This window comes from Muntiacus reevesi, chromosome 20, assembly GCF_963930625.1.
Source record: "Muntiacus reevesi chromosome 20, mMunRee1.1, whole genome shotgun sequence".
In the NCBI taxonomy this organism is placed as follows: Eukaryota; Metazoa; Chordata; class Mammalia; order Artiodactyla; family Cervidae; genus Muntiacus; species Muntiacus reevesi.
The window spans coordinates 9,383,659-9,658,505 of record NC_089268.1 but is presented as its reverse complement, the minus strand read 5'-3'; the positions used below and the strand labels follow the sequence as shown (position 1 = coordinate 9,658,505).

Below are 274,847 nucleotides of genomic sequence, written 5' to 3'. Positions count from 1 at the left end.
GGCTGGGTCTGATCTCACTCGTACTCCCTGGCTATTGCAACCTCCCTGTGGCTCTGGAGAGCCCAGTGGACTCCCTGAATATCTACTATATCCCCCACCTAGTCCCCGACCCAAGCTGTCTGAACCTTACACCTCTGTCGCCCATTCACCATCTTGCTTGCACACCACGCCCATGGCAGGCCCATGGCTCTCAACTCAATACCCATCTAGGAAAGAACTAAAAGTGCAAACTACTCTCTGTCTCCCTACCGGTTCACCTTGATTTGTCCATGTGTCTACACTGGACACCAGTTTGTACCAACTTCAATGATTTCTTCTATTTTCTGGCTGTTTTGAAGCCATTTCCCCGCTCCCAAGGTAAGCCTCTTTGATGTCTATTTCACTGTCACCTCCCGGCTTTCTTCTTCAATCCCCAAGACTAGAAGGGGTGGCTTCTCTTGCGTTCCTTTCATATCATACCCTTGATTTTCTAGCTCTAGTTGCCACTTCAGAAGAAAGGAGCTCCTTTTGGAAGCCATCCTTTGAGGTGGGTGTTACAATTGTCATCGTGAACAGGTGAGGAAGTCAGAAACGAGAGATTAAATTATCTCTCCCTTTGGTAGAAACTTGGATCTAGATCTCGATCTTGATTATGTTAAACAGGAGCTAAATGCATACAGAAAATGATTTCTCTGTGAGTGCAATTTCAAGTCTATTGTCTTGCTGAAAAACCCTATTTTGAATTTCAACACATTAACTCTTTTCTCCTCTTTCTGTTCCTTCTGAAACAGTCTTAATCTTCTCACAAGCAGGATAATTCCACAATCAATGAAGGAGGAGGTCACTTAGTTGCTGAGGGCAAATAGAAAAGCACATGAATAGTTTCTTCATACAGTCCGCATTCCAGCTCCCCATTTCTGTCTGACTTCCCATCTCCAGAGTCTATAAAATAGTGAATTTTTATATAGTCCTTTGATTTTTTGCCTGCACACATGTGTCAATATGTGCGTATGTATGTGAGTACATATCGTATGTGGGACAGCACTGAGAAAAATGAACTCTCTAATTATTCTTCTAAAGCTTTTTTTTTTGTTGAGACTTTGGCTTTTAAATCCCAAAGTCAAAAACTGAATAAATGATAATCTGCATTCTACTCTATTTCCTTTCCTGAGATACTAAAGCCAGGACCTTTGTGATGGGAGTAGAGACACACATTACAGAAAATATGACAATAGGTTCATATACTTAAAATCTTCTGTCTCCGGGATCCAAGTCAATGGCCAGAGGGTTGGAAGACAGAACAGTGTTGGTGACCTAACCCAACTCCCACTGAGCTGTCCAGCCTGTTTTCTCCTTCAGCTTCTTTGAATCATCACCTGAGCTTCAAGGACCTCTGAATGCAGAAAAATGCAGCCAAGGTATTTTTGAGTCTCAGCCATATGCCTGGCAATGTTTTCTGTACTTTCATATACAGTACTTCATTATTTCCTCTTATCAATCCTTCAAGGTACAGTTACCATACCAAACTTAGGTCCATTTGCCCAAAGCACAGCAAAGCCAATCTACTGACGCTGGGTTGTGATGAAGGAAAGGACAGCACTTGTTGCAAGACTTCAAGTGAATTTGAGCTCATGCTCAAAAAACCAGCCTCCCCCATGCCTTTCAGGGAAGGGTTTTTAAAGGCCAGGGGAGGAAGAGGGTTGTGGGGTGCATGATCAGCTTGTGTACATTCCACTGATTGGTCAGTGGTGAGGTAACAGGGTGAACTTTCAAGAATCTCAAACACCAACTTTCTGGTTCCAACTGTTTTGGGATCTATGCGCTGGTGGTCAGAGAACAGTTAACTTCTTCTGCCTGGTGGGGCTTTAGTATCTGCAAAATAACCCATGGGTATGGCTCAGGATAGGATTTATAGCCCCTGAAGAGGAACTAAATGTCCTTGCTTTTGTATTATGGATAAAGTTCTGGTTACCTTGTCTTGCTCAACTGCTTTCCTTTGTTTCTGCTTTTTTAAAAATTTCTCTGATGAAATTTGCTGTTTGAGATTTGGGGAAAGTCTAGGAGATTAAGGCTTTTTTTTTTTTTTTAAACAAACAAGAGGCAGGGGACGCAGCAAGAGGCAGGGGGTGGTCTATCCCCAGGAAGGCCCTCCAGGGTCCTGCTTGGTTTCAGTAGATATTTCTAGTCTTACTTTTTAATGATGAGGGAGCCTCTGCTCAGCCTGAAAGATGTCGAATAACTTCTTCAAAGCTTCACAGCTTTGAGGTGGGGAAGGAGGTGGGATTCAAACCCCATCCTCTGTGACAACAGACCTCAACCATTCTTTCCCTACATCAAGGTGTCTCTTCAGAGAATGGGCTGACAACACGTGCGGAGAACTCCATCAAGATGAGTGTTTTCTTCCTTGTAGAACTTATTTTAAATTTTACCTTTATTTATTTGTTTATGGCTGTGCTGGGTCCTTGTTGCTGCGTGCGAGCTACTCTCTTGTTGTGGGGCTCGGACTTGTTGAAGAGTATGAGCTCCAGGGTGCATGGGCTTCAGCAGTTGAGACACGTGGGTTCTAGAGCTCAGGCTCGGTAGTTCTGACCCAGAGGCTTTGTTGCCTTGTGGCATGTGGAATCCTCCCAGACCAGGGATGGAACCTATGTCCCCTGAATTGGCAGGCACATTCTCAACCACTGGACCGCCAGAGAAGTCCAAAACTTTATTTTTAAAACAAGCATGAAAGTGAGTTTATTTAATCTGGTTGTAAACTAACGGGATCAGATTTCAGCCACTGGGGGAAAAAAAAAAATGAGGCCCCAGCTCCCTTGCCGTTTGTTAGAAGGAGCTCATACTAGGATGGATCCAAATGTCACCCAGCCTGGAGGTACTTTGGGGAGCATTTCCTATTCTTCTCTTCAAACTTAGGTTTTCAAAGCATATGAGTAAAGAAAACAATCCTTATTACATATTTTTTTAAATTCTAATATGTATGTTTTCTTCCAGACCAGCATATGGTTTTAACTGCCTTGTAGGTTTAGCTCTTTTCAAGTGCAGTCTAAATGTTGTCAGACCTTGTTGGTCTGTAGAGGCAGTCTCTCAAACATCGAGAACTCAAAGTTCCTCTTTTGGTTCAGTCTTGGTTTTCTGTTGATATATAACAACCTGTCCCAAAGCACAATGTCTTCAAACAGTGACCATTTGATTGCTGCTCACAATCAAGTGGGTCAGGAATTCTGGCAGGCCACAGATCCCCGGCCATCCCCCTGGTGCCCACGGGGCTGGAAGGTCCATGGGGCACCTTCGTCCTGAGCTCAGAGTCTCCGCTCGAGGGCATCAGGGCCCCGGGATGACCGGAACCGCCCGCCTGTGGTCACACCCCTGCAGCCTCAGTTCTCGGGGCTTTGTGGTGACCTTTTTATGCGGTCACTCCAACAGGGTAGACAGGCTTTTCACCTGGAGACCCCAAGTTCCCAGAACAAGGACTTCTCCTCATGGTTCAGTGGCTAAGACTCCACGCACCCAGTGCAGGGGGCCCAGGTTTGAACCCTGCTCAGGAAACTAGATCCCACGTGCTGCAACTGACACCGACACAGCCAAATAAATAAATACCCGTGTTCCCAGGAGAGGAAAAATAGAAACTGCTGGGTTTCTTAAGGCTTAGGCTCAGAGCTGGCACACAATCAAGTCCACTGCGCTCTATTAAATCAGGTGACAGGGCCAGCACAGGCCAGCACTGTGCTCTATGAAATCAAGCAGAGGGGCCTACGTGAGGTCGTGAATACTGGGAGGCATCCACTGGGGGTCACTGAGGTCACAGGCCTCCACCTGCATCAGCCAGCCCTGCAGGCCAGCCTTCCCCTGATATCTCTGGATGAGCCACAAGAGGCCTCATACGTGTCCATAAACATCAGCTATGGCCACCATGAAGAACCTACTGAGTTCTTCTTCCATTTTGCTTCTCTGCCTACAGTCCTCAAAGCCACTCAAGGAAGTTTTGCTTTCTGATCCTCATATCATTCTAACATCCATTCCCACTGGAAGTAAACTCTCTACTTAATTGATTTATGCAATGCATTCTTTAGAATTCTGGTTGATGAACTAACCAATGCCTTTCTGCATTCACTTGGGAAGAAAAATAATTCACTTGAACAGTAGTGCCTCGGGGTTTTACTGAGAGTCCTTCTATTTATCATAATTTTTGAAGGCCAATCTGGGTAATATAAAGTTCCCTAAAGGTTCTACTTTGTTGCATACATGGATGATTTGTTTCTTTGCACTGGTTCTCAAGGGTCCTCACAGGAAGACAGCATCCAGTTTGCTAAAGCACTCAGCCCTAAAAGAACATAAAGTTACCAAAGAAAATTTTTTTTGAATTATTTAATTTTCGCTGTGCCACCCAGCATGTGGGATTCTGGTTCCCTGACCAGGGATCAAACCTGCACCTTTTGCAGTGGAGGCATGGAGTCTTAACCACTGAACCGCCAGGCAAGTCCCTGAAATTTGTTATTGAAGTATAACATGCCTACCCAAAGTGTAAAAGTCACACATATAAAACTTGAATTTTATTTTTAACCTATTTTTATATTGGTCTATTGTTGTCAAGATGTATTGTGAATATTTTCTGTTACTTTCTGAGTTACTTAATTTACTTTTAACTATGTTACACAAATAAAAGCAAGACCGAAATTATATATTTGTACAAGAAACACATCAAATACAAAGCTATATTTAGGTTAAGGATGCAAAAAGATATACTATGAAACTCTAATCAAAAGAAAGCAGAGGGGCTATATTAATATGTGACAAATAGACTTCACAGTAAGGAATGCTACCTGGGATAAAGAGGAATCAACTCATGAAGAGCATAACAGTCCTAAATATTCATGCATTGAACACAGCTCCAAAATATGAATAGGAAAACTTACAGAACTAAAAATCAGAATAGACAAACCCACAATTATAGCTGGAGCTTTCAATACTCCTGTCTCAGTAATCAATAAAACAAGTAGACCGAAAATCAGCAAGGATAAAAAGACCTGAACACGATCAACAAATGTGACCTAATTGACATTTATAGAACATTCCACCAAACAACAGAAAAACAACATTCTTTCCAAGCGCACATGAAGGGTTCAGCAATATCAATCATAGTCTGGGCCATAAAATAGCCTCAACAAATTTAAAATAACTGAAATCATAAAAAGTATGTTCTCTGACCACAACTGAATTAAATTAGAACAATATCTGGAAAATCTTTCAAATATTTGCAAGTTAACACACTTCTAAATATTAACCCATGTGTCAAAGAGGAAGTCACAAGGGAAACTAGAAAATATTTTGAATTGAATAAAAATAGAAACACAATATATCAAAATTTGTGGGGTATAGCCAAAGCGGTGCCTAAATGGAAATTTAAATATTAAACTAGAAAATAAGAAAAGTTTCAAATTGTTAATCTATGTCCCTTCTTAAGACACCAAAAAAAAAAAAAAAAAAAGAGCAAATTAAATTCAAAGTGAACTGAACAAGTAGGAAATAAGGCAGATTAGAGAGGAAATCAATGAAATTGAGAACAGAAACACAAATGAGAAAAATCAGTGATACCAAAAGCAATTTACTTGAAAAGATCATTAAAATCATATAAACCTATAAACAGACACATCAAGAAAAACTATTTTTAAAAATCGGTAGGAGCAGAAATCAAATCAGTGCTGGCTGCTGGCTTCATGCTAGGGGAGGGGACTGACTACAAAGGACCAGGAGGAAATTTTGAGGAGTCTGGAAATGTTCTCTATGTTGATTGTGGTAGTGTCTGCGATTGTACACATTTATCAAAATACATGGAACTGTGCACATAACCAGGGTGATTTTACTGTGTGTAAATTATATCTCAATGAACCTGAAGTAAAAGAAAATACAAGAGTGCATTTTAGTATTTTATGTAGAAGGAGAATTACATGAAATTTTTGTTTTGGATGCGTGTGTGTTCTGGATTGCAGTAAGAAAATGCTTTTTATCCTATAAATTGGAGTTAAAAAAGAAAAAGCAAGTCATTGTCTGAGAACATGCCAAAGGTCCTCCCGGGACTTAACACGAGTCGGTTCCTCTGCCTGAAACACTGAGATAGTTTGTTCTCCAGCTTGAAGTCCCCTCAGGGAGCCTTTTCCAGGCCACGCCATCACAAAACCCAGTGCCTCCCACTCTGAAGCATAATTCTCTCATGCTGCTTATTTCCTTTATATCATTTACTACAATCTGTACTTATTATTTCTACAGCAGTACACTGGGTCTGCGGGCTCAGAGCTTGTAATCAGATAACAGCTTTATCCGTTGCCACCACTGTTCCTGAGAGCCTGCCCTGTGCAGAGACTTCTTTCTGTGCCTCCGAACAACTCAGGAAGGCCACAGAACATATCTACTCACTATCTCTATAAAAAGCCCTCCATACTTCATTTTAAATTACATTTCATCTCTAGGCCAGCTATCTCTGGCTTTGAGATAGGCGATACGTGGACAGCTGGTGTTTGTCAAGTGGAGTAAAATTCAAGCTTTGATCTCAACCAGGCACTCCGAGGACAAAGCTAGTGGCAGGAGCTGAGATCTGCTGAAGTAACAAGATTAGGTGTCCACCCCTAAGGTCGAAGAAAAACTTCCCTGTCTGCACACACGAGCAGGAAGGCTTCTTTTGAGTCAAAAAGTGGGGGTCCCACTCCATAATAGGTGTGGACATGCACCCACATGTCTCTGTGGTAGAATCCATCTTAGCAGAAAGTTGCACGCCCGTCTTGCGGAAGGTCCAAGGACCAGTCAGTTGTGAAAAAAGAAGCAAGATAATTGGCCACATGTAAACAAAGACCAGGGCTTCCCAGGTGGCTCAGTGGTAAAGAATTTGCCTGCTAATGCAACAGAGGAAGGAGATGGGAGTTCGATCCCTGGGTGGGGAAGATCCCCTGGAGGAGGGCATGGCAACCCTCTCCAGTACTCTTGCCTGGAAAATGCCATGGACAGAGGAGCCTGGTGGGCTACAGTCTACAGGGTGGCCAAGAGTCAGACGTGACTGAGCAGCCGTGCAACGCATGCTCGCAGAGACCTAGAGGGACTGCCCTACATAAGAGATTCAAGTTACCTCTTTGCTGCGCTCCTCATTCAGGACACCTCCACTCCGCTCCTCATTCAGGACACCTCCACTCTGCTCCGGGTGTGCATTTCTGCCCCAGGTGTGCATTTCTGCCTTGCTTCTGCCTTAAGTAAACAAACTGTTCCTCTGTTTGCTCTCCCACATGTTATTATGCTGTCTCTCTAATAATAAACTTAGCCTCTAATAATAAACTTTGTACCTGTTTTCACAGTTTTTGCCGCCTTGAAACATTCTTACTTTCAAAAGGAGGTGGGGTGGGTGGGGGAGTCTAAGGAGGAAGCCAGGATGATTTTGCTCCTATCCTCGAGCCCCTGGTGGTCCAGTGGCTAGGATTCCTGGTTTTCATCCAGGCTACCCAGGTTTAAGGGGCTTCCCAGTGGGCTCAGAGGTAAAGAATTCACCTGCCAATGCAGGAGACACAAGAGACACCAGTTTGATCCCTGGGTCAGGAAGATCCTCTGGAGGAGGAAATGGCAACCCACTGAAGAATTGGTGCTTTTGAACTATGGTGTTGGAGAAGATTCTTGAGAGTCCCTTGGACTGTAAGGAGATCCAACCAGTCAATCCTAAAGGAAATCAACACTGAATAATCATTGGAAGGACTGATGTTGAAGCTGAAGCTCTAGTACTTCGGCCACGTGATGTGAAGTGCTGTCTCATTGACCTTGATGCTGGGAAAGACTGAAGGCAAAAGCAGAAGGGGGCGGCAGGGGATGAGATGGTTGGATGGCATCATCAACTCAATGGACATGAGTTTGAACAAACTCCAAGAGATAATGGAGGAAGGAGGAGCCTAGTGTCCGTGAGGTTGCAAAGAGTCAGACATGACTTAGCAACTGAACAACAGCAAGAACCACCCAATTCCTGGGCAGGGAACTGAGATCTCTCTTCAGAACTGCTCACTGCTCTCTCTCCCAGATAAGTTTGACTTGAAAAATTGTGCTGAGGAACAAAGACGGTGCAGCTGGCTTCTTTGTGTATTTCTTTCCAGCCTCACTCAGCATCCCACCGTACCCATCAAAGCCAGAAGCAGGGAGGCAAGGGGAGGAAATGCTTTACTTAATAACCAGCACAGACCAGCAGTGGTTTTGGTTTCCTCTGGCTGTGGCAGATGTTCAGATTGACTTTTGCTCTGTGGGATGTTTGTGGGTTTGAATAGCCCCGTGATTGCTAGCTACCTCTTACCTACAGTCTGTATCCCAAGCTTTGAATTTACATAGATGTTGAATTGGTTGCAATTCTCCTCACTTCCTATTTTTGGGCCCTTTGCAATGTGCTCTTGGCAGCTACTCCATCAAAAGGTGGAGCTTTTTTGCCACACTCCTGGAATCTGGATTGGCCTTACAACTGGCTTTGGTCAATAAAACAAGGTAGAAGCAATCTTGTGCCAGCTCTGAGCTGAGGCCTCAGAAAACTGTACATTTCTGCTCTCAATCCCAAAACACACTCAGGCTAGTCTTCTGGATCACTTGCCCTGTGGCCCAGGCACCTCTTATCGCTGCAGTCACACCCAGGCAACCTTCAGAAGCGGAGCTGTCCAGCTGCTGATCACAAACATAGGAGTGAGCTTTGCAGAAATTATAAGAATTTCATACAGGAGCCCAGCTCATACTGCTGACTCACAGAAGGGCGACTTAACTATATGGTTGTTTCAAGACACTAACTTTAGGGGTAGTTAGATACACAGTGTTAAATAAAACAAAGTGGACTGAGAAAATCTGAAGATCTAATTGGCATCATTCAATGATTCATGAAATGGATAGCACCCTATCTAACAAAGAGGAGTGTGCTCAGGGAATGCCCTGGTGGTCCAGGGATTAAGGGGCTTCCCTGGTGGTGCTAGTGCTAAAGAATCTGCCTGCCAGAGAAATGCAGGAAACACAAGAGACACGAGTTCGATCCCTGGGTCAGGAAGATTCCCTGGAGTAAGACCCTGCACCTTCACTGCCATGGGCCCTGGTTTGACCAAGGGTCTGGAAATTAAGATCCCACAAGTCCCACAGCATGCCCACCCCCAAAAAACAAACAAAACAAAGAGAAGTGTGCTCTGAGGAGATGTACAAGATGGAAAGATTTTACAGGCAGAAGGAGGGTGAGACAAGGAAGTTAAAAGTGAATTTTCCAGGAAAGATCCCCTTGCCTTATGGGAAGGCAGGGGGTCTTATCAAGTTGATTGCTTCACAAGGGTTGCCCAGGTAATTTCAGAGTAATTGGTTTAAAATTCCACTCCTGAGAGAAGCTGAAACTGCTATTAAGTTCTGTAACATCTCACGGAAAAACCTGAATGAAGTTTTTGGCCATCCCAGTGCTAAGTCTTGGTGGGACTTGGCATGCGCTGTGCTGTTCTTATTCACTCAGTCGTGTCCGACTCTCTGTGACCCCATGGACTGTAGCCCACCAGGCTCCTCTGTCCATGGGGATTCTCCAAGCAAGAATATTGGAGTGGGTAGCCTATCCCTTCTCCAGGGGATCTTCCCGACCCAGGAATCGAACCAGGGTCTCCTGCATTGCAGGCAGATTCTTTACCAGCTGAGCTACCAGGGAAGTTCAGGACTTAGCATAAGTGACTCCACTTGGGGCCTGGGGTTTCTTTTTAAAAACAGCAATTAGCTAACTGATACAGCCTGTTAAGAAGTTATCTGTGCCAGGTGGATTCTGGTTAAAAATTTGCATGGCATACTCTTATCCCTTTGCTTTAATTTTTTGTGTGTGTCTTTATGAGTCTTTCTCTTTAAATTTTATTTGTTTATGGCTGTGCTGAGTGAGTCTGTCGCTGCACTTGGGCTCTCTCTAATTGTGGCAAGTGGGGGCTGCTCCTTAGTTGCAGTGCATGGGCAATGCATGCAGTGCAATGCACTGCAATGGCCTCTCTTGTTGGGGAGCACGGGCTTCATTAGTTGTGACACGTGGACTCAGCAGTTACAGCATGCAGGCTCCAGAGGATGGGCTCAGTACTTGTGGCACATGGGCTCAGTTCCTCCACGGCAAGTGGAATCTTCCAGGACCAGGGATCAAAGCAGTGTCCCTTGCTTTGGCAGAAAAATCCCCTTGCAAGGTGGATTCTTAACCACCGGACCACTAGGAAAGCTCCTTATGATTCTTTTCTTTAAAAAATCCAAATAACAGGACGAGAATGATTGTTTGTTTTTATTTTCCAAGCCAACTTTTCTTGGCATAGGCTCTTTGATTTCAACCTTGTGGAGATTATTATCTACTTTATGAATAGTTAATTGAGTCCATGAAACTTAAAAAATGTGTCCAAAGTTACTTAGCAAGACATAGAGCTAGAATATGAATGTAGGCAGTCTGGCTCCAGAGCTGATGCTATTAAACATCATCTACTCTGTTCCCTGTCACACTGAGAAGTATTTCCCGGTATGTGTGTAAACCAGTTTGAGAAGCATGGGCTTAAAATAATGTTTATCTGTACACTGTTACCTCTAGCCTTTACTTCCCAAAGTTATTTCTAAATAACAGGCAGCACTCCCCAAAACATAAACATCACTTTCAAATCAATAAGAAAAATATTGACAACCAATAGAAAAATGGGCAAAGGATATAGATTATTTATGGGAAAGGAAATTCAAATGGTTTTTCAACCATTTGATGGAAATTTAAAGAGTTCATTTCACTTCTAACAAGAAAAAATCATTTATCTATTTAATTTATTTTGGCTGCACTAGGTCTTTGTCGCTACACCCAGGCTTCCTCTGGTTGCAGCGCGCAGGGGCTACTCGTTGTTGTGGTACGCAGGCTTCCCACCGCAGTGGCTTCTCTTGTTGCAGACTGTGGGTTCTAGGTGTGCACAAGCTTTAGCAGTTGTGGCACACGGTCTTAGTTGCCCCAAGGCACACGGGATCTTCCCAGACTAGCGATAGAAGCCACATCCATCCCCCTGCACTGGCAGGTGGATTCTTAACCACCCTTGTAGGAACCTCAAGGGAAGTCTCTACTCCTGACTTTTAAAATGTAAATTAACATAACAATGACACACTTTTTTGCCCATCAGATAGACACAGATGAAGAAGCTTGACAACAAGCTCAGTTGGTGGGAGCCAGAGAAGGAAAGTAGTACTGTTCACACTGTCCACACACTGCTGGTTTTATTCTCTTGTCCACTCCAACCGGCAATGAAAGCAAAGAGTCTTAACGACTGGATCACCAGGGAATTTCCTGTCCACACATTATTGATGGAAGGGTATAATGGTGCAACCTCTACAAATGGCAATTTAAAAATATCTACTGAAATTAGGCTTTCTGACCCTGCACCACTGCGTTGGTTGCGGCAGTGAGCCCTGACTCAAGTCAGCAATAAACTTCCCTTTTTTTCGAGTTGCATTATCTTGGAAGCCTTCTCTCTTCCCGCTCGGGGATTCAGACATTGGGCATAACAGAAACATATTCCCACCTCAATTTGGGTTTTTCCTTTAGAGGACAAGCCAGTTTGGGTGGGGTACCCTATTGGGGAGGGGAATTGTTGTTGGACTGTACCTTAGCTGGAACTGGTTCACTGGGGAACTAGTTCTTGTGGGGGTAAGCCTATCCTAGTTGGAATTAGTTCATTTCTTTTGTAGGATAAGTTTATTTACCTGAGTTGGGAACCTGCTCAGTTGGAATCAGTTTATTGGGGAACTAGTTTTTGTGGGATAAGTCTACCCTAGTTGAAATTCTTTGATTTGTAGGGTAAGTTTGGGGGTTGGGGGCCAATTTGTTGGTGTTATCAATGCTGCAATTTTTTTGTGGAATTTTTTATATTGGAATTGCTATTCATCTTTTGTGTTTTGGTGTGGTCATACTTTTTAAAATGGGAAGTATTCCATTTATAAATGGGAATTACTCCATCTATCTTGAAGGAGAGCCCTTTTGGACATACATTGGATAAACGGGCAAAATAAAATTGTAAGCCAAAAAACAAACAAACAAACAAAAAAAAAAAATGGTAAGCCTATGACTATGCTACTATAATGGGGTATGGACCCAATATATGTTAGGATCAGAAGAGCAATGGACCCTGAATGGCTCACTCAACTATTAGGTAATCTCATAGTTGTAAAAAAAAAAAATCTACTGAAATTAAATATCTATATATTCTTTGACCAAGCAATTCTACTTCAAAGAACACACATCTACACTGGACTTTTTGAGACACAAAGGGAGCACTATTAAAAGCAAGAACTACCCCAGGTATCTGCAGGTACAGTCACCCTGACCATGAATTACACACAAACATCTTCATTGCAGCACTGGGTGTGTTAGTAAAATACTACAAATAACTCAATTATGTCTCAATAGATGAATTGTTAAATAAAAGGGCCATTATCCCGACAGTAGGATGTAACACAATGGTTAAAAATGAGACAACTCTGTAAATATTGATTTCAAGATATGAAGTGTAAAAAACGAAGGCAAAGAACGCTGAGCATGATATACTAGTATTTATGTATTTATATAGAAAATATGTAAATCCACACTTGTATAAGAAGGCACTGTCTCTGGAAGCTAACAGACACAGGTCTAGGTGCTCTGAAACTGTACAATTCTGGTGGCCCTTTCTAAGAAAAAGAATGCCAAAAGTACAAATGCAAAATCAGGTACAATGGCTGCGAAGGGCCCAAGCAAGCAAGAGACCCTGATGTGTTAGTCGCCCAGCTGTGCGCAACTCTCTGCAGCCCCATGGACTGAAGCCCACCAGGCTCCTCTGTCCTTGGAATTCTCCAGGCAAGAATACTGGAGTGGGTTGCCATTCCCTTCTCCAGAAGATCTTACCAACCCAGGTATCGAACCCGGGTCTCCTGCATTGCAGGTGGATTCTTTACCACTGAACCACCAGGGAAGCCCAGGAATGGACTCCGATGAAGAAGCGCAATTAGCTTCACAGTCAGTTCAGTTCAGTTCAGTTGTGTCCGACTCTTTGCGACCCCATGGCCTGCAGCACGCCAGGCCTCCCTGTCCATCACCAACTCCCGGAGCTTACTCAAACTCATGTCCATTGAGTCGGTGATGCCATCCAACCATCTCATCCTCTGTCATCCCCTTCTCCTCCTGCCTGCAATCTTTCCCAGCATCAGGGTCTTTTCCAACGAATCAGCTCTTCGTATCTGGTTGCCAAAGTATTGGAGCTTGAGCTTCAGTATCAGTCCTTCCAATGAACATCCAGGACTGATTTCCTTTAGGATTGACTGGCTTGATCTTCTTACAGTCCAAGGAACTCTCCAGAGTCTTCTCCAACACCACAGTTCAAAAGCATCAATTCTTTGGCACTTGGCTTTCTTTATAGTTCAACTCTCACATCCATACATGACTACTGGAAAAACCATAGCTTTGACTAGACGGACCTTTGTCGGCAAAGTAATGTCTCTGCTTTTTAATATGCTGTCTAGGTTTGTCATAGCTTTTCTTCCAAGGAACAAGTGTCTTTTAATTTCATGGCTGCAATCACCATCTCCAATAATTTTGGAGCCCAAGAAAATAAAGTCTGTCACTGTTTCCAATAAATTGCCTCTGTTTGGAAAGAGGGCTTCCCTGACAGCTCAGTTGGTAAAGAATCCACCTGCAATGGAGGAGACCCCAGTTCGATTCCTGGGTCAGGAAGATCCCCTGAAGAAGGGAAAGGCTACGCACTTTAGTATTTTGGCCTGGAGAATTCCATGGGGTCGCAAAGAGTCAGACAGGACTGAGCGACTTTCACTTTTATCTGGGAAGATGCAGGAGAAACCAGTAAAAGAGTTTTGCTCCTGAGAGGTGAACTGGGACAGAACAGAAAAAATAACAGGGGACATTCCTTTCTCCCTTTGGAATTTTGCACATATGCTCTCTATTCAATAGGAAGAATTCCTTTGTAAGTTAATTTGCAGTGTCAATACAATTCCTAAATAATCAAAACAGATAACAATTTCTCAGTGTAGTTACTCAGTCGTGTCCAACTCTTTGCTATATTCCTTGGACTGTAGCCCATCAGGCCCCTCTGTCCATGGGCTTCTCCAGGCAAGAATACTGGAGTGGGTTGCCATTCCCTTCTCCAGGGGATCTCCCCAACCCAGGGATTTAATCCAGGTCTCCTGTATTGCAGGCAGATTCTTTACCATCTGAGCCACCAAGGAAACCCTGGTGTTTTATAGGTACCAACAAAACATTTGTTTACAATGAGAGTGCCCTATATTTAACAATTCATTAGTTTCTCTAATTTTAAAAGAATCCATCGTTTTGCCACCGAGTAAGAAGAGGAAAAGATCTCTTATAGGCCTAATATAAACAAACAAACACACAATAGAGCAAGCTAGTAAGATCATATAGGACATTTACATCTCAGAGACACAGAGAAATCAGCTTCCCCCTAGAAGGCCATGCTTAAGGTTTAACCAAGCCAGCTTTTAATTTTTAACTGTATACACATTAAAGAGCCTCCTCAATATTTAGGGTGAGATTTAATTTCTCCAGTTAACTAGGTACTCGCAAGAATTTCTCAGAGAAAGAATTTCTCAGAGAAAGATACATTTCTTTCTTTAGAGATTCCAGTCATTTTCAAGACAAAAAAGAAGGTACATACCTTTGTTGGTTGGTTGAGCTGACGATAATGACAATTGTTTTTTAAAATGCCAGTAGCTTCTTTCCATCATGAGAAGTAATAAACTCTACATCTTAAAATTGGCCTTAAGGTTTTATTTCTCATATACTATTGATCACCTTACTGCACCTTCTTGTTAATTTTTTTTTACAGCATCCTGTTTTTCTTTCACAGATACTCTCCCTCATCTATGAGGAAGTTTATTATAATTTATGAGACATTTCCCTCTCCTCTCTATCCTCTGTGGTGTGTTTTTTCCAGCCACAGACGGATCCTGGGCATTCATAGATCTCTGCCTGTCTCGTGTGTCCATCCACATATGTATCTGTATATCTCTGGTGGCTCAGACGGTAAAGAATCTGCCCACAAGGCTGGAGGACCAGGTTTGATCCCTGGATTGGGAAGATCCCCTGGAGAAGGAAATGGCAACCCACCCCAGTATTGTTGCCTGGGAAATCCCATGAACAGAGGAGCCTGGTGGGCCACAGTCCATGGGGTCACAAAGCGTTGGACATGACCGAGTAAGGAGAACAACATCTCAACGGGAGGAGAAAGGCAAAAGGTGTGTGTGGGGGGGGTGTCTTTCATGCAAAAAGTCCAAAATACAATCCTACCTGTATTGGTCAGTCCGAGTGTGGCTTTGAAGTGCCAAGCCAGTGATGGCACACAGGGGTGGCCCTTGGTGCTGACTGGGGGCCATGCCCCACCTTGGCAGACCAGTTATCAGGCTCCTGAGACCAGCCCTGCATCGGGAGGGGAGGGGAAGGGCTCAGGCCGGCCCTCCTCCCTGTCAGCAGGGAGATGGTGGGGACCCGCTAGGGTGGTCTTCTGAAGTAGGAGCCCTCCTTTATTTCGAAGTGCACCGAAAGGTTGCTGGCCACCACAGAGCCTGGGGCCTGCAGGAGCTGCTTCCCGGAGTCAGGGCTACTGTTCTCTGCCTCCAGAGGCCCAGGGGGGTTGCACGCCAGGCTGCTGCCCGGGTCAGGCAGGCTCCTGTCGGGCATGTCACCGAGGGGCCAAACAGATCCAGCAGGGCGCTGGTGCCCACGTGGAAGCTGTGGCTAGTCTGCCTGGTCTGCAGGTCATCCAGGTTGGAGTCTGTGGCATCCAAGTGGTCCTTGAGCTCGGTCCCTGACGACTTGGTAACACAGACAGCAGGAGGGGCTGGGGAAAGAGACAGGTGACCCCAGGCCTCTGCGGGGTGTGAGCCAAATTGTACAGGTGGGTTAGGCTGAGGCACCTGATGGGGAGGCGGGGGTGGGGCCGGGAGGGGCAGGGACTGTGGGGAGGGTACTCCATCCAACCCCCCATCTGCAAAGGGTGTGGTCGATGTGGCCTGGGTAGCAGGCTCAGGTTCTTCCGCAGGATAGAGTCAATGAGGGTGGCTGGGCTCCAAAATCACTGCAGTTGGTGACTCAGCCATGAAATTAAAAGACACTTGTTCCTTGGAAGAAAAGCTATGACCAACCTAGACAGCATATTAAAAAGCAGAGACATTACTTTAAAGGTTCGTCTAGTCAAAGCTATGGCTTTTCCAGTAGTCATGTATGGATGTGAGAGTTGGACTATAAAGAAAGCAGAGCGCCAAAGAGTTGATGGTTTTGAACTGTGATGTTGGAGAAAACTCTTAAGAGTCTCTTGGACTGCAAGAAGATCCAACCAGTCCATCATAAAGGAAATCAATCCTGAGTAGTCATTGGAAGACCTGGTGCTGAAGCTGAAACTCCAATACTTTGGCCACCTGATGTGAAGAATCGACTCATTGGAAAAGACCCTGATGCTAGGAATGATTGAAGCGGGGAGGAGAAGGGGACGACAGAGGATGAGATGGTTGGATGGCATCACCGACTCAATGAACTTTCCTCAGTCTTCTCCCAGTGATGCTCTGGCCTGGGGATTGCCTGGTTACCCTCTGTGGGGAATCAACTGCAGGTAATTCAACTTCTTCAAAAACTTTTAATCCATCATCTCCTTGTACCTCTGCTTTCACAAGAAACTAGAGCTGTGAAATTCCTCCATTTTCCTGAAGTTCTGCTTCAGGAATCAGCTTGCTTCTTGTTGCCCACAGCTCCCACTTTCACCCTTAGGTTTTGCTTTCTCAGATTGATGAAGTCAGTAATTACTCTTCTTTCAGTTCCATCAGCTTTCCACTCACTAAGATGTCGGCTTCTACTGTCTGTCATTATCTCTTCCCCTGTTCTCTCTGTCGACTACAAATTGGTATTTGTCACCTACCTCTACAAGGGTTAAATCATGAGCTGCTGCAGCTGCTGACCTAAAACACTCCCTGAAGGGAGTTCAGGGTGGAAATCAGGAATGAGGCACTCCATGTTCTGGAAAAATTAGCAGAACAGGTCTTCAGATAGTTAGATGTTTTCAGGAACTGATTATATGAACCCAATTCTTGTATCTTCTCTTATCTAGAAAAGCACCAAAATCCTTCATGGTGATGTCTGCTCCTTGTGACTAGGAGAAACCTTCTGCCAGGAAACATGTGCTTGATTGTGTGTACTCCCTCTTCATCAAAAGGGAAATCAAAATCACAGATATACTGACCTCACCCTGCCTCTTTGGAGCAGTTTCTCAGGCTATCTGAAATGCTGTCTCCCTGGCTATAGTCTTCATTTTTCTCCAAATAAAACTCAATCCAACACTCTTACTTTGTGCACTTTTTTAAAGTCAGCATCTTTGTCCTGTAGTCCTGTGCCTTTCTTATTCCATTTCAGGGAGGTTTGCGGCATGAGATGAGATCAACTTGAATGTCCACTTCTTAAGATTTAACCAAAAGAGCTTAAAATTACTTATAAGTTCAAGGAAATGAAGCATAAATTTGTCTTTGGATCAAGATATACCTTTATTTGGAGATAAACTACTTTTGTAAGCCTTTGTTTAGCACGGTTTATTCATTAATTGATTCACAAATATTTCCAAGTGTTGAATATACTGTACAAGCTGGAAAGACAGTGTTGGTTGCCAGCTTCATAGAGCTTTGATTCCATTTTTGAGAAAGGAGAGGCACAGATAAAGAAAACAAGGCAAAAAAATATATATTTTGAGCTGCAGTAAATATTATACTGAAAAAAATGAAAGAGATAAAGAATAACACTATTGTCCTCCTTCTTTCAACATCCAAATAAGAATTGTTAGTATGGCTGTTCACATCACCAACCTCCCATTCATTTTCCACATCCTATTCCAGTTGGGCTTCTGCCTCCTACTCTCCTAAATTCCCCCAATGACTTGGATGTAACTAAATACAGTGGACTTTCCAGACATCCTGTTACTAATTTCCCCAGCAGTAGGTGACAGGTACACTTCCACTTTCTTGGGACACTTTCCCTGGCCTCCAAGACCCAACACTTGATATCCACCTCTGTAATCACTCAATCTCCACTGCCTTTCTCATCCTGACATTAAATGTTGGAGCTGTCCAAAGCTTGGTTTTGAGCACTCTTCTCTTCTCACTTTGCTACCTTGGGAGAGCTCCTCCTTAAGAACTGGAAATTTTAGCACTTGCTTTCCTGTCTGGACTGCACCAATAACCCTTAAGTTATTTTTGCATACAACCTTGACTCCTTTATCCCTTCATCCTTTCTCGGCACTCCTGGCAAAAAGTCCTAACTCTCTGCCACTCTGCCATTGCTTTCACATGGCTGAGCATATCTCAAGGGAAAGAAAACTATACAACCATGCTGGCTTTGAATTTCTCACTTTGAATTTATGTTAAGTCTCATGTAGACTTTATACTGGCTGACAACCGTGCTACACATCCCTAATCCAGTGATCTTCACCTTGAAGTGTGCAGACTCCAAGGAATACCCAAAGTCCTCACAAGGGACGTGAGGACACGGCCAGTTATGAACGTTTTCATGTTCACGTTCTCTATTTCTGTATATCTTTCTCCTAAAACTAATTTACCTGAGAACTTTTGCGCATATTTTCTCTCCTCCTCTTCTACCATTGCCCATTTGCCATTCTCCTGAGGTGGGGAAATGTAAAAACATCTGGGTTACTAAACAAAAGTACAATTTGAAGTATTGTTTTTTTAAAGTAAAGGACTCTAATGATTGAGTAATGAATCCTTTAGCAAGTGAGGTTGTTTTCAACAAAATTAAAAGAGAATCTAATTGAGTTTTTAGCTTGATACATTAAATTTTAATGTATTTTTTTTTCATTTATTTTTATTAGTTGGAGGCTAATTACTTTACAATATTGTAGTGGTTTTTGCCATACATTGACATGAATCAGCCATGGATTTACATGTGTTCCCCATCCCGATCCCCCCTCCCGCCTCCCTCCCCATAAATTTTAATGCATTTTGAAATACATTTATGATGGCTCATTATGTGATTTTTGATATACAGTTCAGAGGGAGTTCAAAGAAGTGAGTGTTGGTTCTTCCCTGGTGGTCCAGTGGCTAAGACTCCAAGTTCTCAATGCAGAGTGCCCAAGTACAATCCCTGGTCAGGAAACTAGATCCCACATGCCACAAATAAAAGTTCGAATGCCCAAGATGCAACTAAAGATTCTGCATGTCGCAGCAGTGATTGAAGATCCCATATACTGCAAATAAGAGCTGGCACAGCCAAATAAATAAACTAGAAGTAAGTGTCATTGCTATGATAAATTTACATTGCCATTCCCATTTTCTTATTTATGTGAACAAGAACTCTCAGCTTTTATTTTTATGGAAAAAAAATAGAAAAAGAATGTTACTGAAAGCTGATTCATTCCAGTAGTGTGATTTATGATTCAGGGATACATGAACTGTTACCTAAAGCAACTCTGTGTGCCTGAGGCACAGTGAGGTCAAACAATACTGAAAAGTTGTTGGAGTTTGGAGCGGAGAAAAGTTTACTGTCTGCATGTGCGTGCTCAGTAGTGTCCCGTCTCTTTGAAACCTCATGGACTGTAGCCAGGTGGGCTCCTCTGTCCATGGAATTTTCCAGGCAAGAATACTGGAGTGCGTTGCCATTTCCTCCTTCAAGGGATCTTCCCAACCCAAGGATCAAATCTGGGTCTCCTATGTTTCCTGCAGTAGCAGGCAGATTCTTTACCACCGTACCATCTGGGAAGCCCTAAGGTTTATTGCAGGGCCTGGCAAACCAGAACTCCCCAGGCTTTCAAGCAGAGCTTTTTTTCCCTTTTTTTTTGGCTTCGCCTCTTGGCATGTAGGATCTTAGTTCACCAGCTGGAGATCCAATCCATGCCCCATGCATTGGGGAATTTCAATCACTGGACTGCCAGGGAAGGCCCAGCAAAGCCCTTTGAAAGGGAAGATGAGGAAAGGGTATGGTTAGTTTTTGCAAACTTCTGGGTGTGGAATGCCTTGTTCTTACAGCTGTCCATGTAGATCAGGTCACAGTCAGGTCATGATGTTCCTTCAAACCTCAAACAAAACTGATACTATTCTCTGGTCAGGTCAAGGTCCAGAGACCTTGTATATTGGAAGCTATAGGCAACATTCTTTTACAAAAGGTGCAGAGCCAGCGTGACTGAGCCTAGGCAACAGAGCACTAAAGTTAAAGTAACAGATCTAGTATGGAGTCAGATCTGTTCTTCCCTATTACAGAACTAGCTAAAAACTCTTTAAGAAATGCGCTGTGAATAACATTCTATATTTATGTTTAATAAATCTATCAAGCTGTATGATACATCTATGTGATTTTGATCAATTTGCTCTGTTGCTAATAGTTCAATCCAAAAGTTTAAACATTTAGAGTATTATGATTAAAATAAATTAAAAAGCTAATTTTTTGAAAATATATTTTGTTACAGAGAAACACAGAAAGATCAATACAAGGCTTTCAGATACAACATACATTAAGATAAAATTATGTAGTAGAAATGAATGAAATATGAATTCAAGGAAGAAGTAAATAATGTACAATGTCCAATTGTTGAAAAAGAGTCTATTTGTGATTTTTAAAAGGATGATGTTGAATATCAAAAAGCTATGACATTGGGACGCCCTTGGCAGGCCAGTGGTTAAGACTCAGAGCTTCCCCTGCAGGGCACACAGGTTTGGTTCCTGTCCGAAAAACAAAGATCCAGCATGGAGCACTGCACAGCCAAAAAAAAAAAAAGTTATGGCATTTAGGTTAATTGGTCACATTTAAAAGAGTATTATAAAGTTTTATTTTTAAATGTCAATATTTCTGATATTAAAATTTTTGCATTGTTAGTCGTTGTTTAAATTTACAAGGAAAGAAATTAGATATGAAGTAAAAAGTGTGCAACAAGTCACATAGTTTTCCAAAAGGCTTTTAGGGAACATGCAAGCAAAAAAATTGAAGACTGAGCCCTATATTTAAGAGGACACTACATGTCAACCCACAAAATTTTGAAGGGACATAAGGTATCTGTGTTACTAAGGACTGACACAGTTCTGGCATAATGTATTAGCTATATAAAAAATTACCCCCAAACTAGTGGCTCAAAACAGCATACATTATTTCATGATTTCTGTGGGTCAGAAACCTTGGAGAAGCTTAGCTGGACCCTCTGCTTCAGGGTCTTTCACAAAGTTGCAATCAAAGTGTTGCCAGTGGTCTCCTCTGAAGGCTCAGTTGGGGAAAGGCCTGCTTCTAAGCCTTTTCCCCAAGTTGTTGGCAGGATTCAGTTCCTTAAAGGTTGCTGGACTGAAGTTGTCAGTTTCTTGTTGACTACTGCCCAGAGGCCACCCTCAGCATCTTACCATGTGTGCCTCTCCAAAATAACAACTTACTTCATCAAAACCAGCTGTGGAAAAAGTGCCTACAAGACAAAAACCTTGACTTTTAATCTCAGAATTGAAACCTCATCACTCTGCCATATTCTATTCATTACAAGCAAGTCACTAGATTCAGCCCACACTCAAGGGAAAGGGGTTACATATGGCCACGGCTGTCAGAAGGTAGAGGCCACGGGGGGCCATTTAAGAAGGTTGCCTACTACACACAGCATGACCATAAGCCTAAACATCTGCTGTTATAATTAATGCTATTCAAGTCGCAAGGAAATGTGTTTCCAGACCTCTTGTCCTCTGTCTTTGAAGCAAAAGGTGATAGTGACCAATGCTGTGAAGAGTCACGGATTGTGACCCTACAGATGGATACCTGTTTGGGAAGCAAGGAGAATTTAGCAATGAGAGTGATTAAGTAAGGGAAAAGGCAAATTAATTAACCTGTCAAACCTTCTCTCTCAGTAGGAATGCAACCCTTTCTTACATAATGATGTATCCTTTCTCAGTAGGGCCACAGTTGTACGTGGTGGCTGAGGAATATTTTCCTTGTACCAAACAATTAATATTACTCTTCAATTTGTGTATATATATATATATGCATATATATACACAGAACAAACATAGCACATGAAGCTACACTGGCAACTAAACAGACATCTAACACTTGAATTGCATATAGTTTTAATTTGATAAAAAATATTTCATAAGATTTAATTAAAATTTCAAAAAGTTAAATTTTCGTGTCAGTTTTCTATAAACAATTTTTGTTTATTCAGTATAATTTGCAATTAACACTTTAATTTTTTAAATTAATCATCACAGATGTCTTATTTATTTATTTGTTTGTTTTAGGCGGTGCTGGGTAGTAGGTGAGTAGGCTTTCTCTAGTTGTGGCGAACAAGGGCTACTCTTCATTGCAGAGCTCAGGCTTCTCATTACAGTGGCTTCTCTTGTTGCAGAGCTCAGGCTGTAGGCATGTGAGCTTCCGTAGTTGTGGTGTGAGGGCTCAGTAGTTGCACCGGATTAGTTTCTGCACAGCATGTGGGATCTTCCCAGATCATGGATCAAACCCGTGTCCCCGGCACTGGCCGGTGGATTCTTAGTCACAGGACTACCAGGGAAGTCCCTACACTTTAATTTTATTAGACAATTCAAGTATTAGAAAAATAACATTTGAAAACATGAAAGTAATTTAAATTTTACATTAACTTCATTTTATGTGTTTATGAAGAGATATTCAAATTTCATAAAGTTTGAAATCAGTTGCATTTAACTTTAAAATTCTTTAGCCCATTACCATTACTAGAACATAGGTTATGTGAAAATCTCAACTAACAATATAAATAGTGACTTTGCAAAACTGAAGAAAATATAAACAGTTTGAAATATGTATCTATTAATTTGTAAATAATACGTCTTTTTAAAAATGAAGTACTACTGGTTAAGTTTCACACATACAACATTACATTCCCACTTCTGTATACGCTATGTGCTCCTCACCAAAAATTTTGTTTCCATCTATCACCTTGGAGTTGCTACCCTTTCCCCACTTCACCTTCCTCCCATTCATTCCTCTCTGCCACTGCTTTGTTCTCTGTATTTATGTGTTTCTTTTTATTTGGTCTGGCTTGTTCATTTATTTTGGTTTTTTGTTTGTTCTATATATTCCCCATATGAGCAAAAATCATACAGTATTTGTCCTTCTCCATCTGACTTATTTCACTTAGTGTAATATCCTTAAGATCCATGTTGTCTCAAATTGCAAGATTTCATCTTTTTATGGCTGACAGTATTCCATTTAATATACATATGCCACATCTTCATTATCCTTTCATCCACCAGTGGGCACTTAGGCTATTTCCATAGTTTGGCTATTGTAAATGATACTGTGATAGACATGTGAGATGCACATATCTTTTAAGTTGGTGTTTCATATTTGGGGGATAAATACGCAAAAGTGGAACAGCTGGATTATATGGTAATTCTAGTCTTAATTTTTTGAGGAATTTCCCTACTGTTCTCAATAACGGCTGTACCAATTTACATTCCCCCAAAATTATGCACAGATTCCCTTTTCTCCACATCTTCATCAACATTTGTTATTTCTTACCTTTCTGATAATAGCCATTCTGACAGGCATGAGGTGATATCTCGTGATTCTGATTTGTATTTTCCTAATAATTAGTTGAACATCTTTTTCATGTACCTGTTGGCCATCTGAGTGTCTTCTTCAGAAAAATGTCTGTTCAGCACCTCTACCCATTAAAAAAAAAATTGAGTTGTGTTTTTTCACTGTTGAGTTGAATGTGTTCTTTATATACTTTGAATATCAAGCCCTTATCAGATATACAGTCTGTAAATATCTTCTCCCATTTGGTAGGTTGTCTTTCATTTCTGTTGATGGTTTCCTTTGCTATGGAAAAGCTTTTTAGTTTGATTCAGTTTCATTTATTTTTGCTTTTGTTTCCCTTGTCTGCAGTGACATATCCAGAAAGATAATGCTCCAATCAACGTGAAAAAGAATACCGTATAGTTTTTGCCTAAGAGTTTTATGATGTCAGGTCTTACATTCACGTCTTTAATCCATTTTGACATTTTGAGTTGATTCTTTGTGAATGGTGTGAGGTAGTAGTCTAGTCTCTCTCTCTCTCTTTTTTTTGGCATGTGGTTGTCCAGTTTTCCCAACACCATTTATTGATGAGACTATCCTTTCTCTAATAATGCACATCTTTATTTGGTTACTTGTCCAACCTTATCTGGTCCACCAAAAGAATACCTAGATACATGTGATAATAATTAAATGAGGTCATTTTGATATTGTCTCAGTTGTGTTGTCTTATTTTGTTGTCATGAAGGTAGACTTATCAAAGGTAAGAGTAAAGAACATACCTAACAGCTTATTAGCTTGATGATTAACTTTAAAAATTTAGACCTGTTATATGTGAGCCTCCATTTTCACTCTAGCTCTGGGGCACCTTCTTTTCTCTCCTCACATCAACTCACCTGTGCCCAACTGATGACATTATTTCCTAGTTCGTGGGAAAAAGGGCAACAGAAAAGAACTTCTTTCTCCACTTCCCACCTTCTCCTGCATTTCTGGGCTTAGACTCTGTTTCCTTCCAGGCACCACAAGTCTGTCTACCCAAGGCCACTCTCTCCACTTGTGCGCTGAACCTCAGTTCTTCTCAGCCAAGGCCATCACTCCTACAATTGCACGCTCTGGTCCCTGTCCCTCTGTGCTTGGTCATTCCTGTCAGTATGTGAAAATACCAAGACATTCTTATTTTAAAAATCCTTCCCCTTGAGCCTGCATCTCTTTCTACACTAAGCAACATTTCTCTCCTTCCCTTTATGGTAAAATTCTTTGAAAGGATTGGTTGTACTCTTGTTCTCTTCCTCATCTACTATTTTGTCTTTAATTCTCTCCATTTCTTTCACTAAGAGATCACTTTATAGACTCACAGACAAACAGAACAGACTTGTGGTTGCTAAGGATTGGGGGAGGGAAGAATGGGAGTTTGGAATTATCACATGCAAACTATTCTATATAAGATGGATAAACAACATGGTCTTACTGGATAGCACTGGGAGCTATATTCAATATTCTGTGACAAACTATAATGGAAAACAATATGAAAGAGAATATATGTATGTTTAACTGAATCACTCTGCTCTATAGCAGAAATTAACACAATGTGGGAAATCAGATATACTTCAATAAATTTTTTTAAAAAGAGGTGGATTGGGAATTCCCTTGGAGGTCCAGTGGCTAACTTCACAGTCCTAACATAGGGGGTCTGGGTTGTATCCCTGGTCAGGGCACTAGATCCTACATGCCTTGACTAATGATCCTGCATGCTGCAAGTAAGATCCTGCAGCCTAATTAATTGATTAAAAAAGAGGTGAGTTTGTGAGGTCCATACCTCCCCTCCATGAATCTAAATGGGTTTGTAAGTGTCTTGAAACCAATAGAATGAAACAGAAGTCATGCTGCATGATTTCCGAGGCTAGCTCATGAAAGATGATATAACTTCTGCCTTATTCACTGCAACATACCTTTGGAGCCATGAATGCCATGTAAGAATTTTATTTCAAGGTTCCCATGCCATGAAGAAACACAGGCTGCTTGGAGAGGACACGTGTAAGTGTTCTAGCCAACAGCCGTAGCAAAGAACCAGCTGACAGAAAGCATCAACTGTCAGATGTGTAAAAGAAAGTGATTCCAGATGATCCCAGCTCTTATCAGTTAAGTCACCCTCAGCCTTTAAGTGTCCTCAGATAAGGACCAAGGCATCACTGAGCAAAGACAAGCCAGCCTCACCATGTCCTTTCTAATGCAGTATTCTATATCAGTTTTGGTGGTGGTATGTTAGGTGGCAAAAGTGACTGGAGTAGTGTGTGTGTGTGTGTGTACATACACAGTAAATTCACTTATTTCTTAGTTTTGTCTGCTGAGAAGGCCTAGAGACAATGGCATCATAGTAGCAATGAGAACATCTGGCACTGGTTTCCAAATACTGCTCTGTGCTGTGCTTCATCACTCAGTCGTGTCCGACTCTTTGTGACCTCATCAACTGTAGTTCACCAGGCTCCTCTGTCCATGGGAATTCTCCAGGCAAGAATACTGGGGTGGGTCGCCATGCCCTCCTCCAGGGGAATCTTTCCAATCCAGGAATCAAACTGGGGTCTCCTGCATTGCAGATGGATTCTTTACCAGCTGAGCTACCTGGGAAGCCCCTTTCAAATACTATCTTTTGTTAAAAGAAGTCAGAGCCCCTTGAAGAAATGGTTGTTTCTTGGGCTAAGTCAGGAAAAGAACAAATTGAGCCTAGATTGCCTTTTGTACCAGAAAGTAAGGAAAGAGACTGGTCCAGGATGACAGAGTAGAAGGATGTGCACTCGTCTTTTTCTTCCAGAGCACCAAAATCACAACTAGCTTTTGAACAACCATCAACAGGAAGACACTGGAACCTACCAAAAAAAAGATACCCTGCATCCAAGGACAAAGAAGAAGCCACAACGAAATGGTAGGAGTGACACAATCACAATAATAAAATTCTATACCCACTGAGTGGGTGACCCACAAACTGGAGAACAATAATACCAAAGAAACTCTCACACTGTTGTGAAGGTTCTAGATCCCACATCAGGCTCCCTAGACGGGGGGATCCAACCAAGGTATTGCGAATCCCAAGGGAATCTGACTTTGAAGGCCAGTGGGACTTGATTACAGGAGCTCCACGGGACTAGGAGGAACAGACTCCACTCTTGGAGGGCACAAACAAAACCTTGTGTGCACCAGGACCAAGGGGAAAGGAAGAGTGACCCCCACAGGAGACTGAGCCAGACTTACCTGTGAGTGTTTGAGGCTCTCCTGCAGAGGCGTGGGTCTGCAGTGGCCCGCCCTAGGGACAGGGGCACTGGCAGCAGCAGTCTTGGTGTTGCCAAAATCTTGGTCCTTTATGGACCAAGGCCAAACAAATGCAGACAGAGTTATGGAGGAGAAAGAAAGAGCAGCTCTCATTACTTTCCCAGGCAAAGGGTGAACACAGTAGGCTCGTGTCTCAAGAGCTGTGTTCCCCTTCCCTGGCGAGTAGGGAAAGGTTATATAGTCAGGCAGGAGTATGTGATAAGGATCAAGGCAGTAACAGTCTTGTATTCTTTCTTCTGCAGTTTCCAAAGGTGGGGTTGCTGACAAGATAAGGGTGTATGCAGGGTCCTGGGTGGTTCATCTCTTAATCCTGATGAACCTCTGCCTCAGGTGGTTTTGTTGCTTCTTCTCCTTTGATTAGCAACTGTTCCGCCCTTTGGATCTCAGAGGTCATGAGTTCCAAGCCAGAGTTCTGGTCAGAGTTCCAGTTCACACAGGCCAGAGTCCCAGTTCACACAGGCCAGAGTCCTGCCTACAAGGAATGGGGAACAAAAAGGCCCCTGTGCCCTGGAGTCCCACAGGGCTCTGCTTGGCATCACTGGGAGATGCATCTCAGTGTAAGGCCCCTTGGAAGTCTTTTCCAAGAGCCCTAGCATAGAGCCTGTAGACTCCAGGATGGGGCCACCTCAGGCCAAACAACCAACAGGGAGGGTGTGCAGCCCCAGCCATCAGCAGACAATTGGATTAAAGTTTTACTGAGCAAAGGCCTGTCCACCAGAGCAAGATCCACTTTTCCCCACAACCAGTCCTTCACATCAAGAAGCTTGATGCAAGTCCCTTATCCTTATCCACCAGAGGGAAAACAGAAAAAATAAGAACTACAATCCCAGCAGCCTCCAGAACTAAGACCACAGAAAACTAACCAAAATGAAAAGAAATAGGAATATGTTCCAGATGAAAGAACAAGATAAATCCTCAGAAAAACAACTAAATGTAGTGGAGACAGGCAACCTCCTAGAAAAGAATTCAGAAGAATGATAGTGAAGATAACCCAGATCTTGGGAAAAGAATGGAGAAGATGCAAGAAATGTTTACCAAAGACCCAGAAGAACTAAAGAACAAACAAAAAGAGATGAACAATACACTAGAAGGAATCAATAGCAGAACAACAGAGGCAGAAGAACTGATTAGTGACCTGGAAGACAGAATGATGGAAATCATTGCTGCAAAACAGAATATAGAAAAAAGAATGAAAAGAAATGAAGACAGCCTAAGAGACCTCTAGGACAATATTAAATGCACTAATATTCACATTATAAGAGTCCCAGAAGGAGAAGAGAGAAAGGACCTGAGAAAATATTTGAAGAGATAATTAGCTGAAAATGTCCCCAACATGGGAAAGAAAATAGTCAACGAAGTCCAGGAAGCACAGTGAGTCCCAGGCAGGATAAACACAAGGAGGAACATACCGAGACACACAATAATCAAACTGGCAAAAATTAAAGACAAAGATAAAGTATTAAAAACAACAAGGGAAAAAAGACAACACACAAGAGAAATCCTATAAGGTTATCAGCCAATTTCTCAACAGAAACTCTACAAGCCAGAAGAGAATGGCACGATATATTCCAAATGATGAAAGGGAAGAACCTACAACCAAGAATACCCAGCAAGGCTCTCATTCAAATTTGATGGCGAAATCAAAAGCTTTCCTCAAAAAGTTAAGAGAATTCAGCACCACTAAACCAGTTTTACAATAAATTCTAAAGAAATTCTCTAGGCAGGAAACACAAGAGAAGGAAAAGATCTACAAAAATAAACCCAAAACAATGAACAAAATGGTAATAGGATCATACATATTGATAATTAAGTATAAATGGATTAAATGCACCAACCAAAAGACATAGATTGGCTGGGTGGATACAAAAACAAGTCCCATATGTATGTTGTCTACAAGAGACCCACCTCAGACACTTACAGACTGAAAGTAAGGGGATGGGAGATGGTATTTCATGCAAATGGAAATCATAAGAAAGTTGGAGTAGCAATACTCATATTAGAAAAATAGACTTTAAAACAAAGACTGCTATAAGAGACAAATAAATAGACTATATAATGATCAAGTGTTCAATCCAAGAAGTTATAGCATTTATAACATATATGCATCCAACATAGGAGCACCTCAATACATAAGGCAAATATTAACAAACATAAAGGGGAAAATTGACAGTAACACAAGAATAGTGAGAGACTTTAATACCCCACATTCATCAATGGAGAGATCATCCAGACAGAAAGTCAATAAGAAAACACAGGCCTTAAATGACACTTTGGACGAGTTGGACTTAATTGATATTTACAGAGCATTCCATCCAAGAGCAGCAGAGTACATCTGTTTCTCAAGTGCACACAGAACATTCTCCAGGATTGACCACATACTTGGCCACAAGGTGAGCCTTGATAAATTTAAGAAAACTGAAATCATACCAAGCATCTTTTCTGATCACAACACTGTGAGATTAGAAATAAACTACAAGAAAAAACTCTAAGAAACACAAACACGTGATGGCTAAACAATATGCTACTGAACAACCACTGGATCACTGAAGAAATCAAAGTAGAAATTAAAAAAATACCTAGAGACACATGAAAATGAAAGCATAATGGTCCAAAACTTAGGCAAGCAGTAGAAACTGTTCTAAGAGGGAAGTTTATTGCAGTATAATCTTACCTCAAGAAACTAGAAAATTTTCAAATAAACAACCTAACCTTATACCTAAAACAACTAGAAAAAGAAGAACAAGTCCAACCTAAAGTTACTATGAGGAAGAAAATCATAAAGATCAGAGCATAAATAAATGAAATAGAGACAAAGAAAACAATCACAAAGATCGATGAAACTAAAAGCTGGTTCTTTGAGATGATTAGCAAAATTGATAAACCTTTAGTCAGACTCATCAAGAAAAAAAGAGAGAGAACTCAAATCAGTAAAATTAGAAATGAAAAAGGAGAAGCTACAACTGACTCCAAAGAAATACCAAGGATCATAAGAGACTACTGTAAACAGCCATATGCCAATAAAATGGACAACCTAGAAGAAATGGACAAATTCTTACAAAGGTACAGCCTCCCTAGACTGAACCAAGAAGAAATGGCAAATATGAACAGACCAATCACAAGCACTGAAATTGAAACAGTGATTAAAAACCTCCCAACAAACAAAAGTCCAGGACCCGACGGCTTCTCAGGTGAATTTTGTCAAATATTTAGAAAAGAGTTAACACCTATCCTTCTGAAACTATTCCAAAAAGTCACAGAGGAAGGAAAACTTCCCAACTCATTTCACAAGGCTACCATTACCCTGATACTAAAACCAGACAAAGATACCACAAAAAAAGAAACTTACAGGCCAATATCACTGGTGAACATAGATACAAAAATTCTCAACGAAATACTAGCAATCCATATCCAGCAATACATTAAAAAGACCATACACCATGATCAAGTGGGATTCATCCCAGGAATGCAAGGATTTTTTTAAGATCTGCAAGTCAATGAATGTGATACACCATGTCAACAAATTGAAGAACAAAAACCATATGATCATCTCAACAGATGCAGAAAATCTTTTGACAAAATTCAGCACCCATTTATGATAAAAACACTCCAGAAAGTGAGCATAGAGCCTACATACCTCAACATAATAAAGGCCATATAACATATGACAGACCTACAGCTAGCATCATACTCAATGGTGAAAAGCTGAAAGCATTCCAGGAACCCTAACATCAGGAACAAGACAAGGATGTCCACTCTCACCACTTTTAGTCAACATAGTTTTGGAAGTCCTAGCTGCAGCAATTAGAGAAGAAAAAGAAGTAAAAGGAGTCCAAATTGGAAAAGAAGTTAAACTGTCACTGTTTGCAGATGACATGATACTGTACATAAAAGATCCTAAAGATGCTACCAGAAAACTACTAGAACTCATCAATGAATTTGGTAAGGTCGCAGGTTATAAAATTAATACACAGAAGTCTGTTGCATTTCTATACACTAACAATGAAAGATCATAAAAGAGAAATTCAAGAAGCAATTCTATTTACTACTGCATCTAAAGAATAAAATACCTAGGTATAAACCTACCTAAGGAGACAAAAGACCTGTACTACAAAAACCATAAGGTGCTGGTGAAAGAAATCCAAGAAGACATAAACAGATGGAAAAATATACCATGTTCATGGAGTAGAAGAATCAATTTTGTCAAAATTACTATACTACCCAAGGCAACCTACAGATTCAGTAAAATCCCTATCAAATTACCAATGGCATTTTTCACAGAACTAGAACAAAAAAATCTCAAAAATTTTATAGAGACACAAGACCCTGAATAGCAAAGCAATCTTGAAAAAGAAAAATGGAGCTGGAGCAATCAGGCACCCTGATTTCAGACTATACTACAAAGCTAAAGTCATCAAAACAGTATGGTATTGGCACAAAAATAGAAATATAGACCAATGGAATAGGATAGAAAACCCAGAAATAAGCCCATGTTCTTACAGTCAATTAAAATATGACAAAGGAGGCAAAACAACACAATGTTGGAAAGACAGTCTCTTCAACAAATGGTGCTGTGAAAACTGGACAACCACGTGTGAAAAAATGAAATTACGGACTTCCTGGTGGTTCAGTGACTAAGACTCCTCACTCCCAATGCAGGGGGCCTGGGTTCGATCCCTGGTCAGGGAACTAGGTCCAACATGCCCCAACTAAGAATTTGTATGCTGCTACTAAAATCTGGTGAATCCAAATAAATAAATAAATAAATTTTTAAAAATGAAATTAGATCATCCCTTAACTCTATATGCAAAAGTAAGCTCAAGATGGATTAAAGGCCTAAACGTGAGACCGTAAAACTCCTAGAAGAAAACATAGGCAGAACACTCTCTGATATAAATCACAGCAACATCTTTTTTGATCCATCTCTCAGATAATGGAAATAAAAACAAAACTAAATAAATGGGACCTACTTAAACTCAAAAGTTTTTGTAGAGCAAAGGGAACAATAAACAAAATAAAAAGACAATCCACAGATTGGGAGAAAATATTTGTAAATGTGATCAATAAGGAATTGGTCTCCAAAATTTACAAACAACCTATAACACTTAAGAGCATCAAAACAAACAACCGACTAAAAATATGGGCAGAAGGCCTGAATAGACATTTCTCCAAAGAGGACACACAGATGGTAATTAGGTACATGGAGAGATGTTCAACATCACTAATTATTAGAAAAATGCAAGTCAAAACTACAGTGAGGTATCACCACACACTGGTCAGAATGGCTATCATTAAAAAAATCCAAAAACAACAAATGCTAGAGAGGGTATGGAGAGAAGGGAACCCTCCTGCACTGTTGATGGGAATGTAAATTGGTATAACCAGTATGGAGAACAGTATGGAGTTTCCTTAAGAAACTAAAAATAGAGCTACCTACAACCTCACTCCTGGGCATATATCCAGAGAAAAACATGGCCCCCAAAGATGCAGGTCCCCCAGTGTTCATTGCAGCACTGTTTACGATAGCCAAGACAGGGAAGCAACCTTAACGTCCATTGATAGAGGAATGGACAAAGAAAATGTGGTACACATATACAATGGAATATTACTCTGCCATTAAAAAGAATGAGATAAGGCCATTTACAGCAACATGGACGGACCTAGAGAGTGTCATACTGAGTGAAGTATATCAGATAGAGAAGGAGACATATATGACATCCCTCATATGTGGAATCTAAAAGGAAATAACACAAAAGAACTTCTTTACAAAGCAGAAAGAAAATCACAGACTTAGAAAACAAACTTATGGTTGCCACGGGTAAAGGGATAGCTGGGGCTTTGGGAGAGTCAGGTACACACTGCTACATTTAAAATGGATAACCAACAAAGACCTATTGTATAGCACATGGAACTCTGCTCAATGTTATGTGCCAGTCTGGATGGGAGAGGGGTTTGGGGGAGAATGGATACATGTATGTGTATGGCTGAGTCCCTTTGCTCTTCACCTGAAACTATCACAACATTGTTAATTGGCTATATCTCAATACAAAATGTTTTTGGTGTTAAAAAAATAATAAAATTTAAGAAAAAAGAAAGTAAGGAAATGATCAAATAATGTTGAGGATATTGCAGAAGGACACAGGAGCTAGCTTGAAGGACTTTCCCATTTGCCAAACTGGGATGATTTTTTTAACCTTACTTTCTGTTTAATTCATTTTGCCAAAAACACACAGTGAGAACTTTAATCTGACTAATTGTACAAAAAATAGAATCTGTAGCAAACATAACAGGATATACCGAAGTCCCTGGCAAACTGGACCCTCATCAACAAGTCACCAAGATTTCCCTATATGGCCTTCTGAGAGGAGGTCCTAGGAGGAAGAAGCAGAGATCTGCCAGTTCCCCCAAGAAACTGCTTTGGGATGGGGGCGGGGTGGGGGGGAGGCACAGAAAGTAGGAGAACTTATGTTACTTGGATCTCTTATCACTACACACAGAAGAGTTGTCTCTGATTGCTGGCCAAACTCAAAGTGTTGTCTTCCCAAATCGCTAGTCATGAGCATTCTGTCTGCATCCGTAGGGGATGAGTTTCAAGTTAAGTAGTTCTGAAGGTTCTGCTTTTCCAGAACATGCAATATAAACTTGGGGGGTGGGGTGGGGGTGAAGGTGGGGAAAGGTAGATAAAGTCATAATTGCTGGTGTCACCAGTGCAGAGTCTGAGGTCCCAGACTTCAGGACCTTGCTTCAGGAGGCAACAAGAGAGGGTGCCAAGTCACCAGCAAGAGTCCAACTACCCTAAGCCTCAGCACTGTCAAACAGTGCTCAACAGCAGGGGCCTGAGGTCTAAACCAGCAGGGGTCTTGGAGTCCCAAAGGCCAAAAGGGAACTTGTTCACATTCTGTCACTTTTTGTAAATGATAGCCATGGGCAGAAAGACTTCTACGATGGCTCAGTGGTAAAGAATCCACCTGCAATGCAAGGGACACAGGAGACGTGGGTTCAATCCCTGGGTTGGGAGGATCCCCTGGAGTAGGAAAAGGCAACCTGCTTCAATATTCTTGCCTGAGAAATCCCATAGACAGAGGAGCCTGGCGGGTTACAGTCCAAAGGGTCACAAAGAGTCGGACATGACTGAGCACACACACACAGCTAATGGCCAGCAGGTGATTCTTCTCGCCGAGCTCTTGAGACACAGGTGAGGATGCTGCTCTTCACATTCTTCATCTTCACCCCCATCAGCACCAGGATGTCTCACTGCTTCCCCAGCTTGCACAGGACCTCCTCAGTGGTGCCTGATGACAAGTAGAGGGGTCCAAACCACTATCAGGGAAATGCTTCCCACTCCTCTCTCCCTGCACCAGCTAGGAACCCATGGGGCACTGCTGCTGGAGCAGCTCAGATGCTCCTGCCTGTGGACTTCACTTGCACCAGCAGGCCCATGGGCTTCCCGTCCCCTCCTGTGGGAGTGGTAGGGGCTGGTGGGCATAAAGCTTGGAACCTGGAGATGCCCAAATTTGGAATAACTTGTGCATAAAATTGAAGATGATAATAGTAACTGATTACAATTAATGAAACAAAATAGAAATGCATGGGCCCAGACAATATAAATACTTATGGTAATAATGGATTACAATTCATTGAATAAAATAGGAATCAATGAGTTCATATGACATAAATAAAGAAAGGAGAAAGAAATTTCTCTTTATAGCAGACTGTTTACTGAAAACTGAAAAAAAAAATGATGATAAAAAAAATCACCATTTAATAAGCATCTTCATGCTTATTCTGATGAGAGTCATCAGTGAATGATGATAAAGCAAAAAGGTGGAGATTTGATGATGTCCCAGATACTTGGGAACTACAAAGGGATAGTTACGGCTTTACGGTGGAGAAACCTGCCAGACTGGTCTGGCAGCATCAACAGTGAGATGGTTTCATCTCCTGTAACTTCTAATGTGATACAAGCAGAAGGGCACATTATTTCTCTCTTCCCCTTACATGCACTGAGGTTTGTCTCTATAAGAGACATCTTACAGAAATGAAAAGCTTATACTCTTTAAAAGTGATTCATGGAAGACGGAGAAATACAGAAGTGCTGCTCACATTGAAGGAGACTGCAGGTAGGTGACAACCAAATGCTATGTGTGATCCTAGACCAGAAAAAACAAGAGCCATTAATGGGAGAGTGGATAAAATGTGAATGGTACCTATGAACTGGACACTCGTGTTGGTTTCCTGAATAGGATGGTGTATTACTTTCCTAGGACTTTGCCACAACAAAGTCCCACAAACAGGGTGGCTTAAACCACAGAAATTGATTGTCTTACAATTCCGTAGGCTAGAAGTCAGGAAACTAAGTGTCGGGGGAAAAAAAAAAGAAAAATAAGTGTCGGCAGGGTTGGTTCTCTCCGAGGGCTATGACAGAAAAGTCTATACCATGCCTCTCCCGTAACTTTTCATGGTCTGTTGGCAATCTTTGGCGTTCCTTGGCTTGTAGAAACAGAAACCCTATCTCTGCCTTCATGTTCACATGATATTCTCATGATATGCAGGTCTGTGTCCAAATTTCCCTTTATAAGAACATCAGTCATATTGAATTAAGGGTCCACTTACTGTAGTATGATTTCAATTTAATTTAACCAATTACATCTGCAACAACCCTATTTCCAAATAAGATCATATCTGGAGGTACTGGGAGTTAAGGTTTCAATATTTGAATTTTGGAGACACAATTCAGCTCATAACAGATGGTTATGTTGGGGTTGAGAGAAGTAAGCAAACAGAGCCAAATGTTGACAAATGGGGAACTGGGGGGAAAGGACACCAGATGCCGGGGTCCAGCCCCAGCAGGATCCAGGGGAGCCCTCAGGATGAACGGCGTCGGCAAGAGAGAGACACGTGGGACCGGCCTTGATAGGGCCAAGTCTGCTAGGGAGAGAGAGAGAAAGAAAGAAAGAGACCAGACCAGGAATGTGCAGCAGAGTCTGGCAGTTGCTTTATTTTTCACCGTAGCCTTTATACCCTAAGTGGGTACATTTCTAAGGGGCAGATAAGCACACAGACTTAGTTTAACATTACATCAGCTTGTCCTTCACGAAACCAGGTGTGCTCTGTATATTTTTGTTTATGAGAGTCTTTTTCCATAGATTTTTTTGTACATTATCTTCTGGCCTTGAGGTTAGCAGAAAACAGAAAATTGGCAGTCTCATGATACAGCAGGTTGCAACATAATAAAAATACAATCTTGTTAACATAAAAGTCAGTCTTTTTGCAGAAGTTCTCAGCTAAATTTATCTAAAAAGTTTTAACACACAAAGACTCTGTGACTCTGGTGAGGCAGCCCCTGTTTAGCACTCACTCCTGGTTAAAATTAACAATTATCTTATTGTTTTTACACTAGGGCTAAACACTTATTTTTCTAGATCTCCAACTATATTAACAATAGTTTCCACTGCACAACCTCAGCACATTAACATCAATCAAACGTTAATCTAATAATCACTTTTAAAACAATATTTTTTTTGTATTCTCTAATAGGGCTTTCTCACCCCCCAAAGGGCTCTGTGCCTATTAGGGCCTTTTTTAAGGTTAATCTCTATGTATAATATCTTTTGGCTATCAGGCCTGTTGACAATTTATGGCTTGCACCTGGTGCAACTTTAAGCAACTTCAGTAGCCGACCCTGTCTTTTTTGTGCTTGATCTATTTTCTTTCTGTTAGGTGTCATCTCCAAGGGAACTAGATAGGATTACATTTTTTACAGAACAGAAATGCAAAGGATTGCAAAAACAGCAGATATGGCACAAAACAGGCTCTTAGTCCAAAAGTTAATTACCTGCAAAAAGTCATCAGCTAATCTCTATCTAACCTATTTTCTATTAGGCACATATGTGGCTATAATATTTGTGGGGCTTTTCTCACCCTGCGGAGGGACCTAAGCTTAATAGTTTCTTTTGTTAGTGTACTGTGTTTAGGATGTTTAGAACAATCATGAGCATTTTGTGCAATGAGAGCACACATTTATCAAACAAGCCAGAATGCCAGCAAAAGGGTTTGAATTGAAGCATTTCCTTGATCCCTGGCCTCTTCATAGGGTACCAGCGTCCAGGAGGTTTATTAATTAGGGTTTTAAGTTGGTCCTCATTCAGTGAAAGAGGAGCAGGAGAGCTCTTGGCAGGCAACACAAAAATCTGCAATAGGGCAAACAAGAACAACAGCAGAAATAGCGGGGAGGATACAGGGTGGGGTAGAGGTCGAGGCCAACCTGGAGGGTCCCTTATCCTAGATGGCCTTGCCTGTCAGGTTCTTTCCTCGTGACCTCGTCATGGATGGGGTCCCGGACGGCCTTGCCTGCCCAGTATTTTCTTCATGACCTCGTCACGGGCGGGACCCCCCATAACGGCTCCCGGCAACCAGAGTCCCTGGTATTGTTCTTAAATGTTTTCTGTAAGTTTTAAATTGCTTCAAAAATTTTTAAATTCAATAAAGTGCTGAGTTTATGTATTACACAAGATCCTAGTTTTGAACCTACCATGGGGAAGGAACTATAAGGAGATGATGAATGTGTTTGGGTGGCATTATTGCAAACTTATCTGAGACATAGTGAAGGTATCAGAAATTGATACATTATATTTACACACCGTTTCATAATTTACCCAAAAGAAAATCTTATTTCATTTGTCCTTCATGACATCAGGTGACTCGTCCAAGGTCCTGCTCACACAACTGTTAATGTTAAAATGAAGCATGTTAAAATTTTTAAGTTTACTTGAGCAAAAATGCATAGAATGGTATAGTGTCAAACCAGAAGTGGTAACGAACACTCCTCAAACCGGTTGCTGTTGTTGTTCAGTCACTCAGTTGTGTCCAACTCTTTTCGACCTCATGGACTGCAGCACACCAGACTTCCTCTGTCCTTCACTATCTCCCAGAGTTTGCTCAAACTCATGTCCATTGAGTCGGTGATGCCATCCAACCATTTTATCTTCTGTTGCCCCCTTCTCCTCCTGCCCTCAGTCTTTCCCAGCATCAGGGTCTTTCCCAATGAGTTGGCTCTTTGTATCAGGAGGCCAAAATGTTGGAGCTTCAGCTTCAGCATCAGTTCTTCCAATGAATATTCAGAGACTGGTTAGATATCCTTGCTGTGCAAGGGACTCTCAAAAGTCTTCTCCAGCACTACAGTTCGAAAGCACCAATTCTTCAGCACTCAGCTTTCTTTATGGTCCAACTCTCACATCTATACATGACTATTGAAAAAACCATGGCTTTGACTAGATAAACCTTTTTAAGCAAAGTGTTGTCTCTGCTTTTTAATATGCTGTCTAGGTTTGTCATAGCTTTTTTCCCAAGGAGCAAACGTCTTTTAATTTCATGACTGCCGTCATTGTCTGCAGTGATTTTGGAGTCCAAGAAAATAAAATCTGCCACTGTTTCCATTTCCCCCCCATCTATTTGCCATCAAGTGATGGGACCAGATGCCATGATCTTAGTTTTTTTCATGTTGAGTTTTAAACTAGTTTTTTCACTCTCCTCTTTCACCTTGATCAAGAGGCTCTTCAGTTCCTCTTAGCTTTCTGCCATCAGGGTGGTATCATCTGCATATTTGAGTTTGTTGATATTTCTCTCGGCAATCTTGATTCTAGCTTGTGATTCAGCCCAGCATTACACATGATGTACTCTGCACAGAAGTTAAATAAGCAGAATGACAATATACAACCTTGTCTTACTGCTTTCCCAATTTTGAATCAGCCCATGAACACTATGAAAAGGCAAAAAGATATGACACTGAAATACGAACTACCCAGGTCGGTAGGTGCCCAATATGCTACTGGAGAAGAGTGGAGAAATAACTCCAGAAAGAATGAAGAGACAGAGCCAAAGTGAAAGCAACACCCAGTTGTGGATGTGACTGGTATGGAAGCGAAGTCCGATGCTGTAAAGAACAACCTGGAGTGTTAGGTCCATGAAGCAAGGTAAATTGGAAGTGGTCAAACAGGAGATGGCAAGAGTGAACATCGACATTTTAGGAATCAGTGAACTAAAATGGACTGGAATGGATGAATTTAATTCAGATGACCATTATATCTACTACTGTGGGCAAGAATCCCTTAGAAGATATGGAGTAGCAATAGTCAACAGAAGAGTCCGAAATGCAGTACTTGGGTGCAATCTCAAAAATGACAGAATGATCTCTGTTCATTACCAAGGCATATCATTCAATATCACAGTAATCCAAATCTATTCCCTGACCAGTAATGCTGAAGAAGCTGAAGTTGAACGGTTCTATGATGACCTACCAGACCTTCTAGAACTAACACCCAAAAGAGATGTCCTTTTCATCATAGGGGACTGGAATGCAAAAGTAGGAAGTCAAGACATACCTGGAATAACAGGAAAGTTTGGCCTTGGAGTACAAAATGAAGCAGGGCAAAGGATAACAGAGTTGTGCCAAGAGAACACACTGGTCATAGCAACACCCTCTTCCAACAACACAAGAGAAGACTCTACACATGGACATCACCAGACCGTCAATACCAAAATCAGATTGATTATATTCTTTGCAGCCGAAGATGGAGAAGTTCTATGCAGTCAGCAAAAACAAGACAGGAAGCTGACTGTGGCTCAGATCACGAACTCCTGATTGCAAAATTCAGACTTAAATTGAAGAAAGTAGGGAAAACCACTAGACCATTTATGACCTAAATCAAATCCCTTATGATTATACAGTGGAAGTGACAAATAGATTCAAGGGATTAGATCTGATAAAGTGCCTGAAAAACTATGGATGGAGGTTTGTAACACTGTACAGAAGGCAGTGACCAAGACCATCCCCAAGAAAAAGAAATGTAAAAAAGCAAAATGCAAAAAGTCCAAAAAAGTCTTACAAATAGCTGAAAAGAGAAGAGAAGTAAAAGGCAAAGGAGAAAAGGAAAGATATATCCATCTGAATGCAGAGTTCCAAAGAATAGCAAGGAGAGATAAGAAAGCCTTCCTAAGTGATCAGTGCAAAGAAATAGAGGAAAACAATAGAATGGGAATGATTAGAGATCTCTTCAAGAAAATCAGAGATACCCAGGGAACATTTCATGCAAAGATGAGCTCAATAAAGGACAGAAATGGTAGGGAACTAACAGAAGCAGAAGATATTAAGAAAAGGTGACAAGAATACACAGAAGAACTATACAAAAAAGGTCTTAATGACCCAGATAACCAAGATAGAGTGATCACTCACCTAGAGCCAGACATCCTGGAATGCAAAGTCAAGTGGGGCTTAGGAAGCATCACTACTAACAAAGCTAGTGGAGATGACGGAATTCCAGTTGAGCTATTTCAAATCCTAAAAGATGATGCTGTGAAAGTGCTGCACTCAATATGCCCATAAATTTGGAAAACTCAGCAGTGGCCTCTGGACTGGAAAAGATAAGCTTTCATCCCAATCCCAAAGAAAGGTAATGCCAAGGAATGCTCCAACTACCACACAATGCACTCATCTCACATCCTAGCAAAGCAATGCTCAAAATTCTCCACGTGAGGCTTCAACAGTATGTGAACCAAGAAATTCCAGATGTTCAAGCTGGATTTAGAAAAGACGGAGGAACCAGAGATCAAATTGCCAACATTCATTGGATCATAGGAAAAGCAAGAGGATTCCAGAAAAACATCTACTTCTGCTTCACTGAATATACTAAAGCTTTTGACTGTGTGGCTGACAACAAACTGTGGAAAGCTCTTTAAGAGATGGGAATACCAGACCACCTTACCTGCCTCCTGAGAAATCTGTATGCAGGTCAGGAAGCAACAGTTAGAACTGAACATGGAACAACAGACTGGTTCCAAATTGGGAAAGGAGTAAGACAAAGCTGTACACTGTCACCCCGCTCGTTTAACTTTTATGCAGAGTACATCACACCACATGCCGAGCTGGATGGAGCACAAGCAGGAATCAAGATTGCCAGGAGAAATATCAATAACCTCAGATATGCAGATGACACCACCCTTAGGGCAGAAATCGAAGAAGAATTAAAGAGCCAGCCTCTTGATGAAAGTGAAAGAGGAGAGTGAAAAAGCTGGCTTAAAACTCAACATTCAGAAAGCAAAGATCATGGCATTCAGTTCCATCACTTCATGGCAAATAGATGGGGAAACAATGGAAACAGTGAGAGACTTTATTTGGGGGGGTTCCAAAATCACTGCAGATGGTGACTGCGGCCATGAAAGTAAAAGATGCTTGTTTGCTCCTTGGAAGAAAAGCTATGACAAACCTAGTGAAATGAAGTGAAAATCGCTCAGTTGTGTCCAACTCTTTGCGACCCCATGGACTATACAGTCCATGGAATTCTCCAGGCCAGAGTACTGGAGTGGGTAGCCTTTCCCTTCTCCAGGGAATCTTCCCAACCCAGGGATAGAACCCAGGTCTCCCACATTGGAAGATGGATTCTTTACCAGCTAAGCCACAAGAGAAACCCAAGAATACTTGAGTGCGTAGCCTATCCCTTCTCCAGCAGATCTTCCTGACCCAGGAATCGGACCCAGGTCTCCTGCATTGCAGGCAGATTCTTTACCAACTAAGCTATCAGGGAAGCCCATGACAAACCTAGGCAGCTTATTAAAAAGAGAGACATTACTTTGCCAACAAAGGTTTGTCTAGTCAAAGCTATGGTTCTTCCAGTAGTCATGTATGTATGGATGTGAGAGTTGGACCATATAGAAAGCTGAGCGCTGAAGAACTGATGCTTTCAAACTGTGGTGCTGGAGAAGACTCTTGAGAGTCCTTTGGACTCCAATGAGATCCAACCAGTAATTCCTAAAGGAAATCAGTCTTGAATATTCATTGGAAGGACTGATGCTGAAGTTGAAGCTCCAATACTCTGGCCACGTGATTCGAAGAACTGACTTATTGGAAAAGACCCTGATGCTGAGAAAGACTGAAGGCAGGAGGAGAAAGGGACGACAGAGGATGAGAATGCTAGATGGCATCACTGACTCCAACTCTGATGGCTGGATGGACATGAATTTGAGCAAGCTCCAGGAGTTGGTGATGGACAGGGAAGCCTGGCATGCTGCAGTCCATGGGGTCGCAAAGAGTCAGACACGACTGAGCAACTGAACTGAACTGTTTTTCCATGTCTGGTTCTATCTGTTGCTTCTTGACCTGCATACAGGTTTTTCAGGAAGCAGGTAAGGTTGTCTGATATTCCCATCTCTTTAAGAATTTTCCAGTTTGTTGTGAGCCACAGCCAAAAGCTTTAATGTAATCAATCAATGAAGCAGATGTTTTTCTGGAATCCTCTTGCTTTTTCTATGATCCAACGGATGTTGGCAATTTGATGTCTGGTTCCTCCGCCTTTTCTAGATCCAGCGTGTATATCTGAAAGTACATGGTTCACGTACTGGCTTGGAAGTAGGTTCAGCCTAGCTTAAAGGATTTGAGCATTACCTTGCTAACCTGTGAAAGGAGCACAACTGCACGGGTAGTTTGAACATCCTCAGACCTGACCCAGAGGAAAGACTTAAATGGAGAAAATGTGGACACAGAGAAAGGAAATTATTTGGTTGGCTATAGGTTAGCCCAGTTGGCTGTGTGTGACTGTCTTCCAGCGTTTCTTTTTTTTTGGCGGGTGGGGGGAGCGGGTTTGGGCCTGCCCATGCAGCATTTGGGACCTTAGTTTACCCAACTCGGTGGGACCTGTAGTGCACAGTGCAGATTTTTAACCACTCCTGGCAAGTCCCTCCTCTAGCTTCTTGATTACCTGATCTTGAGGCATTCATAGGTTTAGAGTTTGGCTTCAGTAGACTGCCAGGCATCAGAGCCACCTCAGTCTAATGTTCTCCTTGTTTAATTAACACAACTCATAAATGATTAGTATGGAGTTTCCCTGGTGGTTCAGTGGTAAAGAATCTCTCTGCCAATGCAGGGGACACGTTCTGGGTTCAATCCCTAATCGGGAAAACATCCCATATGTTGGGGAGCAATTAAGCCCACGTGCCACAACTACTGAGCCTGTGCTCTAGAGCTGACGAAGCCGCAACTACTGAGCTCAAGAAGCCCACGCGCACATACAGGCCTTGCTCGGCAAGAAGAGAAGCCACTGCAATGAGAAGTCCGTGCATAGGCGACTAGGGAGTCTCCCCCCCTTGCCCCAACTAGGAAAAAATGCCCACACAGCCACAAAGAGCCAGAACAGCCATAAATAAAATTATTTTAAAAACAAAGCTGTGAGTGATTTAAAAATATAAATAATTAGTTCGGACTCCGATCTAGTGATCTAGTTTCTTTCTTTTTCTTGACTGGTAATGTGGTTTCCTGTGGCGGCAGCAAACGATAATATGAGTTGATTCTAAGCAAAACTGTGACATCCGTTGGTTTTACCATTTTGGGGTAAACAAGGTCTTCCCAAGAAAATTTGTTTTCTTATCACGGTCAACGTGGAGTTTAGCTAAGAGACCCTAGTGACTCCAGATATGAGGTCTATTACCTCTTGATCTGCTCCCTCCCTCCGCACTCCACCTACCAACCACCATTTTTGGGGGGGCGGGGTTGGGCAGGTCTCCATATGGACTTTGATTTCCCTCACGAAGCTTCAGGCCAGTGCCTGGGGAACAGAGTCAAGAAAAAGCCTTCAATCCTTGTCCCAATGTCCTCGTTGACATTTCCCACCAGCAATTCTCAGACCAGGCCCCCTCAAGCACAGCTCACCCTTCCTTATTATTGCCTCAATAGTTAAGTCCTTATCGTTAACCGTCGCTCCGCTGGCCAACCACTGTTTTTCTCTTTTTATAAACCTCCGCTTGGGCACCCGCAGTCCAGTTATAACCGTACTGGAAGTCACAAAGACAGCGTGCCCGGTGTGGGCGCAGCAAGCTCAGCGGCCCCGGACCTGGAGAAAAACTACGCCTGCGCAGACTGGAGCCGCCTCAGCTTCTGCGGCCCCCCTGTCCCGCCCCCGCCGCCCGCACACACGCACCCCCGCGTCCCGCCCAGCTGCCCAAACGTGCCTAGGTTAATCGTTCCTCCCCTCCCCCCAGCCCCACCTAGTGTTGAGGTTGTTGAGTGACCCCGGCTCACAGTAGGTACTAGGTCCTGGGCTGTAGGAGCCTAATGCCTTGAACCTTAATCTTACAGACTTAGAATGACTTGGGCAGCTGTAACTGGCATGTCTCTGTTGGGCCTTCAGTTCCCGAAACACAAGTTAAAAAGCTGGACGTGGGTGTGTGCGTCCTCAGTGGCTCAGTGGTGTCTGACTCTTTGCAACTCTATGGATTATAGGCAGCCTCCTCTGTTCCGGGTCCAGGCAAGAATACTGGAGTGGGTTGCCATTTCCTCTTCCAGGGGATCGTCCGGACCCAGGGATCCAACGGTGTCTCCTGCATTGGCAGGCGGATTCTTTTATCACTGAACCATCTGGGAAGCCCAAAAGCTGGACAGAGTTTAGGAATTATTTATTCCAGATCATTCACATTGCATTCAAAGACTCAGAGGCCTTCCTCTCCTTTTTTCCTCTTGGTTGGGGGAATTAGGGTCAAGCTGGGCAGGTGCAGGACTTGCCGGCATCACTCTCCTTAATCCTGGCAAGGCTGACTAAGGACTTCCATCTCAGCCACCTCGCTCAAGCCAGCGGTCAGACTGTGGGTTAGAATGGCCGAGGAGGAGGGCGATGTGGATGAGGAGGATGTATTCCTGGCATTTGCCCGACATCCCACTCCTCCCAGGGGTCCCCTGCGGCGGGCCATGGACAAAGCCTTCTTTATCTTCCTGGTCCTCATCGTGACACTACTGATGCTGGAGGCTGTTTGTAAGCTGCTATGGCTGCTACCTTGGGCAAAGTTTGAGGACTGGCTCCTGAGAACACCTGAGAAGGAGGAGGAGCTGGAATTGTGACCACCTTTCCTATAAACGTACTCTTGCCCTGCCACAGAGGTGAGAGGGGATACAGGGTGGAGGGAAATGGCACTGTTGGGGGCTTTGGAAGGGCACTTGGATAGCTGAGAGCAACTGTCTTAAAATTTCAAAAAAGTTTGTACTTCTCAAGCACTTCTAAGTAAGCATTTAAACTTTATCATCATAAATTAACATTGTTCCAACAATGTAATTCCTGGGATATGCAAAATATTCACTTTTTAAAATAAATCAATCTTTTGTGTGTCCAGGGGAATTGAAATATCAGAGTGATGATATCCACTAGCCCTCATTAAAAAATATAATTGGGAATCTTTGCTTTTCTTAATCCATCATTCTCTATTCTCCTAGAACTCCTATTACCATTCGACTTCCCCACAATTTTATGCTTTTATACTTGAAAGTTTTTTATTGACCAGTTTATCAGACTTAAAAAATTTTTTTTCTTTGGTTGCACCCACGGGGGAATCTTAGTTCCTCTACCAGGGATCTAAGGCAGGCCTCCTGCAATGGAAGCACAGAGTCTTAACCACCGGATAACCAGGGAAGTCCCCTATCACACTTTCTTACATATATATATTATAATTGAGATGAAAAATATTTTTCTTTCTTGTGACCATAAAACTCTAGGTTTTTAGAAATATTTCTTCTGGGTTATCATTACAATTATTATGAGAGCAGAAGTGATTAAATAACAAAGATTGTACACATTTTCATAACTGTTAATATTAAAAAAAGTGAAGTAGCTGTCAGGTCAAACTCTTTGCGACCTCATGGACTGTAGCCTACCAGGCTCATTCATCCATGGGATTTTCCAGGCAAGAATATTAATATTCTTTTAATAATAATAATTAATATTAAAAGTATATTTAAAATGAGATAGATGAGATGGTGTTTATGGTACCTTAAAAGAAATAGGCTACATGTCTTCTTTTTTTAATTAGAGGATAATTACATTACAATACTGTTACATGTCTCTTTATTTAAGAAAAGGTAAGGGAGATCCCTGGTGGCTCAGAGGTTAAAGTGTCTGCCTCCAATGAGGGAGATCCGGGTTCGACCCCTGGGTTTGATCCCTGGGTCCGGAAGATTCCCTGGAGAAGGAAATGGCAACCCACTCCAATATTCTTGCGTGGAGAATCCCATAGTCGCTAAGAGTTGGACACGACTGAGCGACTTCACTTTCTAAGGGGAAATCTCTGATGGTCCATCAGTTAGGACTTGGTGCTTTCATTGCTGGCGCTGGGAGCCAGTTCCATCCCTGGTTGGGGAACTAAGATCCCTGCAAGAGTCAGGGCGTGGCCCAAAACAAACAAAAAACAACCAAGGTAAAACAAGATAAAGTTATCCCTAGGAGATTTCATGGCTAAGAACTATCTTTTCTTTTCTTTTTAAATAGAGAGGGAGAGAGTCTATTGTAAAAGAGTAGAGGAAGAAGCTCTAGTGCAGGCATTTATTCAGAAAAACAAATTTTGGGAAAACTGAGAATCTGGAAATTAATCTTTTACATGTCCCGAATCCGAGTACCCTTAGGCGAGTCTTCATGTCCCCCAATTTGAAGACTACAGGCTTAGACGACTGGAGAGAAGTGGTGTGGGATTCTTTAATGGGAGTGAGGGTTTGAGGTTCTGGAACTCTGAGGGCTTGGAGATGTAAGAGACTGTGGTCCTAGAAAGTGGCAAGATGCTCACCATCTCTGGAATTCTCAAGGATGCGGGAAACTCAGCGACTGGAACCATGCTAACCTTTCCGGTTTCCTCAGAAGCTCACCTTTGGGCCTAGGTTTGCCTCTTCGAGCCCCTCCAGTGTCCCTAAAATTGGTTTAGGGTGAAGATGTGGGCGAGGCGGGCGCCAATGTTGGTTTCTTCTCTCTTTCTTCAACAGCTCTCCCAGAGGAAGAGGAGGAGACGAGACTCAAGGTATTTTACGAGCCTCGTTTCTTCTCACAGCTCTTACAGATTCTGCTTAGAGCCCCCTCCCCACATCGCCTGTCCTCAGGCCCTAGAGCTCCTGGACAAAGCACAGCCTCCTTGTCATCAGCGCCTGCGCCTCGGGAACCCCCTCCAGAAAACGACGGAGAACCAACTAGATCCCACCTATTTGGTTGGTCGGTCATTAGTTCTGTGGTGGAGTTTGAAAAGCACACCAACAATCGCAATAATAATAACACATTTGTATAGCGTGTTGTGCTCGTTTGTATGCATGTGTTATGACTTCATGATTGGGAGATGTAGAAGTAGCTTCTGGGCAGCTGCAAGGGAGCGCGCAGACCAGAAGGGAATGACAGGTACAGTCGATTGAGCCCCGGAAACTGGGACCTTGCAGGTAGGAAAGTAGCGCCACAAGGCTCGTCAAAAGCCCAGCGGATAGAAAAGGTTTTATTTCCCTTTTAAGAGACTCTTGCCTTTCCTAGCATCCCTGTTCAGCCTTGGAGGGCCCAATTCCTCACCCCCAGCTGTTCCGTTACTCCCCCCACCCCACCTCCCCAACGTAGAAAGGTGGATCAGTCCTCCCCGCACGCGACTAGCCCGTGGTTGGGCCGGGATGCGGGAAGTTTCTGATTGGCGGAGTCGCGGAAGCACCGGGTGAAAAGAGCTCCACAGACGGCGCTCCCCAGTCCCGGCGTAGCCAGAGTCGTACGGCAAAATGGCGGCCCCCAGTTATTTAGGACGCCCAGAGGCAACAAATCCGCCCCCTACAGGTCAGGGTGAAAGGAGCCGCAGACTATGTGGGCGGCACTGGAGGCTCTAGGTGGGGCGGTCCTACTTTCCTTCCTGCCTCACGGGGACACTGGATTCCGTGCGACAACATGGCCGCGCCCAGGGCGTGTGGGCGGAAACTCCGCGGCTTCCGGTACGGAGTAGGACCCGCGGTGGGAGGGGGAAGGAAGACGGAGGGCACCATGTGAGGTTCTGAGAGCTGCGGAGAGGGTCGCCTCGAGAGACCGTTTCTGAGGTGGGGGCCGGACGGTGTGGGGAGCGAAGGCGGGGGCAGGAATGTCGAGGGAGAGGTACTGGGGAGTCCCGGGCGCTGGGTCTGAGGGGCAAGCTGTGGGATCTTCCTTCCTATCCCTGAAAGGGGAGTGGGGCGGCCAGGGGCTGAACTGGGGGAGGGGGACTTGGCGGGAAGCTCATTTAGGGGAAGGACTGGACTCAGGGCTGGAATCTGAGAGGAATCGGGAGAGCCCAGCGTGGAGCTCACGATCGGTTACAGGTCACTGAGAGAGAATGGGGAAAATTAGGGTGGGGTGAGAAGGAGGGGACTTGAGGTGAAATATCTTCAACCTAACGCTTCGGTTTGCGGAGACCCATCAGAGGGTGGAATATAGAGATAATTTAAGTAGGAGAAAAGGGAATGGGTTGTTGGGAGGGAACCTCCTTCTCAGAGGGTCTCCGAGTTGGGGTTATCTTTCGGAATGGGGTGAGGGTATAGATTTGATATGTGTGAGAGAGCGAACAGGGAGAACGGTGGTGCCACGGGGCTGTGGTATCTGTTCGGAGGGGATGTCAAGGAAATCTGGAGTGCAGCGTGAGAGGTCGTCCAGGGGTTGAGAGGAAGAATCAACTTGCCAACTCTGAGAAATAGTGGGAAAACGATACTGAAAAAGACCGGATATAGGTGGGGGGGTGGAGCTGGGGGTGGGAATTAAGGTTTTCAGAAGGTTTGGAACTCCCACAGTAAAGGGCCAGAAAAACATACAGTACTAATGCCTGCTGAAGCTAGGCAATGAGGGCACTGTTGGGCATGGCTGGGGGCTTTTGAAACCCAAGAAAACTGGAAAACGTGTGAGGTGAAGGGATGGGGCGATGCTGGAGGGGCTCTTGTCTGAGGCCCCATCCCCTTCCAGCAGGAATTACGAAATCCCCAACACTTCCTCCCTCCGGGGGATTTGATTCCCTATGGCCACCGCTAACAGCATCATCGTGCTGGATGATGATGATGAAGATGAAGCAGCTGCTCAGCCAGGGCCCTCCCACCCACCCCCTAATCCGGCCTCACCCAGGGCAGAAGCCCCTGGCTCCTCTCAGCCCCATGGGGCTGGAGGAAGCAGTAGTTCGGGCGGCAAGAAATGCTACAAGTTGGAGAATGAGAAGCTGTTTGAAGAGGTGAGCTTTAGGGGAGAAGACTGTCGTGCCCCAGGGAGGGGGATGGCTGATTGGCTCTCCTGTTCTTTCTACCCCACTAACCCCACCTCACCTTTCTCTCAACCCTATCCTTTATCTTTTTCCCCTCCCTTTTCCCCCGTGAACCTTCCAGTTCCTTGAACTGTGTAAGACGCAGACGGCGGACCACCCTGAGGTGGTCCCGTTCCTCTATAACCGGCAGCAGCGGGCCCACCCTCTGTTTTTGGCCTCGGCGGAGTTCTGCAACATCCTCTCTCGGGTCCTCTCGCGGGCACAGAACCGGCCAGCTAAGCTCTATGTCTACATTAATGAGCTCTGCACGGTTCTCAAGGCCCACTCAGCCAAGAAGAAGCTGAACCTGGCCCCTGCTGCCACCACCTCTAGTGAACCCTCTGGGAATAACCCTCCCACAGACCCCTCCTCAGACCCAAATGCTGAGACCACTGCCTCTGAGGCCCCAAGGACCCGTGGTTCACGGCGGCAGATCCAGCGCTTGGAGCAGCTGCTGGCACTGTATGTGGCAGAGATCCGGCGACTGCAAGAAAAGGAGTTGGATCTCTCAGAATTGGATGACCCAGACTCCACTTACCTGCAGGAAGCAAGGTTGAAGCGTAAGCTGATCCGTCTCTTTGGGCGGCTGTGTGAGCTGAAAGACTGCTCTTCACTGACAGGCCGAGTCATAGAGCAGCGCATCCCCTACCGTGGTACCCGCTACCCAGAGGTCAACAGGTGCATTGAGCGGCTAATCAACAAGCCAGGGCCTGATACCTTCCCTGACTATGGCGATGTACTGCGGGCCGTAGAGAAGGCAGCTGCTCGGCACAGCCTTGGCCTCCCCCGACAGCAGCTCCAGCTCATGGCTCAGGATGCCTTCCGAGATGTGGGCATCAGGTTACAGGAGCGTCGCCACCTGGATCTCATCTACAACTTTGGCTGTCACCTCACAGATGACTATAGGCCAGGTAGGCATTAGTGAGATGCTCCTTGGTAACCTTCGTTTGTCAGGTGTGTGTGGTGAGCGGGCTTCTCTTTAGTTCCTTCTTCTAGAGTTCTGGGTGACTACACTGAGTTTATATATTCCCACACAGGCATTGATCCCGCACTGTCAGATCCTGTCCTGGCCCGGCGCCTGCGGGAGAACCGGAGCTTGGCTATGAGCCGGCTGGATGAGGTCATCTCCAAGTACGCAATGATGCAAGACAAGAGTGAGGAGAACGAGAGACAGAAGAGAAGAGCCCGGCTCCCCCAGGCCACCTCTTCCCATTCTGAAGATACCCCCAAATCCTCGTTGGATTCTGGTGAGGTATGAAAGGAGAGACCTTGTCCTTCCCCTGCACTGGCCAGGAGGGAGTCTGGGGTGACTGATAGTGGCGTGTGCAGCAGGAATGCAAGAAGCATTCCTTTGAGAATGGGGCAACAGATTCCTTCAGGAAACTCCTTTGTCCTCTGCAGGGCCCTAGTGGGATGGCATCCCAGGAGTGTCCTACCACTTCCAAGGCTGAGATCGATGATGAAGAAGATGAGGAAAGTGAAGAGGAGGAGGAAGAAGAGGAAGAGGAGGAAGATGAGGAGGAAGAAGATGAGGCCACAGATTCCGAAGAAGAGGAGGATCTGGAACAGATGAAGGAAGGTCAGGGGGACGATGAAGAGGAGGAGGAGGAGGAAGCAGGTATGTCAAGGAAACAGTCTTCTCATGTGTCAGCTCTCTGCTCTGTTGGGCACGAGCCCCCTCTTTGAGATCCTTTCCTTCTTCCTCTTACTCTCAGTGTCTTCTCAGCAGTTTTCTTTCCCGCAGTTCTTTTGCTGCCAGTCTGCTCTTTTCCTTTTTTCCAGGGAAGGATGGAGATAAGAGCCCCATGTCCCCACTAGCGATCTCCACTGAAAAGAACCTGGAACCTCATAAAGGGAACAGTGGGTCCTCAGAGGAGCAGCAAAACAAAAGACTCACAGAGTCACCATCTTTACTGGCAGAAGAGCCCCCGGCCCCCTCTAATGTAGTTGCTGAAAGCAGGGAAGAGCACCTCGAGGAGTTGCCCCTGGAGGAAGAGAGCCCTATGTCTCAGCTCTTCGAGCTAGAGATTGAAGCCTTGCCCCTGGATACAACCCCTTCCCCTGAGGAGAGGGACATTTCCTCTTCCAAGAAATCAGAGGACCTCCTCACCACTGTGTTGGAGAATGGGGCCGCTGTGGTCACCTCCACTTCCTTCAACGGAGGCATCTCTCCTCACACCTGGGGGGATTCCAGTCCCCCCCGCAAGAAATCTCGGAAGGAGAAGCAAACAGAAGCTGGGCCATTAGGAAAGAGGTAACAGCAACAGGAGAAAGAGGGAAGCCATGGAGGGACTGAAGGGGCTTTCTGAGAGAAATATTGTAGAAAGGAGTCTGGGGAGAAACTGCACACTCCCCCTCCAGCCTCAGGCTCCACACACCCCTCCTCCCATGTGTGTTTCTGTCTTTAGCCATGTGGAAATGCAAAAGGCAGTGCAGAAGAAGAACGAGCAGAAGACACATACCTTGCCCAGCCCGCCTTCCCCCTTGGCGTCTATGGCTCCAGTTGCTGATTCCTCCACAAGGGTGGACTCTCCTAGCCATGGCTTGGTGACCAGCTCCCTCTGTAGCCCATTTCCAACCCGGGTGTCCCACACTCCCCAGGCACAACCCTCCAGGCCTGGTACTTATAAGGTAAGAGGGGGTGGCTGTGTTTCCTAACTTCATTGTCATTCATTATTCATTTGGGGTTCTCTGTCTGAATGTTGCACCCGTTACCTCCTCCCTCTTTTTTCCCCACCCTAAGTTTTGCTCTCTGATAAAGTCCTTCCCTTGGCTTCTCCTCCACTATGTTCCAGACCTTTCTGACTCTTTGTCTCTCACTCCCCTGCAGATGAGTGTGGCCACACAGTGTGATCCCGAGGAGATCATCGTGCTCTCAGACTCTGATTAACCACCTCCCCCTCCCCCTGTCCCCAAAATGTTTGGGATGGTATTTGGAGGATGGTAGGAAGCACATGACTTGAGGAAGGGATGGACTGAGCTAATCGCCTTTTGGTGGTTTCTTTTTAAAAACAACAACAACAACAACAACAACAAAGCTTAAGTTTTACACAGAAACATTAATAAACAATAAAGTTCTTTTCTTATTGTATCCCTGTCTTTTCCTTGTCCCGCCTTCACCAGCTGGTGATTGGCACCAGCTGTTCTCTGGCTCAGGGTTAGCCGTTCCCCCGGGACAGCCCTGGATCTGCCCTGTCCAGCTGCCTTCACGCCTCTGTTGGAGTTTTTCTCATCCTCAGGCCTCCTTGCACTCTGCAAGGCACTAAAATGTGCTTCTGCCTCCTGAATGTGCTTTTCTTTCCCACTCGAGCGGCAGCAATAAAAAAGCCAATCAGGGGCCGACTCAAGGTTATCTAGCCAATCCAGGACCAGAGGTGGGGGGCGGGGCTTCAGGAGGACTGTCAGAAGCTGGGCGACCAGGGCGGTTAGACATCGTAAACGCGCTAATGGCCACAGTTCAGGGGCGGAGCCCAAGCAGCGAAGGCCTAGACCATCTCCAATAGGAAGAGGCAGGCTTACCAAATTAAAGGGGAATGAGAGCTTCGGCAGACCCGAGTCCTGAGTCTTTAGCGGCGTACGAGACGTGGAACCTTTAAGGTGGAATGAAGCAGCCGTTCTTTAAAGGAGAAGTGGCCGAGTCGGCCGAGTATTGCCCAGCGGATTGGGCGGGGTGCCCGTCTGTGCCTTTAAAGCCTGAGGGGCGGGAGGCGGAGCGGAGGCGGAGGGCGGAGGGAGTCGGCGCAAGATGGCGGCGGGAGGGGCCCAGGCTGCGGCTCTGGCCGCCGAGTGAGGGGCGGGGGGGGCCCGGGGGCGCGCGGCCCGGTAAGCGGGGACGCGCGGGGTTGGGGGGCGCCTTCCGGGTGGGAGAGGAGGTCGAAGTACCGCTTGGGGCGGAGCAGAGGGGGGCGGGGTCCTATGTAGGCGGGGGTACTCAGGGGCGGAGCCAAAAGGCCACGGGGCGGGTCTTGAGATGGGCGGTTAGGGATAACTGGGGGCAAGGGGCGTGGCCAGCCAGGGGCATGGCCTAAAGGGAAACGGTTTTCGATGCCAGAACCGACCTGCCCCCCCCACCCAAGAAAAGTGTACAAAACCCCAATAAGGTAAATTTTATTAAGTCGGGCTCTCAGGCAAATGGGAATTTCTGAGGGGAGTCACCCCAGTCCCCAGGAGTCCCTTATTTCTCTAACCTCCAAAGAAAGAGCACTGGATTTGGAGTTGGGACTCCTGCATTTGTGGGTGCTGCCACTTAATGGTGTGACCTTGAATAACCTCTTAATCTTTCTGAGCCTCCGTTTTCTCATCTGTCAAATGGGGTTGAGAGGAGTTCCTACCTTATAGTATCCTTGTAGGGGGTTACCCAGATAATAAATGTGAATGTGTTTTTAAACTGTAAAGGGCTGTGCCATTATGAGATGTTATCATTCGTCTCTCTTTTTCTTTCCAGAGACCCCCCCGGCCGCCCTCCTCCTTCCCTTGTTCCTGTGGCTGGGGGGGTACCCCTTCCCTCCACACCATGGAGCCATCTCCTCTGTCTCCCAGCGGGGCAGCACTCCCCCTGCCTCTGTCACTGGCCCCGCCACCTCTGCCCCTGCCTGCAGCGGCGGTGGTGCATGTGTCCTTCCCAGAGGTGACCAGTGCCCTCCTGGAGTCTCTCAATCAGCAGCGGCTGCAGGGCCAGCTCTGTGATGTGTCCATCCGGGTGCAGGGACGGGAGTTCCGGGCTCATCGTGCTGTCCTGGCTGCCTCTTCCCCTTACTTCCACGACCAGGTCCTACTCAAGGGCATGACCTCCATCTCGCTGCCCAGCGTCATGGATCCAGGAGCCTTTGAGACTGTTTTGGCTTCAGCTTACACTGGCCGCCTCAGCATGGCCGCTGCTGACATTGTTAACTTCCTCACGGTGGGGTCCGTACTCCAAATGTGGCACATCGTGGATAAGTGCACTGAACTCCTCCGTGAAGGCCGGGCCTCAGCCGCGACCACCACCGTCACCACTGCTGCAGCCACGTCCGTCACTGTCCCTGGTGCTGGGGTCCCCTCAGGGAGTGGGGGCGCGGTGGCCCCTGCCACTGTGAGCTCTGTGCGCTCCCATCTCTCCAGCCGGGCCAGTGAGAATCAATCCCCCAGCAGCAGCAACTACTTCAGCCCCCGGGAGCCCACTGATTTCTCATCTTCCTCCCAGGATGCCTTTGCAGCTTCTGCAGTGGGCAGTGGGGAGCGCCGTGCGGGCGGCCCTGTATTCCCCTCCCCTGTGGTTGGCAGTGGGGGTGCTTCCTCTGGCAAACTGCTGCTGGAGGCAGATGAGCTGTGTGATGACGGTGGGGATGGGAGGGGTGCAGTGGTCCCTGGGGCTGGGCTCCGCCGGCCCACCTATGCACCCCCCAGCATTGTGCCACAGAAACACTGGGTATATGTGAAGCGGGGTGGAAACTGCCCGGCATCGGCACCCCTGGCTCCTCAAGACCCAGACCTGGAAGAGGATGAGGAGGAGGAAGACTTGGTGTTGACCTGTGAGGATGATGAAGATGAAGAGCTGGGGGGTGGCTCCGGGGTTCCAGCAGGGGGAGGACCTGAGGCTACCCTTAGCATAAGTGATGTCCGGACCCTGTCTGAGCCTCCCGACAAGGGAGAGGAGCAGGTCAATTTCTGTGAGTCCTCCAATGACTTTAGTCCCTATGAAGGTGGGGGTCCTGGGGCAGGGCTTGATGATTCAGGGGGACCAACCCCTTCATCCTACGCTCCTGCCCACCCTCCAAGGCCCCTGCTCCCACTGGACATGCAGGGCAACCAGATCCTAGTCTTTCCATCCTCTTCATCCTCCTCCTCCTCCTCACAGCCACCAGGGAACCAAGCTGAACACGGGGCGGTGACCCTGGGGGGCACATCGGCAGGGGCCCTGGGAGGGCCAGGTGGTACCGGCGGGACCCCTGGAGGGACAGGCAGTGGGGATGGAAATAAGATCTTTCTGTGCCACTGCGGGAAAGCCTTCTCCCACAAGAGCATGCGAGATCGTCATGTGAACATGCACCTCAACCTGCGGCCCTTTGACTGCCCCGTGTGCAACAAAAAGTTCAAGATGAAGCATCACCTGACGGAGCACATGAAGACGCACACGGGTCTCAAGCCCTACGAGTGCAGTGTCTGTGCTAAGAAGTTCATGTGGCGAGACAGCTTCATGCGCCACCGGGGACACTGTGAGCGACGGCACCACTTAGGCGGAGGGGGCGGGGCTGGGCCGGGCCCCGGGGGCGGGCCCAGCGGACCGGCCTTGCAGCCCAAGAAAGAGTCCCCCGGAGGCGGCGGGGGCAGCGGAGACGAGGCGAGTGGGGCCACGCCCCCGTCCAACCGATGCGTCTGGTCCCCGCTAAGTGTCCACAAGGTGGAAATGGGCTTCAGTGGGGGCGGCGGAGCAAACTGAAGGGGCGGCCCACTGGGGTAGCTTTCCGGGAAGAGAGATTAGGGATCACGACTCTGGGGCGCTGTGGACCCTAGGTGGTATCCCAACACACTGTCTTCCTGTCTCTATGGACTTGTATATATATCCTGGAGGGGGAACTGCGTCGCACCATGGGCTACCCCATTCCACTCCTCAGCTCCTCCTCCCCAGATTATCCCTGTAACTCAGCCCTTCCTTCCCTGCAGATGGGTGCACAGAAGCCCCAGCTCCCGAGTAGGGCGCATGTGGGGTGGGGGTGGGGGTGGGGGTGAAGGGGCTTGTTGAGCATCCCGGAGTCACTGGGTCAAGGGTCAGGTGGTTGTAGTCTGTACCTGAAGTCTGTGTTTGTGTAGTTGTGGGGACCAGGCCTTAGAGCCCCACCCTTGTCCTAGAATATAGCCTGCCCCCCAAAAGGATGTGCCCTTTATTTCTACCCTAATCTCTCCTCCCCCACTTTGGAGGTCCCCCAACTCAGTTCTCACTGGGGAGAGGGGGGAATGGAGACAAGGAGGGACTAAGTCGTAGGAGTACAGGTTTTTATTTTAAATCTTATTTTTTCTAAACAGTGATTAAAATATTTATTGGTCATTTCATTTGGCTTCCCGACAACCCCGATGTGTCTGCTTGGGACCTGGCACAGGTGGGGGAAGGTGGAGTAATGGTTCTCAGGGAAGTGGATTCGGGGTTTGGGGGACAGGTGGGGGCGCCTCGGGTGTGGGAAGGCTCCTGGACTCTGCGGCGTTGGGTGGTCCAGGAGGGCTGGGCGGGGCTGAGGTCCCCAGACTGGAACTCCCCAACTGGAAAGGATGTTCCGGGATCCCCGCCCGGCGCAGGGGAGGGGGGAAGGCGGGGAGAGAACCTGCCTCCCACGAGCTTTCGCGTAACCTGAGAGGGGATTTCCTCCGCCCCACCTGCTGGCCTTTGGAGGAAAGTGAAAGTGAAAGGAGGAAGAGGCGGCTTCGGAGCTGAGAAATCCGAGCGCCATGAAGCGCCTGTCCCTGCTCCTCGCTGTGGCTTTGGGTGAGCGACCCCCGTGACTCTTTGCACAGGGAACGGTGGGAGGTGAGCCCCGCCACGTCCGGGGATGGGGCAGGTCGTCACCTGAGGTTGGGGCCGTGCCCTCACTCGCGCCCCTCTCCCCAGGCTTGGCGACCGCTGTCTCGGCTAGACCCGCGGTGATTGAGTGCTGGTTCGTGGAGGATGCGGGCGGGGGCAAGTTGGCCAAGAAACCCGCTGCCCTGCTGCTGCGCCAGGGCACGGAGAGCCCACCTCCCCGACCGGACCTCGCCCCAGAGCGCTACCTCAAAGTTCACGGTGAGTCATCCCGGACTCGCTCCCAACTGTTGCCTCCCCCGAACCCCCCAGCCCTTTGGGTCTCAGTGACCTCGGGCCTCAGGTTCCCCCAGCTGTAAAGTGAAACGATCCTCCCTCTCAGCCTCTCACGACCGGCTAGTTTGCACTTTTGAAAGTCTACGCCTGCAGCTCCTCTCTCTGCGTTCACAGACCCCGCGGGCGCCCTTCAGGCCGCCTTCAGGCGGTATCCCCGGGACGCCCCCGCGCCACACTGCGAGATGAGCTTCTACGTCCCGCTCCCAGCCTCGGCCAAATGGCTCAGCGGCTTGACCCCGGAGCAGAGCTGCCCGCGGGCCCTGGACGGGTCTTGGCTCATGGTCAGCATGTCTAGCCCGTTCCTCAGCCTCTCCAGCCTCCTTCGACCACAGTCGGAGCCTCAGCCGGAGCCTGCTGTCATCACCATGGCAACAGGTAGCTACAGAGGGGAATGGGAGATTACTGGGTAGATTGTAAGGGTCCAGATCAGCCGTTAACTCGCTCTGCGGACTTCAGCGAGTCACTTCCCCAGTCGGGTCTCCGTTTCTTTATTTGTAAGTCAAAGCAGTTCAGTTCCAGTTAAAATGTCTTTACCACTTCATCTAGTCCCAACCTAATCTAAAATAAAATGCATTTGGGGGCGGGGTTTTGGAGAGACGCGGAGGTTCTGGACACCTGACCTTAAGAATGGAGAAGGAAATGGCAACCCACTCCAGTATTCTTGCTTAGAGAATCCCGTGGGCAGAGGAGCCTGGTAGGCTGCCGTCTGTGGGGTCGCACAGAGTCGGATATGACTGAAGCGACTTAGCAGCAGCAGCAGACCTTAAGCAACTCGCTAGGCGAGGGGCTTGGGAGGGTCTCAGAAGCAGGAACTTTGCTCCTTTCCTCCGAGATCTTGCTAGGCACCACCTTTGCTGTTCACCCTGTTTAAAAAAAAACCAACCAACTGCCTTCACGCCCCACCCGCGCCCACATCCGGCGCTGCAGCAATCAGCAAAGGACAGGCTCTTGCCCTCAAGCGCGTTATCCTTCCCTGACAGCCTTCTCTTATGGCTCCTGATGATGCGTTGACTCTGTGATCATTGAATGGTGGGCTTGAGTTCATGGAAGGGAAGCGGCGGGGGACCTGGTTGTTCCGCCTGCAAGGAGCACTTGCCGCATTGTGTAACCCAGTTCGAGGCCCAGGGGTTGGGCATTTTTCGGGTCTTGGGCGCAGGGAGTGGGCGGATAAAGCAAAAGTGGGGAAGATGCGACCTGGATTTGGGTTTCTTGGAGCTCTTCTCTGGAGGGTGATGGGAACAGAGTCCTTGGCAATTCTTAAACATTGTGTGATTTTATGGAAATGATACAGCCTGACCTGCTGGTCAACCACTACTGAGCACTATACCCTGCCTTCCCCAATACCTTCTCCCTGACATTCTCCTCACTGAGAGAATCACCCATGGGACTCAGCACCCACTACACAATCCTCACATCTGCTTCCACCTCCATTCTTTGTCCCTAGACCTTGCCCAGGGCAGGGACAGAGGCTCCTTGTGGGGACGGTAGTTGTCTCCACTGGGGAGGGATATTTCTAGGGCTGTTGGTTTCATGAGGTAGGGTAAGAATGTCCCTTTTTCTCTGAATCTGCTTTTCCAACTGTAAAATGTGGATGGCATTTCCCATCTGCATTCCCGTTGTTGTGACAATCAAGGGAGACACTTTGTTAATTTATTCACTGATTTAATAAATGTTTCTTATCACCAAGAATAAATTAGGGCCCTGTAGTTCTCAGTTCGGTCTGCAAATAAGAATCCTTAAAAATTTTACTCCAGGTGAATTAAATCAGAATCTCTGGGGTGGCCTTGAACACAATTAAGGGTCACAGAGGTGATCAGATGTAGAGTCTACTTTCAGAAACATTCTTATCAGATTTGTCATGGGTTAATTGTAGAGTAGATATAATGGTCATCCGAGTTAAATTCACCCATTCCAGTCCATTTTAGTTTGCTGATTCTTAGAATGTCGACATTCACTCTTGCTATCTCCTGTTTTACCACTTCCAATTTGCCTTGATTCATGAACCTAACATTCCAGGTTCCTATGCAATATTGCTCTTTACAACATCGGACCTTGCTTCTGTCACCAGTCCCATCCACAGCTGGGTATTGTTTTTGCTTTGGCTCCATCCCTTCATACTTTCTGGAGTTATTTCTCCACTGATCTCCAGTAGCATATTGGGCACCTACCGACCTGGGGAGTTCCTCTTTCAGTATCCTATCATTTTGCCTTCTCATACTGTTCATGGGGTTCACAAAGCAAGAATACTGAAGTGGTTTGCCATTCCCTTCTCCAGTGGACCACATTCTGTCTGTCAGAACTCTCCACCATCACCCGACAATCTTGGGTGGCCCCACATGGCATGGCTTAGTTTCATTGAATTAGACAAGAATGTGGTCCTGTAATCAGATTGTCTAGTTTTCTGTGATTATGGTTTTAGTGTGTCTACCCTCTGATGCCCTCTTGCGACACCTACCATCTTACTTGGGTTTCTCTTACCTTGGACGTGGGGTATCTCTTCACGACTGCTCCAGCAAAGCGGAGCCGCTGCTCCTTACCTTGGATGAGGGGTATCTTCTCACAGCCGCCCCACCTGACCTTGAACGTGGAATAGCTCCTCTTGGCCCTCCTGCACCCATGCAGCAGCTGTGAAGTCAAGTGGGCCTTAGAAGGCATCACCACGAACAAAGCTAATGGATGTGATGGAATTCCAGTTGAGCTATTTCAAATCCTGAAAGATGCTGCTGTGAAAGTGCTGCACGCAATATGCCAGCAAATTTGGAAAACTCAGCAGTGGCCACAGGACTGGAAAAGGTCAGTTTTCATTCCAATGCCTAAGAAAGGCAATCCCAAAGAATGCTCAAACTACCGCAGAATTGCACTCATCTCACACGCTAGTAAAGTAATGCTCAAAATTCTCCAAGCCAGTCTTCAGCAATATGTGAACCGAGAACTTCCAGATGTTCAAGCTGGTTTTAGAAAAGGCAGAGGAACCAGAGATCAAATTGCCAATATCCACTGGATCATCGAAAAAGCAAGAGAGTTCCAGAAAAACATCTATTTCTGCTTTATTGACTACGCCAAAGCCTTCGACTGTGTGGATCACAATAAACTGTGGAAAATTCTGAAAGAGATGGGAATACCAGACCACCTGACCTGCCTCTTGAGAAACCTGTATGCAGGTCAGGAGGCAACAGTTAGAACTGGACATGGAACAACAGACTGGTTCCAAATAGGAAAAGGAGTACGTCAAGGCTGTATATTGTCACCCTGCTTATTTAACTTATATGCAGAGTACATCATGAGAAACGCTGGGCTGGAAGAAGCACAAGCTGGAATCAAGATTGCCGGGAGAAATATCAATAACCTCAGATATGCAGATGACACCACCCTTATGGCAGAGAGTGAAGAGAAACTAAAAAGCCTCTTGATGAAAGTGAAAGAGGAGAGTGAAAAAGTTGGCTTAAAGCTTAACATTCAGAAAACTAAGATCATGGCATCTGGTCCCATCACCTCATGGGAAATAGATGGGGAGACAGTGGAAACAGTGTCAGACTTTATTTTTTGGGGCTTCACAATCACTGCGGATGGTGACTGCAGCCATGAAATTAAAAGACGCTTACTCCTTGGAAGGAAAGTTATGACCAACCTAGATAGCATATTAAAAAGCAGAGACGTTACTTTGCCAACAGAGGTCCGTCTGGTCAAGGCTATGGTTTTTCCAGTGGTCATGTATGGATGTGAGAGTTGGACTGTGAAGAAAGCTGAGCGCCGAAAAATTGATACTTTTGAACTATGGTGTTGGAGAAGGCTCTTGAGAGTCCCTTGGACTGCAAGGAGATCCAACCAGTCCATCCTGAAGGAGATCAGTCCTGGGTGTTCATTGGAAGGACTGATGTTGAAGCTGAAACTCCAATACTTTGGCCACTTCATGCGAAGAGTTGACATGTTGGAAAAGACCCTGATGCTGGGAGGGATTGGGGGCGGGAGGAGAAGGGGACGACAGAGGATGAGATGGCTGGATGGCATCACCGACTCGATGGGCATGAGTTTGAGTCAACTCCAGGAGTTGGTGATGGACAGGGAGGCCTGGTGTGCTGCGATTCATGGGGTCGCAAAGAGTCAGACATGACTGAGGGACTGAACTGAACTGAACTGCATTATGGAGCAGAAAGTGACTTGAGCCCTGAAAGCAGTGCAGATAGGGAGTCAAGGATGTGACCAGGTGAGGACGTTACTGCAGTTCATCCGCCACCAGGGTGAGAACCAGTTGCTGTGCTCAGGCTTCCTTTTCAAACATTCTTGCCTGATTAGGGATTTAAGAAAATGAAGTTTTTTTTTTTTTTTTTTAATGTAAAATTAAAAATAGACTCTTTCCAGGGTCACAGATCAATAATTTTGCTAGTATGGATTTATTTATACTTTATTTCTTACCAAATAAGTTATTGAGTACTCTAAAATGTTTGTTGACAAATACACTTTCTTAATATACTTTGTGTGTGTAGTGTTTCTCATCATTCTTTTACAATTATTACAGAAAGTTTCAATGATACACTGAAGTAGAAGAGGAAAATGAACCCACCATACACGATATACCTACTTATATAGTTGTTACATTTACCACATTTGTTAATGGGAGTAACATTTCTTATTTCTTTTATTTTTGGTTGTGCTGGGTCTTCGCTGCTGGGCGTGGGCTTGCTTCAGCGGCAGTGTGAGGGCTTCTCACTGCGGCCGGTTCTCTGGTTGCAGAGCGCAGGCTCCACAGTGCAGACTCAGTAGTAGTTACGGCACATGGGTTTAGTTACTCCAAGGCATGTGGGGTCTTTCTGGACCAGGGATTGAACCTGTGCTCCCTGCATTGTAAAGGAGATTCTTAACCACTGGATCACTGGGGAAGCCCTATCAAATTGTTATACCTGTCCTCCTCCAATCTTCTGTTCTTTTTTGGAAGTGTTTTTAAGTGTATCCCATCATATTATTTTACTCATAACTACTTCAGTAAACATCTCTATTACATCAGGACTTTAACATCCCCTCTACACACAACAGCATTATCACACCTAACAAAACAAATAATAATTCCTTAATATGGTTTAATTTCTGGCCCATACTAAATTTTTCCCAATTGTCTCAGGGATGCTATTTTACAACTGATTTGTTTGAATCAAGATCAAAAAGATGTCTGTATTTTCTCTTTGGTTGTTGAATCTGCTTGGGCTGCCATCACAAAATATCGTAGACTGGGAGGCTTAAACAACAGGAATTTATTTTCTCACAGCTCTGGAGGCTAGAAGTCCAAGATCAGTGTGCTAACATGGCTGATGTCCGGTGAGAACTCTCCCCTTGTGGTTACAGATGGCTGCCTTCTGGCTGTGTCCTCACAGGGAGGGAAGAGAGAGAGAGCTTTGCTATTTCTTCCTCTTTTTACAAGGGCACCAGCTCTGTCAGATTAGGGCTTACCTAAGACCTCATTAACTTGTATCACCTCCTTCAACTTCCTGTCTCCAAATACAGTCACATTGCAGGTTAGGGCTTCAACATATGAATTGGGGGTTGGGGAAGGCAGAGCCACAAACATCCCGTCCATAGCAGTTTTATCTCAAGTCTCTTTTATTGTAATTGCCCCATCCCTTTAAATGCTAGTGATTTGTCATTTGTTCTGTAGATGTTCCCATATTCTATATTTGAACAGTTGTTTCCTCATCCTGTCATTTCCTGTGTTTCTTCTCCCTCCATGTTTTCTATACATTGATAGTTAGAGCTAGAAGCTTGATTAGATTTGGATTTAAATTTTTTCATTAATACCCTAAAATAGTTGTTGTCATTCACTTTTAACAGAAAAGCATAGACCTATATAATACAAACTGTGAAACAGTAGAAATTTCTTTACCAACAGGTTCTGGCCTTGTTGTGTTTAAAATGTTGTGTTTACATTTATATTTTTACAGAGTCCAGGTTGTGGAATCCTGGTCTAAAATTGCTTCAATAACCCATATTAAACAGCACTGTTAGCTTAAGATTTATTAATTCTACAGATTGATTCATACAATTCAAAAGTGTGTCTCTGGATTTAAATAAGCTAAACTAAATAAACAAATTGCTTACTTTTTTTACTCTCTTGAACAAAAACAATCCTATGAGGTTCAGAGAAGTTTAACTTTGTAGGCCTTAGAAGCTAGGATTAAAAGTTACATAAAAGTAGGGAATTCCCTGGTGGTCTAGTGGTGAGGACTCTCCTAAGCTTTCACTGCCAAGGGCTCTGGTTCAATCTCTGGTTATGGAACTAAGATTCTGCAAGCCAAGTGGCACAGCCAAAAACCAAGAATAATCACAAGAGGGGAAAAAAAGTTACTTCCACTTGGAAGACCCAGACATTTCTGGCAGTCGAACAAAGCGAAGAAAAGTCCAGTGACAACAGATTTTCTACTGGTCATAGAGAGGGCTTCTCCGTGGCAGGTTCTTAGGGTGCAAGAAAAGTCTGGAAAGGGAGGTTGGGGGCTAGATTAACAAGTTCTTGAAAGCTGGGGTTTATAAGAGATAGGGAATCATCAGAAGTTTCATGTGTATGTGTATGTATGTGTGTGCCATTTTTCCAAAAGCCTGTTAATTTTACTTGATTCCTACAAAAGGTAGGCAAGGATCAGTCATTGGACTAATGGGAAAAACAGAGATTAAGTCATTTTTCCAAAATACCCTGCAAATCCTTCACCATGATGATAACAGTAATGAAAATAGTAACAGCTAAACATTTTCTATACACCAACTCCTGTTCTAAGCACTTTATAGGCATAATCTTATTTATTCCTCTGAACAACCATAAGAACTAGGTACTGATGTTATACCCATGTCACAGATGAAGAAATATGGGACAGAGCAGTTAGGTAACTTGTCCAGGGACACACAACTTATAAGAAGCAAGGCTAGGGAGTGAACCTGGGCCATCTAGCTCCAGCCTCTGCTTTTAGTTGCTAGCTTCTTAGGTAACTGGGATTTTTAAACAGGCAAGTGCCTAGGTCAGACTTGTATCCACGTTATTTGGTTATAGTGTGGGATGAAATGAAGGAGAGCGAGATCTGAGAGGAGGCTGCTGTAACTGTCCGAATGTATATCGATGAGCACTTGAGTCGGAAACAAATGTAACATCTATCTGGGAGACAGAATTAGGGCCTGGTGGGGATGGCACATAGCATGTTATATTTGGCAGTCTGTCTTTCTTATTAGACTGCACAGTTTGAGGGCAGGGGCTGCCTCTCTTGTTCACCACTCTCATCAACTTTGAACATCCTAGATCCTCAATCAATATTAGTAGAATGAATGAATTAGAAGGAATCTTAGGGGTTGCAAATGCTTGCCTTTAGTGCCTGGGGGCTGGTGGTGATCATTTAAGGCAGGGAAGCTCAGCACTGGAGCTGGGCCAGGGGATGTTCTAGAGATGCTGTTGAGTTGGGACATGTTATGTTTGTCTGGCAAATGACTGGCTGTAATCACAGCAAACACTTCTGTAGACGTACTGTGTTCCAGGCACTATTCTAAGCAGCTTTTATATATAGGTGTCTTTGTTACCCAGATCAGTAGCAGATATTAAATGACTTAACCTTCACTACTACAACTCCTTGGGGGTGGTGCTAGCAGCAGCATCATTATCCCTATTTAGGAGAATAGGAAACTGAAGAGTAAACTACCTGGCCCAAGGCCATATAACAGCTGCTGAATTGGGATTGATCAGGGCAGTCATGCCCCAGGCACTTAACCAGCCTATACTTGCCTTAGCAGAGCCCAGAGGTCTGTTCAGGTTTAGTCTAGAGCCGGAACCTTCCAAAGTTAGTAAATGCTCTGTATAGCACCACAGGATTGACAGTCATGAGTCATCACTGTCTTCACCAGCAAACTAAGAAAGGCCTGGTTCTTCAAGGGTGGATGTGGAGACTGGTGGGCTGGTTCAGGTAGTGTCACAAGTTCCCTCAGATCCCTCCGTCCCCAGGGCTGGTGCAGTACGGGCTGTGTGTTCCGAGCAGCCTTTAAAGGCTGCGCTCATTCTGAGCCACAGTGGATCCCACACAGTCCCAGGGCAAAGGGGATTTGCAGGGAGGGCTGGGAGGTGGTGAGTGTCCAAGGAAGTGCCCTTGGAGGGATGGGTAAATTAAGAGTTAAGTCCTCCCCATAACCCAATTTCTCTATTTTTTCCTCTTTCTTTCTCTTCCCCTCACTACCCTTCTCTCTGCACCAACCCCAGCTGTCCTAACTGTCTTCACTCACACCCCTACCCCTCGCATCCAAATGGGACAAGATGCCTTGCTGGACTTGAGCTTTGCCTACGTGCCCCTCACCTCCAAGGCTGCTACTTCTCTAGCCCCAGGTCCGCCTCCCTTTGGGCTGGAGTGGCGACGCCAGCATCTGGGTAAGGGGCACCTGCTGCTAGCTGTGACTCCTGGACTGAATGGGCAGGTGCCAGCTGCCCGAGAGGGGTCAGTGGCATTTGCTGCTTGGGATGATGATGAGCCCTGGGGACCATGGACTGGAAATGGGACCTTCTGGCTGCCTGCAGTTCAGCCCTCCCAGGAGGGCACCTATCTGGCTACTGTTCACCTACCATACCTACAAGGGCAGATCACCCTGGAGCTTGCTGTACAGAGTGAGTGTGGGGATGGGGGTTCTCATGGGTAGACGATGGTCACTAGGATTGTGGGCACTCCAGGATGGGAGGATAGTGGAGGAAAGGGTACTGGGTGAATACGGGGAGATAGACTGGGGTCCCTGGAAGTCAGAGGGGCAATGGGTAAAGGGTTCCTAGGGATCTAAGGGGCTTTGGATGGAGATTCCCAAATCTGAAGGAGAAGGGGTCCCTAGGCTGGGGACATGGCATGGAGATTCCTGTGAAACACCAATGGGGAGATGGTGGGTTCCCCACCCTGGGAGGAAAACCCTAAACTCCTCTCAGTACTGGGGAAGGCAGAGAGCACACAGGGACTCCAGGGAGGACTGTGTAGGTCAATTCCCCATGCTCCTTTCTTCCTCTCTCCCCAGAAACCCCCACGGTGACCCTGACACCAGCGGCTCTTGTATGGGCTGCTCCTGGGGAGGCGCCCCCAGAGCTGCTCTGCCTTGTGTCCCACTTCTACCCCTCCCAGGGCCTGGAGGTGGAGTGGGAGCTTCGGGGTGGCCCAGAGGGTCGCTTTCAGAAGGCTGAGGGCCACAGGTGGCTCTCGGCCTTGAGACATCACTCAGATGGTTCTGTGAGCCTCTACGCACATCTGCAGCCGCCCCCGGTCACCAGTGAGCAGCATGGGGCCCGCTATGCCTGCCGGGTCCACCACCCCAGCCTGCCTGCCCTGGGGCGCAGCGCTGAGGTCACCCTCCAGGTGGCTGGTAAGAGCCTAGAGGATGGAGAAATGGGGTGGGGGTGGGGAATGTGCCTGGAAATTTCAGACTCACTCTCTTGCCCCTTCTGCCTGCCAGGTTTCTCTGGCCCCTCTCTCGAGGATGGCATCGGCCTCTTCCTGTCTGCCTTTCTCCTCCTTGGGCTCCTGAAGGCACTGAGCTGGGCTGGTGAGTGAGCCCCACCCAGACTGGGACCCTTGAGAGGCAAGGCATTATCTGCCTCCTCCCAGAAGTCTGACACTCATCCCTCTGCCCTACTGCTCCCCCATCCCATCTCTTTTCAATCTCTCTCCACAGTTGCCTACCTGACCACGCAGAATTCAATGGAAAAGGTAATAACACTCCACTTTCCTTTATTTTTCCCTTCTCATTTTATCCCCTTTCCCCAACTCCTCACCCAAGAGGGAGGCTGCTGGCCTGGTGGGCAGAATCCAGCCTTGGAATTCACACAGACCTGCATTAAATCCTGCCACTTCAAACAGGCTACACCTGTTTCCTTGGGTGTTTACCCCCTTTTCTAAGGGGGGGAAAATGACTTAGGCAGTGATGTCCTATAGAAATATAACACAAGGCACATATGTAAAGTTAAATACATAATCTAGGGACTGCATTAAAAAGGTAAAAGATATCTAATATATCCAAAATGTTGGCATGGCAACATGTCATCAGTATAAGAAATTATAATGTTTTCTCCATCCCAAGTCTTCAAAAGCAGTGGTTTATTTTAAACCTCAGTTTGGACTAGCCACATTTCAGATGCTCAACAGTGAGCATTTGTGGTGAGTGGTGGCTACCGTACTGGTCAGCAGAGCCTCAGAGGGCTGTTGGAAGGATTTAACGAGATAAGGCATCTCCTTTGAAGGATGCAGGAGCAAAAGCACTTGGTGCAGCATCTGCCAGGCTTAAAATACACAGAAAATGTTAGCCTCTTTCTGCTGCCACCTCTGTGCCCATGACATTCACTTGTCTCTGGATTGACCATGAGCACTTCACTGTGCTTCCTAAAACCCTGAATTCCTCACCTCCTTTTTATTTCTCTTCCAGAAAACAGAGTGAGGCCAGCTCACCACCATCCTGGGGAAGCCACCATCCTCTCTGGTCTAAGCTACTGAAATAACTCCCCCAAATTGTATGCCCTCTGTCCCTGCTCCCTCCAGTCTCTCTCCACTGAGCCGCCAGAAAACTTTCTGAAAAGACACAAGGCATTCACCTCCTTAGGACTCTAGAGCAGCGGTTCTCAAAATTTTTGGTCTCAGGATCTCTTAAAAATTATTAAGGACTCTATAAAGCTTTCCCTTATGTAGGTTATAAGCCACAGATATTTACTGTACTAGAACTCAAAACTGAGAACAATTTAATACACAGGAAGACACAAGAACACGTTCCATTAGCTGTGGGGACGATGTCAGTGCACGTCATGCAGCTTCAGGAAAACGCCAGTGTACATTTTTTTAGTGAACGAGAGTGAAAAGGTAAGTAACAGTTTAGGATTGTTATGAAAATAGGCTAAACCTCACGTAGCCCTTGAAATAGTCTCAGGGACCTCTGGGACAGGAACCGGTGCTCTAGAGGCCAAATCCATTCTTTCCTGCCTTGACTCTGCATCCCTGCGCTCCAGCCACTGCTTACCTTTTCAAGCCCGCTTAGTGCTCTCCCGCCCTCCTCCCGATGCTCATCACACCTAAAACTGATCGTTTTCTCCAATGGCCTCCCACTCCCGCTGGGTCCCAGAGCGTTGTTCCCTCTACCTGGACTACAGACCAGGTCAGCCTCGCCCCCTCAGACCGCCGCGTGTCCCTCTGGTGCGTTTCACCACGGTTGTATTTAAGTGATTGTGCGAATCGTCGTTAAAAGCCTGCCTCCCTGCCCAGACTGTTGGCTCCTGGAAGGCTGGGACGGCCCTGTCCTTCCCTGCTGTGTCTCCCGCGCTGCACAGGGCCCGCTGGAGGGTGCTCAATTTAAGAAGTTAGCCTTTTTTCGTCCGAAAGATTCAAAAACGTGTTGGATCAAATAAACTACTGGAAGAAGGATGCAGCGGCTCGGCTGAGGGGGACCTTCGAGGGCCAGGACGGTCGGCCCGACGGACGCAGGGTGCCGGTCTAATCGTGTGGGAATAAACTCGTTACAGTGTTTTTAAAGGGACGTCTCAGTTCTACCTCAGGGATCCTCTTTCCAGGCGCTGTGACACTTCCACTCATGCGTGGTTCCTTCCCACGGCCCTGCCTCTAACCCCTTGGCGGCACCCGATGCTCCTTTGGAAGGGACTGAAGCGGGGCGCCACCCACAGTCGACAGCGTGCCCTCAGGCCGCGGGCACTCGCGGGTTACCAAGGCAGCGGAGAGGCCGGCCTCGGCGCCGGAAACAACCCCCGGCGCCCGCTCTGGGACCGGAAGTGGCGGCTTCCTGCCCCGCCCCCTCCCGAGCGGGCGGGAGCCCCGGGCTCCCCGGAAAACCCGGAACGGATTTTGGCCCGCTACACGCGTGGGTGGGGGCGGAGTGGAGCCTTGGCGTCCCGGAGAAATTGGGTCCGTCCCCCCCGACACGCTCCCTACGGGAGTTTTAGCCTCGCGGTGTGCGAGGAGGGCAATGTCAGATTCGGCTCTCGCCCTTCCCCGGTGGCTGGAAACGGGAATCCCTGTCCCCACTCAGCGCAGGGCAACGTGGGCTCGCGCCATGCTCCCCGAGGACAGTCGGGCTGGAGACCCGGGCTCCTGGGTCCCGGCCCCCGAGCGTCCAGCGCTCCTCTTAAGTCCGCGGCCCTGGCTCCTGTCCTCACTTCCTTCCCTTTTTGGCTCCTGCTCTCGGGGCGGGCGGACGTCGGGGGGGAGCGGAAAGGGCGGGAGGGCCCGGGAGTCTGGCGGGGCGGGGGGGGGGGCGTACAAGGGGGTGCGGAAAAGCCAGGGACGGGCTCGGTCCGGGGACGTGATCCGGGGCCGGAGACCGACGGGAACGGCGACTCGGGAGCCGCGCTGCCCCCACCCGTCCTGAGCAGGTCAGAGCCAGAGCCCCCCGTAACCCCGCCCGAGCCCGTGCTCTTCACCTCCCGTCCACACAACGCCAGGCCCCGTGTGCCCCTGCAGCGTTGCTCCCCGCGGGGCTCCCCGGCGGCGACCTGGAGCCCACCTTCTGGGGCCCCGCGCCCCCTGACTCCCCTCCCCGCTCCTGTCTCTCCTCAGGCGCCCCCATGGCCCGACCTCGCTGACTCCTTCAGCCGGCCATGCTCCCGCGGCCCCTGCGGCTGCTGTGGGACACGAGCCCCCCCGGGGGAGTCGTGCTGAGCAGCTTCCGGAGTCGAGACCCCGAAGAGGGTGGGGGCCCCGGTGGCCGGGGCGGGGGCGGGGGGCAGGAGGAGGAGGAGGACGACGACGACGACGAGGTGAGGCGCGGGCGGCGTGTGTCTTGGAGACTCTTCCCCCCTGCGTGTCTGTGTCCCTGCGTCTCTTCCTGCCTCAGCCCCTGCCGCGCCTCTCGCCGGAGTCGGCCCGTGTCCCCCCGCGGGGAGCCCTGGCGTTTCCGAGGTTCTGTGCGGCACAGGGACTCAGGAGCCTGCGCCGTTCCCGCCCGGCGCGTGTGGCTGGCTGCCCTGCGGGTCCCTGGCCCTCTCCGCCCGAGCCGAGTGGCCCGTCCCTCCGGGCGTGGAGTCTAGGTCCCTGTCTCCCTCCGGGTGTCTGTTTGGCGGGGAGGGGTTTGTTTCCACAGTAACCCGCTCCTCCGACTCCGGGACTGGGGAGGGAGCCCTTCGATTTCGTGACCCCTCCCCCCTCCGCCTTCGGGGACTGGGCGGAGGCGGGAGCCGAGGCGCTCGGACCGTCGAGGGCCGCCCCTGGCCGAGTGGTTAGTGGTCACCTGCTTCTCTCCGGGGCTAATGGCGGTGGCAGGAGTAGGATTCGGGCCTCAGGAGGGGCCGAAAGTTGGATTTGGGGCCCCGAGGCTTTGGACGCTCCTGTCCAGAGTCTGGGTGAGGACTGACTGGGTGACTAGCAGGGCTGGTTTTTCGGGATCGGTTGGGGGAGCGGCCGGGGTCACATGACTGTGAGTCTAAACCACCCCCCCTCCAACACACACACACACTCCCCACTTCCCCTTCTCCTTCCTGTATTGGGATCGGTGCCGCCGCCCTGAGGGGGGTCTCCAGAGCTGAGGAGGGACCCGGGGAAAGGGGGCTAAGGGGACTTACTCTTTGGGCTTGTCTAGTTCCTGCGGGGGAGGGCGGAGCATGCGGTTGTGCCCGTGACTGAGGTTTCAGCTTCTCAAGGGCTCTGCCTCAGGCTTTCTGCCTCTCTTGCTTCCCCCTCCTCCTACCTTTGCACCTTGATTCTTGGCTGTTCAGGGGTTCAGCTCTGGGGGGAAGGGGCTGCAGCGGTCACCAGGCTCAGGGTTCCTGCATTCCCTCCAACTCCCAACTGCAATCCCTTAGACTCCACCGGGCCCTGAGGCGGCTTGGGGGGGGCTGTCTTGGCCCCAGTGGGGAAGACCTGGGGTCACCAGCCCCCCCCACCCCTCGTACTCGCTGGTACTGTCCCCCTCCGCAACAGGTGAGGGGTACAGAGGGAGGAGCAGGGCCTGGGGGTGAGGGTTGGGCAGTGGGGCATGGTGTGGAACCATCTGACCTCCCCTTCCTTGCTCCTCCAGGCCCCTGTGTCTGTCTGGGAGGAGGAGGAGGATGGTGCTACCTTTACAGTCACAAGTCGCCAGTATCAGCCTCTTGATCCCTTGGTGAGATTATAACTTTGACGTCTCACCTCTGACCTACCACCTTCCAGTTCCCCTGCCTCCTGCTGACTTTCTGGCCAGAATACTAAGTTGGAGGTTTGGAGACTGGACTCAGCTGTGTGACTTAGTTCGAGTTGTTTACCCTCTCTGAATCCTAATACAATGAGGCTGAATCATCTCCTAGGTCTGGGATTTCTCCCAGAGATCTATAGGGGGAGAGTTGAAAAAAGGGTCAGTAGCTGGCGCTCTGTCTCCCCCAGGCCCCAAGGCCTCCTCCGCGTTCCTCCCGGAAACTCCGAGCTGGCACCCTGGAGGCCCTGGTCAGACACCTGCTGGACGCCTGTACCTCAGGGGCTGACATGACCTTCACAGCAGCCTTCCTGGCCACTCACCGGGCCTTCACCTCCACGCCTGCCCTGCTAGGGCTTATGGCTGACAGGTCAGGCTAATAAGGGACCAAGGGTCATTGACATGTCTTGACTTTGTAAAGCCAGACCATCCCACCCAAATTGTCAAAACCGCTAGGGTTTTGGAAAACATGGACACATAGAATCTCTCCCCTTCCCCAGGCTGGAAGCTCTTGAATCTCATCCCGCTGATGAGCTAGAGAGGACAAAAGGGTAAGTGACCCCTGATTCTTGACCTTACAGTTTTCTCCGGCCAAGCAGCAGCCTGACATCTAATTCCCGGTGAATTCCCCTTCTCCCAGGGTAGCTATCTCTGTACTGTCAACCTGGTTGGCCTCTCACCCTGAGGATTTTGGCTCTGAGGTCAAGGGTCAGCTTGACCGGCTTGAGAGCTTCTTTCTTCGGACAGGGTATGCAGCAAGGGAGGGTATTGGGGGGGGCAGCGCTGACCTCATCCGCAACCTCCGGTCCCGGGTGGACCCCCAGACCCCCGAACTTCCTAAGCCCCTGGCCCTCCCCGGCGATCCCCCTGCTGACCCCACGGATGTCCTGGTGTACCTCGCTGACCACTTGGCCGAACAGCTGACCCTGCTAGATGCGGTGAGACCCTGACCTCTGACCCCATGACCCCTGCTCCCCTACTAACCTGTCCCTAACTCCACATCCTTACCTGGCTTCCAGTCCTTCCTTGTCCAGCTCCTAGCCTCCGCTGTCCACCCAGTTTTGACCTTCCCCTGTGTCCCCTTGATTGTTGCCCTTCAAACCCCATGCCCCTCTGGTTCCTTGGCCACCTGAGATCCTCATACCCCTGACATTGAAAGGCTGACCTCACTTGACTATGACCTTTAACCTCTTACCTCTGCCCTGCAGGAGCTGTTTCTCAATCTGGTCCCCTCTCAGTGCCTGGGGGGCCTGTGGGGTCACAGAGACCGGCCAGGACATTCTCACCTCTGCCCATCTGTCCGGGCGACTGTCACACAGTTCAACAAGGTGGCAGGGGCAGTGGTCAGCTCTGTCCTGGGGGCTACCTCAACCGGAGAAGGGCTTGGAGAGGTGACTGTACGGCCACTTCGTCCTCCCCAGAGGGCCCGGCTCTTGGAGAAGTGGATCCGCGTGGCAGAGGTAAGAGAGAGGCTTGACCCTGTTAGGGATCAAGGTGTGGAAAGAGGTCCCATAGCTGTGATCTCTGTCTGTGACCCCACAGGAGTGCCGTCTGCTCCGAAATTTTTCTTCAATGTATGCTGTGGTATCAGCCCTGCAATCCAGCCCCATCCACAGGCTTCGGGCAGCCTGGGGGGAAGCAACCAGGTGGGGAGGATGGGGCCCTGGAGGGGAGTCAGGGCTGGGAGGGGGCAGCTGAGCTAGGCCCCTCCTCAAGGCCACTGCCCCCCACCCCCCAGGGACAGCCTCAGAGTCTTCTCCAGCCTTTGCCAGATTTTCTCTGAGGAGGATAACTATTCCCAGAGCCGGGAGCTCCTGCTGCAGGTGAGGCCCCATTCCCTGGCATTCCTGCCATCTCCGCCCCTCCAACCCCCCATGTCACCTTGTTCTGTCACCATCAGGAGGTGAAGCTGCAGCCCTCTCTGGAGCCAAATTCCAAGAAGTCCCCGAGGTCTGCCTCCCGGGGTGGGGTGAGTGACCAGTGGGGGTGGAAGTGCTAGGGTTGGGACGGGGGGCACAGCAGTGGGAGGAGAGTTAAACTTGTTCTGGGGCAGTGGGGTAGGAAAGTGCAAGAGGGAGGGGGAGCCCTGGGATTAGTGGCAGGGGTAACTGACTCTCTGATCTCTGATTTCAGGGTGTGGTCCCATACCTTGGCACCTTCTTAAAAGACCTCGTAATGCTGGACGCGGCCTCTAAGGATGAGCTGGAGGTCAGTAGTGTGTGTGTGTGTGTGTGTGCATTATGGTGATGGAATGAAGAGAACTCAGGGTCAGACAGGCCACTGTCCAGAGGGGGCTGCAAGGCAGAAGCAGTGAGGGCCAGGACTCTGTTATTTTGGCAAATCTGCTTAACCTTCTTGTGCCTCAGTGATCTGTAAGTGGGAAACTAGTGACAATATCTACATCAACCCTTTATTATGAGGGTTAAATGAATTTGTGTTTGGCGAGTGCTCAGAGGATGCCTGAGGTGTAAGCATATGTACACAGAGTTTGATAAATAAACCAAAGCTGGGATCTCGGGCACGTTCCTTTTCTGATCGCTAATTTTCTTCTCTGTAAATTGGCCGCAATTTCTACTTGTGATGTTCAATGTAAAGGGTAAGGTAGCGGGCTGAAGGTGTGATGGATGAGAGGGGGAGGAACAGGGGGCCAGAGGAGTCACAGAGGCCAGTGACCTGTGTGTGTGGGGAGAGGGGATATGCTCTCTGTGGCAGGATCTGGACCTTCACCCCACCCCCTTTCCCTTGCAGAACGGATACATCAATTTTGACAAGCGGAGGAAGGTGAGGAGAGTGCTTGGCCAGATGCCAGCCCCCTGTAGCCCGTCCCAGGAAGGGGAGAGGAGGGCAGTCAGGGCTCCCTGGATCGGACCTCCTGCAGTCTGTGGGCTTCTTCCTAGGAGTTTGCTGTCCTGTCTGAGCTGCAGCGGCTCCAGAACGAATGTCGTGGCTATGACCTCCGACCTGACCCCGATATCCAGCGGTGGCTACAGGGGCTCCGGCCACTGACAGAGGCACAGAGGTGACTGGCTGGGTGCGGCTGGGACTCCAGGGCACAGGCTGAATGTGGGGGTCGGTGTGTCCCGCCCTGACTTCTGCTCATTGCCCCCTCCCCAGCCATCGTGTGTCCTGTGAGGTGGAGACGCCTGGTAGTGGTGACCCGCCTGCCCCGCGGGTGCTTCGGCCGACACTGGTCATCTCGCAGTGGACAGAGTGAGGGAGTCAGTGGTTGGAGGGCAGTCTCTTGGGGACTTGTCCTTCTTCCTCTGACCCTCCCAATCTCCTGCCACTCCAGGGTGCTGGGTTCTGTTGGGGGTCCCACCCCACTTGTCTCTTGGGACCGGCCCAGTGTGGGGGCAGAGGAGGTGCCTGGAACCCCCGCCCCACTGCTGACGCGGCTGGCCCAGGTGAGCTCCACTCCTGACCTCTGATCTCTACACAGACCCTGACTTTGTGACTCTTTCTCCCTTGGCTTTCCTGCCTTCATGCCAGTTCCGTGTTGTTGGTCCCCAGCACATGAAGTGGCCGTCTGTCTCATCTCTGGACTCCGCCCTGGAAAGCACCCCAGCCCTGCAGAGTCCAGCTGACCCCAGCCACCTCTCTCCCCCAACTTCCTCCCCGAGGCCTTCTCGAGGTCACCGCCGCTCAGCCTCCTGTGGTTCCCCGCTCAGTGGGGGTGCAGAAGGGGCCTCCAGGGGACCTGGCTGTGGGGGAGGGGCGCCTGGGCCAGGGGCCTCTGATTGCCGAATCATCCGAGTCCAGATGGAGCTGGGGGAAGACGGCAGTGTCTATAAGAGCATCTTGGTGAGGGAGCTGTGGGTCGGGTGGTGGGAGTGGAGATGATGTCTTAGGTGTCAACAGCCAAATGGGAGGATGATTTTAGTTTTAATTGACCTTTGGTTTTAGCAGCTGTGTTTTGTTTTGAAGGTTATTTTGTATTAGCTGCTGCACTTTGAACTTTGGCTGTCCTCTTGAGATTTTCAGAACCAACAGTGGTTTCCCCAGAGGGAACAGCTTGGCAACCATGTGGGCTGGCCCATGGGGTCCAGGCAGCCACCATGTTGGGTTTCCCTGATAACTCAAAAGTTTGGACAAGGGCAGCCTTCTCTATGGAGAAGGACATGGCAACCCACTTCAGTATTGTTGCCTGGAGAATCCTATTGACAGAGGAGCCTGGCGGGCCACAATCCACGGGGTCGCAAAGAGTCGGACACGACTTGGCGACTAGCAGCAGCAGCAGCCTTCTCTGGTGGGATCACTGGCTGGGGCTGGAAGGATGCAAGGCCAAGGTCATCATTGCAAGTAATTGCTCTTTTGGTCTGCTGTCCTGCCAGGTGACAAGTCAGGACAAGGCTCCAAGTGTCATCAGTCGTGTCCTTAAGAAAAACAATCGTGATTCTGCGGTGGCTTCGGAGTATGAGCTAGTGCAGCTGCTCCCAGGGGAGCGAGGTCAGGGGCTGGGAGGGAAAACACTCGGGAGGAGAGGGGTGCCCACCAGTGGCAGTGCTGCCACACCCAGGGGGTCATGCGGGAATGACTGCACTTGACACCTCTCTCTGAACCTTCAGAGCTGGCCATCCCTGCCTCGGCCAATGTCTTCTACGCCATGGACGGAGCCTCACATGATTTCCTCCTGCGGCGGCGGCGGCCCTCCAGTGCTCCAGTGGGCCTTGCCAGTGGCCCTTCTGCCTCGGGAACTCCCCCGAGCGAGGGAGGAGGGGGTTCCTTTCCCAGGATCAAGGCCACAGGGAGGAAGATTGCCCGGGCACTGTTCTGAGGAGGAAGCCTTGGTGGTTCATAGAATTCATGGTGACCATTCCAAATGTGGGGAGCCACCTGAATGGTGGCAGTTGCCACATAGGGAAAATATCCAGAAGGGTGGCCAGCCATCCTGGGGCAGTGAAGCACCACTGGTTCAGCAGACAGCCGACTCAGCCTGTGAAACTGGTGATCTTGGTGCCTGAGCAGGATACCTGTGAATAGCTTCTCACCTGCCGTGAATGCAGCACACAGCTAGTACTGGGGAAAAGGTCTGGTTTTGATTCCTGGCCACATCCTAGCATGCCAAGGGCCAAGGAAAGGCCTGGAAGGAGGAGGAGAGGAAAAGCCTAGAGGCTCTGAGTCCCAGGGGAAGGGAATGGCAAGAAAAAGTTTCTTGAAGGAGCCTCCTCTTCCTTCTCTGGAGGTTCCTGTCACTGTGACAACACTAATAAACCAAAACACTACCTGAACTCTACTCCTGTCCTCACAGTCTGTACAAACTAGCTGCTGGGAGTGGGGGTGGGGAGCTGGCTGAAGGTGGACCCCATGGAAAAAGAGGGGCCCAACCTTATCTGTCTGTGAAAAGCTGGATGCAAGGGCTTGGTGGGAACGGTTTCCTCAGAATAGTTTATTCCTCGCCAGCAACTTCACCCCTGGTCCGTTTACTGGCTCTTACATTGTTCTCAGTTGTTAAACGCCCGAGTCAAGTACCCAATTAAAGCGATCAGTATGAAAAACACCCTTGACTCTGAATTCGTAAGACAATTTTAGGACAAAGAAATGGAAGAACCACTCCGTGGACAATGTACAAACTTGGAGGTATTAGAATATCACAGTGTATTATATGCTGGGATCTGAAATCAATTTAAGCTACATTTAAACAAAGTCTAGGAAGAAAGAGCCTAAAGAGAACTAAGATGCAGGGCTATTTTTGATGACAAGAAATGATAGCAAAAGAGGATTACCATGTTCCATTCAGGGGTTGCAGGTTAGAGAATTGTGAGTTTTTCAGTTAAACTTAATTTTCCCCCAAACTGTTTCGCTGTCAATGCCCTTTTCTTGGTTGTTTCCAATCAAGAGACAGTTAAGCCTTGCATTTACAGGCAAGAATTAGGTTTGAGACATTTAGGATTTTAGTCTCAAAGAAGGGTTACTCTGCTACGCAGAAATCCCAGTGCATGTATTTGGATCTGAGAGAGTAATGCAGGCAATATACGAGGAAGGGGGAAGGGACCAGAGGAAAGGATGGAGACAATTACAACAGAAGTGGCTGGTCAGAACACGCCAGATATTTTCACATTTTATTAACTACAGTATAGACCCTAGAGCTGCCTCATTCCTTCCCCTCCCCCACCCCCCAGGACAGGGTCAGGCCTTCCCAGGAGCCCCTGCCTTTGCCGCCTGCGCCCGCTGAAACTCCTGCTGCAGCTGAGCAAGGGTCTCCCTCTGTTGTTCTGACTGCCGCTCTAGGTCCCGGAGCTGGGATTCATATCGCTTACTGAGGAAAGGCAAGAAAGCAAATAAGGAAAAATTAGTGAGACTTACTCTTGAGGGTGCTGAAGACAAGGACTGGTGAGAAACTTGAGCTCTAAGGGGAGTATGAAGAAAAGGGGATACACAGGAAGGAGTTGAAGGACCTGCTCAAATGGGGGCTACTCTGGAGAATGACTCTAGAAAGGTTTCTCAACACCTTTATCCCAACGGATCAGGTACATCACAGTGGGGTGGAAGGAAGACTCACATCTCAGCTGTGATGTAGTCCAGCCTTTTCCCCACTGTGGCCCGAGCTTCCCCCAGCTCCTGTTTGACCAGCACCGGCCCCAGAAGTTTAAACACCACGTTGGACCCATCCAGCAGGGCCAGTTCCTGATGGAGGAGTGGGAAAAACATCAGAATCACTACCAGGACAGGTCCCTCCTCGCCCCACAAACCTCAAGTCTCTCACCTCCTTCACGATATTATTCTCTGTTAGTTGTGCCTCTAGTTTCTGCCTCCCTGACATGGATTTACTCAAGTCTGGCGGATGGAAAGGTTTGTTTAGAGACATCTCATGTGCCACCCGACCACCACAGTCCTGGTGAGAAGGTGGAGCTGAGGAAGCAGGCAAGGGTGGGCAGGCGGGACAGGGAATGGGAAGAATACAGGCAAGGGGAAGCAGCCGCAGGCTGGGGGCAGGGGTGGGACAGAATACATTATTTGGGTATAGACTTGGGTTCTGAGGGAACTGCCGCGAGGTCACCCCTACCCCGCTCCCTTACCCTTCTGCAGCTGTTGATATTTCTCCACTTCTCCCTGCAGCTTCTTCTGGATTAGCTCAGCCATGGCGGGGACGAAAGCCTGCGGGCAGCGGGAGAGGGGCGCTGGGTCTCACGCTCTGGAAGGTACCCGGGCTCAGAAAGGTACCCTTTCTGGCCTGCGGAGGTGACAGCCCTCTTGAGGCAGCCCCTCGGGGCACCCACTGCAGTCTCTCCTGGTCCGGGATATCGACTCACCGCCGGCCTCAGGGAGTGGCAGGCGAGACGGAACCCCGAACCCCTCAGCCAAACCGCTCCCCGACTCACGCTCTCTCTTCAGTATTGGTGAACCCGGAAGTAAATAGAGAATGCTGGGGAAAGACGGCGCCGGAACCTGTCAGCCGGCGCACGCCGGAAAATATAGTTCTAACACGGTTAATGAGTGGCGTTCTGCTAAAAAAGACCAGACTCGGAACGATTTAAGGCAAGATGGAGAAACCGAGATTGGAAAAGAATCTGCACGGTTGCTTGAGTCTTGACCTCGGACTGCCCGTCTTTCATCACTTGGGCATAAGTTGCCGCTCTGGGGGACCTTGGCCCCGCCCCTCAGTGGAGAGCGCGCCCTTATTAAAGATGGCGCCTAGGAGGATTCAGACCTGGAACGGCGCTGATTGGATGAGGCCCGGAAGACTTCCGGGAGTTTTCCATCCGACTGTGGGACTGTGGAGAGGAGATTGCACGTGGATCGTGGTTCGAGTGGGCTAGATGGAGACAGTCCCCAAGCCGGGCAGTAATGTCCCACCCAAGAAGGAGAGACTGCAGGCCAAGAAGAAGGTAGGGACCTCCTTGGGGTGGAAGGGAAGTTTTTAGTTGCGGGGCTGGAGGGGCGGGGCGAAGGGCAGCGGAATACGAGGGATCCTGCTCTGCTGGTAGAAACCGCGGCGATACTGGGAGCAAGAGACCACTGGGACAGCTGCCGGAGCTTCTCCAGGTCCCCCTCGTAAACGGAAGAGGAATCGGGAGCTCCGCCCCCAGAAGCCAAGGAAAAATGACACCTCAAAGAAGTTTCGGATCTCCAAGAAGCCCCGAGAACTGAAGAGTCCGGGGCCTCAGCGGAGCTTATCTGGGGTGAGCCTGGGACCTCCCGGGGGGCCGAGGCAAGTCACCTTGTGCTTTGAGGGTCGGGGGGTTGGGGTCAGCTCGAGCCTGTTTCTTAATTGCCTCCTCCCTGCCACAGGCCCAGGACCCATTTGCAGGCCCCGCCCCGGTCAGTGTGGAGGTGGTTGAGAAGTACTGTCGCATTGACAAATCCAAGGAGGTGAGGACTAGTCGGAGAGTGGGGAGCGGTTGCAGGAGGGAGTGTGTGGGTGAGCTGAATGGAGGCGGGGCTCTCCTGTGACCCCCACATCCCTTGGTCATCTCCCACTCCATCCGCACCACCAATGTTGTAGGTACCACATCCGAAGACCAAGACCCGAAGCCGACTTGCGGCGGCTGAAGCACAAGAAGAGGAAACAAGTGTCAGAGCTGCTCGATCTGAGCTTCTGCTTGCTGAAGAACCTGGGTGAGTGGACCCTAATGTGGGCCTCCGCAACCCATGCTTTATGGGGCTCTCGTTTCTGATTGTGATGCCGGGACACCCACTTCTTATTAGGAAGCTTTAACGCAACTATCACCCTCACTTGCAGGTTTCTGGAAGGAGAGGATGGGGAAGACACAGCAAAGATTCGCCAGGCTGATATAGTGGAGGCTGTGGACATTGCAAGTGCAGCCAAAGTGAGCCTGAGAATGGAAAAGGAGCCAATGGGTTGACTGATGGTGCAGAGTAAGACTGGAGTGGGGACTAGAAGAGAAAATTCCTGAAAGAAACCAACTCTTTTTTCTTTTCTTTTTTTCACTATTCCCTTTTCCAGCATTTTGACTTGAACTTGAGGCAGTTTGGACCCTACAGGCTAAATTACTCTAGCACTGGGAGGTAAGGTTGAATTCCAATGACTTTAGCCTAACTCATCTCAGCCATAGCAGTGTATATCTGGGTTGTTGATGTGGGGAGGGTCTTGTTATTTGCTTGCATGTGTGATCAGTGTGTATGGAAACATCTCTCCTCTCACCTGGAGAAGAGGAGCTGGTGTGGGACAGACCCTTGAGTCTGGGTGCCCGCCCTACACACACGCCTTGTACTGATACCCTGCCTGTCCTCCACCTTCAACAGACACCTGGCTTTTGGAGGACGCCGGGGTCATGTGGCTGCCCTCGACTGGGTAACAAAGAAGCTCATGTGTGAGATCAACGTCATGGAGGCAGTGCGGGACGTCCGGTCAGTGGCCTTGGCCAGCGGCTGGTGGGGATGAGAGAGCCCATCACTGATGGAACGACAGCCGGTGACTCCCTTTCACACTGCACCGCCCCTCCGCCCCGCTCAGGTTTCTGCATTCTGAGACACTGATCGCCGTCGCCCAGAACCGCTGGCTTCACATTTACGACAACCAGGGCATCGAGCTCCATTGCGTCCGCCGCTGTGACCGAGCCACCCGACTTGAGTTCCTGCCTTTCCACTTCCTCCTGGCCACAGCTGTGAGTGACTGCAGAGTACAGACAGGGTGGCAGCCCTGAGAAGACCCTGGGGTCCCCGTAGAGGGCATTCCGGCCTCCTTCCCTCTCTCTCTCATACAGTCAGAGAGAGGCTTTCTGACCTACCTGGATGTGTCCGTGGGAAAGATCGTGGCAGCTCTGAATGCTCGGGCTGGACGGCTCAGCGTCATGACTCAGAACCCTTACAACGCCGTCATCCATCTCGGACACAGTAACGGTTGGTCCCTGGCAGAACTTTAACCCTCACCATCCTGTCTTGCTTTTTTTTGGCCATGCCACGTGGATTGTATGATCTTGGTTCCCTGACCGGGGATTGAACCTTGGCCCATAGCGGTGAAAGCTCTGAGTCCTACCCTCTGGACCACCAGGGAATGCCCCAGCTTTTCGTCTATATTTGTACTCAACGAGTCCCTTTGGGTTGCCCCTCTGCTCCCCTCTTGTGTGACCTCTTGGCCCTGAATCCCCCTCTTTTGCAGGTTTAGTTGCCTCAGCGCCCTATTAGTAACTTCTGCTCTTCTCCTCTGATGTGCAGGGACTGTGTCTTTATGGAGCCCAGCCATGAAGGAGCCACTGGCAAAGATTCTCTGTCACCGAGGTGGGGTCCGGGCTGTGGCAGTAGATCCTACAGGCACGTAAGTCAATTGTTTGGGCCGGAGGTGCTAGGGGTGGGGGGTGTCTCAGCTGGAGAGAAAGTCCTTGAAGCCAGTGTGCCTTTGGGAGCACAGACTCTGCACCCAAGCTGCTTGGGTTTAAATCCTCGTTTTCCCCCTGACCAACCATGTTGGCAGGCACGTTACATGACCTCGGGGTACATGGCCTTCACCCTGAGACTGGGGATATGAGTATCTTGCTCAAGGGCCAGAAGACTTTTTCTGTAAGGAGCCTGATAGTAAGTATTTTAGGCTTTGTTGGTAATGGAGCACAATTGAGTGTTTTATGTAGGTTCTTAAATAACAAGAAACAATGGATGGCAAATTATTGACGAAATGAGAAAAACAATTGAATGCAATACTTGTGTAATATAGGTCTATTCTTGGAAAGAATTGGATTCCTGTTTTTGTTTGTTTCTCTGCCATGCCATGTGGCATGCCGGATCTTCAGTTTTCCAACCAGGGATGGAACCCCCGCCCCTTGCATTGGAATTGTAGAGTCCTCACCACTGGACTACCAGGGAAATCCCTGAATTCCTATTTTTGAGCATAGCACTTAGTTTAGTTGAGGTTCAAAGCTAGTGTTCCAGATCATCAAACTCAACTGCAGATGTTTATCTACAGCTGCCGATTTGTGAAGAGGTTTTGGGTATTTTGGGCTTCCCTGGTGGCTCTGATGGTAAAGAATATGCCTGCAATGCAGGAGACCCGGGTTTGAGCCCTTGGTCAGGAAGATTGCTTGGAGAACACTATGGGTACCCACTCTAGTATTCTCGCCTGGTGAATTCCATGGACAGAGGAGCCCAATGGGCTGCAGTCCATGGGGTCACAAAGAGTCAGACACGACTGAGTGACTAATACTTTCACTTTTGAGTATTTTATCTTTACAAACATCTTTTCACACAGATAGATGATAAGATGGATGGTGCTGGAAATGCTCTGAAGTGATATGTGTGTCACTGAGATTATAGTGTGCTGGGCAGCAGTGCAAAGAGATAAGATGTGGTATCTGCTTGACCACAATACTATGCTACCTTAGCACAAAAAGCAGCCACAGAATAAGTAACCAAATGAATGTAGCTGTGTCCCAGTTCAGTTCAGTCACTCAGTCGTGTCTGACTCTTTGTGACCCCATGGACTGCAGCACTCCAGGCCTCCCTGTCTATCACCAACTCCCAGAGTTTACTCAAACTCATGTCCATTGAGTCAGTGATGCCATCCAACCATCTCATTCTCTGTCATCCCCTTCTCCCGCCTTCAATCTTTCTCAGCATCAGAGTCTTTTCCAATGAGTCAGTTCTTCACAGCAGGTGGCCAAAGTATTGGCATTTCAACTTCAGCATCAGTCCTTCCAATGAATACTCAGGACTGATTTCCTTTAGGATGGACTGGTTTAATCTTGCAGTCCAAGGGACTCTCAAGGGTCTTCTCCAACATCAGAGTTCAAAAGCATCAATTCTTCAGCACTCAGCTTTCTTTATAGCCGAACTCTCACATCCATACACGACCACTGGAAAAACCATAGCCTTGACTAGATGGACCTTTGTTGGCAAAGTAATATCTCTGCTTTTTAATATGCTGTCTAGGTTGGTCATAACTTTTCTTCCAAGGAGCAAATGTCTTTTAATTTCATGGCTGCAGTCACCATTTGCAGTCATTTGGGAGCCCAGAAAAATAGTCTCTCACTGTTTCCCCATCTATTTGCCATGAAGTGATGGGACCAGATGCCATGATCTTAATTTTCTGAATGTTGAGTTTTTTTTTTTGAATGTTGAGTTTTAAGTCAACTTTTTCACTCTCCTCTTTCACTTTCATCAAGAGGCTCTTTAGTTCTTCACTTTCTGCCATAAGGGTGGTGTCATCTGCACATCTGAGGTTATTGATATTTCTCCCGGCATCTTGATTCCAGCTTGTGCTTCATTCAGCCCAGCGTTTCTCATGATGTACTCTGCATATAAGTTAAATAGGCAGAGTGACAATATACAGCCTTGACGTACTCCTTTCCCTATTTGGAACCAGTTTGTTGTTCCATGTCCAGTTCTAACTGTTACTTCCTGACCTGCATACAGATTTCTCAAGAGGCAGGTCAGGTGGTCTGGTATTCCCATCTCTAAGAATTTTCCAGAGTTCGTTGTGGTCCACACAGTCTAAGGCTTTGGCATAGCCAGTAAAGCAGAAATAGATGTTTTTCTGGAACTCTCTATCGCTGTGTCCCAGTACAACTTTTATTTATCAACACTGACACTGGAGTTTTCAAATAATTTTCACATCTTGAAATATATTTCTTCTGATTTTTTCCCCAACGACTTAAAAATGTGAAAACCATTCTGTAGAGTTTGTAGGCTCTACAGAAAGTGGTGGGCTGGTTTTGTTGACTCATGGGCCTTAGTTCGCCAAAATTGGCCTTCAGTTAGGAGATGTGAACTCCAGTTAAGGTCTTCAGAGGCACACACCGTGCCTGGTAGGTGGGGAGCGCCATATCCTCATCATCATCAAAGACAACTGTTCTCTTTAGGTCTGGCTGGTGCTGTGGGGGCTTTGGGGTGGCCGGTCCGCTTGGAATTTCCACCATTCCTGAGAGACTGTTTGCATTTCCACAGCTGTTTTATCTGGTTTGTATTGTATGTATGTCTGGATCTCGCAGACTGTCTTTCCCACAAGTTCCCACGTGTTTTTCTCAAATTCTTCCATCCATCGGCATTTACTGGGTGCCAGTTGTAGGCTGGGTTCTGGGGGTATAAGGATGAAGCTGCCCTGGTGGGGTGTTCCAGTTACACTTTATTTATAAAAACAGCTGATGAGTTGACAGCTGGGTGAAACATTCAGGTTCTACTCAGTTGTCTCCCATCATCCCACCTTTACCGTGTCCATCGCTGGATGCTTCACCCCCTCCCACGACGACTCCTGGCCTGCTCCCTTTCTGCCACATTGTCTTCACCCAGAACACGACTTCATGGACACTAACTGCCCCCATAGCTTTGTGATCTTCAGCCATCAGTCATGGCAGAGGCAGAGTCACGGTTGGCTGAGTGCTCCTTGGGAGCCGAGGGGAGCCCCATTACTGCTCACGACCTGTGAAGTCCTGGCTGCTTTCCCCTCCAGGGTCTGCTGGTTGCCATTCTTGCCATCCCACAGTCCCAGCCTCTGGTTCTTCCTTCTTTGAGTGTGTCCTGGGTGCTGCTGTCAGAATACTCTTTCCCACATGGCTTTCTTCCTCGTATACCACTGCTCAGGAAATCAGGATGCGGGAGCCCAGTGGCTGTCAACTAAGGAAAGCCCGCTGGCTGCTCAGGCCCCCGGGACCCCCTAGCTGTGTCTCTGTGGATCCATGGTTTGGTTCTGCCCCTTTACTCCAGGTCTGTGCCAGGCTGGCTCTGGGAGAGTGGGGGCCTGTTCCAGGGCCTTCCGCCTTGTGGGCCCCTGGACCTGAGCTGGGCTTGGCCTTCCCTGGGCTGCCTGGGTCAGCTGCTTCTGCTCAAGTTGTTCACAGAGGTTTGGCCAATAGCCCAATGCCAAATAGCTCTGGTCCTTGACTTTAGGCCCACCCCCGTGTAGCGCTGGTCCTCCTCACAGCTGCCTCGGACCGGCCACAGGGGCTCCAGAGATGCCACGGGCCGTCATCCTCAGCAGGCTCCCTGGAAGCTTGCATTAGGATTGGACTGGATTCTCAAAGTTCATCCGTTTCCTGCAAGTTCAGTAGCACGGTGGCATGGTCTGGATGCCCATCTGGTTCCCGGGTTGGCGTCTGCACAGAGGCTCCCGGAGGTGGGTGTGCGGGGGCAGGAGCCAGCGGGTGCCCTGGGTTGTTGGCTCAGTGAAGGCTGTGACCTGTGTCCCAGGAGCCCTCAGCAAGTCCTGGTTTGCACTCATGACCTCTCCCTCGGGTGGAGCTGGGCCCTGTCTGTCTTGTCAGGACAGGTATCCAGCTGGGCCTTGCACCAGTCCCATCACAGGCCAAGTCTCTGCCCAGAGGAGTGCCTTAGTGTCTTCTTCCTGGGCTCACAGTCAAGGTTAAAATGTGAGTCTTCAGCTTCTGGCAAACAGACATGCCCTGACCTGGCTGGCCGTCCTTCAGCATCTCTGAGCAACTTGAACATCCATAGAAACTCCAGCCTCTGAAAGTAAATGTCTTATGCTGCCGGGACCAGCCGGCAAAGAGAACAAGTCCCGACCGCAACCACACGGAAGCCTGAGAGAAAAGATGATAGTAAAGGATGGGGTCGAGAGGGCTGAATGCTCTTTAGGCAAGTCAGCGATTTTATTGAGTAAAACAGCTACCTTTATACTAGTACAAGCAGAAAACATAATTCATAAAAAAATGCCATCTGGTGTTTGTCACATCAATACAATTGTTTCAAGTGATTGCAGAAGCTTACATCTTGCTTTTGGCATTCCAAGATAAACTACTAAGTGAAGGTCACTACTACGTTTTTCTCAAGGAAGAACAAAGGAGGCCCAGCAAATATTTTATTATTTTATCATGGGGTGGCGGGACAGGGAATGGCCTCTTTCAAGGCCTTTCCCAGGGCCTTTTTGGGCCTTGAGCAGGCTGGCTCCCCGCATTATGCGGTACACACATCCTTAAGAGGATTTTTGACAGTTTTTTTTAAAATTTGGCTGTATCGGTTCTCAGTTGCATCATATAGGACCTTTCTAGTTGTGCTGAGCAGGCTTGGTTGCGCCATGGCATGTGGGATCTTAGTTCCCAGACCAAGGATCGAATCTGTGTCCTCTGCATTACAAAGCAGATTCTTAACCACTGGGCCACCAGCCTTGCCCTCCCTCCTTCTAGCGAAAGGGGCCCTCTAGTGCATCACTTCCTTGCTTCCTAAGGTTTTCTCAGGTCCATGCAGTCTCCACCTTGTGGCCTGTAACTGCTAGAGAGCTGCTTTGGGAACTACTGGTCTCCCATCTGACCTTCAGGAGCCTCTGCAGTTTGTCCCCTCCTGGCCATATTTCACCAGCCCAGAAAACAAACTCATTTCCATCTTCCCGTCTCCACAGTCTGATGTTTATTTATTTGAACCTGCTGTACATCTCTGTTTCTTGTGCTTTTTTAAAGTGAATCTCATTTAAACCTTTTCAGTTTCAGCTACAATCTTCAAATTCCTCCTTGTGCTTTCTATTTTTATTTCTCTCTGGCCGCACTGGGTCTTCACTGCTGCTTGGGCTTTTCTCTAGTTGCAGGGAGCAGGCTTCTCATTCGGTGGTTTCTCTTGCAGACCATGGCTTCAGGGCACGAGGGTCTCAGTAACTGGGGCATGTGGGCTCAATTCCCAGGTTCTAGAGCACAGGCTCAGGAGTTGTGGCGGACAGGCCCAGCTGCTCTGCAGCACGTGGGATCTTCGCAGATCAGGGGTTGCACCCTTGTCTCCTGCATCGGCAGGGAGATTCTCCAGCACTGAGACACCAGAGAAGCCCTCTTGTGCTGTCCTCACTTGATCTTGGACAGAAGGCTGAGAAGCAATCCTCTTGTGCTTTCTTGAGCATTACCTAGAATGGCTCAAGTCCCACGAAGCCCTCCCTGACCACCGCCATCAGCCGTGCCCTCTGCTGACCGCTGGGCTGCCTGTCTGCGGTGCGACCTCACCCCTGCGTGTAGACTATCGCACGCGTCCTCCCTTTCATTCACATGTGGTGAGAAAAGACAGTAAAGACACAGCTCTGACTTGAATTCTAGCTCCACCACTCACCCCAATCCTTTCTTTGAGCTTCAGTTTCCTCTCTGTAAAAGGGAAATGAAAAGAGGCGCCTGGAGTGTGTGGTGTGGTGGTAGTGGTCCCGTCCTTATCAGTCGCCTTCTCCCCCAACAGACCTGATGCTCCATGCTGTGATTAACTCCCCCCTCTCACAACCAGGCACATGGCCACCTCTGGTCTGGACCACCAGCTGAAGCTCTTCGACCTGCGAGGGACATTCCAGCCTCTGAGCGCTCGGACCCTGCCCCAGGGAGCGGGGCACCTGGCCTTCTCCCAGCGGGGACTGCTGGCGGCGGGAATGGGCGACGTGGTCAACATATGGGCAGGACAGGGCAAGGCCAGCCCGCCTTCCCTGGAGCAGCCCTACCTCACGCACCGGCTCTCGGGTCACGTGCACGGCCTCCAGTTCTGCCCCTATGAGGATGTGCTGGGGGTGGGGCACAGCGGGGGCATCACCAGCATGCTGGTCCCTGGTGAGCAGGCAGGGCTGGGGCTCCAAGCGGTGAGGAGGCTCTTGTGGGCCGGACCCTGAGACAGCGCGGGGCACGGGGCTGGTCAGCCTGGAGCAGGTTCCTCTTATAGTTCCACGCTCCCCCTCTCCCTCCAGGGTCTGCTGAACCCAACTTCGACGGCTTGGAGAGTAACCCATACAGGAGCCGGAAGCAGCGGCAGGAGTGGGAGGTGAAGGCACTGCTAGAGAAGGTGAGGATGCACCTGCGCCCCTGCGGGCTGGGGTGGGGGTCTTAGGAAGAGTGGGTTTCAGCAGCGCCTCCGCTTTCTGTTCTTTGGTGTCACCTTCCTGTGGCTCCTTACCCGTCCCTGTCCTGTGTCACATCCAGGTGCCCGCCGAGCTCATCTGTCTGGATCCACGAGCCCTGGCAGAGGTCGATGTCGTCTCTTTGGAGCAGGCAAAGAAGGAACGGGCAGAGAGGCTGGTATGGAGCGGGCCCCGAGGGCCCCGGGCGCCCCTCACCCGCGTGTCCCATCCCCACCGCGTCCTCAGAAGCGCAGCTCCCTGCCTTGGAGGCTGCAGGTTTCACTCTCGTCCCCTCCCTCAGGGCTACGATCCCGACGCCACAGCTCCCTTCCAGCCAAAGCTGAAGCAGAAGGGCCGTAGCTCGACGGCGAGTCTGGTGAAGAGGAAGAGGAAGGTCATGGACCAGGAGCACAGGGTGAGTGGGCGCGGGGGGCAGGCTGGGCAGCTCCCTCCTGCGGGCAGCTCCCTCCTGCTGGCCCCACCCGCCTGCCGCTTCTCACCTGTCTCTCCCCACCCAGGACAAAGTCCGCCAGAGCCTGGAGCAGCAGCCACAGAAGCAAGAGAAGGCTAAGCCCACTGGCGCCCGGCCGTCAGCCCTGGACAGATTCGTGCGCTGAGTCAGGCTCCCAGGGGCCCGGGAGCCACATTCTTTCCCCACACCCACCTGTGGGGAATGACCCGTCCCTGGAATGAGGAGGGAGCAGGGAGCCCCCTTCCTCCTGAGGTGGACAGCTGGTTCCTGGGGTGGGGGGTGGTCGGTATTAAAAAGGAACGTGGACTTTTGGATAAGGTGTCTCCATCATCCTGGGAACCTATCCCCTGCCCACATCCCGCCTGGGGCTGCTCTCGGACGCGGGGGCGTGTCTCCCCTCTGGCCCCACCCCTGCCTTGCTGGGGCCTCCTCCTGCTCCCTAAGGCCTTCCTCCAGGGAGACGTGTGGTCCCTCTCCCACATCCCCAGAGATGGCCTTCCCCACCAGCAGGCTCTGGTAGCCTCTGGGTTTCCCAGGATTGTGTTCTGAGAGTCCTGGACCACACTGTACTCAAAGAGGAAAAGAGTCAAGTTTATTGAGGGGCCAGTGCCCCTCCCTGCCACGGCTGGAGAGAACAGCCAGCTGTGGGTTTCTTCCTGATGGTCTCTGGGGCTGGTAGGCCAGGCAGCCCCCTAGGTCCCTCCTGTGTCCCTTGCCCTTCAGTGACAGCCCGAGCACCTGTGTGGAGCAGCTTGCTCGGCTGCAGCCAACTGGGGCTCCTGCTTTGGTCCTGGGAGAAAGAAGGTGGCGGGGTGCTGGCTGGACCCTCCGCTCCACACCCCTCTCCTGGACTCCCAGGCCCTCTCAGCTGTGAAGCCAGGCTATTAACCGGCATCGGAGGATGCCCAGGACCCCTTGGAGCCAGGAGCAGAAGGGTACAGTTCTTTCTCCATCAGAGCCACCCACTAGCTTCCAGGCTTCCTGCATCTCCCAGGGGTCCAACTTGTGGGATGTCAGCAGGAATTTCCCATAGCAGCACCGATCCAGGGGGTAGTGGGTGGCACCAGCCAGCTTGACACAGTGGGTTGGGGCAAGGCCTCCTCGGCGGGCACTTAACCCTACAAAGACATCCTCCAGGGGTAGAGGGGGTGCCCGGCTGGCCACCTTCAGGATGAGCTGCACAGCAGAAGCTGATAGCACATAGCCTGTGCCTGAGGCGTAGGGGGGAAAGGGGCCCCAGGAGGGAGGCCACTGCTCCTCCGTTACCTGGTGCTTGCCCCCCGGTGACCGAGAGGGGTGCACCCGCCAATGCACGCGACCCAAGTACAAGAGAGGCACTGGCTGGCTCCCCAAGGTGGGGCTTCCATCCCACTTCTCATCTCCAGGCTTCGCCTTTCTCGGGGGCCCCACGCCCGTCTCCCATTGCTCCCAGCGGCCTCCCCGCCTGACCAGCTCCGACACCAGTTCGGGGACGTTGACAAACACATCATCGTCGGTCTTGAGGATATAGCGGGCCGTGGGGCAGTGTCTGTCTGCCCAGCTCAGCCCGCTGAGGGTCTTGAGGGTGAGGTTGCGGTAGGAGTCCTGGAAGGCCGCCTGCATGATGTCCCCGTGGGCCGCCGACTCCCACACCAGGTCGCTCCCGCGCGACCCCCAGCCAGGCTCTCCCAGCAGGAAAACAGTCTGCACCCTGAGCCCGCGGACCTCGCGCAGGCGGCCCCAGGAGGCCCGGATGGCGTTTCTCTGGTTCAGGTTGTCCGGGGCGGTGCACACCAGGATCAGCAGGAAGGGAGGCGGGCCGGGCGCGCCGCACGCCGCCTCGTTGGGGATCAGGAGGCGGGGCAGGACCAGGGGCGGCCCGGGCGAGGCCGGGCCCGGGAGCAAGGAGGCCAGGGAGAGGCTCAGCAACTCCTCCCCGAGGCCTGAGGGCCCAAAGAGGGTCCAGACGAGCAGGAGCAGCAGGGCGGCCAGGAGCAGGCGTCGGGAGAGCCCCGGGCGCATGGTGCGGCGCGGCCAGAGGGCACCTGCGGGGAGAGACCGGGCGCGGTTAGAGGGCGCGGAGCGCGGCTCTCAGACAGCGGCCTCCAGCGGGCCACGCCCGGGACGGGGCGGCGGCCTGAGCTGCCTTCGCGGCGGGGCCCGCGGGGACGTTACCTGGTCGGCACGGCCGCCGAGGCCCGGCTCCATGGCCGGCCGTCTCCGCTCGCCGCCCCTCCCCGCCGGAGGGCGTGGCGTGCGCGTCCCCCGCCGGAAGCTCGGCGGCTGCGCACTCAGCGGAACAACTGACCGGAGGGAGCGGGGGAGGCGCAAGGGGGTCTTTGCCCCAAACGGGAAGCGGGGTTGGACCCGTGGGCCACGGCCACATCTGCCGGACGCCGTGCGGCCGGCGCCTCCCCACACCCACCCCCGCGCGGCGGGGCTCGGCGTTCCCGGATCACCAACACCAGCATATCCAGCCTTCGGAGACGTAGGGCGGTCAAGATCCAGATACTCACCTAACCGGCTACTGGCTAGGCTCAGCTACCTGCGCAATCCCCAACACCCCGCCAGCCAGCAAGGGGAGCCGGGCCTTGGGAAGTCCGAGGGCGCCCCCTCGAGGGTGAATGTGTGGCTCCTCCCTCTACCCACCTGGAGAGGGGCACCAATAGGTAAAAAGGTTGCTTCTGGTAGTTGGGGGAGGCAACACTAAAGCTTTCATCAAGACCAAGAGTGTTGGGAGTTCCCTAGAATTTATGTCAACGCAGGGGACACAGATCCCACCCCAGGTCCCGGAACTCCGCATGCCCCAGGGCAACTGAGCCTGGGGAGCACCACTACCGGCCGCCGAGCCTTGCTCTGCAATGAGCAGCCATGCTCACAGCTAGAGAGAACCTGAGCGCAGCAAACGGAACAGAAAGACCAAGACAAGGTCTGGGCAGCTGAGTGGGGACATCAAGCAAGTGTGAAAAGTGACCAACAGGGCCCAGTATGAAAGTATATTCCCTATTAGAGTTTCCAGAAAAACGCAAAGAACCACAAGAAGGAAGCCATAACTGCATAAACTATTTATTAACACAACGCCCACACATTATTTCTTCTTGGACACACCCACAGTGCGACCACGGCGTCCTGTGGTCTTGGTGTGCTGGCCTCGGACGCGAAGTCTGCAAGGAGTAAAGACAAAGGTGACAGGTTACTCAGCACACAAAGCAAAGCCCTGGGCAAAGACAGGGCCTGAGAGGGCCCCGGGAGTTTAAGGACAGACGAACACGCCCCCACTCACCCCCAGAAGTGGCGCAGCCCCCTGTGGGCCCGAATCTTCTTCAGTCGCTCCAGGTCTTCACGGAGTTTGTTGTCTAGACCGTTGGCCAGGACCTGCACAGACGGGAGAGAGTTGAGGGATGACTGTTCTATGCCCTGGTCTCCTAGGGCCAGCCCCAACCAGACACCCTGCTTTTCTCTAAGCTCTCCCATCTCCACACACACCTGGCTGTATTTTCCGTCCTTCACGTCCTTCTGTCTATTTAAAAACCAGTCTGGGATCTTGTATTGGCGTGGATTCTGCATAATGGTGATCACACGCTCCACCTGGCAGGCAGGACAAGGGTTAGGTCCAGACAGCCCCCATCTCCAAGCAGGCCCAATCCCAGCCCCCCACCCTGTCCTCACCTCGTCCTCGGTGAGCTCTCCTGCCCTCTTGGTGAGGTCGATGTCTGCTTTCCTCAACACCACATGAGCATATCTTCGCCCCACACCCTGAGGAGAGGTTTTAGAGTTGTGTGTGACCTTTTGTGTTTCCTCTATAGACCCATGATTCAAAAAGCACACAAAGGTAGGGTCCAAAATAACTCACACTCTTCCAGATACAAACCCTGATCATTAAAGGGAAAAAAAGTTTTGATACCCCCTGAAAGCTGCAGCACCCAAGAGTGGCACCTTCTGATTTCTACACTGGAGATGAAATTGATGCCTCTCAGAGTCAGCGGAGCACCAAGGCAGCAAGATCAAGGTTCTCTGAATTAACGGTTATGGGTGTTTAATTTAATGGTTAAGGGGTGGCATTGTCAGTTGCTTGTGTCAAAGGGCCACAGGCCCTTTGGGCAAGTCACTGCATCCCTATATCAAAATAAACACTGAAGCCAGTGGCATCCTATCACCACCAACACTGTTACTCCTTGCCACCTGAACTCACGAGCCGAACAGATTTGGAAAGTGACAGACTCTGCTGGGTTGAGTAGTGTCCCACCAAATTTCTGTTCATCTGGAACCTCAAAACATGGCTTTGGTTAGAAATAGTTAAATTCAATGACTGGTATTCTCATAAAAGGAGAGAACAGACAGGCAAGAAGGCCATGTGATAAGGTGAGACACTAGAGTGATGCAGCTGCCAAGACAAGGAAACCAAGGATGTTTGGCATACAGAACTGAGAGATTAAGTTTCTGTGGTTTTAAGCCAACAAATCTGTTACAAAGGTCCCAGGAAATTGGATTTCCTCTCTGAAAGAAAGTGACCCGGAGGTCAAATTACCAGATTGATTGAGATGAGGCGAAGATCTAAGTGTCTCAGAACCTAAGCATTTACAGGCGGTACGTCTGAGACTCACTGTAAAAAAACAAGCGGGTAGAGAAAAGTAAAGATAAAACAAGATTCTAGTTTTTAGCTGGATGATACATTGAGTGTTGTTCAGGCACCCAGTAGTGTCCAGCTCTTTGTGACCCTGTGGGCTGTAGCACACTAGGCCTCCCTGTCCCCCATCTCCCACAATCTGCCCAACTCCATGTACATTGCATCGGTGATGCTGTCCAGCCATCTCACCTCTGATGCCCTCTTCTTCTGTCCTCAATCTTTCCCAGCATCAGATGACCAAAATACTGGAGCTTCAATATCAGTCCTTCCAGTGAATATTCAGGGTTGACCTCCCTTAAGATTTACTGGTTTGATCTCCCTGCTGTCCAAGGGATTTTTCAGGAGTCCCTTGAATACATCAACAGGGGGCCAATAATTCTCTCCCTCCTACTTTTTAGTGTTTAAAACTTTTGATAAACAGGTTTTTTTTTTTTTAATTGATGTCAAGCTTTTTGAAAGCCCTATTTAGATACTGGTTTGCCAATTTTGAGAACCAGTAGGTATCGTTCAGTCATCATGACTAGTTCCAACCATGTTTCCGAACAATCCAGATGACCAGTTCTCATCCTGATTTAGAGGAAGGACCGTCTAACCTTAAGGAGTATTCATAGCAGAAGTGTACAGATGGAAAGAAAAGAAGGGATCATGGCATAGAAAAATCTTGCAGATGTGTTACCTCTTAGTAAACACCCTCTTCTGCTTATGTCACCTTTGATACCTCACCTTTCCCAATTAACTTTGCTCCTTTAATTTTTTGAGGAATCCCTCCTCCTACTCAGCCGCCACCCCCAGCAACTCCCTTCCAATTTCTAAGTATTACTCAACCCCACGTTCCAGATCATTAACAAAAGACCAGGCACCTCTAAGCTTTGGCTGTCTCACCAGAGAAGAGACAGCAAAAGCTAACTTTCCACAGTTAGCATCCTACCAACCATGCTCATCTTTTATTTTCACTATCTGACCTAAGATGCTAGCAATCTTTAAAAACAGAACAAGCAACCTCAGAGATACAGCAGGCTCAGTTCCAGACCACACCCAACAACACTGAAAAATAAAGAGAGCTACATGGTATTTTGGTTTCCCAGCACATGTAGTTACATAATCTATTAAGTGAGCAACAGCCTCTTAAGAAAACCTATACATACCTTAATCAAGATACTTTATTACTATGAAGTACTAACCATCATCTGAACTTTAAGCAAATCTAAATCTTCTTGCAATAGTAACAAAGGTCACTGATCACATATAACAAATACACTAGTGAAAACTTTTAAAGTATTTCATCAAAATATGACACACACACTATGTGAGCAAATGTTGAAAAACTGTCTTAAGAAGAGCTGCCACAGAAAAACACATTATCTGCAAAGGTCCATAAAATGAGGTGAGCCTGCACTGTATTTTTCCCTGCCTTACTAGTTTCACAGAAAAAGATGAAACGTACTATTTAAGAATGAAAGCCAGTGCTCCTTGAATTACAGAATGAAAAAGTAAATGTGACAAATCTCACAAAGCTGAAGAGGACTTGCTGTTTTAAACAAATTATTCATAAAATACTTATCATAATGTCTTCTGGGGATTCTAAGCAAGAAAGGCCTATCCTTGGCTCCAAGAAGTGTAAACATACTGGCAGAACACACTCAGTCATTTCCACAATTAAAAAATCTTTTTAAAGGATAACATCCCCGTCTGGAAGGCTAGGAGTTTATTAGGTTGGTTAAGGGAGATATCCAAGCCTGCCTTCACTGACATAGGTTTCTTCATACTTGGAATCTCTTGGCATTTCTACTCACCCTTCAAAGGTACTTACCCAACTTACCCATTTCCTAGGTGAAATCTCTTGGTTTGACCTGACACTACTCTTTGGCTTTTCTCACTTACTTTTTGGGACAAATGGGGCAAGGGGTTAAGAGGACTAGTTGCTCTCTTAATCATTCTTTTTTTTTTAACCTAGCAGACAAGGCGATCTGGTTGGGACTCCCCTCACCATGCCTCACTTTCAGCTCAGGTTGTTAACAACTCAAGTTCCATCTATAGTTTCTAGTCTTTACCCTGCTTGTGTGTTAGTCGCTCAGTCGTGTCTGATTCTGTACGACCCCATGGACTGTTGCCCCTCCAAGCTCCTGTCCATGGAATTCTCCAGGCAAGAATACTGGAGGAGATTCTCCAGGGGATCTTCCCAACCCCAAGGATCAAACCCTGGTCTCCCATATTGCACGCAGATTCTATACCTTCTGAGCCACCAATGAAGCCATCAGTCCTTACCCTCCTTTACCTTAATTGCAGTGATGGCAAAGGCAATTTTCCGCCGCCCATCGATGTTGGTGTTGAGTACTCGCAATATGTGCTGGAACTTCTCAGGGATTACTAGAGACTGATAAGAGATTGAGGGAGAAATCAGACACAGTGAACTAGTATCAAACCGTAACCTCAAACACGAACGCTAAGCTTGTCACACAGGGAGCAAGAAACCCCCGTCAGGTCTTCACCACAGAACAAACTTCTGAGTCCTGCAGACAACAGGAACATGAGAAGTGTTCAGGCCTGGGAAAACGCAACCTGGGGTAAGAAGCGTGTCTCCTGCCCTTTCCCCAAGTACACTCTCAGTGGCGGAGACCGAGGTCCCCACACCCGCCCAAAGCGTTCTAGCGCCCGGGGAGGTACTTCCTCCGGCCCCAGTCCCCAGAACTCGATGTCTTTAGTCGTCCTTTTCCAGAAGCGCGATCCGAGGCTCCACCCAGAAAGTTGCAGGCCCCCAAGACAGGACATTTTCAACCCTCTGACAGCAAGACCTTCCCTGCCCCGGTCCCGATGTCGCTAGATCCCCGCAAGGATTCCACTCTTACCATGGCGGCGGCCCCAGCGGCGGCGTGCAGGCCTCCAGTGGAAGAGAAAACGGAAGTGACGTAACAGGCTTATATTGCGGTCAGACGGAAAGGGCGGGGCTATCTGCACAAGGAGCTTCCGGAAACTTCAAGATTCTGAATCGGACGCCACGACTTCCGGTGCGGGTTTTCTTTACTGTTCGTAAAGGTCTTGTGTGTGCGAGCAACAAAGGTTCCGGTTTGAAGATTGTGCTTAAGAATTTCACTTGTCATTTGCACTTGGGTGAAGCGGTTACAGCTGAAACAGGAAGACTGCAGGCAAACAAATATCTGGAAGCGATTTCGCGCCGTGCAAGACACTCCAGGGCCTGTAGTTCCATTCCGGGGAAAAGATTCGCCTGACTGACAGCTGCCGGAAGTGAGGCTGCGCGGAATGGCCGCCGCTGCGACCATGGCGGCCGCTGCTCGCGAGCTGGTGTTGCGGGCAGGGGCCTCAGATATGGAGGAGGAGGAGGGCCCGCTGGTGAGAAGCAGGGCTGTTTCTCCTTCAGAGTCTTGTCCAGTCTCCTCACGTCAGGAAGACCTGGGCTGGGTGTAGGCACAAGGGTGGGAACTCGCAGCTACCAGTGATGCTACCCGGCTTGGCTCTCCAAACGCCTCCTTGGGATCCGACCTGAACCTGAGCGGGGGTCAGCATGGCCGAGACTCTGGCTCTGGGGCCACAATTTCAGTTAACTTCCAGATGTTTGGGCAGAATAGAGAAGCAGTATAAAGTCTAGGAACATGGCTTCTGGAACCAGATTGCTTCGGTTCTAATTAAAGCCCTGCCACGTATGCTCTGTGTGACTTCGGGCAAGTTTAACTTGCCTCTCTATGCCCTTATTTCCACACCTATAAGGAGAAAAAACTAAGACCTACTATATATGTTGTGGGTTAGGATTGGGTGAATGAATATATGTAATATGGCACCTGGCAAGTAGGAAACTTGGGGCGCCCCAGAGGGATGGTGATAGAACATTTAAGGTAGCAGCAGTCTAGAGATCCTAAATTCACCTGAAAGTTCTAGTCTCCCTCTGCATCTCCTAATTTTTCTCATTTGGTTACCTTCACCCTTCGTGGGTTGCCTGTTCTCCTTGTCCCATTCCCTATCCATCAGCCCCAATTAGACTGAGACAATATGGAACTTTTGACATTTTGTGAACTCAGTATTTATACCTGTGATTCCCCAGTGAAAGTCCCTCTTCTCCACTCGAAGCATTGGTGACTATTCCATTATATTTTGTTCTCCTTCCCTTTCCCATTAACCTGTTCCTCTCCAGGGGGGTGGTCCAGGTCTTCAGGAGCCATTGCAGATTGGAGAGTTGGACATCACCTCTGATGAATTCATCCTGGATGAAGTGGATGGTAAGTGATGGCAGGAGGCGGGGGGTATGTGGTCCTGTAACCTGAGAGGCTGAGCTTTGCAAGTACTAAGGCAGGGACTGGTGTGCGGATGTTCAGTGTGGAGACAGAGCTGTAGAACTAGCTGAACCTTTGTGATGAACTTCTATTTGCAGTTCACATTCAGGCGAATCTGGAGGATGAGTTAGTAAAGGAAGCTCTTAAAACGGTGAGGCTTTCCAGCGTACTAATCTGCCCCTCCATGAACCCTCCCCTTAAAGGAAAGAAGAAAGTCCTTTGCACTCCTAGTATCACCCTGGTGTCTTTTTCTCTAGTCCTTCATTGACTTTGTTTCAGTGTCCCTTCACTGACTTCCTCCTGACCCTCTCACGTTCTGTTCTCCCAGGGTGTGGATCTTCGTCACTATTCAAAGCAGGTTGAGCTGGAGCTACAGCAGATTGAGCAGAAATCCATTCGGGATTGTATCCTCCAGCAGAGGAGAGGGGTGCTGTTATTAAAATGGGCATTTTGTGGGGGTATGGTGCTGACAGCCCAGCCGGGGCTGCCATATTCTCTCTGAGGTTTCTGTCACCTCAGGGAGAAATTGGAGCGGTCCTGCGGAAGTCAGAGAATCTCCATTTCCACAGTGAGGCCCCTTGACTTGTTGTGAGTCAGATATCCAAGAGAGTGAGAACATAGCATCTCTGCACAATCAGATCACAGCCTGCGATGCTGTCCTTGAGGTTAGTAACCATGCCGTGGGACCCCTCATGTCCCTAAGCGCAGATCATGGTCTTTAGGATCATTCTTTAAGCCATCTTCCTCAGGAAGGGACAGTTAGAGACGTTTTCAGGATGATCTCAGCAACCTTTTTTGTTGTTGCTGCCATGACTAACATTGTTATTTGCCTTTGGGGTACCTCTTTCCTTATCATCCACTACTCTCATAGTTTGATAAGTATTAGAGACTTTACCTAGAAACTTGTCCTCTACCAATCCTATGGCTATTCAGCAGCACTTCTGCCTTCTCCCAGCGCATGGAGCAGATGTTGGGAGCTTTTCAGAGTGATCTCAGCTCCATCAGCTCTGAGATCCGGACCCTGCAGGAACAGTCAGGAGCCATGAACATTCGACTGCGGAACCGCCAGGCTGTCCGGGGGAAACTCGGGGAGCTTGTTGATGGTCTCGTGGTGCCCTCTGCTCTGGTCACGTGAGTCACTAGTTTGGAGGGTCCTAATGTCATAGCTAACTCTTTGGAAAAGATCCTGCTGCTGGGAAAGGTGGCAGGCAGAAGACAGAGGATGAGATGGTTGGATGGTATCACAGATTCAGTGGATATGAACTTGGGCAAACTCCAGGGGATAGTGAGGGACAGGGAGGCCTGGCGTGGTGCAGGCCGTGGGGTTGCAACGAGTTGGACACGACTGAGTGACTGAATAACAAAGGACAGCAGCATCATAGAAAGTAGATAGGCTGGCGTCACCTACCCTTCTTAACCACGTGGGGCTCCTGGCTCCAGGTTATCACACACTTTCCAGAAAATGATGGGTAGCTGACAGCTCTTTCTTACCCTGACTCAGGCTTTAAGCAATAGGAATCATCTGGGGTTGGGCATTGAGGAGGGGTTTAAGGCTGATGTGGGTGATGGAGGTATGTGCGTCCAGGAACAGAAAATTGTGCACGTCTTCTGACCCTATGATGCAGTGTACGAAGGGAGAGGAGACAGAAGCTGGATGCCAGGGGTATGGTCTAGAGTCTCGGGGTGTCTGGGTCTCCCTCCTCACTCATCCCACCCCTCCCTGCTCCCCAGGGCAATTTTGGAGGCACCAGTCACAGAGCCCCGGTTCTTAGAGCAGCTGCAGGAGCTGGATGCTAAGGCAGCTGCGGTCCGGGAGCAGGAGGCTAGAGGCACAGCGGCCTGTGCAGATGTCCGGGGCGTGCTCGACCGCCTCCGAGTCAAGGTGGGAAGTGGGGGTGGACACCCTAGAAATGACTCGAACCAGCTTCCCTTAGACCTCTACCCTGGATTGCCCTGTCAAAGCTCACTGTAGCCCACCCCGAAGAACTTCTCCTTGCCTTTACGTGGCAGGGCTCATCCTCACATCTCTGGGTTCCTCTGAAAGTCTAAACAGATATCAAAGAGGTGTTCTCTACTCTTGCTCCTCCAATAGTCAACATTCGTTCCTTCCCTCGGTGCTTCCTAGGCAGTGAGAAGGCTGCAACTTCATGCCCTGTGTTTGGTCCCCCACGTCTAGGCCGTGACAAAGATCCGAGAGTTCATCCTTCAGAAGATTTATTCCTTCAGAAAGCCAATGACCAACTATCAGATCCCACAGACAGCCCTGCTGAAATACAGGTCGCCACCCAGAGAAAGGGCGGGTGTCCTGGGGGACTGGCTGGGAGACTGACTGGTCCCTGGCTCCTCCAGGTTTTTCTATCAGTTCCTGCTGGGCAACGAACGAGCCACTGCGAAGGAAATCAGGGACGAGTACGTGGAGACGCTGAGCAAGATATACCTGTCTTATTATCGCTCTTACCTGGGGCGGCTCATGAAGGTGCAGGTGAGCCTCTAGAAGGAGAGGTGCTCTGGGCGCCTGAGCTGGGAGGAGGGACTTCTTTTTTTGTTGTACATCTTTTTTATGTTGTACATTGGGAAGAAGTAGTTCCTAGTTCTCTCTCTTCTTTTATCTAGTATGAGGAAGTCGCTGAGAAGGATGACCTAATGGGCGTGGAAGATACAGCCAAGAAAGATATCCTGTAGCTGAGGGGCACTCCTGCTGGGCCTGGAGAGGGAAGGGCTTCTAGCTCCAAGGCCCTGCTGCTTACCTTTTTCTGTGGGACCAAAACTTGGAGAATGAGATCAAGGCGGGAGCCTCCCTCCTCAGAAAAATGTACAGATCATCCTAACACTGAGTTTTGCATATGACGTCAGGGAGCGTAGAGGCTCCCTGGAGCTCATTCACAGATGTCAGGTGAAGTGGGGCCCCAAGACTGGGGAGGGGGGACCCCGAGGCCATGTCTGGCTGCTGGGAACCCCTGGAGGTCCTGGGTCTTTGATCTTCCATCACAGTTGTGATCTGACTGTTTTCCTTGACTCTGGCCCTTCACGATTCTTCTCAAAGCCATCCCTCCGCAGCAGGAACACCATCTTCACCCTGGGGACCCGGGGCTCTGTCATCTCCCCCGCTGAACTGGAAGCCCCCATCCTTGTGCCCCACACTGCCCAGCGTGGGGAGCAGAGGGTAGGAGGGAGAGCCAGCCTCAGCCTCGAGGCGGGGCTCTGAGCACAGAGCTCAGGCCAGAGCTTCCTGGCTGCAGGCCCCCGGGGAGTCCCCATCTCCAGTTGCCCCCGCGCTCTGCAATGCAAAGAGGGTTGGACCATTGACTTGGGGTGTTACAGAGGGTGATAGGTCATTAGGCAGGTGTGGCGGTAAATGCAGGAGCAGCAACAGCAGGCGGGGGTGGGCTCTTTTCGTGTAGCGCTCCCCCCACCCCTGCCCTTCAGTACCTGATCAGGAAGCTCTTTCACAGCCTGAACGAGAGTTAGATGGGGAGGGTCTTCTGAGCTACCGGTTCCCAGTTGAGCTGATGTTCCAGCCATGTCCACGGAGAGCCAGGACTGGGGTCCACCCGTCTGTGTCTCTTCCTACCTCTCCCATCCTAGTATCCTTTCGAGGCCCTCTTCCGCAGCCAGCACTACGCCCTCCTCGACAACTCCTGCCGTGAATACCTCTTCATCTGTGAGTTCTTTGTGGTGTCTGGCCCGGCTGCCCACGACCTGTTCCACGCTGTCATGGGCCGCACTCTCAGCATGACCCAGGTGAGCTCCCTTGCTCCTGGACTGCTCGGCCCTGTCCCCCGTCCTCCTCAGCACTGCAATGAGGTCACGGCCCTGGGGCACTGGAACCAGGATCTCCTCGTTTTAGAACGCATGAGCTCATTCTCACCGTGTGACTCCCCACAAAACCATCAAAGCCTGGGGTCCCTGAGGCCCCCCTCCTTGTGATTCACACCCAGGCAATAGCACCCGAACACTCAGGGGCCCTTAAACCTTGGTTCCTGGCCCTGAATTCTGCTGTGATGGGCTTGTGATCATAGATTAGGTGAGCAAGGCTGCAGGACCCCGTGAGTGGCTGTTGGGCAGGAAGGGGGGTGCATTTTCCATTTAGGTCTCTCCCTGCACCCCCAAGTGTCACGTCCCCAAAGGAGCACATGCATCTGTCCTTGGTCACTGGGAAAGAGACACTTCAGTCCTCTGCCTGTTTCTAAATCCTAAACCACAGAAACACCTGGAGTCTTACCTCGTTGACTGTTACGATGCCATTGCTGTTTTCCTCTGCATCCACATCGTCCTCCGGTTTCGCAACATCACAGCCAAGAGGGATGTTCCTGCCCTGGACAGGTGTCTGAGTTCTGGTCCTTGATGCCCCGCTGGTCTTCAGGTCTCGGTCCTGCACAAACCTGCTTGGACCCATGGGCTCCCCCGACGTGAACTGTTGACCCTGGTCCCATTTGTCTGCCTGGAGGCGGCACTGCTGTTTCCAGACTCCCCTCTCACATGCACTCCTGCCTGCACTGGTGGCCACCCCTCCATCAGGTTTCTCGCGCCCCGCTGTGAGATCCCTCGCCAGGTCTCTGATTCTGACCGCGCCCGCAGGTACTGGGAGCAGGTGCTCGCCTTGTTGTGGCCGCGGTTCGAGCTGATCCTGGAGATGAACGTGCAGAGCGTCCGCAGCACTGACCCTCAGCGCCTCGGCGGGCTGGACACTCGGCCTCACTACGTAAGTGCGGGCAGGGCGACGGGGGCTGCTGAAAGGCGGGGTGGGAGCCCCACTGTGCGGTCACTCGGCCTTGGGGCTGTCTCTGGGCCTGGCTGGACATGTGCCACCCTATGTGGCAGCGCCCTGGGAGTGTGGGCTGGGCGCTGTGGCGGGAGGGCCTGGAGGTGGGGATCACCCGGAGGCTGATTGGCCAGCTTCGAGGGGGTTGGGGAGAAGAGGGGGGATTTGTGGGTTGAGCCAGGGGGTTGGTGTGAGTTTTCGTCCCGCCTTCCTACTCGCAGATCACACGCCGATACGCAGAATTCTCCTCGGCTCTTGTCAGCATCAATCAGACGATTCCCAACGAACGGACCATGCAGCTGCTGGGCCAGCTCCAGGTGCGGGGGTGCAGGAAGGGCCCCCTATTGCCCGGGGCCGAAGTGTGGGGGGGCGACCTGTCACCCCCTGCTTTCGGTCTTTTTTTCAGGTGGAGGTGGAGAATTTTGTCCTCCGGGTGGCAGCTGAGTTCTCCTCGAGGAAGGAGCAGCTTGTGTTTCTAATCAACAACTACGACATGATGCTGGGGGTGCTGATGGTACCAGAAGCCCCTTTCCCCGTCGCCCTCCCCCAAGACAGCGGGTCCCCCCTGTGCCCCCTTTCTTCCACGAGTGCAGGGATCATGTTGGCCTTGTCAAGCGTTTTCTTCTTGGAGTCTGACATGGGTCTGGCGCCGTATGGTGAATGTGGAAGGACGGGGATATTCTGACATGAAGGGCAGCTTCTCCCCAAACTTGAGTTTCCCCTCCGTCTTCCACAGGAGCGGGCAGCGGATGACAGCAAAGAGGTTGAAAGTTTCCAGCAGCTGCTCAACGCGCGGACACAGGTAGGGGTGTGGGGAGAGGGCAGGGACAGCCCTGTGCTGCGTTCTGTTGCTGTCTTTGGCTGCCCTGCGTCTCTGTCGCGGTGCTCCGACTTCTCTTGTTGCCGCACATGAGCCCTAGAGCGCAGGGCTCGGTACTTCTGGCTCGAGGGCTTAGTTGCCCCATCGCATGTAGAGCCTTAGTTCCCCAGCCAGGGACTGAACCCACGTCCCCTGCATTGGAAGTTGGATTCTTAACCGCTAGACCACCAGGGAAGTCACGTGTGTGCTGTTTAGTTCAGTGGGTGTGCGCGCGTGCTTGCAGTGGCAGCCGACTCCAGGTACACGGAAGTGGAATTCTTATACAATCCGTGATTCACAACATGTTGTCATTACTGGTCTGTTTTATTTTCTTTTTTGTTTTTAATGATACAGACATCCACAGAGCTACCACACGCCTTGGCAATAACTAACATCAAAGTCTGAATTCTCCTTCAGCCCCTCTCTGTCTCTCACTTACAAGCGCTTATTGACCTCAAATGTTGTGTTTGTCATGTCCTGGCTATAGGGAATAGTAGAGCTGTAGGGAATTCCCTGGCAGTCCAGTGGTTGGGACTCTTGGCTTCCACTGCAGGGGATATGGGTTCGATCCCTGGTTGGAAAACTAAGATCCTACAGCACCAAGAAAGAAAGAAAAAAAAACTGTATGCCAAAGCAGTAACTATTCAGTTTTGGTTTTGAGTGGTGTAGTAACAGAATCGCAGGATTATTTCACGCATAATTTTTCTAGTATTGTCCTGTTATGACATGAGGCTGTAGCTCATTATTTTTAAAGTTAATTAAGTTAGTTACTTATATTAATTTGGGGCTGTGTTGGTCTTTGGTGCTCTGCGTGGCCTTTTTCTAGTTGTGGCGAATGGGGCTTCTCTCTCGTTGTGGAGCACGGGCTCTCAGGCGAGTGGGCTCAGTAGTTACGACTGTCAGACTTAGTTGCTCTGCTGTATGTGGGATCTTCCGGGACCAGGGATCTACATTTATTTAGGAGTAATTACTAAGAATAATACTTGGAATTACTAGAAATAATGACCTCATTTTTCCCCCCTAATTGTTTGGACTTTATTCTTTTAGAATTTGTCCTTTAAATGAACTGTTAAATGTTATCTTTTCAAAAGGAAATTTACTTGTTTGAACTGATATATAAAGTGCTGTTGATTTTTGTATATGGATTATATAGCCAGCCACTTCCTAAGTTATTTCTAATAATCCTTCTGGAGATGTGTGTTCTTGTGTAGGCATTCATCATCTCTGAATTGTGACAGTTTCAGTTCTTCCTATTTTATTCCTATGTCTTTATTCTCTTACTGCACCAGCTAGTACCTCCAGTTTAAAGCTGAATGGTTGAATAGAAGGGTGACAGTGAGAACCCTTACCTTTTCTTAATTTTTAAAAAATATTTATTTATGTATTTGGTTGTGCCATGTCTTAGTTGTTGCATGTGGGATTATTTTTTTCTTTTTAGTTGTGGCATGTGGGATCTAGTTCTTTGACCAAGGATGGAACCCAGGCCCCCTGCCTTAGCCCTGGACCACCACGGAAGTCCCTTCCTAACTTTAAAACAAATGCTTTCATCATTTCCCTGTTAAGAGTACTGTTATTGTAGGTTTTTTTTTTTAATAGATATCCTTTATCAGGTAAAGAACATTTCTTTCAATCCCTAGTATTCCAGGAGTTACTGTTGTTTTTTAAATCATGAATGGGTATTGAATTTTTAATCAGGGATGTGTGCTTTTTCTGCAGTTGTTGAGATAATCATATATTTAATTTAAAAAAATTAGGACTTTGGGATTAACAAATATACAGAACTATATATAAAATAGATAAACGACAAGGATCTACTGTATAGCACAGAGAAATATATTTAATATCTCATATTCTATAAAGGATAAGAATCTATAAAAGAATACATATATATGTATACATGTATATTCATTCAATATACATGTACTCACAACATTGCAAATCAACTATACTTCAATTTTTTAAAAAATCTATCAAGTGGTATATTACATTTGTAGATTTTAAAATGTTAAACCATTTTGAATTTGGTTTGATTCATATAGAATTTCTGCTTCTCTGTGCAGAAATGAGATAGGCCTATGATATTCTTTCCTTGTCCTGCCCTTATGTCGTTTTGGTACCAAAGTCACAGTGGATTTGTAGAGGCAGGTGGGAAGGAAGGATTTCTTCATTCTTTTTATTCTTAAAGATTTTGAGATTGAAATGATCTCTTCCTTTAAAGTATCTTAGAACTTGCCAGCACAAACATCTAGGAAGATTTAAAACTTTGAAATTCACTTTAAATACTGCTTTTATTGAGTTCTGTGGGTTTGAATATGTAGCATTTTTATTATTCAGTTCAAAGAACTTTTATATTTCAATTATTCTTTAATCCATAAGATTGTTTAGAAGTGTTTTAAAATTTTCAAAAGCCTTTTTGTTATTAATGTTTAACAATTGCGTTGTGAATGGAGAATGTGGCCTTTTGGTATTGAAAATTTGAGATTTTTTTTTAGATTTGCTTTGGCCTAGGACATGATCAGCTTTTGAAAATGATCCATATGTGTTTGAGAAGATTGTGTGTTCTTTGATTGTCAGGTGTGGGAATCAAGCTCTTTAATTGTTATTTACATCACTTACATCTTTACTGATTTTTTTTTTGTCAGTAGTTGCGAGAGATGTTTTGAAATTCATAAGTTTATCACTTTTTCACTGTGGTTTTATCAGATCTTGTTTTATATAGTTGCAGCTTATTTTATCTAAATTCTCAAAAGTTTAGAATCATATGATCTTACTTCTGACTTGAAGCATTTGCCAGTATATAATGACCCATTTTAGCCCTAATAACTTTCTTTTAAAGCCTATTATATTTTATATTAACATAGCTCTTCCAGCTTTATTTTAGTTAATATTTGCTTATTAATTTATTTCCACTTTTTAAAAAATTTCCAATTTTTTACTTTACTTTCTTTTTACTTTCCTTTTCATATTTTCACATTTTAAGTCTTTTAAAAATAGCAATAGCCGGAATTTTAAAAATCCAATTGAATTATCTCTGCCCTTTAATTTGTCTTTTTTTTTTAATGTTTATTGTGATTAATGTGACAGTTCTACTTTTTTCAGCCATCTTTAGTTTTCTGTTTGTCTTGTGTCTTTTTTCTTGCCTTTGTTTTTCTTACAACTTTTTTTCTGTCTCTAATCGTTTGGATTTTGTACTCCATTCTTTTGGAATTTGCCCTTTAAGTTTTACCTCATATATTTAGCTTAACATCTAAACTTAATATTTAACCCCTGTCTCAAGTAATACATGGACTTTTAAACATTTAAAATGTTTTAATGCGTCAATCACTCCTCCCTTTCTGCTTTCCCTGCTAATTATTGACCAGTGTCCTTTTCCGTCCTACTTTTGTTTTTTAAATGCCTTTATGTTCTTTACTTTACTTTTCTCTTGGCTGAACCACACGACTTGTGGGCGCTTAGTTTCCCCCCAGGGACTGAACGCACATCCTCTGCAGTGAAAGCACAGAATCCTAACCGCTGGGTAGCCAGGAGGTGCCTATATTCCTTTTAAATGTGAAATATTGTCTGTGTTCCGTGTGCTGTATCCTATCTCCTTGTGCCTTATTTATTTTGTACATAATGGTTTGTACCTCTTCATTCCCTATCCCTGTCTTCCCCTTCTCCCGCAGCCAGTGTTTTTTTAAACATTGCTTTCCTCCTATCTTTCTCCTCTCCTGGGATCTGGTCAGTTATAGGTTAAACGTTCCCATTCTGCTCTCTCTGTTTCGTAAAATAAATGTTTAGTTAGATGAGAAAGGAACCTGTTGGCCTCACCTGCACAGTTAGGTGACCAGAGGGGAATGTCAGCTCTGCCTCCAGAACCGCAGTTCTCTAGACCCTCTGACTCCACAGAGATGTGCTCGGGGAGGCGGAGGACTGCTGAGCGCCGCTGAGGCCCTGAGGCTCTCCCGTCGGGGATGGTCCCTGTCCCTTCGGGCGGGCTGCTGCTCAGTACTGTGTGGGAGAGATTACGAGCCAAAGCCCAGCGTGCTCCTTCCTTCTGGTCACTCCTCTGTGGTCAGAATACCCTCTCCTGGCCGTCCAGAAGTCAGGACTCCGTGCTTCCACTGCAGAGGCCACAGGTTCGATCCCTGGTAGGGAAACAAAGATCCCACAAGCTGGGCTGCAAGGTCAAAACAAACAAACAAAAACTCACTCTCTTCAACTGGATAGAACACTTAAAGAAAGTCCATCCAACTCTAGACCACTGCTGTCCCATAGAAATATAGTAGATGCCTCAAATTTTCTAGTGTCCAAATTTTATAGACAAAAAAGAAACAGGTGAAACAAATTTAGTATGTTTTACTAAAAGCACTATGTCCAAGATACTGTCATTTCAGCATTATTTATCCACAAATAAATGAGCAATGATTCATTTGAAAAGTTTTCCTATGTGAAGTCTGGTGTGTATGTTCACAGCACATTTCAGTTTCAACTAGCCTTGTTTCAAGTGATCAGTGGTTACATGTGATTCATGGTGACTCTTAGGACAGGTCACCTCTGTTAGTTGAACTTAGCTTTGCATCCACCACCTTTGCTGCTGTTTAAAGAGTATTGTGGGTTTATTGCATTTAGGCAACTATAATAGGTTGAATTTGGTTGCGTGATCTCTGTCCCAAATCACATCACAAATAAAGATTCCTTAATTATGGAAAGATCTGTTCTTAGTAATGTCTTCCTCATCTCCTGTTAGTTATCTTGCAGCCTTCAGTGGATATAAGTGGATGTTTTGTGGGAAGAATGGAAGAGATTTTATTTTTATTTGTTACTGATATATCTGGAGAAGGAAATGGCAACCCACTCCAGTATTCTTGCCTGGAAAGTTCCGTGGTGGGCTACAGTCCACAGAGTCGCAGAGAGCCAGCCACGACTCAGCAACTGAGCACGTTATTGATATATAGTTGATTTACAATGTTGTGTTAATTTCTGCTGTGCAGCGAAGTGGCTCAGTTACACACATATGTACATTCTTTTTAATATTCCTTTCCATTATGGTTTATCCCAGGATATTGGGTAGAACCCCCTGTGATATGCAGTAGGACCTTGTTGTTTGTCTGTCCCTTTTTTTTTTTTTTTTTTTTTAATTTATTTTTTTATTTTTCAGTGGGTTTTGTCATACATTGATATGAATCAGCCATAGAGCTACACGAATTCCCCATCCCGGTCTCCCATCCCACCTCCCTCTCCACCCGATTCCTCTGGATCTTGTCTGTCCCATTTAATAGTTTGCGTCTCCTAACCCCAAACTCCTAATCCATCCCTCCTCCATCTCCCTCCCCCTTGGCAACCACAGATCTGTTCTCTTTGTCTGTGAGTCTGTTCCTCTTTTGTAGATAGATTCATTTGTGCCATATTTTAGATTCCACAAAAGATTTTATTTTTAAATATAAGTAGTTTATTTTTAAGTGGAATAAAAGTTCTACCTTCACCTTACTAGATCTTACTATCTGGGTTGGGTTTTTTGTTTTTCTTTCCTTTTTTTTTTTTCTATTTTAATCCCACCCTTCCTTTTTTTTTTTTAGTATTTATTTATTTATTTGGCTGCATCAGGTGTTGGTTGCTTCACACAGGATCTTTCGTTGCTGCGCACAGACTCTCGTTGTGGCACGTGGGCTTTGGAGGGAGAGGGCTCAGTCGTTGCAGCCCATGGGCTTAGTTCCTCTGAAGCATGTGGGACCTTAGTTCCCTATCCAGGGATCAAACCTGTGTCTACCGGACTACCAAGGAAGTCCCTCGCTTCCACTGTTTTCTATTTGTTTGTTTGCCTTTTCATTTTAACTTTGTGTTTGGGGAAATTTCAAGTGTACGTGCTATGTAGAGGATAGCATGGTGAACCCCCAGGGGCCATCATAGATCTTCAACCAATAATAGGACAGTTGTTTCATCTGTATCAGAACCCATTGTTCATCCTCCCATCCGTCCCCCAAATCTCAGTGATTTTGCATTAAATTCTGTACATCACTATCACTTCATCTGTGTCAGGATATGTTTTTTTAAACCACAATACTTTATCACACTTTAAAAAAAAATAGGACTTGGGGCTTTCACTTGAGGTGGCCTGGAAAAAAAGAATCACTCTCAAAGTAGCTAGTATTCAGGTATCCCCACTTATAAACAGTGGTTCAAGTCAGGATCCATATACAGTCCATACATGCCTCTCTCTCTCTTTTAATTTATTTGGCTGTGCCGGGTCTTAGCTGCAGGATCTAGTTCCCTGACCAGGGATCCAGGCTGGGCCCCCTGCATTGGGAGTGTGGAGTCTTAACCACTTGACCACTAGGGAAGTCCCCGTATATCTCGCTGATCTATAGATTTCCCTTCTGTCTCCTCCCTATCTCTTCTTTGCAATTTATTTGTGGAAGAAATTGAGTCATTTGTCATGTAGAATGACGTAGAGTCTGGATTTTGCTGACTGCGCTGCATAGCGTGCCTCAACTGTTCTTCTTTTCCCATAAATGTGTGATTCAATGGAAAGGCTTGATCAGATTCCAGTTAGATTTTTTTTATAAGGCTGTTTAAGAGGTAGTGGTGTGTACTTCTCTCAGGGCACTTAATGTCTTCTTGGCTTTCTTTTTGCCAGTGGCCATCAGTGATCACCGCCTAGACCATTAGATTTCTAGATCTCTCAATGTCTCAAAAATTTCCATCTCCTTATCTATGCTGCATTAGTCATTTCTTCAATTATAAATTCCAGTTTGCTCAATGATTTTTCCAGGTATATCTAATCTGCAGTTTAGCCAACTGACTTTTTTTAAATTAAAAAAAAATTGTTTTCTTCTAAATCATTTCTTTAAAATCCCATTTTGTTTCAAGTCTATCTGTTTCTGAGCTTGGTAATAGGTCATGTTTGTGTCTGTGTCTTTAACTTCCTTTGAACATTTCATACAGAATGTACAACTGCTCTGTATGTGACAGTGTTAATACCGGCAGTCTTGGGTCTAAGCCCACTGCTTATTGTCTATTCTGACTCATGGTAGCCTGCTTGATACCATGACTGAGTATCTTTGAGCTCCTTTCTTGGTCTCAATCAGGGGCAGTCATGGGGGCCTAAATGGGGATCAGGGAGATTTCAGAGAAGACTTGTCTCTGCTTTTGCAGTAGCTGAAAGGTGCCATCCACCTGTGTCTACACTGGCACCTCTCAGAGGCTCTCATGAGACCAGGCTCAGCATCTCCACTCACGGCCATATCAGCTCAGCTTCCTGATAGCAGAGCTGCCGTGACCATTCACTTTCCTGTAGCCCTGCCTCTCCCTGGTGCTCAGGGCCCACTTCTCTGGTTCTAGCCCTCTGCTCCCAGCTCAATTTTTAAAACTTTAACTAAAAAAAAAGGTTTTGCAGTTTATTATTTTTTTTTGAGAAGGGAGGAGATTTCCGCTACCTCTTGTGAGACCAACAGTGTCTTAAGATACATGACTTTTCCAGAGGTTAGATGTTCTTATGGGAGTGGTCTAAGGACCGAGTTGGTCATGATGCCTAACCCTGGAAACTCAACTCTGTATGTGTGTGCGTTCCTACAGGAATTCATTGAAGAGTTGCTCTCTCCCCCTTTTGGGGGCCTAGTGGCATTTGTAAAGGAAGCTGAAGCTTTGATTGAGCGTGGACAAGCGGAACGACTTCGAGGGGAAGAAGGTCTGAGGATGGGGTGGTTGTGGTGGGGTCAGGGGAAAGGTGAATGGAAAAGAAAAATTCAAGGATGCAGATTACATGGGGAGGGTGTCAAGCACGAAAGAGGGGATCAGGAGAACCCCAGAAAAGAGGGGTTGCAGGGTGAGGATGGCTGTACCTTGGGGAGGATGTAGTGGGATCAGACATCACTTAGCTGTGATTTTTTTCCTTTTCCTCTCAGCCCGGGTTACTCAGCTGATCCGTGGCTTCGGCAGTTCCTGGAAATCGTCGGTGGAGTCTCTGAGTCAGGATGTGATGCGGAGCTTCACCAACTTCAGAAATGGAACCAGCATCATCCAGGTAACCTGCGACTCCCAGTCCCCACTCCCACCCCGCCCCACCACTGGATTGCCCTCCTGTTTTCTCGGGGCTTGGAATCATACAAGTGACCCTTGATCTTCAACTACCAATTGTGCTCAAAGTTCTGACTGAGCCCTAAGCTTACGGCTCTCATCATCCTTAGCATCACCCTGCATCTCATCCCTCCATGCCTTTCTCTGAGCAGGGAGCTCTGACCCAGCTGATCCAGCTCTATCATCGCTTCCACCGGGTGCTGTCTCAGCCGCAGCTGCGAGCCCTCCCTGCCCGGGCCGAGCTCATCAACATCCACCACCTCATGGTGGAACTCAAGAAGCACAAGCCCAACTTCTGATGGGCCGGGCCTGGGGGCCGCCAGCCCTCTCCATGGACTTCTGTGCCCCATCCCATCCCCTTCTTCACCTGGGGCTCCCTGCCAGTTCCCCCCTTGCCTCCTAGGTTCTCACATGCCTCTCTCTGCCTTCATTCCCAGGACCCTGTTTCGTCAGGATAAGCTGGATCCCCTGGGCTTTGGGAATCTCCCGTGTCTCCAGGTTTCCCAGGACCACTTCGTCCTGGGCTTCCAAAATAGCCTCTATTATCTTTCCAGTTTTGTCATTCCTCTCTTTACTCCCACCGCCCCATCCCCAAGGCTTTTTACTTCTTCCAGAAAAACCTTCTGGGTCACTCAGCTCTTGTCAGCATGTCACGAGGTGTGAAGCCTCGACTCTTGGAATTGGTGTGGCAGGGGAAGATTGTTTCATAATGGTTGGCTTTTTTTTTTCCTTCCACTCAAAGTGATTTGTTTTCTGTCGCCTTTTGACCTAAGATCTCAGCAACTTGAACACTAATCAGTCCCCTCCTGGCTTGAGAGTTATATCAAGGTCAGTCTGCAGAAAACAATAAATACTTAGTATGATGTAACACTCTTTTCCCGTTTCTTTTCTCCTTCCTCCTGGGGCCTTCAGGTAGCCCCGTCTCTGCTCTGACTGCCTCCTGGCCTGCATCCCTTTCTGGTGGGTGTCCAGAAACTCGGGGCAGACGGTTACCTCTGAACTCCAGTTCCTTCAGGCCAAAGTGCTTGCGTTGGCTTTAGGGTGGGAAGTGTTTCAGGAGTAACCAGCCTGGCGGAGGAAGTGACTCTGGTGAAGATGGCAGATGCAGGCCGCCTTGGCTTCCCTAAGGCAGACACCAGCTCTCCTTGCCTCTGGCCTCCCCAGGTTGACACTGGGATTGCCTTCTCTCCTTGAGGGTCAGCTCCCTAGCTCCTTCGGTGTGGCCATCACAGCCCTTGCTGCTGCTGCTCAGTCACTTCAGTCGTGTCCGACTCTATGCAACCCCATAGACAGCAGCCCACCAGGCTCCCCCGTCCCTGGGATTCTCCAGGCAAGAACACTGGAGTGGGTTGCCATTTCCTTCTCCAAGGCATGAAAGTGAAAAATGAAAGGGAAGTCGCTCAGTCGTGTCCGACTCTTAGCGACCCCATGGACTGCAGCCTACCAGGCTCCTCCGCCCATGGGATTTTCCAGGCAAGAGTACTAGAGTGGGGTGTCATTGCCTTCTCCACAGCCCTTGCTAGGGGACTGCAGTTCCCACGCACTGGGCCGTGAGCGGGCCAGGTCTGCAGTGTGGCCATCTCATCCCTTCCTGTCTCGGCGCTTTCCTGCCGCTGCCCATACGGTCCTGGTTGAACTCAGACTTTAGACCGAGGAGACATGGGGGCGCCTGTAAATGCGAAGGAGGAGGGGCAGTGCAGTCAGGGGGGGATGGTAACTCGGGGACAACCCCCACCCCCGGCATACTCATTCCCCCGAGTGGCCACTTGGACCCTCTGGATGCCGGCCCAGCCCGCACGCGGAGGCGGGGAGAATCAGGGTGCAAAGCCGTCAGGGTGCAAAACGCCAGGCCGGGAGCGAGGACCGCGCTTCACGGGGTTAAGGCGGAGAGCGCAGCGGATGGGCGGCCGCCTTTTGGGGGTGCCGCCCCGGCTCTGAGAGCGGCGCGCGGACCAGCCTCGGGACCCACACCTCGGAGCTTCGGCCTCGGACGGTCTGAGGAGCCCGAGGGGATGCCGAGGGTGCAGGGAAGAGGCCTTAATGACCGCACTCCGCGTCCCCGCCACCCTCGCCTCCTATCGGCATCCTCGCGGGTTTGCCCGCCCTGACTCCCCCGCAGACCTTCCTTGAGGCCCGCCGCGTGCTGGGCGGTGGCGCTCGGAAGGGGGCACCGCGAGCTCCCCCCTGGGCACCCGTGGCCCAGGAACCTTCCATCCCCCCACCTTCCATTCCTGTTCCTCGCACCCTACCACTCTGCCTCCACCGGCACCCAGATGTCCTCACACTGACCTAATCCCTGCCCCAGCTCGAGGAGGACGAGAAGGGCCCAGGCTTTGGGACTAGGGAGACGTAGGTTGCTTTGAAAGAGCAGTTTCCCAGAGAAGGGGGTCGGGGTGCGGGGGCGTCTCTGGATAGCCCGCGAGGGAGATTGCCGACGCAGGTGTCTTCGTCGAAGGCCAGCTAAGGTTCCAGCGGGAGAAGGGCCGTGCATGCTGGTACCTTGGTTTTCGAAGTTCTGGATTTCCCTTCTCCTGTCCATCCCCAAAACCAAATACACACTCTGGACAGAGAAGCATGCTTTTCTGCAGGCCTCCCTGAGGGGCATTGCTGGAATATGAGGGGGCTTACACACTGGGGCCGGGAAGCATTAAGGTTATATTGGAGCACACAGATTTCGGGGACGTCGAACCGACCCTGAAATCTGTAGCAGCCCTCTCTGACGGCAGAAGACCAAGAACGGGAAAAGGAGCCGCGGTCCCCACGTTGACCTCCAGGGGGCAGCATCGACCAGGGCCTGGAGCTCGGCCGCTCAGCCCGTCGGCGGTCTGGGCGGCCGCCTCTGCTCCGCAAGGCAGTCCGGCCTCCCCCGCCCCGCTCGGCGTGCGCGCTGAAGCAGCTGAGGGGCTTTTCCTTCAGTCCAAAGACACGCAGTCCCTGTGGCTTAGGTGGGTCCTTGTGATCCCCAGGCTGAAACGCATAACTTCTGGCTAGCGCCACCGCTCCTTAAACTTCTCCCTGACTTTTTCCCTTTTGCTAATAACAGACATACTGACCTCACAGACCCAGAAGCAGCAGGGGTCACCACCTCAGACAGTACTGTGTCAATATCCTCCTTCCCTTTGCTCATCTGTAAGACTCGCATCTGTATCTGGCACGCTGGTCCCCATCCTTACCAGTCAGTGTCTATAGGAAGGACTTGGAAACGTACGTCCTTATGGCTTGCAACAGCCCCCCAGTGCTATTAAGGGTTTTCTATCCTTTAAAGAAATGCCATTTCCCTCTATTTTTACACCTCTGTGTCCTGAGTTGTTTACTGATTTACTCTTGGCTGCGCTGGGTCTCTGTTGCTTGGAGCCGGCTTCTCGATGCAGTGACTTCCCTTGTTGCTGAGCAGGGCTCGGGGCTCAGGCCCAGTGGGTGTGGCTCATGGACCTAGTTGTCCCTCTGCATGTGGAGTCTTCCCAGACCAGAGATCGAGCCCATGTCCCCGGCACTGGGAGGTGGATTCTTAACCACTGAAACCACTGGGGAAGTCCCTGAGTTATTTTCAACTGGACTCTCTGGGAAACATTTATTCTATGTCCAATAGCTCTGTCTCTGCCCAGAACGGAAGTGCCATCTCAGCATCAATTCCAGAGATATTGAATGTGGACATGTACCCTGAGGACAAAAGAAACGAAGTTCCTCCTTTCTTCCCAACATATTAATATGGACCCACCCATCTTGCATTTAAGAAAGGTGGCTTTTCTGACTTTAGGAAATCAGGCATGAGGGGAAGCAGGCAAATTCCCTGGGTTCCAACACAGGTTTAGGGTAAAGATCCAAGGAAAGAAGGAGAAAGCAAGATTGAGACAACTTGGAAATCAGCTCTCTCCACCCTGGAGAAAGGGGATACAGCAATTCATGTTGCATTTCAGTTTGCAGAGAGTTTTGGAAATAGTATTCATTAAACCAAGGCATATCTATTTTTAAAACTGGGGAATAGTTGTTTAACAATATTGTGTTGGTTTTTGCTATACAACGAAGTGACTCAGCCGTGTGTGTACATGTATCCCCTCCCTCCTGGACCTCCCTGCCCACTGTCCACCCCTGCAGGTCACCTCAGAGCACCGAGCTGAGCTCGCTGTGCTATATGGCGGGTTCCCACTAGCAGCTGTTTTACACGTGGCGGTGAGCATACGTCAGTCCCAACCTCCCGATTCGTCCCACCCTCCCCTTCAGCCCCATGTCCACATGTCCCCTCTCTGTGTCTGTGTCTCCATTCCTGTTCTGCAAACAGGTTCATCTGTACCATTTTTTCTACAGCCCACATATATGCATTAATACACACCGTTTGTTTTTCTGACTTATTTCACTCTGTATGACAGTCTCTAGGTCCATCCACATCTCTACGTATCACCCAATTTTGTTGCTTTTAATGGCTGAGTATAGGTACCGTACCTTCTTTATCCATTCATCTTGCTCCCTGTGTTCTCTGATAGCTCCCACAGATTCAGCTGAGAATAAGTCCCTGTAATCATGGAGCAGACATGTCATCTCACTGAATTCACACCCTGCCCCCAGAAGTCTTCTTCCTGTGTTCTGTGCTGGACTAAGTAATGAACCCAACACACACAGCCACTCAGTCGTTTGAGCCGTCTGTGCCCCAAATTCCCTCTTGTGCCATGACTCCAGGCTGTAAGTCCTGGAGCTGAGGAAGTGGCTGTCAGGAGAGAAATATCACATTAACTCTAAGCGTGAGTGAAAGACGCTCAGTCGTGTCCGATTCTTTGCGACCTCATGGACTATACAATCTATGGAATTCTCCAGGCCAGAATTCTGGAGTGGGTAGCCTTTCCCTTCTCCAGGGCATCTTCCCAACCCAAGGATTGAAACCAGGTCTCCCACATTGCAGGTGGATTCTTTACTAGCTGAGCTATCAGGGAAGCCCTAACTCTAAGAAGTAAGAAGAAACTATTGAAGGGCCATTATAGAACTGAGAGAAAAGTGGAACAGGCAGGATTTGGGAAGGACCAAAGCCATGACAGTTCCAGGATTTAGGGACCAAGGGTCAGAAGGCTGGTGGGCAGGAAGCAATGTGCTCTCCTGACCTGACTTCCTTTCCACTCCAAGACATTACTGGCTCTAAGACAAGGCTCTTAGCCAGCATCCCAAAGAATCTGTGAATGAGGATGGGGCAGAGTATATTTTATTTCCACCAACCTCACAGTGAAATTCAGTATTTCTTCCAAGGCAGTTGTCGGTAGAAAATTTTAAAATAATACTAAAATTGACTTTTTTGGGTTACCACTCACCAGCAATAATACAACGATAGTGACAAAACATCCCTTCCCATGGTGCAGACTCCTCCCACTCCACCTGGCTTGGTATATCACCACACACAGGGGAATGAACCACTTTCAGTCACATAAACACACATAGTCTTGGAGATTTCCCTTTCACCTCAACTCCTCCTCTTTCCGGAGGTCTCCTCAACCTGAGAGTCTGTAATCCCCCCTGCTGCATGGGCAGTGCTTTGATGGCCATCCGACCCCCTTCCGTCAAGGGTTTGAATACAACAGCCAGCTTCTTCTGCATTCCTCAAGGACAGGGAGTCCATACCAGCTGCGTGCCTCTTGAAGAAAAGGAGCTTCCTATCTTGGCTGACCTTTCAATACTCTATTCAGAGGTGTTCTCTGATCTCCTTCAGCACCAGTGGAACAACCTCCAGATCCACTGGATGACATATATTTTTGATGATGACAACTCACTCCTGGCACATTCCGGATGGCCCATCGCCTCTCAGGTCTCCGGTCCAAATGCTTTGTTGCAGAGACAGTTTCTACCTGTAGATTTTGTACTTCTTTTTTTGAAGCACCATATCACTCCTTCCGCTGAAACTTTGCCACTTTGTGACTTATCGTTTCAGCTGAAACTTTGCCACTTTGTGATTTTTATTGAGATACAGTATAGTTGGTTTGCCATGTTGTGTTAATTACCATGTTGGTTTACCATGTTGTGTGCAGCAAAGTGATTCAGTTACATGCACATATATACATTCTTTTTCATATTCTTTTCCATCATGGTTTATCACAGGATATTGACTGTAGTTCCCTGTGCTATATAGTAGGACCTTGTTTATACATTCTATATATACCAGTTTGCATCTACTAACCCCAGCCTCCCAGTCTGTCCCTCCCTGTAGCTTCTAATTTTATCTTCATCAAAGAGCTTTAATGCAAGATCCAAAGATTCCTTCTTCAAATAACAGCATAGCCTGTCTCCTTTAAGATTTCTTTGGTTATCTTTCTAAAAAAAAAACACAAAAAATTCTTCTGAGGATCTCTCAAAATAATGCAAAATCTGGATGTCAGCTGTGTAAATTCACACACTACAATGTCTGGAGGCAAGTCAGATATATCACACATTTGTATTTCTATCTTTATCAACATGAAACCATCTCAATTCTTTCTTTTATCTCCCCTCTTTTGGGGATCAGTGGGTTGGTTTGAGGTTTTTCTTTGCGGAAGTTCCTCTGCATCTCCAGCATTGACGTCTTGTGTTTTTGTGGTAGAGCTAGACACGATATCATTAGAGAAGCCATACTGACCTGATATGTAGCAGTGAAACCTTCTGTGGTCTTGGGGACCCAAGCCTTTCATCCAGACCCTGTGTGGGCAGTGTCCCCAGGCTGCTGGCCCCAAAGAGTCCATTTTTCCTAGTGGAATCTTCTTGGGTGTCTTTGATCTTTAAGTCATTTTTGCATTTGCAGTTGCTTATCAAACTCCTTGTATCCATCCAAGAGTTGCTATCCTACCTAGCAAAGGGCAGGGGCCAGAAGAGCCTGCTCCACCAGGCTTGGCAGCCACAACCAAGTTATCTGAGGCAACTGTTCAGACACTGTTCTCAGTATTTAATACACTAAGTCATTGAAGCACAGGTTGGCTCACAGCAACCCTGTGAGGTTGGAACTATTGTTATCCCCATTTTACAAATGTGAAAATGAGGGTCCAGAGGCCTTGACCAAAGTTGCATGGCAAGGCTGGGATTTGAATCAGGAGGTCTGCTCCGCATCCTGAACCACCACTTTCATGGTTTCCCAGAGACTAATGAGATGATATCCAGCCTGCCTGCACGTTCCCTGATCCACCTACCCTACGGTGTTACTGTTTCCACAAGACTCTGTGCTTTTTGGCTCTGACCTACCCCCTGCCCCCTGACACGCGCTCTAATAAGCCAGGAGCCTCCCCCTACCCCTCACTTCTCCTTGGAGTGCTCTCTTCACCTCCGGCCTTTCACTGAAATTGAACACTCCCTGGAGGGTACTGCCTCCTCTGCAGGCTTCTACAATGAGAGATGTTTGTTTTCTCATCCGTGAGGGTCTGTTCTTCCCCCAGAAGGCCGCATCCAGACCCTCATCATCCGCGCCCCAGTGTCTAGTATAAAATGACTCACTGCCTCTGAGGCCCCACCGTTGGACTCAATTGCCATCTTCCTTCCTTTTTGCTACTGTCTGCCTCACGGCCTCACTCAGGGGTACACTGGCACTCGCTAGACTGCGTCCTTCCATCTCATCATCCGAGGAGAGGACCCGTTCCCCACCTAGCTCCTCAGCACGTGGTGACTTCATGACCTGGACCATCTCCACTTCAGCTCAGCCAGCTCTTCACACTGTCACACCCTGGCCCTTGTCACCTCAAGCAGCTCTTCCAGAATCACTCAGCTCCCATCTCCTAACCTTCCTCCCATCCGTCTCTACTCCTCTCAAGACCATTTTTCAGTCTCCTAGGACCTCCAGGTCAATCGAGCATTCCTTCTTCCATCAGCCCTGCCTTATGCAGCTTCACCTCTGTGGTCCTTCATTTCATCAGCTCTCTTGCCAGCATCCTGAACTCCCTCACGCTAGTGTATTTTCATCCCTCATACTTTTCAGGCAAAATCTCAACCCTGGGTGAGTCTAATGATCTCTTTTCTCCAAGATTTTACCCTGCAAGTCAAGAAACGGAGGAAGTCTCCAGCCAGGAAATGGTCACCACTCCTCATTTGTGGTCCCTACGAGGCATTGCCTAGTGACCCAGCTGCATCAGGCTGGTCCCTGACCACTTTATACTCCATGAACCTGGAGCCTATGAGGTGCCTCTCTGTCTCTCACCTCATATTCATTTGATGATCTTGCTTTTACATCACAGAGAAAGTTGAAGCCACTAGAGGTGGACTCTTTCAACCACCTGTTACCAAATTCACAAGGACCTGTGCACATCTCTCCCTCTTCCTTCAGAAAAGAGTGACGGTTCTCCAACCTGGTGCATCAGAATTGCCTGGAGGGCATGTGAAAACATGTTTCCTGGATTCAGAATCCAGGGTGCTAACCATTACATGAGGGAATTTCACGATCCCTGAGGAGGAACATGGCCATCCAATCAAGGACGTGGTTCGAGAGACACCACTTCAAATGCTGGGGGAAAAGTGAGATAACACATGGAATTCCTGGTCCTATGAATAGAACAAAATGATTAGCAAGCAGAAATACCAATAAAATTATAGCAACAGAAATCGCTAACAATTCCTCTAGAAAATATCATTAAAATGCAGATTCTGGGCTTCTGATCTTTAAAAGTCAGAGGACTTTTAATAGATATGGACTGTTTGCAGATTTAAATGATTTTCTCTTAAAGTTGGCATTGCTTTTGTTATTATCCTAAAACTACACTCTGGTCCTTCTAACAGTTATACACACATACACACACACACACACACACACACACACACACCTACAATGCTACATAAGGTGCATTCATATAGATATTTTAAAAGTCAATAAGTATTAAAAAAAAAAAAAAACATGTTTTGAGATTGGTTCAGGATAGTGGAGTAGAAGGACGTGTGCTCATTACCTCTTGTGAGAACACCAGAATTGCAACTAGCTGTTGAACAACTATCGAAAGGAGGACTCTGGAACCCACCTAAAAAGGTACCCCCACATCCAAAGACAAAGGCAAAGCCACAAGGAGATGGTAGGAGGGGCACAATCATGATGAAATCAAATCCCATACCTGCTGGGTTGGTGACCCACAAACTGGAGAACAATAAGACCAAAGAAGTCCTCCCACTGTCGTGAAGGTTCTGAACCCCATGTCAGGCTTCCTAGCCTAGAGATCCAGCAAAGGGGTTAGGAATCCCCAGGGAATCTGACTTTGAAGGCCAGAGGGATTTAACTGCAGGACTGAAGGAAACAGACACCACTCTTGGAGGGCACAAACGAAATCTCGTGTGCACCAGGACCCGGGGAAGGAGCAGTGACGCCACAGGAGACGAGCTGAGCTACCTGCTAGTGTGAGGGCCTCCTGTGGAAGCAGGGGCCAGCAGAGGGCTGCCGCAGGGACGGCAGCACCGGCAGTGGCGGTCCTGGGGGTGTCCTTTGGCATGAGCCCTCGTGGAGGCCACCATTAGCCCTACTGCAGAGCCTGTAGACTCCAGGGCTGGGTCACCTCAGGCCCAACAACTAATGAGAAAGTGAGTGCAGCCCCGCCCATTAGCAGACAATCAGGTTTTATTGTTTTACTGAGTAAAATTTTTAAGTTTTCCTGAGCACGGCCCTGCCCACCAGACCAAGACCCAGTTTTTCCCACTGCAGTCCCTCCCCTCAGGAAGCTTACACAAGCCTCTTAGCCTCCTAACAGAGGACAGACAGAAGAAGCAAGAACTACAGTCTTGCGCAGCCAAAATGAAAGCCACAACCACAGAAAGTTAATCAAAATGGAAAGGTAGAGGATTATGAGGGGATAAGATAAAATCCAAGAAAAATAACTAAATGAAGTGGAGATAAGCAACCTTCCAGAAAAAGAATTCAGAATAATGATAGTGAAGATGATCCAGGATCTTGGAAAAAGAATGGAGAAGATGCAATAAACGTTTACCAAAGACCCAGAAGTGGGCTTCCCTGACAGCTCAGTTGGTAAAGAATCCGCCTGCAATGCAGGAGACCCTGGTTTGATTCCTGGGTCAGGAAGATCCCCTGGAGAAGGGAAAGGCTACCCACTCCAGTATTCTGGCCTGGAGAATTCCAGGGACTGTATAATCCATGGGGTCACGAAGAGTCGGATACGACTGAGCAATTTTCACTTTCACTTTTCAAAGACCCAGAACTAAAGAACAAAGAAACAGAGATGAACAATACACTAGAAGCAATCAACCACAGAATAACCAAGACAGAAGAATGGATAAGTGAACTGGAAGACAGAATGGTGGAAATCACTGCTGCAAAACAGAATATAGAAAAAAGAATGAAAACAGCTTAAGAGACCTCTGAGACAACATTAAATGCACCAACATTCACATTACAGGGGTCCCAGAAGGAGAAGAGTGAGAGGAAGGGTCTGAGAAGATATTTAAAGAGATAATAGCTGAAAACTTCCCTAACATGGAAAAGGAAATAGTCAACCAAGTCCAGAAAGCACAGAGTCACAGGCAGAATAAACCCAAGGAGGAACACACTGGGACATACAGTAATCAAACTGACAAAAATTAAAGACAAAGATAAAATATTAAAAGCAACAAGGGAAAAAAAACAAAAGCAACAAGGGAAAATGACAAATAACATACAAGGGAACTCCTATAAGATTATCAGCTGATTTCTCAACAGAAACTCTACCAGCCAGAAGTGAATGGCATGATATATTTAAACTGATTAAAAAGAAGAAGCTACAACCAAGAATTTTCTATCCAGCAAGTCTCTTGTTCAGATTTGGCAGAGAAATCAAAAGCTTCACAGACAAGAAAAAGTTAAGGGAATTCAGCATCACCAAACCAGCTTTCCAACAAATGCTAAAGGAATTTCTCTAGGCAGGAAGTACAAGAGAAGAAAAAGACCTACAAAAAAATAAACCCAAAACAATTAGGAAAATGGTAATAGAATCATACATATCAATAACTACCTTAAATGTAAATGGATTAAATGCACCAACCAAAAGACATAGACTGGCTAAGTGGATGAAAACATGTGCATGTATGCACTTCTACTTAACATACTACTTAATCTCCCAAATGGTACGTAATTATTTTATATTGTTAAGTTAATCATGTTTCCATTAACTTGATAGTTACAAATGTCAACTAGTTACAACTATCAACTTGATCGTTACAAGTTACAACTTAGTTACAACAAGTTTTGTCTGGCTATTAATTGTGAAACGGATAGCATCTTTTATTATTGTGATTATGTAACTATTATTCATTTTAATACCATTATATCATGATTGGTCAGAAAATAATAGAATTCTATATCAGTAAAACTACCATTTAATATAAAAACCTGTAATCACTTTTTAAAATCCAGATGCATATTAAGCATCTTGGAATTTTTTGAAAAATACTAATGTCCAGATGTTTTTTCCTCCAAAGCTCCAGATGTGAGTCTAATGAGCAGCCATGTTTAAAAACAACCAGATGATATGATGATCTTTTACTTTTATCTAGTTTGTTTCACTTTTTCTATTTTGTATTCAGTGTTCCCGTTTCTTTTAGTTTATGTTTTCCAGTTTCTTCATCTCTCTTTTTTTTTTGTTCTTAAGCCTTTATCGGGTGTAGTAGAAAAGCTTTTGTATACATATATATGGATAAATAGTATATAATATAATTTATATATTTTAGAAAACATGAATTTTTCTTAGCTAAAAAATCAATGACATTTTGGTTTCACTTGTTTGATTAAGTATGAATAGGATGCTAGATTTCTAATTTATATTCACTCAAAACTTTGATATAGTTCCATTTATTCTGGCATCTAGTATTACTGCTGAAAAGAAATGCAAGAAGGCAAAGTGGTTATCTGAGGAGGCTTTACAAATAGCTGAGGAAAGAGGAGAAGTGAAAAGCAAAGGAGAAGGGGAAAGATATACCCAACTGAATGCAGAGTTTCAGAGAATAGCAAGAAGAGATAAGAAGCCTTTCTTAAATGAAAAATGCAAAGAAGTAGAGGAAAATAATAGGATGGGAAAGACTAGAGATCTCTTCAAGGAACTTGGAGCTATCAAGGGAACGTTTCATACAAGCATGGGCACAATAAAGGACAGAAATGGTAAGGACTTAACAGAAGAAGAAGAGATTAAGAAAAGGTGACAAGAAAACTTGTAAGAACTATACAGAAAAGCTCTTAATGACCCAGATAACCATGATGGTGTGATCACTCACCTACAGCCAGTCATTCTGAAGTGTGAAGTCAAGGGGCTTTAAGAAGCATTACTACCAAAGCTAGTGAAGGTGATAGAATTCCAGTTGAGCTTTTTAAAATCCTAAAGGATGATGCTGTTAAAGTGCTGCACTAAATATGTCAGCAAATTTGGAAAACTCAGCAGTGGCCACAGGACTGGAGAAGGTCAGTTTTCATTCAAATCCCAAAGAAGGGCAATACCAAAGAATGTTCAGCTACCATAAAATTGCACTCATTTTGCATGCCAATAAGTTTATGCTCAAAATCCTTCAAGCTAGGCTTCAGTAGTACGTGAATGGAGAACTTGCAGATATACAAGCAGTGTTGAGAAAAGGCAGAGGAAGCAGAGATCAAATTATCAACATTTGTTGGATCAGAGAGGAAGCAAGGGAATTCCAGAAAGACATCTACTTTTGTTTTATCGACTACATTAAAACCTTTGACTGTGTGGATCACAACAAACTGTGGCAAATTCTTAAAGAGATAGGAATACCAAATCACCTTACATGTCTCCTGAAAAGCCTGCATGCTGTTCAAGAAACAACAATTAGAATCTTACTTGGAACAACTGACTGGTTCAAAATTGGGAAAGGATAAAGACAGGCTGTATATTGTCAATTTGTTTATTTAACTTATATCCAGAGCATATAAATGTGTGAAATGCCTGGCTGGATGAAGCACAAACTGGAAACAAGATTGCTGGGAGAGAAATATCAACAACCTCATGATACCACTCTAATGGCAGAAAGTGAAGAGGAACTAAAAAGTCAAGAGATAACAGCGAAAGAGGAGAGTGAAAAAACTGACTTAAAACTCAATGTGGGAAAAACTAAGATCATAGCATCTGGTCCCATCACTTCATGGCAAATAGAAGGGGAAAAAGTGGAAGCAGTGACAGATTTTATTTTCTTGGGCTCCAAAATCACTGTGGGTGGGAATGCCACCATGAAATTAAAAGGTGCTTGCTCCTTGGAAAAAAAACTATGACAACCCTGGACAACATATTAAAAAGCAGAGACATCTCTTTGCCAACGAAAGTCCCATATAGTCAAAGCTATGGTTTTTCCAGTAGTCATATACAGATGTGAGAGTTGGACCATGAAGAAGGCTGAGCACTGAAGAACTGATGCTTTCGAATTGTGGTGCTGGAGAAGACTCTTGAGAGTCCCTTGGACAGCAAGGAGATCAAACCAGTCAATCCTAAAGGAAATCAACCCTGAATATTCATTGGAAGGACTAATTGGGAAGCTCCAATACTTTGGTCACCTGATGCAAAGAGCCATCTCATTGGAAAAGACCCTGGTGCTGGGGAAGATTGAAGGCAAAAGGAGGAGGGTGGCAGAGGATGTGATGGTTAGATAGCATCACCGACTCAGTGGACATGAATTTGAGCAAACTCCAGGAGACAGTGAAGGACAGGGAAGCCTGGCATGCTGCAGTCCATGGGTCACAAAGAGTCAGACACGACTTAGCAACTAAACAACAGTGATGTTGTTTAAAATTAAAAACCAGGAAATTAATGTGTAATACAGTATTATTAAGTACAGTACAGATTTTGTTCAAATTTCACAAAATTTTATACTAGTGTCCATAATTTGTTTTCATGCTTTAGTCAAGATTCCACATTGTATTAATTGCATTGAGCAACTTCAACTACATGCAACAAATTCTGTGAAATTCTCTTCTCATTTTTATTCTGTTTTGAATATTTTCTAATTTTCCTTGTTATAGCTTCTTAGATACACCCATCATTTAAAAGTGAACATTTAATTTCGAAATATATAGGACTTTTAAAGTATATTTGATATTAATTTCTCATTTTGTTATTAAATTTTCACTTAAATGATTTCTTCTCTGTAGTCACCTTCTGTGTTTTTCTGTCTTTTACCTTTATTGAGTCTTTTGATGGCTATGTCAAAGATCTCTCTGAGATTGCACTTGAAAATATGTGGGTTACTTTCAAATATCTTTTGATATTGATTTCCAACATAATTCCACAGTGTTAAGAGAACAGACTCTGTATGATTTCAGTATCTTTAGACCATGAAACTTTACATCTTGTTTTATGTCCCTGGATATGTTCCAGTGTCTCTTGGTTTATAGCCTATGGAAACTTGAATAGAATCTGTATCCTGCTGTTGTGTGAGAATTGTATATATCTTAAGTATGTTGAATTGGTTCATAGTGCTTTTCAGGTCTACTGTATCCTTCTACTTCTCTGTCTATTCATTCTATTAATTTTTGAGAGTTTGATATTGAAATGCCAACTAAAAATTCTTAATTTATCTACCTAAAATATAATTGTAATATATATTGGAACCATAACTTCTTTGGTAGCTCAGACGGTAAAGCGTCTGCCTACAATGTGGGAGGCCTGGGTTTGATCCCTGGGTTTGATCCCTGGGTTGGGAAGATCCCCTGGAGAAGGAAATGGCAACCCACTCCAGTACCCTTGCCTGGAAAATCTCATGGACAGAGGAGCCTGGTAGGCTACAGTCCATGGGGTCACAAAGAGTCGGACATGACTGAGTGACTTCACTTTCACTTTATTGGAACCATATGTAACTTTGTTCTGTATTTTCCAAGTCTCCTGTAAATGTGTGTTATCAGACTTTCATAATTTAGAAAAGAAAAAAAAAAAAAACATTTTCTATTCAGTGTTGCGTGGGTGGGGCTAGAATTTTCATTTGTAACTAGCTTCCAGGTGTTGCTCCCGCCTGGGGACCCCACTCTGAGAACCACTGGAGCAGAGGCACTGACCTCTGCCTGCCCAAAACCGGTCTCTCTCCCTATGACTGCCCCCTCATATCCTTGATTAACCCCACTTCCCCTCCTAAATCTTCAACCTCTCCCTCCCAAAACAAAACCCCTAAAGCCAAACCCTGCTCCGCCTCATCTCCTCCTCCTCTGACTGTTCCTGGTACGTCATTCAGCCTCACTCTCACACTTACAGCACATATACCTTGATCAGATCCTGATTTGGAAAAGACATATATAAAAGAAATTTGGGTTTTGTTTTTTTTTTTTTACTATATTCTGCGTATCAGAATTTTAAGATAATGTCTGCTGAAGCACTCACATGTGAAGTATCATTTCCTAAGTTTTCACATGGTTCAAGAACTATATCTAAATATGCGAATATTTGTATGTATGTACAAGGCTTCCCTGGTGACTTAGTGGTAAAGAACCCACCTGCAATGCAGGAGACACAGGTTCAGTCCCTGAGTTGGGGAGATCCCCTGGAGGAGGGCATGGCAACCCACTCCAGTATTCTTCCTGGAGAATCCCATGGGCTACAGTCCATAGCGTGGCAAAGGGTCAGACATGACTGAAGCGAATGAATATGCACACACACGTATGTATAAATGAAGACAGTTGTTAAACTGAGCGCAGTGGTGAATGTACAAATGTACAAACTGTACTATAGTTTCAACATTTCCGCATGCTTAATTGGAAAAGACCCTGATGCCAGGAAAGATTGAGGGCAGGAAGAGAAGGGGAGACAGAGGATGAGCTGGTAGGATGGCATCACCGACTCAATGGACATGAGTTTGAGCAAGCTCCAGGAGATGGTGATGGACAGGGAAGCCTGGCGTGCTGCAGTCCATGGGGTCGCAGAGTCAGACACGACTGAGCGACTGAATGGAACACGTTTAAAATTTTTAATAAAAAGCTGGGGGGAAATTCTCTCTCTAGTCCCTCATGCCCACTCATTCCTTAACACTCTTGGGCTGGTGTCTGCCCTCTCAAGTCATGCAAGTGCATTTTCTGTGAACCTCATGTCATTAGAAGTCCATGTTTCAGTTGTCTTCTGCTTGACCTCTCACCAGTATTCAACACTTTGGACCATTTCCTTTTTGAAACACAGTCTGGTCTTTCCTTGGCTCTCAGGACTGAGAGCTCTCCTGTGTTCCTCCTCTCCCCCTGGCTGCTCCTAGCACATTTCTGTGCTCATCCTGCTCTATTTGGCCATCCTAGAGATCCTCAAGGGTCCTGGACCCCTCCTCTTCTCATGCTACATTCTCCCTCCAGGGGATCCATCACCACTGACCCTTGGTTTCAGTTGCCATCAGCTGATCACTCTCAAATTTATGTCTTTCCTCTGATCTCCAGACTTGTGGATCTGATTTCCTACCTGACATCCCTACGTAGATGTCTCAAAGGTCCCAGAAACTTAGCATAGTCAAAAGTGAATACATGAAAGTGAATTCGAAGTGAATATGAACATGATCACAAACAGTGTCAGCCTCAGATCTGGACCACAGAGGTCCTGCCCTGGTTCACAGACGTCAGAGGACCTCCTCTGCCACATACAGCGTTTATCAGACAAACCTGGGCACCTTTGTCACTTGGGATCCGGCCCTCAGTTCTGGCAGAGCACAACCTGAAACCCCGAACATCTGTTCATAATTAACACTCTTCTGGCCCCAGGGAGATGCTTCTGCAATCTCTTGCTCTATATCCTGGAAACAAAAGATGACTACAATCGAAGCCTGTGAAAGGCTGAGGTTGAGGCTCTGCTAGATTCCGAAGCACACACTTCTGGAGGGTGGGGAGAATTTAATCAGCAACCCAATTAAGCAAACCCTCATTTTCCCATCGCCTCTGTTCCTCTGTATCTTTTTCTTTCAAAATAATTTTTAAAAGCATTATAGTTACAGCCAAAATGCATCCCATTTCTCTCCTTCCTGGGTGGTAATTATCATTCTGAAGTCATTAGGATTTATTCCCATGCATATTCTGTACTCTAACAAATATGTTTGTTGCGAGTTTGGGGGAGAATGGATACATGTGTATGTAGTGTCCTTTCACTGTCCACCTGAAACCATGACATTGTTAAACAGCTATACTCCAATACAATAGAAAGTTAAAATGGTAAAAAAAGAAAAATCTTTTTGTTTTTAGATCTGGAAGAGAGCTTAAAAATCTCCCCTGAGTAAATCAATTTTAGAACTCATTGATAAGTAAATAAATAAAACATTAAAAGTATGCTTTTTAAAACATGTATCATTGTTAGTAAATTTTGTTTATTTGGCTGTGCTGGGTGGGACTTAGTTGCAGCATTTGGGATCTTTCGCTGTGCTACGTGAAAGCTTGGTTGCAGCATATGGGATCTAGTTCCCTAACCAGGGATCAAACCCAGGCCCCCTGCAGTGGAAGCATGGAGTCTTAGCCACTGGACCACCAGGGAAGTCCCTGTTTATGTATTTTTAAATGCATAAATGTCATACAACATCCACTTTATTATAAAAGAAATTGTAACATCCACTTTGGCAACTTTCCTGTACTCAAATATTGGTAAACATAGCTATAATTCATTTATTTTAACTGTTGTGTAGCAGTGCATTTTAAGAATAAACTGTACTTATTTATGCATTCCTTTATCTTAAGGACAGATTAGATTGTTTCTACATTTTCTGGACAATCAAATGATACTGCCATGCCCATTCTTACCCTTGCCTCCTTGTGCACATGGAGAAATGTTTTTCTAGGGAATACATCTAGAAGCCAGGTCACTGGGTTTTAGGGTATGTGTATTTACAGCCTGAAATGTTGCCAAATTTCCCTTCAAATCTGTTATAGTTGTTCACGCTTCGATCCAAAATGACTGAGTTCCTGTTATCCCAGACTTTTGTCAACACTTGGTGTTATGAGTTGTTTTAATGTTATTGCTATAGTGAAGAGGTAGACAGTTTGGGTTAAGGATGCTGAACGTCTTTTCACGTTTTTTGGCCATCTGGTCGTCCTCTTTGCTCATCTGCCTGGTGACAGCTTTTGCTCATTTCTCCCCGCCTTGTCCTTTTCTTGTTGATCTACAAGGGTTTTTTCTTTTTCTTTTAAATTCCCCTTTCATTGATTTTGCTTGGTACAGAGGGAATTCTTTCAGCTTTTTTATTTTTTACCACATCATGTGGTTTGCAAGGATCTTAGTTCCCCATCCAGGGACGGAACCCAGGCCCATGGCAGATAAAGTGGAGGTTCCTCACTGCTGGACTGCTAGGGAATTCCCTGCAAGAGTTCTTTATAAATCCTGAATACTCATCCTTCACTGGTCATTTAGATTGTAAACAGTCTCTAAGTTTGTGGCTTGTCTTTTTATTTGTTATGTCGTTTCTTGTCTCACTGAAGTTTAAAAAAATTTTTTTAAAGTAGCATATAAAAAAAAAGTAGCATATGTGTCAGTCTTTTATTGCCTGTGCATTTTGGTCTTATTTAAGAAATCCTGCCCTATGCTGATATTGTCAATATATTCTCTTGTATTTTCTTCAAAGAATATCAAGTTTTATTTTTCACATATTGTTAAGTTATCTGATATTTATTTTTTAATGTGTTGTAATGCAGGAATCTATTTTGTTTTTTATTGGGATAGCCAATTAACCCCAGACAAGTTAAGAAATAGTCCATCCTTTCCACATGTCAGTTTTGTCATGTACCAAGTCCTCATATCTTTGAAGGTCTAATTTGTCCATATGCCAGGACGACACTACTTTAAATCACACCAGCGTTATGGGACTTTCCTAGTGGTCCAAGGGCTAAGACTCTATGCCCCCAATACTGGGGGCCCAGGTTTGATCGCTGGTCAAAGAACTAGATCTCATATCCCACAACTAAAAGTCCCTGCATCCCACAACTAAGACCCAGTGCAGTCAAATAAATAAACAAATATATTAACAAAAATCACTCTAGTTTTAAAGCTGTGATACACGGTGAGGCAAACACTCAAGTATTCCTCCACTTCAAATTTGTTTTGAATCTTTTTTGGCCATTTACCCTTCTACAAGAATTTTAAGAACAGCTTGTTAAGTAAAATATCTGTCTAGTACAAATAGAACTGTACTAGATTTACAGACCTGAGGAAAATGATCAATTTTATATTGAAGTTTCCTCTTCATGAGCATGGTGTACTTTTCTGTTTTTTTTGGTCATATTTTCCTTTTTTTTTTTTGTCTTATTTTCATGTTCTCCCAAAGAATTTTATAATTTTCTTCATAAAGATCATGCATGTATCTTGTTATATTTACTCCAAAGTATCATAAATGTTGTTGCTATTGCAAATGCTATTTTCTTAAAACACAATATAGGCATATTGATGTTTGACTATTCATCTTGCCTCCAGAAAGCGATGTGTTAGTTTTGTTTGAGGGTTCTCATAAGTTTTCTTTGTAAACAGGCAATCATCTGTGTACAGTGATGGCTTTATTTCTTTTTTTTTTTTATTGTGTCAGTTCAGACCCCCCAACTCACCAGCACAAGTTGAGTAAAAACTAGTATCCACGTATTAATGTTGGAAGCTATTTTCTATTCCTAGTTGCTAGATTTATTTTTAAAAATCATTAGTGTTAAACATTTTCCCATGCCTTCTCTGTACCTATTGAGATAACCATATTTTTTCCTTTTAATAAATCAATATTGTAAATATCATTAACAGATTTTTAAGCAGACCATCCTTGTACTCCTGGAATAAACACTGCTTAGTCACATTTACACACATGCACATATACATGTACTTGCATAAACTCTGCTGGACTCGGTATGCTAATATTTTATTTAGGATTTTCACTCCTATAAGTTCAGTTAGTCCTCTTTTTTCATTATCTAAGACAGTCTATGTAAATAAATACACAGTTCCTTCAAGAGTTAGCAGAATAATACACCTATACAAACCATTTGGGTAGTGTGTGTGTGTGTGTGTGTGTGTGTGTGTGTGTGTGTGTACATAAAATTTCTCATTCAGTTTATTAGGATTTATAGATCTGTCAGGCTTTCTATTTCTTGGGTCACCTTTGGCTGCCTTTCATCTAATTTCCCCACCTCTTCAGGATCAAGATCTCATCCGTCCCTGGGGGGCTGATAAACAGCCCTTAGTTAGCAGAACCAGTTCCTTCCCTGTCTGCTCCTAGTAACTGTAGCCACAGGCAGCTCATTGTCTGGTTTTGAGTTTCCTCTTTGTTTCCAGACCAACAATTTTACTTTCTTTTTGAGAACTCGGTCATACATTTAATTTTTTTTTGTTTTTTACTTTTTATCCAGATTTCTAGGTGATGGTGCTTTCAGATTTTCCAATTTCTCCATTTTGCTTGATTCTGATGTTGTTCCCATTTTACAGATAGGAAAGCTAGGGTTCAAAGTGATTTAAAAGTCAGCTGAAGGTCACATCACTAATACTTTTACCTAGTTATTGAACCCAGATTTCTGGTTCTGAATCCTCTGCTGTTGCCACATTATACTGAAGCCAACCAGGCAAAACCAGGAAGGAGCATTAGAAAGTCAAAGTGGTGGTGGGGTGGGAGAGAGGCTGAAGCCTCTCTCTGAATATATGTATACACACAGCCCATGGAATTGCAGAGCAGGCTACGACTGAGTGAGCATCACACACACAAACACAGCTGACTGACTCATTTTGTTGTACAGTAGAAACTCACACAACACTATAAAGCAATCATACTCCAATAATGATTTTTTTTTTAAAGTCAGAGGAGGAAGGGATCTCACGGGCAAGGTGGAGAAGGCTGGAACCGGTACACTAGGGTGGAGATGGATGATGCCAGGAAACACGGAGGAAGGAACGGTGTTGGGGAAATGACACATGAGACTTCTGGGCTGCAGCTGCTGGAGAATCACTGCCTTCGTCCATTCTGAGATCCTGAAATATGCATCCCCCTGCCCCACATTCAGGCGCGCATGCATCCTTCCAACCATCATTTCAACTCAGTATTTACGGAGCGTCCAGTTCTGGGTCCCAGGAAAGCTGAGAGGGAGCAGGCGCAGTCACGGCTTCTGCCCTCAGGGAGCTTATGTTCCAGGGGAGCCAGACTCCAGTCAAATAATTCCCCCAAAACGGAGACCTGCGCCCTCGCCCAGCGCCTTGGAGGAGGCGCGTGCCTCGCTCGGAAGAGGGGAATTTGACCCAAAAGGAGGGTCTGGGTACCTTCCCTGAGGTTATGGTAAAGGTAAAGGGGCGGAGACTTAAGAATGAACAGGAGCTAACTTAAAAGAGAAATGGAAGGAGACTTTCAGGCAGAGGGTCCAGGCAGCGGGAGAAAGCAGGACTCGGCAGAGTGGAGCGCTAGGGAGTGAAGGGGGGTTGAGCGGAGGCCAGCGGGGTAGACCTCCCAGAGTCTTAGAGGCCAGGTTAATGACTTGGGTCTTTAACCTAACGTCAGTGGGAAACCATTGACTGCTTCAGCAAGGTGCCCCAAACCATCAGATTTGCATTTCAGAAAGGTCTGTCTTACACAGCCCTCTGCTTGTTTATTGAAGGCCTTTCCCAGCCTCTCCAGCGATCTCCGTGATTCAAAGAGGAGCCAGACGGTCCAGGTGGCTGCTGGATCAAGGAGGGGGAGGGATGAAGAGTGAACAGACTTGAGAGATATTATAATGGCTACCCCATAGGACTCAGTATTGAATGCTAGATTCAATACTGAGATAGTCACCATGAACACCTGAGATCACATCCTTTGAAGGCAGGGGACACATCACACACCTGTCTATGGTACCCAGGTCCTAGAACACTCGTGACATGTGGTGGACTCAACACATAATTCCTGAAATGTTGAAACTGACCAGCAGCCTCTCAAGTGATCCTTTCACCGCTAAGGTTCTTTAATCCCTTCTTGTGTGTGGCAATAACTAGCCTCTCTAATCCACCACTGGGAGAAATCTGCCAAGTTCTAAAGAGTATTCTTTATAAAGGGGAAGTTAATACAAGAAGGAAGGTCTACCTTATCCTTGAACATGAACAGTAACAATAAATTTACTGAAGGTGCCACCCAAGGGGTAACTCCCCCAGCAGAAACTTTTACAGGGGTCAGCGATGACGCAGCTCCCCTGGTGGTCTAGAGGTTAGGAATCCACCTGCTAATGCGGGGGTCACAGGTTTAACCCCTGGTCCGAGAAGATCCCACAAACCTCGGAGTAACTAAGCCCATGTGCCATGACTACTGATCCAGCGCTTTAGAGCCTGGACTAGTGAAGCCGCAGCTACTGAAATCCTCGAGCCTAGAGCCTGTGCTTGGAAACGAGAGGTCACCCCAGTGTGCCCCGCCGCTGGAGGAGGCCTTGATCGCCGCAACTAGAGAAAACCCGAGCGCAGCAACGAAGACCCAGCACGGCCAAAAGCAAATAAACAAATCTTAAAAAAAAAAGTCAGTGATGATGGTGCCCTTCTCGGGGCTAGGCTGGGCCCAAGGATGCCCACCTTGAGGGATGCTCCTGGGGCTCCCTGCTAACTCTTGTTCAAAATCAGTCTCCCAGCACATGAACAAGTCACAAGCGAGCAGTCTTGTGGAAGAAGTGCAAATGTCAGGACGCGCTTGCATAGGCCAGGGGTCTCTTGCCTGTCTTCTACACAGTCCTGTTCTACTTTTCCCACATCCAGAACCTTCCACTTTGTTCTCCAACCTCCCTTGGCTCCTTCTTCTGGTCTCCATCTCCTCCATTTCCCTGCCTCCTCCCTGCCTGTATGCCTGTTTTCACCTTTCAGTAAGAAGCCCCCGGTGCTGCTGGAAAGAGCAGCATCCGTCTGGGCTTTATTCTTAGCAAGAAGTGCAGTGAAGCTCATAGAAAACCGTGACACGGCCTGTGGGGCTAGGAGCGGGTACAGGCAGATGGCCTCGTCCGATGGGGTGCTGGGTGGAGCTTTAGCACCGGGGGCAAGAAGCAGCCAGTGGCTCTGGGGGTAGTGATGGGGCTGGGTCGGATTTTTTTGGGTGACTAGGATTTTGATGGTGGGGGTTGTCATGGAGATCTCTGGGGATTCAGCTGTCTCTGTAAAGTGATGCTTTCAAAAAAATCACAGGGAATCAAATCCATCTGAGATGGCAGCAGGTCCCAGCCAGCCTGGTTAAACTTCTCAGATGGAGGACGGGAGACTGAAAGTACAGATTCCTTCCTAAGAAAAACTCTTTTCCCAGGGGATTAGACTGTGAGCTAGAAGGGAGGAGGGCCGGGCCGCTGCAGTTCCGAGTCAGTCCTGGTGAGACACTGACCGCCTGATGTGGTGCTCTGGCCAGAGTGGGGTGCGGGGGGGAGCCGTGCTCCATTATGCCTTGTACAGGGGGCAGCCGCTCCGACTGGTGGGGGGGGTCTGTCCCCAGGGCTGCCCTACTCTGCCCTTCCCACCGGACGTGCATGGTCGTCGAGGCAGCAGGGTGTTTGGAGCGAAGTCACAGCTGTGGAGGCCGGAGCGCAGGGCCTGTCCCCTGTGGGGGGCAGGTGGACCCCCACACCGGGGGCGGGGAAAGGGCCGCTAGCTCACAGGCACGAGGCAGCGCTGGCAGCGCTGGGGGCAAGCGAAGAGGAGGTCCACAGGCCAGGCCTGGCTAGGGCCTCGTGGGGGGGCAGGGTCAGCTGCGACAGCTGAGGGCTCGGGGGTGACGGCAGATGGGGGGCAGTGTCTGTCCTGCCTCCTCCTCTGCCTGGGCCCCCCTGCCTGTGGGGGAGGGGGTGAAGGTGAGAGCAGCCTTCGGGGAGAGGAGTGGGGGTGGGGGAGTGGGAGGTGGGGCAGAGGGACAGAGGTGGTACAGGCAGACTGAGCCCCTCCCCCCGCCGAATGGGTGGCCGAGGGCCTCCGTGACTCCTGCCTTCTCCCCGAGGAGCCCAGGGTTCCTGTGAGGAGTTTGCCATGGTTTGGGGGACAGCCAGGCAACCCCAGAGGCCTCAGGGTTAGGCCTCAGCTGGGCAGGGGTCTCCTGCAACCCTGGGCTCGGGTGCTCAGCTTCTGCACGTAGTCACATAACCTGCTATGGTCTGGGAACCAAGAAGCCTGGAAGCGATAAAATGAGAGGAAGAGGAGGGGAGAAAGAGGCTCCCCTCGCTCCTCCGGTCCCCAGCGCCCCTCCCTGGAGGCACCTCCTCGGTGAAGCTCTCCGTAACCACCCAGTGGTTTCCAGCTCTCCTTCATCATCCGCACCACGTCTGGGACCCCTCCTGCAGGACCGCTTGTCATTCATCCTCTAAGGACCAGAGCGATCTACCGCAGGGGTTCTGTACCCCGCCCCCCCCCCCCCCCCACCTGTGCACATCAGACGGGACAAGAAGAGTCCCTCCTTGTACTGATGCGGGTCCCACCTCACAAGGCCCTCTCTGAAGCAAGGTTGCCTGGTTGGGAAGCAGCCATCAGAGATCTGCACCACACTGTCCTTCTCCTCCTTTCCTCTGCGTCTTGTCCTCCAACAGAACAGTCACGCTCCCTTTGTACAGCTTGTCTCTCTCACTGACCTCGCCCACAGGTGCGGGCCAAACTGGCAGAGGCGGAAGGACGCGGGGCACTCACCCAGGGGGTGGGAGGGCCGGAGCTGGCGCCTCCTGCACCCCCTTCGCCCGCACTGGGCAAGAGGGGCGTCGGGTCAGGGCCGGGAGTCACTTTTTCTTTGTTGTGGGCAAGGAAGATGTCCCTGGGGCGACAGCTCTGCCCGTCACTCACACGGAGCCATCACAGAGAAGGCAGGCCTGTGAAGCTGAGCGTCGGGGCGGAGGAGGGCATTAGGGCGGGGAGGGGAGCGGGAGAGGCAGCGGGCGAGGGTGGGGTGGTGTGGCCTGGGGCCGGATGAGGGAAGGGCCGGAGCGGCACGCGGGGGCTCCAGGGTGAAGCCAGAGGGTGGGGAGCAGGCTGCCGGGCTGGCTGGGGGGGTCGCTCCAGGCAGCCTCTGGAACCAAAAAGAAGCCGGCTTCATTCCGGATTCTTCAGCTCCCACCTCGGTTCTCCCTCGACTCCTCCCTATCGGTTTCTCTCCTTTGAAACCCGGGAGAGATGCTCACTTTCCCCTCGCCCTCACATCCCGGGGGCGTCTCCCCCCAGGATGCCTCAAGTAGGAGAGAAAGGGAGCCAGGACGGAGGCTTCAGGAAAGGAAAGGGGCTCCTCCCCGGGAGAAGGAAGCGGGTGTTGTCCGTTTCTGCAGGGTGAGCGGTTTCAGGGGTGGACTCCCGGTCACCGGGGCTGCAGAGGACTCCCCGTGTCCGCCGCACAGAGGGTGGTGGGCTCGAGAGGGCGGCAGCGAAAAATGCTAAGCGTGCAGTAGGGTGCCCTTCGGCTCGGCAGGTCAGACCCCTCCGCTAGGAGGGCCAAGGCTGAGCCAGCCGCAGGAGTTTGGGGGCGCAAAGGGCGACGGAAACAGGAAGTGTGAGGGGGCAGAGAGGCCGAGGGCAGCTTTGGTCCCTCCTGGAGAGGGACCCCTCCGCAGCCCCGCTATCGAGGTGGGCGGGCAGCGAGGGCTTCACTGAACACCCCCAGCCCTCTGCTCTCAGCCGCCTCCAGGACGGCGTGGAACTGCAATCCTGGGGCCCTTTCCTCCGCTGGGCGGCGCGGCTCGGCGGGTACTGGCTAGCTAGCTCCCGGGGACTGTGGTCCCGGCCCTGCTGTCTGTAGGAGGCTGTGGGGTGGGGAGGAGGGGTCGGAGCCCTCCCCACCTCCGGGCCTTTTCTCTCCAGCTTTAGGAACCAGCTCCTCTGGCACGGTCAAGGAAATCATCCCCCCTTCCAAACATCAGGGCCCTCCATGTCTAGACACACCTTCTTCAAGCTACTTTCCCTGTGGTGGTACCAACACCCCTGATCCCAGCCTGGGCGTTCAGGTCACAGGGGCAAGCTTGGGAACTGACTTCACACCTCTCCACTCTTCCAGCTCCACAGATCGTTCCTATTTTCCTACCTATTTGCTGATTTGAAGATTCAGGAAAATGGGACCTACACACCATGAATAGCCATTGACATCTCCTCCCCATTTCCAAGACTGAGTCTACATGATTTCTAAGATTCTCTCCCCGATCTTTGTTTCCCTCTCCTTCTAGTACACCCCTGATAAAGAGACACAGAACCGCAGGTTTCAAAGAGGAAAAAAAGCAAATTTGTTGTTGTTGGTAGGAGGGCACGGAGGGGAGGGCTTTTCACTCTCCCCAGCATCTCATGTGGACGGGAGGTTGAGGGCAATAGAAAAGGCAGTAGACGGGGGCCAAGCCCCACTCTGTACAATATAGAAGAATCTGATATAGATACTTTGTATAAAAGCCACTTGTCCTTGTTTGTGTCCTCTTGCTGGCTGGTCAGGCTGGGGGGCTCTGGGGGACAAAGAAGCCAGGCAGGGGGTAGTCCAGGACTCAAGGACACCCAATGGCCCCCATTCTCTGGCCGCCCCCTGTGGGGTCACTTTGGATCCTTGGTGGGGGCATAGCAGAGCTCCAGTGGTCGGGACACCTTCCAGAACTTCTCATTCACCAGCTCCAGGGTCAGTGAGCCATTCAGTGTCTACAGAGGTGGCGGAAGGGGGAAGAGAGGGAGAAAAGTGAGGTGGAAAAGATGGTAAGATGAGAGGGAAAGTGACCGAAGGGAGAGGGAAGACAAAGAAACAATAAACGGGGCAAAGCGAGGACATGGGCGATGGGGAAGAAGGACGGACACAGAAAGGAGACAGAGATGCAGAGGAGGGCGGATGGGTGAGGAGGTCGGGGTCTGCGGCTGTGCGCCACCCCACCCACCCCCCCAGCGGCCCTGAGGGGCGCTCACCGTGAACGCCCCGCCCCCGGGCGCGATGTAGATGGTGTACTGCTTTTCGCTGACGCCCTCCAGACTGGGCAAGGCCGGCTCCTCAGGGCCGTCGGCTCCACCGGCACCCCCACCCTCCCCACAGCCCCCGTCAGGTCCGGCGGTGGCGTCAGAGGTGCCCCCTCCAGGCCCGCCCGGCTCCCCCGCCTCTTGCTGCTGCCTCCGCTCGAGAGCAATGCGCAGGGCCAAGTACTTGGAGAGGTGGTCCACTGTGGCGTTACCAGTGGTCTTCACGTACCTGGGGCAGGAGAGGGGGCAAGCTGAGAGCACGGACGCCGCCAGTGGAGACGCGCGCAGGGCCTCTGGGCTGCGGACTCTGTCTGGGTCTGGGCGAGGCCCACTTGTGATGGAGACCATGACCCTTGCTCTCTTAGTGGTCTGGGGAAGTCAAGGCTCTCACCTAGTCTGGCAGTATTCTCCCTTCTCCACGAGCAGGGGGTGCGGCCGGAACACGAGCTCGATCTCTCCACCTGGCTCTGGGGGGCTGGGAGCCCCGGGAGGGCTTGGGGGGCCCAGGGTCCCCCCTCCCAGGGTTCCTCCCCGGTCGCCCGAGTCTTCAGAGCCGGCGCCCCCACCCACCCCGCCAGCGCCACCCCCCACTGTCCCTACACTGCTCCCCCCTGCGCCCCCTCCGCGGGGTCGCTTGGGAGCAGGGCCTGGGGCAGAGTCCGGGGCCGAGTCTGAGCTCACGTCCTCTCCATCCCCCTCTCCCTCCCCGGGCTCTCCTTCACCCCCACTCATCGTTGTGGTCTGATCTGACCCGGGCATCGGCCGCCTCACACGCTGGGCCCTGTGGGAGCAAGTGGTCGAGATTAGAAAGCACCAAGGATAAGGGCTTTAGACTTAAACTTCAGAGAATTAAGAAACCAGGGAAATCTTAACGATGATTCCTAATATTTATTCCATACTAACTATGTGCCAAGCACGTTGCTAAGTGTTTGCACTGATTGCCTCAAATTATACAAATCCTACAGACACAGGTAATTATACCATTTTGTTTATGGCTGACGAAACTGAGGCTTAGAGAGGTTAAATAATTAGTCTGAGATCATAGTCCCTTTGCCTCTCAAAGTGTGGTCCAAGACCCAGTAGCACAGGCTTGGAGAAACACAGAATCTAGGCCCAACTCCTGACCTACCAAATCAGAATTTACATTTTAAACAAAACTCTCAGGTAATTCAGATACACATTAAAGACTAACTGATGAAAAAAATAAAGACTGAGCGATGCTGCCCTAGGAGGTGATTTAATTCCCGGCAGTGTGAACCCAAAGCTTATGCTCAAAAATCACTTTGCTGCTCTAACTTCTAGAAAGTTAGAAGGTGAGGCATTCCATTAAGAATAACAGTGTCAGGGACTTCTCTGGTGGTCCAGCAGCTAAGGCTCTGCAGTTCCACTGCAGGGGGCCTGGGCTGATCACTAGTCAGGGAACTAGATGCCACATGCTATAACTAAGACCTGGTGCAGCCAAATAAATAAGTATTAAGAAAAAAATAATAGTAGTGCTAGTTGCTAACTAAAAAGCTATGGTTCACATCCACGACCTCCAGGCACGACAGTTAGATGGTGGTCGGCGCTCACGATGCTGAGACCTAGAAGCAGAGACCCCCAGGCATCTGACCAGTGGCTCTGTCCCATCGCAGCGCATCCACCTCCCTGTGGCCCCCGAACCTGTGCATGGCCTGCATGCGCAGCCCCTCCTCGATGCTGGAGCTCAGCGCCTGCTGGTTGTGCAGGCGGCTGAGGCGGATGAGCACCCGGTCTTGGTGGGCCTCGTACTCCTCCCGGCTGGGGTAGATTTTAGAGATCAGAGCATCGAAGTTGGGGTCTGGCCGCAGAGACCGCTTGGATACCAGCTTCTTTCGGCAGGTAGGGCATTCCTTATTCCTGGGGTGGGAGAAAGGAGGCCTTGAGCCTTCAGTCACTGGGGACGGAGGGCCTGGCTCTCTCCCCCTGCCCCCACCTCAGACCCGTCCCTCCTGTTACCCGCTCCGCAGGGCCGTGACGATGCAGTCAGAGCAGAACCGGTGGAGGCACTCCTTGGTTGTCATCGTGTTCTTCAGCATGTCCAGGCAGATGGGGCACATGAGCTCTGAGTGCAGTGACCGGGGGGAAACCGCAATCTCCGTGCCATCCATGATGGCTTCCTGGAGACGGCAATGAGTGGAAAGGTGGTGGTAGAAAGAGGTAAAAGGGATTTTAGGGACAAGTGGTCCATGAAACTGGAGTCTTGAGAAATACAGTGAGATGGCAGAATCTGGGTACCCCATTTGGCCACTTGAGGAAGAGAGAAATCCTAAGAGTAGGTGCTTTGAAATAGGAGGATCTGAGGTTTGGCAATAGGCCTGGAGATGGGCATAGCACAGATTTTCCTTCTAGGGAAGACTTAGTCAACAGAATTTCTTCCAGTGGGGTCCTGGTACTGCCTATATCAGAATCCCCTATGGTGCATGCTAAAAACGCAGAGTCTGGGGTCCCATCCCATTACTGTTAGTGTGTGTGTGGGGGGGGGGGGGGGGGGCGAAATCCGGCCCGGAATCCCATTTTGAATAAACTCCCAAGGGGAGTCTTAAATGCACTGGCTTATGATGCAGAACTGAAGACCAGGGAAGCTCATTTCAGCCTGTTTACTATCTTTCAAACGAAGACAATAATACTTGGCTCTACCTCTCTGGCACGTCAGTTTTGAGGATTAAACGAGCTAAATGTGAAAGGTGATTCCAAAGCAGGGCCAGGGAGTGTGAAGCTGGGCAGAAAAGGGCCAAAAGTGGAAAACAGGCTGTGAGAAGGGGGTCTGCGGATGGAGCGGTCTAAGTGAAAGGCAGTAAGTTGCAGTCGGAGAACCCCTGTCACCTGCGGGGTCCGGTGGAGCTCATACAGGCTCAGTTCCCACGTTTTGCTGGCGTTCTGGGCGTTCGCCGGTGTCGTCATGGTGACCGCACCAGGGCAGCCCCGCCGCCGCGCCGGAGAGGTGGGCTGGGGGGTGGGGGAAGGGTGTCAGGGGGCCCGGCCCTCGCGCGGACCCCGCCCTCCGGGGATCCCCGCACCGCGCCGCCGCGCGGCCCCTCACCCGGATCCCGCCGTCGGCGCCCCAGCCGCCGCAGCGCCGCTCCCGGGGCCGGGCTACCCGGCCGAGGCCGTCCGGTCCCCAGCCGCCGCTCAGACAGCAACTCGCACCGCCGCCGCCGCCACCGCCATGGCCCGGGCGCTGGGCCCTGCGTCACTTCCGCCCGCCCGCGCCCCCCCCCCGGCGGCGGGGACGTCACCCGGAGGCGCGCGCGGGTGGCAGCGCCGTGAACGCCGGTCCCTCGCCGCCGCCACCGCCATGGCCCGGGCGCTCGGCCCTGCGTCACTTCCGCCCGCCTGTGGCCCCCACCTCCCGGCGGCGGGGACGTCACCCGGAGGCGCGCGCGGGTGGCAGCGCCGTGGACGCCGGTTCCCCGCCCCCGGGGCCCGCTCCGCGCGGGGGCCGCGCTCCCGTCCCCCTGCCGGCGCTGTCCCCTCCCCGCAGCCCCCCTTGGGGCCTCCGCTCCGCAGGGCGGGGCCCGGTGTCGCCGGCCCCCGGGGAGGGGACGGCGGGCGTGGGGAGAGGGGCCGCCTCCCCCCGGCGGCTCTGGGGGCCCGCGTGCCCGGTTCCCCCGCGCGGCTTCTCCGCAGTCCCAGCCCGGGATTCCGGGGCGGAGGGGGGAAAGCCGCAGAGGAGTCTCTGCCGCTGCCGTCCTCCGACCCCGTGAACAGAGCCGAGTCCCGACGTGCCCCGGGTCCCCTCTCCACCCGGGGGACCTGCGCCGCCCTCCGCCTTGGCTCTGCCTACACCCTCCGACCCGCTCTCCCCCTCGAGGTTTGGGGGCGACGGCTCGGGACGTCCAGACTCAACTCTCGGCCAGAGCTAGAGACTCGAGAATTGCGTTTGGACAATCAGGAGCCGCGGCCCGGGGCGGGGGAGGGAGGCGCCCGGGAGGTACGGGGGGATGGAGGCACCACGCGGAAGCAGGGACACGCACCCGCACGAGGTGGGGCCCCTCTCGGGGACCGGGTGTGCGCGTGTCGTGGCGGGGGCCGGGGGCCCGCCAGGAGCCGAATGCCCGGAGCGGGAAGCGGGCATAAGCCTCTTCCAGGACTTCCCAGTAAAGGAAGGGTCGAGGAAGGAAGAGAAGAGGAAGGGGCAGACCGATCCCCATTGAGGGCAGGGGATGAGAGGGGTACGGGGGGCGGGGGGAGGTGTGGAGAGATCGTGATGGGCGTCCTGTCTCCTCCAGCCTGAACTGGGGTTCCAGGACTTGGGCTACAACTGCCAGGGGGTGGCCTGTCTCTGGGGCAAGGCAGCAGTGGGTCCCCTCACCCCCTCCCCCGGTTCCCCCCTACTTCCCTGTCCTCTCCTTCAGTCCGTGGCCAGTCCTTATGTGGGCTCCAGAGTCGATTAGCGCGGACCCCCTCCCCTTCCTCCTCCTCCTCCCAGCCCCCTCCCTTCCTTCTGCTCTCCTCCAGCCCCTTTCATCGGCTGGCCCACTCCCCTAATCCTGGCCCCCTCCCCTAATCCCCCCATCCGACCCCTGGCCGGCTGCAGCTATTGTAAGGTGGAGAGAAAGAGGAGGGGGTACTCAGAGAAAGGAGAGGGGTGGGGGAGGGCCACCTGTTCCAAGACCCCCTCTCAAGGCTTAGACTGGACACCAGGATGGGACTGTGAACAAATCACCCATGGGGACTGTGAGGACCCAAGGAATTGGGGGGAAGGGACTAGGGCTACAGGATCAGTGGCAGGGGGTGGGGCAGAGACCCCTCCCTCCAAAAGACCCAGAGTGTCACGCACACACAGTGACACACTCTCGCCTCTCACACCCGGCGGCGGGGGTTGCCCTGGGAGACCAGGCAGTGAAAGGGAACAATCCTTCGCAAAAGGGAAAGGAGGGGGAGGTGGGGAAGGGTCTGAGGACTTGGACACAAGAAGAACCGGAGGTGGCAGGGAAGAGGTTTTGGAATTTATTAGGGTCACAAGCACCCCTGCCTCCCATATTGAGCATTCCTGAGCCATACACAGCCACCCCTTTTGTAGCCTGGGAACTCCGAGTCCTCATCAGCAGGAGGCCAGCAGAGCAGTGGGGGAGTGAGCAGAGTCCAGGGTCCTTGAGGCAGTTACATGAAAAGACCTCCTGGGAGGGGCAGAAACATTTGGACAGATGTGTAGGTGGAGACAAATGGGCTGCAGGGGAGGCGCCCACTTCTGTCCCTGGCCTATGGGAACTCCTGCCCTTCCCTCAGTGGCTCCAGACTCCTCTCATTAGCTTTCTCCTATCGTCTGGGTTCGACTTCTCTGCCCTCTTCCTCCCCAGAATGGCCTCATACCAGTGACTTCCACTGATGCCCCTGTGATGTATCCACTGTCTTCAGATGCCAAGAATGCGACGACATCTGCCACATCTATGGGAGTGGAGGGGAGAGGGCAGAATCCTCACTCTCACAGACCCAAAGTAGCCCGTCACCTCCCACCAGAATCCTCCCTCCCCCCGACTACCAATCCTGGTGAGACCCCCTCAGATACCACAGACTTGGGGGTCTCTTCATTCAGTCCCCCTGCATTCAGTGCTCACCCTCAGGGTTCCCCATATGTGCCATTGGGATCATTCCAGTCACCTGTAAGGAAACACTCATATGTGAGTAAAAGTTTCTTTTGTGGGTTTTTTGTAGGAAAAACTCTGTGACTTATTTTTTTGGGTCTTCATTCCTTGTGCAGTTGTTGAATATCTGCTGTTTGCCTTGCAGTGGGCCCAGCATCCTCTCTGAAGCCCAGAGAGGCTGGTCTCTGAATGATTCTGCCCTCCACCCACAGTCTCCTACCTTGTCCAGCACTTTCTGTGGCACTTTCTGGGTCATGGGTGTTCTAATGAACCCCGGGAGGACGCTGTTACAGCGGATCCTGTGTCTGTGGAAAGGAGAGTTGTCTGCTGACTACAGAGAGGACTGAACACTGACCCCTTCCTCCTGATTTTTCACATGCCCCCAGCTGTCTGACCAACCGTCCAAGTTCCCGGGCTGCAGACTGGGTCAGCCCAATCACTCCAGCCTTGGATGCTGCATAATTTGTCTGTCCCATGTTCCCCACCTATGGGTGAGCAGGAGATATGGGATGAGTCGGGGGTCACAAGGAGGGGCTCTCTCTGTGCGCACCTGACTGGCTCACCTCCTCCCAAGCTCAGCCTGACCTTGCCTATGATGCTGCTGATGTTGATGATGGAGCCAGGACAGCCGCTGGACACCAGGGCTTGGGCTGCAGCCTGAGTGACTAGAAAGATGCCCTGAGGGTGGAGAGGGAAAGTCACAAGTCAGGAAGGATCAGCTGGGGTGACGGTCCTCCAACTCTCTCCCCAGGCTAGAGGACCTAGAAGTCACGGGTTCAGAGGTCACCACCTTGAGGTTGACAGCTATGACTCTGTCCCAGTTGTCCTCAGACATGTGGAGTAGAAATTCATCCCTGGTGATGCCCGCACAGGACACAACGACAGACGGCGGGCGAGAAAAGCAGGCCTGTGGGGGGGCGGGGGGGTTGGTTACACGCCGAGAAACCGTGTAGAGCCGAGGGCCGTGGAGGAAACGTTATAGGGCTTCAAAGGGGCGAGGGCGTCTGGCTTTCACCTGCACTTGCTCCAGCAGGCGCCTCGCGGCCCCTGCCGCGGACACGTCAGCCTGGAAGGCGGCGTGGGCTCCGCGGGGCGCCCCCTCCTTGCTCCCCGGCCCTCCCAGCAGCTGCACCGTCTCCCGCGCCGCTGCCCCGTCCAGGTCGCAAGCGGCTACGGCGGCCCCCTCGGCGGCGAGGCGCACGCTGACGGCGCGGCCGATGCCGCCGCCCGCACCTGGGACGGGAGAGGACAAGCGGGCGCGGGGTCAGAGGTCAGCGGGGCACAGGGGTAGTAAGACCAGGGCCGGAGATCAGGGCGACTGCGCGGCCCGACAGCGCGCCCCGGACGTCACTGTGGCACCACAACCCGCCCGGGAGAGGAGCCCCCAACCTGTGACCAGGGCCAGCGCGGAGCGCAGTCGGAGCGGAGACGCCATGACGGCCGGCGTCCGGGCGGGGCCCCACGCTGGGCCACTCCGAGCGCAGAGGGGGCGCGGCTAGCGCGGAGCCGAGCCAATCGAAGCCCCGCCGGCAGCCACGGGCGGGGGCGGCCTCCAGCCGCGGGGGCGTGGCCAGGCGCCGCTCCTGGGGGGCCTGGGGAGCCGGCCTAAGGGGGGGCCCAACCCCCCGAAAAAGACAAAGACTGCGCGTGGAACGAAAGGTCCGAGGGTTTTATTTCCGGTTCCCACCCCTCCTCTATTCAAAGTGATATAAAAGAAAACAAAAAAAATCAGGCCATGAGATTAGCAACTAGCTGTCCCCGCCCCCCCCAATCACTCCCAAATCAGGTCACACGATTGACGTTTATCCCCGACTTATGCTGCTCCCTTTGTCGAGGGCTCTGGTCTTCCCTGGAGCCTCCACCAACATGCGGGAGAGAGGGAGGTGGGCCCTGGAGAAGCTTGTGTGTGGCGGCTTGGTCCTCTGTGAACAGGTGCGGTGGGGGACGCAGGGTAGGCTGCCATGACTCCTCTCTTTCAGCCTTCTGCACGGCTCTAGTCCCCAAACCCAACAACATGGTCCCTCTGGGCGTCATCCTCACCTCTGCAGCCACTGTATGACTGCTAGATCTTGACAGCCCTTAAGCCAAAGTCACCATTTCCCTAGGATACAACTCTCTCCTTTGGCAGATGTCCCGGGCCAGGACCCCCAGCCTCCACAGACCCCTGACCTGGAGGGCTTAGAGGCTAGAGGTTTGGGGCTGGTTTACCCCATCTCTCACTCGAGGTGGGCAATCAACACCATCATGACTACTCCCCCCAGCAGCCCCAGCACCTCCAGAAGCGACTGCAATGGTGATGCCTCCCTCAACAGCTCAGGCAACACCGACACCGTTGCTACATAGATAAAGCCACCAGCAGTGAATGGCAGGATCCAGCCAGGACCTGCGCCACCGGCAATTTCACTGCCCACTGCCCCCCCTTCAGTTAGAAGGGCACAGGCTGTGCCTGCCAGCGCCCCTACTGCCGTCAGTAGCTGCAGACGCATCGCCTGGTGGGCAGAAAAGAGAGAGAGGCACTCGTCAACATCTGAAGGTTATCAGTGGTTTAGACATGGCTGGAATGGTCTGAGTGTACATGAATAGGGTGCATGTCCTTGGAAACTAAAGAGTAAAGCAAAAAGAGAGGGGGCTAGAATAGACACTTTCTAAAAGATCTTAGAACAAAGAGTTCCTTTCCACAGACCTTCTGACTCAACAGGTCAGGGGCGGGGGCACGGTGTGAAAGACCCTCATACTATTTAGATGGTTTCTGGATCACAGTTCAAGAACTACTGAACTGCAAGACAAACAGAACTTCTTCCGTTTCACTACTAGAGGATCCACTGTCGCCAATACAGGCATACCTCAGAGATACTGTGAGTTCAGTCCCAGACCATCACAATAAAGCAAGTCACATGAATTTTTTCGTTTCCCAGTGCACATAAGTTATATTTACACTATCCTGTAAGTGTGCAGTAGCATTATACCTACAATGTCAGAGCTTAATTAAAAAATACTCTACCGATTAAAAAAGGCTAACCATCACCTAAGCCTTCAGCAAGCTGGAATCTTTTTGCTATAGTAACATCAAAGATCACAGATTAACGTAACAAACAATAATGAAAATGCTTGAAATGCTGCAAGAACTACCAAACTGTGACACAGATGCAAAGTAAACAAACACTGCTGGAAGAAAGGTATCAAAAGTCTTGCTCAACAAAGGGGTTGCTACAAACTTGTAAAAACTGCAGAATCTGCTAAGTGCAATACAGAAACACAATAAAACAAAGTATGCCTGTCGTACAGTTTGTTTGGAACTCATGAGTGGCAGTCTGGGTTGGGGCTAGGTGAGCAGAGGGTAAAGGGCTCGAGGCAACCATGTTTGGTGTACACCATCACCAACCTGCTTTTTGCTGCAGCCAGACTGGACCAAGATGGCAAAGTCTCCAACTTCATGGGGCACCTCATGGAGCAGAACAGTCATTGTGGTCAGGACCCCCAGCCCCCGGCCCCCTCGGAATGAAGCACCAATGGCTAGACCGTCCGTGAAATTGTGTGCCAGGTCTGCAGCCAAGTTCAGGTACCCTGATACACGTAGGTCTTTTACAGGAGAAAAGGAAGATTCACCGGTTAGAGGCATTCATCACCCCTAGTCCCAGCCACACTCAGCCATTATCACATCTTCCCGAGAGACCCTTTCATGTAGAGCCCCCGTATTTCCCAGACACCTGCCATCACCCACAGTGCTATTTCAAGCCATTCACAACTATGTCTCTTGCCCAAGCATATGGAGCCCTGGCTCTCACCTGACCCTGCTTTCTCCTCTTCAGCATTCTGAGGCCTCCCTGGCCCATCTTGGGGCTCTGCACTCCCCACTCTCCGCATCCTCAGCGCCCCGGCCTCCTTTTCTCCTTCCTCTGAGCTTGGTTTCCCCCTCGACGCATGCTCTGCACATGAAGAAAGGAATGGGGCTAAGTGGGGAACAAAGATCTGCCAATATATCCTCACAAGGGCAGTCTCCTCCCGCTTCAGAACCTTAAAACGAGGAGAGCCAAAAGTAGGCAATGTGGCTTTCAGAAAAATTGTTCCTGGGCTCACCCTGTCTTCCATGTCCATGACTTCCATGTGTGTGACTGTGAGCATGTCCATGTCCGTGACTGTGTCCATGTCCTCCTTTTACGTGTCTCACAAATTTCTCCACCACAAGAAAGGCAACAATTCCACTGAGGACCCACAGTCCCACAGAGAGAATGGGGCCCTGGCCTGGGAATGGATGCATTGAGACATTAAGAGAGATGTGGATTCTGGACTCTTCCTCCCCAAGCATAGAAGAAGAACAGGAGAGACAGACCTTCTCCAGCACCCCAACCCATGTCTCCACCTGCCCCTTCCTCACCACTGTGGGAATGTCCATGTCCTGGCTGCTCCGGAGGGTGGTGAGAATGAGGTTCTGGAAGAAGAGGGAGAAAAGGCCAGATGAGGAAACCAAGCAAGGGGGTGTGTATTTGCAGGAATACTGGAAGGTCAGGGGTCACAAAGAGGAAAGAACAGTCTTGCCCAAAGACTAAAATTCATTAAGATTTGAGGCAGAAGCTAGAGATCACTTACCCAAAGCATGAGGGATGAGGTGCAGGAAAGCATCTCCCAGGAGCCCACCAGAAGCAAAACTCAGCAAGATCTGGAGCAGGGAGCGGTGGCGAGGGGAGTTTGACTCCACGGGGATAAGAAAGAGGACGAAAAACGGAGCTGCAGAGATCAGCACCGTGGCCCCCAGTGCCTGGCGAAGGAGAGTCAGGGGTTAAGAGATGTGGGGTTTCCCAACAATACAGCATCAGCCTTCCTCTGCCCCATCCCCAGGGGACTCACATAGGCCCAGAGGGTGACAGTGTCCAGGTCCTGTTGGACGCCTGGAGCCCCAGACTCCCCATAGCCTCCATGGCTGTGCTCACGGTCATGTCCGTGTCCTCGGTGGGAGAGGCTCTCATGGGAGTGGCCGTGACTATGGCCATGGTGCAAATCCTCGTGTGAATGTCCGTGGTCGTGACCGTGGGTATGCCCATGCCAGATGCTCTCATGAGTGTGGCCGTGGCCATGGGCATGGCTGTGTCCGTGGTGGAAATCCTCATGTGAGTGCCTGTGGCTGTGGCCGTGGAAGTCCTCGTGCAGGTCTTCGTACAGGTCTCCATGACCCCCGTGTCCGGCCACTAGCAGCCCCAAGGCCGCCCAGGTCAGCAGTCCCACGGCCACCCAGCGGGGGGCCCCCAGGCCTCTGGCCATCACGCTGACCAGAGGGACAGAGACAGTGACTCCACTTGGCCCTCACCTCTACACCCATGCGGGGGCCGCTTTACTCTGTCCGCGCCCACCGTCCACTTCTATAGGCCGCTCCCCTATTCCGTTCTGTCCCCACCCACATTGTTCCTGAGACTCAAGCTCTTTATCCCGAACCCCTTCCCTGATACAGGGCCCCCAGGACTCCGCTCTAGGCTTCGATCCTCCACTTTATGGACTCTCTGGGCTCTCGTCTCTATGACCCGCAAGGTGAGGGAAAAGGCCTGGAAAGGACAGTAGAGAAAAGCAGGGAATTCTCACCGGCTCCGGGATCCTCTCCTTTCCCGGTTTGCTCGGACGTGGCAGTCCCGCCCCTAACTCCCGCGAGAACTTGGGAGTCCCGTTCTACCTCGGTCCAAGCACCTTTACCAATATGGCCGCACTCCGGGCAGCGGAGATGGGGGGCGGGGGGGGGCCCCCAGCCCTGGCGCGCATGCGCGGACGTGGAGGTTATTTGAGGGGATGCCGGGTGAGACTGGCTAACACGCGGGAGAAGACCGCCTCCTCCGTTTCCAACTAGACGAGGGGGCGGGAACTAGCGCGGAGACTTCCCGTCTATACCAAGATGGCTGCCACATTGGCGCTGTCATTTTGGTACAGGGCCGGGCGAAGCGCTTAGTTTGACCCGGTTGAGGCCAGAGTCGTTTTCTCTGGGGCTTCCTCGTGCTCGGCTCGTCCCTCCGAGCGGTCCTCGGGGGCCCCTGGTGCCGCTCGGCGTCCCTACACTCAGCCGGGAGTCATGTCTTGGGCTGCGCGCCCGCCCTTCCTCCCCCAGCGGCATGCCGCAGGGCAGTGTGGGCCGGTGGGGGTGCGAAAAGAAATGCATTGTGGGGTCGCGTCCCGGTGGCGGCGGCGGCGGCCCTGGCTGGATCCCGCGGCGGCGGCGGCGGCGGCGGCAGCTGGAGGACAGCAGGCCCCGGAGCCGGAGCCGGGGGAGGCTGGACGGGACGGGATGGGCGACAGCGGGCGGGGTGAGTGAGCCCGCGGACCGGCCCGGGCGCCGAGACCCCGACGCCGGCGGCCCCTTCCCTCTCCAGGGCGCTCTCCCGGGCGCCCCCGCCCCCTTGTTTGTAAACACGCGTCCCCTCCTCCCGGGGGCCGCAGTGCCCTGCCCCCGGGGCGGGGCGGCCAGGGGGCGCTTCCGCCCTCCCCTGGGCAGCCGCTGGAGGGCCGGCTCCCCCGCGATCCCGGCGCCGGGTCCCGGTCCTCGAGCCTGACGACCCTGGACGTTGGGAGGCGAGTTCCGCGTCCTCGGCGGGGTCTCTCTGCCCTGCACGTTCGGGCCGCGAGCTGGGAGTGCAGAGGCTGGCGGGTCTCCCCCCCCCCCCCCCCCACGTGCTGCCCCACCCACACGAGACGCGTCCGGTCTGGGGTGGCCAAATGCACTGCTTGGAGCTTGCCTCTCCTCAACTCTCCTCCCGTTTGTCAGCCCCCTCCTCCCACCACGATTAGGGGTTCAGCCCTTGTTTGGCAGTAGGCTGCCTCTGGACGGGAAGGGGTGGGATGGGGGCGCGGTGGGGAAATCAGAGGGAGAGAATGCGTCTCCTGTTGGGTGAGCCAAGACTCATTTTCTCTTTTTGTCTCTCCTGTGTCTGTGCTTGTGTGTACCCTCCCTCACCCCCCAGACTCCCGGAGCCCGGACAGTTCCTCCCCAAATCCCCTTCCCCAGGGGGCCCCTCCCCCTTCTCCTCCCGGACCACCCCTGCCCCCTTCAGCAGCTGCGTCCCTTGGAGGTTCTGGGGCTCCACCCCCACCCTCGATGCCACCCCCACCACTGGGCTCCCCCTTCCCAGTTATCAGCTCTTCCATGGGGTCCCCCGGCCTGCCCCCTCCAGCTCCCCCAGGATTCTCCGGGCCTGTCAGCAGTCCCCAGGTGAGAGGTCGTGACCCACTTAACTGCCTCTTCACTTTCATTTCCTTGTTTTCCTCCTGACCCCAGATCTTTGTGTGAACTTCCTTGGTCCACTGAACTTCTAGTGTTGACAGGCTTGTGGTCCTTGTGAAACCCCTGGCCCTTCCTGAGGTGCCACTGAGCTTTCAGTGCAGGCCTCCTCCCCAGTACTATAAAAGAACATACTATTTTTGATGTCCCTTTCGTCTGTCAGTGATTTTTTTTTGCCTTTTTGGTCCCATCTGCCCTTCTGAGATAAAAGCCCTGTGGGGCCACTGTGTTGCACAATTTCAGGGGACCGTTATGTCTCATCTCTTCGGGGTTGTGCCCCAGGGGTGGCGCTTCCCAGGCACTGCGGTGTAGTGTTCTTTGTAACGTGCAGTCCAGGGCCCTGCCTAGGTGGTAGAGAATGATGTCCGTCCCCTCTGAGAGATTATCCTTCCCAATGAGTCTCCCTGTGACTTCCCTATTTCCCCCATCCCAGATTAACTCAACAGTGTCGCTCCCTGGGGGTGGGTCTGGCCCCCCTGAAGATGTGAAGCCACCAGTCTTAGGGGTCCGGGGCCTGCACTGTCCACCCCCTCCAGGTGGCCCTGGGGCTGGCAAACGGCTATGTGCAATCTGCGGGGACCGAAGCTCAGGTATGGGGCTCAGAGGACTAGCAGGGAGGAAGAGAGCGTGTGTACCACGTACCGTCATCTGGGGGATTCCCAGGGGTTCTTGAGGTTTTGTTTGAGCTAGTGAACTGGGAGAGGCATGATGAGAATTCAGGAACCTCCAGCTTAGATTTGGGGTGGGGGGTGGTCAGAGGTGGGAGGGGACTGGTCTAGGGTTTTTGAACCCTGAGAAGAATGGAACTGTATCATCCCTCACGTCCTGGTTCCCCTTCTCTTGGGAGCGGACGTCAGCTAAGTTTGCTAGGGGTAGGGTGGGCAGGAGGAGGTGGACAAGATTCCCAGTGGCCCAGGGTGTGCGTGCAGTCTCACTGCCCTTCCTCTCTTTTTACAGGCAAACACTACGGGGTTTACAGCTGCGAGGGCTGCAAAGGCTTCTTCAAGCGCACCATCCGTAAGGACCTGACCTACTCGTGCCGGGACAACAAGGACTGCACGGTGGACAAGCGCCAGCGGAACCGCTGTCAGTACTGTCGCTATCAGAAGTGCCTGGCTACTGGCATGAAGAGGGAGGGTAAGGGCCGGCCCCCCAGGCCTCCCCTTGTGCCCTGTGGGAGGAGGGGGAGGGAGGACTTCCGGGACCGCGCCTCTGTGGAAGGCAGGGCTCCTCTCTCTCCTCCAGAGGGCGCTATTTCATTTCTCGGCCGTGCACATCCGCTCTCCTTCCTGGTACCCTAATGCGGTCCATTGAGTTTGCTTCTTAATGATTCTGCCACTCTGGCCTGAACCTCTGACCACCACCCACCCCCTCACCCCGGGCTGGTGCTAGGATCACTTTTCCTTCCCCAGGATGGATTCTCTAGCTCCCCCTCTCTAACCGGATTAGCTGTTTTTCTCTTTGAGCCAGCCTTCCACTCTGGCCTCTGTCTCCATGGTATCTGTGTTGGCTTCTCCAAACTCCGGGCCTGTACTCTCTCAAACTGCAACCTTTACTAAAAGACCCCCAAAACATCTCTCCCTCTTTTTTCTGTCTGTTTTATCTTAAGTCTGATTCTGAAATCCTGAGAGATGCTTTAGGGAGTTTATATTGGTCACCTGCCTCATTTTAGAGAAGATGAGCCTGAAACCTGGCTTTCCCAAGGTCATGCAACAAAAGAGTGACAGATCTGGGATCTGAACCCATGTCCCTGAAGACCCAGGCCCAGTGTGCTTTCTCCTGCCTCTTGGAGTCAGAACACCAGATTTGCAGTTAGGAACACTTAGGTTTAGATGCATGATGTGTCACGTGAACTTGGACAAACTTTTAATGAACTGCCTCAAAATTGTTATCTTTAAAAATGGGGTCAAGAGCTCACAGGGTTGTTATAATACTGGAGTGAATGTTAAAGCACGCTTGGCATGTTTCTTAGTATGTAGTAGGTACTCTGTTTAAATGTTGGCTTTCTGTCTAATTCCTCTATCCACCTTTTTTACTCCTTGGAGTAGTCATCTGTTCTTTCATAACTCCTGTGTCTAGACTGCCACAAATATGCTGTGGTTTCAAGTGACTTCCCCAATTTCTATGAATATCTTCTAAGTTAGGCCAGGAGACCCCGATACAGCCCTAAGGACACTTTGGAATCTCCTCGTGGCTGGCTGCTGACTCTCCACTTTTCTCTTCTCCCCCCGCCCTGGTCCTTAGCTGTACAGGAGGAGCGTCAGCGGGGGAAGGACAAAGACGGGGATGGGGAGGGTGCCGGGGGAGCCCCCGAGGAGATGCCTGTGGACAGGATCCTGGAGGCGGAGCTCGCTGTGGAGCAGAAGAGTGACCAGGGCGTGGAGGGTCCTGGGGGAACCGGGGGCAGCGGCAGCAGCGTGAGTGCTCTCCTTCCTACTGGGGGTGGGGGGGCCGGAGGCTAGGTCTGTGCTAGCTCCTGTCCCTTCCCCTCACCACCACTTCACACTGCCGGGGGCTGGAAGTGCCCTGAGCCACGGTCTCTCACATCTGAAGCGGGCATGGTAGTGTTCTCTGTCCTCACTCCCAAAACAAGCACAGGCAAGTCCCAAGTTAACAGTTGTCTTCCTGAATGCCCGAAGAGCAGGAATTGGTTCAGACGGGGCTTGAAGAGACTACAAATAAGGTGTTGGTTTAGTCGCTAAGTTGTGTCTGACTCTTCACGACCCATGGACTGTAGCCCACTAGGCTCCTCTGTCCCTGGGATTTTCCAAGCAAGAGTACTGGAGTGGGTTGTCATTTTCTTCTTCAGAGGATCTTCCTCACCCAGGGATTGAACCTAGGTCTCCTGCTTTGCAGCTGGATTCTTTACTAACTGAGCCACCAGGGGATTGTCCAAAGGGTTTTATGGTTGGGGGTTTCCCAGTGTGCTTCCAAACCTCCCATAACTCAGCCCTCATCCCTGCAGCCCAATGACCCTGTGACCAACATCTGCCAGGCAGCTGACAAACAGCTCTTCACGCTTGTTGAGTGGGCGAAGAGGATCCCCCACTTTTCCTCCTTGCCTCTGGATGACCAGGTCATATTGCTACGGGCAGGTCAGTGACCTTGGACCCTTCGAACCTCTTGTCTTTGGACCCCTCTTGGACCTCCTGACCTTCAGAGACCCCAGTGACCTTACCTTGCATTTTCAGGGAGCCAGTCTTGTTGACCTCACCCCCTCTTCTCCCCTTCCCTCAATGTGCTCTCCATCCCGTGGCCTCATCCCTGGCCCCTGACCCTTGTGGCCCCCGCCCCCCGCCCCCACCAGGCTGGAACGAGCTGCTCATCGCCTCCTTCTCTCACCGATCCATCGACGTCCGAGACGGCATCCTCCTCGCCACAGGTCTCCACGTGCACCGCAACTCGGCTCATTCTGCAGGCGTGGGAGCCATCTTCGATAGGTCAGTGGCCCTCAGCTGGGCTGGCCTGGTGGTCGAGGGGGCGGGGCTATAGGCTGGTCCGTGTCCAAGGCTGGCTGAGCTGTGACCTTTGAGTGACCTGCAGGTCCCTCTCCAGGGTGCTGACAGAGCTAGTGTCCAAAATGCGGGACATGAGGATGGACAAGACAGAACTTGGCTGCCTGAGGGCAATCATTCTGTTCAATCCAGGTAAGAGGAGGGCTGCCCCTGTTCCTCAAGACCCAGGCAGCCTTGCAAGCTGCCTCTTCTTCGGAGACTCCTCAGTTACCCAGCTGCCCCCCTCAACCTAGAAATCTCCCAGCTGACCAGGAGGAACCCACATTCGTTGAAAAACATTCCCTTTCCGATCCCATCCCCCAGACCCTTTGCACCCCACTTCCCTGGCCAGGCATCTGGTGAAGGGTGTGTAGGTGGGGCCCAGAAGGAACATCGTGTGGGCCATGTCTCCGCATTTGTCCTGGTTTGATTGGTCCTCCTTCCTCTTCCTCCTATCTTCCTGCCATCCCAGATGCCAAGGGCCTCTCCAACCCCAGTGAGGTCGAGGTCCTGCGAGAGAAAGTATATGCGTCCCTGGAGACCTACTGCAAACAGAAGTACCCTGAGCAACAGGGCCGGTGAGAGGCGCTGGGGGCCCCGGGCCCGCATCGGGGTGGGGGTGCCCCCAGGGTGTGTTCAGGGCTCGCGTGGCCCCGGCTCTTACCCAGCATCTCCCATGCCCTCAGGTTTGCCAAGCTGCTGCTGCGTCTTCCTGCTCTCAGGTCCATAGGCCTTAAGTGTCTAGAGCATCTGTTTTTCTTCAAGCTCATCGGTGACACCCCCATCGACACCTTCCTCATGGAGATGCTTGAGGCTCCCCACCAGCTGGCCTGAGCCCACATGCAGACGTGCTGTTCCTCACACTGGGGGAGGGCACAGCGGCGAGGGACTCTGGGCCTTGGGGCAGGGTGGGGAGGGACCGTGTTCCCAGAATCTTGATGGGATGGAGGAGCACAGAGCCGAACTGAGGTCTCCAGGGGGTGCCCCTAAACGCTGTAAGGGTTTGCTTGAGGTCCCAAGTCAGAGGGACCCAGACCACTGGTGGACCTCTCCCTGTGGCGGCCTTGAGTCTCCGCGTTTGTCTGGCTCTGCCATGCTCTGGAGGGCTTTCTCACTCCAGTCTGGAGTGGCCTCTCCTCCCCCAGCACAGAGCCCCAGCCTTGCTCCCAAGTCCTGCTTCTTGTCGTCTTGCCTCACTCAGCATCCCCATCCTAAGAGTGGAACGAGAACTCCCGCAGAGATGGCTCTTGGGGGGCAGGCCCCCCAAACTGATGGACATGGGAGTAAGCTCTGCTAGGCCTTCCTCTAACCCAGCCTGGCAGATGGGGGCGTCTCTGGAAGGAGGGGACCCTGTTACTGTCCCTTGGTCAGAGTCCCGTCTCACACTTCCCCACCTCCGGCAGTCAGACTGAAAAAGGTGGTGGTGGTGAAGGGGTGGTGGGAACCCATCTGCTATTTTTAATTTCCTGGAGGACAGAGACTTGCAGTTAGACTAAAGAAGCACTGTACTTCCCCAGGTTGACTAAGAGATGCCAGTGGCGGCGGTGGTGTCTGGGAAAGGCAGGCCCGGGTGCTCTGGGTTCTTGAGCCCTCCCCGCCCTTTCCCCACCACTCCTGTCTGTCTGGGGGAAGGGGCCTGCGTTGAGGGCAGGGCCGGGGTGGTGAGTAGTCCTCACGCCTTTCCCATCCCAGCTCCCTCTGCAGCCCTGGGCTCACCCCGCGGAGCCTGGGACACTTGAGTGTCCTGGCCTGACTGAGGGGCGATGGCCAGTCTGCGGAGGTGGGGTGCTGGGGCTGCATGACTTCTGCCCTGCGGCTCTTCTCTCCGGGGTTCCTTTCCCCTGCCTTTCACTCACATAAAATCGCTTTCAAATTAAAATCGCTGTTTTCTGGACCGAGGTGACTGTCTTGGGGGTGGGGAGGAGCGCCGCCCCGGGCCGCGGGTGGGAGGGTATCCGGTGGGGAGCGCTCCCTGGACGCTGCGGCCGCCGCAGTAGTTCCCTGGGGCTGGCAGCCGGGCGCGGGGTGGGGGGGGTGGGGGGACACAAGGCACGCTTTGTGGCGAGGGAGGGGGCCGAGGGTGCGCCGGGTCGGGGCGGGGCGGCCGTGGAGGAGGGCGGCCGGCTCTCAAAGGCGCCTTGTTCGCCGGCGCCCTCCCAGCGCCAGCGGGCGGCGGCGCCTCGGCTCGCTCCGGGCGGCCCTCTGGTCGCGCCGCGGGCTCCGGGCAGACCCGGCGCCGTGCCCGCCCGTGGGGGCGCCCTGGGCGCAGAGCGCCGCGGCCTCCTCCGGCGTTGCCCGCCTGGAGACGGCCTCGTCCCCGAGTGACCCCGATTCCCGGACTCTGCCAACCCCGCGTGGCCGCCCCCCTTCCCGACTGGATGCCTCTCCACCTGGGCTCCAGGACGCCCTTACGTGGTGCCCTCCCCTCCATCCCCTGGGACCCGATCAGCCTGTGTGTGGGTCTGTCCAGTCTCTGGCCTCCCCTCTAGCCGCCTCGACCTCCCCCTCCCCGCCCCCCGCTCCCCGCGGCCGTCGGGTTGCAGGTCCCCAGTCGCTATCTATAGCGGTGTCTATAAATACCCCACTCCGGGCCGGGCTCTGTAATTACAGCGGGCGGGCCCGGCCGAGGGGAAATAATTACGGAGACCCGATGGGGTGAGGGGAGGTAGCGACCCCCGGGCCCGCCTCTCCCCTCCCACTACATCCCGCCCCGGACTCTGCTGAAAGGGGGCTCTGGGTCTCCAAGGGGGAGGAACGGGGGAGGGGTCTTGCGACTGGACGTCTAGGTCCCCCCAAAATAAAGAGGCCGGGGAAGAGATATTGGGGTTCCCCGGAAAGAGCATCCTAAGGTACAGACCACTGAGTCCCTGCGAGAAGCAGAGCAGAGCAGCCCGAGGGCCGCGAGGGAGGGTTCCCGTTCGCGCCCCCCCAACCAGGTGGAGATCGGGGGTGGGGTTTCCCTCGGTGGCTGTGGGCGGGCGGTTGAAGGCGGGGGCTGGGCCGGGGGCGGGAGCGAGGTGGGGGCTCTGGGCCGCTGGGGTGGCCGGGGACACACAGGAGCGGCGGCCACCGAGGAGGGAACAGCGCCGGAGCCCCGACGGCGCCCAGCTGCATGGAGCTGGGTCCCTGAGAGCCATCGCCACCCGGCAGCCTCCGACTTCCCCAGGAGACCGGCGTGCTCGCTCTCTCTTGCAGCCTCGGGGTGCCCAGCACCGCCGGTGTCCCCTGGTCCCCGGGACCGGGCGTTCCGGGCCCCAGCCATGGAGCGGTGCAGCCGCTGCCATCGCCTCCTGCTGCTGGTGCCGCTGCTGCTGGGGCTGAGCGCCGCCCCCGCCTGGGCAGGTAAGCGGAGTCCCAATGCCTGGGTCATCGGAATCAGGCTGGAGGTCTGCATGCCCCCGGGACAGGGGACAGCGGATACCTAGGGAGAGGGGGGACGCTTCTGGGTCTGAGAATGGGATTTGGGGCGGTCAAGGGTCCAGGCTGGAGGGCAGGACACCTGGGTCCCTTGGAGCCAGAATGGGGATTTGTTTTCCTTTCTGAAGTGAGCAAGGGAGGGCAGGTAAGGCTGAATGGTGGAGGGTCATGTGAGTGGGGCTGGATGCTGGGGTCCTCCAGCAGGGCCAGTGTGGTCCAGCCAGGTGCTGGAGTCAGGGGCAGATGCAAGTGTTGATGGATGGGAGGTGCATGTCTGTCTTCTTTCTGTCCGCATCTTTGGGGTGAGAGGGCGAGCATCCTTGGGTCAGAGCAGAGTCCGGTAAGTAGAGAAAAAAGGGATACCTGGACTGTTTGTCTCACTGGCTCCCCCGACAGGATCCCCTTCCCCCTCCCATGCCCTCGATGCTGCCACGCGGCTGGCTCTGGGGAACCGTGGGGCTGACTGCCAACAGGACGGCCGCTGGACAGGCCAGGATCAGGTGTCTGAGGCGGGAGCCAACTCTCTGCATTCCTGCCCCGCCCCTCCCCCTCTGCCCAGCCGGGCTCCCCTGGGACCCTGGCCTCCACAATCCCAATCTTCTCCTTCTTTTCCCCGGGATCCAGAAGTCCTGGTTCCAGGGAAGGGGGGGTTGACGTCGGTGAGGAGGAGGCTGAGAGTACCTGGGTACTAGGCAGGCTGGAGTAAGCCCCCCTCTCCCAACCCCAAACCCTGGAGGCTGATCTGCATATAACTTGACTATTTATTTCTTCTGGTCAGAAAAGCAGCATAAAGGATTTAGATTAGATTGTGGAAGGAAGACCTTTCAAGGCAGGAGGAGCTCAGGGACAGAAAACTGAAGTATGGGATGTCTGTAGACCCTAGGAGTCTTTTTTAGGGAGAAAAGGGATTCTTTAACATGGAGGCAGGGAGGTGGCTGAGATGACTGTCTCTTATTTGGGGGCTGAGTGGGTAGAGGTGGGACTCTGGAGGGAAGTGGGTCAGTGTGGAATTCATCAGTATGGGGCAGAGTGGTGAGGGTGATGGGGTCACCAGTGGGGAGACTGGGGCGGACTGAGGCCAGAGACAGGGGGGCCCCTATGTGACTGGAAGTAGGAAGCCGGGTGGGCAGACCTGTGGCTAGGCCATCTATAGGGTTGAGCTGGACTCTCCTGGGGTTTGGTAGAGGGTGGGGGCCTCTGAGGTCTCCTTGGCCTGGGGTCTCTGTGAGTCTCTGTGTCTCTGTCTTACTTACCCTCCGTCTCTCAAAGCGGCCCTTGTGTGTTGATGTTTGCGGAGCTGCCACACGCGGGGGCCAGGCTAGGGCAGGGAGGTGGGAGGGGGCAAGGCCGTGGTTTCCCGGCTCCTGGACTCAAAGGGCCTTTTCTCTGTCTGCCTGCCCCACCTCACTCACCCTACCCAGCTCTGCGCTCCTGATCTCTCTGGCCCCTGCCCTGCCCAACACTTCTGTGAAAGTTTTGCTGGAACTTTCTTTGGTTTTCTTCCAATCTGGAACTGATGGTGTGAGAAGCCTGTGTTTGGGGGAGCGAGAGAGAAAGAGGCGACCTCTGTCTCCTGGGGAGTTTGAGCCCTCGGAAGCCGAGTTCTAGGCAGACAGGGCTGGTGGCCTGGCTCTAGAATCTTTAGGCCACGAGTGGCGGGGGTGGTGGGGCAGGGTCCAGGTTCCAGGTGTGGGGAGCTTGCCCGGGTTTTGGGCAGAGGACACTGATGGGATCCGCAGATGTGTGGCTCCGGGCCCTGGATCTGCTCCGGCTCTGCGTGGCAGCTTCAGGTTCCCCGCGCACCCCCACCCCCCGGCCCATCTCCCCAGCCAGGGGCGCTGGCTCCGGGGCTGGCTCCTTCTTCTATCTCCTTTCTCTGCGTGGTCAGAGTGGCCCCCGCCTCCCCCTTGATGCCCCCTCTCCATAGAGAGCCTGTCTACTCCCTCCCTGGTGGCCCCCAGCCCCTCCCGTGCCCAGGATGATGGCTTGCCCAGATGTTGTTTATGCTGGAGACACTGGACAGAGGCCAGAGACCGAGAGGAAGGAAGAGCTGGAGAAAGGAAAAGATGGGTAGAGGGTGAGGGAAACGGAGGAAAACGGAAAAGCCAAGGAGAGAGAGACACCAACAGATACGGAAGCCGACAGAGTCAGAGAGACAGAGCACGTGAAGGGGAGGCAGGTGGAGAGTTGGAAGAGAGAGATGAATAGAGAGACTTCCCTGGTGGTCCCGTGGTTAAGACTGAGCTTCTAACACAGGGGGCGCGGGTTCGATCCCCGCTGGGAAGATAGGGTCCTACATGCCAAGCGGCACAGCCAGAAGGTAAATAATAAACTGATTAAAATAGTTATCCGCGCTTTCTTTAAAAAAAAAAAGAAAGACAGTAGAGATTCATAGGCTGAGAGGTGGAGACAGGGAGACTGAGGCTGGCTGGGCGGAGCGGTGGTGGTGGACATGGAGCTGAGTACAGGCCCGGGCTGCCTTTTTCCAGGTGACTTTTGTTTCCATCCATTCAGGCTCTGTTCAGAAGCATGGAAGGGCGAGGTGACTTATGTCCTCCAGGGAGTTTGAGCCCCAGAAACCTGATCGTTAAACCCCCAAAGCCCCTGTGCGCGCGCCCCTGAGTGTGGCCCCCCTGACCCTCGTGACTCTCCCAGGTGCAGCCCCTGTGGACGTGCTTCAGGCCCTGAGGTTCCCCGCCCTCCCTGACGGTGTCCGGAGGGCGAGAGGCATCTGTCCAGCTGATGTGGCCTACCGAGTGTCCCGGCCCGCCCAGCTCAGCGCACCCACCCGTCAGCTCTTTCCAGGTATGGGTGACCCGCCGGAGTAGGGAGAGCCGCGGGCGAGGCCATGGGGGGTGGGATCAGAGGGCAAGGGGTTGATGGCTCACCTTGCCTCTTCTCCCGCTGTGTGTCTGTGTCCCAGGAGGCTTTCCCAAAGATTTCTCTCTGCTGACTGTGGTCCGGACCCGCCCGGGCCTCCAGGCGCCTCTCCTGACCCTCTACAGTGCCCAGGGCGTCCGGCAGCTGGGCCTGGAGCTCGGCCGGCCCGTCCGCTTCCTCTATGAGGACCAGACTGGACGGCCGCAGCCGCCGGCTCAGCCTGTCTTCCGAGGCCTCAGCCTGGCAGATGGCAAGTAAGTCAGTGCGCTCCTCTGGCCTGTCCGGCCTGTCTCTTAGGAGCTCCCCTCTGGTTCCTGCCCCCAGAACCCCCACCCCCTAATCCTTGTTATTTCAGTCGCTCAGTCGTGTCTGACTCTTTGTGACCCCTTGACCACAGCACGCCAGGCTTCCCTGTCCTTCACCCTCTCTCGGAGCTTGCTCAAACTCATGTCCATTGAGTCAGTGATGCCATCCAACCATCTCATCCTCTGTCGTCCCCTTCTCCTCCTGCCTTCAATTTCCCCCCTTAATCTAGGAAATTCCTTTGGGCCACCACTTGCTTACCCATTGCCCAAACTTTAGTCAAGTCTCTTCTAACCCAGAGTTTGGGCTTCAGAGATTAAATCTTTGTGCGTAGGACTACCTTGTACCTTGGGCAAGTTACTTGACTATTTTTTTCTTTTATTTATTTTTATTTTTTTAAAAAGCTTTTGGTTTTATGTTGGAGTACAACCAATGAACAATGTTGTGATAGTTTCAGGTGGATAGCAACGGGACTCAGCCATGCCTCTCTGCTTGACTTTTTTGAGCCTCGGTTTCTATGTCTGAAACATGGGGATAACAGAATTGTGAAAATCAGATGAGAACGTGACTGTTGTGTGCGCTCAGGGGATGGTAGCTACTCTGGCTGCTGCTGTTACCGTTGGCTTGTCAGCCTTCGCGTCAGCAGCCCCCACCCCTCGTGACCCTCCTGCCTTCAGTCGGTCGCTGGAACCTCTGTCCGCCCCCATGACCAGGTGGCACCGAGTCGCTGTGGCTGTGAAGGGCCAGTCCGTCACCCTCGTAATTGACTGTAAGAAGCGAGTCACGCGACCCCTCCCCCGGAGCGCCCGCCCGGTGCTGGACACTCGGGGCGTGATCATCTTTGGTGCTCGGATCCTGGACGAGGAAGTCTTCGAGGTAACCTCAGCAGCTAGGGAGAGGAGTGATTTCTGGCCCTGCATCTTGTGTTCACTCCCCTCCTGACCTCAGTACTCCATCTTCCTGTGTCCTGACCCTTCACTTTTCCTTTCATAAATGTCTATTTCTACTTCCTCTCTTCAGGACTGCATTTTTTTTTTTTTTTGGTAGAAGAATTAGGTGCCCATTTGTATGGTAGGGTTTCCATAGTCATTTATGGTGTCAGGCAGTTTTCATTAGTCCATCCATCCCCTCAACCGATTCATCCACCCATCCATCTACCCATCCGTTCGTTTACACACTTGCTCACTTCTTCAGAGCATTTGGGCTTGTATTCTCCTCCCTGCCTATTCTTCTCCTGCTCAGCCACTCCTTCCTTGAAGCCACCCATCTATTCATCTGTCCTTCCATCCATCCACCCTCTTTAAGTGATCCATCCATATCCTCATTCATCCGTCCACTCATCCACCCTGCCTGCATGTGCATGGAAGGATGCATGCATCCATGTCATTTACCCACCCATCTTGTCACCCCCCCGACTCTCCATTCAGCCATTTCTTCACTTCCTTCCATCTACTTCCATTTCTATCTATTCTGTGCCTCTCATTTTTTTCTGTATCAGTCCACCCACACATATATTCACTCACTCATCATCCATCCACCCTCTCATTCAGTCAGGTGTCTGAGCCCCTATTCACCCACCCAGCCATCTGTCCATCCACCCATCCATCTGTCCATGCGCCCACCCAGCCGTCTGTCCATCCACCCATCCATCTGTCCATGCACCCACCCAGCCGTCTGTCCATCCACCCATCCATCTGTCCATGCACCCACCCAGCCGTCTGTCCATCCACCCATTCATCTGTCCATGCACCCACCCAGCCGTCTGTCCATCCACCCATCCATCTGTCCATGCACCCACCCAGCCGTCTGTCCATCCACCCATCCATCTGTCCATGCACCCACCCAGCCGTCTGTCCATCCACCCATCCATCTGTCCATGCACCCACCCAGCCGTCTGTCCATCCCCCATCCATCTGTCCATGCACCCACCCAGCCGTCTGTCCATCCCCCATCCATCTGTCCATGCACCCACCCAGCCGTCTGTCCATCTACCCATCCATCTGACCATGCACCCAACCCAGCCAGTCAATGTTTTCTGAATACCTGCTGGCTTAGTGCCAAGGGGAACGCCAAAGAATATCACCAGATCTCTATCATCCCAAGGAGCTACCAGTTCTGCTCTGGAGTTGAGACAGTATTCCCAAGCTGTAACCCACCCCCAAGTAGGGTTTGCTCAGTACCACATGAGGGCACAAGTATATGCCGTTGGAAATCAGAACTAGCTTCCCCCCATTTCCAGAGGTCCTGAGAATTCTTATAATCACTGCATTGGAAGGTCAAAGCAAGTAAGGTTGGGCCACTGTCTCCAGAAGCCCCTGTGAACAGGCTCATGCACGATCACATGGGCAGGGTGCAGGCCAAGAGCTGAACTTAAGGTGGAAGGCTTGAATTCTAGTCCTGATTCTACCACTCGGCGTGACCTTGGGCCAGTCATCGTCTCTTGGAACTTTTATGAATGCAGTTGTGATTGGAAAATGAGCATGAAGATCCTTGTCCTGCTGACTCTGATCCTTGTCCAACTGTCTAGTTGTTGCGAAGGTTCAATGGGATTATGAATGAGAAGGTCCTTTCAAACCCGAAAAGAAAGTATGCTCGTGGGAGGGCTGGTGATGGCCGTCTCCATCATGTAGTTTAACCGCTGACCCATGTCCCAGTCTCTATGCTGTGTCTCTCTGAAGCCCTCTCCGCCTGCCTCCATTAGTGTCCCTTCCTCTTTGCAGGGTGATATTCAGGAGCTTTCCATCATCCCGGGGGTGCAAGCTGCCTACGAATCCTGTGACCAGAAGGAGCTGGAGTGTGAGGGGGGTTGGAGGGAGAGACCTCAGAGACAGCAGTCTCACAGAACCCAGAGATCACCGAAGCAGCAACCACCAAGACTTCACAGGCCACAAAACCAGGAACCCCAGCCACAGGTGAGGGGGCTGGGTGCACCCCAAACTGCAGCAGGCCCCGGGGAGGGAAGCCGCCACCACAGTGCCCCAGGGGAATTCCCCCAGCAGCCCAGAGCCCCCATCCTATGTTGGGCTCCTATTACCCCCCTCCCTGGTACCCCCTTCCCAACCATTCCCTCTATTCCCATCACCCCACCCTCCTCCCAGTCCTCATTCATCAACCTTTTTATTTTCATTTAAAAATAAAAAGTCGTTATGAAGAATTCATGGCTGGGAACTGTGTCCCCTGCTTGTCTCCTCTGCCAGTCTTCCTGGAATTGTGTCCTTGGGTTTTCCATCTCTTCCTTGAATTAAGAGATTGGGAGGCCATGGAGGGTGGGGGTGAGAACTGGGGGGAGGGGTGGGCAGCGGTTGGCAGAGCTGAGGAGACAGAAACAGGAGAAGCTGAAACGGGGAGACCCAGGGAGAGATGCAGAGAAGGAGTAGGAGGTAGAGGCCTGTGCAAGCGAATGTGCTGAGCCCTGACTCTGGGCCCTGCTTGCCCTGGGAGGGGCAGGATCGGGGGCTGTTGGTGGGGGTGGGGAAAGGGCAGGGAGGCTCTGAGTGGGCTGGAGTCCTGACAGCTAGCGTGACAAGTGTGATCTGGGGTCAGTGGTCTGAGGTTGGAGGCGCAATCTCTTAATCATGTCTGCTTCTGTCCCACGTTCGGGACTCATCCCCCTTCCCACGCCCTTTCCCACCCCCTTCCCACCCACTTCCCCACCCCCCTCTCACCCTCCTCCCCACCCCCCTCCCCCTTCGCACCCCCCTCCCCACTCCCTTCCCACCCCCATCTCTCTCCTGACTCCTATCCCTCCATCATCCCCTCCCCCTCCCCCACCCCCACCTGTTTCCACCACCCCTCCCCCAACCCCAGTCCACTGAGTCTCTCTACTATGACTACGAGCCCCCCTATTATGATGTGATGACTACGGGCACCACCCCTGATTATCAGGTAAACTTGAGGGACCCCTTCCCTTCCCCTGTTCCCCCCACCAACCCCTTGCAAACATCTAAGACACTGTCCTCCCCTTCCCACTTTGGGGAGAGCCACCTTGTATCTAGATTAAGGGCGTGTGCTCACTGCCCCTCCCGTGTCTCTCCGCTGCAGCGACCTCCAGGCCCCAACCACAGGGCTCCCCCTCCCCCCAGCGGGCGTCGGACCCCTCCCCGAAAGCCTGCCCCTCCTGCCAAGAGGTCAGCGGCCCGGCAGGCGTCCCCCTCACCAGGCCAGAGGCCCTCTCGAAGTGGAGGTTCCAGCCCAGCCCGGGGCCAGCCTCCCCTCTCCGGGCACCCAGCTCAGCGGGCAGCTCCCCCCACTGCCCGGGGCCCCCCCAGGACCAGAGGCAGCGGTTACCGGCAGGTAGAGCCAGGGCATCCAGATCTCTGCCCCCGAACCTCTCTGACCTCAGAGATTCACTCTCCCTGAACTGTACCCCCTCCAAAGGGGCTGCAAGATCTGAGATTGCACCCACCCCCCGGCACAGACAGCCGCTGCCCTCGGGATGGGCCAGGACGGGCTCTGCTTGGCCTCCCTCTCCGCTAACCTCTTTCCTCCTTCCTGCCCTCTGCTCCTCTCCCCTCCCTTCCCCTTGGGGTTAGGACCCCACCCCAGGTGAAGAGGAAGGAATCCTGGAGTCAAGTCCTTTGCCACCCCCTGAGGAGGTAACTCCATCCCCACCCTCGCCCCAGCTAGGGGTGGTGGGCGTCTGTGGCCTGCTCCCGTTGCCCTAGATCGTCTTAATGAACCAGCCCCTCTTCTGGCCGGAGGGCTCTTTGTCACCTTGTTCATGATGTCCTGTCTCCTGGTTACTCCAGATCTTTGAGTCTGCTGGTCTCTCTCAGAATAGCCGTTTTTCTCTGGTGTCCGTGTCTCCTGCCATTATTCTTTGACTCTAGGGTCATCTCCTTCCATGCTGATGTCAGTGGTTGTACTTCTGTCATATTTCTGTTCCAGGAGCCAGTTTCTGTCCAACCCTGTCACTTTTTGTCTTTCCACCAATTTCTTCGGTGGACCCCCTTCTTCCATCATTATGTCCATGGACTGTCCACTCTGTGTCCAGCCCTTCGGCCACCCTTCTCGTTACCCCTCACTTCTTCCAACCAAGCCCACTTTCTGGACTTCTCTCCTCGTTGGGGGCCTTTGATGGCCATCCCCCTTCTCTACAATGGCTCCCCTTGCTTTTCTTGGGAGGAAAATGGCCCCATCACCCTCAGTACCCTTTGGGCTGGAAGTTGTCACACCCTGGGGTCCAGGGGAGACCTCCTCTTAGCCCTAACGCCCCCATCTACCCCTCTCCCTCCCCACCCCTGGGAAGGAGCAGACAGATCTCCAGGTCCCCCCCACAGTCGACAGGTTCCTGACAGAGGAATATGGGGAGGGTGGCACAGAGCCCCCAGCAGGGCCCTACGATTACACCTATGCCTACGGGGATGATTACCGCGAGGAGACGGAGCTTGGCCCTGCCCTGTCTGCGGAGACAGCCCGCTTGGGAGCCGTAAGTCCAAGAAGCTCCTCTTCCACTCTTGACCTCCAGCTGGAGCTACAGAATCGCTTCCTGTTGTCTTTGGTTGTTGTCTGTCGTCTGAGAGCTACTTCCCGCTAGTGATTGGCCATTTTTTGTTCACATAGATTGTATCTGTTGCTTGAAAAGATTACTTCCTGCCTTCCCTTGTCAAATGTCTTACTCTATGACTCCTTATGGTTCCTTCTGTCTGAAGCAATTGGTTGTTTTTTTTTAAATCCTATGGGCACTTCCTGTCTTTCTTGGTCCCTCCCTATCTCCATCAAGCTGGATTTCATAGGCTTTTGGTCATAAGGCCCTGTCATATGTCCATTTTCAGTCTGTCTCCATCATTTCTTCTTGATCAAAACAAATTTCTTATCCATGTTGCTGCCAAGCAGTCTAACTTTCTCTGTCACATTTTCTAACCTCCAGGCCACTTCCTGTCTGTCCCCTCTGCTCCCAGTCATGACATCCATTTGGATGACTGTGTCAGATTGGACTGGAGGGGACTTATTCTTTGTGTTTCTGTTCTAGTTTTTCATGCTGTCTTATCCTTTGATTATAAGCTGCTTCATATGTGTCTCTGGTCATCCAAATCATAAAGTTTCCATTGTGGGTCTAGATATTTATCATGGCCACTTGCTGTGTGTCTGTTTTCTGGAAGATGTGTGTTTTCTGGAAGAATTGTCTTTCTTTGTCATAATCCATTTCCCAGAGTCACTTTCTGTCTGTTTTGTGAATTTTGTTTCTTTCTTGATTGAGGCAGCCATGTTGTTATTGAAGGTCCACTTCCTGGATCCTCTTTCCTTGGCTGCTTCCTGTCTGTCCCACCACTTCCTGTTTATCTGGTTCATTTTCTAACCATCTTGGCCATGTTTGATTTTTCTTGGCCCTGGTATCATTCCTGCTTCCAAGAGTTTGTCCCTTTGTTCTGTCTCCCTTAATTGTGTCCTGTGTTTTCAGCCACTCCCTGTCAGTGGGATATTTCCTGTACTCACTTCATCTTTTGCCTGCCTTGCAGTCAGAGCTGTCTCCTCCACCCTGCTGCCTCATTCCACCATCCCTGCTCTAATATTGCCACCCTTGACCCTCTGCTGCCTTTCCCTTATGCTGGAATTTTAGGATTGATCTGGGATATGGGAGAGTTTGGAAAATGATCATTATTGTTCGGTCAGGATGGAGGTAGAGGGGGGCATTTTGAAGATCTTTGTTGAGAGAGTTGGGGGACATGGTGAATAAATATCCCCCATTCTCCCTGTCCCTATCTTGGTTAAGGCCTCAGAGTTGGGGGTGGGCATTTGACTGGAAGTGTGGAAGAGAGGATACTGGTAGGCTTGAAGTTTAAATGAGGGTTAAAGGAAGGAAGTAGCTTCCATGCTGGGAGCAGCGCTGGAAGGAGCTCAGGGGTTCCATGCCGGGGCTTGAGGAACTGAGCCCAGGTTGTATTTTCTCAAAATCCAGTTATAAGCTCCAAGTTTGAGGTATCCATGGGGACTGCTCTCCAAATCCACTTAGAGTATGAATGTCTAATCTCTAGGGAGTTTTAAACTTGTGACCCCCTTGAAACTCTAAGTAAAATTCTGTGCATAAGGGCATACCCCTTTTCTTTTCTGGAGAAAGACACTAGATTACGTCAGATTCTTATATGGATGCATGACTTCCCCTAAACCCAAGAAAAAAAATCTATCCAAAATCTTAGAATCTTACTTGGCGAGTTGGGTTAAAGGTGAGGAAGTTGATGGTTTCTTAAGGTCCTAAGGAAGTGTGGGGGATAAGGTGCAGTCCTCCAGGAGAGGGTCTGGGAAAATTGGGGGTCTGGTGTCCCAGGAATGGTCTGGGGACCTTCCTGAGAGTGGTTCTCAGGGAGATGGGGAAGGTGTGTTTGCTGAGGTGGGGGTGGAGAACCCCAAGATCTCCCTTGGCACACCTGGGCGATCTGTGAAGAGAGAGTCCTGGAGGAGAACCAGAGAGTTCGTGGGGTCAGGTCAGGGAGGTCTCCAGGGGCCCTGCGACTGCCAGGGAGGGGCAGCCCCGCAGCCTCGGCTGCTCACAGGCCCCACTGGGGGTTACATGTGTGTCTCCCTCAGGCTGCCCGTGGACCCCGGGGGCTGAAGGGAGAGAAGGGGGAGCCTGCGGTGCTGGAACCCGTAAGTCGCTCTCACTGGCAGAGGCCTGTAGGAAGGAGGGAAGGAGGCGGGGTGCTAGCCCTGTAGCCTCTGACTTTGAACCTTCGTCTCCGCAGGGCATGCTAGTGGAGGGGCCCCCTGGTCCAGAAGGTCCTGCGGTGAGTTCCAGCTGTGACCCCCCAGCCTCTATTCTTTGTGCAGAAACGCCTCCTACCTGCTGACCTGTGCCTTCCCAGCATTGGCCCAGGTCTCCTTCCTAGAACTGGGAGCAATCAGAGCTTCCCAGATCCCCAGATTTCTTCTGCGGAGCCTGCCCCCAACCATATACCCCTCTTCCATCTGACCGCCCACATCTGACCCCCTCCTCTTGTGTTCTTCAGGGATTTCCTGGTCCCCCTGGTATCCAAGGCAACCCAGGCCCAGTTGGAGACCCAGGCGAGAGGGTATGACAGCATCCTGTGGAGGCGGGGAGGGCTGCAAAGGAGCCGCTGTTATCCAGGGGGTACCATTCTCAGTGATTTCTCATCAGCCGGTTGATTACTGATGGAGGGGCTGCTGTGCCCTCAGCACCCAGAGAAGAAGGCGGCTTGTGGTTGGAGAGGGGATCAGTCGTGTCTCACTGTCATTTTTCTCCATGACATGTTTCTCCATGGGGTGTGGGGAGATCTAGTGAAGTCTGCATCTGTTCCATTGAGGAGGGTTTCAAGATGATGCCAGGGCCCTAACAACGTGCTATCACTCCATCTTTCTCCAGGGCCCCCCGGGCCGAGCAGGGCTCCCTGGATCAGACGGCGCCCCTGGCCCTCCCGGAACATCCCTCATGCTCCCTGTGAGTGGTCTTCTGGGCTTTGTGGAATGGGCTGAGGGGAGGGCAGGGAACCGTGTCACCAAGAACCAGACGGGGAGGCAAGCCTAGAGGAGTCTGTCAGGACAATCCACCCAGAGAACGAGATTATCGGGGAGGAGGGTTTAAGGCCTCATTGATGACCTAGACGCAAACATGGGGCATCTAGAATTGGGCAGAAAATCCTAGATTTCAGGGAATCTAGAACTCAAAGAGTCTTTGGGAAGGAAGAGGCTGAGAGGGAGGGAGGGAGATAGGAGCTGAGTTTCTGAAAACCTCTGAGTGATGACCCGGAGCCCGGGGGAGACACTGGAGAAGGGCTTAGGGTATCTGGAACCTGGGAGATGGGGCCTATGTGCTGGATGGTGCCTCTGGTTTCGGGAGTCTCATGGATTTCCTGGAAGAATCTAGACTCTCTTCTTCTCCTTGCCCCGCAGTTCCGGTTCGGCAGTGGTGGGGGTGACAAGGGCCCTGTGGTGGCGGCCCAGGAGGCCCAGGCCCAGGCGATTCTGCAGCAGGCGCGGGTGAGTAGGGCTGGGGGGCTTGGGGGGAGGTGGGGGGTGTGGTGGGGGGAGGAAGGCACTAGGAGGGGTAGGAAAGGTAGGTCAGCGTGAGTGTAGGGCAGAGAGAGGTCTGGGTTGGTTTGGGGGCTGACAGGGAGGGTGAGGATGATCAGGACAGTGGAATGAAGGTCAGGGAAGACGGGTGAATCTGGGAGGTGACCCAGGGTCTGGGGTGCTCCTGCTGCCCGTGCTCAGCTCTGCCGTCTGCTCTGCCCCCCTAGATGGCCCTCCGAGGACCCCCCGGCCCCATGGGATACACAGGCCGCCCTGGCCCCCTGGTGAGTGCGTGGGGTGCTGTGATAGGGGATCCTTTGTCCACGTGTGTGGGTATGGACAGTCCTGGAAAAGGACCGAGTTGAGAGATATTTTGCTTCAGTGGGGGAGGGCACTGAGGCCACCGAAAAGCGTGTCCTTCAGCAAGCCCCCCTCTCTCCTCACAGGGACAACCTGGGAGCCCTGGCATGAAAGGAGAGTCTGGAGACCTGGGCCCTCAGGTGACAGCCTCCCCCGACCTGGTCTCAGCTCAGTGCCCCGCCCCCCCACCTGTGCCCACTAACCCTGCCCCTGCCTCTCCCCCCTAGGGCCCCAGAGGACCTCAGGGTCTCATGGGCCCTCCTGGCAAGGCGGGGCGAAGGGTGAGTGACGGGGGTAGGATGGGGGGGTGGGGGAGGGAGACAGGGCATGGGGGGTGGAGGGCTGGGCCCCTGCTTGCTCTGACACCTCCCCTGCGCCCCCAGGGCCGAGCGGGTGCTGATGGAGCCCGAGGGATGCCTGGGGAACCTGGAGTGAAGGTAACAGGCCTGGGCCCCTCTCTGATGCCCACCCGGAACTCCTGAGCTCATCTGTTCCCTGGGGATAGCCGAGGGTCCCCACAAAGCAGCCCCACCCAACTCAAGATGTGATGGGAAAGGGGCTGGCGCCTCACCTGGGCTGGCCCTCTCCTCCTTAGGGTGACCGAGGATTCGATGGCCTCCCAGGGCTGCCTGGGGAGAAGGGACACAGGGTGAGTATGGGGACATGTGGGGTCTTGTGATGGGGGGTAGATCTTCATGGAGGGGAGGGGAGGGAGGGATCGCAAGGCCAGGGAAGGAGGCTGACGGTCCCAGCAGGAGTTGAGAGAAGGAACTTCCCTGGACCCTGAAGATGGTCTGTGTCTGTCTGTGTTGGGGGATCTGTGCCCCTCTTACCTGGTGGCCCATTTTTCAGGGTGATACTGGTGCCCAGGGCCTTCCTGGGCCCCCTGGTGAGGATGGAGAGAGGGTAAGTGTTGCAGCTGGTGGGGCGGGCAGGGTGGGGGCTGGGGGTAGGGGAGTTCCGGGGTGGGGGCTGGAGTGGGGGTGGTCCCGAAGCCGAGGCTGCTTCACGTGTCCTCCTCCAGGGAGACGACGGAGAGATCGGGCCTCGGGGGCTGCCGGGGGAGTCGGTGAGTGTCGGGGGGGCAGGGAGTGTGGCTCCGATGCCAGAGGAGGGGCGTGGGCATGGAAGGGACGCGCTCTCACCCACGCGGGTCCCGTCTTCCCCTCACCTGAATGCAGGGACCTCGAGGTCTCCTTGGCCCCAAAGGCCCTCCTGGGATTCCTGGACCCCCGGTGAGTGACCGTCCCTGACTCTGACCCCGCCCTCTCCACCTGCCCTGAAGGCCTCCCTCCTTCCCCCCGCCGACCGCACTGCCCCTTTAACCTGCATCCGCAGGTGCCCACGCAGGGCCATATCCTGAAGTGCATCAAACACTTCGGGCATAGTAAAAAAAAATTTTTAAAAGTCTTCAAGAGAAACAGAACAAAGCCCCACAAACCCACAGACCAGAGCCCCACGCCCTATGGATCTGGGCGGCTGTGTTTGCTTAGGTTCGGGATGAACTGGAGGGTGGCCCACCGCGCGCCTGTCCGTCCGTGGGGATGGCTGGGCTTCAGAAGCCACAGGTCCCTCCCGGGCTCACGCCCCTCTCATGTTTCAGGGGGTCCGAGGCATGGATGGTCCCCACGGTCCCAAAGGCAGCTTGGTAAGTGATGGGCGTGGAGGCCCCACCTGACCCTCCGCCCCTGCGTCTCTGCCGAGGTCCTGGTCCCTTTGCCCCCTCCGGCTCCCGGTTCTTGCCCCCGCATCTGTCCCTTCTGGGACTCATCTCCCCTGCCTATTTGTTCCGTCACCATTTCCTTCTGACCCCGGCCTGGCCGCTGTTTCTAGGGACCCCAGGGAGAACCAGGACCTCCCGGGCAGCAGGGCACCCCCGGGACCCAGGTGAGTGGTCCTGTCTGCCCCCCCAGACTGAGGGGCTCCCTTGGGCTCTCACAGTGGGTCAGACCCTGCGTGGGGACTGGAAATGAAGGGTCTCAAGTCTTTGCTGCTTGTGTTGTGAACTGGGGCTGCTGACTGGGGGAGAAAGCAGGGCCCACCCCTGGGGGCCCCTGTGACGTCTCACTCTGGTATCTAGGGTCTCCCTGGGCCTCAGGGTGCCATCGGCCCTCATGGAGAGAAGGTAAGTGACTAAGGGATCTGGGGGACGGTGGGTGTGCTGAGGCGGGTTGCAGGGAGCCCCCAAATGTCTGGCTAGGACTGAGTGTCCCCGTCTCCCTGCAGGGTCCTCGAGGGAAACCAGGGCTGCCTGGCATGCCTGGCTCAGATGGACCCCCGGTGAGTGCCCCCACCTCTTCATACAAATCCCCCTTGACCCTCCACCCCAGGGAGTGACTTGCAGGCGAGTCAGTGAGTCTCCTTGCGGAGTGTCCCTTGTCCTGGGAGGTCACTGGTGATGCCGCCAGTGGTCAGTCAGCTTCATTAGGTCCTGGGGGCATTTGGGTCCAAGAAGTGTAGAGAGGGATGCAGGAAGTGACAGGGACCGGTGGTCACGCTCTCCTTCCCCTACCCCCAGGGTCACCCGGGCAAGGAAGGCCCCCCTGGAACCAAAGGAAACCAGGTGAGCTCTTCCACAGCCCTCGCATCCCCTGGCGGGGTCTCCACCCAGACCCGGGCGTCCTAGTCCTTGGGATCTCCTCGTGTCTTCACGTGGTTCTCACAGTCCACCCCCTGCAAGCCCCTCCAGACTGCAATTGGTCACTTCCCTTTCTCCCACCCCGGGGTGCCCTCAGTGACCCCCTGAGACCCTTTATCGACACCTCTCTGTCCTCTTCCAGGGGCCATCCGGACCTCAGGGTCCTCTGGGGTACCCAGGACCTCGGGGCATCAAGGTGAGAGACCAGCTGGCTGGCAGAGGAAGGCTGAGGTCGGGGCGGCCAGCCGGGCCCCGGAGCTTGGTCCTGCCAGCCCTTCGCCCCTCCTGACCGCTCCATCTGTCCCCCCTCCAATTCCAGGGCGTGGATGGAATTCGGGGTCTGAAGGGTCACAAGGGTGAAAAGGTGAGCAGCGTGTCTCAACCCAGCTCCCCCCCACCTTCTGCCCGCTCTCTTGCCTGCCTCTGCCCACCCCTCCTGCCATCATCCGTGATGTCCTCTCGCCCCATATTTCTCAGGGCGAGGATGGCTTTCCTGGCTTCAAAGGTGACATGGGTGTGAAAGGCGACAGGGTGAGTAGAGACATCCTCATTGCCCCCCAGCTCCAAGCGCTGGTGACCCTCCCCTTTGAGCCCCCAGTTACCACTCTCCCCCCGACACCCCCGGATGGCCCGTCGCCAGGCTCCCTCAAGGATCTGACCTCCCTTTAGAGCCCGATCCAAGCAGGACCCAGCCCCGTGCTCTGGGACCCACTGGCTGGCCAGTCACCACCCTCTTCCTGCCCCTCGGGGCTCCTCGTCTTGCAGGAACTCCGGGGACCACCACCAGCCTCACCGGGGCCTGCCCCCCATCTTGGGGCTCAGCCCCCACCCCAAGTCCCGATCTCTCACCTCTCTAACCCTCTCCCCTAGGGCGAGGTCGGAGTCCCCGGTTCCAGGGGCGAGGATGGCCCTGAGGGGCCGAAGGGGCGCACTGGACCCACAGGGGACCCTGGGCCCCCGGGGCTCATGGGCGAGAAGGTGACGGGGGAGAGGGGGTCGTGTCTGCGCGCTCTAGGACGAGGCGGGGGTGAGGCCTGGGGTGCTGGGGTCAGAGCGGGTGCAGGGATGACAGTGGCTAAAGTTAGAAAGTCAGTCAAAGATGACCGTGCATTAATTATGCTCCTCTCTGCGTCTGGCACCCGCTAGACACTGACGGGTTGAGAGGGGCTACTAAGAAGCCTAGGAAAGTCCCCGTCATTAAGAGTTCACAACAGATTCGTGGGGACACGCAGAGAGGCTGTCACAGGGTTCCTGGGGGTGCCAGGCAGAGGGAAAGTGTGTGCAGACTCACAGCAGCAGGTACTCCGAGAAAGAGCTGGAGAGGCGGTGAGCTCTGACATCTTCACAGTTAACGCTCACCTGGCTAACCTGTCCTGCCAGCCCCGTGCGGTGGGCACTGCTCCGGTCCTGAAGCACCAGGAGGTTTGGGGGCTTGTTCGTCACACAGCCAATGCGGGGTAGAACCAGGGTTGGTGCCCCAGGAGTCAGGCGGCCGGATCCCTGCTCCCCATATCCACTCCTTGGCCAGACAGGTTCTGAGGCCTCAGGGGGCAGGGCGTGGCGGGTGGGAGATGGGGGCTGCAGAGCTGAGCCTGGGGCAAGGCCGGGCAGGGGCTGCAAGGGGGCTGGTCTTGGAGGAGCGGTCTTGTGTGCTGGGAAGGGGGGAGCAGGGGTGCCGGGCAGGCAGGGGATCCCAACGCCTGCAGCATGGGAGCTGCAGGCTTTAAGATACAGGGGAGGCGAGACTCCAGCCCTGGAGTTCGGGGAAAATCCTCTCCGGAAGGAGAGATTACAAAAGCCAGGCAGCCTGGGGTGGGGTTGGGGGCGTGGGTGAGGGTGGCGGGGGTCGGGGGTAGGGGGCGTGCTAGATGCTTGCCCTTTGGGGCTGGGTCTCCAGGATGGAGTGGGATCCGTGGCCCCACTTTCTCCTGATGGCCCTCTGTCTGTCCACAGGGCAAGCTGGGTGTTCCTGGTCTGCCTGGCTACCCCGGACGCCAGGGCCCCAAGGTGATTCGATGCTCCACTGTGGCCCTCTTCCTTTTCCCTTCCCGGACCTCTAATTGCAGGAAGCACGGATGCACAGAGCAGTGGGGGGACCCTAGACAGAATTTAGTCTGCGCCCATTCTACAGATGGGGAAACAGAGGCCCAGCAAGCACCAGGGCTTGTCTAAGGCCACCAAGTTTTTGGCAGGGCCCGGGTCTCCCACCCCCTGCCTCCGTCACCTCTCCTGACCCCTTGGCCTTTCCCCAGCCCACCCTTTTCTTGACTTCTCAGTTTTTCCCCTTTTCCGTCCTCACCAGGGGTCCCTGGGATTTCCGGGTTTTCCTGGAGCCAGTGGAGAGAAGGGAGCCCGGGTAAGCTGGGGAAGGGGGGCTGTGGGGGGAGGGGCAGCTCTGGGGGGCTCAGGGCTGATGCGTTGTCTTCACTTTGCTCCCACCAGGGCCTGTCAGGAAAATCAGGGCCTCGGGGAGAGCGTGGCCCCACGGTGAGTGCAGCGGAAGAGGCATGTGGCTCAGGAGCCCAAGGGGGTGCTTTGGGGGTCTTTCTGACAACTCCCCTGACCTCTCTGTAGGGTCCGCGTGGTCAGCGGGGACCTCGAGGCGCCACCGGGAAGTCTGGAGCCAAGGTTGGTGGTCTCAGCGGGGCTCCAACTCCCCTCTGCCCTGGGGCCCAGCTGCGCCCCCTCCACTGACCTCGGGGTTGGCTAGAAGTCAGCCTCTCTTCCTCTCTCCCCGCAGGGAACCTCAGGTGGAGACGGTCCCCACGGGCCTCCCGGAGAGAGGGTGAGTGTGGTCAAGTCCCCTGCGCGCCGGCGCTGTCCGGGGGCCAGTGGTGCTGGCTCCCTCTCAGCGGGGCGGGTCCTCTGCCCAGCCTGCTTCCTTCCCGTTCTCCTGACTCAAACAGCTCTGTCTCTAGGGTCTCCCTGGGCCTCAGGGCCCCAATGGATTTCCTGGCCCCAAAGGACCCCCGGTAAGCTGCCCTCTGACGTGCCTTGGCTCTGACTGTTCCTCCTCCTCACCCCCTGCCCAGTTTAGAGCTCACCTGACCTCTGAACCCCTTCCAGGGTCCCCCCGGGAAGGACGGGCTGCCGGGACACCCAGGCCAGAGAGGAGAAGTGGTGAGTGGTGCCCCGGCGCCCGCAGATCCCCCCTCCCTCCCGTCCTGTCTGGAAGGCCCCCAAGGAAGGGTCTCCTGGTGGAGTGGCCCCCGTCCCAATTCAGCTCAGACTGCGGCCAAGGACTCGGTGGTGACCCAGGAGCCTGGGGTCCCTGCCGTGTCCACGCCAGACTGTGTGTTCCGACCAGCCTCTCCTCTTTCTCTCTCAGGGCTTCCAAGGGAAGACCGGCCCCCCTGGCCCCCCGGGAGTGGTGGGACCCCAGGTATGCTCGCCCCCACCCCCGCAGAGACAAATCATCCCGGACCCTGGGGGTTGGAAGTTCTGCCTCTCTTCTCCCTTCTCCTGATCCCGAGCCCCTGGCCCTCCTTTGCCTGCGGGGCCCCTAGGATTGGGGTGCATGGTGGGGGCTGGGTTTGGAGCAGGGATCCCAGATTTCCATCTATTTCCTGGACCAGTTCTCCTCTTCTTGCGTCCTGGAGCAGAGGAAGGTCCCCGACAGGGACACCGGCTGGTGTGGTTACTCTACACCGGGGAAGGGAGACCAGCATGGAGGCCCAGGAGAGCCACGGGGCAGGCAGGAAGGGGTCCTGGGGGGGTACTGCGGGGTGAGCAGAGTGAGATGGGCAAGGGCGCTGAGACTGGGGTCTGTCTGCCTTTCCCAGGGAGCCGCCGGGGAAACCGGGCCCATGGGGGAGCGAGGTCACCCAGGCCCGCCCGGCCCCCCTGGAGAGCAGGGACTGACCGGAACAGCTGGGAAAGAAGGCACGAAGGTCAGCAGAGGGCCCGGGTGGGGGTACCCGGGAGAACGGGGTTCGGGTGCCTAAGGGGACAGCCTGTTGGGGATCTGATGGGGCAGAGATCTCTCTGCCCACCTTGGGAGCCCGGCAGTGGTTCGTCAGCTTCGTTTCCTTTTAGGGTGACCCCGGACCCCCTGGGGCCCCAGGGAAGGATGGTCCCGCTGGTCTGAGGGGCTTTCCGGGAGAGAGAGGCCTCCCTGGCACTGCTGTGAGTGTGACCCCGACCCCGATGCCCGTCACGAGGCCCCACACTTCCTGGCACCCCAGCGTCACCCCACGCCCACGGCCCAGCCCCCATCCTCCCTGCGTGTCTCCTGAGCTCTGGGCCTGTGAGGTCCTCCTCTTCCATCTCACATCTGTTGTCCCCAATCTCTGGCTCACAGGGCGGGCCTGGTTTGAAGGGGAATGAAGGGCCGGCTGGTCCCCCTGGCCCTGCGGTGAGTCTGGGGCCCCTGGGAGGAGGGGTGCGGGGCAGCATCGGGATTTGGGTGGGGCTGCAGGACCCAGCAGAGGGAGGCTGGGGTCAGCGTGAGGCCTCCGATGCTGGGCCTTTCTCCTGGAACCGTGGCCAGGTGGGCTCTGGTGTCGGGGGCTGTGGTCTCCCCTTCAGAGGGTCTGACGCTCGCTCCTGTCGCAGGGATCCCCTGGTGAGCGAGGTTCGGCAGGATCCGGGGGACCCATTGGCCCCCCAGGGCGCCCAGGACCGCAGGGTCCACCTGGAGCAGCGGGAGAGAAAGGTGTCCCGGTGAGTGCGGGGTCCCTGGGAGGCGCTGCAGAGGGGTCTGGGAGCTGCTGGGTCCCCAGGGGTCCCCAGGGTGACAGCGTCTGTGGGTCATGACTCCTGCCTTCCTCTCCCACAGGGCGAGAAAGGCCCCATTGGTCCGACTGGCCGCGATGGGGTGCAGGGTCCCGTGGGGCTTCCTGGCCCCGCCGGGCCCCCGGGCGTGGCAGGAGAGGACGGAGACAAGGTGAGGGAACCCCTGGACTCAGCTTCCTGCGGATGAGCTCTCTGGTGGAGGGGTGGCCCCCAAGCCCGGCGGCTCCTTCTGCCCTCCTGCTCTCTGCTTCCTCTAACGTCCCCCTGCCCTTCCCCAGGGCGAGGTGGGAGACCCTGGACAGAAAGGCGCCAAAGGCAACAAAGGGGAGCATGTGAGTGTTCACTCCTCTGACCTCTCACCTCTGCCCTTTAACCTCAGCCCTTCCTGGCCCCGCCCTTGTCTTGGTGTCACTGACTCTTGTTTCTCCCCCAGGGCCCCCCTGGGCCCCCTGGACCCATCGGGCCTGTGGGGCAGCCTGGCGCTGCGGTGAGTGCCCGGTGCCCCGATTCTGCCCTTGGAGTAGGGGTGGTGGGGGGGTCCGGGCCTGCTGCCTGGTTCTGTGCAGGACTGGAAAACCCCGGACCCAAGACCATCGCTGAGTCCTCGTCCCTGCCCTCCCCAACCTCAGGGGGCAGATGGGGAGCCTGGAGCTCGGGGTCCCCAGGGACACTTCGGAGCCAAAGGTGACGAAGGAACAAGAGGATTCAATGGACCCCCGGGACCCATTGGTCTGCAGGTGAGCTGGGGAGAGGGGGCAGGGGCTGAGAGGTGGGAGTCACAGCGGGGCTGGGGTCTGCCCCAGACCCTCGCCAGCCCCTGCTCAGGACGGAGGACTGGGGGGTGGGGGCCGGGGCTGGGTGGGTGGGGGCGGGATCTGGGGTGGTTGGTCACCTGGGTCTCCGTTGTGTACACCTGTGCAGGGTCTGCCAGGCCCCTCAGGGGAGAAGGGAGAAACAGGAGACGTGGGCCCGATGGTGAGTGCGACCCCCTTGACGGGGTGGACCCCTCCTGACCCCAGCCTCACCTGCTAGTCCCCCCTGCTCATCCAGCGCCCACCCCACCCTGGCCCGACTGCCTCCCTCTCCGCCTGCTCCCCTGGCCCCCCGCTGCTCCGGGCATCCTAGGCTCACCTTCCCTCACCTCCCTGCCTGTCTCTCTCCAGGGACCACCTGGCCCCCCAGGACCTCGAGGCCCAGCTGGACCCAACGGAGCAGATGTGAGTTCTCCGGCCCTCGTGTGGCCAATGCGCTGCCTCCCTTCCCCTAGGCTGTAATCTCTGATCTCATCTCAGAAGCTGGGAGACGCCTCTGGCCCCTGGGAAGGCCTCCCGCCGGCTCACGGCGGTGACCTCAGGCCATCCTCCAGGCTCTGAGCCCACGGGCCACCCCCTCCCCTTTACTTCTGGCTCTCTTTCAGGGTCCACAAGGCCCCCCAGGAGGTGTTGGGAACTTGGGTCCCCCTGGAGAGAAGGTACTGGGAAAGGGTACATGGATGGTCTTGGGGGTGAGTTTCTGCCAGGTTCAGTGGGGGCCTCAAAGGAGAGTGATGGGGGCGGGGGACCCCGCTGGTCCCATGGTTGGAGTCAGTGCTTTCACTGCCGTGGCCTGTGCTCAGGCATCCTAGGAACTGTGCAGTGTGACCCCCAAAAAAGAGAGAGGCTGGGAATATCAGGATTTTGGGGGGGCAGGGGAATGAAGGTTGTTGACCCCCATCTCCTTGCAGGGGGAGCCAGGAGAGTCAGGATCTCCGGGAGTCCAGGGCGAGCCAGGGGTCAAGGTGAGTGGTTGCTCTGAGGCCTTGCTCCCCAAGCCCCTCCACCCCCTCACTCCCACCCCCACCTTTTCTGTGACCTCCTGGAGATGGAACACTCCCAGACATTCTCAGGGGGGCCTGGTCCTTGGATCCGAGTGGGCTCTGCCCCCTTTCCTTGAAAGGAAGAGGGGGACTCCCCCCATGGGCTCGACTTCCGTGGGCACCCTGATGTCCGCGGAGGGTCGAGGGGGAGGCTGAAGGCGACTTGGAAGAGGGGGCTGCATCCTTGATCGTCAGGTCTCCTTTGGGACCGTCTGTAACCTCCGCCATCCTTCAGGGTCCACGTGGGGAGCGCGGGGAGAAAGGAGAGACCGGGCAGGCGGGAGAGGCGGGACCACCAGGGCCTAAGGGCCCCACCGGCGACGACGGTCCCAAAGGGAACCCCGTGAGTTTGGGGCGGGGGCTTGGAGGAGGGCCCCGTGCATGGAGGAGGGCGATATGCGTGTGAGGATCTTGGAGCTGGGGAGCAAGAGTGTGGGGGACTTGGGGCGGGGATGGGGTCTCCTGGGAGGGATTATGGAGTTTAGGATCCAGACAGAAAATGAGAGAAACTTAATAACCTGAAAGTCTTGGAGGGCAGGCAGCGCATGAGGTGGGGAGAAGGGCTACTGGAGGCCCTCTTCCTAGGGCGGTGCGGGTGGGCTCTGCTTGGAGAGAGGGAGAGTGCCCTGTGCCCACGGGGGTCTGTGCTGGCGCTGTGTGGGCTTAGGGGGAGCTGTGACCCTGACCCCTGGATTCCCTCCGGATCAGGGTCCTGTTGGTTTTCCTGGTGACCCTGGCCCTCCTGGAGAAGTTGGCCCTCGGGTGAGTCTTACCCAGGGAGGGTGGGTGAAGAGGGTGGTCTGCTCTGGAGGCACTGTGCGTGGCGGGTGGGGGTGGGAACTGGGGGTGTGGGGAGCAGACGAAGAATGGGAGGATCGGCGGGTTTGGGGGTGAGGCCAGCCAGGCCTGGGCTCCCTCTGACTGTGCTGCATCTCTGCAGGGCCAGGATGGTGCCAAGGGTGACCGTGGAGAGGACGGGGAGCCAGGACAGCCTGTGAGTGCCCGTGACCCCCCACCCGCAGGCCCAGTCCCCTCTGCTGTGCCCACACCCGAGGGCTCCCTCCCCACCACTCTCCCTCCCTCCACAGGGGTCCCCCGGTCCCACGGGGGAGAATGGACCTCCTGGACCGCTTGGAAAGAGGGTAAGCGAGGTGGACCTTGCGGGCAGTCCTGGGGGAGGCTGGATGGCCGCTGGGGCGATGGGGGGCAGGATGGGGAGAGGCCTGGTATCCCGGCCGTCCTTGGGGGAGGTGTGTGTGTGATCACGTGTGTCTGCAAGCATGCTGTGCAGATTTGGGTATCTTTGCTCCTTTGGGTATCTTTGATCTTGCCAGGGGTGCGGTGTGTGTACCAACCAATCAGAATAGACGTGGGGGGAGATTCCCTGGTGGTCCAGTGGTTGTGGCTCTTTGATCCCACTGCAGGGGGCAGTGGGCACAAGTTTGAGCCCTGGTCTGGGGGCTAGGAGGAAAAGGGCTGGTGGGGCATGAACCCTTTGTCTACCGGTGGTATGTGGGCAAGAGGCTCTTCACCTAATGCACAGGACTTCTCAGTACTTCGACAGCCGGTACCGTTGTAGCAGCTCTCACATCTGTGAGTCAGCCTCTGTGATTGTGTCTGTGTTTGCACACGTGTGTGTGTGTGTATCAGGAGGACAGCTTGGTTGAGGGAGATGAGTCAGCTTCTCTGATTGTGTGTGTGTGCGCGCGGGTGTGTGTATGTGTGTGCGTGCACCATGAGGACGCTCGGGGGCGGGAGGTGAGCCTGGCTGCTCACAGCCACCTGCACCCCCTCCTCCTCCACCTGTAGGGGCCTGCGGGCACGCCTGGTCCTGAAGGGCGACAAGGAGAGAAGGGCGCCAAGGTGGGGAGAGCCCCCCAGATGCTGGGACGCCCCTTGCACTGCCCGCCCCTCCCGGTCCTCACCCTCTGGCCCCCAGATGCCGCCTCCCCGCCTCCTCCTCCAGGCGGAGTTCCCTGTCCTCCTCCCTCCCCCAGGGGTCTTGGGGGCTCGACCCCTCCCCTCTGTCTCAGCCCATCCACCTTGGATCCGCTGCCCCCACCACGCCGTCCTCTGCCTTTCGGGACACTTCTCTGGTGTGTTTCAGGGGGATCCTGGTGCTGTGGGCGCCCCCGGGAAGACAGGCCCTGTGGGTCCTGCAGGCCCAGCAGGAAAGCCTGGTCCTGACGGCCTGAGAGGTCTCCCTGGCTCAGTGGTAAGTCGTGATGCAGAGGTTCGGCCGGGCTGGGAGGGGTGTGGTGCGGGGGACATGTCTCCTGATCCCTGTGGTCCCCTCAAATCTGCAGGGTCAGCAAGGCCGTCCTGGGGCCACAGGCCAGGCCGGACCTCCAGGCCCTGTGGTGAGTGACTGTGGATGGGGTACGGTGGGGTGCGGTGGGGCCCCCCAGGCAGCGGGCATCCAGCCTTGGAGGAAGTTGGAGAGGTGGTCCCACCTCCCGCAGGAGAGACTGACTTCTGTCTCCCCACAGGGACCCCCAGGGCTACCTGGCCTCCGGGGCGATGCTGGGGCCAAGGGAGAGAAGGTGAGCAACCACGCGCGGTCAAGAGTCTCAGCCTCCTTGCTGAAGCCTCCGGGGACCCCATGTTCTCGGGGAGCCCCCCTCAGTTGGAGCTGTGGCAGCCCTGGGCTTTCCGCAGCCCCGCCTGAGTCCCTCCTGCCCTCTGGGCTCTGACCCCCGTGGTCCTCCTTCTCCCCGTCCACGGGTCTCTTCTGCGGGTCCCCCTCACCACCTGTCCGCTTCTCCAGGGTCACCCAGGTCTCATCGGACTCATCGGTCCCCCTGGGGAGCAGGGGGAGAAGGGTGATCGCGGGCTTCCTGGTCCTCAGGGCTCTACCGGGCAAAAGGGAGAGACGGTGAGTGCAGCGCGTGGTGCTGGGAGGGCTGGGCAGATGGGGGCTGGGGACTCAGGGGGCGTGCTGCAGCGGGCAGCGGTGGACACAGTGCTGTGGGCTGGGGTGGGGGGTGGACGCAGTGCGGGGGGTGGGTGGCGGGGAGGGGAGGAGGACGCAGTTGAACCAGGCCCCCCCTTCCTAGGGCATTCCGGGAGCATCTGGCCCCATTGGTCCTGGAGGGCCCCCCGGCCTCCCTGTGAGTATCCCATCTGTTCTTCCCCTCAATCCTCTAAACCCCGCGGCCCCTATAATCCCCCCCGGGTTTCCACGGCAACCGCCAGCCTAACACGCAGAGGCCCCCATGTCCCCCATATGTTCCTGCACCTGCAGAGTTTCCAACCTGTCCTTCCAGCGCCTCCTGGGTGTCCCCCTGTCTCCCCCGCCTGCCTCTCCTGGGTGGCCCCAGGGTCCTGTGGACTCGTGACCTCGCCTCGGCAGTTCTCCACATCCCGACCTTCCCCTGTGGTGACCGCCTCTTTCTTGTTCCTCATTTCACAGGGACCTGCTGGCCCCAAAGGAGCCAAAGGAGCCACAGTGAGTGACCCCCAGCAGCTCTGACCGCCCCCCCGACACACACACAGCTGAACTTGACACTGTCTCTCCAGGACAAACATCCCACCCATCCCCTCATCCCCAGCCCTTGACTGAGTTCACTCTCTGTAACCTTAATCGCGTACTTGACCTCCTGACCCCTCCATGACCTCATTGCCTCCTTTGGCAGGGCCCAGCCGGACCTAAGGGAGAGAAGGGCGTCCAGGGTCCTCCGGGACACCCGGTGAGTCACGAGGCAGGGCCCGCGTTTCTGTTGGTCCCCCTCTGTCTGGGTGTTTCTCCGGGTCTCCCTCATCCTGACCTCGTTTCTCCCCCAGGGCCCCCCGGGCGAGGTGATCCAGCCCCTGCCCATCCAGATGCCCAAGAAGACGCGGCGCTCGGTGGACGGAAGCCGCCTGATGCAGGAAGATGAAGCTGTGCCGACTGGGGGCGCCCCGGGCAGTCCTGGGGGGCTGGAGGAGATCTTTGGCTCCCTGGACTCCCTGCGGGAGGAAATTGAGCAAATGAGGCGGCCCACGGGGACCCAGGATAGCCCTGCTCGCACCTGCCAGGACCTGAAGCTCTGCCACCCGGAGCTACCTGACGGTTAGTGCCAGCCTCGGGAGCGCAACTTGTGAACCACAGCACCGATGGGAACAAGCCGGATGGATGTCGGGGAGGCCTGGGGCAGCTGTCGGGGTGGGGATGAGGTGGGCGGGGCGCTTGGGGGCGGCAGCTCTTACCAACGAGGTCAGAAGCGTTTCAATATTTAGCAACTGGTGTGATGGCTCAGTGCATAAAGAATCTGCCTGCAAGGCAGGAGCTACGGGAGACACAGGTTTGATCCCTGGGTCAGGAAGATCCCCTGGAGGAGGAAATGGCAGCCCAGTCCAGTATTCTTGCCTGAAAAATCCCCCTGGCGGGCTGCAGTCCCAAGGAAGGGAAAGAATAGGACAGACTGAGTGACCGATCTCGGACACGCAAAATAGCTCAACAGTCATTGACTACTGTTAGAAAGGGTTTTTGAAGAGCGTCTCAGGTGGCAGTGACAAAGAATCTGCCTGCCGATTCAGGAGACACAACAGATGCACGTTCAATCCCATGTAGTAGGAAATGGCAGCCCACTCCAGTGTTCTTGCCTGGAAAATTTCACAGACAGGAACCTGGCAGGCTACAGTCCACGGGGTCACCAAGAGTCAGACACGACTGAGCGCACGTGTGCACACACACACACACACACACACACACACGGTCCTCCCAGGGTCATCAGCTCACTGTCTGCCCAGTGCCTACAGGAATGGATAAACACACCCATGGACAACATGCTGGCATTTACACACACGGACATGTGTGCAAGCCTGTAACCACAAATTGTGCCAGTGTGAGGGTGTCAGCGCTCCTACTGACTCCAATCACCAGCCTGGGGGTGCTGTGGGGAGGGGTGGCAGGGGCGGGAAGGGGCATAAAGTGATGAGGGAGAGTGAAGTGGGGCGGGCTATGTTCTGGGGGTGGAATAGAGGCCTGGGGGACAGGGCAGGTGGGGGCAGCTAGTGGAAGCCATCGGCGGCGAACGTGTGGGGCAGAGAGCCTCTTGGGTACAAGGCCCAGGCACCCTGATCACCGCCCCACCTCGCTTGACAGGAGAGTACTGGGTCGACCCCAACCAGGGCTGTGCTCGGGATGCCTTCCGGGTTTTCTGCAACTTTACGGCTGGAGGGGAAACCTGTGTGACGCCCAGGGATGATGTCACGCAGGTGAGAGCTGGCCTCTGGCCGCCCTGACCCTGTGGAGTCCCCCTCCGGGCCGAGAGGCTCCCGGGTTTCTGACATCCCCTGGCCTTTGACCCTGTGGAGCCTGCGGACGCTTCTCTTCCCTTCTTGCCAGTCTCCTGCCGCTAACTTTGTCTCCTGCCCCGACCACCTGCGGCAAAAGTTTGCCCCGTTTGCCCCCCTGCCCCCCATTTCTCCCCCGGGCCTTCCCCGCCCACTTGGCTCCCGTGACCCTGGTCCCGGCCCTGCCTGTGACCGCAGCCCCCTCTCCTCCAGTTCTCCTACGTGGACTCCGAGGGCGCCCCAGTGGGCGTGGTGCAGCTCACCTTCCTGCGGCTGCTCAGCGTCTCAGCCCGCCAGAACATCTCCTACCCCTGCTCTGGGGAGGCCCAGGACAGCCCCCTGAAGCTCCGGGGGGCCAACGAGGATGAGCTGAGCCCGGAGACAAGCCCCTACGTCAAGGAGATCCGGGACGGCTGCCAGGTGGGCACCAGGGAGAGCTGGGTGGGGGTGGGCCCCCGACTCAGGCTGGGGGAGGCGGCGGGAAGACCCCCGGGGCAGGGGCCCTGGGCCGAGCAGGAGGAAGCCTGCTTCCGGGGTCGGGAAGGGCAGGAGGCTGGGCGGCGGAGGACGGGTTCACTCAAAGCGCATCGTGCAGGCTTGTAAGTGTATTTACATAGGTTCCCCTTTGCACACACAGTCTGTAAACACTGCCCGCTCCCCAGGGCATGTACATGCCCAACCTGTACATGCATCTCCAGAGTTGCCTGGGGAGGGTCACACAGGTACACGCACGTGCGGAATCATGTTGGCTGTCATCACACACAGCCGCAGACACAGGTACACACACCCCTGTGGAGTCACACGGGTTCACACAACCACTACAGATGGATAATCTCAAAGACAAACCCATAGCTGCTCAGACTGGCTCAAGAGTGCACGCACATGTGTGGACGCACACAACCAACTTTCCCAGCTTTCCCAGTCCTGACTCTCTGGAAGAAACTTTGGAAAGGAAATTGAGCACAGCTTGAACGTGTGACGCAGATGAGGGGATCAGCGTCTCACGGTGCTCGTGCTCGAAGGACCGGGGGCCGCGGCCTGCGGTTGGGTGGCCCAAGGCTCCCGCGTGCCTTTCCCACGCTCACTCCTCTCGCTCATGTCTCTCCCCCTCCGCAAGACCCAGCAAGGCCGGACGGTGCTGGAGGTTCGCACGCCTGTGCTGGAGCAGCTGCCGGTGCTGGACGCCTCCTTCTCGGACCTGGGGGCCCCTCCGAGGCGGGGCGGGGTGCTGCTGGGGCCTGTCTGCTTCATGGGCTAGGACCTCCTCCTCCGTCTGACCCTGCCCGCCGACGCCAGGCCCACCTGGAATCCCACAGCGTCGGCTCTGTGCCACCTCGCAGGAGGGCTTCTCGCCCTTCAGGGAGCCTCGGGCCAGGGCCCTGAGAGCCCCCCATCAGGGGCAAAGCAGGGGAGGAGCACCCCGGGCCTCGCGGCCCTCCCCCCGGAGCGTGTGCCATGCTCGACCGCCGAGACCCTTATTTAAACTTTACCTGCCAGTCACCCCAAACACGTGGAAGAGAAGAGAAAGGACACTGTGTATTTTGTATTTAAAAGTAATTATATTAATTATTTAAAGCGGGGGGGGGGGGGGGGCGGGGATCAAAATGACAAAAAAGATAAAGAGAGAAATACCAACAAAAATCAGCGGACTTTGGAGCTGGGGCTCTCCAGGGGCGGCCCCAGCACCCTCCTCCTCGCCTCAGGGCTTTCCTCAGTGACTGTGGGGGGCTGCGGGCCGACCCCCGCCTCCCTCACACCCACCCGCAGCACCCACTGTGAACGCTGGAATACACGGCCTCCTTTGTCTCAGGGCTCTGCCTCTCTCTGCCCAGGTGGGGCTCGCTCATCTCTGCCGACTGGGTGTTTGGCTCCCTCACCTGCCTGCCTGCTGTCTTTCTCTCGGTCTGGGGTCTTGCAGGAACGCCTGTTACTTGGGGACCAGGCTACTCCCCCAGGGGAGACGTGGAATAGTGAGGGGTGTGTGCAGGGCCAGTGGTCAGCAGACGGTTGAAAGGTTGAGATTCTTCCACATGAGTTGGGAAACCATGGTGGCCCTGAGTTTCCCACCGACATCCTGGCCACCCACCATCCTTGCCCTGGGTGCCCCCCACTCTCCCTGATCCTTCAGTTATCGTGCGATCTGGATGGAAGGGACTCCCAGGACCTTGTCCAGCACTATGACCTGCGTCCACTCTGACTGGAGGTTAAAAAAATGTGATTGTCTCCTCCTGGGGTGTATGTGCCTGGTGCTTGCGTTGTTATTTCAATCCTCACCCCGAGCCTCGCCCCACCACGCCCCTTACCCCTAGCTGAGCTGTTACCAGAAATGGATGGCTTAATCCGTTTCTTGGAGGACTTGGCCTGTTGAGGTGTGAGGGTGCAGAGAGAATTCATAACAGACTCCCAGCGACATCAGGTGGGGGGGGGGCCCAGGGTTCTGTGCGACCCTGGCTCCGGAGCGGTTCAGGGTGGGGGCGCGCTGACCCTCCCTGGTTTCACCTGACACCCCTTCCGGACCTTTAGGGCCCGGGAGGCCGGAAGGGGCCTTAGATGCCTAGTCTGAGCTCCTTGTGAATGAGGAGACCGAGGCTGACTTTCACGACGGCGTTTACTGCCCCTGCCTTTGGTGCAGGCTTGCCTGTCCCGTCATTAATAGCCAGGGCTGCGGCCCGGCCTCCCCAGGCTCGTAGGTATCAGCGCCCACGTTCCTCCAGGTTTCCTGCCGCGGCAAGACGCACAGGGCTTCTCCGACCCCGGGCCGCCCCCCAGCACCGCCCCCCTCCCCGGGACTTGTTCAGCAGCTCCGAGCCTTCAGTGCCAGGTGTCCCCTCTGCTCAGGGCTGGCCGCACGGCCGGGCATCCCCGGCGGCTCCCGCGCTGCGCATCCCGCCTCCCTCTCCGTCTGGGCAGGAGACGAAGGCTTCTTCCGGGGCTTCCCGGTCGCGAGGGCGCTGTCCTCGCGGGATGCCGGGCTGCGGGCTCGGGAGGGGCACGAGTGTACGAGCGTGTGCACGTGTGTGCGCGTCCTGGCTTCCCGTCTTGCAACCCCGACCCGCAGTCCCGGAGGCAGCGCCCCCGCCCCTCCTCCCGGGGGATCCCCGACGGCGCCGCCTGGACCGTGCCCCCCGAGGGCACAGCCCCGATCCCTGAATCCCTGCATTGCGGGAGTTGACTCGGCTTCAGCCCCAGGGCGCCCCCCCATGCGGAAGCCCGGCCTCGCCGCGGCGGCGGGCGCAGTGAAGACCCCTTTTGGCGCGGGCGCCCGGGAGGCGCGCGTCTCTGCTTCTGCCGCCCCCTGGTGCCCGCGCCCGGGGCGCCTCCGGCTAACGCGCAAGCGCAGCGATTCCGAGCCCCGAAACGTCCCTGACCGCCGCCTCTCCGGAGTCAGCAGCTGAGCCCTCACTCCCACAGCCTAGGGCCGGAAGCCCTTGAACGTCGTCTGCTTGGGGTCAGGCGATGGATGTGGTTTCTGGGATCACCCACGCTCTCGTCTCCATCTCGACGGCTTCAGACACCCTTCTCCCCCCGCCCCCCCCGCCCCCCAGGCTTCCGCTGAAGAGAAGATCAGACCCAAGTAGACACTCCCCGCGCTGCCCGCCCGCACCCACTCCCAGCCAAGCCGGGGCCAGAGCCGAGGTTTCTCCAGAGTGCTCTCTGCAGCTGGTGCCAAACCGCAGAGGTCGCCCTCGGAGCAGAAAGGGGAGTGTCCCCAAAGGTCACTTTTGGTCAGATGCTCTGAGCTCAGAGGGCTTTTCTCCGAGGAAACAAAGCCATGCATTTACTCCAATAACATTTATACACGGCGGTTAGGTCCCCAGGCCAATCCACAAAAGCCCATTTAACTAGTATGCCAAGCAACCCCATATAACAGTTTTATGAGCGACTCCGAGCCAAGCTGCAGGCAAGAACGCCAGGACCACAGCCCTCTGCTTGCCGTGGGGCTTCTCCTGCCCCTGCAGCGAGCTGGAGCCTGGCTCTAAGGAAGGATGAGGGGAGTTCAAGGGCAGGACTCCGAGGTGGAAGTTTCGGGGTGGGGCTGGGCGTGGGTGGGGCAAGTGTCCCGGCATCTGGACATGTTGGGTGCTGGCAGCACCTCCAGTGGCTTGTGGGCGGTGGAGGCTTCTAGATGGAGTGGTGAGGAGATATATAGAGGGAAGCAGAAACCTGGGGAGTGAGTTTGGGTTTGGTTGAGTCAGAACCAAATTCTTGTAGGAGGGCCTGGGTTCTGAAATGCCTTGGCTGCCTCTCAAAAGGGTTTAACTTGAACCTAATAAGGAAGAGGGAGTCACTGATGGCATTTGGAACACTATGTGCTTTGATGGAGTTGTCTGCAGGCAACTCCCCTCATCCCCCAGGTTAGAGGAGTGTGTGAGGGTTCCAGACACAGGCACACAGCCAACAACAGGTTGGCAGGCTTAGGAGGAGGGCGCTTGGAATAGGGAAGTCAGTAAGACTATAGCATGAATGCTGGGGATGGGTCCTGTAGACTGCCACACTTTGTTTGGATTGTTTCTTAGCCTTAAGCTGATATTTGTGGCATCTGTGAAAGTGAAAGTCGCTCAGTCGTGTCCGACTCTGTGACCCGATGGACTATATGGTTCATGGAATTCTCCAGGCGAGAATACTAGAGTGGGCAGCTTTCCCCTCCTCCAGAGGATCTTCCCAACCCAGGGATCGAACCCAGATCTCCCACATTGCAGGTAGATTCTTTACTACCAGCTTATCCACAGGGAAGCCCAAGAATACTGGAATGGGTAGCCTATCCCTTCTCCAGGGGATCTTCCTGACCCAGGAATTGAACTGGGGTCTCCTGCATTGCAGGCGGATTCTTTACCAACTGAGCTATAAGGGGCTTATGGTCAAAAAATGATCTGTAAAATTTGGACCACTTAAATAACTGTACTTGGGAGCACTACATATCCCAGAAGGCTGTGGGCACCATATCTCTGCTTCTGCTTGGTCAAAAAGTCAGTGAGATATGGCATCACTGGGTGAATTTTTTTGGGTAAATTTAACACATGTTTTGGTCATAGCTGTTGTGCTGTTGTTAATATCACTGCCAAACATGACATTAGGTGAAAAAGGAAAGCTGCATTAGCGCTTCCCTGGTGGTCCGGGGGTTAAGAATCCGCCTTGCAGTGCAAGGGACACCAGTTCGATCTCTGACCGAGGCAGACCCCACATGCTGTGGAGCAACTCAGCCCGTGCGCCGCAAATACTGAGCCCCCGTGCTGCGACTCCTGAAGCCCTGCGCCGAGAGCTGGTGCTCCACAACGAGAAGCCCCCGTGCCACAACTGGACAGAAGCCCCGCTCTGCAACAAGAGGAAGCCCGTGGGCAGCAACAAAGACCCACCACAGCCAAACAACTGAATGAAAGGAAAGCTGCCTTAGACATGCCTGACACCACTTAGCGGTAGAAATAACCAGTTCCACCTGTTGTGGCTTTGAAGATTGGTTTTATGGCTATTGCAAGTGCTTTGAAGATACTAAGTCTTCTATCTGGCAGGTGAGGATGCAACATGGAATGCTGGATGGTCTTATTGATTTATTAGCACAAAGAAATCTGCACTGGGTCCTCTCTGAAATCCTTTGAGATGGCACAAAACTCAACAGATGCCCACAGACCCTCACAACAGCATCTGAGAGTCATTCTGCATCCTGTCAGCTGCAGTTTCAGGGCTCACAGACCCTCCCTTACTCTTTCTTGGCAAGCACCGTGGAGGGTGTCATGCTGACAAGGCCACAAGTAAGGTGTGATTACCGCGCAGATAAGCGGCTGAGAGTTTTGTCAGGGTCCTGCCTTGGGACCATAACTGATGTTTGAGGGTGATACATCCAGAGCTCCGTTTTATATTTCCATGAATTACTCTTGTTCTGTTCTCATTGTGAACCAGAGATGCTGTATATATTGGTTCGGATTGACTGAGCTGTGAGAAGCAGAAAACCTTGAGAACAATCATGGTTTCACCAAGACAAACTCTTATTTCTGTCTCTCATTGAACCCCAGAGCTGGTATGGTGTTTAACTGAGTCAGAGATTCAGGCTTTTTCCATCTTGTTGCAGTAGCCTCAACATGGCTCTTACCTCTCAGGTCCAATATGACTGCTGGAGTTCCAGCTCTCATGTTCGCCTTCCATCAACAGGAAAGAGGAAGCATAATAGAAGGATCCAAGACCACCTTCTAGAAGCTGCACACAGCACATTGGCCAGAATGCACATGTGGCCACAGGTTAATTAAAACTAAGACTCATTCTCGAAGTCTTTGAGCCCAAGTAAAAAGGAAATTTCTATTAAGGAATTGTGGGATTACAGATATGGGGGGACAATTCTCTGTGTGCCATGTCTCTAAATAATTTCTCGAGAAAAGATCCATAAAGGGAGGATTCTGCGGTGGCTTTTACCAATGAAGCAGTCCCACAATGAAGTCCCACAATGAAGCAGTCTACATATATGTAGAATCTAGACAAATGGTATAGATGATCTTATTTGCAAAAGAGAAATAGAGACACAGACACAGAGAACAAACACGTGGACACTAACGGGGACAAGGAAGGGCTGGGATGAACCGGGAGACTGGGATGGACATGTGTACGCTGTTGTTACCGTGGATAAAATAGGTCAGTAACGAGGGCCTCCTGCAGCTCACCGGGGACTCTGCTCAGAGCTCTGAAGGGACCTACATGGGAAGGAGAGCCAAGAAAGAGGCGTTTATGTGCACATATCGCTGTTTCACTTTGTTGTAGAGACTAGCATAACTGTAAAACAACTATACTCTCATAAAATTTAGTTTAAAAAAAGCGGTCCCACAATTTCCTTGAAAATCAACTGTTTAATAATTTCTGCCCCATGGGTGGGGGTTCCAATGTTACCTACTCATGAATGGTGGCCTGAAAACCAACAGCTTTAGGCAGTGCATTAAGCAGAAATTTCAATATAAATAGGCCATCTATCCTGTTTTGCTGGCAAACCTCCCTCTAGGGATTGCTTACAGTTTCTGCGGGTTGTTACAGGCACCTACAGCATGGGTCACACTCTCTCTGTGTCTCTACCATGAGTCATCCCTACTGGTGTGCGTGCCTCTGAGTGTCCGAGAAGGTCATTGCCTTTGTTGGAGTACCAGTGGAATAGCTATAATATGTATCATCTCAAGATGATTTTACTTTACTTTTAATTGATTGATGTTTACTTTTGGCTGCGCTGGGCCTTCCTTGCTTTGGAGCACAGGCTCAGCAGTTGTGGTACATGGGCTTGGTTGCCCCACGGCACGTGGGGTCTTCCGGCAGTAGGGATTGAATCTGTGTCCGTTGCATTGGCAGGTCGACAACGTACCACTAGGGAAGTCCTCAAGATGATTTGAATCAGAAATGTCAGCCAACTGAAGTTTCAGAGACCCGTGCCATACAATTATGTATTCAGTACTCAACCCTGAAACTCCAGTGGTCTGAATATCTGTTTGGCTGCTAGCGCAGTGCTGTCCTCTAGAACCTTCTGTGATGACAGATATATTCTACATCTGTGCAATCCAGTACAGTGGCCACTAGCCACATGTGGCTATCAAGCACTTGAAAGAACAGGTTAGTACACCTAAAGAATTTTATTTTTAGTTTTTTATTAAATTTTAATTGATCTCAACTGCTGCATGTATCTAGAGGCTACCATGTCAGACAGCATAGCCCTAAGGCATCTTACTGTCTAAAGATCCATATCAACACTGAAACATGTATATTACCATATGTGAAATAGATGACCAGCTCAAGTTTGATGCATGAAACTGGGCACTCAAAGCCAGTGCACTGGGACGACCCAGAGGGATGGGCTGGGGAGGGACGTGGGAGGAGGTTTGGGACAGAGGGACACATGTAGACCGTGGCTGATTCATGTCAGTGCATGGCAAAAACCACCACAATATTGTAATTAGCCTCCAATTAAATTAATTTAAAAAATCTATATGAATTTGGATCCATTTTTAGTAATATGATGAAGAGATCCCAGTTTAATACAGATGTGGGATGTGGGAGATTCAGATTTCAGAATTCAAATGGGCCAATTAATTTCTGCTCTTCTTTTTTGGGGGTAGGGAATTTCAAGGGCCTGATCTTAGGCAAAATTTTCTTCCTCCCAAATTTACTGAAAATTTTGTGGTTTTATGGTTCATTCCCTTTTCATAATAAAATCAATAGGGGAAGACAGAGTTTTGGGGTGCAGTTTTTATTTAAAAAAAAAAAAACAAGTTTACTGAGATATAGTTTACATATAATCATTTCATCCTCTTTAACTGTCCTGTCCTGTGAATTTTGACAAGCATATTCATTGTGTAATCATCACTTCTATCAAAATGAAGGCTATGGCTACCACCCCCATAAAGTTCCTCACAGACATAATTGTTTTCAAGTCACCCTGGTTAATGTGTCATAAATTTAATGAACAGTTTTAATCCTTGCATTGAGTTTAGGTCATCTCTTTAACTTCTGCTTTATTGGATTAAGCCTCAGGGTGAAAATATCTACTGCGGTCCTATAGTGAATGTGATTTGCTGAGGCAGTCAAGGGAAGACAAACCGGTGGTGGGTACAGTTCATTGGTATTGAAAAGAATATCAGCCAGATGAGTGCCTACATGCTAATCAAGGATTGATTTAGAGAGATCTTTTACTAAGGAAATAATACCAGGTACCATGCTAACCACATTGTATTTACTTTTAAATAATTAGATGAGTGAAATATATAAAAAGTACTTAGGGACTTCCCTGGTGGTCCAGGCTAAGACTTCAAGTTCCCAATAGATGGGGCCTGGGTTTGATCCCTAGTCAGGGAACTAGATCCCATATGCTGCAGCTGAAGATCCCTCATGCTATTGGAAAGATCCCTTGGAAGAGGAAATGGCAACCCACTTGAGTATTCTTACTTGGAAAATCCCATGGACAGAGGAGTCTGGTGGGCTGTGTACAGTCCATGGGATCGGAAAGAGCCGGACACGACCGAGCGACCGAGCATGCACGCTGCAACTAAGACTGGCACAGACAAATAAATAAATAAAATAAATATGTTTTTAAAAGGACTTAGAACAGTCCCTGGCGTCTAGGAAGCACGATTTAAGAATTACCTATTTATAAAAGAGAATTTGTTATTATTCTTTAAAAAATGTGATAGTTGATTTATAATATTGTGTTTGTTTCAAGTGTACAACAAAGTGATTCAGTTATATATATTTTTCAGGTTAAATTGTATTATAGATTATTACAAGATATTGAATATAACTCCATGTGCTATACAGTAAATCCTTCTTGCTTATCTACTTTATGAATAGTAGTTTGTTAATTCCCTTCTCCTAATTTGTCCCTCCCTCCCCCTCCCCTTTGGAAACCATAAATTTGTTTTTATGTCTGTGAGTCTGTTTTGCATATAGATTCATCTATATTATTTTTTATATTCCACATATAAGTGTTATCATATAGTATGTGTCTTTCTCTGACATCACTAGGTATAATATTCTCTAAGCCCATCCATGTTGCTGCAAATGGCAATATTTCATTCTTTTTTAATTTTTTACTTTCTAAGCATTTAAAATTGAAGTATAGTTGGCTTACAGTGGTGTTAATTTCTACAGTACAGCACAGTGACTCAGTTATTTTATATATATATATATACATTATTTTAAATATTCTGTTTCATTATGGTTTATTCCAGGATATTAAATATAGTTCCATGTGCTATAAAGTAGGACCGTGTTGTCCAACAATTCATTCTTTTTTTTTCTTATCACTGAGTAATATTAATAATTGGGCTTCCCAGGTGGGTCAATGGTAAAGAATCTGCCTGCCAGTGCAAAAGATCCCTGGGAAAGGGAAGATCCCCTGGAGGAGGGCATGGCAACCCACTCCAGGATTCTTGCCTGGAGAATCCCACGGACAAGGGGGCCTGGCCGGCTACAGCCCATGGGGTCACAAAAGAGACAGACATGACTTAGTGACTAAACAACAACATTAAGAATTAGCTATTGCAGGAGACACTCACAGAAAAGCCTGGGTCAGCCTCTTGTGGGGTCACTGCCCCTTTCTCCTGGGTGCTGGGACACAAGGGTCTGTTTGTCCCCCCCAGAGTCTGCTTCCCCAGTCCAGTGTAAGTTCGGGCAGCTCTATGGTGGGGTTAATGGCGACCTCCTCCAAGAGGGCTTATGCCAAACCCAGGTCTACTCCACACAGAGCCCCTGGCCCTGTGGCAGTCCTCTGCTGACCCGTACCTCATAGGAGATGCTCAGACACAGTTCTGGCTCAGTCTCTGTGGGATCTCTGGGTCCTGGATCCAGACCACCTGACCTGCCTCTTGAGAAATCTGTATGCAGGTCAGGAAGCAACAGTTAGAGCTGGACATGGAACAACAGACTGGTCCCAAATAGGAAAAGGAGTACGTCAAGGCTGTATATTGTCACCCTGCTTATTTAACTTATATGCAGAGTACATCATGAGAAACGCTGGGCTGGATAAAGCACAGGTTGGAATCAAGATTGACTGGAGAAACATCAATAACCTCAGATATGCAGATGACACCACCCTTATGGCAGAAAGCAAAGAAGAACTAAAGAGTCTCTTGATGAAAGTGAAAGAGGAGAGTGAAAAAGTTGGCTTAAAGCTCAACATTCAGAAAACTAAGATCATGGCATTTGGTCTCATTACTTCATGGCAAATAGATGGGGAAACAGTGGAAATAGTGGCAGACTTTATTTTCTTGGGCTCCAAAATCACTGCAGATGGTGACTGCAGCCATGAAATTGAAAGATGTTTACTCCTTGGAAGGAAAGTTATGACCAACCTAGACAGCATATTAAAAAGCAGAGACATCACTTTGTAAACAAAGGTCTGGCTAGTCAAGGCTATGGTTTTTCCAGTGGTCATGTATGGATGTGAGAGTTGGACTATAAAGAAAGCTGAGCGCTGAAGAATTGATGCTTTTAAAGTGTGGTTTTGGAGAAGACTCTTGAGAGTCCCTTGGACTGCAAGGAGATCTTACCAGTCCATCCTAAAGGAAATCAATCCTGAATAGTCATTGGTGGGACTGATGCTGAAGCTGAAACTCCAGTACATTGGCTACCTGATGCAAAGAGCTGACTTATTTGAAAAGACCCTGATGCTGGGAAAGATTGAAGGCGGGAGGAGACGGGGACGACAGAGGATGAGGTGGCTGGATGGCATCACCGACTCAATGGACATGAGTTTGAGTAGACTCCAGGAGTTGGTGATGGACAAGGAGGCCTGGCGTGCTGCAGTCCATGGGGTTGCAAAGAGTCAGACATGACTGAGCAACTGAACTGAACTGAACTGATTGCTGGAGAAGGATAAATTGGGTGGTTGGGATTGACATATACACAGTACTATAAATAAAATAGATGACTAAGAAGAATGTATTGAATAGTACAGGGAACTTTACTCAAGACTGAAATAGGCTGCATGGGAAAAGAATCTAAAAAGAAAAAAGAGTGGATGTATGTATATATATAACTGACTTCACTGTAAACCTGAAACTCTTTGAGACCCCATAGACTCTAGAGTCCATGGAATTCTCCAGGCCAGAATACTGGAGTGGGTAGCCTTTCCCTTCTCCAGGGGATCTTCCCAACCCAGGGATCAAACCCAGGTCTCCCGCATTGTGGGCAGATTTTTTTTTTTTTTCAGTGGGTTTTGTCATACATTGATATGAATCAGCCATAGAGTTACACGTATTCCCCATCCCGGTCCCCCATCCCACCTGCCTCTCCACCCGATTCCTCTGGGTCTTCCCAGCCCACCAGGCCTGAGTACTTGACTCATGCCTCCCACCTGGGCTGGTGATCTGTTTCACCACAGATAATATACATACTGTTCTTTCGAAACATCCCACCCTCCCCTTCTCCCACAGAGTTCAAAAGTCTGTTCTGTACTTCTGTGTCTCTTCTTCTGCCCTGCATATAGGGCCATTGTTACCATCTTTCTAAATTCTGTATATATGTGTTAGTATACTGTATTGGTCTTTATCTTTCTGGCTTACTTCACTCTGTATAATGGGCTCCAGTTTCATCCATCTCATTAGAACTGATTCAAATGAATTCTTTTTAATGGCTGAGTAATATTCCATGGTGTATATGTACCACAGCTTCTTTATCCATTCGTCTGCTGATGGGCATCTAGGTTGCTTCCATGTCCTGGCTATTATAAACAGTGCTGCGATGAACATTGGGGTGCACGTGTCTCTTTCAGATCTGGATTCCTCAGTGTGTATGCCCAGAAGTGGGATTGCTGGGTCATATGGCAGTTCTATTTCCAGTTTTTTAAGAAATCTCCACACTGTTCTGCATAGTGGCTGTACTAGTTTGCATTCCCACCAACAGTGTAAGAGGGTTCCCTTTTCTCCACACCCTCTCCAGCATTTATTGCTTGTAGACTTTTGGATAGCAGCCATCCTGACTGGCATGTAATGGTACCTCATTGTGGTTTTGATTTGCATTTCTCTGATAATGAGTGATGTTGAGCATCTTTTCATGTGTTTGTTAGCCATCTGTATGTCTTCTTTGGAGAAATGTCTGTTTAGTTCTTTGGCCCATTTTTTGATTGGGTCATTTATTTTTCTGGAATTGAGCTTCAGGAGTTGCTTGTATATTTTTGAGATTAATCCTTTGTCTGTTTCCTCATTTGCTATTATTTTCTCCCAATCTGAGGGCTGTCTTTTCACCTTACTTATAGTTTCCTTTGTTGTGCAAAAGCTTTTAATTTTCATTAGGTCCCATTTGTTTATTTTTGCTTTTATTTCCAATATTCTGGGAGGTGGGTCATAGAAGATCTTGCTGTGATTTATGTCAGAGAGTGTTTTGCCTATGTTCTCCTCTAGGAGTTTTATAGTTTCTGGTCTTACATTTAGATCTTTAATCCATTTTAGTTTATTTTTGTGTATTGTGTTAGAAAGTGTTCTAGTTTCATTCTTTTACAAGTGGTTGACCAGTTTTCCCAGCACCACTTGTTAAAGAGATTGTCTTTTTTCCATTGTATATCCTTGCCTCCTTTGTCAAAGATAAGGTGTCCATAGGTTTGTGGATTTATCTCTGGGCTTTCTATTCTGTTCCGTTGATCTATATTTCTGTCTTTGTGCCAGTACCATACTGTCTTGATGACTGTGGCTTTGTAGTAGAGTCTGAAGTCAGGCAGGTTGATTCCTCCAATTCCATTCTTCTTTCTCACGATTACTTTGGCTATTCGAGGTTTTTTGTATTTCCATACAAATTGTGAAATTATTTGTTCTAGTTCTGTGAAAAATACCATTGGTAGCTTGATAGGGATTGCATTGAATCTATAGATTGCTTTGGGTAGAATAGCCATTTTGACAATATTGATTCTTCCAATCCATGAACACAGTATGTTTCTCCATCTGTTTGTGTCCTCTTTGATTTCTTTCATCAATGTTTTATAGTTTTCTGTGTATAGGTCTTTTGTTTCTTTAGTTAGATATACTCCTAAGTATTTTATTCTTTTTGTTGCAATGGTGAATGGTATTGTTTCCTTAATTTCTCTTTCTGTTTTTTCATTGTTAGTATATAGGAATGCAAGGGATTTCTGTGTGTTAATTTTATATCCTGCAACTTTACTATATTCATTGATTAGCTCTAGTAATTTTCTGGAAGAGTCTTTAGGGTTTTCTATGTAGAGGATCATGTCATCTGCAAACAGCTAGAGTTTCACTTCTTCTTTTCCTATCTGGATTCCTTTTACGTCTTTTTGTGCTCTGATTGCTGTGGCCAAAACTTCCAACACTATGTTGAATAGTAGTGGTGAGAGTGGGCATCCTTGTCTTGTTCCTGATTTCAGAGGAAATGGTTTCAATTTTTCACCGTTGAGGGTGATGCTTGCTGTGGGTTTGTCATATATAGCTTTTATTATGTTGAGGTATGTTCCTTCTATTCCAGCTTTCTGGAGAGTTTTAATCATAAATGAGTGTTGAATTTTGTCAAAGGCATTCTCTGCATCTATTGAGATAATCATATGGTTTTTATCTTCCAATTTGTTAATGTGGTGTATTACGTTGATTGATTTGCGGATTTTAAAGAATCCTTGCATTCCTGGGATAAAGTGTGGGCAGATTTTTTACCAGCTGAGCTACAAGGGAAGCCCAAGAATGCTGGAGTGGCTAGCCAATCTCTTCTCCAGTGGATCTTCCCGACCCAGGAATCAAACTGGGGTCTCCTGCATTGCAGGCAGATTCTTTATCAACTGAGCTATCAGAGAAACCCCATGAAACTAATGCAACATTGTAAATCAACTATATTTCAATAAAAATTTTTGAAAGAATTAGCTGTTATTCTTAATATTGCTATAATTTGCAATTAACTTCCAAGATTCACCTATCTTTTGACTGAACAAAATGAGATGTTTAAGAGTTCTGTTTGGGACTTTCCCGGCAGCTCAGTGGTTAAGACTCCACATTCTAGTACATGGGGCACGGTTTGATCCCTTGTCAGGGAATGAGGAATTTAGATCCCACATGCGGGGGGCTCAAGGTATGGCAAAAAGAGAGAGAGAGAGTGTTGGTGGGATGGATTCCTTCAAGTTTCTCCAACTATTTTGTCATAATTATTTTTGCATACTCTTCTAGAGATTTGGCCCCGTTTCTTATTGGCATGTTTTTGTGGGAACGTGAAATTCTCCAAAGTTGCAGTACTAAATTCAAAGAAGATAGGCAGGGACAGGTGAAATCACCATAGAAACATTTTGCATCTCTGTAACCCCATTGAATGTTATCACAACCTATCCCTTTAGATTCTTTCTCCTCCAGATGCCCCAACTGTCAAAATAGCCCTCTATTAGATTAGGTTTCCTAATTAAAAGTTGCTGCTGATTGTGTATCTGAAAGTTCCTAGAATTTTGCAATATTGTCCTTTTTCCAACGTTTATTAATAGAGTGTAGTGTTTCAAGACAGAACTAACCCTGTTACACACAGATCCGGGGGAAGGATGTTGGAGTCATTTCTGTGTCCTGGGAAAGGGTCTGGCTTGCTCTTCAGGGCAAAGCTCTTCAGACTCAGAAGGTGAATCAGAGGAGGTGTGTGGAGATGCTCCCTTTCCGTATGTACTGTGTTCTCAAAGTTTGTGAGCTTTTTGTCTTGGTAATTCCCCTTGGCTTCATTCCCAGCATTTTCCAACTACATGAGTTGAGGGTTTGCCAAGATTCTTTCTATGGCTGTAGCTGCTGTATCTGCCAGAACTGGACTGTTTTTTGATGTTTCCTTCATCTCTTTTGTAAACGTATTAAGTTGCTAGTGGGCCTCTTAGGATTTTGAGATTTTGCTCTCCCCACATCTAATGATCCAATGACCAGAGAAGACTCTTTATCTCTACCTTCCCTGGCTTCTCAAATTCTTTCTTCATTTTTCAGTTTTCTAGCAACTTATCTTACAGATGGTCCTGCCTCCATTAAAGGCTACAAGAGAAGACCTACATTTATTTGTTGGTTTTATGTATATTTTTTGGCCATGCCATGGGGCTTGTGGGATCTTAGTTCCCTGACCGGGAGTTGAAGACACGGCCTCTGCAGTGAAAGTGCCAAGTCCTAACCACAGAACCACCAGGGAATTCCAAGAGGGCCTATTTTTTTTTAGAGAATGATTGTAAACTCAACTTTGCCCGTCCATTATGGTAGTCACTAGTCACATGTGGCTATAATAATTAAACTTGACTAATTTAGAATTAAATGAAAAATTGAACCCATTTGTTGCACCAGCCACTGGCATTTTCAGTACTCAAGAGTACCTGCGGCTAGTAGGACCCTACTGGGCCTCAGATATAAACATTTCCATCACAGCAGGAAGGCTCTATTGGCCGTGCTGCTGCTGATCCCACTCACTTTATGGATACTAGGACTCTACTTACATAGACCTTCTTTCCAAAATTGATCTTGAAGGGTTGCCTTCTGTTGGTTTCTTTGTATGCAATTGTTTAAAAATATAAATAGGGACTTCCCTGGTGATCTAGTGGTTAAGACTCCATGCTTCCAAATGCAGGAAGTGCAGGTTCAATTCCTGGTTGTGAAACTAAGATTCTCACATAACATGCTGCAAAAAAAAAAAAAAAATTTTTTTTTAAATATAAATATTGCAAAGAGCGATGATTAGCATATTTCCATGGGGGCTGTCAAAGGCACAGCCAAACCACAGAAGTGCTGGTGCTGCCAAAGCCTCTACATTTGGTCATATTTATCCTAACTTTTTTACGTCTAGCCTTTCCATTGTGAATGTAGGATTACTCCAACAAATTGTGGACAAATCCCTTGGTTCCTTGTTCCAAGTTTAAATTCCACCATTGGCCACTAGGGGGCGATGGTAGCCTATTGAATAGTTTCTAAAGACTGTAAAATTCAGATTCTTGGCAATGGATAAATTTGCCTTTTCTCTCAAAAATCTTAGACTATTTCTCATAAAAATTACAAGTGCCCCACAGTTTTATTTGTCTTTTTTAAGTTTTATGTTTATTTCTAAAATTGTATTTTAATTTCAATATACTTGATTTACAATATTGTGCCAATTTCTGCTATGTAGCAGAGTGACTCAATTATACACATATAGACATTCTTTTTTAAACTATTCTTTTCTGTCATGCTGTATCACAGGATGTTGAATATAGTTCCTTGTGCTGTGCGGTAGGACTTTGCTTTTTATCCATCCTGTATGTAGTAGTTTACATCTGCTAATCCCAAATTCCCAATCTTTCCTTCCCCCATCCACAGGTTTAATTTCCTATAGTTGCCCAATAAAAAAGGGAAGGGAAAGAAGCATTTAATAATTTATCTTCCATGTTTCCTTGTGATAATTTTCTACCCCCAAGAGGGCAAGTTTCAAAACCTGATTTGATGCTTAAAATCCTGAGTTGACTCACAGCTTTCTGACTGTGCTCTGATGATAGCACATTAGAAGGAATTCTTGGTCAAACAGAAAGTCAGAATGCTGAAGAATTGATGCTTTCAAACTGTGATGCTGGAGAAGACGCTTGAGAGTCCCTTGGACTGCAAGGAGATCCAACCAGTCAATCCCAAAGGAAATCAACCCTGAATATTCATTAGAAGGACTGATGTTGAAGCTGAAACTCCAATACTTTGGTCACCTGATGCGAAGAACTGACTCAATAGAAAAGATCCTGATGCTAGGAAAAATTGAAGGCAGGAGGAGAAGGGGACGACAGAGGATGAGGTGGTTGGATGGCGTCACCGACTCAATGGACATGAGTTTGAGCAGGCTCCGGGAGATGGTGAAGGACAGGAATCCCAGCGTGCTGCAGTCCATGGTGTTGCAAAGAGTCAGACATGACTGAGCGACTGCACAACAATATAAGCAGAGGGTGGAATGTTCAGGACTCTACGGTAACAGAATGATTTTTAAACTAAGATTTAAAATCTAACTAAATTTTAAAAGATTCACCAGACTTCCCTGTCCTTCGTTATCTCCCGGAGTTTACTCAAACTCATGTCCATTGAGTTGGTGATGCCATCCAACCATCTCATCTTCTGTCGTCCCCTTCTCCTCTTGCCTTTAATCTTTCCCAGCATCACGGTCTTTTTTGAGTTGGCTCTTCGCATCAGGTGGCCAAAGTATTGGAGCTTCAGCATCAGTCCTCCCAGTGAATATTCAGTGTTGATTTCCTCTAGGATGGACTGTTTTGGTCTCCTTGCAGTCCAAGGGACTCTCAAGAGTCTTCTCCAACACCAAAGTTCAAAAGCATCAATTCTTCGGTGCTCAACCTTCTTTATGGTCTCTCTCTCACATCCATACATGACTACTAGAGAAACCATAGCTTTGACTAGACGGACCTTTGTCTGCAAAGTAATGTCTGCCTTTTAATATGTTGTCTAGGTTAAGGACCTACTGTATATAGCACAAGGAATTCTTCTCAATATTCTGTCATGACCTATGTGGGAAAATAATCTAAAAAAGAGTGGATATATGTATATGTACAACTGATTCACTTTGCGGTACAGCAGAGATGAACACAACATTGTAAATCAACCACAGTCCAATAAAAATTAACTTTAAAATGTGCCAGTCACTCCAAAGTTCTGAATCCCAGAGTGGAGACTTCACGGGAAGCAATGCCAGACGGTCAGGTCCCACCTTCAGGGGCTGGAGGGAGACTGAGGGCAGAGGCCGATCCCGTGGCCGAGGGCCAGGCACGAAGGGGATCCTTTTCTGAGGTTTTCTAACAAGGACAGAGTCTCTAGGCTCTCTCAGGGCAGGGATAAACGCATGCTAGAATCTCCAGATCTAGCATGAATCTGCCAGCCCAGACCACAGTCAGGGGGTTGAGGAGAAAAAGCTCGGGGTGGTGTGACCTCAGTATGGTGAGTGGACCCCAGAGCTTGGAGTCCACAGGGTCATCAGGGAGTAAGTCACTGCACCCCAAGGTGGCAGTCTGTCCAGGCTGGGGTGCTCCACGGGCAAGAGTGGACACCTCCCTGCCGATGGGTCATTTTCAGCATCACTCAGAGCTGGGAGGCCCAGGCCCGTGATGGATCAGGTGGGTGGACACAATCCCAGCTGTTTCCTGCTGTCCATTCAGGGACCAGTGGACTTGAATGTGGCCCGGATAGAAATCGGTCACGTGTTAGACGAGCAGGTTGTATTCCTGCAAGGTCTCCAGCTTGGAGCAGCGACATTCACCTTAGGTTGGACTAGGAGTGTGGGAAAGAATCTTGTTAGGACAAAGGAGACAGATAAAGCACACGTTAAGTGATTTTCTTGCCAAACTGACTTTTACTTAAAAAAAAATTTAATTGAAATATAGTTGATGTATATGATTATATAAGTTACAGGTGTACATTACAGTGAGTCACTATTTTTAAGCCAAATTGACATTTAGATGTTAAAGATAAATATACCATACAGGAAGCTACTTGAAGGCAGAAGATGGGGGCAAGAGTTGGAAAAACAGAACAAAACATTCAAATTTTCCAAGAAAGACCTTGTCAGACATAATAGAGAGCAGAGAGGAACAGGAGTGGGTCAAAGCTGGCACCCTGTAACACTCTATAACACTTTCGCCAGAAACGTCTAACCTAGTAACTAATATTCCTTGAAGAGAAAGGTTGAACCTGTTATGAAGCTACCTAAATTGACATTTCCCCATTTTGCTCAAAAGGATGTATCATCCTGCCAAATACGATCTTGGTATTAGAATATTATCAGTCAATAGCCTTCTTTTGATCTCTCAGTCTGACCTCCTCTTTAGAAAAAGAGAAGGAGAAAAGAAGTAGGCTGATTCATTCTTCTTTCAATGTGTTTCCTAGTTTCCTCTGCTGACCTCTCCCAACTCCAAAACAACAAAAGATTGTAGCAAGAGTCGGAACCCGATGTTCTTTCTGTGTTTAAAGAGCAGGAAGTCTGGCCCTTTCTCATGCTGGTCTCCCCCACCGCCCTGGGAAGCCTTCTGGGTTCAGGCCGCTCAGCCTGGGACCTGCTGGGACGTGGAGACGGGCAGAGAGCTCGCCCCGTCTGTGACGCCGGAGCCCAGTCCTTCCAGCGGCTTCTCTCCCCATCCTTCCTCTCACCTCTGCACTTGAGGGTGGAACCCACGTGTCTGTACACTGTGTCCACGTTGCTCTGTCTGAGTCCCAGGAAGTCACTCTGGATATTCCAATTTTTGGCAGTTTTTCTTTTTTTTAAAAAAATATTTTAAGGATTTTCTTTAAGTATAGTTGATTTATAATGTTGTGTTAATTTCTGCTGCATAGCAAAGTGACTTAGTTATACATATACATCCTTTTTCATACTCTTTCCCCATTATGGTTTGTTATACATATACATGTACTTATTACTTTTCAAATTCTTGTCTCAGGTTATTATCGAGTATTGAGCAGAGTTCCCTGTGTTATGCAGTAAGTCCTTGTGGTTATCTATTTTATTTTGTTATTTGTGTAGGCTGTGCCATGAAGCTTGCAGGATCTAAGGTCCTTGACCAGGCTCTGTAGTGAAAGTTCGTGGTCTTAACCACTGGCCTGCCAGTGAAGTCCATTGGGTACTTTAAATATAGCAATGTGTACATGTCAATCCCAAACTCCCAATCTATCCCTTCCCTCCAGCACCCTCCCCCCCGGTAACCATAAATTAGTTCTCCAAGTCCGTGAGTCTGTTTCTGTTTTGTAAATAAGTTCATTTCTATCATGGTATTTGTCTTTCTATGTTATTCTCCAGGTCCAACCATGTTGCTGCAGATGCCATTATTTCATTCTTTTTAATGGCTGAGTAATATTCCACTGGATACAGGCACCACATCTGTCGATGGACATTGAGGTTGCTTCCATGTCTTGGCTGCTATAAAAAGCACCGCAATGAACATGAACTGATGCGCCCTTCTTGGTCACAGCTAGAAATACCCTCATGGCGCTGTCAGACTGGATGCAAACTTCTGTTGTAAAATTGTCACTTTTAGTGGTTCATCTTGTTGAACTCAACAGTCACTCTGTATGTGTACTGCTCTGCGGGAGATAGGGACCAGAGCAGGGCTGCGCTGGGAGAGACCCCCACGCCCTGAGACACTCTGCCCACTTTCCTTGTGATGCTGAGTGGCTGCACCCAGGGCCATGAAGGTCCTGTCTTTTGCTCTTTCTCTGAGTCTCCATCCTCCTTCAGGCAGAGTGTCTGGTTGGAGAACTCAGAGGGCTGCCTCTGCCCTCTGTCCAGGGAGTGCTGACCCAGGGAAGAGCTACAATTACAACTTCGTGTTTTCTTTCTGTCTCCTCACCTCATCTCCAGCCTCTTTGCAGTCTTTCTCAACGCATTGACACATCAACACAGTATTAGTTATTCCTGCTGATGTAAAGTGTTTTGATGACTACCCCTGAACCCATCACTTTCCAGGGCAAAATGATGGAATATTCAAAGTTTTTAGACTCAGTTGTGTGATCTTAGAGAAATCACAGACCCTCCCTGGTCCAAAGTTTCCCTTCCCCACAGATGGGGTATTTAGCTAAATCGTCTCTGCAATTCTTTCCAGCATTAGCTATAGAGCCCTGCCTTAGGGAACCTTCAGGTCTAAGAGGAAACCAAACAGGTGGGCAGGTGGAGAGAGCTGGAGAGAGTGGCGTGACCTCTCCTTAGGGTGCTTCTTGACTTCTCACTGGTCTTCATCGGCTGGAAAGACCACCTTCTTCTTCGAGGCCTGCGAGGGGAGCCACTGAGGGGAGCCGGTGTGAAGGGATGAAGGGGAGTCCTAACCCCGCTATGTTGTCCTACTGCGGGTGACAACCTTTCAGCGACAGAAGAGGACAGAAGGGAGTGCCAGCATCAAATCTACTTTATTTATTTATTGGCTGCATTGACTGACTTGCAGGATCTTAGTTCCCCAACCAGGGTTCACCAACGTGAACTTGCTGAGTCCTAGCTACTGAACCACCAGGAAATTCCACTTTTTTTTGCATCAGATCTTTAAAGCTCCAGTCCCTTTGAATCTCTGTGCTCCTCAGCACCAATGATGGGTGTCCCCAGACACCCCTCCAATTCCTGCCCGTCTGTGATTCCTCTCCATTTAGCTCACTGCAGAGGTCCTGACACAGAGAAAGCACTTACTGCAGATCAGAAACTGAAGCGTGATGACATGGTGAGCCCCACACTGATCTATAAGCCCCGGTCTCCTCTGGGACTTCTCCCTACACTGCAGCCTTCCTGAGAAATCCCAAGACCCGTGAATACCCGTGTGTCAGAGCTGGACGTGTCTGCTGCCCCCCTGGCGACTCCAGGGCCTGTCCCCGATCTCTCTAAACTTTCAGGTTCCTAGAGCACATATCGCACACCCGGAATGTGGCTGCAGGTACCGAAGTCTGTGACCTGCCAAGAGGCTGGTCTAGAGAATGTTGGCTCCACCCTGGGTCCTTCCCGACCGAGAGCGTGGGGTAGAGGGAACGAGGATGGTTGCTGTTCTCCATGGGGCTGATTTACTCTGAACAAATATAATCGCTTTACAACTTTGCATTAGTTTCAGGTACATAGCAAAGTGATTCAGTTATGTATACACATATGTACATATAAATATATTCAGTTATACATTTATAAGTATACCTTTTATGTTCTCTAACATTATTACAAGATACTGAGTATAGTTCCGGGGGTATCCTGTAGGTCCTTATTGGTTATCTATTTTACTTTTTAAAATTTTATTTTGTTCCTTAGGCTTCTCACCACAGTGGCTTCTCTTGTTGCAGCGCACAGGCTCTGGGTGAGCGGGCATCAGTAGTTTCGGCTCCGGGCACTAGAACACAGCTCAACAGCTGTGGCACATGGGCTACGTTGCTCTGTGGCACGTGGGATTCTCCTGGACCAGGGTTTGAAACTGTGTCTCCTACATTGGCAGGCAGATTCTTTACCACTGGACCACCAGGAGAGTCCCTCTCTGTTTTATACATATAACAGTGTGTCTGTTTTAATCCCAAACTCCTAATTTATCCCTCTTCCCTCCCCTTTGGCAGCCATAAGTTTATTTTCTATGTCTATGAGTCTATAAATTCCTCTGTGTCTTTTCTTTAGATCCCACATATAAGCGCTATCATGTGATATTTATCTTTCTCTGCAGTAGACCTACTGTTTCACAGGAGTTTCCCATAGAAATGTTGTTAAGCTCTCAGTGATTCAGTGTCGTTTTGATGCGACTTTGTACCAGAGTCACTACTCTTCTGACAGCTCCGCCCACTCCCCCAGGCTTTACTTTATTCTCTCCACTTCTTTCAGGGGCATCTATGGGCACTTTTGGAGACCTCAGTATGTTAACTGGTTTACGCATGTCTGAATCACAGCTGTGGATCGAGGTGGTATCTCTCCCACAGGGTCCAGAGAAAGATGTGGGGATATGAATGAGTATCTGTCTCGGTTTGGAGAATTTTCACATAAACTAGTTCAGTCTACTCTTATTTATGGTCTTGGCAGTGATTTGGAACTAGAAATTAAGAGATGCTCTGAGGATTTGATACAGGAACCTGAAAGTCGTAATATTACATTATGTATCTGGGCGCCTGGAGGGGGAGGCCATTTCCTGTTTCCCACTTCTTCCCTGCCCTGCCCTGGTTCACAAGGCAAAATAATAACCCCCTCCCTTCAAGAGAACACCACCACCTTCAAAGGAAAACAACAAACAGGCTCCTGGTGTCCTTAAAAGAAGAAGTATTAGTAAATATAGACTAACCACTTAAAATAAGCATAAGCAAAGCATTTACAAAAACAAGAGAAGTTACTATATGAAAACAAAAAACCTAGAGGATATGGGGAAAACTGTATAGAAGTTCTAGGTGTAAAAAATATAATAGTCAAATGGAAAACCATGTTAACAAGAATAACTAGTGGGAGAGATGCAACTGAAAACCAATTAGTAAGCTGGAGGACTAAAGAACTCTCCTAGAATAAAAGATGGAAGGATAAGGAACCTGAAAATAGAAAAGTCAAAAGACAAAATGAGAGAAGTGTCCAATATGGATAATATGAATTTCATAAAAATAAAGACTGAGGGACTTCCCTGGTAGTCCAGGGGCTGAGACGCCAAGCTCCCAGTGCAGGGGCCCAGGTGGGATCCTTGGTCGGGGAGCTGGATCTCATAGGTCACAACACAGATGACAGATCCTGTGGGCTGCAACTACGACTTGGCACAGCCAACTAAATAAATGAACAAATTAAATATAAATAAATATTTTAAAAATTGATAAAAATAGAGAGGAGAAAAGAGTTACAGAAATAGAAGAGATGACTTCTCAGGATTGAAAGAGAAAGGGGCTCCATAATGTCCTACAGAAAGATAAGGACAAGCCTATTTTAGATACATAAAGCGACATTTTAAAATAGTGGAACAATAATAATAATAATAATAAAAATAGCGGACAGTGAGGGCTTCACCGGTTGCTCAGTGGTAAAGAATCCATTTGCTAATGCAGGAGATACAGGTTCGACCCCTGGTCAGGGAGGATCCCACATGTCTTGAAGCAACTCAGCCAGCGCATCACGACTAGTGAGCCTGTGCTCGAGAGCCTGAGAGCTGCAGCTTCGGGGCCCACGTGTCCCAGCTGCTGAAGCCTGCGTGCCCCAGAGCCTGCGCTCTGCAACAAGACGCGCCGCCGCAACCAGAAGACCACGTCTGCAGCAGGGAGCAGCCGCTGCTCACCGCAGACAGAGAAGAGCCTGTGCACCCATGGAACTCAGCACAGCCAGCAATAAAAAGAAAGAAATAAAGAACATTAAAAGTAGCAGATAAAGGAGAAAATTCTAAAAGATTCTGGACAGATGGACATCAGATTTCCTAACATCAACACTGGATGCAAAGAGACATTGAGATGATATTGCTTAAAATATTAAAGAGAAAAAAGTCAAACAGAATTTAATACATCAGCTAAATGTTTTCAAAGTGATAGGATAATAAAAAATGCTCTCAGGCACACAAAGCTTCAGAAGGTTTGCCACACAAGTACTCATGTTTAAAATACTTTGGGGGGAAGTATTCCAACGAGATAAAATGTCAGGAGGTGCCAAAAAGGTATGGGAAGTAAGGCTGATCAGAAACGTTGGTGAAGGAGTATTTGAATGTGTTTGAAAGCATGCTAAGGTGCTTACCTGGTTAGGGGGAAGAAGGGGGAGGTATAGACAACACTTTTTTTTTGGATGCTTTTTTATTTTATTAAAAAAATTTTTTTCCCAATTATTTTTATTAGTTCGAGGCTAATTACTTTACAACATTGTGGTGGTTTTTGCCATACATTGACATGAATCAGCCATGGATTTACATGTGTTCCCCATCCTGAACCCCCGTCCCACCTCCCTCCCTAGACAACACTTTAAAAAGAAAAGAAAAGATGGAATGTATGTACCCAATGTTCATTGCCACACTATTTACAATAGCAAGGGCATGGAAGCAACTCAAATGTCCATCAATGAATAAATGGATAAAGAAGATGTGATATGTATGTGTGTGTGTATACATGATGGAATGATAGCCATAAAAAATGAAATTATGCCATTTACAGCAACATGGATGGGCCTAGAGATTGTAATACTGAGTGAAGTAAGTCAGACAAATATGTGATACTGCTTGTATGTGGAATCTTAAAAAAATGATACAAAAGAACTTATTTATAAGGCAGAAGTAGAGTCACAGATATAGAAAAGAAACTTACAGATACCAAAGGAGGAAGAGGGAGGATAAATTGGGAAAATGAGATTGATAAATACACATTATTACATATAAAATATATGACTAATACGGACCTACTCTATAGCACAGGGAACTCTTTTCAATACTCTGTAATGACCTGTTTGGGAAAAGAATCTGAAAAGAGTGAATATACGTACATGTATAACTGCTTCACTTTGCTTTACAGCAGAAATAAACACAACATTGTAAATCAATTATACCTCAATTAAATATTTAAAAATAGAGATGATGAAGACTAAAAAAGGAACAACTAGAAATATTGAAATAAATACAGTATTAGAAACAAGTCCAAATACAGCAATAATCACAATAAGTACAGCTGAAATGGGGCAAAGACAGTGCATGTGTTCACCCAACCATTATATTTTCCTGAACACACAGCTGAGCTACATTTTCCCAGCCCCCTCGCACCCTGGCAGGGTGATTTTTTAATTAGTGCCAGTGGAAGGTGAGTAGACGCAGCGCGTGGTTTCTGGTCCAGAGCCACAAGAGCAGATGCACCTTCCTGAGGCCCTCTCCTGTCTGCAAAGCTGGAAGCAAAGGGCTTTTCAACAGTGAGATGCCAGAAGAAGCTAGCCTGGGTTCATGAGGCACTATTTAAGAAACGCTATAGATATAGAGGGCTTCCTTTGGGGCTCAGACGGTAATCTGCCTGCAATGCGGGAGACCCAGGTTCGATTCCTGGGTCTGGAAGATCCCCTGGAGAAGGGAATAGCAATCCACTGCAGTATTCTTCCCTGGAGAATCGCATGGACAGAGGAGCCTGGCAGACTACAGTCCACAGGGTCAGAAAGAGTTGGACACGACAGTGATTACACTTTCACTTTCATAGATACAGAATGTCTCACCTGCCTTGAACAGCAAGCACATGGGTTAAAAATAAACCCATATTTTGTCAAACCACGGATGTTTCTGTGTTTTTCTGTCGCAAAAGTAAGTTTGCTCACTTTGACTAATAATATATGAATTTATTCACCAATCAGAAGGCAGAGATTGTCAGACTGGAAAACCCAAAACCTATACGATATTTAGGACAGCTGCATCGGAAAGGGTAAAAACTGAAGGATAGAAACAGATATGTCAAACAAATGCTGATAAAAAGAAAGCTGTGTAGTGTATCAGTATCAGACAGGACAGACTTTAAGACAGAAAGGTTGCCAGTACATATTGGGAAACAGCTCAATTCACTAGAACACTATACTTCCCAAAAGTTAGCATTTAATAGCCTAAACATAAACAGGGCAGAAATGATTCCCCAAATAGAAACAAATAGAAAAATCTACAGCCACAGTTAGAGATTTAAATACATCACCCTTAGCTATTAACAGATCAGCCCCCAAATGAGGAAAGATATGATAGATTACAATAACAAAATCAACACTCTTGGTTCAATAACATTTACAAATTCTGCACCCAACAAGTAGAGTGCGTGTGAAGTGCTGACAAAAAGTTACTACACTGCAAGCCATAAAACAAGTTTCAGTAAATTTCTAAGATGCATCAGAGTGACAAGACTCTTAGATTATAAAGTCATTAAATTAGAAAATAACAACAAAACTCTTATGCTTGTCAATCTTCACATATTTAGAAATAAAAAGCATTCAACACATAATTGCTATAAAATAAAGAAGCAGCATTCTTTATCACAAGCATTCCTGGATTTGACAGTCTATCATCTCACTGTTTCAAGGTTCTAACTCTTCAAAGGAGAAAGGCAGGGCAGGACCACTGTTCACACAAAAATATCTATTGGGCATCACTATGTGCTAGGCATTATTCTAGATCCTGGGGAATGGAAACAAAAAGAACTAAAGTTAGGGTTCCCCATAACCCGTGTCACCAAAATCCATTAGTCCTCATGATTTGGTGAATTTGAAGTCAGAAGTCTATCTACTCCACTAGGTGTAGAAAAGAACACCAGAGCGGGCATTTGTCTGTCTGTGCCAGAAAGCAGTCCATAGATCTGTTGCCCAAGAATCACCTAGGGAGCACGTGAAACACACAGGTCCCCTGGCCTACCTGTGGAAAGTCAGATCAGGATGGAACCCAAGAATTTGTATTTTTAACACACTCCACGGCTGATTCTCCGGTGTGGTCAGGTTTGGAAACAGACGATTTCTCAGATCCCTTCCAAGTTGAAAATTATTTATTTCATCATTTTTGACACATTGCCTTCAGATATTTGGTTAGACTTCTGTTTACCAGGATAGAGAATTAACTTTATATATGTTTTACATTAGACTAAATTCTGCCAATGCCTCCCACTGTGTGTGTGTGTGTATTATCAGTAGTGTCTGACTCTTTGCAACCCCATAGATTGTAGCCTGTCAGGCTCCTCTGTCCATGGAATTTTCAAGACAAGGATACTGGAGTGTGTTGTCATTTCCTTCTCCAGGGGATCTTCCCCATCCAGGGATCAAACCTGAGTCTCTTACATCTTTTGCACTGGCAGGCGGATTCTTTGCCAATGTGTCACCTGGGCACCCCATGCCTCCCGTTGGCTTAGCCCAGTTAGAAGCCAAAAATAAGGGTGATTTGGTCCATACAGGTCAACCTTCAGTCTGAGACGGGGGCACAGGGGACCTGAACCAACTCATGGAGGCCACCCAGCACTCTCTGCCCTCCTCAGAACAGCCTGCTGGAGTTCTTTTTCACTCTAAACATCTCTAACAATGATACATTTTCCCTCACATAATGAAATAAAGTAATAATTTTAAACATGATTTAAAGCCTCTAAATATTTTTTTTTACTGTGTATCCAACATTTCCCTTTTAAAATTTCTTAGTAATTCTTTTTTTTCTTGGCTGTGCCGGATGGCTTGTGGGATCTTAGTTCCCTGCCAGGGCTCGGACCCACGTCCCCTACAGTGGGAGTTTGGAGTCTTAACCACTGGGCCGCCAAGGAACCCCCATATTTATTCTATTTTTCAACTCCAAATTGGTCCACAAAAACTTACAAGATAGGTAGGAGCCCCTACCCCATGGATCAAAGAGGATTTGCGCTCAGATGGCCTTCTCTCTGCCTTCAGAGGGTACCCCCTTGGAGGATGTAGGAGTGTGGGTCTCAGCCCCTCCCACCCCTCCTGACTTTCCTGTGGACCAGCCTCCCTGGGGCGGGGGGCACGTGGGCCCAGTTAAACTCTTCCATCTTCTCACCCAGGCGCTTTCCTCCGCATCTTCCCCCAGCAACAGCTACCCCAACTGAGAGAATTTCCCTGATTGGCTGAACACAGCTGGGGGCTCCCCACCCCACCCCAGAATCTGTTTTCTTCCTCTTTACCTCCACTTTCTTCCCTTACCCCTCGACACCAAGCAAGCGGAACTTATCTGGTTAAAGCACCAGAGGGCCATGGTCCTCAGGGGGAGGCTGGTCCTGGGACTGCACACCTTGATGACCCTCCTGAGCCCCCGGGAAGTTGGGGCCATCAAGGGTGAGTGCTGAGGGCGCTGGGTGAGGAGGGGAGATTACCGGCGCGGGGTTACCCTTGAGATGGTACAGAGTGTGAGCGGTTCCTCCCCGCTGAATATGGCGACTTCCTTGCCAAGAGATTCCCCATCCCTCTCCCCTCTGTCCGGTCTGTCCTGGACCTAAAATACAGGCTCAACCACACCAGCCATGCTCTGGTGCCTCCTGTTCCTCCCTCCATCCTCTCATTTTTTAGATTTTTTTTAATGTGGACCATTTTTAAAGTCTTCATTGAATTTGTTATAACATTGCTTCTGTTCTATGTTTTTGTTTTTTGGCTGTGAGGCATGTAGGCTCTTAGCTCCCCCCTGGCCAGGGATCGAACTTGTAACCCCTGCCCTGAAAGGTGAATTCTTAACCACTGGACCACCAAGGAAGTCTCCTGCCCCCTCTCTGAGACCCAAACCCCCATCTTGCTGCCCAGCGTCCTGATGGTTTTAAAACAACTTTTATTGATTTATTTCATTTGGTTGTGCTGGGTCTTCACTGCTGTGCATAGGCTTTCTCTAGCTGCAGCGAGCCAGGCTGCTCTCTAGCTGCGGGGCCCCGGCCGCCCTTGTTGTGGAGCACAGGCTCGAGGGTGCCCGGGCTCGGCAGCTGCAGTGTGCCAGCTTAGCTGCTCCATGGCATGGAATTTCCCCAGACCGGGGATCGAACCCGTGTCCCCTGCTTTGGCCGGTGGATTCTTATCCACTGTGCAACCAAAGAACGCCATCTTTTTTTTTTTAATTTATATTTTTAAAATTTTGTGACCAAGATGCACAGCATGTGTGATCTTAGTTCCCTGACCAAGAATCAAACCTGCCTCCCCTGCATTGGAAGCATGGAATTTTGTTTTTTTTTTTTTTTTTTTTTTTTGGAAGCATGGAGTCTTAACCACTGGACTGCCAAGGAAGTCCCAGCATCCTGATTTCTGTAGAACTTCCTGGTTTGAAATGTGCCCGTTCACCTCCAGTTCTAGTACCATATTTTTTTTTTTACCAGGTCAACAGAGAGATGTTTATGTCTTTATCCTGCTCTGTTCATGAGCTTCTTGTCTGCAGGGTCCACAGCTGGTTTGTCTGTAGTCCCTTGGGGCCTGGTATCATGCTGACCATGCACTAGTTTCTCATGACTGCTGTGCAATTTATTTCATAGGATTATCAAGCCAGCTTATCCACAGTCACCTAAACCCTAATTTCTAGAAAGCTGAGCCTCATTCATGTTAAGAGACACATTTGATCATAATGCTCTGAGCAGAAGAGATGGGACAGAACTTTGAACTTCGAATTCCTTTTCCACTGCGCTCTGCAATACCTTGGGCTGCCTTTTCCTATCCTTCTGGCCTCAGGGTCACAAATCTTGATTCTTACTCTTGACATCCATCTCCTGTTTTCCCTCACACCCACTTACAGTGCATCTCTGTGCCCACAGTTCTATGGATGCTCTTTTTTTTTTAATTGAAGGATAATTCAGTTCAGTGCAGTTGCTCAGTTGAAGGATAATTGTTTTACAGAATTTTGTGGTTTTCTGTCATACATCAACAAGAACCAGCCATAGGTACACCCATGTCCCCTCCCTTCTGAAACCCCCTCCCTCCTCCCTCCCCATCCCACCCTTCTAGATTGTCTCAGAGCCTGTGTCTGAGTTCCCTGAGTCATATAGCAAACCCCACTGGCCATGTGTTTTACATATGCTACTGTAAGTTTCCATGACATCCTCTCCCTGTACCTCACCCTCTCCCTCCTCCTCCCCGTGTTCATGGGTCCACTCTCTCTGTTTCTCCATTGCTGCCCTGAAAATAAAGCTATCAGTACCATCTTCTTAGAGTTCATATACATGCGTCAATATACAATATTTATATTTTTCTTTCTGACTTATTTCACTCTGTATAAGAGGCTCTAGGTTGGTCCACCTCTTTAGAACTGACTCACATGTGTACCTTTTTATGGCTGAGCAATATTCCATTGTGTGTATGTGTATATGTACCACAACTTCTTTATCCATTCATCTGTCAATGGGCATCTAGGTCAAGTCCATGTTCTAGCTATCGTAAATAGTGCTGCAATGAACATTGGGATATGTGTCTTTTTCAATTTTGGTTTTCTCAGGGTATATGCCTTGGAGTGGGATTGATGGGTCATATGGTGGTTTTATTCCTAGTTTTTAAAGGAATCTCCATACTGTCTTCCATAGTGGCTGTATCAATTTACATTCCCACCAACAATGCAAGAGTGTTCCCTTTTCTCCACACCCTCTCCAGCAATTATTGCTTGTAGACTTTTTGATGATGGCCATTCTGACTGGTGTGAGGTGAGGTGATATCTCATTGTGGTTTTGATTTGCATTCTCTAATAATGAGGGATGTTGAGCATCTTTTCATGTGTTTGTTGGCCATCTGCATGTCTTCTTTGGATAAATGTCTGTTTAGGTCTTTTTTCCCCACTTTTTGATTGGGTTGTTTGTTTTTCTGGTATTGAGTTGTATGAGCTGCTTGTATATTTTGGAAATTAATTATTTGTCAGTTGTTTCACTTGCTATTATTTTCTCCCATTCTGAGGGCTGTCTTTTCACCTTGTTTGTAGTTTCCTTTGCTGTGCAAAAGCTTTTATGTTTAATTAGGTCCCACTTGTTTATTTTCATTTCCATTACTCTAGGAGGTGGGTCATGGAAGATCTTGCTTTGATTTATATCATTGAGTGTTCTGCCTATATTTTCCTCTAAGAGTTTTATAGCTTCTGGTCTTACATTTACGCTTTTAATCCATTTTGAGTTTATCTTTGTGTATGGTGTTAGGAAGTGTTGTAATTTTATTCTTTGGCACGTAGCTGTCCAGTTTTCCCAGCACCACTTATTGAAGAGGCTATCTTTGCCCCATTGTATATTCTTCCCTCCTTTGTCAAAAATAAGGTACGTTAGGTATGTGGGTTTTCTCTCTGTGCTTTCTATGTTGTTCCCCTGGTATATATTTCTGTTTTTGTGCCAGTACCATACTGTCTTGATGACTGTACCTTTGTAGTATAGTCTGAAGTCAGAAAGATTGATTCTCCCAACTTCATTCTTTTTTCTCGAGAGTACTTTGGCTGTTTGGGGTATTTTATGTCTCTATACAAATTTTGAGATTTTTTTTTTATTCTAGTTCTGTGAAAAATGCCATTGGTCATTTGATAGGCATTGGATTGAATCTGTAGATTGCAGTTGGTAGTATAGTCATTTTTACAATATTGAGTCTTCCTACCCAGGAACATGAAGTATCTTTCCATCTGTTTACGCCATCTCTGATTTCTTTCATCAGTGTCTTATAATTTTCCATATACAGTTCTTTTGTCTCCTTAGGTAGGTTTATTCCTCGATATTTTGTTCTTTTTATTGGAATGGTGAATGGGATTGATTCCTTAATTTCTCTTTCTGATTTTTTCATTGTTAGTATATAGAAATACAACTGATTTCTGTGTATTGATCTTGTATCCCACAACTTTGCTGAATTCACTGATTAGTTCTAGTAGTTTCTTTTGGGTTTCCCATCTATAGTATTATGTCATCTGCAAACAGTGAGAGTTTTACTTCTTTTCTGGTCTGGATTCCTTTCATTTCTTTTTCTTCTCCAATTGCTGTAACTAGAACTTCCACAACTATGTTGAATACTAGTGGTGAGAGAGGACACCCTCACATTGTTCCTGACCTTAGGGGGAATGCTTTTAGTTTTTCACCATTGAGAATAATGTTTGCTGTGGACTTTTCATATATGGCCTTTGCTCTGTTGAGGTACGTTCCTTCTGTGCCCATATTTTGAAGAGTTTTTGTCACAAATGTGTGCTGAATTTTGTCAAAAGCTTTTTCTGCATCTATTGAGATGATCGTATGGTTTTTATCTTTCAATTTGTTAATATGGTGTATCACACTGATTGATGTGCATATACTGAAGAATCCTTGCATCCCTGGGTGCTCTTAACGTAAGTTAGTTTCTCCTCATCTCACCCCTACTCTTCTCATCTCACAAGACCCCACTGGGACCGGCAATCAGAGTCAAGATTTAACTCTGAGGTCACAAGCCTGAGTTTGGGTGGCCTCTCTTCTTCCAGCCCAGTGTGCAGGGCTGAACCCTTGCCTCTGTGCTGGCCAGTCCCTCCATCCGCTCCCTTCCAACCCTCAGCAACTCCTCCGCCCCCCAGGGAGCAGCCCAGTGTCAGAACAGGACTCTTGATGGGGCACAGCTCAGAGACTCAGCCCATCACAGCTGATGGATGAGAGCTGGTACCTTTTCTTTTCTCCCCCTGACCCTGAACTCACCCAACACAGCTGACCACATAGGCTCCTACGGACCAGCCTTCTACCAGTCCTATGACGGTGCAGGTCAGTTCACCTATGATTTCGATGGAGAACAGCTGTTCTCTGTGGACCTGAAGAAGAGGGAGGCTGTGTGGCGTCTGCCTGAATTTGGCAACTTCGCCTACTTTGACCCGCAGAACGGGCTGTTCAGTATCGCGAAGATCAAAGCCCATCTGGAGGACTTGGTGGAGCGCTCCAACCGCACCAGAGCCCCCAATGGTACTGGGCCTTTCCCCTGCCCGCCCCCCAGGCTCCCAGCAAGCAGAGGAGGTCCAGAGAAGCCTCTGCCCCACCCCTCAGGCTTCTGTCGGCTCCCCGGCCCCACTCTCAAAATCTGAGACTATTGTTCTCAACCCCTTTCTTTCCCAGGAGGTTCTAGATCTCCTCAGATTCCTTTAACAGCCTCTTCCTCTAGGAATGACCCCTCCCACCTGGCAGATACGGCTCACCCTGGGCCCCCCCACTCCGCCCCTTCAGTCTCCTGTGCCTCTGTCCCCGCTTCTGCCTCAGTGTCACCAGCCCAGAGCATCCACTGCTCTCAGAAGGCAAATACCAGGAAGCACCCCTCCATCCATCCCTGATGAGGCCCCAGCTGGAGGCCTGTTCCTGTGGGATTCAAGGCCTGCTTCCTCCTAGTGCCCCCCAGAGTGGCCGTGCTGCCCAAGTCTCGCGTGCAGCTGGGCCAGCCCAACGTCCTCATCTGCATCGTGGACAACATCTTCCCCCCGGTCATCAACGTCAGCTGGCTGCGCAACGGCCAGCCGGTCACCCAGGGCGTGACCCAGACCGGCTTCTACGCCCAGCCTGACCACTCGTTCCGCAAGTTCCACTACTTGACCTTTGTGCCCTTGGCGGACGACTTCTATGACTGCAAGGTGGAGCACTGGGGCCTGGACCAGCCGCTCTTTCAGCACTGGGGTACGCAGCCCCCTCCCGGCCACCCGCCTCAGACCTGTGCATCCTTCACCCTGAGTCCCTCTGCGGGACCCCCTGACCCTCCCTTTCCCCCCAGAGCCCCAGGTGCCCGCCCCGCTGCCTGACACCACAGGGACTCTGGTCTGTGCCCTCGGCCTGGCCCTCGGCCTGGGGGGCTTCCTCGTGGGCATCACCCTCATCATCACAGGCACGTGCCTGTCCAGCGCCCCCAGGTGCACCGGGGGTCTGGGGGGAGGAAGGTGGGGACTCTGCACAGGATGGGGGTGGAGGATGAGAGATTCAGGGAGGGGAGCAGGGACGAGGAGAGGGGAAGCGAGGGGGTCAGGTTTGAGGGAGGTGGGCAGAGGAAGGAGCCAGAATTGTGAGCTTGAACCTTGACCATGTGGTTTTTGCTACTTTAGGTGATGGCCCTTCTGAGAGAAACAAGTGTGAGACACCGTTCAGCTTTCTGGCAAGTTTCTGACGGCCCTTGCCTGCTCAGTGCCAGACTCCACCAAGTTCATCATGCTGACTTTGAATGGGATCAACCCCTGTCCTAGAAGTCTCCTCCTTTTTGGCCCCCTGAGTATGGCAGGGACTTGTGGGGAACCAACGAGCTCCCTTTCCCAGCCCCAACACACACACACATACACTTTATTGGTCTACCCAAAGCCCTGGCCAGCAGCAGTAAACTTTTAAACAATGTTTGCCCAGTGTCCATCTTCCCAGGCCTTAGCCAATTCTCTAAGGGGGTAAGGGACACTAGGGGGCCTCCAGGTGGCTCAGTGAGTAAAGAATCTGCCTGCAGTACAGGAGATGTGGGTTTGATCCCTGGATCGGGAAGATCCCCTGGAGAAGGGCATGACAACCCACTTCAATATTCTTGCCTGGAGAATCCCTGTGGACAGAGTAGCCTGGTGGGCTACAGTCCATAGGGTCACAAAGAGTCGGATATGACTGAAGGGACTGGGCAAAGGATTCTAGGGTCTGGAAGAGGGGATTTCTGGTGATGGCCATTGAGCATGACCTGCTCCTGGGGACTGGCATTCATTCAAGGGCCAATCTAGCTATGTCCTGTTCCATCTGACTCATCAGTGTGGGGCCCCTTGTGGGTCACTTGTGAATGGACCATTTCACACGGACGTCATGAAATTTATATCCTGAATTCAGATTTGCCCTCAAAGGGATGCAGAGTATTCTGTTCTTTGTAACTCCCCCAACAGATGACAGTTCTGAAGGATGCCAGGGAGGGAACATTCACAGAAATTTCACTCTTACCCAGATTTACCGTCATGAAGAGGCCATTGTTATCCAGCTGTGGCCTGAACGCCATCTCCTTTTCCGGCATTTGATAGCGTTCCATGCATGACAAATAGCAGCCAAGGCTTGGGTAGAATGGCCACATCCTCCGTCTGAGGTCCATCACATCAGGTAGGCGGGTAGAGAGTACTGATCTACCACCTTTCAAGGCAGCTGTGAGAAGGGAGATCTAGGAGAGATCCGTCTGAATCCTCTCTAAATCTGTGGCCTAGGGCTTCCCAGGTGGCGCTAGTGGTAAAGAACGTGCCTGCATAATACAGGAGACATAAGAGATGCAGGTTCAATCCCTGGTTCCGGAAGACTCCCTGGAGGAGGGCATGGCAATCCACTCTAGTGTTCTTGCCTGGAGAATTTCATGGACAGAGGAGCTTGGCAGGTTACGGTCCACACGGTCGCAAAGAGTCGAACACAACTGAAGCGACAGTATGCATGCAGAAGGTTTTAGTTTACTGTGAACAAAATTTAAAATACACCCAAAGGAGGGGAGGAGCCAAGATAGCGAAGGAATAGGACGGGGAGACCACTTTCTCCCCTACAAATTCATAAAATACACCCAAAGCAATAGCTAACTCTACAAAGTAGTTTATGAAGTGAAGTGAAAGTCATTCAATCGTGTCTGTCTCTTTGCCACCCCATGGACTATACAATTCATGGAATTCTCCAGGCAAGAATACTGGAGTGGGTAGCCTTTCCTTCCCCAGGGAATCTTCCCAACCCAGGGATTGAATCTGGGTCTCCCACTTTGCAGGCAGATTCTTTACCAGCTGAGCCACAAGGGAAGCCCAAGAATACTGGAGTGGGTAGTCTATCCCTTCTCCAGTGGATTTTCCCAACCCAGGAATCGAACTGGGGTCTCCTTCATTGCAGGCAGATTCTTTACCAACTGAGCTATTTTATCAGGTACCAAATGAGTGGTACAGATTGGTGGTTTTCAAACTGAATACACAGAAGAATCACTTGGGAGCCTTTTGAAGAGTACAGGCTACTCCCAGATCTACTGAATGAGTGTCTCTGGGGTGGAGAGATTGGTGACAGGGACTCTGTAATTTTGAACATGCTCCAGATGGCGCTGATGAAGCTGTTCTGGCCCCAGGCTGGGGTCTGGGAACGGAGACTGGCTGGTGCCCTCGGAGATCATTGGAAAGGGGATCCCTGAGGTCTGAGTGATTCGGGAAGACTTTCTGGAAAACCTGGGCCTGTTAGGGCATAAAAGTTGAGCAAGGGACTTCCCTGGTGGTTTTGTGGTTAAGACTCTGCCCTTCCAACGCAGGGGATGTGGGTTTGATCCCTGGTTGGGGAACTAAGCTGTCACGTGCCAGGTGGCACAGCCCTCTTCCAAGAAAGAAGCTGAGTGTAATACAGGTATGTAGGGGCAAAAGAGGATTTGGAATTGTGAGCGTTTTGTCCTGGTAAAGAAAGAAACCAAGAGATTATGGGGACTCCATGGACTTCCCGGGAGAGCGTGAGGTGGGAAATCAAAGGCCAGAAGAGGATTTGGGTGGGAGTGAGGGAGGGTTGTCCTAGGCAGGATTTTTGTTTGCCCGTCAGTCACGGAAACTCTATTAGAATAATTACAGACACAAGAGAGGGTATTTACCATAAAGACGCTGGAGTGGTGCCCAGAACCCAAGGGTGGGTTTGAGTCAGGCCCGCAGCGGGCAGAACTCAGAACTGAAGAGGCCGCAGAGCCCAGCGCCCGGCCCTCTCTGGCCAGGAGCCCCGCTCTCTAGGTTCCTGGGCGCGTCAGCCGTGTTCTCTCGGTGAGGACTGACTGTCCTTTTCAGCCGACCCGTCGATTCTGTGGGTCCTGTGTGTGTATGTCCCCTCGGCTCTAGCCCCCCACGGAGACTGTGTCTCTCAGTCACAATTTAAAGTTTTTGAAAAAACAAATGATTCCTCAAACTTAGGGAAAGTGTCCATGCCAGCCCAAGGCGATCAGATCCCATGGTACAAACGCAATGGCTGGCGCCCACCTCTGGGGTGAGGAGTCGGGTTGTTCTCAGAGAAAGAAGAGGGTCTCGGAAGACACCGTGAGAGATGTCTGTCTCCATTGCGCCCTGATCTCTGTTGATCTTCTACTTAAAACTTGATGCATCCTTGGAAAAGTGTTTTTCTGCTCCCTGTCCTAATGCTTAATAAAGTTGTTAAAATTGTCCTCTTTTGAACAGACAGGTGGCTGCCAAGGGGGCATGTGTTTGGGGGAGGATGGAGTGGGAGACTGGGGTCAGCAGATGTGAGCTTTTATATATGGACATGGCACAAGGAGTGATACTCAATTTTTGTTGTTGTTCAGTTGCTCAGTTGTGTCTGACTCTGCAACCCCAAGGACTGCAGCATGCCAGGCCTCCCTGTCCATCACCATCTCCTGGAGCTTACTCAAACTCATGTCCATCGAGTCAGTGACGCCATCCAACCATCTCATCCTCTGTCGTCCCCTTCTTCTCCCGTCTTCAATCTTTCCCTGCATCAGGGTCTTCTCTAATGAGTCAGCCCTTCACATCAGGTGGCCAAAGTACTGGAGTTTTAGCTTCAGCATCAGTCCTTCCAATGAAGATCCAGGACTGATTTCCTTTAGGATGGACTGGTTTGATCTCCTTTGATAGGGATCAAGAGTCCCTATCCTGAGAAAAACTATAGTGGAAAAGAATATGTAAAAATGTGTGTGTGTGTGTGTAGCTGAAGCACGTTTCTGTACAGCAGTAGTTAAAGAAACAGTAAATCAACTGTACTTGAATTTTTTTTGTTTCATTTTTTGGCCAGAAGTGTGCTTTTCTTCACTATGCCTATATTACCCAGAAGTCACTAGAAGCAATTTGGAAGGAATATGTAGCAATTCCCAATCTTTTAGATTTATGTGTTTGCCCTTACACTCACATTTTTTTTTTTTTTTTCTCGTCTCAAAGTCTTTCTCTTCTGGTCTCTTAAGAAAAATTGCTATGTATTTTTGATCTGACTTCCATCTCTTTTAGAGTAGATAGGCAACTTCTTTTCTGTATTTTCAAACTCTCCCCCTTTGCAGGGTTCCCCTCCACACGTAATAAAAATACCATCGCTTTCATATATTGAGAACAGGAAGTCTCCTTTCTGTCCTGTAACCCCACCCCACCCTGCAAGCTCCTCTCAGCCACTCTCTCTGCAGAATTCTGCACCAGCTGCCTCCACATCTCCTCTTCTGATGGGTTTTTTTCTTAAGATTTTAATTTTTGACAAAGTAAGTTTATCCCCATAGTTTAGAGTCCAATAGTTCTACCAGATTTGCTTGAAAAAGTTCTAGTCACTGTCTGCCTTCCGATTCTATCCTTGCCCCCAGAGCTGATTGAAAGTGAAAGTTGCTCACTTGTGTCCCACTCTTTGTGACCCCATGGGCTATACAATCCAAGGAATTCTCCAGGTCAGAATACTGGAGCGGATAGCTGTTCCCTTCTCCAGGGGATCTTCCCAACCCAGGGATCAAACCCAGGTCTCCCACATGGCTGGTGGATTCTTTACCAGCTGAGCCACAAGGGAAGCCCAAGAATACTGGAGCGGGTAGCCTATCCCTTGTCCAGCAGATCTTCCTGACCCAGGAATCAAACCGGGGTCTCCTGCATTGCAGGTGGATTCTTTACCAACTGAGATATGAGGGAAGCCCAGAGTTGAAAACTTTCAACTTAAAAAAAAAAAATTTCTTTACTTCTTTATTTATTTGGCTGCATCAGATCTCAGTTGTGGTATACTGGGTCAGTAGCTGTGGCCTTTGTGGAATGTGGAATATTAATTCCCCGACCAGGGATCCAACCTACATACCCCACACTGAGGGAGATTCTCAACCACTGGACCATCTGGGAAGTCCTTTTCAACTGTTTTTTTTTTTTTTTTTTTTAGTTTTTTTTTTTTTTTCATTTATTTGTATTAGTTGGAGGCTAATTATTTTACAGTATTGTAGTGGTTTTTGCCATACATTGACATGAATCAGCCATGGATTTACATGAGTTTCCCATCCTGAATCCCCCTCCCACCTCCCTCCCCAGCCCATCCCTCTGGGTCATCCCAGTGCACCAGCCCTGAGCACTTGTTTCATGCATCCAACCTGGGCTGGCGATCTGTTTCACACTTGATAATATATATGTTTCAATGCTATTCTCTCAGATCATCCCACCCTCGCCTTCTCCCAGAGTCCAAAAGTCTGTTCTATACATCTGTGTCTCTTTTTCTGTCTTACATATACGGTTATCATTACCATCTTTCTAAATTCCATATATATGCGTTAGTATACTGTATTGGTGTTTATCCTTCTGGCTTACCTCACTCTGTATAATGGGCTCCAGTTTCATCCATCTCATTAGAACTGATTCAAATGTATTCTTTTTAACGGCTGAGTAATATTCCATGGTGTATATGTACCACAGCTTCCTTATCCATTCGTCTGCTGATGGGCATCTAGGTTGCTTCCATGTCCTGGCTATTATAAACAGTGCTGCGATGAACATTGGGGTGCACGTGTCTCTTTCAGATCTGGATTCCTCAGTGTGTATGCCCAGAAGTGGTATTGCTGGGTCATATGGCAGTTCTACTTCCAGTTTTTTAAGGAATCTCCACACTGTTCTCCATAGTGGCTGTACTAGTTTGCATTCCCTCCAACAGTGTAAGAAGGTTCCCTTTTCTCCACACCCTCTCCAGCATTTATTGCTTGTAGACTTTTGGATAGCAGCCATCCTGACTGGCGTGTAATGGTACCTCATTGTGGTTTTGATTTGCATTTCTCTGATAATGAGTGATGTTGAGCATCTTTTCATTTGTTTGTTAGCCATCTGTATGTCTTCTTTGGAGAAATGTCTGTTTAGATCTTTGGCCCATTTTTTGATTGGGTCATTTATTTTTCTGGAATTGAGCTTCAGGAGTTGCTTGTATATTTTTGAGATTAATCCTTTGTCTGTTGCTTCGTTTGCTATTATCTTTTCAACTGTTTTTAACTAATTCTGTTGGTACTGACCTTCTGTCTCTAAATAGCATGTTTGTTTAGCTCCATCTTGATTTTTCAGCTTTAGGCCTTTTCTCTTTACTTATTGCTATGGAAGAGGAAGACCTAATTTTTTTTCCATCTTCACACCACACACACGCACCCCTTCCTTTAATGTAGTTATATTGTAACTTTCACCAGGTTGGTGTTCAGTGTTTATGTTATTATGAATTTGTGAAGGCTGTTCACAGCCAAGCTCCCTTTCTTAGGCAGTTTTTTGTCTCCCTGGGATCGATGATCGCCTGACTCTCCTTCCCTGGTTTTCTTGGTACCTAGCATTAGTGAATCACAAGTTTCCTCAAAATACAACCAGCTGCTTCAGTTATTCTGTCCATTTTACTGTCAGATAAAACTTCCAGAACCGCCCCTGATCCACGCTTTTGCTGACAAGGTTCAATCCTTGTCCCCAGAACTAAGATCCTGCAAGCCACAAGACGTGGCAAAGAAAAACAAAGATCCACCCCCCCTCCCCCCAAAAAACACCTCCCAGAATCTTCTGTTGGCTTCAGTCTGAACTAGTGTCTTCAGTGAGACAGCTGTCATCCTGGGAACACCTTTTGCCATCCTTGTCAGGATTTACCATCCTTGTCTTTTGTGTTGGACCTTGACTTCTCTGGTGGCTCAGGCTGTGAAGAATCTGCCTGCAATGCAGGAGACCCAGGTTTGCAGATCCCTGGAGAAGAAAATGGCTACTACCACCACTCCGGTATTCTTGCCTGGAGAATTCCATGGACAGAGGAACCTGACAGCCTACAGTCTATGCGGTCGCAGAGTCTGACACGACTGAGCGACTATCACTTGCACTTTCTGTTTCTTATATCCAGCTAGAAGAACAGGCCAGGTTTAGGAATTACTGCAGAGATGGCACTTCTGCCAACCATTCATGTAGATCCTCTTGTTCAGACTTTCTTTCTCACTTAGACTCTCAATTCCTTCCTGGCTAAGGCTCTCCAACCTCCTTGCAGTCGTACTTTTTTCATGACGTTACAGCCACACTCCCTTGCCTTAGAATCCTCCTGCCTGTGACCTTAACATCAATGCTTCCAACTTGCCATCCATTCACAAGTCCCGTGGTAAAAGTTCAGAGGTTTTCCTGGTGAGCTTTGCTAAATAAACCACCCATTTCCACCCTTCTCAACCACGTGACCTGTTTATCTCTGTGGACAGACATTTCTCCCGGAATGGAGCCTCTCTCAGGCTTCCTTTCCTCTTCTAAGTGGCCAGGCCCGCAGAGGAGCTGCCCCTTCCCCCCTCCTCCCCTCCCCTCCCCTCGTCTCTGGCCATTGCCTCTAACTCTGTGATGTGGCTGTGTCGTGTGGTTTGATTCCACCTCCAGTGGAGGCTCCAAATTTGAGTCAACTTCCTCTTCCCAAGAGAAGACCGCCTGGCATTTCCGCCCCCTGAAACTTCCTGCTGCCTCACCCCTGGATCCTCAGTGCCACTCCCGACACCTGGCCCGACCCCCTGTGGTCCGTCATCCCCTCCCTCAGGCCGGCAGCGTGTGCTCAGGCTCCGGGCACAAGTTCTCACCATACTGCCCGGAACGCAGCAGTTACTCAACACGTGTTGATCAGATGACTGACCAAAGGGTGAGATGCAGCCCACTCAGCTCTCAGATTCCTTGATGACATGCCCAGACAAAGAAAACACGTAAAAACTTTCTGCTGTTAACAGTACTATTGCTTTTCTGAACACTATTAGCTTTCGTGTATGGTTAGTTTCTGTCATGTCTGACTTTGCGACCCCATGGACTGTAGCCCACCAGGCTCCTCTGTGCATGGGGATTCTCCAGGCAAGGATACAGGAGTAGGTTGCCTTGCACTCCTCCAGGGGATCTTCCCAACCCAGGGATCAAACCCATGTCTCCAACGTTGCAGGCAAACTCTTGACCATCTGAGCCACCAGGGAAGATTTTCACTTATTGAGCACAGCACGCCAAGCAGTAGTCCAAACACTTGTATCCGTCAGAGCTGTGAGTCTGCGCACCTACCATGGTGTTTCCTAAATTCTTCATGAAACTCAAATGTTCTGAAGGATGTTAGTAATGTAAATCAATGTAAGTAATCTTTTTCTTCTAAAGCATATTTTAATATGGGTAAGGAAATGCCAAACATAGATATGCAGTTGTTAGTTTATAGTACTCTGCCTTTCAAAAAGGACATGCCATGTTTGCTAATAGCAAAACACTGGAAACAAGTCCAGTAAGAAAGTACTAGATGAAAGAGTTACGGTACATCCACGCAGTGGAGAAGCATAAAGCTGTTAAAAAGAATGAGGAAGATCTCTTAGAGCTGCTATGGAGGGATCCCTAGGATGTAGTGGAAAAATTGCAAGATATCAATACAAAAGAAGGCATATAGTATGTGCTACCCTTGGGGTAAGAAAGAGGGGAGATGTTTGCAAAAACCCGCACGGAAAGGATAAACCAGAAATTGTTAAAAATGGGGAGGGGAAGGAAGAAAAGAGGGAATGCATTTGAGGCAACAGGGATAAAACTGGATACTGACTTTGGAAATATATAAGTACTCTAAATTTTTATAAACATGAAACAAAACCCCCAAAATTTAAAACAAACATAAATGACTGAACCAGAGAGACAAGAATTATTTTAACTCTTATTAGAAAACAATACTGTATATTCCTACTGGACTATATTCTAAGGACAAAAAGAACTACTAAAAACACTGAAGGTCATTGAGTAGTTTCATCATTAGCAGTAATATTGTATTATTATTTTGAAACTATGTTTATATGTATTATAGGATAAAGCAATGCAGGACTGACTGATGTATTTGGGAAGCATGATTTTTAGTGTATAAAAAGAAAGAAAAAAGTAGCTAAATTAAAACACTAATATTAAATTTGAACTGGAAATGGCCAATTTAAACTAATGATTTACAAGTATATGTATTTTCTAGCTCTAGCAAGTGATAGAACCTGGAGGCAATGGTCCTTCAGGAGTGATGGTCATTCCTAGAACGCAGATTGTGATTTCTTAATATCGTCACCCAATAAAAGGAACTGGAGCTTCTTAGAGAAGTGACTTATTTCAGGCCTGGATTAGGGAATATGCAAAGCAATTTTGTTTCAGAAAGCAAGAAAGTACTCAAAGACTACTGGAATCACGTCCAAAGAAAAGAGTAGAGACTTCTCTAGTCGTCCAGTGGTAAAGAATCTGCCTTCCAATGTAGGGGATGTAGGTTCGATCCCTGGTTGGGGAACTAAGATCCCACATCCAACTCACTTGCATGACACATGAAAACCCAGTGCAAGCAAAATAAAAATAAATATGTTTAAAAAACAAAAATATATTTATAAAAAATGAAAGAAAAGAGCAGCCAGCTTGAAGTAGCTCCAACTGGCCAAATTTGGGACAATTTGGGGATTTAAAAAAATTTTTTCTATAACCAACGTAACCACACTGAATGGATAAAAATGTACAAGTCCCTAATAATAATCAAAATAAAGATAAAGCAAGCAACAACAACAACAGAACTTTTCTATGACCACTGGGGGTGATATTCTATTCCTAACAAAGATAAGTGATACTTAAAGGAAACTAGCTGATTTCCTGATTTTTTCAGAAAGAACTATACGGTTCACTAGATGAGAAAATGTCTTCCTTTCAGATGACGGCCAGCTAGGAAATACTAGAATGATTAAATAAGCATTTTGTAACCCTAATGTGTGAATTGATTCAGGGAAAGTGTCTAAATGTTAGGAAATAGATGACTGGAAAAGGGAGAGTCCCATCACGCCAAAGCGTCGTGCCTGTAGCTTGTTTGCTGTTGATGGAAGGGAGAATGTATCTTCATAGAGGAGAGAGATCTGGCAGCCACTGCCTCAGCTCGCCGGTCTAACTTGACTTCAGTAAATAATGAGACAACAGCTCAGTCATCACACGCTTCTTGATCAGAGGAAAAGTACACAGCATCACCTATGAAGAATTACTGTGAAAAATCTTTAATCTGAATCTAATAAAGCCTTTTGCTCAAAGTTCTAGTTTACAGAAAATACAATGGATACAGGAATAAGTCAAATGAAGCCAGGAAGAAAACAACCACACAAACAGATTATGAGATATTCTATAAGGCAACTGGCCTGACCTCTTGAAAAATAATATAAAAGTGGAGGAGGGGGGATTAAGAGAGACTGCAGAGACATTACAATCAAACTTAGAGGATGATTTTTGGCAACACTTTTGGGGGAATACAGATATAAAGATATACTTCTGAGATAAATGAGAAAATAGACTGGATAATCAATGATATTAGGAAATTATTTTCAACTTTGTTCAGCATGATTACTTTACTGTGGTTATGTAGCAAGACAGCTTTAAGTATTTAAAGGTTAAAATGCCATGATGTCTTTATTTTGAAGTGGATGTAGATACACACACTTGCAGAGTTGCAATAAATATGGGAAAATCTTAATAGTTGTTAAACCAATGTACAGGTAGTCAAGTATTTGTGCATTTTCTGGATTTTCTTACTTGGGATTTGCTTCATAAAGTGTGTGTGTTTGGAGTGTGTGTGTGTTTGCATGCTGTTCTTGAAAATAGCAAGAAATGAAATGAGAGATCCTTGGATTCCTCAATGCACGAGTTACTGAATTGCCACTTACTGAATAACTACTCCTCTCGCAAAGAGCTGGACACGACTTAGGGGCTGAACAATAATAATTGATATTTTGTAATTTAAATATAAATAATTTTAATCTATTGTTTTTAAAATTAAAATAAACAAGGAAGATGTAATGCCTTGCTGGGGTTCCATTTCCTGGTTGTTAAATACATACATCAAGTTTGACCATTTCTTCCAGCAACTTTTTCACCTTCAGGTTCAAAGCACACTCTCATTTTGTCACGGGAGCTCTACAATTGCTTCCTCATTTTTTCCTTTGGAAAAATGCTCTGCAGTCAAAAGTTACTATCACACTGCCTATAGGCATTTCAGGAACACCAAGAATAAGTTCAACTGTGAAAATATCAAGATGATTTGCAATTTGGTAGTTTCATCCATGTTTGAGATCTTTATTGTCAATCCCAATCAGAAAAGAGAGAAGATTAATAAAAATAGGAAGAAAAATATGCAAAATTTCCATAATCTTACAAAGTTCATGTAATTTTTATTCTCGGCCTATAATTTTATTTTGTTTTTTAAATTTCAGAGGGGCACACCTCCACTCTTTCCCCTCATGGACCCTGTCCATCTGGTCACAGCTTCACCCCCTCACATCCATCGCCTATTCCCTGGGAGCCTTCTTCCTTCATGAAGCTCCCAGTCTCTAAGTCAAGCCTGAAGGAATGGATAGGAGGGATGGTGGGTATAAATAGTCATCACTTAGATATTAGTCAGTGACATCACTGGCTGAATATCACTCAAAGTCAGTAATTTCCACTCAGCCTGGTTCTTCTTCACACAGCAAAACTCATCACTGGGGATTCCCTCACCTGCGCTGTTGGAACCAAACCAAGTTGTTTCACTTCTTTCGTGTCTTCACACTTCCTAGTATTTCTTCTGTGAAGCTCAGTATAGTTGGGCTTGGTGAAAAAAAATTAATTTTCTCCCACGTGGTGGAATCTTGAGCAGGAGCTACATTTAAAAAATGTTGATACATCAGAAGATGGTAGATAGACAGATAGCCAGACAGCGTGTGTGTATCTCCAGCCTTGTTCTTCCATTCTGTTTGGTGGAGTAAACAATATCTGAATTTTTTTTCAAATTTTCATTTCTGAATTCCTTTTTTGCTTATATCTATAATATAACCAGAAACAATGGGCATAGAAGAAAGGATATAAACTTGGAAATCAGCATTTCCCTGTCTCACCAGTTCCATGATCTTACACACATCAAGTCAGTATTTCCTCTAAAACATATGTAATAGGGATGTTCTGTGGACTAGAGGGATCACTACAGTGAGGTTGACAGCACTGTCTCAGTTAAGTGTCGATTCCTTTTCCCTGGTTTTCTCCTTCTCTCTCAGCTTGCCCAGGCTCGGCAGAAACAAGGCCCTTTCTGTTTGGTTTTCCACGTTGCTCTGAAACAAGGCAGAACAGCTGTTCCCACGCATAGAGTTGCTCTCTGAACCTGCTTCTCGACCCCCAGCTGCTGCCTCGGTTGCTTGTCGTTCTTTATTTCATTCGATTTTTCTTCCTGGCCGAATCATGGCTTAAATCACGGTGGGGCTTGGCAGGGTCTATTTGTGAGACCAAAGGCAGTGATGGAAGAGCCTAATCCTGGGATCAGCTGAGAGGCTGAGAACAGCATATCTGGGGGTCGGGTCATTGTGGTTGGGGTCAGATCCGGATGGGATGCAGAATTTTAAGTAGACATAGAAGCAAAGGTTCATGGCCAGTATCAGCATGAAGCCGCTGACCAGACCTCAGGGGACTCAGGGCTAAGTTATGGGAACTCCTTATGTACGAGGACAGAAGGTGCTGCATAGGCGCCGAGAGGCGTGCGCGTGCGTGCATGTAAGTGTCTGTGTGAGCGTGTCGGGCTGGGGCGTGTTGGACAGCACTTGCTCTCTCTCAAATCAAGAACGTAGAAGGACAGGTGGTGGTGGCCGTGCAGCCAGGAGAAGAGCCACCCCTACTTCCCACCAAAGAGCAGGAAGCTTCACTCGATAGAGACGCGAGGCTTTGACCACTTACAACTATCATCCTGTTAGTAACTTGTCCGCTTTTCTTTCCCTGGGGTTACTGAGAAACATACAAGCAGACTTAGAAAACCATTGTTTTGTTTGTTTGGTTGGTTGGTTTTAAGAAAGAGAAGAAAAGGATGAGAGAAATTACGAAACTGTCTCCTTTTTTTCTGTAGCAACTATAAATGAAAAGCAAAATCTAGTCAGGAAGACAGGAAATAACAATTTTGGGAGGAACTCTGTCTCTACAACCTACCTTTCTGGGGAAGCCCATTGCAGGGGCAGAAGAGAAGAATGGTTAGCCAGTGTTATGTTCTCATAGTATCAGAAATTATAAGAGCAATGATTCTGTGAGTATGGCTGATAGACGGCATCTCAGTAGTACTGGTTTTTCAAATGAACACCCGGCAGAAAAATCTTATTACTGGAGATAAAAATCCCTTTTCTCCTCTAACTTCTAATCAAACATTAGCTTACTTGACAAGAATATCAGTGTCCTCATCTGGCAAACGCATATGAGAAATATCTTATTGCGTATCAACATTTACTTGCTATACAAGGACACACAAATAGTTGAAGTTTGGCAAGGATGGTGGGTTCCTCTAACTTTGACAAGAAGCTAGTCTTATCCTGGCCATCTTAGGTTGAGGTGAGGCCCCCCTGGAGGTGACTGGCCTGGTACCCCGCCAGGGGAGTCTACTGTTCTGGAGGGGAGGAGGCAGGCACCAGGGGAGGAGGCGGCTGAAGGACCCTGAAGACAGCATGTCCAGCAGAAAGACATGGTCTACGGAACCAGTGGTTTAGGCCTCTCTGAACCTGTTTTCTCTTCTGTGAAGTGGGTATAACAGACGCTAACGATCGGGAGTCGAATGCTAGGTGCATCAGGAGATGGAGTGTGAAAGGGACGAGCCTTCATCCTTGGACGAACCGTGACAGTGGTTCAGCCTGGTGTCCATCAGCTCCATCTCCTTCACTTCCGAGTGAAGATCACGTCTCCCATTCTTGACGTGATCACCCGTCCCACTTTGCTCAGAGGACTTTCTCAGTTTTATTGCTATAAGTCCCATGTCCAGCATAACTCCTCAACCCTGGGCAAACCCAGGAGGGTTGTCTGCCCTACCTTTACCCTTAATGACAGCCTTAATGACGAGCCCGCCCCAACGTCAGCTCCCCACCTGCCAGCCCTAAGGCAGGGCCGGTGAGACCGGTTTGGGTATCTATGCTGGGGCATGGGGATGGATGCAGATATCAAGGTGGTCTCATCACCATTATTATTTTTTTAATATTTATATATTTGACTGTGCTGGATCTTAATGGTGGCATGTGGGATCTTTAGTTGCCAAGTGTGAACACTTAGTTGCTGAATGTGGGATCCAGCTCCCCGACCTGGGGTCAGACCCGGGTCCCCTGAATTGGCAGCTCAGAGTCTTAGCTACTGGACCACAAGGGAAGTTCCCTATGGTTTGTTAATGCTTAAAGTCTTTCCCCAGGCACTGGGCAGGTCAAAGATCTAAAGAATAAGATATAGTTCCTACTTCACAAAGAAACTAAGGGAAACGTGTCCAAGGGGGCAAAATTAAGGAGGAAGGAAGCTAGGTGTGAACTGAAAGAGGAAGTGGTCAGTCGGTTCACTGGGAGAGTCCTCAAAGGCTGCTGAGAACAGCCGCGAGGACACCGTGTGAGGAGCCATAAAACTCGATGCTGCTGCTGGGGTTTGGGAAGTGGGTGAAGGAGGGGTCTGGACATGGCTGCAAGCTCAGTAGGGTCCCCTGGAAGGTGTGTGGGGATGTGTCATGGGGGACGGACAGGCAGCATTACCTTCATACTGGAGGTGACAAGCTGCTTTTGGAGATTATGTAGGACTTGCTGATGGTGGAAAGAGCATATTCTGGGCAGAGAGAACAGCATATGCCAAGGTCCGGTGGCAGTAAAAAGCTGGGGAGAATCTGGGAAGGTCTCTCTTTGGCTGAGTTGAGCACAGGATTCAGAGAAGGGTGGATGAGGGATATAAGTTTCTGGATGTAGCAAGGGCTGGAGAGAGGCCTTGCAAAGGAGTTTAAACCTTAGAGGTAATAAGCAACATGACCGAATTTCTTTTCTCAGTGATCCCCCTGGCAGCAAGAGTGCGGGCGGGTGGGGGCCCACGTGGGGTGGAGTCAGCAGCAGTAGCACTGAGACTGGAAGACTAGAAAGAGGGGACTTCCCTGGTGGTCCAGCGGTCAGAATTCGGCGCTCTCACTGCCCAGGACTGGGATTCCATCCCTGGTCTGGGATCTGAGATACTGCAAATCACGGGGCCAAAAAAAAAGACCTAGGAAAAAGAGAGTTGTGAGAGTCCAGCTGGAGGGGGCACCGAAAGGGGAAAGTGACAGAGGGAACTCAGGAGGCCTCGATGGCTGAGCGGAGAGGGGGGCGCAGGCCAGTTACCAGGCTCCCTCTGGCTGAAGCGTCCCGGGGGGGTGCGGTGCGTTAGAGACCCTGACTCGGCTATTGACCTGCTGCGGGATTGCTACTGAATGGCTCTGAGCCTCAGTTTCCTCATTTGTAAAAGGGTGATGCGTATCAATCTGTGGGATTATTGTGAGGACTTCATCTTATTTACAGATTTTTTAAAGACTGAGTGTTTTTGTAGTTGATGTACAACGTTGTGTTCGTCTCTGCTGCATAGCAGAGTGAGTCAGTTACACATACACATGCATCCACTCTTTCCTAGACTGTTTTCCCATACAGGTCATTGCACCATATAGAGTGAAGTGGAGGACTTCCTTTTATTTTTAAATGTTTAATTGTTTTAATTGAAGGACGGTTGGTTGACAGCGTTGTGTTACTTTCAGGTAGGTGTAGAGCAAAGGGATCCGATGATACATATACACGTGTCTACTCCTTTTCAAATCCTTCTCCCACTCAGGTTATTCCCGAACACTGGGCAGTTCCCCGCGCTATGGTAGGTCCTTGCTGGCTGTCTCTGGCTCTCTGTTTTGTTTCTGGCTGTGCTGGGGCTTCGGTGCTGCCCGTGGGCTTCCTTGCGTCACCGCGACTGGGGGCAGCTCCAGTGACCGTGTGCGGGCTTCTCACAGTGGAGGTTTGTCTTGTTGGGACGCACGGGCTCAGTGGTGTGGGGCACGGGCCTAGCTGCCCCTCGGCACGCAGGATCTTTCCGGACCAGGGATCGAACCCGTGTCCCCCGCATTGCAAAACAGATTGTTAACCACTGGACCACCAGGGAAGGCTGGTTATCTATTTTAAATATAACATGTGTGTTCATGTCATTCCCAATTTTACATATAACATGTGTGTACCTGTTAATGCCAAACTCTCAATCTATCCCTTCCCCCCTCTGCCCCCAGGACTTCATTTTAGGACCTTCAGATTATGAGACTGATGCGCTGCCTACTGTGCTAAGAGGGCAGACAGTCCACGACTTCATTTTAAAGGGATTTTAAGTGTCTGGCACATTAACAAGGGACTTCTGTACAAAGTGCTTCTTACATAAATGGGTAACTCACAGAGATACGTTTGGGGAAAAGACAGGATCTTTTCTGGATGTGTATCTATGGGACATTGCTATGAGGCTGTTGAGAAGCAGACTTAGAACTCTGGAACAAGGTCTAGACAGAGATAGACTTTATGAGTGGGAGTTGCCTCCAGAGGAATGGAGGAAATTGCTTAGAAATACTGTGCCAATAAGGAGAAGAGGGAAAGGGAGGTAACATGATGGACAACAGCGTGTCGTGGAAGCTGAAGCAGGGACTCTGGAGAAAATGACCAAGAAGGGCTGACTACAGAGGATGAGCGCTAAGAAGCTGGGGTGTCAAAGAACCAGGGAGGCTGAGAGCTTGTAAAGGGAGACAAGGGTCTCTGGGTCAGAGAAGTGAAGGCTCATGTTTCAAGAGCCGAGGTGAGGAGGAAAGAAAGACCTAAAGCTGGAAGGGTGGACACAAAAATATTCAGCATGGAGATTCAGGAGGACGTCGTGGCCATCACGCTCACCAGGTGGCGCCAAAGACCCTCCGCAGGGCTCAACACGGGCCTCAGCATCCTTTCCGGACCTGTCAGCCGCTCAGTCATGTCCACCTCTGTGACCGCATGGACTGCGGCCCGCCGGGCTCTTCTGTCTGTGGAATTCTCTAGGCAAGAATACTGGAGTGGGTAGCCATTCTCTCGGAGTGGGTAGCCACGGCTCCTGGAGTGGGTGGCCATACCAGGGGATCTTCCCAACCCAGGGATTGAACTCTGGTCTCTTGCACTGCAGGTGGACTCTCTTCTGTCTGAGCCACCAGGGAAGCCCAAATAGTCATTGGAAGGACTGATGCTGAAGCTGAAGCTCCAACACTTTGGCCACCTGATGGGACGAACTGACTCATTTGAAAAGGCCCTGATGGGAAAGATTGAAGGCGAGAGGAGAAGGGGACGATGGAGGATGAGATGGTCGGATGGCATCACCGACTCAATGGACATGGGTTTGAGCAAACTCCAGGAGACAGTGAAGGACAGGTAAGTCTGGCGTCCACGGGGTTGCAAAGAGTCAAACACAACTGCAGAACAGCACCGCTGCTCCTTAGGTGAGCCTCCTGGACTTGCGTTCAATTCTGACAGTCAGCCGGCGGCCTTCCTTTAGTAAGGAGCCATCAGGCTTCCACTGCTGGAGAGCTCTCTTCCTTTGGCATGTAGAGATAAAATAAGGACCTTCAGAGAATAGTCCCATCCATTTTTTCTCCTGCATAGCTTTCAAATCCACCTGCGTCTCTTCATGCTTCCAAACAACTGTACTCAGGCGGGGGCCCACCACTGCCACGGCCTTCTAAACTGTGGCCCTGCCTCCATCCTCACTGCCCCGCTAACCTGATGTGACTCTTCTCACTGCAATTTCTTCTGAGGAGTTGCGTCTCCTAGCTCCCCACTGACCCATGGCATTGGGAGTCCAGTGTAGCGGTTCCTAGCCAGGTTGTGAAAGTGAAAAATATGGCAGTTCTATTTCCCGTTTTTTAAGAAATCTCTACACTGTTCTCCATAGTGGCTGTACTAGTTTGCATTCCCACCAACCAGGCTGGATGCATGAGACAAGTGCTCAGGGCTGGTGCACTGGGAAGACCCAGAGGGATCGGGTGGAGAGGGAGATGGGAGAGGGGATCGGGATGGGGAATACATGTAAATCCATGGCTAATTCATGTCAATGTGTGACAAAAACCACTACAATATTGTAAAGTAATTAGCCTCCAACTAATAAAAATAAATGCAAAAAAAAAAAAAATATTAGTCACTCAGTCGAGCTGGCTTCAAATCCCCCCTCCAACTCACTGGCTATGTTGAAGTAAGTAAGGCTTACCTCAAAGGACTAGAATGAGGGCCAAGTGAGCTTATAGGTTGCTTCTAGCACAGTGCTTGGTACACCGTAATTGTTTGATAAATGAGAGTTGTTGCGAAAACCTTCAGGATAAACATTCAAATTTTTACGGCAGCCTTTGATCCAGCTCTGTCCAACTTTCTGACCTTATCTGGAAGCCCGCACCCTTTCCTGCTGCCTCAGCACGGCCTGTTCTCAGGCAGTTATCATCACGGTTTCTTTTCTTTCTTTTCTTTTGGCTTGGCTTACAGGACTTCAGTTTCCCCGCTAGGGACTGAACCCAGGCCACTGCAGTGAAAGCATGGAGTCCTAACCTCTGAACCCATCACTGTTTCTCCTGCTGGCACCACACGCTCCCATCCTCCCATCCTCCCTGACAGTTTCCAGATCTGTCTGAACAGTTCTCAGAAGTCTCAGATCAGAACCCTCTCTTCTACATTCTTTGCAGATCTTTGCATATGGTGCTGCTACAACTTACAATTTTTATTAAAAACTGGGACTAGTTGTCTAATATCACTCTGTCCCTATTACCAGCATGTAAACTATGGAGACAGAAAGACCTGTGAGTGGGATTCTGCTGAGGCGGGACTAGGGTGATGATCCAGGCAAGGGGAAGAAGGACGGAGGTCACCGCATCGCCAGGTCAGCTTTGTCCACCCTTCCGTCCCCTTCCCAACTCTGTTGCGGTTGTTCAGCCCTTTAGTCATGTCTCCGTGCCACCCCGTGGACTGCAGCACGCCAGGCTGCCCTTCCTTCACTATCTCCTGATGCTTTCTCAAACTCATGTCCATAGAGTCGGTGATGCCATCCCACCATCTCATTCTCCGTCGCCCCCTTCTCCTGCCCTCAATCTATCCCAGCATCAGGTGGTTCAAAGTATTGGAGCTTCAAACTTCAGTCTTTCCAATGAATATTCAGGGTTGATTTCCTTTGGGATTGACTGGTTTGATCTCTTTGCTGTCCAAGGGACTCTCAAAACAGTCTTCTGTGCTGTCACTTCAGTTGTGTCCGACTCTTTGTGACCCCATCGACTGTAGCCCACCAGCTCCTCTGCCCACGGAATTCTCCAGGCAAGAATACTGGAGTGGGTTGCCATTCCCTTCTCCAGGGGATTTTCCTGACCCAGGGATTGAACTCGGGTCTCCTGCACTGCAGGCAGATTTTCTCTACCATCTAAGCCACCAGGGAAGCCCCAAGTCTTCTCCGGAACAGTTCGAGAGCACCAGGTCTTTAGTGCTCAGCCTCCCCAGCTCTCCGAGTCCCTCTCATTACTCGGGGAGCCCTCCCCGGCCTTATTCTTGGCAAGGCTCAGTAACTCCAACCAGCTTTGGTGCTTATCCTAGGAGCCCCTCAGGGAAGCGAGGTTTTTTTAGTCAGGATAGTCCTGAAAGGATGTCAGAGCAAGGCAGGCAGGGCTTGAACTGAGGTGTACACACTGGGATTCAATTAGAAGGAATCATCTGGAAGATTAAGTCACGCCTTCATCTTGAAGCAGATCAGTCCAATAACTGCACCATGAAAATTAACTGCACTGATAACGCTTCAAAGACAAGGTAAGGGCCTTGTATCTTCACTCTCACACCTCCTGACTTAACAGACAACGTCTAGGTGTATTGCTGTAATGCTGTTTGTTGAAAAAGAAAAAGACAATCAAAAGAACTCAATAAAATGTGTTGATTGAGTAAATGGAAGCATTAAAGATGAGTAAATGGCATAAAATAGGGAAAAATAAAAGCAGAAGCAGTGGAACTGATGCTTACAGTAAGAGCTGGAAATTAAGAGCATGGGAGGAAATACTGCCCACAGTAGGACCCCATAGTTGTTTTTTCTCCTGGTTGAGCTGGAGACTGTGCTTGTTAAAGTGAAAGTGAAGTCACTCAGTCGTGTCCAGCTCTTTGTGACCCCATGGACTGTTGCCTATAGGTCTTCCGTCCCTGGGATTTCCCAGGCAAGAATACTGGAGTGGGTTGCCATTTCCTTCTCTAGGAGATCTTCCCGACCCAGGGATTGAACCCAGGTCTCCCACATTGTAGGCAGACGCTTTACTGTCTGAGCCTCCAGGGAAGTGGCTTGTTACTTTGGAAGGCAGTAATTTCAACTAAGATGGGGATCAGACTCCTGAAACCATTACAATGCCTCAAGCAGACGGGATGGGGGGTAGAGCTAAGGTTTGGACCAGCAAATTCGATAAGGGAAAAAGTAAGTCAAAGGGCCATAGGGCAACCTCAAAGGTCAGGGACCAAGACAAAGACTACCAACAGACTTATGCTCAAGAAATCCACAAACACTGGTAAACTGCCTACTTAAGGTGGCAAGGTAGGAGGTGTAAACCAGGTCCAGAGGCACTCTCGTCCAGTCTCAGCCTGTTTTGCAGTCTAGGGGATAAGCCAGGCTGCTTTCTCTTACCAAGTATCAAACTGCCAACATCTGTTGGATCATAGAAAAAGCAAGAGAAGTCCAGAAAAAAATGCTACCTCTGCTTCACTGACTACGCTAAAGCTGTTGACTGTGTGGATCACAACAAACTCTGGAAAATTCTTAAAGGAATGGGAATATCAGACCACCTTACCTGCCTCCAGAGAAACCTGTATGTAGGTCAAGAAGCAAGTTAGAGCAAGACATGAAACAACTGACTGGTTCAAAATTGGGAAAGGAATACATCAAGGGTGTATATTGTCCCCCTGCTCACTTAACTTCTATGCAGAGTACATAACATGAAATGCCCAGCTGGATGAAGCACAAACTGGAATCACGATTGCCAGGAGAAATGAGATATGCAGATGATACCATTCCAATGGCAGAAAGTGAAGAGGAACTACAGAGCTTCTTGATGAAGGTGAAAGAGGGAAGTGAAAAAGCTGGCTTAAAACTCAACATTCAAAAATCTAAGAGCATGGCATCCAGTCCCATCACTTCAAGACAAACGTTTAGTCACTCAGCTGTGTTCGACTCTTTGTGATCCCATGGACTGTAGCCCACCAGGCTTCTATGCCCATCAGATTTTCCAGGCAAATTCTGGAGGGGGTTCCCATTTCCTTCTCTAGGGAATCTTCCTAGGGATCTTCTCTAGTGATTGAACCTGGGTCTCCTGCATTGTAGGCAGATTCTTTACCATCTGTGCCACCAGGGAAGCCATGGCAAATAGGAAAAAAAAAAAAACAGTAGCAGATTTTCTTGGGCTCCAAAATCACGCAGTGACTGTAGCCATGAAATTAACAAAAGACGATTGTTCCTTGGAAGAAAAGCTATGACCAACCTAGACAACATATTAAAAAGCAGACATCACTTTGCCACCAAATCTGTAGTCAAAGATATGGTTTTTCCAACTCATTTATGGGTGTGAGTTGGACCAAAAAGAAGGCTGAATGCCAAAGAATTGATGCCTTTGAGCTGGTGTTGGAGAAGACTCTTGAGAGTCCCTTGGACTGCAAGGAAATCAATCCTGAATATTCACTGGAAGGACTGAAGCTGAAGCTCTCAATACTTTGGCCACCTGATTAGAAGAGCTGACTCATTGGAAAAGACCCTGACGCTGGGAAAGATTGAGGGCAGAAGGGGGTGACAGAGGATGGGATCATTGGATGTCCTCAATAGACATGAGTTGGAGCAAACTCCAGGAGACAGTGAAGGGCAGGGAAGCCTGGTGTGCTGCAGCCCATTGGGTTGCAGAGTCAGACACAACTTAGCAGCTGAACAACAGGTAAAGTCACCTACCTTTTGAGAGTTGAAATCTTTATATTCCCAAACCACAATTTAAAAATACTTGAAGGGGATACAGCCACAGACACTAAGATTCTAACTGGTCTCCTTGCCAAACTAACTCAAACCTCCCCCTTTTAAGTGTGACAGTCATTTTGTAAGCTGGCACTGCAAAAAGTATCTCAATCTTCAAGCTGTAGAATTAGAAATGAATTTTGATTTCCTTATGATTGAAAAAAAAAAAAAAAAAAACCCGTCAAAAAAAAAAAAAGTGACATAGTGCTAGGCAAACAGACACACATCTAATTGAAATCATGGTTTAAATTCTATCACACTCCAATTAAGTACTTCTGAACTTTCAGGACAAGAGTTTAAACGCAGTTGGAGTTCAGTCACTGAGCCTCACAAGTTGGCTCGAAGCCCCCCTCACGGGTCTCCTCCCCTTTATAAAACCAAGGCCCTTGTGAAATGACAACAAGCGAGCTCAACCCTGCCTGTGTGTTACTATCTCTCTGAGCTGTTGCCCAGGCCTCAATTTAAGAATTTAGGCAATTCCCTGGGGGTCCAGTGGTTAGGACTCAGTACTTTCCACTGCCAGCATGGGTTCAATCCCTGGCCAGGGAATGAAGATCACACAAACCACAGGGTACGGCCAAAAAAATTTTCAGATGCAATTCCAAGTTACTAGCTTTCAGCAGCTCTGGAGTCCAGATACAAGAGTTGAGATTCTGCTAGAACCCAACCTTTTGCTATTTCCAAAATCACCACAATCATTTCTACGTGTTTCTGGCAACATATAGAATAAGCCAGCCTTCATATAAAAATTAAAGTTTCTACCATGCCCGTTACACTGAAAGCTCTTGCTTTTGTATGGTGTAAGGCCCCAAATTCTGGAACCCAAATGTTTCGTTTGTAACTACAGAGCCCTTCTGTCTTAAGCAAGAGAAAGGGATAGACTTGTGCAAATGAGTTTCTGTGATTTCCGTTTGGTAGACTGCTGGAATCCTGTGAATTGGCATTTGTATTAGGCAACTTTGCAAAGCTCTGCAAACATGCAATTTGAAGCCAAACCAGCAAATTATGAACATAGGCACACCTGCCCCTTCAGGCAGAAGCCCAATGCAAGACAGAACCCACCGTTGGCTACTCTCATCCCTTTCACATCTACCTGGTAACTTAAGTGTTCAGGAGACAATCCACACATCCAGGACTGGAGAAAAATCCGAGCCTGTTCAAACTCCTGAGTTTGAAACTTGGCCGAAGGAGCCAGGTGTTGGCTACATGTAAATCAGAGCAGACTGTGAACCTTTTTATTTTGGAGGATTCACTTTACAAAGAGCAGATGCACTTTTTATCACAGCAACAGCCGACTGATTTATTTAAAACAGGATGATCCTTCTTCCCGCCCACTGCCCCACGCCCTGATATACATTCTTCAAAATTCTCGTGTATTCGTTTTGAAGCAACTACAAAAACAAATGTTATTAAGGTAATGAACTCAGAACATGAATAATATTTCTTTATTTACAAGTTAGAATCAACAGACAAAGAAAAGACAATCCAGGGGACCAATTGGGGAGATGACTGAAACCCCCAGGGGCCCCAAATGGAGCAGAAGGAAAAGGGAAAACTGAGTAGAAAAAAAAAGTCAACGTAAAAAAAGAGCTCCCCCTTCCTCCCTCCCCATGGAAGCTGAGGGACCATGGCCCCACCCCTCTTCAGCCTTATCTAGCTTAAAATAAATTAGAACAAACAATCTCAAAACAGGGCCCTTCTAAGTGAACAGGGCAGCTGTGGCCTCGGGTAAGCCCGTATCAGGGCCTCTGCCCATTCCCACCTGATACCCCTGTGCCTGCCCCAGCCATTCTGAATGGGGGCTCTATGCCTAAGAGGGCACTCTCCATGGGGCTGGGAGCTCAGTCCTCTTTGTCCGTTTTTCTGTCCCTCCCCCCTGCAGAGCCAGCTCTCTCACAGAGGGGGGAGGGGTGAGATGAGGAGTGTCAGCACAGGGAGGGAGTGGGCGGGGCAGGGCGGTCTAGGGGTCCGGTCCTGCGGAGCCTCCTGCCCCATCTGGCCTGGCCCTTTAGCCTGAGTCTGAATCACTGGTGTCTGAAGAGGAGGAAGATGAAGAGGAGGAGCTGGAATCCGAGCTGGAGCTGGAAGCGCTGAGGCGGGATACTGCTACCTGCTGTGCCGAGGATGTCTCTGTTTTCTCACTCGCTAAAAAACACAGGTGAAGTTTAAAGATGTGTAAGTCTACATTCCACTTTTGAAGAACCAAGAGCCAAGAGGGCAGGACAGAATGAATTCACAGTGGCTTATGGGACACTCACCCTTCTTGGGGGGCTTTTTGGTAGAATTGAGCTGCCCACTAACATCTTGTAACCGCTTTTCTAGTTCCCGCTTCTTCTCCAAAGCCAGCTCCTCCTTTGTCTTTCCCACAGGTTTTTTAATAGCTAGAAAAGAAACAAACCAGGACTAACATAGCCAGGAGCACTCTGGTTTCCCTGTCCCCTGCTGTTGCCAAATGCCTTTGTTGAAATTAAGCAACTATTAATGCAACCCATCATCCCAGGAATATCAAGCATACCTCCCCGCCATCCTTCTCTAAATTGTCCTCAGAACCTCACAAGGATTTGCTAAGTTAACTTGGGGATCTCATTTCATACTCACTATACGGCTTCCGAGGTTTCTTTCGCAGGCAGGAAAGGACGTAACGTTCAAGCTCTCTCAGTGTAGACGGCTTGAGTGTTTCAAAATCAATCTCAATTTCTTCTGGGTTTGAGTCACGTAAAGAGGGCTCCCTGGCTTGGATTATGTGCACAACACGACCCAGTTTCTCCCCGGGCAGCTTGTTGATGTCCAGGCTCAACTGCCGCTTCTCATCATAACTCATGGGCCTGCTTTCTTCCTCCTCCTCTGAGTCGTAGCCAGCAGGCAGGGCAGGTGGGGCTGTCTTTGCGGCCTTTTTGGGGAGTCTGAGCAAAAGAAAATTATCAGTTGGGGGAACACATTACCTCCTCAACACATTCTCACTGTTCAATCCAGTGATCTGGATTTTACACCTGAAGAACTGTTTCCATTAAGGGAAATGAGTGAGTGAGTCAGAGATGGGCTACAGGACACTCGCGTATCAGGGGAGCAGAACTTCTTTACACAGCAAGTATTTTATATTAATCTTGGTTGGGCTTTGAAAAATAAATACAAGTATGTCAGCACAGGTCTATTTTTTTTTGCGGGGGGGGGGGGGGGTACCTAAAGGACTAACCCATCCCTGACTACAGAAAAAAATATACAAAAAAGTATAGACTCTGGCTTAGAGAAGGGGTAGGCAGATTACATTGTCAAGAGTTAAGCAGCTTCTAAAGACCCTATGTTCTTCAAGGTCTATTTCATCATCTGGACACTTAACAGAAAAAGAAAAAAAGCACTGGCCCCATTTAGAAAAACTTTTCCAAGCAATGGGAGAAATCTCTGCTTCCTTCCCTGTTAGAACTCACTTGGGGCCACCTCCTCCAGAAGGTCCAAAGCCAGGAGGCCCTAGTGTAGCAGTGCCGCCACTCCCACCGCCACCCGCTTTCTTGGATTTCTTGGGTTGTGATGGGCGGGGTGCCCGAGGCCCTTTGTCATCCTCATCAATCCCGGCTCGGCCCCGGTGCTTCTCTGCCTTCCGTTTCTTCTTTTTCTCTTTTTTCTCTCTCTTTCGCTTGGGCTTGGATATTGGGCCTTGAGACAAGGCAGCGAGTTGTTCATGTACTGCTCTAAGCTTGAGAGAAAAGAGAAATTAAATTGAAAAAATACATAGGTTAAGCAATAAAAACTAAAAAAAAAAAAACAAAAAAAAAAAACCCCAAAAAAACCAAGACAGCATGAACCTCATCCAGCAAACTCAACAGTGATAGACTACCTGTTCCTGTAGTTCAGCCAAGCGATGAGCCCTTTCTTCCTCGGAGTCAGAGCTCTCACTCTCTTCTTCCTCCTCTTCATCATCCTCATCTTCCTCCTCCTCTTCTTCAGAAGAACTCTCACTGCTACTTTCATCGCTGGAGGACTCTGAAGATGACTTGGCCAAACCAGGAGGCACGGCAGTAGAGACTGGTAAAGGCCCTGGTTCCAGTGGTTCATCTGGCATTTTGGCATAACGGAACTCAAACACATCCTAGAAAGGGACAGCAGACTCAAAACCAGGCTGGCAGATATGCCCTGATCACACCTAGCCGTGTGGCAGCTCCAGTGTACAAGTGTACAGATGGGGAGAGCCTCACGTTCAGGCTATGCAGCACACACGGCAAAATGCCTTTCTTCAGATCCACTTATTCTTCAAACTTCGGCCTTGACACTCACCTGTAACTTTCGCGCCATGGCCACAACATCATGGTCTGGAGGATTGTATTTATAGCAGTTGGAGAACATAAGCCGCACATCAGCAGCAAACTCCTGTGCGTCCCGGTAATCTCGATTCTCCATCTTCCGCTGCAGAAGGAGGCAGCATCAGAAGCTGCACAGGCAGGGAGACTCACCTTTCCCTGCCAGGCCCAGACACTGCCAAGAACAGCCCTCTAGACAGCACAGTTGGGGGTGGGATATGTGTGACGGATCTATACCCTGGGGCTCAAGTTTGAAGTCAAAGGAATTTGGGTGGGCTGAAGAAATATCTATGTTTAGGGGAAAAAAAAAATCAGTATTTCTAAGTGAAAAGGGGTGTGTGTGGCCTCCAACTATTGGACTACCCCCTTTATTCCCCTCTAACCCTAGCCCAACACTTCCAGTAAATAGGACCTAAGTAGAAGGAGAGATGCTCTAAATATAAAACCCACCACAGTATTTCCAATTCCAGAAACTGTGGACTCATTAGAGTACGTGACCTTCTACCTCACTATTTTGAAAAAGTAAAATGCCAAGATAGCTGCGTGCCCATAAGAAGTGACTGTTTTATTGGTCCTTAGGTTCCAGTCACTGCCTGAGTATCCCATCTGCCCCATGCAGTGGGTACCTTGACAGTGCTGAGGTCCATGGGGTGCTTAATGATGTCATGGTAGTCATGCAGGCCAAGAGCAGAAGCGTCCACTGGTTTATAGAAAGGCCAGGCATAGGCAGCATGCTTCTTAGACAGTAACTCCTTCAAAATGCCATTGCAATGTTTTAACTGTTCCGACAGCTTTCCTTTCTTGGAACTCTGGTGTTGTTGCTGAGAGTCAGGCAAGTCTTTGCGTGGGGGCTTGATAGGACGGCCACTTTCTCTACGCACAGGGGGGAGCCGTGCTGCCTTAGGCTCCAGGCCCCCTGGAGGACTAGCTGGGGACCCAGGAGCCAGGATAGCTGTAGGTGTAGGGGTGGTGGTATCTGCTTTCCGCTTTACCCCTTTTTTCTGCGGAGAAAAGACAGGTGCCTTTTACTCTGGATCCACCCCATTTAAGACCTTTCCTTCATTACCCCAAAGATACCCACAGATGTATACCTTGGCAAGGGGCTGTGCAGGGGGAGTTGCAGAGACAGCAAGGAGTGGGGGTCCAGCGGAGTGCAAGGACTTGAGAAGGGGAGAAGAGATGACCGACGGGTGGGGAATGTTGAGGACAGTGGTAGGTATCTCAGGTGGTGGCGTATACAGGGCAGTGTGAGACACAGAAGAGACAGCAGGCACCTGATGGGCACTGGTGATACTACCCTGGAGCGCTGGAGGGGGAGAAAAAGAGGTTAGTTTGATTATCATTCCCATCTTTTGGTCTCTATTGGCAAAACTCCTTCTCTTCCTACCTGCCAATTTGGCCCCTTTCTTGTGGCTGTTCTTAGGGATAGTAACCACAAGTTCTTGTTCTTCTTGTGGCATTGATGCCACTTTCTGCAGAAAGATCTTTTCCAGCGTTTGTGCCATCAGGACAATATCATCAGTGGGCTATAGGAAACACAAAAAGATCAAATGTTAGGGAGAGGGAGGTAAAACCATTTTCTCTGGAAATACCTAGCCCCAGGCGTCAGCACCACTCCCTTACACAACTTCATCAAAGTACTAAAAATTACCTATATTGGGCCACTAATTTCCCCTTTATCTCTTCCAACTTTGCCCCTCAAAATGCAACAAAGAAAAGTGAGAGATTCAGAGTTGATCAGTTCCCTCTTCCGCTCAGGTCTCTGGAGATTTCTGAGAAATAAGGCCACTATTCACAAGAACATCAGAAGTGTTGTACTTAAAGTATCTCTTAACCCTGGATCTCTGAAACCACATCACTGTTTTCAGTGGTACCTTTGCAAACAGATTTTCTAGATACCAAACTACTGAGAACATCTTCAATAAAAGATTTAAACTTCACAATGATAAAGTAGTGATAAGAAATGCACAACACACACAAACTCACCTTGTTGTAGATATAGCAGTTGGTGAACATGGTGTTGAAATCCTGCATACACTCTGAGGCAGCCCAATAGTAGTTGTTTTCAAGTCTCCTCTTAATAGTACCCATATCCATAGGTTGCTTTATAATTTTGTGATAATCCTAAAGAAAGAAGTGGTAGGTCAGACCACAAAAAGAAAAATGCCTGTTCTTAGGCAAACTACCAACCCCAACACACACACACACACCCCCCGCCAAGTCTGTCAGAGGAGTACATAGATAGTCTCCTCAACTGCGGCCCCAATTAAAACTATGGGATAGGGATAAAAAACTGAACAGGACTTGGATCACCTGTAAGGAGACCCCTATTGCCTTGCTCTAACCACCCATTTCCCACCCACTCTGGAAGTTTCCCATCCTGTGACATTACCTCTGGGGCTGGCTATCCATGGGCTGCATGAGGGAAAGAAGCTAAGAATTTTGGCCACCGTGGTCCTCTCCCAACCTGGGGTGGGAATCTGTAAAATGGAGCCAGGGCACAAAAGTTAAGGAAGGACACAATGAGATCCTAGATAGCAAGCGGTTGGATCAATCACAAAGGACCAAAAATCTAGAAATCTGGTGGCTATCTGCCCTATGGGGTAGAAATGGGAGCTCCCTAGGGGCCGCAGCACCTACACTCGGCAGCCCACCTCCACGCACACGCACTCTTTTTCACTTCCATACCTCCCCACTCCAACCTCTCTACTTACCGGCAGACCCAGTTTGACGGCATCCACAGGTTGCCGGAAGGGCCATGCAAACTGATGTTTCCATAGAGCCTTCATCACCACCTTGTGAAGATATTGCAGCTGGTTGGTAACCCGTCCTGGCTTTTTGGGATTGGACACCTCAGGAGGTGGTGGGTTGGCAGGGGTTAGTTGCAAAGCCGGCACTGAAGCCATTGTGGGGCTCTCGAATCCCTCATACAATAGAGAGGGCTTTCGAATCCTTTTCCCAGGCGCTGCTGCTTCTGGGCCCAGGCCCAGTAACCCTGCATTCCCCTCCCCAGGGAGCCTGTGAAGATAGGAAACAAAATCAGATGTGGTAATCTGGTGGAATTTAGTAGAATTCCACAATTCACAGATTTGCACTATGTACCCTCAGCACATCTAGGCTTGGAATCGTGCGAAAACAGTGGTAAAGATTATGAAAACGAACCTCGTATCCAAAGTCTGTGGAGCTTTTGTTTCGTACCTCTTATTATCTTTTTTTTATGCCCACAGAAGCCCTATCTTCTGAATTCTTAAAATCTGATAGGCTTCTTCACCTGTTTTAAAGTGAAAAAGAAGCCCAAGTAGCTTCTCATAGGGCCCAGCCATTTAAGAATCACAACCTCTCGGGGACAGAACTTAAGCAAAATGGGTGGAGCCAAGAAACTCAAGCCCCAAGCTTCCTCCTCACTAGGGGCTTGGTGGTTGCCATGGGGGTTGAGCCTGAGGGGAACGGATAAAAAGAAACAAAATAGAAATTTTTCAAAAATCGCTGATGAGGCAGACACCTAAGAATCCACCTGTGCAGAAGGGATCAGCAGCCTCCACAAAGCTCCAAATAGTTAACTCCAAACAACGGGCCAGCAATCTAACGGAAAACCATACCAACTCAAAAAAAAAAAAAAGGAATCAGACAAGGGAGTATTTGTCAGACTTCAGTCTGGAATACCTCAAGTTACCAGCCTCCAGGAATTAACTATTCGCAAATTCAGTCTCCTCCCTCTAAGGGACTCAAAAAATAGAGCTGTCCAAACAGTCAAGGTCAGCAAATTTCCTCATAAAAGTGATACAGACCTCCCCCTACCCAACCTCTGCCAAAACCTGCGATGCCATTAACAGGTTCCACTATTAGCATCACCTCTAGAGATCAAAGGCCAACAGTGCATCAAGTTTACATTCTCTCTGGGGCTCCTCAAGACCAGGTGTTACCCAAGGCCTAACACTACAGACATTAGACCGAGATCTTGTTGTTTACATCCCCAAAGCTGGCCTAAAGAGTGCTTAGCTCCACCTTTCTACCCTGAAGGAAACTCTCAATGGTACCTCTCACACACACACACACTTGACAAGCGCGCGCGAGAAAAAAAATCCAATCGTCTGCAACAAAACACACACCTCTCAACACAAAACCAAACCACTCACCGAAAATCAAGAACTTAAAAGACCTATCCCCGACATTAGGTACCCAGAGTAAGAATGGTCCTTGTACCCTACTCAGGGAATCCCCGTTTCCAGTCCCCGAAGCTCTATCACCATGGCAACCCTGTAAAGCACAAGATGGGGCCACGTACCCCCGCCCCAGAAGGCTTGACAAACGGTCGCTTAGACACCAGACCCCCAGGACCTGCTGCCCAATCAAAGTCCTCCCCCACTACATATTCCGCCGCCACCTCGCTATGCCCAACCCAGCCAAGATCTGACCACAGCGGAAAGGTAATGTGTAAACTGACTACCTGTGCTCCTTCCATTCGGAGGATCTGGGGCCGCCAGCACGGCCCCCAAACCGCCGCTCACCCCTCTTCTCCGCGAGCCTCGACAACCAACAGTTGCGCCACGCAACAGCAACGCGCCCGAGTCAGTTCCGCACTCCCTCCGAACCCAACACCTCACCCCCGCGCGCCGCAGCCCCCCAACGCCCCCTTCCCACACGCGGCTCGCAGGGACGTACTTGTTGTGGGGAGTCACGTTTTGCAGCATCTTGACCACAGGGAACCGGCGCTGCCCTCAGCCGCGTAAAGTCCGGGTGGCCTCGGTTCCCCTTACCTCCCGGTCCAGCATAACCCGGGAAGTGGGGGGAGGGCGGGGGCCGTTGCCCTCGGCCCTCCAGGCGACAACCCACCCCGCCGGGCTGGCACGAAAGCAATCTCCTCTGCTGTTCTTCGGAGAACTCCCAGCAGCTTGGCGCGCTCCGCAGGAGGCGGACAGCGAGAAAATGGCGGCGGCCTCAGCTGAGGCGGGCGAGCGAAAGGGGACGGGCTCTTCAAACCCCAGGACGGCCCCCGATCCCAGACACCGTCGCCAATATCGCCTGCCGTTGGTCTGCAAGGATCCCCTCTTCCTGCCGGGACCGTCCGGGGCGGACGAGGTCCCGTTTCGATCTCGGATGGAGGCGGATGAACACGAAAAGTGGTTTAGGGAGCCGCCGCCTCCATCTTTGAAATCCTCTTGAGGGCGGAGTAGAGGGGGTGGACAGACTCCGAGAACTGGGCGGGGCCCGAAAAAGGGGAGCTTCGGGGGCTTCTATGGGGTCTGTACTGTCCGCCGGGGCCGGTCATAGGCCGAGACGAAGGCCATTTCCAAGCGGATGGACGTGGATTGTAATGGCGGCCCCAGACGACTCGAAGGCTCTGTGTAGATACGCAGAATCCTCCAGCTCGTTCTAGAGGCTGCTCCACTCCAGCGCGAAATGGCGCCTCCGAGCCCCGCGCCAGCCCTTTATATATAGGCAAGGGGGAGGAGCTTCGTCGCTCATGCGCGCCACCGTGCTCGCGATTTCCCCCACCCCCTCCGCGCGCGCGCGCTCGCTCACGCGCGTGAAGAAGCAGAGTCGAAGGGGGAGGAACACCTCTCCGCGGGAGCGTTTCCTATTGGTCGGCGGGAGCGATGACGTCATAAACCTCATTTCCAAAGCGTCAGTCACCAGGCAGAAGAGTGCCGCATAGACCCCCAGGGAAGCGGCAACCCGCCACATCTCTGAGCCAATTGGCTGCGCTGTGGTTCGGCAACTCCAGGGAAAGAGGGAGGTTGGCAGGGGTGCAGCACCCTCTCCCTGCCTCCCCTTCCAACAAAGTCTTTCCAGCCGTCCAAGCCCAGTGCGGCTGGCGACTGCCAAGCTTGGGCAGGTCGTGCCATTCGTAGCTCCTCCATTGGCCAGGCCGCAGAACTGGAGGGGGGCCGCGTGGGCGTAGCCAGGCTCGGCCCGCCGGGGTGTGGCCACAGGACGCCGGCGGTGGTTGTTCTCGGGATTGAGGCGGCCGCCGCAGTGAAGAGCCTGAAATGAGGAAGAAGACGCCATCTTAGAAGCCGCGGCCTGCCACTCTGGCAAACGACTGAAGGCTCCCAAACACAGCGAGGAAGGAAATTAACGTTCCTGTGCTTCGCAATCAAAAGTGCAGAATTACCAGAGCCTTCAAATCCTCCCCTTCCTTCCCCAGGCCAAGCAATCGAAGTCAAAAACGCTCCCCAGAATCTACCCTCTGTGAACTCAAAGGCTTCTCTTCAAGGCAACTAAACAGAGACCACGTTCTAAATACTTGCACCCCAAGCACCTCTTCAATCCCCTCCCTCTGATACCTTCAGTGACCAATACAAACATCTACCTGGTCGACAAAAACTCGGCAACCCTTTAGTGGGAGCAAAGTCTCCAACAAAAGCACCCGTATACCCTGCAAAATGAAACCCACCTCCTCCCCAAACTTCTCTCCGGTGTCTGGCTCAGAGCGGAAAAAACAAGGCCTTCGAGGGGCGAATCAGGGTGCGCACCCTCCCCCTCCTGGCGAGCTCAGACCTCTCTCCACGCTCCCCGCTCTTCCCCCCACTCCGAAGGCGGGCCGCACCCCCTCTGAGGGTCCTGGCGTCGGGGGGAGCGGAAGGGCTCCCCCATCCCCCCCACGAGGGTCCGGAGTCCTCCCCACGGAGCGGCTGGTCTACCGGTCAGCGCCAGGGAGGAGGGCGAGCGGAGGAGGCGGCGGCTGCGGCTCAGACTAGCCCTCCCCCTCCTCTCCCCTCCCCCCTCCCCCCGGGCCGTCCGCCTCCGAGGAGGGGCAGGAGCCATTTTGGGAGCTCAATTTCGCCCCCTCCCCCCAGCCCACTCAATCTTTCCCACCACCCAGTAACCCGAATAAGGTTACAGACTGCGTGTGAATAGAGCCGCAGCGCGAGGTTAGGATCGCTAAAGCCACCGGAGAGGGAAAGAATTTCCCCCGCCCAGCCTTTAGTTGGGGGCCCTCTCCCCTCCTCCTTGTCCCCCTTTCTGGCTACCAAGTAAGAAAAACCTATGCGTATCTGAATAAGGAAATTAATCATGTAAATCAACGAATATAAGAGCCACCCCCCCCGCCCCCAACCGCAGGGCTTCGTGAGGGCGTAAGTCCTCGAACTGTTACCCTCTTTCCTTCGTAGCAGCCCTGGAGCCTTAACCTTGGTTACTGCGTCTAAAATGGCCGTCAACCTTTCGTCTTCTCGACCACCAGACTCGGGCAAACCCTGCGGGAGTTGGGGGGAAGCACGCACAGGGGCGGCAGTCTCTCCTCTCCTCCCCCCCTCCGATCAGGCCTCGGCCTCAAAAGTACCAGCGGGCCCGCCCGGGTGGCTGCAGCAAGGAGGGCAATGACACAGCAACTTTCGCAGAGGCCTTCTCCCCTCCCCCTCCCGGCCCAGCCTCTCCAATCTGCCATTCTTCCCCGAGGGGCCTTGCAAGTCTGCACAGAGGCCTATCTGAGGGCCGGTCAGGGAAGAAAGTTAGGAGGTCGAGAGACCACAGGGCCTTATTAGAAAGTAGAAGGGTAGCCAGACATTCTGGCTTATTTCCCTGCATTCCGGAAAATCACTGTTCTCTTCTGCCTCCCAATCTTCCCTTCCCCCAAATGAGTCACACGGGAGGCTACTGGTACTCAGTAATTTGGAAAAGTAACTCTTCCCTTCTTTCCGCTCCCTCCCCCGCAATACACAAGGAGAGACTGTTCAGGAATGGGGGAGGGGATGAAGGAGGCAAAAGACACCACCCAGGAGAAAACTGAAACTTGGGGAGCTGTGAAATCATTCCAGGTCCCGAGACTCACTCTCCTGTGTCTCAAGCCACAATTTTCAACCTCTCCCGAGACCCCCGTTGGGCCTGGTTCCTGATCCAAAGAAGACCCCAAGCTTCTAGCCTGCAAACTCTCCCCAGCCTGTGATAGACACATGCTCAGCTAAGACCCCGCCGGGGCAAACAAGGTTTATTCAGAGGGCTCCGCAGGCCAGGTCCACGTGAATGCACACAAATTCGATAAGCCACTCGAAGCGTAACCTCCACCATGCCATGTGGAGTGCCAGGTTCCTACCGCTGACACAAAAGCAGCACAGAAATGCTCCTTCTACAGCCTCTGGGGAGAAAGGGAGTGGGCGCCTGAAACAATCTCAGTTCACAGCCTGGGTTGCCAACTCTCAGCATCCCCCTCTAGGAGTAGGAACGACAGTCATCACTCCCACTCCTCAGCCCACTAGATCACCCCACCCTCCGGCCGCCAAAAGGATCCCTTCTCACCTGGCTCCAGGCTCCTGTACCCCAAGGGACGAATGGAATCGGGGGGGCACACCGCCCCCACGCCCCTTTGCCCTCCCATTGGTAAGAAGACAGAGGTTGGCCATTCCCCTCCCCCACTCGAGGGGCCCTCGCCTGCTCGCCCCCTCCCCGCTCCCATTGGCTGTAAACTGTTTGAAGGACAAGTGCTCCCACCTCAGGGTTCTTCTCTGCACCCCAAGAATCTCCCTCTCGGACTCCCCACCATTGGTTAGGCATTTAAATGACTGATAACATGCCCGCCCGGCAAGGGTCCCTTCTCACCTGGATCCCGGAACCTTCCAGGGGGGCTCCACTGTTCCCCTTGACTTGGTGCGGGGGGAGGATGTAATCCGGGGTGTCACCCCCCCCCGGAAACTGAGGTTGCGTTGGGGGAGGGGGCGTAGCCCCCAGCCCCTCCCTTCCCGGTCGAGCTGGGGGTGGGGAGAGCATCGGGACCGCGCGGCCACGTCAGCGTCCCCCAGATTGGCTGATCCGGGTCACGTGCCCGCCACCCCCCCGCTCCCCACCGCCCCGGGGGCCGGTTTTTCCGAAGGTTCTCGGGGGTCGCGCAAGGGGCCAAGGGGGCCGCATGGCCCAGGCCTTTCTCTACAGACCCAAAACACCCTAACGTCGCTGCTTCTCCGCATCCTCGGCTGCCTATCCCGCTGTCGTCGACCCTATCCCCCCCACTAGTCGCGCCGTACGGGTTCAGCATGGCTGCCGCAGCCCGGGAACGTGCACAGCGCAGGCGCAAAGGTGCGACCGGCTTGGGGGAGGGGAAAGGAGAGTGGGAGGCCGCCGGGAGAGCGGCAGTGCGCAGGCGTGAGGGCGGGCCCCGTGGCCCCCGCGGCTGGGCCCGGAGCGCGCGCAGTGGGTGGCGCGGAAGCGGGCGCGGCGCGCGCCCTCCCGCCTCAGCAGCCCCTCCCCCACTGCAGGCGGCCTCGCTGGGCGTCCTGAGGTGGCCCAACTCGGTTCCTTTTCTGCAGGTGTGAGGGGTGGCTGGGGAAGCCCAGGCGCGGAGTCCAGCAGGAGCGCGCGCTGCTGAGCTGTTGTCAGTGGAGGAGGATGGGGCGTGGACCCGGAGTTGTGAGGGTTTGCAGGGTGGGGTCCCTCCGCGGTGTAGTGTGGTTCCACAGCGGGAGTGTTGTCACCACCCTCTTCGTGCCTGCGGCGGGGAGCGGAGGTGTGGGCGGTTGACGTGGGCATTGTGTTCGGCATCTTTGTCTTAGGCCCGTAACCTCTCAATTCGCCTGAGTCTACCTAGACTTCCTTACTTCATTGAGTGCTGCGGGGAGAGGGAGGTGTCTAGATTCTGCATGCTGCAAAACTTAATAGCTTTCTGATCACTTCCTTTTGCTTTGAGCAACTTTGGGATTCTTAGGGCTTGAGCCACCCAGGTATGAATTTGTAATGAACCTTGCTCTCTTCCAAATTGATGAGCCTCGCTGTGCAGAAGGCACAGGGGCTTCCGAATTTGGTAACAAGGGATGGTTGGCTCGTAAAGCTTTGTTCCTGGGCAGTAATCCCACCCATGACCCTCAGATGGTGATTCAGTCTGTAGTTCATTACCCTCACTCCCCTCCCACAGACCGGAGCAGAAAGGCCAACTTACCGGAGAACTCTTTGGCTTTCCGTTTCCCACCTATAAACGGCCGTGTGTGTGTCTCTTTACTATCATATCAGTACTAAAAATCCTCTCTTCAGATTAAAGACACGGATTTCCCTTTCGACCTGTCAACCCGATCTGTTACTCAAGCTTTCCATTTTCTTTTTTTGTTGATGTTTATTTTTTTTTTTTTCTATTCTTTTCAAGCTTTCCATTTTCAACCAATTGGCGTTTTAAACTGCTCCCTTCCTTCTAGGGGTTTTCCCCACCTAAAAATAAAGAAAGAAAGAAAATAACCTTAATCAATATCATATCCCCTTGTGGACTCTCTTATGTACTTACTGGTCAGCTCCCTTTTCCAGTCAAGACCTGAAATTGTATTCATTTTCCTCTCTCTGCCTCATTTCCTGTTCTTTACCCCATTTCTTCCACTACTGACACTGTCTTGGCAAATGTCACCAAGGACCTTCTAATTGGCAAAATCAGGAAGCACTTTTCAGCTCTCACCTTATTTGACCTCACTGAAGTATTTGACATTTGATCAGGCTTCCTTCCTGAATTTCTCTACACCCTTGATTTCTCTACACCCCTTCTCTCTTGTTTCTTTTCCTGCTTGTCCTACTGTTGCTCTGGTGGCCTTCGTGGACTCTTCTTTAGCCTGTGTTGATGTTTGCCCTGATTTTGCCTCAGTTTGCTTCTAATTGTGTTCATATTTTCTAAGGAATCTCACTCAGTGGCTCAGAGCCTCTCAAATCTGTATCTTTAGTTCAGTCGACTCCTGAGCAAAATTCAGTAATTAATTTTACCACTTAGATAGCCCTCAGACACTTCCACACTTTCAAAACGGTGCAACCTGTATGCAGCCTAGACCTGCTCCTTCTAATAATGTATTATCCTGGCTGATAGCAGTAATTCAGCCAAAAAACCTAGAATCTGGGAGCTGTTCTTGACTTATTTTTGTCACAGTTTTGTATCCCCTTGACTTACCGTTGTGCCTCTGATACAGCTATTGCCCTAGTCACCTGAGCTCTATCAACAGCTTCCTAACTGATTTGCTTGTCTCTAAAGCTGTTCATTATGGTAGCCACTAGCCTTATGTGGCTGTTTAACACTAAATACTATTTTAAATTTAGCTCCTCAGGTGGCCTAGCCACATTTTAAGTTCTCATTAGCCCTTTGTGGCTAGCAGCTGTTGTATTGGACAGGACAAATTACAGAGCATTTCCATCACTGGAGAAAGTTCTCTGGGACACTGCTGCTCTAGATTTTCCTCTCTGCCTCTGCCACAACACTGCCAGGAATGAGCTTTCCAAAATACAACCGGAGCCCTATGCTACTGTTAAGCCCTGTATTAATTCCTCATTGCCTGTGTGATAAAGTTCAAACTCCTGTGCTGGCCAGAAAGGTCTGCCTACCTCTCTAGCGTCATGTCTAGCCACTTGTTCATGGGCCCTGTACTCCAGCCATACTGAACTGTTCCCCAACACGCCATATTGTTTTATACTATATTTCATACATACTGCTCTCACTACATGAAATAGGCTTTTGCTCAGTCCATGTAAGCCCAAATACCCTTATCCAAAAAGCCTACCCTTGCCTTCCAAATTGAGATGACTGCTCATCCTTTGGTGTCTCTTTCTCATAACTGCACCTTTCACAGTGAATGGCATTTATGTGAGCCACATTTCCCTCCCTTACTAGATTTTGATCCTGAGAACAGGTCCATGCTATAGTCTTTAAAGTTTGCCAGCAGCAAACTTCCAGCTTCTGGCTCAGGTTCTGGCCAATAAGAGGTGCTCACAGAGTATGCAAATGTTGAAGCAAGTTGATGTTTAAGTAAGTATGTGACTTAGGTAAGATTGTAATGTTTGTGGTTGGGGGCTCCATGTATGGGAGAAGTAATTGTAATGAGACAAGATTATTGTTATCAGATAAACATTTGAGACACTGGGATTGTGTGAGAAAAGATAGAACAGAGCAGGTCATTTTCACAGAGCATTGCAGTTCAGTCTGGCCAGATAGAATAAGTTACAAGAAGTAGAGCCATAGGAGACTGGAAGGTACATTTGTTTGAGGCAACATGATGAATTCCAGTGCTGTTAAGTTTGGACCTAATAGAGAACCACTGAAAGTTATTGAGCAACAACTTGATTGGAATTATATCATTGGATAGGAATTCTGTCTTCATATCTGTGGTGGCTATCACGGTACCTGTTAATAAACACCAAATAAAAATGTCAGGTATTGGAAGGCGATGAGGCTGGTGGTAGCTAACATTTATTGAGTTCTTGAAATGTCTCAGACCCTATTAAAAGTGCTTTATGTGTATGAACTCTTCTAATCCTTATAACCCTATAAAGTAGATTCTGTTGTTATCACTCCCATTTTTCAAATGAAGCAACTAAAGCAAGAGATGTTAAATAAACATGATTACATGTTTAGTAGTGTCTGGAGTTGGGATTTGAACCCAGGAAGTCTGCCACTAAATGGTATGTTATTCTGGTTGTTTAGGCGAAGCAGTTATTTTAAAGTCTAAGGTTGAGGTTTGAAGAGAAAAAGATTGGTAGAGGTAGATTTGGGAGTCACCTTTGAGGTATCATTTGAATCTGTCATGCAGGTAGGTGAGATTTGTAAGGGAGGAAGTATGGGACAATTTAGTTGTAGGTTAAGCATCCAGATGTGGGTTACATCCTCACACAGGCAGCAAGAATAGGAAGTGGAACCAGCAGAAGAGTATCAAATAAGAAGGAAAAGCAGAACAACGTAATATGAGCAAGCTAGAACAAGAGAGGGCTCCAGTGAGGACCTCACGTTTATTGAATGTATGACTAATCAGGAGTTTTTTAAGCTTGTCTGTGCTATGGACTTGGGCAATTTGGTGGAGCCTTTGGACTTTGTCTGATGATAATATTTGTAAGTGCATAAGTAAAATATGCAGTTTTCAAAGGATTTAAAAGAACTGGGTAATAATGTATCTAGTAATATGTATTTCGTTGCTAATAGAATGCTAATTCATAGATGGAAGAATGCTAATACATTAAGTTAAATGATTTATTTCAAGTCTGACAACTAATGTAGAGATAGCCATTTTGAGACTGTGATATGAAAATGTTAATTGATGGTGATCTCTTGATGACAACATTACAGGTACTGCTGATACTACAAAGACTTATTCTTTTCATTGATAAAGTTAAGTTTCAGTTAGTTAGATGTTCTTAAAAATAAAAGTGGCTCTTTTTATTCCATCCAGGTTCATGGACCCCTGAATTTTATGGCATGTGGACTGCAGGTTAAGAACCCCTGTTCTTTTCTTTCTTTCTTTTTTGATTGTGCTGTACAGCTTGTGACTCTTAGTTCCCCAACCAGGGATCGAACCCAGCAGGGGAAGCACCAAGCCCTAACCACTGGTCTGCCAGAGAATTCCCAAGAACCCCTGTTCTGATTGAATGAGGAGACAAGATCCTGCACAGGGTGTGAGAGCATGAAGGAAGGGGGGAAACTCATCAGGTTGGTAACTGGGGATGGTTACTGACAGTGGAGAGCAGCTTCCGTCATCTAGGGATAGAGGTCAAAGTACAGGGAACCTGAAAACCCGGGCCAGGTAATTCAGACTGAATCTAGTAGAAAGGGAGGAGTCGCTGAGTTTTTTTGGAAGGAGAAGCAAGCGTTACTTTTATAGGAAGACTTACTTAACAGGGTGCACCATGGATTGGCTTTGGAGAGACTGGAGTGGGTCAGGTCGGAACCACAGCATACATTCACACATGGAATGAAAAGGAACAAAGTCGTCACAGCATTAGAACTAATTGCACTGAGAAACCTCAGTGTCGTTCAGGAGGCCCTATGTGGTCTTGCTTCTTCCTGTCTCGCCTCACATCTGTCTGTTGTCTCTTCTCACTAATTACCATACGCCAGCCACACAGGTCTCCTCTTGAAGGAACCAGCCCCTCACCTGCCTCAGAGCATTCTCTCCCCCCACCACTTCGCTAACCCCTGCTCACAATTCAGATCCCATCACAATATCTCTATGTTCCATTTCAGTTAGTCTTTCTACGGGTCTCAGTTCATTTCCTTTATGCCGCCTTTTACAATTTGCTTTTGTATGTTTGTGTGTTTACTTATTTAATGTCTCTAGACATTAGAGACAAGTTTTCATTAGATTACAAGTTTGATCATGTAGGTGCCTGGTGCCCAGCATACTATCAAGTACATAGAGGACAGTCTATAAATATTTGCTAAATAAATGAATGAACCTCTTTGAGCTGAGGAATTCTTATTTATATAATGGTAATAGTAAATTCCAACCTTGTAGAGTAGTTGACAGCATGACTGTATTCTAATAATGCAGCCAAAAAGGAAGAATGAATATGGATGTGAAGAGATACACTGAGCAGGAAATGAAGGGAAGGGTGGGAGCCGGGTGGCCAGGTTTACTCTGGGCTGTGGCAGAGGGGAAGAAGAAAATGGGAAGAGGGGTGGTGTGCATGGGGAAGGCAGTGGGAGTGAAGATGTTTGTAGAGTGGCCCATAGACTTGCCTGGTGAGATTTACTGTTGAAATACCAGTGTTAGAAGAAACAGTCTATCATTCATCTAAGTCTTGAATGTTCTTCCAGGCCCAGTTTTGCACCTTCAGTAACCTACAGCCCATTTATTCATACAGTGAGCAGTCACTTGCTGGTGGGCTTTCTTGGTACATGCTGAGAGTGTAAAAAAAAGAAGAGGATAAGATCCCTTGAGACCCTGCAGTGGGAGTGAGGTGACTAAAGCAGACATTAACAGAATGATAAAATACAGATGATGGGAAGGGCAGGCAAGTGCTATGGACACATACCAAGGAGGTCACTCATCTCCATTCTGGGTTCCAGGGCTTTCTGAGGGAGCTGAAATTTCAAAGGACTTACACAGAGATAGATTAAGAGGATTCAGATCATTTAAGGATCACGTCAAGGAAAGCAGACTGCAGAGAACTATTGAAGGTTTTCATATAAATACGATGTGATCAAATGTACTAGTAAAAAGATCCCCATGGCAGCACTGGAAAATGAGAGTAAGATTGGAGGCAGATCAATTCTAAGAAAACTGCAGTAATCCAGGAAAAAAATCTAACCACAGAGGGCCTGAACCAGTAGGAATGGAGGACAGACTCAGGAGATATGGAAGAGGTAGGATTGATAGACTTAGTGAACAACTGGACGAGATGAGGAAGGTGAAGTTGTCAAACTTGACTCCCACATTTATGACTCATCTGATTGGGTAGACACTCAGCCTACACAGTGAGCTCTTGAATACGGGAGCTGGAGCATGCTGGGAAGGGAAAGTGGTGAGTGAGTTTTGTAAATTCTGAGATAGAACTACATTCAGTGTAGTAATTCCTGAACTTAATTTGCCTAAAAATTCACTACTGAACATTTAACAGGTTTATGAGACATCATGTAAAATAGGAAACTAATTTTAAAAAATAAAAGCGCAATTTGAAAACCACAAGAGTGCTTTCTATTTCAAACTTTCTCTTAGACATTTTTGAGGTAGTCAGGGGGGAAAAATGAACACAGACTGGGTTAAGTTAAGTAATCATTTTTAATTTTGTTACTTGTAGTGATAGTGTGGCGGTTAAGTTAAAGGAAAAGTTATTATAGATATTCTTAGAAATGTTTCCTGGTGAAATATAATGATAGCATTTGTTTAAATACTCTAGAAAAAAAAATTGTGTGGAATAGGAGAATAGATAGAACAAAAATAGAAGGCTTTTAGCTTGCTTAAATTATTGAAACTTCAAGCATATAGGGGGAGACTTCCCCGCTGATCCAGTGCTTAAGAATCTGTCCTGCAATGCAGGGGAGCAGGGTTAGACTCCTGGATGGGGAACTAAGATCCCACATGCTGCAGAGCAACTAAGCCTGTGTGCTGCAACTACTGAGCCTGTGAAGTTGCTCAGTCGTGTACGACTCTTTGCAGTCCCATGGACGGTAGCCTGCCAGGCTTCTCCATGGCATTTTCCAGGCAAGAGTACTAGAGTGAGTTGCCATTTCCTTCTCCAGGGGATCTTCCCGACCTGGAGATCGAACCCAGCTCTTCTGCCTTGCAGGAGATGCTTTACTCTCTGACCCACAAGGGAAGCCCAACTTAGTAAAGAGTCTGTGCACTGCAATGAGAAAGATCCTGCATGATGCAACTAAGACCTCACGTGCTGCAACTAAGACCTGATGCAGCCAAATTAAAACAAAAAAGTGTGGGGGGGGGGTTTACTAGATTCTTTTGTGTCTGTTTGAAATTTTCCATGATAAAAAAAAATTTCAAACTTGGTCATAGATCCAAAGGAAATCATTTAGTGGAATATAAATATTATAATTAATTAATCAACATTGAATCAAGTCATAAAGTATATTTTGAATTTGTGGCAAGACCTGTGGTAGACCAGAAGTCATCTAGTAGATGATAGATATCATTTGGGAGTTGACTGGGAAATATCTGAATATTTATACACCGATTTTACCTTATGTTTATGCCTCAGGTGATCTCATGCCATTGTCTGGGACGCCGTATGTTCAAGATAGCTATGTTGAGGTGGTGGTTAGGTTTGTGATAATTCTCTTTTCTTCAGAAGTAGTTCTAAGACACAGAGATGATATTGTGCCTGGCCACTGCTAGTTGATCCAGAGGCCCATACATGATACAAGCTGAGACAGTCAGATTGTGTCTTGTAGCAACATGAAACTTGAAAGATAAGATGCTGGAGGCATTCGAAGATGAGGTATATTAATGGCAACTCAACCCCTGCTGCTAAGGCCCCTGTGACTCCGCTTCCTGAGACTAGCTGATTTCTCCCTTTTATTTTGTGAGCTAGCTCTATATCCGTCCAATAAATCTCCCCTCTAAGGGGGCTTCCCTGGTGGCTGAGATGGTAAAGAGTTTGCCTGCAGTGCGAGAGACCTGGGTTCGATCCCCAGGTCAGGAAGATCCCCTGGAGCAGGAAATGGCAGTCCACTGTGGTATTCTTGCTTGAAGAATTCCATGGAAATGGGCCTGGTGGGCTACAGTCTGTGGGGTCACAAAGAGTTGAACACAACTGAGCGACTAATGGGCTTCCCAGGTAGCTCAGCTGATAAAGAATCCACCTGCAATTCAGGAGACCCCGGTTCGATTCCTGGGTCAGGAAGTTCCCCTGGAGCAGGTACAAGCTACCCATCCCAGTATTCTTGGGCTTCCCTGGTGGCTCAGACGGTAAAGAATCCGCCTGCAATGCAGGAGACTTGGGTTCGACCCCTGGGTTGGAAAGATCCCCTGGAGGAGGGCATGGCAACTCACTCCAGTATTCTTGCCTGGAGAATCCCCATGGATGGAGGAACTTGGCAGGCTACAGTCCATGGGGTCACAAAGAATTGGACGTGACTGTGTGACTAAGCATAGCACAGAGTGACTAACGCTTTGACTTTTTGCTTAAAAGTTAAGCTAGAATTGGTTTCTATTGCTTACAATCAAAATAACCTTATTAAATATAATTATTACATAATAAAATTACTGTATAAATATCTTTGGTGTCTTGTTACATCTGTGTTGAAATACATTTTAAAATAAAAATTCCTACTATCAAATTTACGTTTACAAAAATTTCTTGTGGGACCCTATTTTGTGGTGAGTACAATCTGAGAACCGCTGTGTACAACACCCAAGTGATATGCCTAAGGGCAGTTTGGTGTAAGGATGGTGTGGAATCAGCCAGGTCTGAGCCAAAGGGAGGAATTTGGAAAATGTCAGCAAATAGGTGGTAATGGAAGATAGTGAGGGTAAATGCCATTGAGAGCAGGTGTAGAGTGTAAGAAGAGAAGAGGTTGAGGACAAAACTCCAGGGACTCCAATACTTACGGGTTAGCTGAAAGAAGTCCATAAAGACGACAGGATGCCAGAGAAGTTGGAAAAACTAGGAGAGAGTGCTGTCAGGGATGCCAAAAAATAAACCGTTTTAGGAAGAAAGGCATGGCCAACTGTGTCAAATCTTGCTGAGACTGCAAAGAGTCCATTTGATTTAGCAACACAAAGATGTTGAACTGTTTCATTGTTTAGGGTTAGGGATTAAATGGCAAATATGAAAGTAGATGGTTGCCCACAACTTTTTCAGGAAACTTGGCTCTGTCAAGAAATAGAAAATGGGGCAGGCGTACAGACAGATGGAGGGCTGAGTGTTAGAAAGCCAGGACCTATTGGGTTCACAGGTGTGAGGGCTCTATTTTCAAATGCATTCATATCTCGTCAAAGTGAGTTACTGGGATACAGAACTGGCCACCTCCCCTTCTTGCCTGCAATTTCCACTTCCCCAAACTGATAACATACTATTTTTGAGATATCTATTAATGGGGTTGTTGCACGGTCCTGGGAGGAAGAAGAATTACGTAGAGGGAAGGGTAGTTATAAATGTTTTAACTTGTTCCCATTTGTACAGGGAAAGAACAGTTAACCACAGCCTTGCCTCCATCTTAATGATGGATGGTTGAGTTTCTCTGCATGCTGTACTTGTCTACATGTATTCTTGGTGGGGAGCTTGGATCCTCTTTGCCTTGTCTCTCCATCCAGTGTAGTTGCAGTGTCTGCCCCCACGTGTTCCTAGGCCTCCCACTAGTCCTCGAGCTCTTCCCCCAGACCTCCTTCCGAACAGTGTTGTATCTGGGACACACTAATGAATTGCCATCCCCAAGGAGGACTGGGGCTCTTTGGAGGGTGGGTTTATTTTGGGTCCCCCACCCCATTTCTGACCACACGTAGAACCGTGTGCAGCAAACTATGGTCTGAGTAACATTCAACCCATCTGCTTTTATATGGCCCAGGAACTCAGAATGGTTTTTTGTTTATAAATGATTGGGAAAAAAAGTGAAAGAATTGGGGACATCCCTGGCCGTCTAGTGGTTAAGACTCCGCACCTCAATGCAGGGGACTCAAGCTTGATCCCTGGTTCGGGAACTAAGATCCCACATGCCTTGTGGTACGACCAATAAATAAATGATTTGGAGACTCTGCCTGACTACCCTTGCTCTCTCCCCGCCCCCCCAATAAAAAAAGGATTATATTTTGTAACTCATCAAAATTATATGAAATTTAAATTTCAGTGATTTATTATCTGGTCCTTTATAGAAAAATGTTGCTCACTCCTGGTGTAGAACTGTAGGTGGCCATGCGCCATCTGTCTCCACCAATAGTTTTGGTGATGTTAATATGACAGTGACCGTGAAAGTTGCTGTCGTATCCAACTCTTTGTGACCCCATGGACTGTAGCCTGCCAGGCTCCTCTGTCCATGGAATTCTCCAGGTCAGAACACTGGAGTGGATAGCTGTTCCCTTCTCCAGGGATCTTCCAAACTCAGGGATCAAACCCAGGTCTCCCTCATTGCAGATGGATTCTTTACTGTCTGAGTCACCTTCTCTCTACTTTCCTAGAGCTTTCCTAGTGGCTCAGGGGTAAAGAATCTGCCTGCAATGCAGGAGATGTGGGTTCTATCCCTGGGTTGGGGAGATCCCCTGGAGAGAAGTGGTTACCCACTCCAATATTTTTGCCTGGGAGATCCCATGGACAGAGGAGCCTGGCAGGCTTAGTCCAAGGGGTTGCAGAGTCGGACACGACTGAACGACTAACGCTATTTTCCTAAGGGGCTGAATCTTCCCCACCACAGGAATTACTGATGGATTAATCCACAGAGGAAGCCTACCCCAACCCTGGCCTTCTACCCACCACCACACATACACACACTCACACACATGTATGTACCCTTTAGTGTTTGGAGATATGCAGAAAGTCATGGGGGTGTGTTTGGGGCTGTTATGACTGCTGTTGCTTGTTTCTCAGAAGGGAGTATGGGTTTTGAAAGGACTATGTTCACATAGATTGATTTCTAAGATTACTACTTAATTGCCACATTAAATTTTTCTCACTGCCTCCCCCTCAAACCCCTTCTGTCTTTTTCTTCTCTATCATACTTGCAGCATATACACTGACAGTTTCTTCCCCGTCTCCCACTTCTCAGCCCACCACAATCTGGAGTCCACTCCCACTACAGTGCTGAAACTGCTCCCAAACACATTTATCACCCATCTCATAATGACCAAATCTAAGGACGCTTTCCAGTCCTCCCTCGACTTCTGAGTAGCGTCTGATAATGCTGACCTTGCCCTCTTCATGGAACACCTTTATTTCTCTGACTGCTCTTCATCTTTTATTCTCTTGGCTCCCTGGACGCTCCTACTGCCACCGGGTTCTTAGAAATGTGTGTTTCAGTGACCTAGTTAACATTCAGTGTCTGTGTGTCCTAGACTGTTCTGTCCAGGAGTCTGCCAAGGTGTGTCTCCCAGCCTTCCTGGGAGGTTGGCTTCTTCTTAGATTCTCTCAGCAGGGGGCATGGGCTCATATGTATGCCTTAAGCAAGAGTTTCAAACTCAGGACTGGGAATAGACTCAGGTTTTCCTCTGGTGCTGGATATGTGGATTGTCTTGGACATTTAGTTATCAAGAGGTGAAAGGGATGGGAGTAGCCAACGGTGTGCCCTTCTTTGCGTTGGGCATCTGCCTTAAAACCAGGATCCTGCATGCTGTGTGGTGCAGCAGGAAGCAAAGAAACAAAAACCCCACCTGTCTTGTGCTGTAACAGAGCCTATATGATCTAGCTCTTGCCTACATTTTTAGCTCATCTTAAATCAACTATATATACCCCAATAAACTTTTTTAAAAAATAAAGATAAAAAAGTAACTCCTAAAAAAAAATTCTAGCTCCTCTTGACACTCCACCTTCACCCCCTGCCTGTTACCAACAGGAACACATGAACAACCTCCAGCTATTACAGTCCAACTATACAGAGGTCTCCAAAGAAAGGAGCTCTGAATGCCTTTGACCTTCACCCCTTTGCCTGCTCCTTGCCCTGGGTGGTTTTTCTCTCCTCACATTCTGCTGGCCTGTTTTTCCTTCAAGACTCTTATCAGCCTTCCTAATTACGTCCCACCTGTTCCTCCATCCTTAGTCTGAAGAGCCCTGGGTCCGGGTTGGGGGGCGGGGTTTGCTGTGGGGAAATGAGCTCAGTTTATTATTTGGCCACGGGGTGGTGCTGCTCAGAAGAGTCCCTTGGTCTGATTACAGGCTGAGGCTGACAGCCGGCTACTAAAGAGGGATCCCCACCAGGAGGCAGACATTCCTCCACTGCCTCCCCACGCCAGCTACACCCCAAGGCTGGCCGGGTGAAGGAGCCAAGTCCTGAGAAGGTGGTTTGCTTCAGGTCTCTCCCCGGCGACTGATAACGTCAAACCCTACACTTTTTGTGATTGGCTTATCCGGGATGACAAGGGCAGTGGTGGGAAGTGAGCTGGAGAAACATGATCTGGGAAGGAATTTGGGGACCTGGGTCAGCTGGCTGGTAGTTCCTAGCCCCCTGGGGAGGTGTGAAGATATGGATCATGAGCTAAGCCAGGAAGCTGCGCTGCTACGGCTGCTCTCCTTTCTGTGGCTGCTGCCCCTGTCCCGGACCGCCCCTGAAGGTATGACAGTACCTCTCATTGACTTCCATCCTGATTGGGGTAGAGCCTAGGGAGCCCGGGTATTTGAAAGTGACAAGAGTGCTTAGTAAGTGGTGAAAGTGTGATGAGAGAGCCCGAAATGATAGCAGAGTTGGGAAAGAGAGCCATGCTTTGGATGGATGGTAAACAATGCCTGAGGTGCTTCGTAGGTTCCATTGAAGACGGTCTCCTGAAGCAGAGATTATTATATCCATTTTCCAGATGAAGGAAATGAGACTCAGAGTTTAAGTAACTTGGGCAAGTTTCACCCCTTTAGTAAGTGGTAGAGCTGGGATTTGAACAAAACAGGTGTTATCTCCACTGTTCCTACTTAGGAACCCTGCACTCTGAAATCAGTTCACCTTAAAATTCTTGAAAAACCTCCTAACTTTATTGGTCTGTAGTTTCTTTCTCTGAAAAGGATGGAGTGGAATGGAAGAAGAACCTGGAAGATCCCTCTTACTCTGTCTATCATTCTGGGTATTGGGTTTTGAGTAGAATCTTTCTGGCTGGGGAGATTCCTGCCAGGAGTTTCAAAGAATTAGGGATTATTTCCTGTAGCTACGGTACTATTCCCCCAGTCCTGTCTTTGCAATGTCTGCAGGGCTGAGGGAGGGAAGATATTTTCAGAGAGGCCTGGTGCCAATGAAGTGCCTGAAAAGAAGCTGGAGAGTGATTTTATTGTCTGCCATGGACTTCCCTGGTGGCTCAGATGGTGAAGCGTCTGCCTACAATGCCGGAGACCCGGGTTCAATCCCTGGGTCAGGAAGATCTCCTGGAGAAGGAAATGGCAACCCACTCCAGTATTCTTGCCTGGGAAATCCCATGGATGGAAGAGCCTGGTGGGCTGCAGTCCATGGGGTCGCAAAGAGTCGGACACTGAACGATTTCACTTATTTTGTGTCCGAGTGTAGGATAGGGCAGTATTGTCTATGGCTTAGATCACGACCATTCCTCCATCCATGTGAAGACTGGGAAATCCAGTCTTCACAAGTCAACAGGATGGCCTCCTGGGAATTACACAAAGGTCTCTTCTGTGGGAGAAAGTAGCCCTGTGCCAGGACTTCCCAGGTGGTGCTAGCGGTAAAGAACCTGCCTGCCAACGCAGGAGGTGGGTTTGACTCCTGGGTCGGGAGGATCCCCTGGAGGAGGAAATGGCAACCCACTCTAGTACTCCTGCCTGGAGAATCCCATGAACAAAGGAACCTGGTGGGCTACAGTCCATAGAGTCGCCAATAATTGGACACGACTGAATGGACTTAGCACGCATGCATACAACTCTGTGCCAGGATGCATGGCTTGGTAAGCAAAATGCAAGCTGAATTTCAGCCACAACTTACCTCCTTGGCTGGGTGCTTTGGGGCACAAAAATACAGTCAGTGCTGTGACCCTGTCAAGTGAATTTGTCACTTTAGATCCTAGAACCTTTTACTTGTTAAAGCTTTAGATGGTTGATGTTTTTATGGACTGGGGAAGTTTGGAGAGATTCCGTAATTTCTCTCTCACTCTTATTGGGAGGCAGAGCCTAAGTGACAGACACAAGAGGGGTTGTAAACCCATCACTGCCCCCTCCTCCCTGGAGCAGGGCTTGCTGTTTTCTTTTATTTTTTTAAAAAATATTTATTTATTTGGCTGTGTTGGCCTTTAGTTGAGGTAAGCAGAATCTTCATCACGTTATGCAGGATCTTTCGTTGCGGCAAGTGGATTCTCTAGTTGTGGCGCAAAGGCTCCTGAACTATTGCTCAGTAGTTGCAGCGCCCAGGCTGAGTTGCTTCTCGGCTGTGGGATCTTCGTTTCACAACCAGGGATCCAGCCCGAGTCCCCTGCATTGCAAGGCAGATTCTTAACCACTGGACCACCAAGGAAGTCCCTTGCTGTTTTCTAAGGGGATCCCACCTCCCAGAACCCCGCCCTGTCTCTTTTGCAGCTCCTGCTCCGGGGTGGAGGGATGAGCTCCAAAACCACACGTTCCTGCACACGATGTACTGCCAGGACTGGAGCCCCAACGTGGGGCTCTCTGAGGCCTACGACGAGGACCAGCTTTTCTCCTTCGACTTTTCCCAGAGCATCCGAGTGCCTCGCTTGCCTGAATTTGCTGACTGGGCTCACCAGCATGGAGATACTTCCGACATTATGTTTGACAAAGGTTTTTGCCGGGCCATGATCGAGGAAATTGGCCCAAAACTTGAAGGGCAAATTCCAGTGTCTAGAGGTCAGGGCATTTTCCTGCGGGGTGGGGAGGGGAGCTGCCCCCTTAACCTCATTATACACTGAATTTTCCCCTTTCACACCAATTCCCCATCTCTCATGCTTTCTGGTTCTCCCCTTGAACCTTGATTTTTTGATCACCCGTGGTCTGTACGCTGTTTTTGTCATGGGCAGAAGAAAAGCCCCTTGGATGTAGTAGGATTCAAAATTATGGAACTTGATGAATTTAGCAGGGACCAACCGATGCCTTCTGACTGTTGGCACTTGTGTTATAATCGACGCTTAGCAAGATGGAAGGGGAGAATGGAAGTATCTGATGATGTGCCTGAATTTCATTTTCTTTGTTTATTTAAAAACTTGAGTTTGTTAGGAAATGTTGATGGATCACAGTCGATGAAAGCCCTAGCTGAGTTAACGAAATGGTAGTTAACTGCCTGGGTAAAATAGGCTTAACTACATGGATTAAGTAAGCTCTGTTTATATTTATTTTATTATTCTGCCATAATTGTTTGGACATCACAGTGTGTTTTTTTAATTGAAATATAGCTGATCCACAGTGCTGTACCAATCTCCGATGCACAGCAAAGTGACACAGTCATGCACATGCGTACATCCCTTCTTTAATATTCTTCTCCGTTGTTGTTTATCCCAGGAGCCTGGATATAATTCCCCATGCCACACAGCAGGACCTTGCTGTCCAACCATTCTAAACGAAATAGTTTGCAATCATAATGTGTTTTAATGTGCATTTTTCAAGATTTAAACAATACCACATCAAAACTGAGTTGACATTAATTGGATAACAAGATAGCTTAAAAAACACATATAGACGTGATCAGCATGTCTTTCAAATATGTCCAAACATATAGTTCTTGAAACTATCCTTAAAATCAGTATTTTCAATGTTTTTTACCAATTGGTTCTTTTTTTTTTTTTGGGTGGTGGTTACCTTTATTTTTTAATTTAATTTTTATTTTACATTGGAGTATAGTTGATGTACAATGTTGTGTTAGTTTTAGGTGTGCAGTAAAGTGGTTCACTTACACACATACATATATTCATTCTTATTCAGTTTCTTTTCCCACATAGGTTATTACAGAATATTGAGTAGAGTTCCCAGTGCTGTAGAGTAGGTCCTTATGGATTATTGATCTTATATATAGTAGTGTGTGTCTGTTAATCCCAAACTCCTGGTTAAAATGTGCCTGCATTTTTAATGAGAAGACAGCCCGTGGTCAGGTGCCCACGCGGTCCAGACCGAAAGTGCTGCAGAAAGTTAGGGCGGTGGGCAGGCGTGGTCTGGCTCTGGTCCGGGTCTGGTTCTTGCCTGGGCAAAGACCTCCCCCAGAGCCCCAACTCCTCATCTCTCCTCCGTGTGCCACGGCCCCTCCATAAACGGGGGTCCCATCTGAGCTTCCTTCCCTCACCCTCAATCTCCCCACAGGGTTCCCCATCGTTGAGGTGTTCACACTGAAGCCCCTGGAGTTTGGCAAGCCCAACACGCTGGTCTGTTTCATCAGCAACCTCTTTCCACCCACACTGACCGTGAACTGGCAGTATCAGTCGGCACCTGTGGAAGGAGCTGGGCCTACTTTTGTCTCTGCAGTCGATGGACTCACCTTCCAGGCCTTTTCCTACTTAAACTTCACACCAGCAGCCTCTGATCTTTTCTCTTGCATCGTGACTCATGAGATCGATGGCTTCACAGCAATCGGTTTTTGGGGTGAGACCCTTCTCCCTGGAAGCCTGGTTCCTTTGTGGGGCAGAAGAGGGGCAGACCCATGGGAGGGCTTCTTTCTCCACCTGGCCCTTGTTCAGGCCGTTTCCGCTCTGCACCGACCTCACTCTTCTCAGCCTTGGGGTCTGCCCTGTCGTAGACAGTCACATCATCCCCAACCAGGTCTCAGGGCTGACCAGCTCCCCATTTTCTCCAGTGCCCCAGAACGCGCTGCCCTCTGATCTCCTGGAGAACGTGCTGTGTGGCGTGGCCTTTGGCCTGGGTTTGCTGGGCATCATTGTTGGCTTGGCCCTCATCATCTACTTCCGAAAGCCATGCTGAGGGGGTACGTCGGGGCATCTGGAGGGGGCGGGAGAGCCAGGCGCAGTGGTGCACATGTGAGTTTGCCGGGGACCGCCTTGTGACCCAGGGAGCACGCAGAGTGGCCCTTGGGTGGGGAGGCCTGTATCCGGCACACCTGTCCTCCTTGTCGAGGTCCTAGGTGCACGCAGGCAGTTACAGGTCAGGAGCATGTCTTTGCATGGGGGAGGAGCAGTGGGGGAGCCGGAGGAAGGGTGTTTGGAGATGATCTGGAGACAAGGAGAGAGCAACTTCTGGATGGTGTTGCCAGTGGGGAAGGGCCTTTGGGGATGAGAGGGACCACCCCCGCAATGGATTTTCCCCATCCTCTCTCTCCTCAGGCTGACTCTTCCTGACTAGAGTCTGATGCCAGCAGCTGCAGCCGTCCAAGCAGGAGGTGTTCAGGTTCTCACATCCTGACCAGGATCTCTCCTTCTCAGAGCAGGAGGCCCTGGGACTCCTCTGGGGTGTGTGTCTGTGTCTGTGTCTGTGTCTGTGTCTGTGTCTGTGAGAGCATGTGGTTGCACCCAGGTTTCTCAACTGAGGGCTCTGCATCCAGGGGAACCCAGAGTGGCCTTCTGATCACAACCACACCCCTGCCATGTCAAGGCAATAAATCTCATTTCTTAATATCGGTGTGGCTTCTTTTTTAACTCATGATATTTTATTTCTGGATATTTTAACTTGAGTAGGTTATCATGTCAAACTAAACATGCCTTCACCTGACGCAGTTTGCCCTCATTAGGGAGAGAAATGGGAAAACCCCTAACTCCTGGCTGACTTCTGCTCCCTGGTCTCCACACAACACAATGGCTTTTACTCCTATCAGTTCAGTCCATTCAGATGCTCAGTCATGTCCAGCTCTTTGCGACTCCATGAACCGCAGCACGCCAGGCCTCCCTGTCCATCGCCAACTCCCGGAGTCTACCCAAACCCGTGTCCATTGAGTCGGTGATGCCATCCAACCATCTCATCCTCCTTTGTCCCCTTTTCCTTCTACCTTCAATCTTTCCCAACATCAGGGTCTTTTCAAATGAGTCAGCTCTCTACATCAGGTGACCAAGGTATTGGAGCTTCAGCTTCAACATCAGTCCTTCAATGAACACCCGGGACTGATCTCCTTCAGGATGGACTGGTTGGATCTCCTTGCAGTCCAAGGGACTCTCAAGAGTCTTCTCCAACACCACACTTTAAAAGCATCAATTCTTCGGTGCTCAGCTTTCTTTATAGTCCAACTCTCACATCCATACATGATCACTGGAAAAACCATAGCCTTGACTAGACGGACCTTTGTTGACAAAGTAATGTCTCTGCTTTTTAATATGCTGTCCAGGTTGGTCATAACTTTCCTTCCAAGGAGTAAGCGTCTTTTAATTTCATGGCTGCAATCACCATCTGCAGTGATTTTGGAGCGCAGAAAAATAAAGTTGGCCAGTTTCCACTGTTTCCCCATCTATTTGCCATGAAGTGATGGGACCAGATGTCATGATCTTAGTTTTCTGACTGTTGAGCTTTAAGCCAACTTTTTCACTCTCCTCTTTCACTTTCATCAAGAGGCTCTTTAGTTCTTCTGTTATTTTCTGCCATCTGCATATCTGAGGTTATTGATATTTCTCCTGGCAATCTTGATTCCAACTTGTGCTTCCTCCAGCCCAGTGTTTCTCATGATGTACTCTGCATATAAGTTAAATAAGCAGGGTGACAATATACAGCCTCGATGTACTCCTTTTCCTATTTGGAGCCAGTCTGTTGTTCCATGTTCAGTTCTAACTGTTGCTTCCTGACCTGCATACAGGCTTCTCAAGAGGCAGGTCAGGTGGTCTGGTATTCCCATCTCCTTCAGGATTTTCCACAGTTTGTTGTGATCCACACAGTCACAGGTTTTGGTGTAGTCAATAAAGCAGAAATAGATGTTTACTCCTATCAGTCTGTGCAAAATATGTGAGCAATGAAAGCAGAGCCTCTTTCTGATAATCTGCTCACACAGTGGTGGAGGAAGCTGCTTGCATTTTTTTTTTTTTTTTTGCACTCTACTGTTTGTGAACATGTTCATGCCTAGTAGAGGGTGCCTTGAGGAATATATAACTACCTTCAACCTTCACCGTAGCTGGGAAAGGAAGAGCTTCAAAGTGGGAAAAATAAGACTTCAGATGCTGTTCTAACTCAGTCATCGTGGTTTTATGAAAACAGTGTAATCAAAAATCACTGAAGTGAAGTGTGACCAGCTGGGAAGGGCCCAGAATTTCTGTGTCCTCTTAGAGGACCTGTTCTGTGGCCTGAGGGGACAGTCCAGGGAGAACGCCGCTGCCGTGGGTGGGTGGTGGTGGTGTGGTGGGGGCACACGACTAACGGTGGTCGCTTCCATTGTCTGCACTTTGCTTCTTGCTTCTCTTGAGGTCTGGGAGTTGCTTTGAAGGAGGGAGTGGCATTAAGATGAAAAGTGAAATTATTTTGGTGTTGGTGCAAGAGTCTCTGTTTTCTGCATTGTATCAGAATCTAAGGGAAAATATTCACTTCTTCCGAGGACCTGGCACCTCCTCTGAGCCATCTTATTTCTAAGAGTAGCATGTGTACTGGTTAAGAGTATGGGGTGCAGAACCAGACCACTGGGGATCCAATCGTGACTGTAGCTGTGTGCCCTTGGCTGAGTTCCTTAACCTCTCTGTGTCTTGGTGTCATTTTCTGTAAAAGGATGATGTTAACAGTGGTGCCTGCCTGAATAAGGTTGCTGTGAAGCTTAAATAAATTAATATCTTGCAGAATGCTTAGAACAGTGCTTGGCACGTAGAAAAAGTGCTTGTAACTTAGCAAAGATTTTCACTGGGGAATTTATCAGCGTCATTAACTTCTTTTCTGGAAACAACTTTGAATCTTCCTTCAAGTATTATATGTTCTCTTTTTGAGATCTTTTTCTTTCACTTAACCGTTTTGCATCTGTCCCTTGTTGCTTTCTAGTTCTTGATTTCTCTCTCTCCAGTTTCCAACCTATCCAGAAACTTCCTGCCACTCAAGCCTTAAAACTGCTTTTATTTATTTATATGTGAGTATTTTTGGCTGCACCTCTTGGCTTGTGGGATCTTAGTTCCCTGACCAGGAGTGAACATGGACCCTTGGCAGTGAAGGTGCAGTCGAAAAGCACTGGACCACCAGAAAATTTCCAAACCTTTTTTTTAACTACACTGTGTGGCCTTAGACAAGTCACACCCTCTGGGCCTCCAACTCCTCATCTGTAAAACAGTGGGCTTAGGTGAGATGCCCTCTGATCAAGCATTCTGTGATACTGTCACTTATAATATTCAAGAAACCTTCCAGACCCTCTCTCATCTGATGTCCCCCTTAAATAAAAAATTTAGTTCCTCCTCTTCCATGAACCTGTTGCTGATCCTCCAGCCCCGACGACCTCGACCCACTCAGCCTAGACTCTGGTCTCACGGCTGCGCTATCCTGGTTCAGCTGTTAGTTTTTTCACATAGCTGCTTTGTCATTGCAGTGATGCAGGGGCCATACACATTTACGCGCCCACCCACTCCCACTTTCCTTTATTGTCACTGACACTTGAAATTATTTGACTTTCAAATGTTGGCAATTCAGTGGGTGTCAAGTGGTCTTACGTTTTAATTTGCTTTTCTTTACCTTACTAGTGAGGCTGGACATCATCTCCTAGGTTTCTCTCTGTGTGAATTGCTGATTTATATTGTTCATCTATCTTAAAAATGGCTTTTTCATGTGACTGCGGGGGGGGAGGGGGTTCTGATATATTCTATATAGTAATCCTATGTCAGTATATAAATACTGCAAGTGCCTTCTTCCACTTTGCTGCTCATCAGTTAAATTTGTATATGGTTCCTTCCCTAAGTAGAATGATTTCATTTTCATGGTCAAAACCCATATGGTGGGAAATCCCTGGGGGTCCAGTGGTTAAGACTCCATGCTTCCAACAGAGAAGACACTGGTTTAATTCCTGGTCAGCAAACTAAGATACCACATTCACGTGATGTGACCAAAAACTTAAAAATAAAAAAAAATAAAAAACCCCCATATGGTTTATGTTTTCATAATCTTGAGAAATTCTTTCCAGACCCAAGGCAGTAAAGTTATAATTTTTGCTGGAACATAAAGTGATAAGGTGAGTCTCCATATTCTCAGTGAGAATATTTTTAAAAATTTTTGGCCAGTTTCAAAATAAAAGTTTTAGGCATATAGAAGTTATAGGCAAATAGTCAAATGTCTACTAACTACTTTTATTTAGTCACTCATAAGTTTAAAATCACATAATTTATAACATAGTATTTTAACACATATTGCTGTTTCCACTTTCATGTTCCATAAAATAATTTTTATTCTAATTCTTCTCATGTATTTTTTTTTGATTATGCTAATGGTTTCTAAATTATTTGATTGATTGATTTAAAAATAAATCCGTTTATTTAAACTAAAACGCCCCACCAGAACCAGTTTGTTCTTTTCTCCCACCTCCTGGCCCCAGTCTCTGGCACCCACAGATCTGTTCTCTTCTGTTTCTATAAGCTTGTTTATTATTATTCCACATAAAAAAGAGATTATATGGTATTTTTCTTTCTCCAACTTATTTCACTTTACATAATGCCCTTGAGGTTCATCCATGTTGTTGAAAATGACAATATTTTATTTTTTATGACTAAATGACATTCCATTATATGTACGCACAACAATTTCTTTATTCTTTCATTCACTGATGGGCAGTCAGGTTCTTTCTATGTTGTGTCTACAGCAAAGAATGCTGCAGTGAACATGGGGGTACCTATATATATTTGAATTAATGTTTTTGTTTTCTTTGAATAAAGACC

At 49.5% G+C, this 274,847-nt stretch overlaps 18 protein-coding genes and 1 pseudogene across 39 annotated transcripts; 11 read left to right on the top strand and 8 right to left on the bottom strand.

Annotated features, from left to right (window-relative positions):
* Positions 1–44,456: 44,456 nt before the first annotated feature.
* SMIM40 (small integral membrane protein 40) lies at positions 44,457–44,699 on the top strand. Its single transcript, XM_065913283.1, has one exon. The coding sequence runs from the start codon at positions 44,457–44,459 to the stop codon at positions 44,697–44,699; it is 243 nt and encodes an 80-aa protein (XP_065769355.1).
* A 2,887-nt stretch (positions 44,700–47,586) lies between these two features.
* DAXX (death domain associated protein) lies at positions 47,587–51,983 on the top strand. Of its 3 annotated transcripts, none has more exons than XM_065913104.1 (8): positions 47,587–47,672; positions 48,568–48,823; positions 48,975–49,803; positions 49,930–50,144; positions 50,294–50,510; positions 50,675–51,146; positions 51,301–51,523; positions 51,723–51,983. In XM_065913104.1, exons 2-8 carry the CDS (start codon positions 48,617–48,619, stop codon positions 51,780–51,782), a joined length of 2,223 nt encoding a protein of 740 aa, XP_065769176.1. In that variant the 5' UTR covers positions 47,587–47,672; positions 48,568–48,616; the 3' UTR covers positions 51,783–51,983. The 3 variants fall into 3 exon arrangements, with proteins under 3 accessions (XP_065769176.1, XP_065769174.1, XP_065769177.1); XM_065913102.1 differs by having other exon boundaries at positions 47,593–47,672; positions 48,565–48,823; XM_065913105.1 differs by lacking the exon at positions 47,587–47,672 and having other exon boundaries at positions 48,382–48,823.
* A 635-nt stretch (positions 51,984–52,618) lies between these two features.
* Positions 52,619–55,985, top strand: ZBTB22 (zinc finger and BTB domain containing 22). 2 transcript variants are annotated; one of them, XM_065912262.1, is made up of 2 exons: positions 52,619–52,714; positions 53,337–55,985. In XM_065912262.1, the coding sequence occupies exon 2, from the start codon at positions 53,406–53,408 to the stop codon at positions 55,308–55,310; it is 1,905 nt and encodes a 634-aa protein (XP_065768334.1). In that variant the 5' UTR covers positions 52,619–52,714; positions 53,337–53,405; the 3' UTR covers positions 55,311–55,985. The 2 variants fall into 2 exon arrangements, with proteins under 2 accessions (XP_065768334.1, XP_065768335.1); XM_065912263.1 differs by lacking the exon at positions 52,619–52,714 and adding an exon at positions 52,932–52,992.
* A 191-nt stretch (positions 55,986–56,176) lies between these two features.
* TAPBP (TAP binding protein) lies at positions 56,177–68,215 on the top strand. The gene is made up of 8 exons (XM_065912264.1): positions 56,177–56,348; positions 56,472–56,642; positions 56,832–57,092; positions 64,933–65,331; positions 65,724–66,065; positions 66,156–66,245; positions 66,375–66,409; positions 67,122–68,215. Exons 1-8 carry the CDS (start codon positions 56,312–56,314, stop codon positions 67,131–67,133), a joined length of 1,347 nt encoding a protein of 448 aa, XP_065768336.1. The 5' UTR covers positions 56,177–56,311; the 3' UTR covers positions 67,134–68,215.
* A 699-nt stretch (positions 68,216–68,914) lies between these two features.
* RGL2 (ral guanine nucleotide dissociation stimulator like 2) lies at positions 68,915–76,092 on the top strand. 4 transcript variants are annotated; one of them, XR_010660019.1, is made up of 18 exons: positions 68,915–69,069; positions 69,254–69,453; positions 70,710–70,793; positions 71,051–71,229; positions 71,360–71,410; positions 71,500–71,797; positions 72,068–72,319; positions 72,402–72,505; positions 72,598–72,682; positions 72,760–72,828; positions 72,993–73,067; positions 73,608–73,640; positions 73,757–73,878; positions 73,974–74,069; positions 74,152–74,263; positions 74,370–74,490; positions 75,191–75,305; positions 75,425–75,563. XR_010660019.1 is itself a non-coding variant. In XM_065912424.1 (18 exons), the coding sequence occupies exons 2-18, from the start codon at positions 69,295–69,297 to the stop codon at positions 75,631–75,633; spliced, it is 2,334 nt and encodes a 777-aa protein (XP_065768496.1). In that variant the 5' UTR covers positions 68,915–69,069; positions 69,254–69,294; the 3' UTR covers positions 75,634–76,092. The 4 variants fall into 4 exon arrangements, 3 of the variants coding, with proteins under 3 accessions (XP_065768496.1, XP_065768497.1, XP_065768498.1); XM_065912424.1 differs by having other exon boundaries at positions 74,370–74,660; positions 75,425–76,092; XM_065912425.1 differs by lacking the exons at positions 68,915–69,069; positions 69,254–69,453 and adding an exon at positions 69,486–70,035 and having other exon boundaries at positions 74,370–74,660; positions 75,425–76,092.
* An 813-nt stretch (positions 76,093–76,905) lies between these two features.
* Positions 76,906–78,241, bottom strand: PFDN6 (prefoldin subunit 6). Of its 3 annotated transcripts, none has more exons than XM_065912429.1 (5): positions 78,179–78,241; positions 77,876–77,954; positions 77,563–77,633; positions 77,359–77,483; positions 76,906–77,115 (listed from the first exon to the last, which is right to left on the bottom strand). In XM_065912429.1, exons 2-5 carry the CDS (start codon positions 77,937–77,939, stop codon positions 76,986–76,988), a joined length of 390 nt encoding a protein of 129 aa, XP_065768501.1. In that variant the 5' UTR covers positions 77,940–77,954; positions 78,179–78,241; the 3' UTR covers positions 76,906–76,985. The 3 variants fall into 3 exon arrangements, with proteins under 3 accessions (XP_065768501.1, XP_065768500.1, XP_065768502.1); XM_065912428.1 differs by having other exon boundaries at positions 78,110–78,227; XM_065912430.1 differs by having other exon boundaries at positions 78,077–78,193.
* A 311-nt stretch (positions 78,242–78,552) lies between these two features.
* On the top strand, positions 78,553–88,338 carry WDR46 (WD repeat domain 46). Its single transcript, XM_065912570.1, has 15 exons — positions 78,553–78,685; positions 78,785–78,979; positions 79,089–79,169; positions 79,303–79,415; positions 79,540–79,627; positions 79,765–79,826; positions 80,064–80,168; positions 80,275–80,425; positions 80,525–80,660; positions 80,976–81,075; positions 86,952–87,265; positions 87,400–87,494; positions 87,632–87,727; positions 87,851–87,964; positions 88,068–88,338. Exons 1-15 carry the CDS (start codon positions 78,617–78,619, stop codon positions 88,164–88,166), a joined length of 1,818 nt encoding a protein of 605 aa, XP_065768642.1. The 5' UTR covers positions 78,553–78,616; the 3' UTR covers positions 88,167–88,338.
* Positions 88,339–88,588: 250 nt separating this feature from the next.
* B3GALT4 (beta-1,3-galactosyltransferase 4) lies at positions 88,589–90,580 on the bottom strand. 2 transcript variants are annotated; one of them, XM_065912572.1, is made up of 2 exons: positions 90,517–90,580; positions 88,589–90,045 (listed from the first exon to the last, which is right to left on the bottom strand). In XM_065912572.1, the coding sequence occupies exon 2, from the start codon at positions 90,020–90,022 to the stop codon at positions 88,886–88,888; it is 1,137 nt and encodes a 378-aa protein (XP_065768644.1). In that variant the 5' UTR covers positions 90,023–90,045; positions 90,517–90,580; the 3' UTR covers positions 88,589–88,885. The 2 variants fall into 2 exon arrangements, with proteins under 2 accessions (XP_065768644.1, XP_065768643.1); XM_065912571.1 differs by lacking the exon at positions 90,517–90,580 and adding an exon at positions 90,176–90,409.
* Positions 90,581–91,050: 470 nt separating this feature from the next.
* Positions 91,051–95,533, bottom strand: RPS18 (ribosomal protein S18). Its single transcript, XM_065912967.1, has 6 exons — positions 95,474–95,533; positions 94,903–95,001; positions 91,670–91,756; positions 91,487–91,588; positions 91,284–91,375; positions 91,051–91,164 (listed from the first exon to the last, which is right to left on the bottom strand). The coding sequence occupies exons 1-6, from the start codon at positions 95,474–95,476 to the stop codon at positions 91,089–91,091; spliced, it is 459 nt and encodes a 152-aa protein (XP_065769039.1). The 5' UTR covers positions 95,477–95,533; the 3' UTR covers positions 91,051–91,088.
* Positions 95,534–95,664: 131 nt separating this feature from the next.
* VPS52 (VPS52 subunit of GARP complex) lies at positions 95,665–111,454 on the top strand. The gene is made up of 20 exons (XM_065912998.1): positions 95,665–95,975; positions 96,772–96,856; positions 97,009–97,061; positions 97,239–97,314; positions 97,508–97,575; positions 97,866–98,041; positions 98,642–98,792; positions 99,087–99,187; positions 99,260–99,392; positions 99,524–99,581; positions 99,940–100,073; positions 100,496–100,651; positions 101,115–101,233; positions 101,489–101,612; positions 101,894–101,989; positions 102,079–102,186; positions 102,409–102,474; positions 110,086–110,197; positions 110,415–110,533; positions 110,739–111,454. Exons 1-20 carry the CDS (start codon positions 95,886–95,888, stop codon positions 110,883–110,885), a joined length of 2,172 nt encoding a protein of 723 aa, XP_065769070.1. The 5' UTR covers positions 95,665–95,885; the 3' UTR covers positions 110,886–111,454.
* Positions 111,455–116,029: 4,575 nt separating this feature from the next.
* LOC136151846 (17S U2 SnRNP complex component HTATSF1 pseudogene) lies at positions 116,030–133,905 on the bottom strand (annotated as a pseudogene).
* Positions 133,906–136,594: 2,689 nt separating this feature from the next.
* Positions 136,595–140,659, bottom strand: RING1 (ring finger protein 1). Its single transcript, XM_065912310.1, has 7 exons — positions 140,383–140,659; positions 140,166–140,288; positions 139,299–139,459; positions 138,984–139,199; positions 137,713–138,102; positions 137,274–137,550; positions 136,595–137,015 (listed from the first exon to the last, which is right to left on the bottom strand). Exons 2-7 carry the CDS (start codon positions 140,241–140,243, stop codon positions 136,914–136,916), a joined length of 1,224 nt encoding a protein of 407 aa, XP_065768382.1. The 5' UTR covers positions 140,244–140,288; positions 140,383–140,659; the 3' UTR covers positions 136,595–136,913.
* A 1,610-nt stretch (positions 140,660–142,269) lies between these two features.
* HSD17B8 (hydroxysteroid 17-beta dehydrogenase 8) lies at positions 142,270–144,433 on the bottom strand. Of its 2 annotated transcripts, XM_065911932.1 has the most exons (9): positions 144,317–144,433; positions 143,943–144,160; positions 143,718–143,834; positions 143,513–143,605; positions 143,327–143,412; positions 143,148–143,232; positions 142,901–142,943; positions 142,656–142,730; positions 142,270–142,462 (listed from the first exon to the last, which is right to left on the bottom strand). In XM_065911932.1, exons 1-9 carry the CDS (start codon positions 144,360–144,362, stop codon positions 142,446–142,448), a joined length of 780 nt encoding a protein of 259 aa, XP_065768004.1. In that variant the 5' UTR covers positions 144,363–144,433; the 3' UTR covers positions 142,270–142,445. The 2 variants fall into 2 exon arrangements, with proteins under 2 accessions (XP_065768004.1, XP_065768005.1); XM_065911933.1 differs by lacking the exon at positions 143,327–143,412 and having other exon boundaries at positions 143,478–143,605.
* A 149-nt stretch (positions 144,434–144,582) lies between these two features.
* On the bottom strand, positions 144,583–148,622 carry SLC39A7 (solute carrier family 39 member 7). The gene is made up of 8 exons (XM_065911930.1): positions 148,499–148,622; positions 147,773–148,187; positions 147,515–147,683; positions 147,303–147,356; positions 147,005–147,169; positions 146,713–146,853; positions 146,310–146,506; positions 144,583–145,416 (listed from the first exon to the last, which is right to left on the bottom strand). The coding sequence occupies exons 2-8, from the start codon at positions 148,181–148,183 to the stop codon at positions 145,144–145,146; spliced, it is 1,410 nt and encodes a 469-aa protein (XP_065768002.1). The 5' UTR covers positions 148,184–148,187; positions 148,499–148,622; the 3' UTR covers positions 144,583–145,143.
* A 122-nt stretch (positions 148,623–148,744) lies between these two features.
* On the top strand, positions 148,745–155,567 carry RXRB (retinoid X receptor beta). 4 transcript variants are annotated; one of them, XM_065911927.1, is made up of 10 exons: positions 148,745–149,208; positions 149,863–150,110; positions 150,613–150,769; positions 151,137–151,316; positions 152,424–152,596; positions 153,145–153,274; positions 153,487–153,619; positions 153,735–153,826; positions 154,146–154,251; positions 154,360–155,567. In XM_065911927.1, the coding sequence occupies exons 1-10, from the start codon at positions 148,977–148,979 to the stop codon at positions 154,505–154,507; spliced, it is 1,599 nt and encodes a 532-aa protein (XP_065767999.1). In that variant the 5' UTR covers positions 148,745–148,976; the 3' UTR covers positions 154,508–155,567. The 4 variants fall into 4 exon arrangements, with proteins under 4 accessions (XP_065767999.1, XP_065767998.1, XP_065768000.1 ...); XM_065911926.1 differs by having other exon boundaries at positions 153,723–153,826; XM_065911928.1 differs by lacking the exon at positions 149,863–150,110 and having other exon boundaries at positions 153,723–153,826.
* Positions 155,568–156,379: 812 nt separating this feature from the next.
* On the top strand, positions 156,380–185,890 carry COL11A2 (collagen type XI alpha 2 chain). The gene is made up of 67 exons (XM_065912203.1): positions 156,380–156,609; positions 156,869–157,015; positions 159,746–159,895; positions 160,014–160,224; positions 160,987–161,149; positions 162,994–163,185; positions 164,081–164,158; positions 164,806–164,868; positions 165,528–165,701; positions 167,798–167,857; positions 167,953–167,994; positions 168,217–168,279; positions 168,591–168,665; positions 169,118–169,204; positions 169,465–169,521; positions 169,684–169,737; positions 169,825–169,878; positions 169,981–170,034; positions 170,193–170,246; positions 170,450–170,503; positions 170,622–170,666; positions 170,779–170,832; positions 171,201–171,245; positions 171,431–171,484; positions 171,678–171,722; positions 171,824–171,877; positions 172,116–172,160; positions 172,378–172,431; positions 172,555–172,599; positions 172,713–172,766; positions 173,106–173,213; positions 174,189–174,242; positions 174,538–174,591; positions 174,678–174,722; positions 174,810–174,863; positions 174,976–175,020; positions 175,154–175,207; positions 175,302–175,355; positions 175,564–175,617; positions 176,018–176,125; positions 176,271–176,360; positions 176,536–176,589; positions 176,790–176,897; positions 177,013–177,120; positions 177,248–177,301; positions 177,403–177,456; positions 177,599–177,706; positions 177,891–177,944; positions 178,133–178,186; positions 178,387–178,440; positions 178,693–178,746; positions 179,060–179,167; positions 179,533–179,586; positions 179,765–179,818; positions 179,913–179,966; positions 180,634–180,687; positions 180,932–181,039; positions 181,131–181,184; positions 181,314–181,367; positions 181,592–181,699; positions 181,881–181,934; positions 182,237–182,272; positions 182,460–182,513; positions 182,608–182,875; positions 183,911–184,023; positions 184,315–184,521; positions 185,219–185,890. The coding sequence occupies exons 2-67, from the start codon at positions 156,934–156,936 to the stop codon at positions 185,357–185,359; spliced, it is 5,205 nt and encodes a 1,734-aa protein (XP_065768275.1). The 5' UTR covers positions 156,380–156,609; positions 156,869–156,933; the 3' UTR covers positions 185,360–185,890.
* A 26,700-nt stretch (positions 185,891–212,590) lies between these two features.
* Positions 212,591–221,928, top strand: LOC136151274 (HLA class II histocompatibility antigen, DO alpha chain-like). 3 transcript variants are annotated; one of them, XR_010660012.1, is made up of 6 exons: positions 212,591–212,715; positions 217,029–217,277; positions 217,695–217,976; positions 218,071–218,206; positions 218,396–219,404; positions 221,587–221,928. XR_010660012.1 is itself a non-coding variant. In XM_065912224.1 (5 exons), the coding sequence occupies exons 1-5, from the start codon at positions 212,634–212,636 to the stop codon at positions 218,397–218,399; spliced, it is 753 nt and encodes a 250-aa protein (XP_065768296.1). In that variant the 5' UTR covers positions 212,591–212,633; the 3' UTR covers positions 218,400–221,545. The 3 variants fall into 3 exon arrangements, 2 of the variants coding, with proteins under 2 accessions (XP_065768296.1, XP_065768297.1); XM_065912224.1 differs by lacking the exon at positions 221,587–221,928 and having other exon boundaries at positions 218,396–221,545; XM_065912225.1 differs by lacking the exons at positions 218,071–218,206; positions 221,587–221,928 and having other exon boundaries at positions 218,396–221,545.
* Positions 221,929–241,478: 19,550 nt separating this feature from the next.
* On the bottom strand, positions 241,479–253,158 carry BRD2 (bromodomain containing 2). Of its 4 annotated transcripts, none has more exons than XM_065911867.1 (13): positions 252,886–253,158; positions 249,010–250,332; positions 247,062–247,365; positions 246,334–246,471; positions 245,735–245,873; positions 245,439–245,653; positions 244,974–245,348; positions 244,325–244,453; positions 243,888–244,139; positions 243,481–243,746; positions 242,654–242,958; positions 242,314–242,436; positions 241,479–242,200 (listed from the first exon to the last, which is right to left on the bottom strand). In XM_065911867.1, exons 2-13 carry the CDS (start codon positions 249,036–249,038, stop codon positions 242,064–242,066), a joined length of 2,412 nt encoding a protein of 803 aa, XP_065767939.1. In that variant the 5' UTR covers positions 249,039–250,332; positions 252,886–253,158; the 3' UTR covers positions 241,479–242,063. The 4 variants fall into 4 exon arrangements, with proteins under 4 accessions (XP_065767939.1, XP_065767941.1, XP_065767940.1 ...); XM_065911869.1 differs by lacking the exon at positions 252,886–253,158 and adding an exon at positions 250,898–251,027; XM_065911868.1 differs by lacking the exon at positions 252,886–253,158 and adding an exon at positions 250,745–250,877.
* Positions 253,159–253,183: 25 nt separating this feature from the next.
* On the top strand, positions 253,184–270,636 carry LOC136151031 (HLA class II histocompatibility antigen, DM alpha chain). Of its 4 annotated transcripts, none has more exons than XM_065911874.1 (5): positions 253,184–253,359; positions 267,664–267,948; positions 269,389–269,667; positions 269,879–270,007; positions 270,363–270,636. In XM_065911874.1, the coding sequence occupies exons 1-4, from the start codon at positions 253,317–253,319 to the stop codon at positions 270,001–270,003; spliced, it is 732 nt and encodes a 243-aa protein (XP_065767946.1). In that variant the 5' UTR covers positions 253,184–253,316; the 3' UTR covers positions 270,004–270,007; positions 270,363–270,636. The 4 variants fall into 4 exon arrangements, with proteins under 4 accessions (XP_065767946.1, XP_065767944.1, XP_065767943.1 ...); XM_065911872.1 differs by lacking the exon at positions 253,184–253,359 and adding an exon at positions 265,546–265,718 and having other exon boundaries at positions 267,664–267,882; XM_065911871.1 differs by lacking the exon at positions 253,184–253,359 and adding an exon at positions 265,551–265,718.
* Positions 270,637–274,847: the final 4,211 nt, after the last annotated feature.

Coding starts and splice junctions, on each gene's coding strand:
- SMIM40 (XM_065913283.1), top strand. CDS start 44,457: ATGGCCGAGGAGGAGGGCGATGTGGATGAGGAGGATGTATTCCTGGCA.
- DAXX (XM_065913104.1), top strand. CDS start 48,617: ATGGCCACCGCTAACAGCATCATCGTGCTGGATGATGATGATGAAGAT. Junction 48,824..48,974: donor ATGAGAAGCTGTTTGAAGAG/GTGAGCTTTAGG, acceptor TGAACCTTCCAG/TTCCTTGAACTGTGTAAGAC. Junction 50,145..50,293: donor CCTCGTTGGATTCTGGTGAG/GTATGAAAGGAG, acceptor TGTCCTCTGCAG/GGCCCTAGTGGGATGGCATC.
- ZBTB22 (XM_065912262.1), top strand. CDS start 53,406: ATGGAGCCATCTCCTCTGTCTCCCAGCGGGGCAGCACTCCCCCTGCCT.
- TAPBP (XM_065912264.1), top strand. CDS start 56,312: ATGAAGCGCCTGTCCCTGCTCCTCGCTGTGGCTTTGG. Junction 56,349..56,471: donor GCTCCTCGCTGTGGCTTTGG/GTGAGCGACCCC, acceptor CCCTCTCCCCAG/GCTTGGCGACCGCTGTCTCG. Junction 56,643..56,831: donor GCGCTACCTCAAAGTTCACG/GTGAGTCATCCC, acceptor CTGCGTTCACAG/ACCCCGCGGGCGCCCTTCAG.
- RGL2 (XM_065912424.1), top strand. CDS start 69,295: ATGCTCCCGCGGCCCCTGCGGCTGCTGTGGGACACGAGCCCCCCCGGG. Junction 69,454..70,709: donor AGGACGACGACGACGACGAG/GTGAGGCGCGGG, acceptor TTGCTCCTCCAG/GCCCCTGTGTCTGTCTGGGA. Junction 73,641..73,756: donor ATTTTGACAAGCGGAGGAAG/GTGAGGAGAGTG, acceptor GCTTCTTCCTAG/GAGTTTGCTGTCCTGTCTGA.
- PFDN6 (XM_065912429.1), bottom strand. CDS start 77,939: ATGGCTGAGCTAATCCAGAAGAAGCTGCAGGGAGAAGTGGAGAAATAT. Junction 77,634..77,875: donor ATATCAACAGCTGCAGAAGG/GTAAGGGAGCGG, acceptor TCCATCCGCCAG/ACTTGAGTAAATCCATGTCA. Junction 77,484..77,562: donor AGAATAATATCGTGAAGGAG/GTGAGAGACTTG, acceptor CTCCTCCATCAG/GAACTGGCCCTGCTGGATGG.
- WDR46 (XM_065912570.1), top strand. CDS start 78,617: ATGGAGACAGTCCCCAAGCCGGGCAGTAATGTCCCACCCAAGAAGGAG. Junction 87,266..87,399: donor CACCAGCATGCTGGTCCCTG/GTGAGCAGGCAG, acceptor CTCTCCCTCCAG/GGTCTGCTGAACCCAACTTC. Junction 87,495..87,631: donor TGAAGGCACTGCTAGAGAAG/GTGAGGATGCAC, acceptor TGTCACATCCAG/GTGCCCGCCGAGCTCATCTG.
- B3GALT4 (XM_065912571.1), bottom strand. CDS start 90,386: ATGTGGCCGTGGCCCACGGGTCCAACCCCGCTTCCCGTTTGGGGCAAA. Junction 90,046..90,175: donor TCGGCGGCCGTGCCGACCAG/GTAACGTCCCCG, acceptor CTCTCCCCGCAG/GTGCCCTCTGGCCGCGCCGC.
- RPS18 (XM_065912967.1), bottom strand. Junction 91,589..91,669: donor GAGAGCTCACCGAGGACGAG/GTGAGGACAGGG, acceptor CCTGCCTGCCAG/GTGGAGCGTGTGATCACCAT. Junction 91,165..91,283: donor GGGCTGCGCCACTTCTGGGG/GTGAGTGGGGGC, acceptor TACTCCTTGCAG/ACTTCGCGTCCGAGGCCAGC.
- VPS52 (XM_065912998.1), top strand. CDS start 95,886: ATGGCCGCCGCTGCGACCATGGCGGCCGCTGCTCGCGAGCTGGTGTTG. Junction 101,234..101,488: donor GATGTTCCTGCCCTGGACAG/GTGTCTGAGTTC, acceptor CCGCGCCCGCAG/GTACTGGGAGCAGGTGCTCG. Junction 110,534..110,738: donor ATGGAACCAGCATCATCCAG/GTAACCTGCGAC, acceptor TTCTCTGAGCAG/GGAGCTCTGACCCAGCTGAT.
- RING1 (XM_065912310.1), bottom strand. CDS start 140,243: ATGACGACACCGGCGAACGCCCAGAACGCCAGCAAAACGTGGGAACTG. Junction 139,200..139,298: donor GTCACGGCCCTGCGGAGCGG/GTAACAGGAGGG, acceptor CTCCCACCCCAG/GAATAAGGAATGCCCTACCT. Junction 138,103..138,983: donor CGCATGCAGGCCATGCACAG/GTTCGGGGGCCA, acceptor TTGCTCCCACAG/GGCCCAGCGTGTGAGGCGGC.
- HSD17B8 (XM_065911932.1), bottom strand. CDS start 144,362: ATGGCGTCTCCGCTCCGACTGCGCTCCGCGCTGGCCCTGGTCACAG. Junction 143,835..143,942: donor GCCTGCTGGAGCAAGTGCAG/GTGAAAGCCAGA, acceptor GCCCCCCCACAG/GCCTGCTTTTCTCGCCCGCC. Junction 142,731..142,900: donor ACATATGGGGAACCCTGAGG/GTGAGCACTGAA, acceptor CCACTCCCATAG/ATGTGGCAGATGTCGTCGCA.
- SLC39A7 (XM_065911930.1), bottom strand. CDS start 148,183: ATGGCCAGAGGCCTGGGGGCCCCCCGCTGGGTGGCCGTGGGACTGCTG. Junction 147,684..147,772: donor CTGTCACCCTCTGGGCCTAT/GTGAGTCCCCTG, acceptor CTCCTTCGCCAG/GCACTGGGGGCCACGGTGCT. Junction 146,854..147,004: donor TCATGGACATGGAAGACAGG/GTGAGCCCAGGA, acceptor CTTCATGTGCAG/AGCATGCGTCGAGGGGGAAA.
- RXRB (XM_065911926.1), top strand. CDS start 148,977: ATGTCTTGGGCTGCGCGCCCGCCCTTCCTCCCCCAGCGGCATGCCGCA. Junction 153,827..154,145: donor AATCATTCTGTTCAATCCAG/GTAAGAGGAGGG, acceptor CTGCCATCCCAG/ATGCCAAGGGCCTCTCCAAC. Junction 154,252..154,359: donor TACCCTGAGCAACAGGGCCG/GTGAGAGGCGCT, acceptor CCATGCCCTCAG/GTTTGCCAAGCTGCTGCTGC.
- COL11A2 (XM_065912203.1), top strand. CDS start 156,934: ATGGAGCGGTGCAGCCGCTGCCATCGCCTCCTGCTGCTGGTGCCGCTG. Junction 172,432..172,554: donor CAGGACCTCGGGGCATCAAG/GTGAGAGACCAG, acceptor CTCCAATTCCAG/GGCGTGGATGGAATTCGGGG. Junction 179,587..179,764: donor CTGGAGAAGTTGGCCCTCGG/GTGAGTCTTACC, acceptor GCATCTCTGCAG/GGCCAGGATGGTGCCAAGGG.
- LOC136151274 (XM_065912224.1), top strand. CDS start 212,634: ATGGTCCTCAGGGGGAGGCTGGTCCTGGGACTGCACACCTTGATGACC. Junction 212,716..217,028: donor GGAAGTTGGGGCCATCAAGG/GTGAGTGCTGAG, acceptor CACCCAACACAG/CTGACCACATAGGCTCCTAC. Junction 217,278..217,694: donor CCGCACCAGAGCCCCCAATG/GTACTGGGCCTT, acceptor GCTTCCTCCTAG/TGCCCCCCAGAGTGGCCGTG.
- BRD2 (XM_065911867.1), bottom strand. CDS start 249,038: ATGCTGCAAAACGTGACTCCCCACAACAA. Junction 246,472..247,061: donor CCGTCAAACTGGGTCTGCCG/GTAAGTAGAGAG, acceptor TTCTTTCTTTAG/GATTATCACAAAATTATAAA. Junction 242,437..242,653: donor GAAACCTCGGAAGCCGTATA/GTGAGTATGAAA, acceptor TTTCTTTTCTAG/CTATTAAAAAACCTGTGGGA.
- LOC136151031 (XM_065911871.1), top strand. CDS start 265,631: ATGGATCATGAGCTAAGCCAGGAAGCTGCGCTGCTACGGCTGCTCTCC. Junction 267,949..269,388: donor GCAAATTCCAGTGTCTAGAG/GTCAGGGCATTT, acceptor ATCTCCCCACAG/GGTTCCCCATCGTTGAGGTG. Junction 269,668..269,878: donor CACAGCAATCGGTTTTTGGG/GTGAGACCCTTC, acceptor CATTTTCTCCAG/TGCCCCAGAACGCGCTGCCC.